At 29.9% G+C, this 288,358-nt stretch overlaps 22 protein-coding genes across 30 annotated transcripts; 10 read left to right on the top strand and 12 right to left on the bottom strand.

Moving 5' to 3' along the window:
• The first annotated feature begins 80,215 nt into the window (after positions 1 to 80,215).
• LOC127266324 (zinc finger CCCH domain-containing protein 20-like) lies at positions 80,216 to 81,883 on the top strand. Its single transcript, XM_051296536.1, has one exon. It carries the CDS (start codon positions 80,318 to 80,320, stop codon positions 81,335 to 81,337), a length of 1,020 nt encoding a protein of 339 aa, XP_051152493.1. The 5' UTR covers positions 80,216 to 80,317; the 3' UTR covers positions 81,338 to 81,883.
• A 13,913-nt stretch (positions 81,884 to 95,796) lies between these two features.
• LOC127266361 (meiotic nuclear division protein 1 homolog) lies at positions 95,797 to 98,899 on the bottom strand. 3 transcript variants are annotated; one of them, XM_051296579.1, is made up of 11 exons: positions 98,784 to 98,899; positions 98,294 to 98,374; positions 97,173 to 97,289; positions 97,015 to 97,053; positions 96,820 to 96,927; positions 96,670 to 96,732; positions 96,534 to 96,585; positions 96,416 to 96,460; positions 96,239 to 96,318; positions 96,032 to 96,149; positions 95,797 to 95,915 (listed from the first exon to the last, which is right to left on the bottom strand). In XM_051296579.1, the coding sequence occupies exons 1-10, from the start codon at positions 98,784 to 98,786 to the stop codon at positions 96,066 to 96,068; spliced, it is 672 nt and encodes a 223-aa protein (XP_051152536.1). In that variant the 5' UTR covers positions 98,787 to 98,899; the 3' UTR covers positions 95,797 to 95,915; positions 96,032 to 96,065. The 3 variants fall into 3 exon arrangements, with proteins under 3 accessions (XP_051152536.1, XP_051152535.1, XP_051152537.1); XM_051296578.1 differs by having other exon boundaries at positions 95,882 to 96,149; XM_051296580.1 differs by having other exon boundaries at positions 95,882 to 96,149; positions 98,708 to 98,797.
• Positions 98,900 to 99,994: 1,095 nt separating this feature from the next.
• LOC127266389 (vacuolar protein sorting-associated protein 32 homolog 2-like) lies at positions 99,995 to 102,696 on the bottom strand. 2 transcript variants are annotated; one of them, XM_051296618.1, is made up of 7 exons: positions 102,460 to 102,696; positions 102,203 to 102,337; positions 101,451 to 101,550; positions 101,010 to 101,095; positions 100,632 to 100,723; positions 100,439 to 100,553; positions 99,995 to 100,343 (listed from the first exon to the last, which is right to left on the bottom strand). In XM_051296618.1, exons 2-7 carry the CDS (start codon positions 102,275 to 102,277, stop codon positions 100,155 to 100,157), a joined length of 657 nt encoding a protein of 218 aa, XP_051152575.1. In that variant the 5' UTR covers positions 102,278 to 102,337; positions 102,460 to 102,696; the 3' UTR covers positions 99,995 to 100,154. The 2 variants fall into 2 exon arrangements, with proteins under 2 accessions (XP_051152575.1, XP_051152576.1); XM_051296619.1 differs by having other exon boundaries at positions 102,514 to 102,696.
• A 3,988-nt stretch (positions 102,697 to 106,684) lies between these two features.
• LOC127266264 (leucine-rich repeat receptor protein kinase MSP1-like) lies at positions 106,685 to 110,467 on the top strand. Its single transcript, XM_051296449.1, has one exon. It carries the CDS (start codon positions 106,685 to 106,687, stop codon positions 110,465 to 110,467), a length of 3,783 nt encoding a protein of 1,260 aa, XP_051152406.1.
• Positions 110,468 to 112,703: 2,236 nt separating this feature from the next.
• On the bottom strand, positions 112,704 to 117,474 carry LOC127266263 (F-box/FBD/LRR-repeat protein At1g13570-like). The gene is made up of 4 exons (XM_051296448.1): positions 116,929 to 117,474; positions 116,681 to 116,842; positions 116,451 to 116,602; positions 112,704 to 112,899 (listed from the first exon to the last, which is right to left on the bottom strand). Exons 1-4 carry the CDS (start codon positions 117,472 to 117,474, stop codon positions 112,704 to 112,706), a joined length of 1,056 nt encoding a protein of 351 aa, XP_051152405.1.
• Positions 117,475 to 128,569: 11,095 nt separating this feature from the next.
• On the top strand, positions 128,570 to 133,067 carry LOC127266278 (leucine-rich repeat receptor protein kinase MSP1-like). Its single transcript, XM_051296468.1, has one exon. The coding sequence runs from the start codon at positions 128,931 to 128,933 to the stop codon at positions 132,690 to 132,692; it is 3,762 nt and encodes a 1,253-aa protein (XP_051152425.1). The 5' UTR covers positions 128,570 to 128,930; the 3' UTR covers positions 132,693 to 133,067.
• A 396-nt stretch (positions 133,068 to 133,463) lies between these two features.
• Positions 133,464 to 134,781, bottom strand: LOC127266282 (40S ribosomal protein S30). Of its 2 annotated transcripts, XM_051296473.1 has the most exons (4): positions 134,690 to 134,781; positions 134,473 to 134,610; positions 133,999 to 134,071; positions 133,464 to 133,766 (listed from the first exon to the last, which is right to left on the bottom strand). In XM_051296473.1, exons 1-3 carry the CDS (start codon positions 134,691 to 134,693, stop codon positions 134,025 to 134,027), a joined length of 189 nt encoding a protein of 62 aa, XP_051152430.1. In that variant the 5' UTR covers positions 134,694 to 134,781; the 3' UTR covers positions 133,464 to 133,766; positions 133,999 to 134,024. The 2 variants fall into 2 exon arrangements, with proteins under 2 accessions (XP_051152430.1, XP_051152429.1); XM_051296472.1 differs by lacking the exon at positions 133,464 to 133,766 and having other exon boundaries at positions 133,809 to 134,071.
• Positions 134,782 to 138,613: 3,832 nt separating this feature from the next.
• Positions 138,614 to 141,533, top strand: LOC127266280 (uncharacterized). The gene is made up of 5 exons (XM_051296470.1): positions 138,614 to 139,471; positions 140,139 to 140,191; positions 140,303 to 140,469; positions 140,553 to 140,704; positions 140,783 to 141,533. The coding sequence occupies exons 1-5, from the start codon at positions 138,673 to 138,675 to the stop codon at positions 141,217 to 141,219; spliced, it is 1,608 nt and encodes a 535-aa protein (XP_051152427.1). The 5' UTR covers positions 138,614 to 138,672; the 3' UTR covers positions 141,220 to 141,533.
• A 5,046-nt stretch (positions 141,534 to 146,579) lies between these two features.
• LOC127266281 (uncharacterized) lies at positions 146,580 to 147,721 on the top strand. Its single transcript, XM_051296471.1, has one exon. The coding sequence runs from the start codon at positions 146,666 to 146,668 to the stop codon at positions 147,635 to 147,637; it is 972 nt and encodes a 323-aa protein (XP_051152428.1). The 5' UTR covers positions 146,580 to 146,665; the 3' UTR covers positions 147,638 to 147,721.
• Positions 147,722 to 153,298: 5,577 nt separating this feature from the next.
• LOC127266262 (protein EFFECTOR OF TRANSCRIPTION 2-like) lies at positions 153,299 to 154,712 on the bottom strand. Its single transcript, XM_051296447.1, has 3 exons — positions 154,515 to 154,712; positions 153,571 to 153,882; positions 153,299 to 153,469 (listed from the first exon to the last, which is right to left on the bottom strand). Exons 1-3 carry the CDS (start codon positions 154,710 to 154,712, stop codon positions 153,299 to 153,301), a joined length of 681 nt encoding a protein of 226 aa, XP_051152404.1.
• A 4,287-nt stretch (positions 154,713 to 158,999) lies between these two features.
• LOC127266279 (inactive protein kinase SELMODRAFT_444075-like) lies at positions 159,000 to 162,281 on the top strand. Of its 2 annotated transcripts, none has more exons than XR_007842121.1 (8): positions 159,000 to 159,431; positions 159,533 to 159,714; positions 159,899 to 160,005; positions 160,091 to 160,983; positions 161,052 to 161,212; positions 161,296 to 161,497; positions 161,611 to 161,760; positions 161,838 to 162,281. XR_007842121.1 is itself a non-coding variant. In XM_051296469.1 (8 exons), the coding sequence occupies exons 1-8, from the start codon at positions 159,281 to 159,283 to the stop codon at positions 161,871 to 161,873; spliced, it is 1,905 nt and encodes a 634-aa protein (XP_051152426.1). In that variant the 5' UTR covers positions 159,001 to 159,280; the 3' UTR covers positions 161,874 to 162,277. The 2 variants fall into 2 exon arrangements, 1 of the variants encoding a protein (XP_051152426.1); XM_051296469.1 differs by having other exon boundaries at positions 159,001 to 159,431; positions 161,296 to 161,520; positions 161,838 to 162,277.
• A 593-nt stretch (positions 162,282 to 162,874) lies between these two features.
• On the top strand, positions 162,875 to 164,163 carry LOC127266217 (transcription factor KUA1-like). The gene is made up of 3 exons (XM_051296376.1): positions 162,875 to 163,392; positions 163,584 to 163,807; positions 163,892 to 164,163. The coding sequence occupies exons 1-3, from the start codon at positions 163,080 to 163,082 to the stop codon at positions 164,072 to 164,074; spliced, it is 720 nt and encodes a 239-aa protein (XP_051152333.1). The 5' UTR covers positions 162,875 to 163,079; the 3' UTR covers positions 164,075 to 164,163.
• Positions 164,164 to 181,961: 17,798 nt separating this feature from the next.
• Positions 181,962 to 182,596, bottom strand: LOC127266388 (PRA1 family protein F3-like). The gene has a single exon (XM_051296617.1). The coding sequence runs from the start codon at positions 182,591 to 182,593 to the stop codon at positions 182,084 to 182,086; it is 510 nt and encodes a 169-aa protein (XP_051152574.1). The 5' UTR covers positions 182,594 to 182,596; the 3' UTR covers positions 181,962 to 182,083.
• Positions 182,597 to 182,603: 7 nt separating this feature from the next.
• On the bottom strand, positions 182,604 to 185,039 carry LOC127266387 (thioredoxin-like 2, chloroplastic). The gene is made up of 4 exons (XM_051296616.1): positions 184,561 to 185,039; positions 183,343 to 183,525; positions 183,085 to 183,249; positions 182,604 to 182,998 (listed from the first exon to the last, which is right to left on the bottom strand). Exons 1-4 carry the CDS (start codon positions 184,777 to 184,779, stop codon positions 182,861 to 182,863), a joined length of 705 nt encoding a protein of 234 aa, XP_051152573.1. The 5' UTR covers positions 184,780 to 185,039; the 3' UTR covers positions 182,604 to 182,860.
• Positions 185,040 to 188,194: 3,155 nt separating this feature from the next.
• LOC127266396 (protein TONNEAU 1a-like) lies at positions 188,195 to 193,165 on the top strand. Its single transcript, XM_051296630.1, has 8 exons — positions 188,195 to 188,572; positions 189,440 to 189,572; positions 190,129 to 190,217; positions 190,331 to 190,453; positions 191,078 to 191,208; positions 191,298 to 191,317; positions 191,409 to 191,565; positions 192,850 to 193,165. The coding sequence occupies exons 1-8, from the start codon at positions 188,486 to 188,488 to the stop codon at positions 192,884 to 192,886; spliced, it is 777 nt and encodes a 258-aa protein (XP_051152587.1). The 5' UTR covers positions 188,195 to 188,485; the 3' UTR covers positions 192,887 to 193,165.
• Positions 193,166 to 195,757: 2,592 nt separating this feature from the next.
• Positions 195,758 to 197,528, bottom strand: LOC127266342 (uncharacterized). The gene has a single exon (XM_051296555.1). It carries the CDS (start codon positions 197,409 to 197,411, stop codon positions 195,933 to 195,935), a length of 1,479 nt encoding a protein of 492 aa, XP_051152512.1. The 5' UTR covers positions 197,412 to 197,528; the 3' UTR covers positions 195,758 to 195,932.
• Positions 197,529 to 206,974: 9,446 nt separating this feature from the next.
• On the bottom strand, positions 206,975 to 208,878 carry LOC127266214 (putative GATA transcription factor 22). The gene is made up of 3 exons (XM_051296372.1): positions 208,530 to 208,878; positions 208,040 to 208,423; positions 206,975 to 207,533 (listed from the first exon to the last, which is right to left on the bottom strand). Exons 1-3 carry the CDS (start codon positions 208,701 to 208,703, stop codon positions 207,183 to 207,185), a joined length of 909 nt encoding a protein of 302 aa, XP_051152329.1. The 5' UTR covers positions 208,704 to 208,878; the 3' UTR covers positions 206,975 to 207,182.
• A 23,155-nt stretch (positions 208,879 to 232,033) lies between these two features.
• Positions 232,034 to 238,665, top strand: LOC127266398 (beta-galactosidase-like). Of its 3 annotated transcripts, none has more exons than XM_051296635.1 (18): positions 232,034 to 232,253; positions 232,365 to 232,460; positions 233,326 to 233,438; positions 233,542 to 233,608; positions 233,693 to 233,785; positions 233,870 to 234,013; positions 234,151 to 234,239; positions 234,310 to 234,415; positions 234,498 to 234,585; positions 234,656 to 234,774; positions 234,858 to 235,022; positions 235,271 to 235,446; positions 235,533 to 235,642; positions 235,745 to 235,854; positions 235,964 to 236,074; positions 236,155 to 236,265; positions 236,910 to 237,115; positions 238,423 to 238,665. In XM_051296635.1, exons 1-18 carry the CDS (start codon positions 232,086 to 232,088, stop codon positions 238,493 to 238,495), a joined length of 2,145 nt encoding a protein of 714 aa, XP_051152592.1. In that variant the 5' UTR covers positions 232,034 to 232,085; the 3' UTR covers positions 238,496 to 238,665. The 3 variants fall into 3 exon arrangements, with proteins under 3 accessions (XP_051152592.1, XP_051152591.1, XP_051152590.1); XM_051296634.1 differs by lacking the exon at positions 238,423 to 238,665 and adding an exon at positions 237,334 to 237,627 and having other exon boundaries at positions 235,745 to 235,794; XM_051296633.1 differs by lacking the exon at positions 238,423 to 238,665 and adding an exon at positions 237,334 to 237,627.
• Positions 238,666 to 247,136: 8,471 nt separating this feature from the next.
• LOC127266332 (probable polyamine oxidase 5) lies at positions 247,137 to 249,038 on the top strand. Its single transcript, XM_051296545.1, has one exon. It carries the CDS (start codon positions 247,285 to 247,287, stop codon positions 248,908 to 248,910), a length of 1,626 nt encoding a protein of 541 aa, XP_051152502.1. The 5' UTR covers positions 247,137 to 247,284; the 3' UTR covers positions 248,911 to 249,038.
• An 8,980-nt stretch (positions 249,039 to 258,018) lies between these two features.
• Positions 258,019 to 259,899, bottom strand: LOC127266260 (uncharacterized). Its single transcript, XM_051296446.1, has one exon. The coding sequence runs from the start codon at positions 259,897 to 259,899 to the stop codon at positions 258,019 to 258,021; it is 1,881 nt and encodes a 626-aa protein (XP_051152403.1).
• A 10,166-nt stretch (positions 259,900 to 270,065) lies between these two features.
• On the bottom strand, positions 270,066 to 274,113 carry LOC127266210 (receptor-like serine/threonine-protein kinase ALE2). Of its 2 annotated transcripts, none has more exons than XM_051296366.1 (9): positions 273,575 to 274,113; positions 272,900 to 272,992; positions 272,694 to 272,786; positions 272,551 to 272,607; positions 272,106 to 272,477; positions 271,741 to 272,019; positions 271,274 to 271,663; positions 270,951 to 271,194; positions 270,066 to 270,837 (listed from the first exon to the last, which is right to left on the bottom strand). In XM_051296366.1, exons 1-9 carry the CDS (start codon positions 273,657 to 273,659, stop codon positions 270,195 to 270,197), a joined length of 2,256 nt encoding a protein of 751 aa, XP_051152323.1. In that variant the 5' UTR covers positions 273,660 to 274,113; the 3' UTR covers positions 270,066 to 270,194. The 2 variants fall into 2 exon arrangements, with proteins under 2 accessions (XP_051152323.1, XP_051152324.1); XM_051296367.1 differs by having other exon boundaries at positions 272,900 to 272,989.
• A 2,933-nt stretch (positions 274,114 to 277,046) lies between these two features.
• LOC127266329 (probable L-gulonolactone oxidase 6) lies at positions 277,047 to 286,720 on the bottom strand. The gene is made up of 5 exons (XM_051296540.1): positions 286,020 to 286,720; positions 278,926 to 279,181; positions 278,728 to 278,829; positions 277,704 to 277,962; positions 277,047 to 277,627 (listed from the first exon to the last, which is right to left on the bottom strand). Exons 1-5 carry the CDS (start codon positions 286,704 to 286,706, stop codon positions 277,180 to 277,182), a joined length of 1,752 nt encoding a protein of 583 aa, XP_051152497.1. The 5' UTR covers positions 286,707 to 286,720; the 3' UTR covers positions 277,047 to 277,179.
• Positions 286,721 to 288,358: the final 1,638 nt, after the last annotated feature.

Below are 288,358 nucleotides of genomic sequence, written 5' to 3'. Positions count from 1 at the left end.
TTTTGGTCCCAATATAATCAAAATTAATCAATTTTGGTCCCAATATAAAAAATTCATCAATTTTGGTCTCAATATAAAAAACTCATCAATTTTGGTCCCAATATAAACAATTTCAATCAATTTTGGTCTCATTATAAACAATTTTTATCAATTTTGGTCCAACTGTTAAAAAACTAACGAGAATTGCTGACGTGGACATGACGGAGGTGAAGTGGCAGTTGACCTGGAAAGTACACGGCCATGTACAAATTATACACGACCATGTTGTTACATAGTCATGTATATTTCAGTGTATAATTATACATGGTCATGTTGTTACACGGCCATGTACAATTATACACGGCCATGTTGTTATAGGGCCATGTATATTTCAGTGTATAATTATACATGGCCATGTTGTTACACGGCCATGTTGTTACATGACCATATATATTTCAGTGTATAATTATACATGACCATGTTGTTACACGGCCATGTATAATTCTACACGGCCGTGTAGCTTTCTGTTTCGGTCTAAAATTTTAATTTTTTTTTATATTTTTAATTTTAATTTTTTTTTGAATTTAGAATAGTTGATATAGTTAAAATGAAAAAAATAATAATAATAATCATAATATAATTAAAATATATCAATTTTAGTTCAAATATAAGTATTTATCGAGTATGTTCTTTTGGAATTTTGTCTAAAATTATACTATTTAGCAAAAATTTCAATACATTAATTGGATGTTTGTAAGAGAAATTTTTTTCTAAATAGTAGAAATTTAGATAAAATCTTCCAAAAGAACATAGTCGATAAATACTTCTATTTGAACTAAAATTGATATATTTTAATTATATTATGATTATTATTATTTTTTTTCAATTTTAACTATATCAACTATTCTAAATTTAAAAAAAAAAAAAATTAAAAATATAACAAAAAATTAAAATTTTAGACCGAAACCGAAAGATACACGGCCGTGTAGAATTATACGTGGCCGTGTAACAACATGGTCATGTATAATTATACATTAAAATATACATAGTCATGTAACAACATGGCCGTGTATAATTGTATATGGCTGTGTAACAACATGACCATGTATAATTATACACTGAAATATATATGGCCCTGTAACAACATGACCGTGTATAATTGTACATGGTCGAGTAACAACATGGCCATGTATAATTATACACTGAAATATACATGGCCATGTAACAACATGGCCGTGTATAATTATACATGGTCGTGTACTTTCCAGGTCAACTGCCACGTCACCTCAGTCATATCCACGTCAGCAATTTCCGTTAGTTTTTTAACGGTGGGACCAAAATTGATAAAAATTGTTTATAATGGGACCAAAGTTGATTGAAATTGTTTTTATTGGGACCAAAATTGATGAGTTTTTTATATTGGGACCAAAATTGATAAATTTTGGTTATATTGGGACCAAATTAATATAACCAAAATTGATGAATTTTTTATATTGGGACCAAAATTGATTAATTTTGATTATATTGTGACCAAAATTGATTTATTGCCTAATATAAATATAGACTAAGTAATTTCTTTGGGCTTTTCAGCCCATTAAAAATTGCCCTTCATTCTTATAACCTATAAACTAAGACCATTAAAGTCATGTCAATACAATCCTTATATTACACATAAAAAAAAAAAAAAAGAGAGAAGAGAAAGGGTGTTAGCATTTGGGGTTTGTTTAGTTTTAATTTGAATTTGAATTTTTTATTTTTATTTTTATTTAAATATCTTTTAATTTGATATTTTGTAAAATAATAATATATATTTTTTATTAAAATATATTAATTTTAACTTGAAATAGAAAACAAACACATTCTTCAAGTTGTCAAATTTGAACAAATTTAAAATTTTAAAATTTTATAAATAGTCGATTTGAACCAAATTGAATTGTCGAAAATAAAAAAGTTCAAAATTTTGAATTATAATACTCCCTCTGTCCCGCTGTAAGGTTGTCATTGGTTTTTTGCTGTTGATCTTTGAATATTAATTATTATACCAAAACATAGTACAAATCGAGAGAAAAAGACAATAATATGTTTATTAATCTTTTATAATACCAATACAATGACATTTATAGAGTAAATTATTCAAATATAAGAATATTTTTAATGTCAAGTATAATGACGAAAAAACAAAATGGCAACTTTGCTCCGGGACGGAGGGAGTATTCAAATTAAGACTGTTAAAATATATTCTCACTGTCTCTAATCAAAGGGGTCTTAGAATTTTGGTAGTAAATTAAGAAATAATAGTATATTATTAGTTAGTGAAAGTGTGTACGAATTTGATATTTTTGTCTTTTGACTATATGTATAAATTAATATATGTAATAGTATATTTGTAATTGAGTAAAGTTAAAAATATTTTGGTATTAGTGTATAATTACTTTTTCTAAAATAAGAAAATGATCATTTTAAATAAAATCAACAAAAATGATAAAAAAAAATAATTTAAATATGAGACGAAGTGAGTAGGACATTTGCATATTCTTATTACAATATCTTGATATATTTCAAGATTTGCATTTGTTTTTTTTGAATTTTTAATAATCAATTCAGAAATTAAAAAAATTTCAATTCAATATAATCTGAATATGAACTAAATTTTAAATTGATTCAATATTTAAAGTGTATTGTCATTGTGGTCAATATATTTTTACATTAATCATTCATGCTTGGCATAGGTGAATTATACCTTAATGTTGAAAATTTATTTTAAATTTTTACTTTCTTCACAAATTACTATATAAAGTAGTGGAGGTTTAATATATAAATTAATTATAGTAATTTATAATATTATTTGATTATTTTTTATATTAATGGTGATGTAAAATTTTAAAATAAAAATAAATATATATAATTAAAAAAATTTACAATGTATGTTTGAATACTTTAAAAATTATATTTTAATAAAATATATACAATATAAATATATTCTTATAGAGAATAAAATTATATATAATACAAATAGATAATTATTTATTTATTTATAATTAATATAAATTAATTTTATAGAATAAATAAAGAATTATAAATATAACTAAAAATATTTATTTATTGAGTAAAAATAGAAATGGAAGAAGTTTGAGTAGTCTATTTGTTAAATATATTTTGAATTAATAAATTTTATTAGATATAGAGATATCTCAAATAAGATGTACAAGTTTTAAATTAAAAAATATATATAATTTATTTTAAGACGAATGAAGTGTTATTGAATTATCTAAATTACCCTTCTCTTTAAAGAGTTAAAAATATTATACAATAACAATATTTTTGTTTAATATATTTTAATTTCATTTAAAATATAAGTTATATATATTTTTTATAATTTTAATCAATAACATAAAATGATAAGAATGTTATAAAATATTTTACTAAAATTTAATTTATAATTTTGAGGATAAAATTAAATATATATATATATGTATATATATTATATCATGACAATAACCAATTAAATTTTAATATTGTTATATACTATTATATTGCTATAATTAGAAACAAAAAACATATAAAATAGAGTATATTACAATAATTTATAATAATATTATTAGGGTATTTTAGGTAAAAAAAAATAATTATATCATATAATTAAACAAAGTAAACATAATATAATTTTATTTAATATTTAATCATGCTAACGCAAAATAAACGTTATATTAATTAGTCCATTGATTATATAATTCATTAAAAAAATGTAGGTAATATAAACTAATCCTTCAAAATAAAGACACTCGTACTATAAATATATTTAATATCCATTAATATATATATATATAGAGCCGTCAAAATGGGTTGAACCTGTTGGGTTGGCACGTCCTGCCTTACTTTTAAGGAGGATTGAGTTGTGATTTTTTAAGCTCGTTAAAATACAGGCCTAAATGGGCCAACCTGCATGGGCCGCAGGTTAAGGTGGGTTAGCCCGCAGTGGGGCGGGTTAACCCGTGATCAAGTAACTATAATAATTAGTATTCACTCGTCTAATTAAATATATTTTTTTATCATTTTTTACTGTTATATTAAAAAATTATAATAAAATTAATCAAATATTAATATAATAATATATTTTAATTTTTTTATAAATTATAAATATACCATTATAAATAAGTTAAAACAAATAAAGTAAAATTTATATTATCATTAGCTTAAATAAATTATCAATATTATCTAAACGTTTTTCTTCTCTAACTATATTATTCATGACATTATTATTTATTTTGATTTTTCATCATTTGTTTTGTTCGTCTTCTATTTTATTATTTTATAATTTTACAAATTCATAAAATTAATTATGATTTATTTTTAAAATGAAATATTTTTTATTATTAATTTTTTTAAATACATCAATTAATAATATTTAGAATTGAGAATTTTTATATTTGTTATTTATTTTAAAATATTTATTATTTAAATTCTATAATAAAACTATTTTTTAGCTATTTTTAAATATTAATTACAAAAATATTTATAATATTAATATTTTTTTAATATTTTTAAAAAATTTGTGGCCTAGCCCGCTTAGCTCGCCACCTATTGGTGGGTTGACCGCAAACAACCCGCTTATTTATAGGTTATGGTAGGTCGTGGGCCAATCCGCCACACCCTTTTTGATAGGTCTATATATATTATATATATATATATATATATCACGTTTTTTTTTTCATGAATTAAAAAGAAAGAGCCATATGTCAGTATTTGTGTGTGCACGTTCAATGCACATAAAGGTAGCAAATCGAATTGGCTGGTCTCTTCTATAGTTGTACTACACAAGCCCAGCCCGGTTTCAAATCAGGCCTAAAAGTATAGGCCCAAGAACGGCCCATTTTAAACCGGGCTTGGCTAGGCTTTCTAAAAACTTATTTTATTTAAATTTTATTTCAAATTTACGTAATTATACTTTCTGTAATTTTCTGTCAAATTAATTATAATAGTTTAAATAAATAAATTATATTTTTTTATCGAAAAATAAAAATTTTTAAAAATATTTTTCTATTAAAAACAAAAATCTAAGGTATTAGAGTTTATTGTATTGAATTTTAATACAGTTTTATTTATTTAAAATATATAATTATGTGTGAATTTCATTATATAGTCAATTATTTGTTAATATATTTAAAAAATTATTTAATTCAAACTATATTTATTTTAATAAATTGGGCTACCAAACATTGGTCCGATCATCACAGGCCCAGGTCCGGCATAGTTCAACACACGTTTTGGACAGTTTAACTTAAAAAATTTTAGTCTATTTTTGTGGATTAAAATACAGTATTTTTCTGTCCAGTTCGGATTGTGCTCATTTTTATCGGTTCTAAATGCACATGCACTTAGATGTGAGATGTATATAGTAACACATTGCAACAACATATTGCATTATATAGTGTCACAATTTAAATATAGAAGTATATATTATTTTTACAAATGAAAATAATAATAAAGGCGTGACATATTGCTCTTATATAATAATTCAATGTAGATATATATACTAGTGTTCGTAAATGCGCTACACTGAGCAGATAATCATATTGGAAAACTTTGTAACGATGTTAAAGTTGATTTTCGGAGATTCTAGTTAGAATCGATTAAAGATGTGTAAATGAGTGTTGTTGATCGGACATTAGTATTTGACAAAGGTCTTGGAATAATTTTTGGAATGAACGGATTGTTTATATTATGTGTTTATGAAGAATTATTGGCAGAAAAGAAAGTTCATTTCTAATAGTTTGTGGTGATTGTATTGATAGCTACATTATTTAAATAGTAAAATTTATTGGAAGTCTATGATTAGAAAATTTAAATAGTTTGAATGAATCAAAGAATCAGTTTATGGAGGACGACTACAAAATATGTGAAGCTGTGAAATTGTTCTAAGGTCAACTGCATTTTATGTTGACCAAATCGAAAAATAATTTTAGGTAGTTTGCAGGCCATTTATGTATATTTTGCAATTAATTGTATTTAAATTTATATAGATTTGACAATCATGTCAGTACAACAGTTTTGCGGGTAAAGAAAAAGAAGTTAATTGATTGGACAGGTATTTTTATAGATTAATAAATTGTGAGTTGTTGTAATATTTACGTGTTTTGTAATTGGTGGGTAAAACATCTGCGTATTGGAAATTTTAGGAATCATAGATGTATTTGTACGGTGCAATGTTATTGGTCAGTGTACATTAGTGTTGGACAAATTTATATTTATGTCTATCTATCAATCCAGGTTTAAATCTACTGTTGTGTAGTACTATCCATCCATTTTTAGAATGGATGGGTTAGACATGAACTAGTGGTCCTAATTGGTCATTTCGTTCAAAGTAAATCCGAGGAGAGCCAGGAATCATGTAGAAATCAGACAATAGAGAACATGAAGAAGAATCCTGTAGAAATTGGCCATGGACAAAAATGAAGCAGTTATATACATCTGTTAACTAAAAATGGAAAAAGTAATATATTGTAATGAAAAATTACTATATTAAGTAAAGCATGTGGAGTATATACATACACCATAGACATTGGCCAACGACGAGTTCTCAATGAAGAGGTATTGGTAATTGTTCAAACTGGATATCGGAGATTAATTTTTGAAACATTGTAGAATCCGCATATTGGATAAAGAGTCAAGAATCCTGTAAAAATCGGACAATAGAGAATATAGGGACGACTCCCGTAAAAGTTGAAGATGTTAGAGAGTTCTTTTCGGAAAGAAGCAAATTCAGTATCATTTATGATTGATGGATTATTGTACTGCAGATTAATTAAATAAAACTTCGAAAGATTTTATTTTTAAAACACCGTTTTAGAAAACATCTTTCCACATATATATATATAATAATTTTTTGTAATTTACTTTATAAATTAAATTTTAAATTATATGAATAGGAATATAATAATATAATATTGGGGTAGAGGAAGAGAGCCTGAAATCGGACCCAAAAATGACTTTGGTAAAAGAGACATGGAATGATGGAATTGATGATTCTAAACTAACTATACGTAAAAATGACAATGTTGGACAATAAATTTGAATAATAGCATGGCCCTTTTGTATGATAGCTTGAGGGTATTAATACTTTTAGTTCAATATTGTTTAAGAGAGTAATGTTTTATGTTGAATTTTTTCGATATGAAGCTAATATTTTGTATATTATTAAGGCCTCTTGAAAATAGTGTTCGTCCTTTGAATATATATAGCCTTGTAAATATTCTCTACTTTAAAATTGTTGTATAGTCTGAGTGATATGCATGCATACAGACTAATCAATAACCAAAATATATTTAGCAAGCAGTAGGCATCAATTAGTAGACATTGACAACATGATTCATTAAACAAGCAGTAGACATCAATACTTAGTACAATTATGCATGTAGACTATTCAGTAACAAAAAACATTGAGCAAGTAGTATGATTCAATTAGTAAACATTAATGAGTCATTGAGCCGCAAAAAGTGAAAATGTATTATAATCAATCTTTGTCCTGACAGTTGTTTTAGTAGCCCGAAAACTGCATACGCCAAAGATATATTGATGTTGGTGGAAATTATTTCTTGCTACTTAGTTTACTCTTTTTTGTGGGTGTTACAGATTGTTTGTCTTTTGATGTGCGGTTGCGGACATGAAGCTATCATCAACCAGTAATGGGGTGAGGTTTTTGCGGATGTTACCTATTATATAAATCAGTAAGATTGTAAATATATATGAATATGAAGAGTAATTAGTTGCATGAGGTAGTTATATAAATTAGTGACATTGTAAGAGGCATTTAAGGTGTAAATATCAAACATATTTATATAAATTAAAATGATTACTTAACTTGTATTTGGGGCACGAAATGTTGAATCTCGTGTTGTTATTTTTTGTAGTGATGAAGTGAGACCTGATAATTTTGGATCGGTGTGGCTTGCTGATTCAGGTGTGTTTGAAGTCAGTTGCTCTTCGGCATAGAAAGGTCAAATAGAGGATCAACACAATCTTAAATTTAGAAGAGACAATATTTTAGATTTTTAGATCAATGACATATTAAAGTGAATTAGCCGAACCTATACTTCCATAGTGTTAATAGTATAGTTATCACTATTGAACCTTGCTGACGTAGGTTTTTTTTTCCCTAATTGTGAATACAAACTTGGTGTTACTGACAATCTTATTGCGACTTTCACACAATGAAGTAAACTCTTGGAAAATATAGGTGTAAATATAAGACTATATTGATAGTAAAACATTTTTTGATATGATATAAAGTGAAAGTTGCATTAGTGTTACAGAGGATAATTTTAAAATGGTATTACGTGGTAATGTTATATAACCTTTTATATTTTTGCTTGAAAAAGTTTGAACTCGCAATCCAAGAGTATTGCTACATTTTCTCATATGCAATACATTTGATGGAACCAATTGGGTCTGCAACTTTCACATTCAACAAGTATCTGAGATGTGAAAACTATTTAGTATTATATGACCTTAGAAGCAAATACTGCAAAAAGCTTTAATCCACCTTGCTTCACATGTTTGAACACTTGAACAGCGAAAGCAATGGAATGTGTGCTTCACATGCGTTTTTGTAAAGGTGTGACATTTGGAACAGACACCATATGAGAAGTTAGCATTTGTTGGTATAAGGATTACAAATGTCTTTTATCCTATTATCAGACAACTGTGTATGCAATTTACAATAGTTAGTAAGAAAATATTTATGTAAGAGTATTTTTGGATGATAAACGGTAGAAAACTTAACTGCCGACTCGCACATTGCTTCCACTGCTGAAAACAAAATTGTTGCTACTGAAACAGATTTGACAGAATGTTCAGAGCTTTTAAGGATACCGGTTCATCAAGATATGTCTTCTCATCTTGTTTCCTAGACAAATTTTGTTTGTATTAATTTAAAAGTGTTTAAACTTTGACTGATAATAGTGTTATCCATTCTGGGTATGGTTGATTGAATAGAAGTTAGCCATTGAGATGGTAGACAATGAAATTCCTGATTTAAAGCTCAACCGAAATTATTGTGGGCAATATGTCAAAGTGTTAATTATTCTAAAACATTCGGTTGAAACCAACAAATTTCCATATATGATAAGGAAATCATTTGTTAATAATAAGGAAGAAGAAGAAGAAATACATATATTTTTTAAGTGCACCTTTTATATTGGTTGGTTTAGATATAAAATAATGTCAAACTAGCTATAAAACCTGAAGTCTTAATGTTAAGTGCACCAATAATTGGTCCTTCTGGAAGTAGAAAGAGGATTTTTTAATCTTCTACTTGTACAAGGTCATTCCAAATGGTAAACTAGGTTAAAAATTTCGTATGGAGAAAAATAATTTATGAGCTTTTACAAAGAAGTAGAGAACTATTAGTAATGTCATTTGATAAAACAATTAAAATTACTTTTCAATAATGATTGTTATTTTTTGTAATTTTTCGGCAACTCTGATCTTAATAGGGCCAACATTGATTACACCGATGGCATATATAAGATATTTGAATATCATCATTTGGACATCGTCATAAGTAAAAAGTAAGTGATAAGCATAAAAAATGAAAGATTGTGATATGTAAGCTGAGCAACACATTTATATTCTAAGGGAAAAATATTAAATGCAATATATGTATGATTGAAGGGAGAAAAATATTTTACCAAAGAAAGATTTAGAGTCCAGAAAAACCTGCAAACTCGATAGCCTGACGAATGATGGTTTTTCGACAAGAATATTTATAGCTTCATCAAGAATTGAATAAATACTTGACTTTTGGTTAAGGATAATTTGTACATTCGGGTTATACCCTGAAAGTTTTGTACTGAATGACTTGGTTGAATCCCCATAGATATTGTACATGTTAAATAAACTTAATCATTCATCCAACTTGAAAATATTGGGCTCAAATGTGCACGTTTGGATCTTTATTCCCTATATTGATTAATAGAATGTGTGAATAAATTTAGGGAATATTTAAAGACCGGAATGCGACCATGCTTATTTTAGAGGATGAATTACAAGATGGTGGTCATGCGTAATAAATACTATAGGAAAATAAACAACGGTAACTAAATAGGTTTGTTTTTTTTTCGATGCCTAGATAGGCTTATACCTGATTTGTTATGAGCTGGACAAATTGTGGGGATACAAAGGAATATGGAACGTTGAAAAACTCAATGGGTGATTGTAAGGAAAATAACAAAACTTGGCATCTATAAATATAAATCTTTTGTAAGTCTTTCATATCCTGCTGAAAACCCGTTCCAGTGAAATCTTGAGTAACATAACTCGAATGGTCGACTCTGGAAAATCCACTGTAAAGTTTGCAATATAAGTCATTTATTCGTTGTTGTCCATCAGATAATGTTGATAGAATAGCAACTTGCTCAAAAAAATAAGTTAATAGTATGTAAGGTGCTACTAAAAATAGATTTTGATCAAGTTTAATAGTGGAGAACTAGAGAGAAAAAAAAATGATTTTTTTTTGCGTGCTTCAATAATATTTATCACTGAGTCCTAAACCCTTTTTTTCGCCAAATTTTCGGCGGATCTGTGTGGGGAGATGCACAGAGACGTGTTTGGGTGATTTAACGTACATGTATGAGTGGAAGTGGATGTTATATTTATTGTATATTGAGATACATTCGTACTGAATAATTTAGTATAGTTGTTAGTATTATATACTTCATCCGTCCTTCTAAGGGTCACATTTATCTTTCGCGTTATTGTACTTAACATTAAAAATATCCTTTTATTTGTATAATTTTTTGTACAAATGTCCTTCTATTAGTATTATAAAACACTAATGAAAGTATTTTTGTAATTTTTTTTTATTTGTACTATGTTTTAATATAATAATTAATATTCAAATATCAACATGCAAAAAAATAAATGAGACCCTTAGAGCCAGACAGAAGTAGTATTTGTAAAACTATGTAAGGAAGCGAAGAGTAATTTGTACATAAGAAATGAATATTTAATTAATATGTGTTTCTGTTATACACTGTTGCAGAATACGTGGGGAATGCTTTCAAACCAAAATGTTTCACTGGTATAAATGCAACAATTGTTTTTGAATCAATTATATTTATTTTACCCTGCTTGCACAAAGATTTGAGGAAATTCCGGTGCATCTAATATTATAACAGAGATGAAACATAAATAGTGCATTTAATATTGTAGATTGCACATAGAAATTGAAATTAGTGTTATGTTCCGACTAATAAGTCTGTTGTGCGCTGTCAGTGTGCTATTCACATAATAATATATAGTTTGTACGACGACGTATGATAAAATAAGTTTTTTCTGCAATAGGTGTTTACTAAAAGCATGTACTTCATGGACTATATATACCAAATGTATTGTTGAGAGAAGCATTTATTGTCAATTAGAACTACAATTTTTAAGATCTTTAGGAGGGATATTAAATGTGAATAAGCATGGAACAAGTAATATGTATTGAATATATAGTAGTACTCAGAGTCATATTAACACATTGTGAACATTACTGGTTGGTTCAGTCAACAAGTTGACACATAACCTTCCTTTCATCAATTTAGATCATTTGCAATTAATTATTTGTTTGTTTATATTTAAAAAATTCTTGTTAATTTTATATTCAAATATTCTATTTTCTAATTTAAATAAAATTTCTTTTACTTATCAAATTAAAGATTTATTTTGCATAGTAAGAATACAACAAATATTAAAAATTCGATTACGAACTCTATTCATCAACTGACATTATAAATAAAAATGATAATTAATAACGATATAATTTTCTATTTCATCAAACTCTTTAACATAGTAATAAAGCCTTTTTATATTCAAATGTGAGCAAACAATTCGGGAACTTAATCAGCAGAAATATTTCTTGTACATCTCTTTCACAAGTTTTTAGCCAAAAAATTACAGAAAGATAACCAAGGAATTTCTAACCAACAAACGTTATACACATAAATTAGTGATGAAAAACTTCTTGTGCTTGAATTCTCATGACCGAAATAGAATTATGTAGTGTAAACCTTTGACCGATTATGTCATTGAAATGTATGTCTGTTGTCTGATTTTAATAAAGCGAGTTTGTTAATATAGTTTCTTTATTATTTGTCCATTCAACAAGTGAATTGGTAGGTTTTATAGGTCGCATTAGCATATGTAATGAAGCAAAATATTTTACATGTGACAAGGCGACGTATAGCTGAACATGCATGAACACAGGGTCACCTATGTATATATCAACATGTTCTAAGCTTTCCCCTTGAGATTTGTTAATCGTCATTGAAAAGAAAAGTTTAACAGGAAATTGTGTTCTTGTAAAATATATATGAAAGATTATTGGTTTTGGGTTGTAATGGTATGGAAGGTACTAAAAAATTTTTTCCTAAACAAGGTCCAGTGAATATTTCAGCTTCTATAAGATTTCTTGTTACTTTCTTGCATATCAATTGTGTACTATTTGATAAAACCATTTGTATAATTAAGGTTTCAAAGCAACATTATTGGTGCACCAACTTTCAGAATCAATGTGTGTGGAGGCATTACATTTGGTGTAGTAATAACTAGATAATCTTCATAATGAGCTTGTTGAGAGAGGTCTTTAGTAATATCATGACCAATGGATTTTATTGGTTGTCCTGTCATTTTGGTAAGAACGTTATTGTTAATTTTGTCTACAATTTGATTTGTAATTGTTAAAATTAATCTAGTAAGAAATAGATGTGTTGAAGGATTGTGTAACATAACATAAGAGTATATTTTTTCAATCAATGTATTTAAATTTGTATCATCTAACTTCAACAATGTGTTTGATGGAAGTTTCACTTTCGCGTTACAGTTTTTAGGGCATGTATTATTTTCAATGGATTCAATATATTTGGAAAATGCAAGATTTTGTTTAGCCCGCATATTGGCTATAAAGTAGGACCTAATTGCTTTTAGGAATAGATATGAAAAAATAACATTGTTTTCAATAAACATATCTTTTGTGCCATTTAGAATTACTAGAGTAATTTGTCTCAAATCACCTCCAAATATGACAATTTTTCCACCAAAGTCTCCAGTGTTGTTTGTTATATATTTTAATGTATTGTCTAAAGCTTTTATTAGTTCTCGATGTGCCATTGAAATTTCATCCCAAATAATTAATGAAGCTTTTCTTGATTGAGTTGCAAGGTTAGATTGTATTGATATATTGCACTTTTTTTTTTGTCAGTGAAGTATTTTTAAGTTAAAGATGAGATGATAAAACTACAATTGCCACTACTTTCATGATGTTTGAGAAAAGCAATTTTAAAAACGCGATATGGGTATAGTAGATATACCTATTGTATCATCAACAATTTTAAGAAATTGAATTATTGGTCTGGGATTCAGGTGTTTTCTAACTTTTTTCAACTAGTAATTTTAAGTGACGGAAATCAAACACCAATAACAAAAAAAAAAAAAAAAAAAAAAATTATATATAAACATGCCAACATTAACCAATGAATAAACCTAGGAAATTTTAAAATCGCTTCAGTATGATTAGTGCACACTTCGAAATCATGTATAACAATCATAAAAAAATAAACAATAACTACCTAAGTAGGAACGCATGGTATTCAATGGTGGCCATGAATGAACTAATGTATCTGTTGAGATATTTTAGATATTCAGTTTTAGATTTAGTATATTTATATCTAGATTTGATCTTATCCATAGATTAGATTATTTAAATTTGAGTCTATCGAGTTTGTTTTGTATTGCCTATATATATAGGCTCCTTATTTTGATGATCAATAATACAATTTCATTATTTTCCCCCAAAATTTCTAACATTGTATCAGAGCCTATTTTTCTCATACTGTAGATATAGCCTACCAACCCGTGTTTCTCCGGATACATTCAACCTGGATTGTACCCACCCGGAGGTTTTGTGATTTCAAGATCATGTCTTTGCAAGTTGTCTTTTTGCAAATCTGTCATGTCTCATCTCCGATCTGTCATCTGTCCGCTGCTTGTCTGTTGCCTGTGTACAATCTGAAATCTTCGCTGCTTGTCTGTTGCCTGCGAGCGATCTGAAACGATCTACCATATGTCTGTTGTCTGTCTGTTGTTGCGTGCAATCTGCCATCTGTTGCTGCGTGCGATCTGCCATATGTCGTTGCATGTCTGTTGCTACGTGCGATCTGCCATCTGTCGTTGCCTGTCTATTGCCTGCGTGCGATCTGCCATCTTTCGTTGCTTATTTGTTACCGAAAATCTGTCTATGATCTGCCATCTGTCCGCTGTTTGTCTATTGTCTGCGTGAGATCTGATCTGATCTGTTCGATGTTTGTGATTTGTCTGTTTTCAGCTCCGGTGGTCATATGATTTTTTACTCCGGTGGAGAGTCATCTCGTTTTCGGCTCCGGTGGATGTCATCTCGTTTTTCGGCTCCGGTGGAGTCATCTCATATTCGGCTCCGGTGGAGCGTCATCTCGTTTTTCGGCTCCGGTGGAGCGTCATCTCGTTTTTCGGCTCCGGTGGAGTCATGTCGTTTTCGGCTCCGGTGGAGTCATGTCGTTTTAGGTTCTGGTGGAATCATCTCATTTTCTGCTCCGGTGGAATCATCTTGTTTTCGGCTCCGGTGGAGTCATGTGATTTTCGGCTCCGGTAGAGTCATATCGTTTTCGGCTTCAGTGGAGTCATGTCGTTTTAGGCTCCAGTGGAGTCATCTTGTTTTTCGGCTCCGGTGGAGTCTCATCTCGTTTTCGGCTCCGGTGGAGTCATCTCGTTTTCGGCTCCTATGGAGTCATCTCATTTTTTGCTCCGGGGTGGAAAGTTATCCCGTTTGCGGTTCCAATGGAAAGTGAACTATTATTTTTATTTGTGTTTTTGTTTTTGCGTTTATGTTCAACTTTCTTATCAAATTCAAGTTAGTTTCTGTTACACCACTTGAGTCTGAGGGGAGATGTTGAGATATTTTAGATATTCAGTTTTAAATTTATCTATATATTTCTTTTTTTGGATTTACTATTGAATTTAGTCTATTGAGATAATTTTTTAACTTTGGTTGTGATTTGATTTATTCTTTTAGTTATAGGGTATTTTTTAGGAGGATCAAACGGTAGACAATTGATTGATGAAAAATTAAAATTAGTTTTCTTTTGTTTTCTTTTTTTCTTTTTTTTTTTTTTTTTTGTCTATCTACAACATTCAATTAAATTAATGTTAGATAGAAAGAATTACCAATCGATTCATACTCTTCTCTGCACAAATGTGTCTCGAAGTTATTCATTCAGATATTCAAGAAGGATACAATCACTACAAAACACACAAAAATTTGGAGGGAAAAAGAAGAAAGAAGACATGAAAGACAGCATGATCACATTATTTTTGTTAGGGAATGGTTACTTTAGTGTGGGACCCACACGAATTTTATAAAAGTAAGAAAAAAAAAAATCCACAAAAATTCATATCGATCCATGCTAAATAATATATATACACACAATATTATATTTTGATTAAGTAAATAGATTCTATTTTTATTTTTATTTTTAGTAAAGAACGTTCATATATCAAAAAAGTACTAAAAGAATCATAATAAATATATTTCAATATTGTACATGCACAAGTGTTTTCATTGTTTAACTTGATTATGAATTATGATATTATTATGTCATTATTATCTTAATAAATCATCTTGCGGCATATATTACAATATTATTATAATAAAGGTTGTGTTTGGTTGGTGATTTATTTGGATTTTAGTTTTTTTTTTTTTTTTTTTTTTTTTTTTGAAAAGTGATTTGAATGCAATGTTTTGATTGAATGAATAAAATACTTTTATAGAAAATATAAGTGTAACAATAATTTTTTTTAAAAAAAAAATGACCAAAAGAACAAACCCTTCGATATATGGTTGGGTGTGTTTGTTTGATGGTTGAGATTGTGTTGAAATTTTGGTTGAATTGGGATGTTGTTTGGTCAATAAGTTATATTTATGTTGAAATTTTTCAAAAATTAAATATTAATAAAATATTTATGTAGACATTATTCAATAGAGAATAAAAGTATATAATATAAATATATAAGAATGATGTATATTTATACATAATAAATGTAAATAAATCACTTCTATAAAAAATTTGGAGAGTTTTAAATATATATATATATGTATGTTTATTTAAAAGATATATAAAAAAATATAAAATTATACGAAATTTTAAAAGATATTTTAGATAAAAATAAATAAATAAATAAATAAAATATAGGGTAAACAAAAGGTTGAGAAGCCAAACAATCACACCGTTAATGTTCAACTCCATCGATATATCATTCTAAAATATTGTAATAATAAACTTAAAATGGTATCATGCATAAAATAAATTTATTGTACTAATCATCATCATGTTGACAAATGTAATTCATTGATTTGAATAGTTGTGTACAAAATTCAGACATACTTGTGATCAAAAAAGCATTATCAACCCTTGTATCTGTCGCAATAATATGTAAATTATATCGATTAGATAATCATACTAAGCAAACAATATATGATAAGTTCGACAAAAAAGACATCGGCAAGGTTCAAAATAGTGATGTCACGTTCACTAGTTACCCTAGCAACGCACACCAACCTTGTCACCTTTCATGAGGCTTAATTTTAATCTTTTGTTTAAATAATTGGTTGAATATAATATTTTAAGAGGGAAAATAATATATTTTTATTAAAAATTTATCAAAATTGAATATTAAGAAAATCTCAATATAAATATAGCCTTAATCTATACATGTAAAATTTATATAGATCATTTCATGCATATATGTGAATACATGTTTTGTACATATGTTTGTGTTTTAAAGAAAAAATAAAATAAAATAAATATACATACATATATATATATATGTGTGAATACATATAACTGTTTATTCCAAAATAAGTTCAAAATCTCTCCTTTATTATTGATCCAAGAAAGATTAAAGATGAAGCAAAGTGGAGTGATGTGCAAAGGTCAATATCACACATACAATTACATCAAATTAAGGGCATCAATAATTCTTATCATAAATTGCATGATACAAATAAAATTATAAATTTCAAACATAAAACTTTTATGTCTTGATTTGGACATTCAACGGTGAAAACCTTTTTTCTTCATTTATAATCAATTGCTTTTGTCACATCCATCATCAATTATTTCATCCCTAATCTACGGAAAAGTTTTAAAATCAAGTAATGGTGGAAAACCCTAAAAAAAATAAAAATCAAGAAACTTTTACTCATCATATATATGAAAAAAAAATATAAGTGTTTTTTTTACTTACATTTTTGTCCGAATGAAGATAATTTAGATCACTATCGGCCAAAATAAATTATTGTGATTATATATATATATATATATATATATATTGGAAGCAATCCATGAAACATATATAAGGAAATGATATTTGAAATAAACTTTGCTATGTGGCACAAATTTGGAATGTGTTTGATTGAGGTTAGGATCAATAATTTTAGTATAGATATTATTTTCAAGTATGGGGTGATGTCTCTATCTTAGTATGTTCATGATTTATGGGTTTGACTTACTACATGAAATAATAATAATAATAATAATAAAGGAATCATTGTAAAATTTTAAGGATACCATTTTATTGTATTTATTTTATTTTATTTTATTAAATATAATTGATTGTATCTAACGGAATATAAAAAGTATATAATTGGATTGAAAAAGGACTTTGGTCATATTTACTATAACTTGGGTTGTGTTCAGGTATTGAAATGTTAGTTCAAGATATATATATATATATATATCATGTCATGTAAGGATTGTTGACTCGGTGTGATACTATGGTTAAATTATGTCCATGTACATACCATTTATAGATTGATAGTTTGAAGTTCATATTTGATGTGTAAATATTTAAAGTATTGACGTTATTAATCAATAATAATTGTTATAAAATTTTATTATTATATATCAAATCAAATATTTATGTGTTACGTAATATATATATATATTAAAAATATGTTTTCTACACAATATCTCATCCAACTGTTATATAATATTAATAATATAATAATGGAAGTGTGTATATATATATATATGAGTGTGTATGGTGTGTGTTTATATATATATATATATATATATTTATTATAATTATATTATAATGTATATAGTATGTAATGAATGTAGAGAGAAAGAGGAGGGGAAAGGATTTTCTTCTGAATTCATTTTCATCACTTTATGGCATATATATATAGACAAATGAGGCAGTAAATCAATGATTGTAAAAGTATTCATATCTCGTCGACGTAGCTGTTGCGTGATTATAACACGTAAAAGTATTCATATCTCGTCGACGTAGCTGTTGCGTGATTATAACACTCCTCCTTGGATGCTTTATACAAAGAATGTGTCTCGTTAAAATCTTACTATGAAAAAATCTTGTGGGAAAAAAATCATAATGAAGGAAAAAGAATACATCATTCTTATATTAATGCGCCCCCTGTTTTGGACTTTATTTGATGTCTTTCATCCGACGCATTCCAAATCCTTGTACCAATTTGTTAAATGTTGCAGTCGGCAGCACCTTCGTAAATAAATCTGCAAAATTTTCAGACGATCGAATTCGATGCACACTAATTCACCATTTTTCTGAAGATCATGAGTGAAGAAAAATTTCGAAGATATGTGTTTTGTCCGATCGCCTTTAATATATCCTCCTTTTAATTGAGATATACAAGCTGCATTATCTTCAAATAATATTGTATGAGGTAATATATCATCGGTAATCAAGCCACAATTTTTCTGAATATGGTGAATCATAGACCTCAATCAAACGCATTCACGAGTGGCTTCGTGAATTGCTAAAACCTCAGCATGGTTTGAAGAAGTAGTTGTTATCGTCTGTTTAGCAGATCTCCAAGAGATTGTGGTTCCACCACAAGTAAATAAATAGTCAGTTTAAGACTTTGTTTTGTGTGGATCAGACATATAACCAACATCAGCATAACCAATTAATTCATTTCGAGATTCACTCGAATAAAATAGACCGAGGTCATGAGTCCCCTGAAGATAACGAAAAATGTTTGATACCATTCCAATGGCGCTTTGTGAGGGATGCGCTAAACCTGGCCAGTAGATTTACTGAAAAAGATATATCTGACCTAGTACAATTTGCAAGGTACATTAATGTGCCAATAGCACTGAGATATGGTACCTCGGGGCCAAGTATTTCTTCATTTTCTTCTCTTGGCCTAAATGGATCTTTATTGGGATCAAGGGATCTGACCACTATTGGTGTACTCAAAGAATGAGATTTATCCATATAAAATTGTTTTAATACCATTTGGGTATATGTGGATTGATGAATAAATATCCCATTATTAACATGATCCACTTGTAATCCCAGACAATATTTATTTTTTCCAAAATCTTTGATCTCAAATTCTTTTTTTAAATATTCAACTGCAATTTGGATCTCTTCAGGAGTTCTAATTAAATTGAGATCATCAACATATATAGAAATAATGACAAAATTTGATTCATTTTTCTTTATAAAGACGCATAGACATATTGGATCATAGTATAACCTTCTTTTATTAAACATTCACTAAGACAGTTATACCACATTCGTCATGATTGTTTAAGTCCATACAATGACTTTTTCAATTTGATGGAATATGATTCCCTTGGGTTAATTTGTATGCTTCAGACATATTGAATCCCTCAAGAACTTTCATATAAATATCAGTATCCAATGAGCCATAAAGATATGCAGTAACTACGTCTAAAAGACGCATATCGAGATTTTCTCGCACTACTCGGCTCACAAGGTATCTAAAAGTTATTCCATCAACAACTGGAGAGTATGTTTCATCAAAATTTATTCCAGGTCTTTGTGAGAATCCCTAAGCCACGAGACGGGCTTTATATCTCACAATTTCATTATGTTCATTTCTTTTTCTGTACAAATACCCATTTGTATCCAACTGGTTTTATACCATTTTCTGTTTGAACGATTGGTCCGAAGACCTCTCTTTTGTTTAATAAGTCAAGCTCTGATTGAATCGCATTTTCCCATTTTGGCCAATCATTTCTTTACCGACATTCATGAACCGATTTTGGCTCTGGATCCTCATTATCCTCTATTATATCAAGTGCTAAAGTGTATGTGAAGGCATTATCAATAACTGCCTCTTTACGGTTCCAACATTTTCTTAAAGTAACATAGTTAATTGAGTTTTCAATAATCTCATCATATTCTTCAAGATCGTGCTCTTCTTGAGCAATTATTTCAGGATTGACTTCCTCATTAGATTGGGGTTTATCAATGTCATTCATGATATTTTCATGATTATCATCATTAATTCCTCTTTTCTTTCGAGAATATTTTTCTTTGGAACCGAGTGGTCTACCACGCTTTGAGCATGTCGCTGATTCATTAGCACTTCTAATTTGTCCATCAGGGACAATAATTTAGCCGGAGCATTAGCAGCTTGGATATATGATCGAGTGACTTTGCTCGAGTCATTGAAAGCATCCGGTAACTGATTTACAATATTTTGCAAATGTATAATGCGTTGAACTTCTAGTTCTACTACTTTGTACGAGGATCACAAAAATTCAATGGGATTTTTCAATTAAGGCAAAATAGCATAAAATCCCCCTGTGGTTTACCGAATCTGCTGAAAACCCTCTGTGGTCCGAAAATTCCATAAAACCTACTTGTGGTTTCTAAAACATTGTACACTCGCCCCTTCTTTCTAAATTGCATTAACGGTGTTAAATTTTTACACAGAGTGACCGTTATACCCCTATCTAAATTCTCTTTCTCTCTCTACTCTATCACTTTTTCTCTCTCATTTCCCTTCCCAGTCTCTTTCAACGCTTCATCTTTTCTTCCCCTCCCAACCCACACCATCCACCATCGTTTTCTTCCTCCACCACCGCCGGTGCTCAACCACCGTCCAACCTCTTCGACTATGCGCCCAAACGCCGCTGACGCAAACTGCCACTGCACCATCATGATTTTAGCCACCACAGCCATCTTTTTCAGCCTTTTCACCATCGATCAACAGCCATCACAGGTTATCACCATTTCAATAGTTTTCTTCCCTTCACTCTCTTCTCCTTGCCCAACTATTTTTCTTTCTCTATTTCCCCTCCTTCGACATCTTCTTCTTTTTCTTTTCTTTTTTTTTTTTTTAAAAAAAATCCTAAATTCCCAAATTAATTTCTCCCTTTTCCAAAAATCCGATCCGTAATCACATTGACCAGCCAGGCTGCCGCACACGACCAGACGCCACACCACAGTAACGCAGCCGTCGACAACCGCTGGCCACCCACGCTTCCAGGCCAACGCCGCCACAGTTCTTTTTTTTTTTGTGTAATTCAACCCTTAATTTTAGTTTCCGCCATTGATGGTGAAGAAAAATCAACCCATTCTTGATTGTTCCCAACACAACAACACGATTGCAAATTCACTTTGATGAGTGTATTGATTTTTTTTAATTTTTTAGTTTGGTATTTTTTGTTTGGGATCTTGTTTAAATTTTTTTTACTTTTACCAAAAGAGAAAGAATTTGTTCCAGTTCGACAGCCACCGCCGACCACCGGTCATCGCCGTCCAGTCGCCGCCGTCTGTATTCGCCCTAGTCTTCCACAGCCTATCGCCTAGGGCATCAATCATCTGTCCTCTGCTGTTTAGGAGAAGAAAAAAGTGAAGGAGATGAATATAGGTGTATTAATATCTAATGGTATTTTTGTAATTTCATACAATAATATATCAATTTTCGTACAAAAAAATGCAATATGAGTGCGTGAGATGCAATCGCGGTTAAATTCTAACGGAGGGGGATTTTTTGCAACATTTTAGAAACCACAAGTAGGTTTTATGGAATTTTCGGACCACAGGGAGTTCTCAGCAAATTTTGTAAACCACAGGGGGATTTTATGCTATTTTGCCTTCAATTAATATCCCTTTTCGGTTCATTTCTGTCTCCCTTAATGTCGAAAAATATGATTCGTCAGAATGACAATCTACAAATCTTGCAGTGAATAAATCACTCGTCATAGGTTCAAGATATTTTATAATTGATGGCGATTCATATCTGACATAAATGTCCAATCTACGTTGATGACCCATTTTTGTACGTTTTGGGGGGTGGAATAGGGACATAAACAGCACACCCAAAAATACGTAGATGAGATATATTTGGTTCATGACCAAATACTAATTACATAGGGGAATAGCTGTGATAACTTTTCGGTCTCATTCTTATGAGTGTTCATGCATGTAAGATTACATGCCCCCAAGCTGAAACGGGCAACATAGACCTCATCAGTAATGGTCTAGAAATCAATTGTAATATTTTAATAAGTGATTCTGCCAGGCCATTTTGTGTATGAACATGAACAACTTGGTGCTCTACATTAATTCCAATCGACATGCAATAATCATCAAATGCATTCGATGTATATTCACCAGCATTATCCAGACGTATAGTCTTAATTGGATTATCGGGGAATTGTGTCCGTAATTTAATGATTTGGGCAAGCAATCTTGCAAATGTCAATTGCAATATCTTAATAAGTGATTCTGCCAGGCCATTTTGTGTATGAACATGAGCAACTTGGTGCTCTACATTAATTCCAATCGACATGCAATAATCATCAAATGCATTCGATGTAAATTCACCAGCATTATCCAGACGTATAGTCTTAATTGGATTATCGGGGAATTGTGCCCGTAATTTAATGATTTGGGCAACCAATCTCGCAAATGTCATATTGCAAATAGATAATAAACAGACATGGGACCATCTCGTAGATGCATCAATAAGCACCATAAAATATTTAAATGGCCCACACGGTGGGTCTATTGGTCCACATATATCCCCGTGTATTTTTTCCAAAAATGTAGGTTATTAAATACCTACTTTAGCTGGCGATGGTCTGGTTATCAATTTTCCCTTAGTGCAGGCAACACAGGTTAACTCATTTGAGTTTAACACTTTTTTATCTTTTAATGAATAGTAATGCAAATTCTCAACTATTCGCCTTATCATTATACTGCCAGGATGCCCAAGGCGATCATGCCATATTTGAAAATCGGTAGTCTTTTGATCTACTGTGAGGTGTGTTTCAACAACACCTAATATGGCATAATGTAAGCCAGTAGAGAATGACGGTAATCTCTCAATGATGCATTTCTTTTTATCAATGATATTGGTGATTAATAAAAATTCACCATCGGTATCACTCATAGTTTCAATGTGATAACCATTTTTCCGAATGTCATGAAAGCTCAGTAAATTTCTTCAAGTTTTAGTGGCCAACAGTGTATACTATATCACAATTTTCGTCCCAAGCGGGGAGAAATATAATAGTTTCTCCAGAGCCTTCAATTAATTTCGCATTGCCACTTATTGTATTGACATTTATTTTTTCTATTTTCAAATGGGAGAAATATTTTTCGTGTTTAAATATAGTGTGTGTCGTTGCACTGTCAATGAAACACATATTTGCATTATTTTGATTGGCATCTATTTAACCAAAAATAAAATAGGTAAGAGTCTTCATGCTGATAATATGTTATATAATAATAATAATAATAATGGTAAGTGTGTATATATGTGTGAGTGTGTACGGGTAGAGAGAGGGGGGAAAGGATTTTCTTTTGAATTCATCTTCATCACTTTATGGCATACATATATATATAGACAAACGAGGAGGTAAATGAATAATTGTAAAAGCATTCACATCTCTTCGACATAGCTGATGCGTGGTTATAACAGAGAATGAAATTGAGTGGGTGTTTGTACAGAGAATGAAATTGCAGAGAGAAATGAGAATAGAAAATAGAATCCGAGAAAAAAATAATTGAGCAGAGAATGATAATTAATTTTCTTGTTTGGTAGTTGAAAAATATATATATATATAATGCAATTATCTGAACGAATCGAATAAGAATAAATGATTAATCGAAAAAAAAATATTTTAACGAATGAGAATTCATGAAAAAAAATATTTTTGATGATTTTTTTAAAAAAATATATATATATATAATACACAATGTTTTTAAGATTATATTTTAGTATAATTTTAAAAAAATTGTAAAAATTAAATACTTGAATTATAAATTAAAATATGATTTTTGTAAAATTGAAATAATACAACTTTTTATAAAATATAAAAATTAAATAATACAAAAAAATTAAAAAAAATTATACTGCATCATTTCTCAAGTTCCATTTCTCTACCCAAACAAACGAAGAGAAATTATCAATTCTCTGCACATCTTAGGAGTGTTTTTTTTTTTTTTTTTTGAAATTTATACTCAATTATATTACTATTTTAATTAACTCTACGTCAGAAATGAAAAAGTATTTTTTTATAAAATATCATATTAAATATTATATAAACAAATAAATAAATAACTCAAACATCCAAACTCAATGTATACTTATAAAAATAAAAATAAAAAAAAAAGAAAAAAAAAGAAAAAAAAAGAAAAATTCTAACCTAGACAAAACTTGTAAAGTGAAGACACGGATGTCCCAAAGCAGCAGGCATAGATATTAATTAGTCAAAACGAAGACAAATGAAAATGTTTTAAGTTAATTAATTTCTTTCACTGTCAGTTGAAAATGTCGTTGAGATTTCCGAATCTCATTTAAAATGACAGCCTCTCTCTCTCTAATATTTACAATTTCATGCTTACGGTAATTTTTGACTTCTAAACACCCTATCATCACGCCCCATTAATTATTTCTTTTTCTTAAATATTTATATATATTATTTCAATTTGATAATAAATATTCCTATTACATTTTTTACTTGGAAGTTCAATAACTATTTTTTTATTTCCTTTTTTAAACACAAATTTTATATTTTTACTCTTCATTCATTTATTATTTTTAATCTCTACCATACCCTTAAGGGCAAATTTGTTCATGCATAACAAAAATACAATCACCTAAAAAACCATGTAAATATACTTTAGAACAATAAAAAATGGACGGATGAAGTACATCATATTAGTTATTAAGAAATATATGAATCTTTTATTAAAATAATTTTATCTTGCTCGTTGTCACTTTATAACACATTTATGATATGATAATGCTAGAGATATTATTAGACTTTTTTTAAAATAAATTTTACTATAGTTGTTGGAGTACAACCTCAAGTCCCACATCGGAAGTTGTGAAAAAAATTGCACACTTTATAAGTCTCAAATGAACTCCACTAGTGAGAGGTCTTTTGGAGGATATCCAAAAACAAATTCGTGTTGGCTCAGCCCAAAGCTGAGAATATTATATGAGTTGACCCAGTCCCAACAATAATAACTAAAAAATCTTTTCTCTTTAAAAAACATATAGCCATTCAAATATATATTCACTTCTCTTTTTGAATTGTCATAAAAATATATATATATATATATATATTTTATATTTATTTATTTATTTCAAACCTAAGTGCAAGTGTAATGAAAAACTTACAGAACTACACTAAAATGGGCATGTCTAAAATTGAAGGTTGTGATCTTCTTAAATTTTTATTTTTACTTAATGATTTCATAATTATTAATAAAATATATTTTTTCTATTCAAATTTATTTTTATTTTTATTTTTTATTATTATTTAAATTTATACTTATTTTTCTTAATAAAAAATACGCTATTACTTTTTATTTTTTTTGTTTTAAAAAAATAAAAATTATTCATTTTATTAAAATTCGTGTCTAATCAAATAAGAGATAATAATATCAAATCTAATTATTATTAATTAAATAATAATAATAATAATCAAATTTTACAAAATACAAGTATCAAATATTTAATTTTTTATTTTTAAAAGAATTTGTAATTACGTATATCAATCTTTATGTTTTTGTGTGTGTTCTTTTTAAATTTGTTCTTTATGATTTAGTTTTGACATGATGTTTTATAAAAGATGATAATATATTTTTATAATAAAAGAAGATTGTTGGATAATTGAAAATATTTTTAGAAAAAACCCTTAATTAGGTTTTATTTATTTACTTGTAATTTAAAATTAATTTGAAATAAGACAGTGGTTTGAATATTTGTTTAAATTTTTTTTATTTTATTATTTAAATAATATTTTGATTTGATTTATTATAAAAAAGAAAAATTATTACTCTCTAACTCCTATTTAAAGTACTTTTTTTTATTATTTAAATGTGTAAGATTGTTTTAATATTTTTGTTTTTAAAAGTAAATATATATATATATAATAAGTTAGTGGTATTTTAGTATTTAGATATTATTAAATTATAATTAAAAATAAATATTTTTAAATTGAACGAACAAAAATAATAACAAAAAAATACATTGAATTAAGACAAATGAAGCATTCCCTAAGTCCCATATAAGAAGCAGATATTTGGTTCCGGCACATTTTTAAATAGGTCGAATAAAGTGAAAATTAGATAATGAGATGAGAAATAAAAGTTATATTTATTTTTTATTTGAATGGTGAATAGAATAAAATATACTTACTCTGTCCCAATATAATAGTCTTGTTTATGTATGTTCCAAAACAATAGTCTTGTTTTCATAAATAATCATATCACCATAAAACTACTCATACTTTTTCATTTTTATTACACAATTGTCACTATTTTTTACACTAATACACTCACAAGGACAATTGTCATTTTTATTATTTTTTATTTATGTCTATCTCAAAATAACGATATATTTTTTTTTTTGTAATTTAGTAAAGTTATTATCTATGTAATATAATACTCCCTCCGTCCCACGTACCGTGTCCGCTACACTGTAGATACGGTATTTTAGGAGGGTGTAATTAGTAAATAAATTAAGAATATATTAGTAAAAATAATTATAAATTAAAATTAAAATAACTAATTAGTTTAATTAAAATTTAAAAAAAAATTAAAAATTTAAAATGAGATTAAAGTGTGTAATTATTTTCCAAAAAATAAAAGTGATATGATATATGGGACGGATAGAAACGGCAACGTGGATATATTATATGGGACGGAGGGAATAAATATTTTAAAAATTTATAATATTATTTATGGCAGATTTTAATAGTCATATTTACTTGAATATTAATTATTATATAAAATATAGTGAAAATTAAAAAAAGAAATTACAGAAATAGTTTCATTGGTATCTTATAATGCCAATAAAAAAATATTTGTATAAAAGAATTTATACAAATATAAAAATATTTTTAATATTAACTACAATGACGTAAAATGTAATTATAATCTTAAAAAATAGACGGAATAAACATATTTTACAAATATTATTATTTTTATATTATATAATAATATTAATAAAATACTTTTATTTTTTTACAAATTAATATAATATTAATATTAAAAAATTTACTTTAAAAAAAAATAATATTCTTCTTTCGATTCGGGTAGCGTAATTTTAATTTTATTAATCTGAAATTGAATACGATAAAAACAAGTCGTTCGTACAAATCTGGAAAATAAAAATGAAAAAAGACAGCGGCCATTGTCCCAAAAAAGCCACGCCACGGCGCAAATCCCGAGGCACAGTACACACGGAATACATCAACCCGGTCCAACATATAGAATGAAATGGCGCGTGGGATGGACGGGCCGGTGGGGCGCGTGGAGATGGTAAAAGGCGCCTGGAGGTGGGAACAAAACGACAGAAACTGAACAAGCTAGGAGTAGGAAGATAGAAAAAGGGAGTGGCTGCAAGTCACGTGGGAGGGAGGGTACGTGGTGGCCTGTCGTACGACGTGGCCCAGATTCAATGCGGTGTCGTTTTGCGTGTGTCCCCCTCCCATCATTAACATTCACATCACGTGACGTCGACTTCCCGCCATTTTTGGACCATCCATTTTTCTCCTGTTTATTTATATATTAATAAATTTATTGGTCATTCCCGGTACGAATGACTATCGCTCCAAACACGTGTACTTACCTCATTTGGATATTTATTTATTGAATTTCTTTATCTCTTTTATTAAGGATTGTTTGTTTTAAAAGTTTTTCAGGGTGTGTTTGTTTGGGGGATTGAAATTTAAATATATTATTTATTTTATTTTTTTCTTAAAAATAAAATTAAATAACTATTTCTTATTTTTTTATTTTATATTAAAATTAATTTTACATTCAAAACATCACATCAATACCTATTTATATCACAGGTAATTATTCAAATTCAAAATTTTTACTATTCAAATCCAAATTCAAAATTCAAACTCCCAAACAAACACACCGTATAGTTAAAATTTTTTTTATGCGAACCACGTAAAATTATAATATAAAAAATAATATTTCCTATTATATATTACTCCCTCCGTCCCGGATACCATGTCCACATTGCCGTTTCTGTCCGTCTCAAATACCATGTCACTTTCCTTTTTTGGAAAATGATTACACACTTTAATCTTATTTTAAATTTTTAAATTTTATTTTTTTAATTTTAATTAAACTAATTAGTTATCTTAATCTTAATTTATAATTATTTATATTATAGGATAATTATTTTCACTAATACATTCTTAATTATCTACTAATTATACCCCTCATAAAATCTCGTATCTACAGTATAGTAAACACGGTATCTGAGACGGAGGGAGTAATTTTTATGAATGAATAAAATATATATATTAAGAATAGTTTTAAAATAATTTCTTGAACAAACAAATTCTATTTACTCTAATATATTTACTTTAATATTCTTTTAATTTATTTGTTATTCATCTTTTTTCTTTACAATTCAAAATGATTTTTTTTTTATAATTTTTGCATATTTCATTCAATCATACTACCTTTGTCCAGCTTTAAGAGTTCGATTTTCTTTTTGCATATTGCTATTTAAATATTAATTATTATATCAAAATATAATACAAATTAATAAAAAAATTCAAAATACTTCTATTAGTATCTTATAATACTAATAAAAAGATATTTGTAAAAAATAAATTATACAAATATTAGGATATTTTTAATATTAAATACAATAATGACGCAAAACGTAAATGTGATCCTTAGAGGCTGACAGAGAGAATATTATTTTTTATTATAATAAAAACAATTATATATTGATACCTAAATATTTTTAATTTTTACATCAATTATAAATAATACCATTACATATGTACATAAAAATATAATAGACAAAAATATCAAAAGCATCTTACACATAATCAATAAAATATTATTTTTAATCTATTATAAAAATTCAAATAGATACTTTCATCCAAAAAGGTAGAAGTATATTAAATATTTAAATTATACTTTTTTTCATTTACTTAGAAATAAATATTTACTTTTTTATACGAAATTTATAAATATTAGATTTTTATGATATTTAATGATAATTTTGATATGTAAAAATATTTTACCCCTATGTTTTGTAAAATTGATGTGGGGTATTAATAAAACTAAATATAAATATAAGGGTTTTGTAATATATAATGAGATCCATACATATTAAAAAAGAAAATAAATATTTCATCCATAGATTAGAAAATAATTATAATTTATTATTTAGCGAAAGTGTGTAAGATAATTTTATTATTTTTATTTTTTGTACTTCCGTTCACCCAATGTTTTTAAATGAAATGATTTTGGTGAGAAAATTATGTTAAATATATAAAATATATTATCTTAGGTTGAATATTTAACTTTTTTTACTTTTGTAATAACTTTTTAACTTCTTATAATATGAATATTTGAAGTTTTTTTAACTTTTGTAGTTAATATTTTGTATTTTTAAAATATATATAATGATATATTTATAATTTATATGAAATTTAAAAAATATTTTAGTATTAGTGTGTGATAACTCTTATTATGATATGAAATATATACCTTTAAATCAAAGATGGACGAAAATGATAAAAATATATCTTAAATTGAGACGGAAGTAGTATTTTGATTTGGTCAACCAAAAACAATAAAATGTATGTTTATCAAATGAATGGATAGAGTATTATTGGTCCCACCATTTTTATCCGACACTATTTTTGATATATAATATATATTTTATTCTCACAAAAAATTAAAATTAAATATAAAATATTATTCATTTTGTGCTACATAATTTGTTTGTATTTTCTATTTTCGTCCGTTCCATATAATTTGCCATGTTTTCTTTTAAAAATATGATTATATACTTTAATCATATTTTAAATTTTATAATTTTTTTAATCTTAATTAAATTATTTAGTTATTTTAATCTTAATCTATAATTATTTTTACTATACAATAATTATTTTTACTAATACATTCTTAATTACTTACTAATTATACTTTACATAAATTATCATATTTACAGTAATAGGCCTAAATTATCTAGAACGGATTAAGTATCTTTTATATTATCGATACAATTTTTAGATGCTCTTGCGTAGCACACAGTTTCCATTTTCTATTCGTGTTCCAATAATTGCTCGTCTTTTTCCTTTGTTGCTTGCTCAGTGTTTGCCACCTCCATCACTTGGTCTTTCGTTGGCGCGAGCTGGCTTTTCTTGATCAATTTTATTAACTCCTTTACTTGCATACTAAGATTTTCAAATCTAGCTTCATTAGCAATTGTTTCCAGTACCTTGTATAATCATTTCTTAGCTGGGCAATTTGCTTCTGGCCAATTACTGCGATTGGCGGACATTTTCTCAATGATTTCTCATGCATCCGCGGCTCATTTGCTCATTAGGGAGTGTCCTGCAACTGAGTCTAGTGCAGTTGTGAGCTAAACATCAACCCCCGAATAAAATGTTTGAATATGGAGATGATCAAGGAGTTCATGTTACGTACAATTGCAAAGCATGGTTTTGAATCACAACTAGGCCTGAGGTGGAGTTTCATCCGGTCGTTGTTTGAATTGAGATATTTTCAGTTGTTGTGCGGTCTTACTCGCAGGATGGAAGCGAGACGAAAATTGTTGAATCTATTCTGCGAAGGTAGTCGCCGTTTGCACTGAGTTTATCCATTTGCGGGCTTCGTTATAGAGTGAGAATGGAAACAAAGTAAGCTTAGCTTCATCATTAGATACTCCACTGAACTTGAAAGTTGAGCAAACTCTGGTGAAAACTTTTCAGTTGATCGTAGGAGCTCTCATTCTTTAACCCACTAAACGATTATTGGCTGACGAGTGAGATTAGTGTTGGTTTGAATTCAAAATTTCCGTGGATCTAAAGCGCGTCATTGAGGACTAGGGTTGCGTCTAGCAACACCTAATAATGTGAATCCATTGGTATGTTATTGCGCGGTGCTTGCGGATTTCAGATTATGGCAAGCGGCGCATTATTATTCCTTATGATATTTACAGGCAGGGATAATCCTTGATGGAATGCCTGATTCTGTAATACTTGTGTCTGCTCTACCCTATGCACGTGTTCCCTTAGTTCGTTAATTCCCTGTTACATAGTTTGTAAAGTCTGAACATGGATGTCATTGATTGCACGTGGTTCAGGCACAATCTCCAGTTGAAGTACATGTAGTATCTTAGGGGGATTTACATTTATTTTCTCTATCATTTTTTGTTTTCTTAAGTTTCCCCTTAAGTTTCTTTGAGTGTGGACACTTATTTTTGAAGCACTTCTTTTCTCGCAGTCCCTACCAAAGTAGACAAAAGACAATTAGAATTTGAAATAGATTGTAGAACAATGATTATCATAAAAGTCTCCATCTCATTCAAATACATCATTGAGATCAAAGCCCCCGCAACGATGCCAAAATTTTATGGTTAAATTTTAGGTTTTGGTTTAAGGTGTAACTTTTGTGTGCGTTGCGTTGTAGTCCAAAGCTTTTCATCAGATAATAGAAATTTTCTCATGATAAGTGGTGAATGCCGGGTCGAACTCAGGACATTGGCGGAAGGGAAAATTTAAATAGAAATAAGTGTGATTATACGAAGCAAATTGAATTGAGTGTGATCTACATTATCGAATTTAATTGCTTGAATTAATGAGTGCGAAGTAATAAATAAAATGACTTGTGCGTTGTACTATTATTATTGTGCGTGGAAAAGGGAAGTATGTCCATGGATAGATGAGGATAGCTATGATATATGTATATACACTTCGTGCGTGAGAGTGAGTACAAGAAATATCTTTTTGCTTATGCACTTCGCGATTTAAAGATTATTTGATCTATAGGTATGCTGGAGAGCTATACGAGTCATGGATTATTGCGTTAATGATCTATTTCTAAATATATATTTTATTGTTTCCGAACCGTTTTCTTTGACACTCGCGACTGATAAATCAATTGACTAGCTTGCCACTTACCTTTTATGATATTTTTTTTAAGACAAATTGCATGCGAGACACTACTTTCGCGAACACCTTGGGTCTACCTAGCAGCGTGATTTCCTTTCGGATTCATCAAACTAGATTCAAGTAAATGACTTATATGCATTTTAAATCTCAATATCTTAAATTTCTTTGTGAGCTGTTATTTCAAGTTCATGTCAACCAGGGGTGAAATTGCGATGAAGAAATTTGATATTTTATTTCTTAAGTATCAATAGAATTCAAACAGTGCGAGTAACGACGAATTAACTTGCGGATTAACTACAAATTGAGTGCATGTTACACTAGAAAGCTTGTAAATTTATCTAAGTGCATAATTTAAATGGGATGGGTGGCGAGTACACGACTCTTATCACGAGTGTTGGCAACCATCCGTGTCTGATATCCAGAGCTCCTTACAGCTTGAGCTCTCTCCCAACATAACGTCTTTTTAAGATTGTCAAATCTTGATAAATGAATTCAGAGTTGGGTCCAATTTATAGGTTCCTGCCCAGCTTCTAGAATGTGATGTATGCCATTGACAGCTGGCCAATTGATTCCCCACTACTCAATCCTGCAAATGCTATATTGTAATCAATGGCCGAGATGGCTTTTGACACGTATTGAGATTAGGATCCTGATCAATTCAGTCTCCTTCTATCATATAGTTGGCCTCATCTTTATCTCTTCATTCATCTCGAAATGTGGCTCTTGATTTAGCACACGACTCTCTATCACGTCACACATAGCTTCTTTAGAATAATGATTTTTGCCTATTTTTCAGCTGAAATACTCTAAAATTATTAAGGCACATCAATTCGCACAAAAAAGACTAAATATATATTTACCCAGGCAAGTTTAGCACAAGTTATAACAATTTCAGTCAAAAATCACTACAAATGTTTATAAAAATTGCTAAGAAAATATGTCTAAAATCAGTGTTATGAGTAATTGTTTTTATTAATATATATTTAATCATTTATTTATAACACCTATCTTAAATTTACGTGTCTACTATAATTGTGACACTACATCTAGGACGTAGTGAGTATCTCGGAAAAATATAAGACAATACATTTGGGATTTAAAAAATATATGACATGTTAAAAATTACTCTCTTCGTCTCGGTACTGTATCTACATTACTATAGATATAAGAATTTATGAGAAATATAATTAGTGTTATAGATATAAAATTAAGAATAAAATTAATAAAAAACAATTAAATAATACAATTGCCTGAGGGCAGGTCTTTTTAAAAAATTGCTATGCTACACGTATGCAACCTTTTACTCAATGTAGTTAAAACACATCAACATACCCGGCCCTAATACACATAAATGAAAATTATATAAGAAGCTTCCCCTATTTCCCCTCCCAAAAAAAATATACACAAAATTTACATTGCACACTAATTCCCTCCATACTGACAAACAAATACATTCAAGAGAGAAATTTTTGTCCATTTCCCTCTCATACAACCATATATATACCTGGGGAAAAAATTACAAATAAAGACTCATAAACTCTACTTTTTCCTCATATGTATTTAAAGCAAACAAATCAAATATTGTACATAATTTAACTCTAAGTTTTTAGTTGTAGACACCATAATAATGTCTTCAATATCCAAAAAACTCCTCACAACTGTAGAATTAAACAAGATGGTGCAACACGTATTTGAAACCTACGGAAAGTAAGGGGAGCTGGCTAGGGAGTTTTAGAGAAACAAAATTTTTATTCAATTGCGTTGTATAGGCAATTCAAAGGTATTGGAAAGTTGCAAGCTAGCAAATAGAAAAGGGTAAGACTATGACCATATCTAGAAAGAAGTGTGTGATCAGAAAAAATAAAAAATCACCGAATATGAATGCAATATAAAGATTATCCTTGAAGCAAAAGTTTCGATCGAAAATCTAGAAAAGGGACTACAATGTTCAAAATCAACTATAAACAGATAGATTAAGGAGCAGCATATTAGACTTCACACAAGTGCAATCAGGCTAGAACTTGCAGATGCTAACAAACTAACAAGGTTATATTTTTCAATACAAGCCCTTAATGCTTATAGGTGTATTGAAAATCTTCATTTCAAAGTATGCATAATACAGTATACATTGATGAGAAATAGTTTTATATAACAAATGCTACACACTAATTTTATTTGACCCCCGCAGAGAAGGATCAACATAGAGCTTGCGAATGTAAAAAAAAAATATCATCACAAAGATTATGTTTAATGTGCGTAGTATCTTGACTTATATGTGATAAGGATGAGACTTTATTGTTTGATGGAAAATATGAATGTTTCCATTTACAGAACAAGTTCTAGCAAGAAGGTCAAGCAAAAATTGAGTGACCGACACCTTAAAAACTAAATCAGTTCATCTGTAAAAAATATATATATATATATATTACTAAAAGTTTTTTGATTAATCAGGTTAGCTCGATTTCCTACTTGAAAGTCATAAAATGTAAGAAAACATAGTGTCAATATCTTTCATTATGTTACTTAGAATAGAAGATGAACTTTTCTCTAATTTGTTTGCATTTCATTCTATGTATGTACCTAAGATTAACTATGCAATGAATTTGTGTTTATCTATATGCAGATTATCTAATCAATACAGAAAAACTGGCCGGCCAATCAAACAAAACATATATTAATACAACAAGACAATGCAAAGCTACATGTAAAAAGGGATGATGTAGACTTTGTTCATGTCGTTACTAGCGACGGTTTTAGCATTGTTCTTATTCAACAACCTCCTAATTCTCCTAACATGAATGTCATGACTTATGATGATTTCGAGCAATTCAGAGCTTAAAAACATAAATATCAGACTATCAATGAACTACTTGATGTTGTCGATGCAAGTTTCAAAGAATTGACACCGCAATGTTGAAATAAGGTACTTTTAAATTTATACACTTGCATGATTGAAGTAATGAAGGCAAAAGAGGATAACTCATACAAGATCTTATATATGAAAAAAGACAAATTGTTGAGATCCGACAATCTCCCAAATCACCTAAATGTTCCAATGAAATTAATGCATGAATGCATTGAATACATAATTGAAAAATGTGAGGTAAAATGGACTTGAAAGGGTTATGAATGATCTAGGATATTAGAGGTAGTAAAACGTGTATGAAAAACTCGTATAAAATATCAGTTGTTTTTGAAAACCTGTGAAAATAGTTTAGCGCAGGTATTGTTACGTAAATGTTTTGAAAACTTTGTTTTGGACAAGATCAATACATACATATGTAGTGAAGTAAGAGTAATCTCTGTAATGAAATGCAATGTTCGAAATGTTTGTTTTCACAATTTTAACGCAATTTCATATTCAAGAAATCGAGTTTACGGGCGAAAATATGATTACTTTGAGTATATTCAATAACATCAGAGGCAAGAAAGTAAACATCAATCCAATTCAGCAATGAAAAATTACTAGAATCGTTCACTAACATTAGCATAGGGCATGCACACACATTATCGGGACATACCACACACATATTGAAGGACATCCAAATGTAACAGAATAAAGATAAAACACAATAACATTCACCATAGTCAAAGTAATGCAAAATCAAGCTATAAAACTTAAACATGGGCATGAATTGCAATATACTCAAAATTAATCCAACAACATTGAGTGATGAGTAAAAGTTGGTTTAGATCTCACGAACATCCTTATAAGTCCGTGTTCGTCGGGACGATCGGAATAGATAAGTGGGTCTCTCCACATCATGCTCAACCTCGCGCTCATTTTCTGAGTCAAGGACGAACCTAAATAGAAACCAAACATCAGTACTTTCGGTAGCAGATCCAACGCCGCCGTCAAGCTCCGCGTCCTTCTCTGGCAAAGCTCAAGGACGACGGGCAGTTGCAGGCACTGGTTCACAAAAATGAGCACCAACGTCGTCATCTAAACCCAAATCGAAGGGCTCCTCCGTGTCCCAAACCCACCCATAGTCTCCTTCGCTCCCTCACGGCTGCTCTCCGGAAATATGAACAGATCGGCATTGCCGAAAGGACGTATGAGAAGCAAGTGCTCAGATTTCACTCGATTTACGGACGACAAAAGAAGAATAGCCACAGTTATGGCAGCAAGGGCTCATGGTCGAGGTAAGGCTTCGAACACATGGAGTTGGAAGGACAGTCGATAGCACTGGACGAAGCGACGGTGACGGCATATTAGGATTCTTGCACATCTAGGAAAAACAATGAAGAGAGAAATAAGTGGTGAAGAGAGAAAGGGCGAAAAGGTAGTACGATGGATGATGTATGATTTTTAATATAATAGAATATATTAAGAATATTTAATTAGGTTTAGATGGGTTAATTTTTGCCAAATAGGAAAAATAAAAATATTTACCAAACGAAAATGAAAAAAAAAAGACACGGTAAATAAGGCGACAAGAGTAACAAAAATGAAAAGGCATATTATTGATTTTGTTATTTTTGTTATATGAAAATAGTTTGCCTATTTTGTATGTGAAATTATACTCCCTCCGTACCACGTAATTTGGTCCAATTTTCTTATTTCGTCCGTCCCATATAACTTGTCTTTTTTATTTTTAGAAATATAATTATTCACTTTAATCGTATTTTAAATTTTAAATTCTATGATTTTCTTAATTTTAATTAAAATATTTACTTATTTTAATCTTAATTTACAATTATTTTTACTAATACACTTTTTTAATTATCTACTAATTATACTTTACCTAAATTCTCGTATCTACAGTAATAGTCCTATATTTTATGGGACGGAGTGAGTAAAATTTATTCACTTTTTATTATTATTATTATTTTTGTGAATTCGTTTTTATCGTAGTTATAAAAAATATAAAAATTAATACTATTTAACATTATATTATTGATTTTTTTGAGTAGATAAGATACATTTTTTCTATCCTAATACGAAAAACTCTTTTTATTATTTTTATATGTTCCGGTCAAAAGTATTTTTTTTTATTTTTTAGTAAAATTAATTATACATTAACATCAAAATATCATTAACTCTTCATGTCTTAATACAAAAAATTATTTTTATTATTTTCGTTGTCCCAATAAAAAGTACTCACTTCCTTCTTTAGCAAAATTAATTATACACTAACACAAAAATACCTTAATTTTTATTTAAATTACAAATATACTATTACACATATAATTATTTTATAAAAAAGTCAAATGACAAAAATGACAAAATCTTTTACACACTCTGGTAATCAATAAAATATTATTATTTCTTAATCTATTATAAAATCTCAAATGGTCAATTTGAAAAGAACGAAGGAAATATTTATATATTGTGTTAATGTTATTTTTTTAATAAAATTTATAAAGCATTGTAATATTCAAAACTATAAAATGAGCATATTTGTATTAAAACCATCAAAACTACATAATATTATAAACAATAAAATAAAGAATAAAATCCTAAGTTTCATTAATATTTAAAATGTTTTTTTTTTTTTGGGATAATAAAATTTTAAATTAATATAATTATTATGTGATATAAAAGTTTGTTGATGTGATATTGTAAATATATAATTTAATTTGAGTATAATAAAATAAATAAAAAAATTAAATATTTAATTTGATATTTTTTTAAAAATATTTTGGAATATTAAAACCTTGTTAAAATCACAAAGAAGTAGATGTGTTTATTTTGTAAAATGATTTGAAAAGATAATTTTTTATGTAAAATATAGTAAAATATGTAGGTAATGTAAATTTAAATAAATATTTGTAATATATTAATTTTTTTGGGAAAAAAACACACTATTATTTTATTATTATTATTATTATTACTTTGCAACTTTTAAGATTATATGTAAGTATATATTACTCTTTCCTATTATTCAAATATTTATTATATTTTTGGGTATTTATTTTAGTGAGTGTATGTTTTGTTTTATAGTAAAAATATACAAAACAAAAAAAAAAAAATTAATATTTTTCACTAAAAAGGATAAATGAAATTTCCTTTTATGGTAGCAACAACAACAAAAGAAATTGTATTTTTAGCGGGTGATATGGAAAGTTCTGTCAAAAAAAATATATTATTTTAATTTAAATATTTATATTTTTTTATTTTTTGTAATAAGAATTAGCATTTTTTTTTCTTTTATTTTTGTACTTTTTGATTTTTTGTAAAAACTATTTATTATGTTTTTTGTTTTTTTGATTTTTATGACAATTTAAAATTAGTGTTGAAAAAACAGAATCATAAAATTAGATTCGAATGACATAGATATTATTAATATTATTTAATGAAATATTATATTATTTATTATTCAAAATTAAAATTAAAATTAAAACATAAGATAATACTTCCTTCGTCTCACATATTTTGTCCGTTTTACTATAAACACGAAAATTTATGAAAGATATAATTAATAAATAAAAATGTATTAGTAAAAATAATTATTGTATAATAAAAATAATTATAAATTAAAATTAAAATAATTGATTAGTATAACTAAAATTAAAAAAATTTATAAATTAAAATTTTTAAAATAAGATTAAAATATATAATTGCTTTTCAAAAATAAAAAGTGACAAAATAAGTAAGATAAATAAAAATAAAAAGATGAACATGAAAAGGGAGACAAACGGAGTAATATTTAACAATCGTACCCATAAAGACAAGCGATATTTTCGGTAATATCGAATCGCCAATCAAGGGTGGTTTGGTCATTTCCGTTCCGGGATATAGATATTGTGGTGTAATAAATTTAATTTATTGCATTAAAATAAGGTGTTCCCAATATTAAAGAAGATGCATGTGAAATAATAATAGAGACGTACTTGTAGTTATTACACGATCCCACCTCACAATCTTTGCAATTACTCATCAAATGTATAAAGATTCTGTAGAGAATATCCATTTGCTTTTTCAGGTAATTTTAAAAATATTAGTATTATATTGGGATATAGTAGGAATAAGATAGAAATAACTAAAATAACGTTGTCAGTACGTGTGATATAAATGTAATGATATTTGTGTAACATATTGGAAGTTGTAAGGGTATTTGTAATGTTAGGTAGATAGTACAGTTGCTAAAAAAAGGAAATAGATATTTTGTTATGAGACAGGCTAAAATAAAAAAATAGATACTTTGTTATGAGTCGGAGGGAGTATTATTTATTAATTTTTTTCTTTAAAAAATATCAAATCAAATATTTATTTGTATTTTTTTTATTATATTAAAAATTAATTTTAAATTTAAAATATCACATCAATACTTATTTATATCACATGATTCAACTAATCTCAATTCAGGATTTTTACCGTTCAAATTTCAATCTCAAAATCCAAACTTTCCCACAAACACACCCTACCAAATTTCGTGCAATTATTATAATCAATTTGGTGTGTTTGTTTGGGGGATTGGATTTTAAATACACTATATCTCATTTTTTCCCCAAAAAAATATTTAATTAAATATTTATTTTTTATATTATACTAAAAATCACTTTTACATTTAAAACATTACATCAATACCTATTTATATCACATCATAGAACTATTCAAATTCAAAATTTTTACTATTCAAATCCTAACTCAAAATCCAAACCCCCAAAACAAACACACCAATGTAATTAAAAAATACTTCATCCGTCACATATCTAAATATTCGTTTGTTTTTTACACGGAATTTTAGAAATATTAATATTATATTGGGATAAAGTAGAAATAAAGGTAAAATAACTAAATTAACCTTATTAGTATTGTATGATATAAAGGTAATGACATTTGTGTAATATATTGTAAATTGGAATGATATTTGTAATATTAGGTAGATAGTACAATTGCTAAAAAAAATGGATACTCTATTATAAAATGGACCAAAATAGAAAAATGAATAGATTGTTGAATGGAGGGTGGAAGAGAGTACGTGCTTCTACTAAACTTTACACTATTTTGAGAAGTCATACATGTTTGCCTATATATGTAATGAAATTAAGATAAAAAAAAAAAAAAAAAAAAAAAAAAAAACAAAAACCAAAAACCAAAAACCACAATAAATTAAATACAAAAATTTAATGATCCAATAAGATATTTTCACTAATTAGTTTGTTCCTTGATAATAATATTGAATATTTTGCGACTATATGTTTTTAAACTTGTTTTTTGGTATGTTTGCTTTTAAGTCGATATTTTTACAAAAATTTATTCAATATACATTCGAATAATAGTAATTGCATATTCTTAAACCATTAAAAAAAATATTTAATGAAAAAATAAAAAAATACTCCCTTCATTCCAAATATTGTGTCTGCTACACTGTAGATACGATATTTTAGGAGGGGTGTAATTAGTAGATAATTAAGAATGTATTAGTTAAAATAATTATCTTATAATATAAATAACTATAAATTAAGATTAAAATAACTAATTAGTTTAATTAAAAGTAAAAAAAAATTAAAAATTTAAAATGAGATGAAAGTGTGTAATCATTTTCCAAAAAATAAAAGTGACATGGTATGTGGGACGGACAGAAACGGCAACGTGAACATAGTATCGACAGAAACGGCAACATGAACATAGTATCTGGGATGAGAGTAATATTTTTTTTTTTTTTCAACTGTTTAGAGTTGAGGACAATCACTTTCATAGGATCATATTAAATTAGATTAAATCAAATAAAAATAAATAGACAATTATATATCTTCGATTACGCAATAAACCATTAGTTAACATTTAAATATGTTGCCAATTATGATATAATATAAATATTAATTAATTAGTTAACATTTATTGCGTCAAATTTTTCATATTTTTAAAATTGTGTCATACTTTATATGATTTTATAAACTATGCTTCTAATTCATTTGGAATCCTCTTAGCCGTCCTTATTTAACGGTGCTTGACCGTCACAAACTCAGACTATGAATAAGTTTTAAAATCTTTATTTCTAAACTCTTAAAATTACAATATACACGTTATTATTGTATTTAACTTCAAAAAACAGTAAATTATTTAGAAATAGTTATTTTTCTCTAGTTACAAGAGTTGTTTTTTTACTGTTCTTTGAAACTAAGTATAAAAAGAATAAATATATTTATAATTTTAGAGGTTTAGAAATAAAAATTATAAAAGTTATTCGCAGTTTGAGCGTGCATAGGTCAAACACTATTAAGTAAAGACGACCGAGAGGATTAGACGCAGATTGAATTTATGAAATTATAAAAGAATTTAACGCAATTTTAGAAGTATGAAAAATTTGGCGCAATTTCAAAAAATCACAAATAAATTTTATGAAATTTAGCCTTTATTTATTTATATATTGTGCTCTTCGTTATTAAAACCTATAAATTTGTCATTTTTATTATCATTTAATGTAGATTGAACAAAGTATTAAAAGGAATATATATATATTTTATATAATTTCTAATCGACACTTTTTATCATTTTAGTTTTTCAAATTGTTGAAATATTTAAGATATTCAGATTTATTAGATTTATATCTAGATTTGTTCTTATTCATAGATTAGATTACTTAGATTTGAGTCTATCGAGTCTATTTTGTATGGCCTATATATAAGCTCCTTATTTTGACGATAATAAGATAATCTCATTATTTTCCTCCAAAATTTCTAACATGGTATCAGAGCATGGTTTTCCAAAACCAAAATCCTAGTCATCGCCGCCGCTGTTCGCCGTCCATCGTCCGCCCTTCTCCGGTCGTCATTTTTTTTTCGGTCGCCGCCTCCTGATTTGTTCCCTACGTCGTTGTGTGGTTGGTTTTGTCATCAGAGTTGATCTCGTTTTGCGACTGCTACCTATTGGATTGTTCGATCTACTTTTTTTATTTGGGCTTTGATTTCGTGATTCACATATTTTTATACGTTTTTTTTGTTATGGAGCATATGGACGTTCATTTACCTATTACTACTATCTTGTCCGGTGATAATTATGATCTTTGGATGCAGTCTATGAAAAGTTTTTTGATTGGTAGGAAGTTATGACGAATTGTCATTGGCGATATCCGACCACCTGTCTCTCCATCTCCTTTTGTGCATGTTGATCCCACCTCTCGGGAGCATGAAGATTATGTTGCCAAATTGGAATATTGGGATAGTAAGAATCATCAGATTCTTACTTGGTTGCGCAATACTTCTGTACCTGCGATTCAGGTACAATTGACTCCTTTTGATACTGGAAAGGAGGCATGGGATTTCCTCGCTGCTCGTTTTCAGACTACAGGTCTTGCTCATTATTATCAACTTTGGACCATGATGAGCTCCGCCCGACAGCAACCTGGTCAGTCTGTTAATGAATTTCTTGCTCAGGTTCAGCCTATTCGTTATCGTCTACGGCAGTCACAAATTAGTTAGAACCATCTTGACCTTATTTAGATCTTGATAGCCCTTCGACCTGAATATGAGGTTGTTCGTGCCTCACTCCTACATCGACATCCATTGCCTACTCTTGATGCTGCCATTCAGAAATATTACTTTTGAGGAGACCCGTCTCCAATTGGCTAAGACACCGAATTCTGATTCTGCTTTAGCTATGTCTCGCCAGTCCTGATCTGCTCGTACTGGATGTCGAGTTTGCAAATCTCCTGATCACACTTAGTCTACCTGTCCGAAGATTGAGTGCCACTCATGTCGTCTGCGTGGCTATATTGCTCCGGTCTGTCCCACAATATCTCAACGTTCAGGTAGTTCTGCTCCTAGACATTCCGGTAGCTTTGCTCCCAAACCTCGGGAGCCTAGTGGGTCTTCTTCGACTGCATTTTCTACGATTACGGCTGCTACTACTGATGAGACTCAGCATGCGCCTTACAATCCTGACGACATAGAAGCCATCATCAAACAGGTTATGCAAACCAATTCTGCTATGTATACCACTCAAGGTATATCTACTTGGTATTTTGATTTTGGTTGTTGTCACTATATGACCTCTAACCCTCGTAACTTGACCTATATGTCCTCTGTCTCCCATTTACCACCTATACATACTGCCAATGGTACTACCATGCATATTACCCACACCAGTCTTGCGTCCTCCCCTTCCCTATATCTTCCTGATACATATTGCATCCCTGATTTAGCCTTAAATCTCATCTCTATTGGTCAATTAGTTGAACAAGGTCTTACCGTTACATTCTCTTCTGGTGGTGTGCAGGTTCAGGATTCTCAGACGGGTCAGCTTCTCGGGACGGGACGCAAAACGGGTCGGTTATTTGAGCTTGAGTCTCTTCATACCTCCTGCACATATCCCCGCTCTGCAGCTCTTACCTCTGATTCCTTTAGTCTTCATTGGCATCTTCGCCTAGGTCATGCGTCTTTCAGTAAGCTCCAGTCACTCCATACTAAACGTCTTTTAGGTCCAGGTCGTTTTGAGTATTTTAAGTGTGTCGATTGTCAACTTGGCAAACAACCTGCTCTTAGTTTTTCAGAAAGTTCATCTATTGCTACTGAAAACCTTTTTCTTTAGTCCATTCTAACATTTGGGGTCCTTCTCCTCCTGTTGCTTCCGTCAGTGGTTTTCAGTATTATGTTATATTTATTGATGATTTTTCACGATTTACTTGGATTTATTTTTTGAAAAATTGTTCTGAATTACTTTTTATATATGCTCAGTTTGCTCAGATGATTCACACTCAATTATCCCATCCTATTAAAGTCTTTCGTACTGATAATGCTTGTGAGTACAATACGTCATCATTTTTGCAGTTTTTATCTAGTCAGGGTACCTTGGTACAGCGTTCCTGTCCTTATACGTCCCAACAGAATGGCGGACAGAACGCAAACATCGTCACATTCTCGATACTGTTCGTGCCCTCCTTCTTTCTGCTAAGTGTCTTGATCGTTTTTGGGGGAAAGCAGCCTTAACTGCTGTTTACAGCATTAATCTGTTACCCTCGTCAGTCCTCCATGATGTCAGTCCCTTCGAGCGTCTATTTGGTCAGTCTCCTGATTATAGTTTATTCAATCCATTTGGTTGTGTGTGTTTTGTCCTCCTCCCTCCCCATGAGCGGACAAAGCTTCAACCTCGAGCTCGTTTATGTTTTTTTTTTGTTATGGCGATGAACACAAGGGTTATAGATGTTAGGATCCTATTTCTAATCGGTTGCGCATATCTCGTCATGTCACCTTTTGGGACCGCACATATTTCTCCACCTTATCCAAGTTTAGCACACCGTTTCACTCATCTTCTCCCTTCTTTTCGTCTTCTCTCTCCGATCTCTTCCCAGACACCTCTTCCTCTTCTTCACCACAGCTCATTGATCAATCTGTCTTGTCACCGTCTCCTGGAGTTAATCCGCCTGCACCTCCTGAGCCGACGCCTCCTGAGCCGACGTCTACTCCTACACCTCTCCCTACTTGTCGTCGCTCCACTCGTGTAAGTAAACCTCTTTCACACCTTAATGATTACCATTGTTACTCTGTCATTTTATCTCAACATGAACCTAGGTCCTTTCGTGAAGCGAATGCCGATCCATTATGGCAGCAAGCTATGACTGAAGAATTGCAGGCTCTGGAAAAGAATCACATTTGGGATTTAGTGGATTTGCCCTCAGGAAAAACCCCTATTGGGTGCAAGTGGATTTTTAAAATTAACACACTCTGTTTGTTCCATTGAGCGCTATAAGGCTCGTCTGGTGGCCAAAGGTTATTCCCAAGAGTATGGAATTGACTATGAGGAGACCTTTGCTCCTGTTGCTCGTCTCACTACTGTTCGATATCTTCTTGCTGTTGCGGTTGTTCGTCAATGGTCCCTTCTTCAGTTATATGTCAAGAATGCATTCCTCCATGGCACACTTTCTGAAGAATTTTATATGACCCCTCCTCCAGGTTTCTTGTCTTCTGGAAAAGTTTGTCGCTTGCGCCGTGCTTTATATGGGTTGACGCAGGCCCCTCGGGCTTGGTATGCCACATTCAGCGCTACACTATTGGAGTTTGGTTTTACCACATGTGCTTACGACTCTAGTTTATTTCTTCGTCGTTCTTCATCAGGATAGTTATACTCTTACTTTATGTTGACGATATGATCATCACGGGAGATTATGCATCTGGTATTTCTGATCTACAAGCATATCTTAGCCAGCAGTTTGAGATGAAGAGCTTGGGTCCCCTTTGTTACTTTTTGGGGCTTGAAGTCTCTGATTCTCCCGATGGTTTCTTTCTGTCCCAGGCTAAGTATGCCTCCGATCTTCTTGCTCGAGCTGGTCTCACAGACTGTCAGGTAGCATCTACACCACTTGCGTACGACGTTCGACTTACTCCTCATGATGGCTCTCTTCTTGATGATCCTACTCTTTATCGTCAAATTGTTGGGAGTTTGATCTATTTGACTGTCACTCGACCAGATATCGCTCATGCAGTCCATATTGTGAGTCAGTTCATGGCAGCTCCGAGGACCTCTCACCACTCTGCCGTCTTACATATTCTTCGTTATGTGAAAGGTACTCTTCTCCATGGCTTACAGTTCTTCTCTAACTCTTCTTTGACTCTCAGCGGTTACTCTGATGCTGATTGGGCTGGTGATCCCACCGATCGACGCTCGACCACTGGTTTCTGCTTCTTCCCGGGTGATTCTCTCATTTCTTGGCGCAGCAAAAAGAAAACTTTAGTTTCTCGCTCAAGTGCCTAGTCAGAGTATCGTGCTCTTGCTGACTCTACTTCAGAACTTTTATGGCTTCGACGGCTACTCACTGACCTTGGTGCCCCTTAGCCATCTTCTACGACTCTTCACTGTGATAGTCAGAGTGCTATGAAGATGGCCCATAATGATACATTCCACGAGCATACCAAGTATATTGAGCTTGACTGTCACTTTATTCGACAACATGTTGTCAATTGAGTAGGTCATCTCATTCCAGTATCTTCTGAAGATCATACAACAGATATTTTTACCAAATCTCTTCTTCCAGGCCGTTTCCGATTACTCTTGGACAAACTCAAGTTGGTCTCTACTGCCCTATCTTGAGTTTGAGAGGGGGATGTTGAGATATTTTAGATATTCAGATTTAGTAGATTTATATCTAGATTTGATCTTATTCATAAATTAGATTACTTATATTTGAGTCTATCGAGTCTATTTTGTATGGCCTATATATAGGTTCCTTATTTTGACGATAATAAGATAATCTCATTATTTTTCCCCAAAATTTCTAACACAAATTACATTTATATAAAAATAATTTTCTATCTATTTTGTAATAACCGAAAAAGTAATTTGTAGTTGAAATATTATTATAAATGTGATATGACATTACTATATAATCGAACTGTATAGCAGTTTTCAGTGCCAAATACTAATTTAATTTTATTATATATATATAGATATATTTGCATATTATTAAAATATTAAATTTATGCCAATATTTGATATTCAAAATTACTCCCTCGGTCCCGTATATATCGTGTTTGCTACACCATATTTTAGGAAGGGTGTAATTAGTAGATAATTAATAATATATTAGTGTAAATAATTATCCTATAATATAAATAATTATAAATTAAGATTAAGATAATTAATTAGTTTAATTAAAATTTTAAAAAAATAAATTAAAAAGTTTAAAATGAGATTAAAATATGTAATCATTTTTAAAAAAATGAAAGTGACATGGAATATGGAACGAACAGAAACGGCAATGTGAAGATGGTATGTGGAATGGGGGAGTAATATATTATCAATCCATGTAGTTCCGGCGGTGCCTTATCAACATAAAGGATAATATTAGGTTGTAGATAACCTTTTCACTGATTGTCAATTATATACAAAATTATTTATCCCTTCAAAAGATTTTTTTTTTTTTTTTTTCAATTATGATGTTATTTTTTATTAAAAATATCTTTTTTTAACTTAAAATATTATTTTTATATTCTCGTTCGTTTCATTCTAAAATATTAATTTTTTTAGTAAAAATAATTATACATTAATATTATAATACTTTAACTTTTATTTGAATTATAAATATACAATTACTTTATACATAAAGTTAAATAATAAAATACTATTTTTTTTGTAAAAAATTTATTCTCAATTTTATTTTTAGATTGTCATATAAATTAATTTTTGTTTTTTTAGTAAAAAATACCATTTTTTCATTTTCTTTTTGCTTTAAAAGAATTTTTTAAAATTTTATCCACTTTTTAAAACTTATGCCCCGTCAAATAAACATAATTTTGCCTGACGTAATAAATATTATTTTTTAATTTACTATGAAATTTCAAAATACCCTTTTAAATGAGACTGAAAGTATGTGATTTGAGTGAATCTAACATTATAACGGTCGCTATTTTTATTGAATCTTACTTTCATAATGTGAAATAAAATAAAATATTAAAAAAATAGTAGATCTACCTATAGTTTATTTGTAAAAATATATTATCTCTATCTCAAAACAATAGTCTCATTTTCATAAATAACCAAATCATTATAAAATTATCTTTACTTTTTCATTATTATTACATAATTGTCACTACTTTTTACACTAATATATTCACAAGGACAAAAAAATTATTTATCCTTACTTTTACCAACTACTCGTATAATATCAATATTTTTTAAATTTCGTGTCCAACATAATAAGACTATACTTTTTGAACGGTGGAAATATCGTAACTTTTTTAAAGGTCACGCCAAAAAAATATATCCAGATTCTTTCTTATAAAAAAAATTATATATATAGATACATATTCCGATACAGTGAAATGTAGGCATGCTATGCCATGCGTGTAGTCCTTAGATTGTGGAAGAAAAGAATCAAAGTAAATAATATATATATATACTTCCTCTATGCGTTAAAAATAATATATATATATTTATTTTATTTAGTAAAAATTAGAATATTTGAGTCCAGTACAAAAATTTAAAAAATATATATATATTATTAAAAAATTATAAAAATAAAAAGAAAATAATTTAGAATATTTTGAAATTTTAGTTAAAGAGTAAAGAAATAAGGAATGAGAATGTAATAAAATTAATAACATTTGTCGTAAATAAGTGTTGAATGAAGAATAATAGTTAAATGTTGATTCGTTGAATTTGCCAAAATTAGTAATAGGATAAAACTTAACGGACATACTAAAAAAAAGATAAAAGTAAATTTGATCCGACGAGGAGTATATAATAGGACAAGATCAGGATAAAATACAATAAGAATTCACGGTTTTTTAACTATTTGAATTTCGCGTTTCCAAAATATTTTTCCACAAAATATCTCATCGAATATTATTTTAAAAAACCACACTTTTTTTCTTTGTTGATATGTGTTTAATTTTAATCAATAATTTTTTTTATATATATTTAAAACATATTTCAAAAATATAAATCAATATAATTAACTTAATAATAACAACAATAATAATAATAATAATTATATATTCTCTTCGTTCCATTTACTTGTGTCTATTTTTTTATTTTATATTTCATTTATTTTCACTTTTGTCTTAAAGACAATTATATATTTTAATTTTATTTTAAATTTTTTAATTTTAATTAGATCAATTAAATATTTTAATTTTATTTTATAATTATTTTTATTATATGATAATTATTTTTATTAATATATTTTTAATTATTTATTAACTATACGCATCTAAATTCTTATGCGGTAAAGTAGACACAATAGTTGGAGGAAGGAGTAATAAATTATGTAATATTCACTTATGGTGTGTTTGTTTGTAGGTTTTAGTTTTTGAGTTTAAATTTTTGAACCGTAAAAGATTAAATTTGAATAGTTGTTTGATTTGAAATAAATAGTGGTTGTGTGATGTTTTGGATGTATAATAAATTTGCAGTATAATATAAAAAAATTAATTATTTGATATGATATTTTTAAAGATAAAAAATAATTTGAATAGTAAAAATTTATAGTAAAACTCGCAAGAGGACACAACCTTAAAAAAAATTTATTTCTATTTTTTAATAAATAAATATTTTTCTTTATATTTAAATTTTCTTTTTGTTTATAAAATTAATTTAGTTTAATCATAAATAAGTTATTTGTAAATTTAGTAGTATTACATAAATAATGATTTAACAGAAGCTAGCCTCCTTGTAAGTGTGTTTGTTTGGGGGTTTGGATTTTAAGTTGAGATTTGAATAATAAAAATTTTGATTTTGAATAGTTGTATGATGTGATATAAATAAGCGTTGATGCGATACTTTGAATGTAAACTTAATTGTTAGTATAAAATAAAAAATAGGTGTTTAATTTGATATGTTTAGAGAAAAAAATTGGATGAATAATGGAAAAAAAATCCAATACTCCAACAAACACGCCCTAAGTATGAAGTATTGTTTCTAGTGTGTTCTTGGTGTTCTCCGACGTCACCATCACTACTTTACTTTTTTCAATTTAAGGTTGCATGTGGTATTTTAAAATTTATTTTTTTAGTTATTATATTTTCTTCGTCTTAGTAACGATGATATTTTTTTTTTTAAAAGAAAAATATGATTTAATGTAAATTAATAAATTATTAATAATAAATTATATATTATTTTATTAATTTTTATATGAATAGTATTGCTCGTATTTCAAATACTTTTAGATTATATCTCAATAAAAATATTATTTTGTAAATAATAAAATTTTATATAATATAAATAAATAAATAATTAATTAATCTAAAAGTAATTTTATAAAAAATTAGAAGTTTCGAAATTTATATATATAAAAATATTTTTTTTATTGAAAAAAATAAAAATAAAGGAATTTTGAGTGAGGCATGTGTAAGAAGTTAAAAAATTATTTAAATTTACTTATATTTAAAATAAAGTATCAATTTAAGTCTTTGTTTAGATAATACTTCCTCTGACCCCAACAAAAGCATTCATTTGGAATTTTTTTCCCAGTGAATTAAGAAATAATATTTCATCTGTCCACTTGTAAAGTTTATAAATATTTTTTTTTGTGTGTTGATTTTTGAATAATAATTATTATATCAAAACGTAATACAAATCAAGAAAAAATGACAAAAATACTTATATTAGTGTCTTATAATACTAATAAAATGAGGTTTATACAAAAATTGTACAAATAGAATGATATTTTTAATGTTAAAGTACTATGACACAAAAGGTAAATATATACTTATTAAGTGGACGGAGAGAATAATATTTTATTATTAATAAAAATACGTAACATGATTTTGTCTTTTGTACTTTATGTATGTGTATAATATTATAGCTGTAGTTTATATAAAAATTATGGATATTTTGATAACAGTGTGTATTACTTTTATTATAAATGAAAATAAAAAATTTTGAATGATATAAATGAAAATATTAAAAATAGTATTTTCAGTTAGAACAGAAAAAATATCTTTATATGATATTTGCGGAAAAAAAATATAATATATTTTTATTAAAATATCTGTAAAATAAATAACGTTGATTTCAATATAAAATTTTTTTTAAAAAAACTCTTTACTTGAATAATAGTTTAAATATAATATATTATAAAAGAATATAATACTAATTTTACTAGATATTACATTATAAAAATTGAATAAAAATTGTAAAGTGAAAATGCAGACTTTGTTCTTTTCATAAAAATTTTCAAACATTTTTTTTAAAACAAAAAAATTAATATATTACATGCATTTATTTATATTATTTACGAAATTTTTAATATTTCATATAAAAAATATTTAAATACAAAACAATCGCACCCACAGTTTTTTAGAGTTTAATTTTTTAAACGGTAGTTTGAATTTAATATTTTATAAGCAAAAAATTTATTGTTTAATTTTTTGAATGGTAGTTTGAATTTAATATTTTATAAGAAAAAAATTTATTTTGTTCTAATTTAAAATTGTTATTTTTTTTTTAGTAAATTAAAAATAAATATTTTATTAATTTGTGAAAGTATCTGAAATAATTTTAATAATTTTATCCTTACAAATTTAGAAAAAATATATTTTTATAAAATATCTTATCAAACTTTATTTAAATACAAAATTTAAACCAAATATTCCAAAAAAATAAAAAAACATAGTGTTGAAAAATTTAATACTATTAATCAATAATTAATTTTTTGACATATCATAAACAATAATATTTTTATTTATAATAAATAAAAAACTTAGAAGGTCTTTTTTTTATTCAAACAGTAGTATGTGATTTAATGCTTTATAAAAGGAATATATATTTTTTTAAGAATGTGGAGCCAAATAGTAGTATATAAAAAAAAAACACTTATTTTTATAATTACTTGCCACTTTTCATTTTTGTTCGTCCCAAAACAAGGTTATTATTTCTTAATTTAGTAATTCTACTACTTGCCTAACATAATAAATATCATTCCAACTTACACTATATTATACAAATGTCATTATTTTTATATTACATAATACTAATAGGAGTATTTTCGTCTTTTTCATTACAACTTATTATAAAACTAATATTAAAAAATCTATGTGCAAAAAGTAAATAGCAACCTTGCACCGGGACAGAGGGAGTATTATTTTTTTCAAAACAACACATTTAATATTTATTCAAGACAATCTGGGTATGATCCAGAATACAATATTCATGATCATCCTGAAAAAATGTCAGCCGTCAGATCAAAATCTTAATCAACGGATGAGATTGCAGTTAGGGGTAGATATGTAATTTGATTTTAATAATTAATAAGTCAATGCTTTGTTTTAGCATAAATTAAAGGAATATAATACAAATAGATGTAGGTCGTATTCATAATTTTAGTCGGTTTACATAAAAAAAAAAAAAAAAGGATAACTACATCTTCTTTCACCGACATACATCCAAAAAAATAAATTGTGAAGAAGTCAGAGCGTAGAACAAGATGAAGCAAAATGATGTGTATTTCGGTCTGTTCCAGTGTGTTGTGTACGAAGATAACGTTTTAGAAAGGATTGATTATACCAATACATCATAACTATATAATATATAAATCATAAATAGAAATAATAAAATAAAATATATCATAACTATACATGCAACATCCCTATATGCAACTTACATCATTTATATCTGATGTATATATCATGTCTACTGAAGTTATATATCATATTTATAAACATAATGGTGAAAAATATATCTAATATAGTCCATCATTTAAATCTGATCAATATATCATAACTATACAATATGTAAATCATAAATATGAACTATAACATGAAATAAAAGTGTGCACAATAAGGTTTAGTATCATCAGTCTATCATGAGTTAAACAACATATGTGTCATGAATATATATCGTATGTGTCCGGAGGCCAACAAAAAGATTTTTAGGAATAACTATGTTGATATTTTTTTCTAAAAGAAACAAATCAAGAATGCACATATACACATGATCACCATAAAAACATTACGCAGTATTTAAAACACAACCACAAAATCTGTCCGCTTAGCCGAAAGAGCTTTTCGTTGTTGAAATATGTTATCTTTCTTGGCACATATGGTAGTTGAATGTGCTTCATTATTTTCATTTTGGATTTAATAGAAGCCTCGGGATCTCGCTTAGTTGAATCCGTCATTGGAAGATTCGTCAAATGTGAAATTCTAAATAGGTGAGGAAATGCGTCTCGTCACCGACTTCCTTCAAGTGCGGATGTGCAGATAGATAAGGAATTGATGGCGGCGGCGATTATTTGACGGTGGCGGGCATGCTTGGAGAGTTCGGCGGTGGCAGCGGGCGTGGCTGAAGAGGTCAGCGGCAGCGGTGGACTATGTTGTTGACAGAGATAGCGCGACAGGAGAGGGGTATCTGCGTGGTGAATTTAGGGCTTTGTAAATAAGATGAGGTGAGAAGGGTTAAATGGTTAATATTTATATATATATTTAATTTTTAATTTATTTAAATAATTGTTATATCATAATCGGCGAGTTGATAGAATGTATCATAATGCATTTACTTGGACATCGTTTAATTAAATTATATAAGAAAAGTATTTCATGAAAAACATCATAATAGTATTATAGAGACATCATTTTGTGATATTGTATACATCTTTATAATTTGAATTTATACGATTTTTTAAAATTAATTATTTGCAAACGTTTTTGTTTTGTTTAAGAAAAACTTAATCCCGAAATTACCGGAGGTAGTTACAATAATTTTTCTAATTGATTTTTTTTAATTATCTTGATTAATTTTTTGAATTACCAAAATACCTCCAATCAAACTCAATCGTTGGATTGTCGGTAAAATTGATCCAACAGATAAAAAAAATTCGGGATACTCCTGAATTTTAATCAACATTAGGAGGATACCAAAATTCTTATTCAAATCACATCATATACTTGCATTTCATTATTTTCTTTTTCAAAACTTGTCAAACTTATCAAAATTCTTATATAAATAGAATGTTGATTTTTATTCACTTTGTCCATCGAATATGTATATATTTACTTTTGACAGTAAATTTAAGAAATATTGTATATAAAAGATACTTAATGACACTTTTGTATAAAAGTCGAAGTTGTCACGAAATTATTTTATTTGGAGCTATCTGAAAACACATACATTATTGACATTCATCAATACATGATGTTTAAATAAATAATACAATATAGGAATTCTTGTTTTGAGAAATTGGAAAATCAAATAAAGATTAATGTTTAGTCTATTTTCAAAAACGAATTATAGTGAGTGAGAAATAAATGAGATAATATGATTATTCATATTATATAATTATGTGCCGAACCAAATTGTGAATTCGGATCGGACGTCAGACTGAGTCGTAAGCTTAGGATCGGATAGAAAAATCCAAAAAAATTCTATCCATTCCAAATAAATAATTCATATTTTAAAATTGATTTTCATATTCAAATTTGAGATAATATCCTATAAGATTTGATTCTTTATATTATATCCAAATAAATATGATATGATTCTAGATATGATGATACACCATATCTAGAGAGAATCATGAACCTAACCCTAAGGCAAATATACATATAAGCTTACATACTCTCATCTTGAGATATTATCTTCTCATCTCTCTACGAACTATCATATTCTCTCTCTGGTCATCAGGTCTCTTGCATGTGGTATTGCTTCGAGATAATATAAGTCGTTTTATTTTTTAGAGTGATAAGAGTACATGGAGCACTACTGGCCGTATTTTGCTCTGCGGGAAGAGGTCTTCCTCGACTCGGCTTCCTTGTTGTTTTCTCATTATTGCCCCATATTTTTCAACAATCGCAAAGCAAAATATACGCGATAATGAACCCTATTTATTTATGGAAAACCTTTTTACCACTAAGACCTCCGAAGCCTTCGCCGCTACCATCTCCAGAGATGTTGCCGCCACCATCACTGGCGCCGCTGCACCACCACCAGCAACGGAAAACGAAAAGGAAAAAAAGAATTTATGTCAAAGTTTGCGCAACCTCGGAAAAATGATAATTCTCGCTTCGTTAACCGTTGGATCAAATTGAATTTTTAGAGAATATTCCCGGGTCATTATTCTTCCAATCCAATGGCGGTATTTCCGATCAGACGTCTGTACCTCCACCAGAAAATTACGAAACTTGGCTGTGTGTTTTTGCTCATTTTCATCAGTATGTCTGGTCTAAAGATTGGATGAGCAACCAAAATTTTCTTTATCTCTTGAAAACAAACATGAACATGAAAGTTATCGTGTCTTGCCTTTTAAGATTGCTTGTATGCTTTCTTAATATTAATTTTTAGCCTTTCGATTATATGTTTCAGTTTCGATTTGATATCATTAATTTGGATTTTTCTATTTTCACTTATTAACTCACATAATTTTGTATTTACGAGATGTTGTTCAAAAAGTCCGATCTTGGAATGGAAATACAACAGTATTGTAAGAGCGTGAGAGGTTAATCGATTGCGAAATTGAAAAAAAAAATTATTGTTCAATTTTAGTAAAACTGGATTTGTGGGTAAAAGACTAAACTATTTCTCTCTTGAATTTCTTGGTATATCTTTCTTGTGAAATTGTTGATAACATACTGAAAATCTGAGTTGATTGACTATATATAATTTCTTGGTAATTAGATAAATTTCTTGGAATTGATAATTTTGATTTCCTTAAATTTTCTTGTTGAATTTCTTGAAAATATTTGATGGTTCCTTGATTGCTTTCTTAATATGTCTTTCTGGTTATTTATTAGCCTTATAAAATTTTGGTTGCTATAGTCAATCGTCAGATGCATAATCATCAATGGAAGTTGAAACGTTGTTGTTGTCGATTTTTGAACCATAGGAAAGATGCACAAGTAGTGGTTCTCTAAGAAGTCGTTATTCTTTGGAGAAGGCGCCATCCTTTTCAGACATGCTAGATGCGATCGACGGAGACAAGGAAAATTTATTTATTTATTTATTTTATTCTGAATGGTCTCTATAATTCCTTGTACTATGTATATTCACATGTAAATAATACCAAAAAAGAAAGAATAAAATTGAAAATGCAGGTATCGAGAGGTATGTCGTATCGATAAACACATCGTACCATATGGTGGATAGATGCTTGGTTGTGGAAAAAGGTACAAGAGTTTCAACTCTTGGTACATGATGTCCAAACGAAGGGAACATTGCTCCCGATGCTTTTAATATGGCAACAGTTATTAAAAAAGTTGCCTCCATAAATGAGAACTTTAATAGCTACCTTAAAACTTAAGCGAAAAGACTATGCTATTTTAGGACTTGGTTGTCAAACTCTACATTGAAGATGACAACCAAAAGGAGAGTTCAAAATCTAAGGTCTTTGACAATAGGCCAACTTAGGAAACTGAGGCAACCTTTTGAAGAAGAGGGGAGCCTTACTAAGGCCGATGAGGGCAAAAAGAAAAAGCCCAACATTGCTAGAACAAAAAATGTGGTTCTCAAATTTATGAATGAAAAAGACTTGATGCTGAAAGACGTGATGAATGTCTTACCGATGAGTTCTGAATTATCTCAAAACATGTGAGGGAAGCCTATTGATGACAAGTAATTCTCATAAAAATAAGAATGCATATTCTTATTTGGTGTAGAAAGGCTTTGAGCCTTCTGCCTAATGTCTTAAGACATGTGAGAAAAGTCATGTTGAAGATAAAGTTATAATTTTTCCAAAAGGTAAGGATGTAATTCTTTACAAGTTGTGAAAATTCTGCAAGCCTTCCAACAAGTGTTTTAGGGCATGTAAGAAGAGTCGTATCGATGGTGAGTTGAATTGTTATTTCCCCTAAAAGGTAAGGATATTGATCATTTCTATTTGTGAAAATGCTATGAGCCCTTTAACAAATACCCCAAAGTGTAGAAGAGGAGGTGGGGCATTTGGCTAAGATATAAGTACCTCTGCCAAAGAAAATCGACATTAATTCAAAGACAATTGATTGTATATTCATATTCTACGCCCTTAACAGTAGCGTGTACCATTTTCTCATTCACAAGTCAGAAGTATGTGACATTAGTGAAAAGATGAGATGGAATCAAGATATGAATTTTTTAAAAATGTATTCCCTTATAAAAATAAAGACAATTTTTCAGAATGTTATTGGAAGAGAACACAAGAGATGACCACTAGATCTAATTTCTCGAAAATATCCAAGAACTTTGGACAAGATTACACCACCTATATATTGGATGATAAGCCAAAGATAATGAAAGAAGCATTGTTGGGGCCATAGCCTGTCGCGCGGTCAATCAAATATTTCAGATATTCCGTGATCACAATTTAATGTAATACAGGGGAAGGGATCGTCTCCACAGGGATTGTGTGATTCACTCTTTCGTGTTCTAATGCAGTAAATAATTGGGGGGAATTTTCTTTTTATTATCTAATTAAGACAAAATAGCAAAGCAATTAAATCAACGGGGAACTAGCTATCAAGGGGATGTCTGGCTCAAGAGATGATGCAGTTATGGCACTTGTGTTTTATCATTAATTCAATAAAGTTAATTCTTATTAAAATATCAATAAATTGGTTATAGTTATCAACAAGCTCTGACAACCAATTTTTTCTTACAGTATAGGTAATTAAGGTACGACCGTTAACTACTCCTAATTAAGCAAATAAACCTAGGTGCGCCCATAAGAAATATTGTCTAATCGCATTCTAATCTAGAAAAACCCAATTCAAAACAATTACTACCTAAGAGGAGCAATTAGATTTAATTGTCTATCCCCCGGGAAGGAACTATTCAACCCGGTTATCACCTATTCAAGTGTGAATACAATTACGGATATCCTACCTGAATCGACTTTAGATTATCAGACTAATTCAAATATCGGTACCAAAATATTCAATCAATCTAACAATCACAAACGTTATTCTCAGAATTAGAAAAATATTGATAATCAAAAGGAACTTTTATAAAAAAAATTAAGAGTCTCCAAAGCAAAAGAACCAAAATATTATCACCCCTCAAACCATAAAAGTATCTACTCCATAGTCAAATAAAAAATAACAAAAAAGAAAGATAAAGTCATAGTGGGAGGGGGAAATCTTCTCTGTCAATTTACTCCTGCGCGATCTATGAGCCTATCAGTCTTCTGCTCTTGTGCATATTACTTCCCACCGTCTTCTCTGCCTCTGAAGCATGTGATCCTCATTTATTATTTAAGTTTTGCCATAATTATTTTGTAGCTGGGCTTTTGGGCCTTTAATTAAATTCCCATGTTAGGAGGGTATAGTTAGTCATGGCCATGACTAACTAGGTAGTGCAAATCTGAATTTTTCTTTACTTTTTCTGCCAATTACGCCAAATTTGATATTTGCCCTCCGTACGCAGCAAATAAACAATACACATATAAATTAAGTAGAATCCAATCAAAATCAATCAAATATCACATATAATATGAATATTTAACGCATGCGATTTCTAACTATCAGGCCAGATGCTAAATTTTGGTAGGAAGTGATAAATGATAAAATTAATTCAATCATACAAAAATGGACTTGGATCTTGACCGATCTCCCAAAGGGTTGCAAGCTCCTAGGATACAAGTGGATCATAAAAAAGAAAATACAATGCTGATGGCTCGGTCGAGAAGTTTAAAGTCCGAGTGGTTGTTAAGGGCTTTAATCAAAAAGAGAAATATCACTTCTTTGGCACATTATCTCGTGTCTAAGATCACCTCAATTAGGGTGCTTCTCGCGATTGTTGTCCTGCACAATTTAGAGATTCATCAGATGGATGTCAAGACAACGTTCTTAAATGGTAGCCTAGAGGAATAAATATATATGAAACAATTCGAAGAACTTTTAGTACCTGGCCAAGAGGGTAAGGTATGCAAATTGATCAATTTCCTATATGGACTTAAGCAAGCTCCGAAGCAATGACACTTGAAATTCGACAATACTATGTTGTCGAATGGATTCAAATGCAATAAGTATGATAAATATGTTTACTACAAATGAGATTTTAACAGCTTTGTGTTGGCTTTCTTCTACGTAGATAATATGATGATAATAGGAAATGATCAAAGACTTATTGTTTGGACGAAACAAATGTTGAAATAAAATTTTGACATGAAAGATCTGGGATTGGCCGATGTGATCTTTAGGATGAAGATAATCAAATGCCCAAAAGGAATTGTTCTCACACAATCTCATTGTGTGTCGAAAATATTGACTAAGTTTGGCGCCAATGATGGGTCAACAGCGAAAACTCCTCTTGATACAAGCATGAAGTTGAGCAAAAATCAAGGTCATTCTATAGCTCAAGAGGAATACCCAAGGGTAATTGAGAGTCTTATATTCATGATGAACTGTATTCGCATTGATCTTGCGTACTTAAGAAGTAAACTAAGTAGATACACTAGCAATCAAGTAAGGATTGTAAGACAACTATTGTAAGGGTTTTGAGGTATCTACAACATACTCAAAACTATGGGCTATGTTATTCGAAATATCCTCCAGTGCTTGAAGGATACTCTTATTCCAATTGGATATCGGATCGAAGTGACTCATTTTTCATAAGTGGATATGTGTTCATAATCGGCGAAGGTGTTGTGTCGTGGAAATCAACTAAGCAGACATGTATAGTCCGATCCTCCATAGAATTTGAGTTTATCGCCTTGGACAAGAAAAAGAAGAAGTAGAATGACTTCGAAAATTATTACGGGAGACTTCATGTTAGAAAAGCTTGTGCACATAGTAACGATACACTGTGACAGCCTTGCGGCTATTAGAATGGCACGTAATGTGATGTACAATGGTAAGTCACAACACATACATTGTTGACACAATACCGTATGAGAATTGATCTCACGAGGGGTAATTTCATTAGACTACGTGAAGTTTAAGGATAACCTAGCGGATCCGCTAGACAGAGGGTTAAATTGAGATTAATTTTTTAAGTTGCTCAGAAGAATGGGTTTGAACCACGCTTGAGAACGACTGTAGTAGACACCCAACTATGATGAGTGAAGATCCACAAACTTGGTTCAATGGGGAAACGAAACTACAGAAGTTCACGCTGCAACACTTGAAGGACATGTCTTCCACCATTCCCCGCAAAAGAAATAAACAAGCAACGAGTGTTGACTTTCCTATCAGTGATGAATGTTAAACGTTAAGGTTTTAATGACTCCCTACGGATCACAGATAGAGTACGGAAGAACACTTTTGGGAGGTCACCTATGCAAGAGCGAAGTAAGAGCCACTTCAATTGAATCACTTGTGAAGACAAATGTATTTTCTATGGCCCGAAATGGAAACAAACGTGAGAACATGCGAGAGGTGATGTGTTTCATTTTTTTATAATGTTGTCTTAGTGTACGCTGTGGCAGAATAGTTCAAGACGAAGTTCTAATGAAATATCTTTTTTTTATTATTATTATATACATATACTAAAATTTAATTTTACATTCAAAATATTACGCCAATACATATCTATATCATATCAAATTACTATTTCAATTCAAAATTTTACTATTTAAATCAAAATCTTCCGAGTAAATACACACCCATAGTTACTACAACTATTTCTCTCTATTTTGTAATATTAGAATTTAGAGTTTTCATCATCACTGACATCTAAACCATATTTAGGTGTTTTTGATATAGCTACCACAACGTGCATATAGATCATATTTCGAATTTGTGATATAGCTATGCACTATCAATATTATTTTGTCTACAACAAATAAATATATGCTATTTTATATATATAATTAAATAAATTGTATTATTTCACAAGTTCGGACAATTAACCCCCTTTAATTTAATTCAGTCCTAGTTGTGCCCTTGATTAAAACCCTATCTTAGCTCTTAATAACGTGTATGTTGTTAGCACAATGTTGGATAATTATAACATCTATTATTTTGTTCTTATATTTTAATTTAGTGTAATAGTATGATGTGAATACATATAAATTTAAAAGTACTTATAACATTTGGTATGGTCAAATTCATATAATATGTATATATATATATATTATGTTTGAATTTATAAAAATAACAAAATATATGAGTGTGTTTGTTTTGTAAAAGATTTTTTTTTATGCGAGGAAAAAAATTTGTGTAGCTAATATAAAAAATAAATAAATAAATAATATGTGTAATGTATTAATTTTTTGAAAAAATGTATGGGAGGAAAAAACAAATAGAACACATGTATTGAAATTAATAAAAAATAACAAAGTATATACTTTGTCCGTCCAATTTAATAGTATATATTTATTTTTGGCGCAAAGTTTAAAAATTAATAATATTAGTTGTAGTAGATAATTAAAAATAGTATAAAAACAATTTTACCTTTATTTTTTTGTTGTAAAAGTAATAATATGATAGTAAAATATGTTTTATAAATAATTACTTTTAATTGGATAACCAAAAATAAAAATATATATTTTATGAATTAAAAAAAATATCAATTTTTTTAATATAAAAAAATATATTTCATGAGTCCACGAAAATACCGATAATTGTTTTTTGTTGAACGGGGGAATAGTATAATATAAACAAATCCTATTAACTTTCATTATATTTTTCTTACCTTACCAACACAATATTCATTATGTTCAAATCACAATTTTCTCTCTCTCTCTCTACATTGGAAAGTAAAGGATGTATTTATTTTATTTTTCATTTTTAGTGAAGTAAGAACATGGGTTTGTTTAGTTGGCAAAGTTTTTTGTTTTTTAATTACTAGTATTTAATTTTTATAATTATATATAAAATTATGTTAGTTTCATTTTTTAAAATATTATATTCAAATAATTATTTAAATTAAAATTAAAAAATCACCCTATACAATCCTTTTAATTTATGATAAAAGTATATTATTATCTTATGCTACAAATATATGTTCAATCACAAACACAATAACTCAAACCTTTTTTGTGCATTTCTTTTTTTATGTATTGGTGCTTTATATTCACATAGTGATTAAATACATTATTTTGTGAAAAAATAAAATAATTGTTACGCACAAAAAATAATAATAATAATAATAATAATAATAATAATAATAATAATAATAATAATAATAATAATAATAATAATAATAAGGTATCCAGAGTCAGTCGGTGGGTTCTCAGTCGGTTGGTTCTCAATCAGATAAGCAAGTCAGATGGTCCGCGGTCGGGCAAGCAGGTCGGATTATCCGCAGTCGGATAAATGGGTCGGTCGATACAAAGGTTGGCTGCTATGGGGGTCGGTCGAAAAAGGAAGTCGGGCGAAGAAAGGTCTGTTGATAGGTCAGACGATTGAAGAGACCAAATAGTGGTCGTTTGATGGGGCGACCAGTGAGTCTTTTGATCTGGCGACCAATTATGTATCTAGATTGGTCGGTTGGTCGGTCGTTGGGTTATGCGGTTGGCGAGGCGGTTAAAGACATGTGTCAATGAAAGAGGCAGTTCTGAGTTCTGTAACTGGTGGGAACGGTTGGTGAAACAGTGCGACGGTTCTGAACGTTTTCTTCAAAGAATATTTAAGGATTTGGATCATCATTTGGCAAGGCATCTTCAATCAACTTCAACAAAGCAAAGTCAGATTTGGGGATCACCACTTTAAATTTCAGTCTTTTATTTTCCAGTTTATTTTCTGTACCATACAGTGTTTAGAGATTCCTAATCTCAGGCACTAATTAATCAAGTTTAAGGATATTTTCTATATCTTTGAATTTTACTTTATTTTTGTTGAAAAATTACATCAACAAATTGGCGACCACAGTGGGAGAAAATTGCTGATCCATATGGCAAATTTTCAATTCCACAGTACAGCCGTTGGCTTTATCACGGCAGAAGAAGCTTCCCAACTACGGGCCGAATTGACAGCAGGTTTTACAGCATGTTTTCGGCAAATGTACGACCAGCAGACAGCAAATCTGCAGGCAATACATGACGCAATGCAAAACTTGATGGAGCAATCAAAATTCATGTTGAATTCGGTTCCTGCACCGCCAGAAATGTCATGCCCCCAAACGGACAACGCCATTCCTGAGCATATACCCAGTCAGACAGACTGGAAACAGGACCAAACAGGAGGACAGGCCCGACCAGGGACGACCGAATGGACGGAGACAGGTCGGCAGGATCACGACGCCTGGACGGACCATGGTCGGGAAGACCACACCGACTGGACGGACCATGGTCGGGAGGACCACACCGAATGGACGGACCGTAGTCGGGACAACCACACCGACTGGATGGACAAAGGTCGGGAGGACCACGCCGACTGGACGAATACAGATCGGGAAGACCACGTCGACTGGACGGACAAAAATCGGGAGGACTACGTAACCTGGACGGATACAGGTCAGGAGGACCCCGCCGAATGGACGGATACAGGTCAGGAGGACCCCACCGAATGGACGGACACGGGTCAGGTCGCCGACCATAACTTTTCAGGCGAGCAAAAGAATGACAGAACAACAGTGGCCGAAAGGAGGAATAAGTCGGACGGGAGTCTGAATACAATGGTAGTGCAAGATCGACCAACGTCCAGGCCAGCACCAGTCCGCGATAAATGGAGGTCGGGTCCAACGTAGCCTCAAAGGATGGAGGTCGGATCTGAGGCTGACGTAGCCTCGGATGCTAACCTACTAACTCCTAAAACATCATAAGAAATGATGCTTAGGAGTCTTGAGGAGGAGGCATGTTGTTACGCACAAAAAATAATAATAATAATAATAATAATAATAATAATAATAATAATAATAAGGTATCCAGAGTCAGTCGGTGGGTTCTCAGTCGGTTGGTTCTCAATCAGATAAGCAAGTCAGATGGTCCGCGGTCGGGCAAGCAGGTCGGATTATCCGCAGTCGGATAAATGGGTCGGTCGATACAAAGGTTGGCTGCTATGGGGGTCGGTCGAAAAAGGAAGTCGGGCGAAGAAAGGTCTGTTGATAGGTCAGACGATTGAAGAGACCAAATAGTGGTCGTTTGATGGGGCGACCAGTGAGTCTTTTGATCTGGCGACCAATTATGTATCTAGATTGGTCGGTTGGTCGGTCGTTGGGTTATGCGGTTGGCGAGGCGGTTAAAGACATGTGTCAATGAAAGAGGCAGTTCTGAGTTCTGTAACTGGTGGGAACGGTTGGTGAAACAGTGCGACGGTTCTGAACGTTTTCTTCAAAGAATATTTAAGGATTTGGATCATCATTTGGCAAGGCATCTTCAATCAACTTCAACAAAGCAAAGTCAGATTTGGGGATCACCACTTTAAATTTCAGTCTTTTATTTTCCAGTTTATTTTCTGTACCATACAGTGTTTAGAGATTCCTAATCTCAGGCACTAATTAATCAAGTTTAAGGATATTTTCTATATCTTTGAATTTTACTTTATTTTTGTTGAAAAATTACATCAACAAATTGGCGACCACAGTGGGAGAAAATTGCTGATCCATATGGCAAATTTTCAATTCCACAGTACAGCCGTTGGCTTTATCACGGCAGAAGAAGCTTCCCAACTACGGGCCGAATTGACAGCAGGTTTTACAGCATGTTTTCGGCAAATGTACGACCAGCAGACAGCAAATCTGCAGGCAATACATGACGCAATGCAAAACTTGATGGAGCAATCAAAATTCATGTTGAATTCGGTTCCTGCACCGCCAGAAATGTCATGCCCCCAAACGGACAACGCCATTCCTGAGCATATACCCAGTCAGACAGACTGGAAACAGGACCAAACAGGAGGACAGGCCCGACCAGGGACGACCGAATGGACGGAGACAGGTCGGCAGGATCACGACGCCTGGACGGACCATGGTCGGGAAGACCACACCGACTGGACGGACCATGGTCGGGAGGACCACACCGAATGGACGGACCGTAGTCGGGACAACCACACCGACTGGATGGACAAAGGTCGGGAGGACCACGCCGACTGGACGAATACAGATCGGGAAGACCACGTCGACTGGACGGACAAAAATCGGGAGGACTACGTAACCTGGACGGATACAGGTCAGGAGGACCCCGCCGAATGGACGGATACAGGTCAGGAGGACCCCACCGAATGGACGGACACGGGTCAGGTCGCCGACCATAACTTTTCAGGCGAGCAAAAGAATGACAGAACAACAGTGGCCGAAAGGAGGAATAAGTCGGACGGGAGTCTGAATACAATGGTAGTGCAAGATCGACCAACGTCCAGGCCAGCACCAGTCCGCGATAAATGGAGGTCGGGTCCAACGTAGCCTCAAAGGATGGAGGTCGGATCTGAGGCTGACGTAGCCTCGGATGCTAACCTACTAACTCCTAAAACATCATAAGAAATGATGCTTAGGAGTCTTGAGGAGGAGGCATGTTGTTACGCACAAAAAATAATAATAATAATAATAATAATAATAATAATAATAATAATAATAATAAGGTATCCAGAGTCAGTCGGTGGGTTCTCAGTCGGTTGGTTCTCAATCAGATAAGCAAGTCAGATGGTCCGCGGTCGGGCAAGCAGGTCGGATTATCCGCAGTCGGATAAATGGGTCGGTCGATACAAAGGTTGGCTGCTATGGGGGTCGGTCGAAAAAGGAAGTCGGGCGAAGAAAGGTCTGTTGATAGGTCAGACGATTGAAGAGACCAAATAGTGGTCGTTTGATGGGGCGACCAGTGAGTCTTTTGATCTGGCGACCAATTATGTATCTAGATTGGTCGGTTGGTCGGTCGTTGGGTTATGCGGTTGGCGAGGCGGTTAAAGACATGTGTCAATGAAAGAGGCAGTTCTGAGTTCTGTAACTGGTGGGAACGGTTGGTGAAACAGTGCGACGGTTCTGAACGTTTTCTTCAAAGAATATTTAAGGATTTGGATCATCATTTGGCAAGGCATCTTCAATCAACTTCAACAAAGCAAAGTCAGATTTGGGGATCACCACTTTAAATTTCAGTCTTTTATTTTCCAGTTTATTTTCTGTACCATACAGTGTTTAGAGATTCCTAATCTCAGGCACTAATTAATCAAGTTTAAGGATATTTTCTATATCTTTGAATTTTACTTTATTTTTGTTGAAAAATTACATCAACAATAATATTCTCTCCGTCCCAGATACCATGTCTATCACACTGTAGACACGGTATTTTAGGAGGGGTGTAATTAGTAGATAATTAAAAATGTATTAGTGAAAATAATTATCCTATAATATAAATAATTATAAATTAAGATTAAGATAACTAATTAGTTTAATTAAAAATTTAAAATGAGATTAAAGTGTGTAATCATTTTCCAAAAAAAAAAAGTGACATGGTACGTGGGACGGACAGGAACGGCAACATGGATATGATATCTGGGACGGAGGGAGTACTGCTTGTATATAGAATTTCAAGAATTATATAATAAATCATTCTTTAAAACTGAATAAAAAATTCCATAGTCTTAATTAATTTCCTTGTTTTAAAATAAGTTTGAATTTGAGGATAGGTATCTATTTTAGGAAGCTTCCAAAACTTACATGATTGAAACCAAAGCACAATTGTATTTGTTCACATTGTGTTTTTCAGATTGTACAATATATACATACATATATTTATATATTTACAAAAAGTAATAACTTTTTTAAAAAATATTATTTTTTATATTATCGATATAATTTTCAATATCTAATACTTTTTTTGTCTGCCTCTAAATATTACATTTATCTTTTGCTTAATTGTATTTAACATTAAAAATATTTTTATATTTGTACAACTTTTTGTATAAATGTCATTCTATTAGTATTATAAGACAATATTCGACTTATTTCTGTCTATTTTCTTGATTTGTGTTGTGTTTTAATATAATAATTAATATTAAAGATCAACACAAAAAAAAAATAAATAAATATGATCCTTATATCCGAACGAAAATAGTATAAAAAAGAAATTCATCTAAAAATACAAAATGGACAACCTTTGTTTACATGTACATTTCTAAAAAAATTTATACTATTCATTAATATAATTTTTGAAAAGTTTATCAAATTAAGCATTTTTTTTATAAAATATTATATTAAATACCTTTTTTTTTAAATGTATATATATTTTTTTTAAATTATTTGAGAAAAACTCTACTCTTATCTAAACATAGCTATAATATTTAATGAAGATCGTCTCAAAAGTTGCATTTAATTTCTTATTTATGATTAATAGGAGAACTGTGAATGTCGATATGAAATTTTAGTACGGAAACAATAATTTATTTCATAAATAATTTTTCTGCGCGGAATTTAGTTTTTGGGTTTGAATTTTTAAATAGTAAAAAATTGAATTTAAATAAATATTTGATGTGATATAAATAAAAATTAATGTAATATTTTGAATATGAAATAAATTTGTAGTATAATATAAAATAAAATAAATAATGATTTGATGTGATATTTTTTAAAAGAAACAAAGAATCTAAATAATAAAAATATGTGGTAAATATTTTATTTTTTTTAAATAAATATATATCTAATAGTATAGTTTTCAAGATAAATTAAAAATATGTATTTCATTAGTCTGGACAAGATATATACTATTCTCTCTTGTCACAAATGAACCTTTTTTTTTTTTTTTTTTTTAATAATAGATGATCATTTTTTATTTTTAATAAATTTATTTATCTTAAAATATTTAACAAATATAAAATAATTTAATTAAATTTGTAATATCTTACATGTAGGGCCACTCAAAACATTTTTATTTGTAAATCTCTCTTCAATAAATAAATAATATCTACATTTTAAAAAAATTCAATTTTTATAAAATTAGTTTTAAGTTAATTATAAATAAGTAAATATATATTTTTATTTATTTGTATTACATAAAATTTTATTATCTGCAAAATAATATTCATATTGTATATATTTTATTGACATATGATCGTAAAAATATTTAAAATATCAACAATACTACTAGTATAAAAAATAATAAAATAATATCATAATTTAGTATTAATAATTTATTAATTTATATTACCTAAAACACCGTGTTGTAGAAGTTAAAAAATAATAGTCTCTCCGTCCACAAACTAATGTCTTATTTTCCTATTTGGGACGTCCAACAACTATTGTCTTATTTCTTTTTTTAAATACAAATTTTATATTTTTACTCTTCATTTATTTATTACTTTTAATATCTATCATACAATTAAGAGCAAATTTGTTAATTCATAACAAAAAATAATCACCTAAAAACCCGTGTAAATACACTTTAGGATAATAGAAATTGGACGGAGAAAATAGTTGATAGTACTTTTTGTGGAAAGATGTTTTGCTCTTTATATTTAATTTGATATAATGATATTAATATATCTTAATACAAATAAATTTGAGAATATTGATAATAAAAATATAATTAAATTTACTAAAAGATATTCTCTCTGTCTTAACTAAAAGTATCATTTTTATTATTTCATTAGTTTCATTTAAAAGTATTTATTTTTTATTTTAGTAAAAATAATTATATACTAATATCAAAATATACTTAACTTTTACTTAAATTACAAATATATCATTACATATACAATTAATTTACTTCTTCCGTCCCATTCTAAAGTATTCATTTCATATTTGAGTAAAAGTAATTTTACATGAAAATCGAAATATCATTAATTTTTACCTAAATTACAAACATACCATTACACATATAATTATTTTATACATAAAGTCAAATAACAAAAATGTTAAAAGCTTTTAATAATTTCATTAACTAATAAAATACTATTATTTTTAATGTACTACTCATTTGGAGTATAAGGGAAGGAATATTACATAAAATCAAATGATAAAAGTATCAAAATTTCTTACATATTTTTATTAATTAATAAAATATTATTATATTTTAATTTACCGTAAAATCTCAAAGGCCTGAAACAGACGAACTAAAAAATATGGTATAATTTATTGTGAAATAGACGTAAATAACAAATATATACGTTTGGATTTTGAGTTGGGATTTGAATAGTAAAATTTTTGAATTTGAATAGTTGTATGATGTGATATAAGTAGGTGTTGATGTGATATTTTGAATGCAAAATTGATTTTTAATATAATATAAAAAATAAAAAATAGGCGTTTGATTTAATATTTTTTTGGGGGAAAAAATTGAATGAATAGTGGATTAAAAATCCAATCCCCCAAACAAACACACCCTAAGTACTCATGTCCCCCGAGAGTTAAATCCTTTTTGTTAAGATCACATAGGTAATGTAAATTCGTAAATTATTGATAATAAATTATGATACTATTTTATTATTTTTTATATAAGTAGTGTCGTTGATATATTAAATATTTTAACATTATATCTCAATAAAGTATATACAATATAAATATCATCTTATAAAGAATAAAATCTTATATAATAGAAATAAATAAAAATATATATTTATTTATTTATCATTACTATAAATTAATTTTATAAAAAAATATAGAGTTTTAAAGGTAAATAAAAATATTTGTTAATTTACTAAAAATAAAAATGAACCACCTCTTATAGAACTTAAAAAAAAAAAAAAAAAAAAAAAAAAAAAAGAAAAGAAAGGTCTCGTAAGAATGGTCTGGTGGTATAGGGGTTGGACTTGTTATGATACCGCACATGGTTCGCCTAGTGTGACTTTCCCATCGAGTATATTTTTTGCTCAAAATATTTTGATAGAATACAATTATATTGAAAGATGTGATGTAGCATATAGATACAAATTATTATTATCATTGAATTTTTTAGAACTTATAATGCACAGATGTACGATGAACCCCCACCCCACCCCACCCCACCCCATCATGCATGTATATATATGTACATTGTATGTATGAAGCATAAAATATATGTGCTCAATTATTGTCCTGTATGACATAAAATAATAATAATAATAATAATAATAATTAAAATATTGAGTAGGGTTACCACTTTGAGGGCATGCAAGTAATATTGAGTACTAAAGTATTATTTAAATAAAAGAATTGGTCAACTTTATTGGACATCAATCTATGACTCACCCCCGCTTCATTTATTAAAGAAACTTTTCTCTATCGTATTTTATTTCCAATTTAAGTTTTTCACATGTACTGCCTCGTCTTCACCAAGAATCCCCTTTTTTTAAATTATTAATAATAATAATAATATATTTTTTTTATTATTTATTTATTATAGTGTGTCATATTATGTGGAATAAGTGAACAATGATGTTAACATTGATTTTGGACTACTTTATTCCATCATTTTTAATTTGATACGATATTTTGTAAAAAAAAATAAATAAATAATACTCCATCCGTCTCAGATATCGTGTCTGCTATACTGTAGACACGGTATTTTAGAAGGGGGTGTAACTAGTAGATAATTAAGAATGTATTAGTGAAAATAATTATTCTATAATATAAATAATTATAAATTAAGATTAAGATAATTAATTTGTTTAATTAAAATTTTTAAAAAAAATTAAAAAATTTAAAATGAGATTAAAGTGTGTAATCATTTTCAAAAAAAGAAAGTGACATGGGATATGGGACGGACAGAAACGGCAATGTGGACATGGTATCTAGGACGGAAGGAGTATTATTTTATTCGTCAAAATTGTGTTTGTAAAATGTGAGTCGAAATTTTTATTGGGAATACTAAAAATTAAACCAATCATAACCTCGATGTGTTTGTTTGTGGAATTTCGGTGAATTATACTATTACTCATCAAATTTTATCCTAAAAATCATAAAATTAAATATTCTTTTATTTTTTATATTATAGTGCCTCCGTTCCAATACAATTGTATTGTTTACTATTTTTGTCCGTCTCAAAACAATAGTGTCGTTTCCATAAATAATCATATCATTATAAAACTACCCTTACTTTTTCATTAATATTACACAATTGCCACTACTCTCTACACTAATACACTCACAAAGGCAAAAAAGTCTTTTACCCGTACTTTTTATCCACTACCAATATAATATCAATATTCCTTAAATCTCGTGTCAAACACAACTCAAACTATAGTTTTGGGACAGAGTGAATATTAAAAATTAATTTTAAAATTAAAATATCATATTAATATCGATTCATATCACATCAAATAATTATTAAAATTTAAAATTTTACTATTAAAATCCAAAACTAAAATCCCAACCTCTTCCAAACACGGGTAAATTTGTTGTTGAACGGCTAGGAGTACTATACTCCATTTGTATTGTTTAATTATCTCAATATTATTTTTCAATTGCGATTCTAAAATACTTTTATAAAAATCAAAAAATAAAAAATAAATAAATAAATAAATAACACCTTCAAATACTTAATTATTACAAAAAAAAATAAAATCAATATAGATAAATTAATTTAACAAGGATATATAAATATACAATGTCTACAAATTTTATGTTTGTTTTCTTTTTTCTTTTTATCTTTTCATATTTTTATTTATAAAAAGTCTTAGGCACACTTTATTTTATACTTGTAAATTTCACATTTATTTACAAAATTTTAATTTTACTACAATAATTACGTCATTTAAATACTCAATGTACGCATTTTTATTATTGTTTCCCCCTAACTCCATTAATTTACCAACTCATTGTATACCTTATTTCACAATCAACTTATTTAGTTTTTTACTAATATACTAGTATTCATTAAAGTATAGGGAAAAAATTATTTTTGGTCTCAATATAACCAAAATTCATCAATTTTGGTTATAATATAAAAATCTTATCAATTTTGGTTCCAATATAACCAAAACTCATCATTTTTGTCTCAATATAATCAAAATTCATTATTTTTTGTCCAAATATATTTTTATTTTTTTTATCAATTTTAATCCCAATATAACTAAAACTCATCATTTTTTGTCTCAATATAATCAAACCTTATCTTTTTTTGTCCCACTGTCAACAAACCAACGAAAAATGCTGACGTGAAAAGAAATCAAACCTTATATTTATATTTGAAGAAATTGCACAATCTTGCAAGTCCACGTTAACATTTTTCGTAGGTTTGTTGACAGCGGGATCAAAAAAGATAAAGTTTGATTATATTATGACAAAAAATGATGAGTTTTGGTTATATTGGGACTAAAATTGATAAAAAATTTATATTGGGACAAAAAATGATGAGTTTTGGTTATATTGAACAAAAAATGATGAGTTTTGGTTATATTGGGATCAAAATTGATAAGATTTTTATATTGAGACCAAAATTGATAAATTTTAATTATATTTGGACCAAAAATGATTTTTTCCTTAAAATATATGTTTAGTTTGTATGAATATATATATGGTTTGTTTGTTTTTTTTTTTTTTTTTTTTTTTTTTTTATTTTAAACACATTTTAACATTGTTCACTTCGTACTGTTTTCAATAATAATAATACTTTCTCCGTCCCAAAAGTATAATATGGGTTTTGTTTGGCACGTAAAAAATATTTTTGCCCTTATGAGTATATTAGTGTAAAAAATAGTGGCAATTGTGTAATAATAATGAAAAAGTAATGGTAGTTTTATAGTGATACGATTATTTATAAAAATGAGACTATTGTTTTAAAACGGACAAAAATGATAAACAAGACTATTATATTGGGACGGAGGGAATATATTCTTTTTCTATAAAATGTTATATTAGAATACTATTTAAATAAAACATCCAATTTTAAATCGAAATCAAGCATGAACGACGAATGCAACTCATCTCTCTCCCTTTTCTCTCTCTATATTGCATGTGCATGTGCATGTGCATGTGCATGGCTGATTTCAAACTTAAATGCCTTGGAATTATGGTAAAAATATTCGAATAAAAAGACACGAACTTGTTGGACTTATGCACACGTCGCACAATATGGAACTTTTATGTGTGTATATATATGTATATATGTAACCATTAAATAAATAAATAAATAAATTGCAATGTTAGTCTGATCAGAAGAATGAATTATTTAATTATATATAGATATATATATATAGTGTGTTAATTTTAGTACACGTTGGTTCCTTACCTTATGGGGCAAGTAACAAACAATAGAGTATATATTAACCCCAAATGGTAAAAACGAATCTCTCTGTCTGTCTGCCTCTCTATTAACTGATAAGAGTCGTTTTGTTTCCTTTTATATCTCATCTTATTACAAAACTGCACTTCTCTCTCTCTTTCTCTAGATCTCTCTCTCTCTCCCTCTAAAAGATAAAGTAACAGTCATTCTACATTTGTCACAACAAAGCCTGCAAAAGATTATTGTCCCCCTCTCCCCCCCCCCCCCCCCCCTCTCTCTCTCTCTCTCTCTCTCTCTCTTTATTTTTTTTATTTTTATTTTAACCTATATATACTTATGTTATAAATCTTGAGTTCCTTTTATATATTTAAAGAAAATGAATACTCTCTTTTTCGTCTCTTATCTACGTATCTGTTTGCTTTTTGCATAGAATTTTAGGAATATTAGTACTTTTTTTACGTCCTATATCTATATATTCATTTGCTTTTTGCACGAAATTTTAGAAATATTAGTATTATATTGGAATAAAGTATAAATAAAAGGTAAAATGACTAAATTAATCCTATTAGTATTGTATGCTATAAAGGTAATGACATTTGTATAATATATTGTAAATTGGAATGGTATTTATAATGTTAGGTAGATAGTACAATTACTAAAAAAGGAAATTGATACTTTGTTATAGGACGGACCAAAATGAAAAAATAGATAGATTCACTACAAAAAAATAATATATTTGTAACGGAATTCCGTCCATAAAGTTCACGTAGTTAACGTAATTCCATTACTAATTCCGTCTCTAATGTCATTAGTAACGGCAAAAGTAGATTTAGAGACAAAAAAGTTTTGTTACAAAAATGATTTTTTTCTTGTAGTGATTGTTAAGGGACAGAGGGAGTATTATATTAGGATGTAGTATAAATAAAGTAAAAATAGACTAAAATAACTTTATTAGTATTGTGTGATATAAATGTAATAGAATTTGTGTAATATATTGTAAGGTGTAAGAGTATTTTTAATGTTTATAGAAAGTACAATTATTATTATAAAAAAAAATGAAATAGATATTTTGTTATGAAATGTACCAAAAATTTTAAAAAAATAGATAGATTGTCAAGAGAAGGATGGAGTATTATTTTATTTTTAAAAAATTATTGAAGGATGGAGAATTACTTTATTTTTAAAAAATTATTGACAAAAAAGAAAAAAACAAATGTATAGCTTTACCTCAGTGATTTTCTTATTTTGACCAAATTTACACTTAAATTATTGACAAAAAAAGGAAAAAAAAATTGTATAATTGTATTTTTTTAATAATATATACTTTATAAATCAAATATTAATTAAATAAATCACTCCTATCGATTATACAATGTGTATATGCGGTGACGAGTTTGAACCCATGACCTCACGGTCACAAGTTCAACCCCTACACCACCGGGCCATCCCTTACGGGACTACTATTAATCATTCTTGATAACAGTTGATGAAGTTACGGGTAAACCTAGCTAGATACCTTGGTTTCATTCATCCAATATTTTTAGATGGATTGATTTATTTTTATTTTTGATGTTTGAAATACAGAATTGTTTCAAAAATATAAAATATATTATTTTAAATTAAATATATATTATTTGATAATTTTTTATTTTTACAAAAGGTATTTTGTATTATTTATTATTATTTTTAGGGAATTGCAATTTAAAATTAGTGTTAACAGAATTATGTCTGAATCCTTTTGTAACGAGGTGTGTTAACAACTTTGACACATTTCGATTAATTTATAGATAATATTGCCCCAAAAATATATTGTAACATGAAAATAAATTTATTCTATCATTAAAATTCATTAAAAAAAACAATTTAATAGTAAAAAATTAAAGAAAAATGCACAGCATATAATTAAATTCCTCACTTGTCCTCCAAGTGCAAAACAAACATAGCTTAATAAATACTCACCCAACTACGTGGAAAGATATAAGTTCACTTAATCACTTTGAAGGTAATAAAAAACATTTTACCATAACTACTCCACTAAATATTATTTTTACCATCAAAATTATTGGAAGAGAAAATTATAAAATATATATATATATATATATTTAAAAATAAAAAAATAAAAAATAAATAAATAAACCTTAAAATTTTGATAATGACTTAAAGTCCTAAATGATGAAACCAAACCAGAAATGCGCGCACGAAAATGATGGGCATTTTTTTTTTTTTGAAAAAAAAATGTTATCATTTTTTAGATAAAATTATTGATTATAATTTTTTATAAGAAAATTAAATTATTAAATAGAAAAAAAATTAACAAAAATACGAAGAACATACCTAATATCACTTGCCTTAAATGTATATAAGCTTACATATCAATTTTATTACTCTCACCGTTCCATATCTATATATCCATTTATTTTTTTCACGGAGTTTTAAAAATATTAATATTATATTGGGATAAAGTAGAAATAAAAGTAAAAAGACTAAATTAACCCTATTAGTATTGTATGATATAAAGGTAATGACATTTGTGTAATATATTGTAAATTGGAAGGGTATTTGTAATGACAGGTAGATGATACAATTACTAAAAAAAAAAATGGATACTTTGTTATGAGACGGACCAAAATGAAAAAATAGATAGATTGTTAAATGAGGGATAGAGTATGATTTTGTTTGTGTGTATGTTTTTACTCAATTTTTTTTTTATTAATTAAAATTTTTTAAAAAAATATCAGGTTAAATATTTATTTTTATTTTTATATTATAATAAAAATTAATATTATATTTAAAAATATCGTATTAATATTTATTTATATCAAATGATATCATTATTTCAATTTTAAAATTCAAACATCACGAACAAAAGAAGCATATCAATCCATCATGCGTATCTATATTTTGAGCTTATTTACATTTTTATAGAACAAACCGTAATAAAGTTAGAATCTTTTTTCACTTTTGTATAATTGAATATACTGTTTAGAGTAAAAATCGTAAAAATACATCTGTTCATCCAATTCATTTTTTAGTGATATAATTTTTCATAAATATTACTAAAAATATTATTATATATTACAAAAATAATAGTATTTTATTGGTTAATAAACTGTGTAAAGAGTTTTTGATATTTTTGTCATTTGACTTTATATACATAATAATTGTATCTGTAATGATATATTTATAATTTAGGTGAATTTTAAAGCTATCTTAGCATTAGTGTATAATTATTTACTAAAATAGAAAATGGATATTTTTGAATGAAATAAACTAAAAAAATACTTTAATTTGAGACTGGATGATTATAAAGTAAAATAATTTAATAAAATTTAATATCAATCAACAGTAACATCTTAGGGTGTGTTTATTTTATATTTTTGAGTGAATTTATTTTTTTATATTAAATATGAGAACTTATGTCGATAATATTATATATTGTGTTAATATATATAATATTTTTTAATAATATTTGAAAAAATATGCTATTAAAAAACAATACTCTTTCGGTCCCATAACTATGTATCAATTTGATTTTTGCACAGGGTTTTAAAAATATTAGTATTATATTGAGATGTAAAAAGAATAAAATAGAAATGACTAAAATAACCTTATTAGCATAGTGTGATATAAAAGTAATGACATCTGTGTAATATATTATAAGTTGTAAGGGTATTTGTTTAGTTAGATAGTACAACTACTAAAAAATAAAATAGATACTTTGTTATAAGACGGGCTAAAATGAAAAAATTGATATTTTGTTATGAGACGGGGTATTATTTAAAATAAAATAATAAAATGAAACTTTAGTTGTATTTCTATTTTTGTAGTTTATCTACAATAATTTATTTTATTTTTTCTTCAAATTCATACATATATATTTATATATATATATATATTTATATGCTCCCTCCATCGTAAATAAATATATATATATATATATATATCAATTTTGATAAGGTATGAATTAAAAAATAATAATAATGAAAATAAATTTTTTTAAGGTAAATTAAAAGTAGAAAAATAAAAATTTTTTACTTAAAAAATAAAATAAGAATAAATTTAAATAACAAGTAAAAAAAATTAGATGAAAAGAATATCAATTATTTTATATAATATCTTCCAAATAAAATACAATCAAACAAAACCAATAAACATACTCTTTATTAAATAAATATAAATTTCATAATATTAATAAAATATTTTTTATAATATTATATTGAAATACTCCATTCATAGCCATCTTTATTTAATGTAGATCCTTATAATATAAAAGTATTTTATCATTTACATACTTATCTATTAATCAAATACAAATTTTATTATTTATTAATCAATACAGATATTGTTTTATTTAATGTAGATCCTTATAATTTTAAAGTATTTTATTTTTTACATACTTATCGATTTATCAAATACAATATTTATTCTTCATTCATCGACACATATGTTGTTAGTACTCCAAATTAATATTTCCTCAGTTCCCAATAAATGATTAATTTAATATTTATAAAAAAATTTAATTAGTTAATAATATTAAATTATGATATTATTTTATTATTATTATTATTTTTTATGTAAATAGTATTACTAGTATTTTTCAAATAAAAATAAATATATATAGTTAAAAAATTTTAAAATATGTCTTTGAATATTTTAAAAATGACTATATCTCATTATAATATATATAAAATATGATTATTATTTTGTAGAGAAATTTATTTTATGTAAATAAGTAAATAATATATATATCTAATATAAAATAATTCTATAAAAAATGGATGTTTTAAATATATATAAAAATACTTATTTATCAAAAATAAATGAATTTTGAGTAAATTCTACATAATATATGATATTATGTATTATGAAGTTAAATAATTTAATTTATATTTGTTAAATATATTTTGAATTAAAAATATAGAAAAATGTCAAATAAATTGAAACAGACTAAAATAAAAATATATATAATTTAATATAGAACAATGGAGTATATTCAATATATATGGTTTCGATATTTCAAATATAAATGGACAATACATAATAAATAGATAAGTAACATATTATTTAGATTAATATAATACAAATACAATATATGAACGGACAATATATGACAATATTTCAATATATATATAGTGTCGATATTTCAAATAAAAATGGACAATACATAATAAATAGATAAATAATATATTATTTATATTAATATAATACAAATATAATATAAATACTTACTCCGTCTCAATTCAAAGTACTCTTTTTCTATTTTTGTCTGGCCAATTTCAAAGTATTTATTTCATATTTTAGAAAAAATAATCATAGACTAATACCAAAATACCTTAACTTTTATTTAAATTACAAACGTACCATTACACGTATAATTACTTTATACAAAAAGTCAAAGAACAAAAATACCAAAATCTCTTACATATTTTCACTAACCAATAAAATATTACTCCCTCTATCCCAGAACTATAGTCTTAATTGAGTTGGGGATAAGATTTAAGGAATATTGATATTACATGGGTAGTTGGTAAAAAATATGGATAAATACTTTTTTGTCCTTGTGAGTGTATTAGTGTAAAAAATAGTGACAATTGTGTAATAAAAATAAAAAAATATGAATAATTTTATGGTGATATGGTTATTTATGGAAATAAGACTATTGTTTTGGAACATACAAAAATAATAAACAAGACTATTGTATGAGACGGAGGAAATATTATTTTTTAATCTACTACAAAACCCGAAGAACCTCTTTCAATCCATCACATGCGTTGGGAATTTTCAACATGCCATTACAATACAAACAAACATCACAAAATCTAACTAATTATGGGCCAAACCTCCTTTGCGATTACTGTAGGTTTGGAAAATGGCGCGGAACTCATTTAATTTTCTTTTGTTCAACAGTTGCCAATATGCTACAGTTTTTTACTTTTTTTATTTAAATTCGAAAAATTCAGGGGTTTTGTGCACGACCGTGCACAGGAACATGTAATTATAATTATTTAATATTTATTTATATTATAATAAATTATATATAATATATGTCATTTTGTAGAGAATAATTTTTTTTATAATACAAATAAATAAAAATTTAAATATATATATATATATTGGGTACATTATAAATTTAAATCAGGTCATACAATATAAATTTTATCAATTAAATTAATACACATTTATATTATTTTATTCATTATCCATTAAATTAATACCATCAAAACTCTCAAAACTCCAACCAAACCCAAACATAAAAGAAACAACAAAATTCAAACCCATCTCAAAATTCAAAATAAAAACCAAATTCAAACCTAAATTCCCCCGAACCCCTCTAAAGAAATAGACCCGTAGTGTCTATATTACTATTACAATAAAATTCAGTATAGTGTTAATAGTATATCGTGTGTAATTTTGTTATCAAACAAGACACGACATTAGTGTAGAAAATACGTAATTTATGTTAGTATAATATAAATACAATATAAAAGAATCAAAACATATGACATATTTTTATAAAATAAATACCTAACATATTTATAGAGTTTAAACATAAATAAATAACACATATTTTTATTGCATGTAGCATATACTACTTGCAGTTTAAATTTATAATAAATCTAATAGTGCTGATTTTTTCTAATTAGCATTCCTTCCGTTCTTTTACGGATTATTCCTTTTTACTTTTTGTCCATTTCACAAAAACGATCACTTTCAATATTTTAGTAATTTTATTTATTTTAAATATATTTAATAAATAAATTAATTTAATTAAATTTATCACTTATTATATGTGAAACTCAATCAAAATTCTTTTATTTATATTTGTCTTCTCAATAAATAAATATTTTTATTTATATTTAAAATTCACTATTTTTTTTATAAAATTGGTTTAAATTAATTATAAATAAATAATTATTTATTTATTTATTTATTTATTGTATACAAAATGATATATGTATTATATATATTTTATTAAAATATAATATTATAAATACTAAAAATATAAATAATACTAATCATATAAAAGTAATAAAATAATATAATAATTTATTATTAATGATTTATTAATTTACTCTGATAGAAATGAATTTAAGCAAAGAAAATACAATAACTAAGCAATCACTATAACATGCAGATAAAAAAAAAAAAAAAAAACACGTAAAAAGTGTAATTAATCAAATTATTTTTTAAAAAACCTTTAAAAATAGAGAGGATCGTCTGTCTCAGACATAATTCTATACAATTGTTTTATACACACAATGTGTATATATATACATAGGTATATGTATAAAATATTATTTTATATATATATAAATACACTATGTATACGAGGATAGAGAGATAGAATTTTTTTTTTGGGACAGGTGATCATGGCCCTTAAAAATGTCATGTCCGGTCACATAATTCCCGGTCCCGTTTCTTCTTCTTCTACATATCTTTTTTTTATTATTGTTCCCCACCGCCTCTCTCCTCCTCGTCGCTTCATCTCATCTCGACACGTGTACACTAACCGTTCTACCTTCACCCACCGGCATGTCACTTTAGACTAACCCTAATGCTACTACTACTATACCATTACCATACATGCATGCTATGCTCCACTTAACCGCGGTTTAACCCCCACCTTAACCATGGTTAAATCCCCACCTCCCCATCAATTTATATACCACTCCAACCCACTCTACATACAAACCCCATTTCCCAAAACGTTACCGACTCATCAATACCAAAAATTTCAAAAAATAAAAAATAAAAAAAAAATTATTAGATACATAGATGATGCTCGGAGAAAGAAGCTTCGCCGGAACCGCAGTGCACGTCCCGCCGTGGTCCGCCGCCGGAGACGATCCCGCCGCCTTCGCGGCCAATGTCGGCGAAGACTACTCGCAGTTTTTCCACGCCGACTCCTTGCAGGCGCTGCAGAGGTACCTGCCGTCCAGCGCCGACGACGACTTTTCGGTACCGGATTCTGATTCCGGCGGCGGCGGTGTGGATGCGCATACATGCGATCATTTCAGGATGTTTGAATTCAAGGTTAGGAAGTGCACGCGCGGCCGGTCCCACGACTGGACGGAGTGCCCGTTCGCGCATCCCGGCGAGAAGGCGCGCCGCCGCGACCCGCGGAAGTTCCACTACTCCGGCGCGGCGTGCCCGGACTTCCGGAAAGGCGCGTGCCGGAAAGGCGACGCGTGCGAGTACGCGCACGGCGTTTTCGAGTGCTGGCTCCACCCGGCGCGTTACCGCACGCAGCCGTGCAAGGACGGCATGGGGTGCAAGCGGCGCGTGTGCTTCTTCGCCCACTCGCCGGACCAGCTGCGCGTGGTGAGCCCCCGCGCCGCCACGGACAACTACGACGCCGCCCGCCTTCTCTTCATCTCGTCGCCGGAGTCGCTCTCCCCGACGGCCGAGTCGCCGCCTATGTCGCCGCTGACCCCCACCGCCGTCAGCGACATGGTGGCGTCGCTCCGGCAGCTCCACCTGAACAAAGTCAAATCCACCATTTCCACCTCCCCCCTCGCCGGCTGTTCTTCCCCCCGGATAAAATTCGCCGCTCCGACCGGATACTTCAGCCTGCCGACGACGCCGACACGCGCCGCCCTGGCGCGTCCCGGAATCGGATGGGAGAGGGATGACGTCGCCGGCGAGGAGGAGGCTGCCATGGAAAGGGTGGAATCCGGTAGGGATCTAAGGGTAAAGATGTTCGAGAAGCTCAGCAAGGAGAATCCACTGGACCGGGTCGACCCGGACCCGAATCCAAACCCGGACGTGGGCTGGGTCTCGGAGCTCCTAAAATAAGCCCTAATTTTCATCAGCTCCGGTGGACCGATTACATTTGGGTAATGTTATCTGAGGGACAAAATGGTCAATTCACGAACACTAATCTGTAATTACTGCAAATTATGTTCATTACTATATATGATTATTACCACAACGGAGTGAATAGATATGTCGATCGCCATGGAGACGGCCCAAAACAAATTTTCCCAGAAGAAGAAGGAAGAGAAGGTACGTTTTCCATTGTACAGTGTAAGAGAATTAACAAGATTTGTGAATTTTCAGATTTTCTGTCTTCTCCAAACCATAAAAAAGAATCAGCACCAGAGACAGACAGACAGACAAAAATGGGGTTTTCCATTCAAGCTTTCACAATCATATATACATATATATTGTTATATAAATCTGTGTGTATGTATATATGAAGATGAAGATTGCAGTTTGATGATGGTGATTATTATTATTATTATTATTATTATTATTATTTTTGCTTGGAGCAGCAGCCGAAGATGATGATGATGTAAATATTTTATTTGATGAGGCAATTAATATTAATTAATTAATTAATTAATGTGATGCTAATTTCTAGTAATTAATTTTTTTTTTTTAATTTTCACTGTTTTTGTTTGTTAATAAAAATGAAAAATAATAATAATAATAAGATAAAGGAGTCATAGGTCATGAGGATAAGATTCGGGTTAGGTTTATTGCCGTAATAAGTATGATTTGCTTCAGACATATCTGGAAAAATATATATATAAAAAAGATATTGTTGATTCTAAATTAATAGACCTACCTGCTTGGTTGATGATTTCTTATTTTTATTTTATTTTATTTTATCTATAGGATTGGGAAGATCTTGGGATAAAAGTAGGATAATTAATTTAATTGTCGGGAAATCGTCAAGTCGTTAGTGGAATCAATGACAGAAGGCAAATGCTCATATTTTTAACAAAAATATTTAGGACATTTCTCTGAACTAATATGTAGTATTTGTTTTTTTTTTTTGTTTAATAAATAATAATCTAATAAATTTTATATTACGGTTTAACATATTTTTATATTATTCAAGAATAAAATATAAATTTATAAAATGTAATTACTATAATTAATAACAATTACGATTGTGCATATCGTCAGATTCATGGTAGTTTCCAGTCCCCGAAAGAAAACATAAATTATTTACGTCACGTAATTTACTGTAAGAAAATTAGTATTCTTCGTCATTTAAATCTATATTTATTTTCTTTTTTGGATTGTTATCGAAAAATATTTTTATTTTTTTAAAGTAAAAAATTATTCTATTTTTGTACTATTTTTTACTATAAAAAGAAAAATTAATAATTTTTACTTATTTTTATTAAAATTTGTGTCTGATCAAATGAGCATATATTTACACGACGGAGGAAGTATCATTTATTATTTGTACTGTAGTATAATTCTCATTTTTTTATTATAAATTAAGATGATTATATTTCAGTATTGTCTGCTGCAATATTTAGTATGCTCATTTATTAAATTACCAAAATATTTAAAATTCATTTATTTTCTTGCCAAACTTATTAAGAGTGTAATGTTGCAACAATGACTCCTAACCTACCCCATATATAAAATTTTAACCCCCAAAAAGTTATTTCATATATACAAATGTACAGTAAACGAGCCGAACTGAGTTGAATTTTGTCACATTTGAGTTTGGTTGGTTAAAAAATCGAGTTTGTTTGTTAAGAGATACAAACTGAAATTTTTATTGAGTTCGACTTGCTTAGAATTTTTTTTTTTGTGTTTGGTTTGGCTCATTAAGATAATTTTTATTTTATTTTATTTATTTTTAAAAGTTTAAAATTAAAAACATAGAATTAAATATTATATTTATAAAGATATATATACATATTAAATATAAAATATTAGGTTTTTTTTAATAAATTTTGTTGAACGTTTGCGAACAAATTCGAACTCGTTTGTTAATATAATGGACCAAAATTTATGTTTGTATTCGGCTCGTTTAACTTGAGGAACAAACACTTAACCAACTTAAACAAGTCAAACCAGGAACAAACACTTAACCAACTCAAACGAGTCAAACCGAGCTATGTTCGCAAAAAATTTGTTTATTTTACAGCTCTAGCAGTGATGCAACCATGTAAATAAACTATCGTTAGAATGTCATTTAGAGCTAATACAACATGCTTATTAGTTGTAATCAACATATAAAATATTAACTCATAATATGAGGTATATATAAATTGTCATTTATATTAACCAAACACAAATATAATCCTCCCTTCGTCCAATGTATTATTTTATTTTTTTTATCCGTTTTAAAATAATGATACTATTTTTTAATTTAGAAATTGTAATATTTACATAATATAATAAATATTTTTACTGGGCATAGGTCAACTACTGAACCGGTTAAATAAGCATAATATTGATTTGACCGGATCAACATATGTTATATCGGTGACTAGCATATACTTATACATAACTCAGTATATTTATAATACAACATATGTTATATTATAACACATCATATGTTGTACTACGTATAAATATATGTTCGTCATCCGACGTACGTTGATCTGATCAAATCAGCACCATGTTGACTAGGTCGGATCAATACATGATCCGCAGTAGTCTTTATATTTTACAATATATTACACAGATGTAATCAAATATATTGCAAAACACTTATATCATCAGGATTACCTATAATGCATAAATTGAGTGAGATTTATAAATTTCCGTAAGTAGAAATTATGGATGATGTGAAGTTTATCTTCAAAATTCTCAATATGCAGAATGTGCTCTCGTTTTAAATCACCAATTTATTTATGAAATACTCTCCAGGGCCCCTAGACACACTGCTATACACCGGAAAGAGCTCAATAGCCACATATTCAAATCAAACGGTGGCCTACACCAGGTAGCCTACACCGGGTTTCCATGCAAGGTTTCCCCGAGTCGCTTCTTCCCAGGTCGCCTCTTCCGAATGCATTGTTTATGCATTGTATGTAAAGTTACAATAGACGGTGGCCTACACCAGGTAGCCTACACTAGGTTTCCCCAGGTCGCTTCTTCTCAGGTCGCATCTCCCGCCCTCGGTGTATAATCCGCGGTCTAACATAGTAAAACCATCTTATTCCACTTCAATGCATGATATGCATGCTTAATGAAAATGCAATGCAACATATTTCACAATATACATATATGATTGAACTCACCGGTTCAAACCACATCAATTTTGGAGCTCACAGACTCCTTCAACATCAAATATAGAGTTCACAGGCTCAACCATATCAGATACAGAGTTCACAGGCTGAAACCAATTTATATACGGAGCTCGTAGACTCAAACCACATAATCACAAAATATTAATCTCATACTACAGTTCTCTGATATTCACATATTATCAATCAAACATAAATAACTCACAGAATAATATATTTATGCATTGTAGTTGCAAATGAATTTTGACTTATTTGAAATTCGCCAAAAATGTCAATAACCCTAACTCTTAAAGCCCTTTTCACGATTTCAATATCGTATCTAACAACAATTAATTACAAATATTACCCAAATTTATTAAATAATTATTTATACTCAAAACTTCCTCTACTTAGTAAAATAACAATAATTCGTGAACACGAAAAAATATATGAACTAGGCTTTTAACGAATTCAAAAAAATTTTTTTTTTCTTTTTCTTCGCGTATCCCTCTGCCTTTCTCCCTCTCTTCTGCAATTGTAATGAAAATGATTTGGTTAAAGTGGGGGTGGGGATTATTACCCCGCCCCACCGCCTTACTTTATTATTATTATTTATTTATTTATTCATTTATTATTTTTATTTTACTTTTTATTTAATTACTATAATTAATTTTCAAGTAATATATATTTAACTTACACCACTAATATTCAAATAATTTATCCATCATATTTGTATTATACTAGAATCTCAAATAAATTATGATAATATTTTCTTATTAATAAACAGGTAAAACATATCCGAAATTATAAACAATTTAACATTCAATAATAAAATAAATAATCTAACATCACCAGTGACATATAAATAATATAAAGTGCACTCAAAGTATGAATTATACTCAACTAATTATAAATTAACACATAAATAATATAAACAGAACATATAATTAAACAATTAATAATCAAATAAACTAATGCAACTCATAAAGTATATTTAAACTACCACAGATTAACATATAAGTAATTTACCAACACCTAAAATATGAAATATATATTAGCCAATGAGCAGTGAGAACCTCGACTATCACACTATATATCACGTAAAAATTACTATTATATCAAAGTTCAAAATCAAACAAACTTAACAAGAGTTGTATATCAATTAAACAAACAATTAAGATCCTAAATTATATGCTAAAGCAAAATGTGATCGCCACGACGCTATAAAGTCGTGGTTATTTTTCAATGTTGGGATGGTGACCGCGGCAATTTGGGATGAGAATTACGACATGGTGATTTTATTTCAAATTGTGAAAATCTTTTTGTTTGACAATGTTGTCTTTATGAAGAAAATACATGTAGTGAAAGTATGAAGATGTAATTATGTATGGCCAAAAGTAGGGCAAAGTTTCAACAATCTTAGCTATATATGTTTAAGTGAATTAATAACATGATTAAGAACATATATAATGATGCCATTTGACTAAAAAGTTTATGAATTTGTCCCATAAAAAAGCTTTCCATAAGAAAAAAAGGAAGATATATATATATATATATATATACATAGGGGTGGGCAAAAAAATCGAACCGAATTGTCGAACCGTTAATCAAACTGAATTTTCGGTTAACCGAGCAAATTCAGTTCGAATACAAATACTGCATATTTGATATTTGCTCGGTTCGGTTCGGTTTCGGTTTTCGATATTTTTTTCGGTTCGGTTAACGGAACTGAATATATTTATATATTTATGTTATTATATTTTAAAATTTATATTAATAATTATATTCGGTTCGGTTTCGGTTCGGATATTTGAAATATTTGCAAATATTTTGATTTAATTAGAATTTTAATTAATTTTTTAATATATATATTTTTATTTCAGTTCAGTTCAAATTATTTGCAAATATATTCGATTAACTGAAATTTTCGATTCGAATACGGTTCGCGATTTCGAATATTTGTTCGATTCAATTCGAATATCAAATACCTGCATATTTTGCAAATATTCTAACCGTGCCCAATCCTATATATATATTCCCAGAAACGTTACATGCATAATAATAATAATAATTTCCTAGTCAATATATCAATCTTGGTAGAATGCTGTTGCAGTAATAATATCTATAGGATTGTTTAGAGATATTATAATTTCCTTGATCTGCTTGTTTTCAAAATTTTAGGGTACTTTTCTTTAAAAAGTATTTTTAAAATAATAAGTTTTGAATGTATTTAGATTGTACTTATGTCTGTATTTTGTATTTTAAAAGGTCTCGTACATTTACAAGTCCACATAGGATGAAATATATTACAACCTTTAAAAGATCTTCAAATTAAAGCTTAAGATTAAAATTAAGGATTAATATTAAAATTAAGAGTTAGAGATTAAATTCAGTCTTGCACAATTAATAATTTCGATCTGTGATCAACTATTTTTTAAAAGTAGTTGAATATATTATTACTCATTCCGTCCCAAGAAAAAAAATTATTTATCATTTTTTATTCCAAAATAATAATCTTATTTTTATAAATACTCATGTCACCGTTACTTTTTCATTATTACTTTCATCCGTCCTACTTAAATTTGTTAGAAAATAAACATCTAATCAAATATGTTAACGGAAACGAAGAGCGAAATTTAATCAAACCTCCAACCATTGCTAAAAATTAAATTTGTTCTTGAGATCTTCTTTTCAAGCAAACGATAGATTGGAACCGTCATAAAAGATGGTGTTGTCAAACTCTGATATCCTTAGGAAGATGTTGTTAAACTTTCACTACAAAAAATAATATATTTGTAACGGAATTTCGTCCCTAAAAGTTCACGTAGCTAACGTAATTCCATTACTAATTCCGTCTCTAATGTCATTGGTAACGGAAAAAGATCCTGGAACCCTAGGATGACGTTGCCAAACCCTGGCTCTCAAATAGTGATTGTGTATTCTAATTTCTGAGAGTAAGTTTAGTAACCCGTATGTGAGAGTATTTATAATGAAAAAAAGAGAAACCATCCATCACGATTTTTCTGCCACTTCTCACGTATATTTTGAATGTGATAGACTTAATGAGAGAAAAGTAGGCCACAATTTAAGGTTGGTTTAATTATATACGATGATAATTAAAAAATAATCAAAATTTAAATATGATTAATTAATTAATTAAACTAACATTCTCCCACTTTGGCCTATTCAAACCATCACAACATAACGAGAAACCTTACATACGAATCATGGTGGTAGGTCTTCTATAAACGAATGTTACATTCCATGTATCACGATATGTTAAGCATCTCAAACTAAATTCACAACTTAATAAATAAATTTTATATTTATTCCGGGTTAAACTTAAGCGAGTTTTCTCAATGATAAACAAATATGTGCACAATAACGCGAGAAAACATCAAACTGAATAAGAGTCTCAAATAACAATGTGCGCAAATAAACTACATTGTAGGATCAAGTTCCATCCTTACTATGTGATCCCTCAAATTCTTTAGCGGCATGCCTTTAGTCAAGGGATCAGCAACCATCAACTCTGTACTAACGTGTTCAATGACTACTTTATTTTCCTTGACACGTTATCTTAAAGTTAAAGATTTGATGTCGATGTGTTTACTTCGACTCCCACTCTTATTGTTTAGCCATAAACACCGCAGCAGAGTTGTCACAGTACAATTTGATCGGTCTAGAAATAGAGTCAACGACTCTAAGCTCGGATATGAAACTCTTTAACCATACACCATGCAAGCTAGTCTCGAAACATGAAACAAACTCAGCCTCTATAGTGGAAGTAGCAGTGATAGACTGTTTTGCACTTCTCCAAAAGATAGCTCCACCAGCCAACATGAACACATAACCCGATGTGGATTTCCGAATGTTAATGCAGCCAGCGTAGTTCGGATCGGAGTAACCAATCACTTCCAAAACATCAGTTTGTCTATACATGAGCATGAAATCATTCGTACCTTGAATGTACCTCATATAACATCCCTTTATCATTAGTTGCAAGCAAAATATCATCCACATACAACACAATGAAGCAAATACGACTCTTACTAACCTTCTGGTATATATAGTGATCTATGATGTTTTCTTTCAAAGCCGAATGGAGAAATAACATCATGAAATTTCAAATACCATTGGCGGGAGGCCTGCTTCAATCCATATATGGATTTATTAAGCTTACAGACTAAATTTTCTCACATTCCTCTATCAGTAGTCTCTCATCCTCTTGAACACAGATGATCATTAATTCATTGATGGACCATTTATCTTTATGTGTATTGTATGATAATGTCCCGCATCCGCATTATGTGCTCGCGCACACCCCTCACACCCGTGAATCTCATGGTGGAGAACTGAATGACTGGCATAATCAATGTCCATCCAGCCTAAATGAAGGAGGATCTTTTCCTTCCAGATTTCGTAATTATCACCAGTCAATTCGGGGACATCACACTTAATGTCAGAGAAATTCATAGGATTAAATGCTCCAAAATTAAATATACATGCTCATCAATAAACGAGACAAGTAAATTACATGTTCTACCAATGTAAACATGTTAAGACATGAATCTAAAGACATAAGACTTGTCTGTGGGCTAAAGTTTTACTCAATTAAATTCAAACAAAAAAAAAAACTTCACAATAAAACTATCAAATTGCGCTCATTTTCTTAATTCTTATGGGTAGATCAAGAAATACAATTCGATATTTTATCCTAATTACTCATATAAATATAACAAGACTCCTATGGATAGATCTCATCACATTGTACATGATAATTACAATTGATGTCTATTAATGTGATTTCAAATAAATCATAACTAAATTTTTAATTAATTGAGAATGCTGTGGCTATTCTCCAATTAAATAAAATTTAAAACAAATCACAAACATCATGAATATATAATATAAAGTACACATGTGTATAAGCTATTGAGTCATTCGTATGTGAATTTATAAAATAAATTAGCAATCTTAATACAAGTTATCGAGCAACATCAGCAATTGTCTTTGGACAAATCACTGACTCGCCAGTGATAAATTTGTTTTGACAATCGAAAGTAGACAATGAAGTAGTATGTCGAACAATACTTCATATTTGGACAAATCTATTGTTCACACAAAAGTAACCAAATTATCATCACCAATCCAATGTCATTAAACATACATGTAACTACTTAATCGCTGACTTGTCTTTGGGTCAATCAGGAGCCTTATAAGTCACACACAACCTTCTAATATATAAATAAACTGATCTTTGGCAACATAATTGTTTCAACCAATTCATAAAATATATCATATTATTTATTACTAATTAAATTCACATTAAAATTAATCATATTGTATGTCCAATACATATTAAAACTATAACAACAACAATTAATTTCTGGACTTATTAAAATAATCAAGTAGTCCAAGAAAGTAGTAAATGCAGCAGAATTACATAGGCAAAAAATATGCCACCCAAAGAGACTATCAATTAATATACCAAATAATTATAGTCGAATTTGCATAAATGCATAATGTCGAAAACACATGCTATATCCCAAATTTAATTGGACTATCAAACAAATAATAATGAATATTCGTATATTCACAAACTCATATATAAAAATACATAATAAATATGGCATGACAAGTTATCAATTAATTGAGTATGACCATTCCATAAATTATTCCAATAAGAATAAATAAATAAATTTGATTGCAAGCATATGCACTGCATGTACATATGTGTATGTCATTCTAATTGAAACAATCAACTTATTTTATAATTAAATAATCAATTGATATGCAAAATTCATGCAAACACCAAATATCAATTAATATTGCATTATATATGCATCATTATCAGCATCGATTGCAAACACTCAACCGATCATGCAAATCCGTTGGATTAATAAATAAATAAATAAACAAACGAATGAACACATCTGCACATATTAAACTTAATTGCAGACCATGCGCATGTGAATTCACACACACATAATTAATATACATAGTACAAATGCATGCAGATTGATACATGCGGAACAATTGTCAATCAAACATGAATAAATAAACCACATGGATGAATTCACATGGTTCCAAATCCAATAAGACACAGTGTTTTCAATCATTTCAATCCTTATTGCATCAAAAGAAATTAATGTGTACTCGATTGCATTAAGTATTAAATAAATTAATAATAGTCTTAATACATAAATATAATTGTGATTCCAAATGCAATGACTTTACTTCTCTTTATGGTAATAACAAGAAAGAATACACAAACATGTACGGATTCATATATATTTCCGATAAAAATATTCATGTGATTGCAGATTGATAATTTCATAAAATCAAATTAAACTTCAATCAAGACTAATTTTATAAGCTATCAATTCACGATACCAAGAATTGGTAGAACATACAAATTAATTGATTGATCCAAAACTAAATAATTATCTATGTCATTCTTGAATCTACTCGATTCTATTTCAATGTAAATTAATCGGACCAATCATCTCAATAATTTAACACAAACTGCTTCCTCAAGGTAACTAATTACGCATACACACTACAAAAAAATATCAATTTTGTAACAAGATTTTTTCGTTATTAAATTCACTTTTTCCGTTACTAATGATATTAGAGACGGAATTAGGGATAAAATTACGTTAGCTTCGTGAACTTTAGAAACTGAATTTTGTTACAAATATACTATTTTTTGTAGTGACAAGTTGACACAGATATGAAATGCACGTAAGACATTATAGAAGAATTTGAACACTCCATCGAAACATAGAAAAAATTCGGAAACTTAATATTTTGCATAAATTAATTTCAAAATAAAATTCAAAATTTTTCTCAAAAAAAAAAGAATGAAAACTTTCTCAAATCGCAAGATTAAGAAAATATCGTCAAAATAAAAAAGCAAAATATTTCCAAATAAGAAATTAAAGCGAATCTTGATCAATAATTTGATGAGAAGAAAATTCAAAGCAAAGCAGAGGCAAAAATCGCTCTGATACCAAATGTTCGAAAATAAACATCTAATCAAATATGTTAGCGGAAGCGAATAGCGAAATTTAATCAAACCTCCGGTCATTGCTAAAAATTAAATTTGTTCTTAAGATCTTCTTTTCAAGCAAACGATAGATTGGAACCGTCAGAAAAGATGGTGTTGGAAAACTCTGATATCCTTAGGAAGATGTTGCCAAACTTTGGAAACCTGAGAATATATTGTCAGATCCTAGAACCCTAGGACGACGTTGCCAAACCCTGGCTCTCAAATAGCGATGTGTATTCTAATTTCTGAGAGTAGGTTTAGTAACCCATATGTGAGAGTATTTATAATGAAAAAAAAGAAACCGTCCATCACGATTTTTCTGCCACTTCTCACGTATATTTTGAATGTGATAGACTTAATGGGAGAAAAGTGGGTCACAATTTAAGGTTAATTTAATTACATAAGATAATTAAAAAAATAATCAAAATTTAAGTATGATTAATTAATTAATTAAACTAACAAAATTGTCCACTTTTAACTTATGTACAGAGTTTTAGGTATTAGATAATTAGTAAATAATTAAAAAAAAATGTATTAATAAAAATAATTATGATTTAATAATTATTATTATAAATTAAGATTAAGGTGATTAAATAGTTTATTTAAAATAAAAAAAATTATAAATTATAAATTGTAAAATATGATTAAAGTGTATAATTATATTTTCAAAATAGGAAGAGACAAATTATACAGGACAGACAAAAATAAAAAAAAGTAGACAAATTAAATAAAATAGAGAGAGTATTATATAAATCCCACTATTTTAATATAATACACTCGTAATGATGATTTTTATATAGAAATAATAATAAATATAGCATAGTATTTTTATTTTTTTTGTCAATATCAAAATAAAATATTTATTCTTTTAATAATTATATTATTTATTTGACAATAAAAATATTCTTATAATTTACCAGATATTTTATAAAGATTATGATTTTTATATTATGCACTATTAATGGAAGTTTTTGTAAATTTTTTTTATTTGTACAACATATAAATATAATACCAATATAAAAAACTACATGTAAATAAATTAATATTTATCTCCGAAATAAATAAAAGTATATATTCTATATTTTATCAAAAATTATATAAATAAATTTAAATTTTGATTTGAATTAGAAAACAAATACTCTCCAATTTGAATGTTACTTTTAACGCATAATTTTAAAAACAATAGTACTCCTCCCGTTCCAAAAAGAAATATTCATTTGCTTTTTGCACGTAATTTTAGAAATATTAGTATTATATTGGGATATAGTAGGAATAAAGTAAAAATGACTAAAATAACATTATTAGTATGTGTGATACAAAAGTAATGACATTTGTGTAATATATTGTAAATTGTAAGGGTATTTGTAATGTTAGGTAGATAGTACAGTTACTAAAAATTGAAATGAATACTTTATTATGGGACGGACTAAAATGGAAAAATGGATACTTTGTTATGGGACGGAAAAAATATCTTAATTGTAATAAGTATTTAAAAATAAGTATAAATATTATTTTGTTCTTATTTTTTAATATAAAAGTAATAATATAATAGTAAAATAAAAAATATTTGTAAAATATAATGAAATTTTTGAAATTTTTTTTTTATAATTGAATAATTCAAAAGAAGTAAATCTCTATACATAGGATTGGAATAGGAATAGTAGGTATAGTGTTAGACGTATAAAGGCAAAGGAGGTATACGTGGATTAGAATGAAGAAGGTAACAGAGAATGAACAAGTGGGGCTAACAAATAACAAAAGATCCAATATATATATAGAGAGAGAGGGAGAGGGGGGGGGGGGGGGGGGGGGGGGGTGTGTGTGGGGTGTATATTAATAGGGACAGATGGATATATATTATAGATTTGACTCAAATAGAAGCAGCAGCATCTTTATCTTATCAGTCACGTGGGGACAGTGCTGCTGCTGCGCCTCAGGGTTCAGGACACGTACCCCTTCCCGCTCTTATTATAATTATTGTTATTTATGCATTTCTGGTAAGCGTCATAGGTTCCACGGCATTCTCTTTCTTAGATTTTTTCTAATACTATTATACTTTCATTCATTTTAATACTATCAAATAAATTATACATAAATTTAAAGAAGAATAAAATAAATTAATATAATTATAATCGAAACAAAAATAAAAAAAAAAAAAAAAAAAAAAAAAACTGCATCTTCTTGTTAATATGAACATGATTATATATATATATAAAAGACAGAAGGTATAGAAATATATACTGATTTACTTATTATTATTGGAGATATTTTAATATTTTAATTATTTAAAAAAATATAATTTGATAAAAAAGAAAAAAAATATTTCCTCCATCTCATGAAATTAGTCTAGTTAATTAGTTTGATTAATGAATGTAATAAAATATTATATTAAATATTTTTTATTGATAAAATGTTAACTTAAAAGTTAAAATATTTTTTATTTTAATTTTTTAATATTGAATTTTTTATTTACTGATATTATTTAAAAATAATAATAACAATTTTATTTATTGTAAATCAATACATGCATTTAGATATAAAAAAAATAATAATTTTAATAACTTAAATTTATACAGTAAAAAATGTAATAAAAAATTATATAAACAATACATAAAATTTTTCAAATTTAGTTGTTAAAAATAATTCGTTATGACACTACTAAATTTAATACCACATCACATACGTATGGTACAAAATTTTTGGTAATACTGAATTACGGAAATAACATGCATACTCGTAAAAAAATAACCGAAAAAATTTAAAATTTCGATACAATATGACTTTTTTGTATGATAACGATATATAATAAGATATTTTCAGTGTATATAGATAATTAAAAAAAAAATTAGTATTTTTGTATATACTGATTACAATATCAATATTTTTTTTAATAAATTAAAAAATTTAGTACGGTATACAATATATTTCGATATTTTCGGTATACTATCTCAAACCATCTCTAACTGAATTATATACACGGTATTAGAATATAATATTTTACGTCAAATACCGAAATTAACAATAATTATAATTTTGCTTTAAAAATAAGTTCTATTTTTTTTTTAACAAAGAAAAAAAAAATCAATATCAAATTTCAGCCATAAAATTTTATTATAAAATTTTCAGCCATAAACTTCAAATTAAACATAAAATTTTATTATATATTACATTAAAAATTAATTTTAAAATTAAATGAATATTTATTTATATAATATTAAATATTTATTATTTTTATTATTCAAAATTTTAGCCCAACTTCTAAATTTACAATTAACAAATAATAAAACTAAAAATATTAGTAAATTAATAAAATATAGTTAAATTTTTTTAATTAGAAATATTAATTATTAAGTGGACTATTTTTTTAATTAAAAATATTAATTATTAATTATTAAGTAGACTAATTTTATGGGACGACTAAAAATAAGTGTACTAATTTAATGGGACGAAGAAAGTAGTTATTAGATGCTCCTTCGGGCGCCCAAACACTTTTTGGACACACTTCTAATATATATTTATTATTTTTATAATAAAAATAAAATAAAAAATAGTATAATTAATTTATTAAAAAATAAACAAAAAAAAAAGCTTTTTTTTTGGAAAGAAATTGAAACTCAATTTAAAATCAATTTATATTAACTTAAATAATCTTTTTTATAAGTGAAAAAGAATTTTATATTTAATTAATTGTATGGAAATGAATTCGTAATCGTAAAATAATAAATTGAAAACAGGAGTTGTCTTCTGAGATTTAATATACTAAAAGAAATTATAATTTTTGAATGTAGAACAATATTCATCCTATAAAAAACCTATTTTGAGAGTATTTGAAAAATACTTCTTCTGTCTCAGATACCGTGTATCTGCTACAGTGTAGATACGGTATTTTAAGAGGGGTGTAATTAGTAGATAATTAAGAATATACCAGTGAAAATAATTATTTTATAATATAAATAATTATAAATTAAGATTAAGATAACTAATTAATTTTATTAAAATTAAAAAATAAAATTTAAAAATTTAAAATAAGATTAAAGTGTTTAATTATTTTTAAAAAAAAAAAGTGACGTGGTATATGAGACGGACATAAAGGCAACGTGAACACGGTATCTAGGACGGAGGGAGCAGTATTTTTCAACACCTATTGAATTGAAAAGGTTTAAAAAGAGGGTTTCGACTCATCTAAACCAATTATAACGAATTCTCAAAAAAAGTGTCAGGACATGCCATATTGTCGGAAGCTCCCATTACAGTTCCTTAACAGTTAAATCAGCAAAAACCCATGATTGAACTAGTTTTAATCATCATGATTTTATTGGAATTAAATCAGCAAAACCTATTATCAACAAATTTGCAAGGCAGCAAGCAAATGTAAGAAATTGTGTGGAGAAGAATTGAAGCCAATCAATGATTTATTTAGGAACATGCATTCATAGATTGAGAAAAACTTACCTATATTGTTGCTCATTGAAGAAACTCGAACGATTCATCCCGATGTATGATCTCGTCCGGCACAACCAAAAGCCAGAGCTATTGCAGGTAAATAATCGATATCATCAGTTATTCCAACCTGTTAATGTCGACAAGACAGAAAGAAAGCTCATGTCATGCTATGATATGATAAAATGTCGATATTTTAGACAATATGCGCGCGCATGCCTCGTTGTAGAGGTGATCGAGTTGCTCCTTCGCCTGAGGGTAGTTGTTTGAGCACCATTGTTGCAATGTGAAAATGTTATCTTTAGAAGCAAGAAACAATAACATTTAAACGACTATCTCATTTAAAAATTTAAACTGATAGAAAAACAGAGAAAAGAGATTGGGATTGAAGGAGACCTGTCCATCTGTTAGCTGCTGCATGAGCTACTTCAATGGCTGTCTCTGAAAACAAATATCGAATTTAAGAATGCTTCGATTTAGATGAATCGCATTATAAATACGTTGAATGCTTAACTCATTGCTTCAAAGGTCGCTGGATCGTTGTCTGCGTACTCTGCAATTTCATCCTGAAAGAAAATAAAGATAGAGAGTTAAGCATCCATGGCCAATATGATCGGAGTTGTTTCATGAGTGTATACGGTGGCTCAAACCTTGAGCTCATTATGTTTTTGTTCAATTGCCTTTAACTTATCAATCGCCTCGGCTCGTTCCTCCTGAAAAATAATAAGAATTTCAGTAGGTAGGTGATGATGGTTTTCACAGAGGATAAATGTAGAAACTTGAAGGTATCATAGGCTTACGGATTCCTCGCGCCCCTTCTTCAAGGCATTGCATTGATCAACAAGTTCTCTATATCGTTTTTTACTAGTTTGGAGGTCAGAGTCGAGCTTTCTGTGTATATTTCTCAGCTGTAGAACACAGACTCATGTATCGGCACGATTAATATCATTAGAGAATCGTTCAATTTTGAGATGTTAAACAAATAATCCAATCACCTGGTTTCCAGCACAGCTAGGCAGGCTCCAAAAGTACACCTACAATGGTTTTTTAAAAAGAACAATTACATTATAGGAGCATGCATCAAGATAAGTAAATGACGAAAACATTTGGTAGAATTCTAATATGCTCGATGACCATTGGCAAGCTTACTCACCGAAGTTCCTATCTTATCTTTGAATACAAGATCGTCGTCCACTAGACTTTGGACAACATCTTTCACTGATTGGGTTATGACACCCTTTTTCGGGCCCAACTTCTCTAGTTCCTTGAGCTAAAGCAAAATTACGAATAAATTACTGGTCTGATTCGAAAAAATGGCAGTAAACAAATACTAGAACCATCTGAATACATGTTCAGCTTGTAATCAAAGGATACTGACTTCGAATGGGAAAAAATTGTAATTGGATCACAGAAAGTCCTTTTGATATCTGTTTATAAATTAGGTGATCATCATCTCAAAAATGAAGCAAGTGAATTGATCACATTTGATCCTTATTCCAGTATAATTTTTAACTTACAATGAATAGGCATAACAACAATGAACAAGAAATACGAGTGTGTGTGTGTGTGCGCAAAGAGATGTTGGAGAGAAATCTCACTGCACTCACCAAAATCACTAAACCCATAATGTGATACAGAACAAACCAAGCCATAAAATGCTAGAGGATAAAAGTGATATTCAAGATAATTAGAGGCAGAAAAATGAGAAAGGAGAAAAGCAATACTAATGCCTTCCATCAATCAACAAAGTTTTGTCCATGAACATTTAGCTGTTTGCACAATGCACTGCCAAAAGCAAGCCACTTTCCAATAACTTATTCGAGTACAATTGCAGGACCTTGGGAATACATCATGTGTGTATGAGATGGATAACACACTAATGGAACACTTAAATGTAATTAAAGCACTTAGTTCACAGACATACTCTGAAATGAATACTGAACGCACTGCATAATTATCATCAGGAGGAAGTCTGATTTAGTCCTTCCATGAAATTTATTACTACTATTAGTCAATGATCAATAAACATTGGAATATACATTTTATAGAATCATCAAATATGAAAAAACAAACACCATCTTATTGCCAAAAGACATTCAAATCTGAATGGTGAGGCTTCAGCAATGACAAAAAAACAAGAAAAAGTAGAAGGTAGGAACAACATCGGAGGAGATATATCAGAGAATTTTATATAGACTAACACCATTGAATTACGACAACAATCACAGGAAGAAGACATTTGAAATTGAATTACAAACAAATCAAGAAACTTACAAGGAAAAAGTCCTGGGATTCATAGAAAATCTGGAGCATCTTCTCGCGCTTTTCATCCAAAGACAGCCCCCTTTTTTTAGACTAATCAGAATCGAAATCGTAGTTAGAACTTTCAAGCTATAATTTATAGCGACACAAAACTAAATGTCAACTATGCTGCAAATCGACATAACCAAAACAGCCAGAATTCGAAAGGTCGAAACGACTTAACAAAGAAATCAGAAATAACAGGTTTACAACTTTTGTCAAGGCTTATAGCACCTTCTACACTAAAAATTAACTTCTCATATTCCAACCTAGTTCATTCCGTTTCCGTAATCGTATTGTGAAAGCCTGGGAAGTTTAATGATAGAGAGCTGTACAGATCTTTATTGTAAAAAGAAAAACAAAAGTGTAAATATGTTAATTTACTACCACGAATATAGAATAACTGCTTTTGGTAGCTAGCTCAAATCCAACACTGACATAATCTGCTTGCAAAAATTCTCACCATGTTGACCAGATCGCCGCCGAAAGTGCCTGAACGCTCGGATAGGTCGGACAGATCAAATCTGCGAACGAAGAAACGAAGCCGGACAGAACGAAGAGGAAAGAACTGGGAGGAAAATTGCAGGGGAAGTCAAGTGAATAGGAAAAGGCGGGAGATATATAATATATATATATATATATATACTTTTAAAAAATTTCATTTGGTGGGTGTTTGAAATATTTTTATTTAATTATTTTTAATTTTTTTTTTCCGAATATTTTGTCCATTTCACTGTATACATAATAATTTAGAAGATATATAATTAATAAATAATTAAAAATATATTAATAAAAATAATTATAGATTAAAATTAAAATAATTTATTCTTATAATTAAAATTAAAAAAGAAATTATAAATTAATTTTTTTAAAATAAGATTAAATTTTATAATTCGTATAATTCTTTTCCAAAAAAAAAAGTAACAAAATAAGTGGGACGGACGAAAATGAAAGAATAGACATAACAAATGAGACGGAGGGAATACTATTTATCTAGGGTTTGTAATTTTTTTTTTTAAATGTATTTTTTATAGGATTATATTATTAATATAAAAAATTATATCTTGTGAATGAATCAAATATATATATTCTGTTAATTGAATATATTATAGTAATTTTTTATAATATCTATAAAATTGGTATAGAAAAGAAAATAATAATAAGTGAACAAACGTTTACTATTAAAAGTAATTATTCTTTCTGTATAGGATACGGTGTTTTTTTACCTTAACACAAGAATTTAATATTGATATAATTAATAAATAATTAAAACTGTTTAGTAAAAATAATTTTTTATAATAAAAATAATCAATAAATTAAAATTAAAAATAGACACGCCAAACGGAATAAATATTTTTATTTTTACCATTTACAAATATTACACTACACTTGTAGCAACTGATTATCCATTTAGGATGTGAGTTTGAATTGTGAGTTGAATTTTGAATATTAAAAATTTTGAATTTGAATAGTTACGTGATCTGACATAAATAAATGTAAAATTAACTTTTTAATATTATATAAAAAATAAAAAATAAGTATTTGATTTGATATTTTTTTTTAGAAAAAAAATAAAATAATTAGTGTATTTAAAATCCAATCCTCCAAACAAACACACCCTTATTAAATTTTGTAATATCGTTCCATGTATTAATTATCTAAAACACACGACCAAGGACCAACAAATACATATATTAAGCCAGATACATATTCATTACATACAAAAATATATACATATACATACTGATACAGCTACCCAGAGTCAGTCAGCGTGTGTTCATCAATAGCTCCGAATGTAATTATAAAAATGCAGCCATAAGGACGTCGATGTCTTCTACAGAGCCATTTCTGCTTGCAAAGCAGCCAGTTCTTCGTCCTCCTCTGTACGTTTCTGTGGCGCCGGCCTCGCCGGAACTCTGCCGGCCGGAACCGGTGCCGTCGCAGGGGCTGTTGTCGCCGGCTGCAGCAGCTCCTCCTCCAATTCGGCGCCTTCCAATTCTTCAAGCTCAGCCTCCAACTCATCCTGCATCGTTGAAAAATCAAAATCGTGCATTTATTTTATAAACGTAATCGAAAAAAATGGATGGATACGAGGTGGATAAAAAAAAAAAAAAAAACCTCGTCGAAGTCAGCAGATGCGCCGATAGGTGTGGCGAGGGCCTCCTGTATTTGCTTCATGTTCTCGGTTTGTTCGTTGATTTCACCCATTGTCTTGTCGACATCGTCGATATTCCTAAATAGAAGATGCCGTTTTCAGATTATTCATTGAGACCAGAAATTAAGAGCCTAATTAAGATAATCGTTTACTTACGTGGCTTTCTGCATTGCTTTCATTGCGGCTGCTCCGTCCCTTAGGGCATCCACAGTTTCAGTTGTAGCTTTTGCACCTTCTAACAGTATCATCTACATTGAAAAGAACGGAAGCAGATAAGGATAGGTAAGGAATTCGTAGTTTTAGAAAAAGTATTCGATTCTACAATGAAAGAAGAAAAGATTGTGTAAGAATTTATCTTTCTCATCCATGGCCCTTTCGTCGCTAAAATTTTGATATATGTATATGAGAAACAAACCAGAAAAGAAAACCTACTCTTCTTCTTAGATATTTTAGGCTTTCATAACCTGGCAGTAGCATACTATGGCAATTTCTTGTTCAAAATACAAAAATTTGCTATAAAAAAAATGCTCGGACCTGGTCGTGGATGCGAAGTTGGAAATTTGCAAGCTGACCCATCTGTTCCTCGTAGAGTTTTTTCCTCTTTAAGCATTGTATAGCAGCTGCATATTTGTAGTTTTGTAGCGCAAATCAGAACCACAACTTCACTCCAAAAGTAATATAATCCTACCGAGCAAATCGAAATATATTGATAGAACAGACTATTACACATAACGGCTAGCTACGGTTAAAAAGCATTGCCTGAAACATTTTGCGAATAAACACACACCACCAGCAAAACCAGAGCTATAAGTAAGAACAAGCAAAAAAATTTTTGCACAATGTGCTTAAAACGATTTATAAAAATTAGGTGATGAATAAACACAAAGTCACAATTACAGAATATTGAAAACAGATCTCTGTAAGTTTTAATCATTGAGTATGAAAAACGTATCGAAGAGTCCTATATAATAATACCTCTCTTGTTCTTTGCTTTTGTATACGTTTTCGCCTTCTCCACCTCTGCTGATGCCTTCTTCTGGAGCACATTTTCCTTCTTTTCGAGCATTTCAAGAGTCTAGAACAGGCGTAAGAATCGAAATCTCAATATAAGCACAAAAAAGCAAGACCATTTGCAATCCGTCGCTCTAAGTGACAACGCTTAATTATGACTTCGAATTTGAAGTACTTAAGTGGATAAAGAAAAATAATGAAGGCTGAATCATACAGCAGTAACATTTTCGGACACAGATCAATTTGGTCCGACTGCTTCCATTTGTTCTATCCATTAAAAACAATAGGGAAGAGGAAAAGGTTTCATAAAGATTATCTATAACATACAAAGAAATTTCAGAACTGATCTGGTTGAATATATTTCATCACAATAGTTTGAACAATATCATCATTCAGGCAAACAATTTCACGAAAGTATGGATAAAGAGAGAAGTTTATCTCCGATTTCTGTAATACAATCCATTTTCATACCTCACTGAAAGGACAAAATCATGACTGTATTGAGCTAAATCCAGAATGAGATAATCAAGTAATAGTTGCAAATTTCTCATACAACATCAAACCTAATCTTACCGGACCTAATCGTCGACAATCGGAAAAACTCAAATTCCTGTCTCCAATTTCCTAATTCCCAATTCAAAATTCGCAATCGCAACATATACAGCTAAAGATGAATAGCCAAAAACACGAAGAACCAAAAAGCACATATAGCATACCTCGTTTAATTTTTCGAGTGTGGCGACAGCACTAGTCTGCTGCTGTTTAGGTTTTCCTAGAAGACGAGAAAACATCTTCGGCTATATCAGATCAACTTTCTAATCGCCAACACAACAACACAATTTGTGGATTTCCTGAATTAAGGAAAAAAAAAAAAAAAAAAATCCTGATTCAGAAACATACATCAATCAGCACCACAGAAAAATCAACATAAATCGATCATCACATACTACGCATCTCCAAAAACCATACTCACCCTCCAATCGAGGAAAGTCTCGCAAATTTTTGATGAATTATCACACCAATATACCTGAGAAATTCAACGTTTACGCATATAGAAACGGCGATTGGAATTAAACAGGCGATCGCTGAAGACAAAGCGGCAGGTTTCTGTAGGTGTAGGGGTCGGGTAAAGCGCGTTGAAGAGTTTGGGAAAGTGGTTGGAAGGGAAAAGTGGAGTCTTGAGATTGCCGCGGACTCCAGACGCCATGTTTGTGCTAATACTCTTCATATTTGATTTTCTTTTTTTTTTTATTATTCTTTTAATTAATTTAACAAAAAACTTTGACAATGTCGAGCAATTTTGAAGATAGAAATAATTCATTCCTTCTAAAATATAGGCGCTGCCCCGCTGCTAAATGAGCAGATTATAGCACGGCAGAATATGACTTAAAAATATATTAGTTAAGTAAAAAATTATTATATTTTTAATTACTTTTTTTTCTTATAAATGAAATAATTAAATTTTTTCCTGTTAACGAATTTATTTTTTTGTTGAAATTAAAAAAATATATTTTTTTTATTAAAAATAATATATATATATGTTTTTCTTTTTGTCATTTTACTCTTTACTTAATGGTAAAAAACATTTTTTTCATCTCATCTTAATTGATAGTATATATATATATTTATATTTATATTTTTTTGTCTTGTTCCACCTTATTTGATATATTCATATTTTTATTAAAGTTATTAATATTAAATATACTTAATAAATACTATTTTCATCTCATATTTATCTATTCATTTTTTTTTAACTGAAATTTATAAATATTAGTATTATATTAGAATGTATTAGAAATAAAGATAAAATAATTAAACTAATTTTATTAGTATTGTATAATATAAATATGATGAAATTTGTGTAATATATTGTAAATTGAAAAGGTATTTGTAATATTATTGTTAACGAATTGAGAGAATATAAAATAACTTAATTACATTTCTAACATTTAGGACCTGCACAAAAACATCTTTATTTTTATGTATCGCCTTAATCAACTTAATTAAATTTATAACTTTTGATATGTATGACACACTCAAAATCTTTAATTTTTTTTCTTTTTAATAAACAAAATTATTAATTATATTTAAAACTTCCTATATATATTTTAAAAAAGAAAACATTTTATTTAATTATAAATAAATAAAAAATATTTTTTTATTCAATTCTATTATATAAAATTTTATTCCAATATAAAATGATGTCTACACTGTATATATTTTATGAGATGGGGAAGGTTACGGTGCTGAATTTTGAAAATCAGCACAATGCTGATTTTTCAAATTCATGTGTTGTTTGTATGTGTTGTATGAGAGTATGTCATGTGCTAAAATCAAGTATTGTAGGTACTGTGTGAAACTATATCGTGTGTTGTTATGTCATGTCTTCTATTTATATTATATTAAAATATACGGTTTGTTGTTTATGGTAACATCGTGTGTTATCCTGTAGCACACAATGTGCTATTCAGTACAGTGCTAAATTTATACTCCCTCCGTCCCGTTGGAAGAGTGGCATTTGCTTTTTACACGTAGATTTTTTAGTATTAGTATTATATTGGATTGTAGTAAAAAAGACAAAAATACCCCTATTAGCATGGTGTAATATAAAAGTAATAGTATTTGTGTAATATATTGTAATTTGAAAAAGTATTTATTATGTTAAGCAGGGAGTACAATTACTAAATTAAGAAATGATAACCTTGTTTTGAGACAGACGAAAATGAAAAATGGTAATTTTTGAATGGGACGGAGGGAGTATTACATTTAGCACAGTAGCCGCCGCCTTACGAGATATAAGGTTTAAAATATCAATATTACTATTCATATAAAAAATAGGGAAAAAATCAATTTTTGTCTCAATATAACCAAAATTTATCAATTTTGGTCATAATATAAAAAATTCAGCAATTTTACTCCCAATATAAACAATTTTATTCAATTTTGGTCCTATTATAAACAATTTCAATCAATTTTGGTCTAACCATTAAAAAATTAACGGAAATTGCTGACGTGGACATGACGGAGGTGACGTGGCAATTGACTTGAAAAGTACACGACCATGTTATTACATGACCATATATATTTCAGTGTATAATTATATATGACTATGTTGTTACACGGCCATGTACAATTATATACAGCCATGTACATTTCTATTTCAGTTTAAAATTTTATTTTTTTGTTATATTTTTTAAAAAAAAAATTATTTTGAATTTAAAATAGTTGATATAGTTAAAATCGACAAAATCAATAGTAATTATAATATAATTAAAATTTATAGTATGATAAAATTGTTTACTATAAGTTGACATAATTTTTTTAGACAGATAGACTATTGTGTTATATTATTATTTGTTTGATATTCTTTTGTATGTCAAAATTTAATTTAAAATAATTATTGAATTTGATATAAATAAAATTAAACCGATATTTTTAAATGAAAAAAATGTAATATATTATATAAAAATAAATATATATTTTGATATTTTTTTAAAAAAAATTCTATAATATTTTAATACTCCTCGTCCCAAATATAATGTCATAGTTACTATTCATATGAAAATTTAGAAGAAGTATAATTAAAAAATAATTAAAGATGTATTAGAAAAAGTAATTATAATATAATGCAAATAATTATATGTTAATATTAAGATAACAAATTAGTTTAATTAAAATTAAAAAATTATAAATTAAAAAATTTAAAATGTGATTAATGTGTATAATAATTTTTAAAACAATAATAATGACATGAGATATGAAAAAGACGTAAATGCAATGTATGACATTACATGTGGGCCGAAGAAAATAGTAATTTTATATACTTTTGTATGTATATATTATTTTGTCACCATAATTTTCAATTTTATTGGAATTGTCATCATATTTTATTTTGATGTATCAATGTAAATAAAAATAAATATTTTGATATGTAATAGAGTTTATATTTAGTAAAGAAACTTAGATATTTTGTAGGGTAAATTATATAATATCAACTCATATTTTTAGTAAAAATGCCACCATGTGTTTTATATTGTGTAAAAATTTTTTATGTTAATGTAAAATTTGTACATAATACTCATTTTTTAAAAATTAATTAATATTTAATTGTAAATATAAATTTTAATTATGCAAATTTTATACAATAAAAGAGGTAAAATATCTTAAATGATTTTTTTAATAAAATAAATAAATAAATAAATAATTGATAAATCTTTCGTTTTTATAATTTTTGTAAAATTTGATTTTGTTCAGACATTTTAAATTTTTTACCAACACAATTTTCAATTAGATTATAATTTAAAAATTGCTTATAAAAATATAAATAGACACTGTTAATATTATATATGAATATCATTTTTGCTATATATATGTTTAATCTATAAAATCTATAAATCTTCAATATTTTGAATATTTATAATTGATCGTGTTAAATGTTTTATTTTATTAAAATAATTATCATATTAAAACATTCTATATTTAATAACAATAATTAATTTTAATAATTTAATAAAATTTATAATTACTCCGTGGATAGCACGGCTATCGTCTAGTATTAGTATATGTAATAGTACAAAATATTTATAAAATGTAAAAAATTAAAATTTTAAATCTGTGCATATATGCACAGGGTCGAGACCAGTATGATTAAATTCAACAATGTCAAATTCAAAATTTCATCATGCTATCAAATCTGAAAATAATAAATAATAATAATAATAATAATAATAATAAAATAAAAGAGAAATAATTCTCAACTATTACCAAATAAAACAATGTCTTTAAATAGAAACAATTAAAAATACTAATTCACTTACTATTTAAATATAATGACGAATAATGTTACTATTTATTATCATCCTTCAAATTTACACCATTTCGAATATTTTTAAATTTTTTTTTAAAAAATATAGTACATATTATACTATCAAAAATCATTTTTTAAAAAAAATAAAAAATTAAAACTAATTAATTATTTATTTATTTTTTATTTTTTTGAAAAAATAAATAATGGTTAAGGTAACTAAATTATTATATCAACTTTTTCCTTAATTAAATTAATACATTTATTAATCCTACTTATCTGTCTCACAGCCAGTCATGCTTTTCACACCATCCTCCATTAAAGTACGGACGACTGTGCTTACTATGCGCGTCTTCTTCGACCGTACACTCCCAAATTCCTTCAGATTTCAAAAATGGCGATTCCATTACTGCTTTCAACTTCGCACCTTCTTCTCCTCGCCGGCGCCACCGTCGCCCTCATTATTCCGGCGGTCGCCGGCGGCGATAACACCAGATTACTCCAAGCTTTCAGAGATTTGTTCCTACCAGGCAAAATTTCTGTATCCTATCGATCTGATTGCCACATTCATCCATGTAATTGGAAAGGAATCAAATGCAACGGCTCCGACGTGACGGAGATAAATTTATCGTGCTCGGAGTCGCGGCGGAGCCTCCCGTTCCCGAAGCTGATCGGAGAATTTAAAAAGCTCAGAATTCTCAATCTCAGCCGCTGCGCCTTCGCCGGAGAGATTGCTCCGGCGGTTTACGAATTGGAGGACTTGGAAGTTATCGACCTGAGCCATAACCTACTGACCGGAAACCTAATTCCGGCGATCGGAAAATTAAGAAATCTCAAACGTCTCATCCTCGACAGCAACAATCTGTCGGGATTTCTGCCGCCAACGATCGGAAATCTGACGGAGATCATAGAGCTTTCGATCTGTTCAAATTCGTTCTACGGAAGTCTGCCGGAGGAGCTCGGAAAGCTGCGGCAAGTTAAGTCTATCGACCTCCATGACAACTTCTTCTCCGGCAGTTTGCCGCCAGCGATCGGAAATCTATCGACTCTTATTTACTTCTCTGCTAGCTACAACATATTCAGCGGCGAGCTCTGTTCCGAAATCGGAGGACTAACTGCCATCAATGTTCTAGATCTTTCTTCGAATTCATTCACCGGCGCCGCACCGTTCAGCATCGGGAGTTTGAGAAATCTCGAGATACTTAATCTTCAAAACTGCCTGTTTACTGGAAAAATCCCCGAAGAGATTGCAATGTTGTCGAACTTGTGGAATTTAAATCTCGCGCGGAACGATTTTTCCGGCGAATTGCCTTCGAGTATCGGAAGAATGTCGAGTTTAGCTTATTTTGTAGCTTCGAGCTCCGGTGTCAATGGAGGAATCCCGCCGGAGCTCGGGAACTGTACAAATCTCCGGATTCTCGACCTTTCTTACAATGCGCTGACAGGTCCGTTGCCGGACAGTCTATCGGGATTACATCTGATTAACGCAGTTATACTGAGCGATAATCATTTGTCGGGGTCGATTCCTGTCTGGATTTCGAAATGGAAGCGAGTTCAAAGCATTGTGTTGTCGAAGAATCGTTTCAACGGAACATTACCGTTGCTCGATCTGCCGGCGTTGTCTGTTTTGGACATCGGCGACAATTGGATTTCCGGGGATCTGTCTCCGAGCATATGCAATGCCGCATCGTTGTCTGTTCTTTTGATGTCGCAAAACAACTTTTCAGGCAGCTTGACCAGCGTGTTCGAGGATTGTCGCAACCTTACGAGTCTGATCTTGTCTGAAAACAACGTGTTCGGTGAGTTACCGAGCTATCTCAGCGATCTTCGTCTCGTGAACTTGGAATTGTCCGGTAATAACCTGTCCGGGCGAGTCCCCGATCGCTTATGGGAATCGAAAACGCTGATGGGGATCTCGTTGAACGGCAATATGTTTGAAGGATTATTGTCCGATGCGATTGGAAATCTTTCGACTCTCACTAGATTGCAAATGGATAACAATATGTTCGAAGGAAGAATCCCCGCGGCCATCGGGAAACTTAAGAATTTAGCAAATTTGTCGCTGCGAGGTAATAAACTTACCGGCGATATCCCTCTCGAGCTCTTCGACTGCACGAGCCTCGTGTCGCTGAACTTGGGCGAGAACAGGTTGACGGGTCGAATTCCGGGATCGATATCCAAGTTGAGTTTGCTCGACAACTTGGTTCTTTCGGACAACCTTATCACCGGACCAATTCCGCCGGAGATATGCTCCGGTTTTCAGAAGGCGCCTTTGCCGGACTCCGAATTTGTGCAACACTACGGCATGCTCGATCTTTCAAACAATGAGTTCGAAGGCTCGATTCCTCGCACAATTGGCTATTGCAAAGTTGTGCAAGAGATCTTGTTGAAGGGGAACAAGCTCGACGGGAATATTCCTGAGGAGATATCTCTACTATCTAATCTAACGCTACTCGACTTGTCGTATAATGCGCTATCGGGCTCCATTGTTCCATCATTATTCTCGATGGCAAATCTTCAAGGCCTCGTACTTGCACACAATCGACTAACGGGCTCGATTCTGGGCAACTTTTCATCAAGTTTAGCGAAGATTGATCTTTCGTTCAATGGATTAACCGGTACGGTGCCACGATCGTTGTTTAGGGTTAAAAGCTTGACATATTTCGACGTGAGCTCGAATGCATTGTCCGGTACTTTTGTCATCGGGTTTAAAAGTAGTTCGCTCTTAGTATTGAATGCGAGCAACAACCGGATCTTCGGCGCGCTAGATGATTTGGTGTCGAATCTTGTATCTATATCCACTTTGGACCTCCACAACAACATTTTCGCCGGGAGTGTACCGGTGTCCTTAGCCAAACTCCCCGCCTTGACGTATCTTGACCTATCTGGAAATGCATTCGGATACATGTTCCCTTGTAACGTTTGCTCGATACCGGGGCTAGTATACTCGAATTTCTCGGGCAACAACTTCTCGGGACAATTAATACAATCTTGTGAGGATGGAAAGCGTCGATGCGAATCGATCGCTACTCGGAGCAACAATCCTTCTCGCTTGATTCTATCTCGTGCTTCGGTATTCGGTTTTGCCATCGGGGGAGGCGTGGTCTTTCTAGCATGCCTCGTCGTGTTTTTGAAATGGATAGTTAAAAATCAGGCTCTGATACCAGTTGACGAGGATAAAAATAACCTTTTCACTCAGACGGATCATTTTCCGAGTGATGGCATTTCGAAGAAGAAAGTAAAAGAGCCCCCGAGCATCAACGTTGCGATGTTTGAGCGCTCGTTGACAAAGATCAATCCAAAAGATATCTTATCCACCACGGAGAATTTCAACCCGAGCTACATTATCGGTGACGGTGGTTTTGGCACCGTATATCGAGCATTCCTCCCCGGCGGAAGGAAACTCGCCGTCAAGAGGCTCGACGGAGGTCATACTCACGGCGAGCGCGAGTTCATCGCGGAACTCGAGACCATCGGAAAAGTAAAGCATAGGAACTTAGTACCGTTGCTCGGGTATTGCGTTCACGGCGACGAGAGGTTCTTGATCTACGAATACATGGAGAACGGTAGCCTCGACTTTTGGCTAAGGAGACGAGATAAAAACGCGTCGACAATGCTCGATTGGCCTACGCGGTTCCAAATTTGCCTAGGCTCGGCCCGGGGGCTCGCGTTCTTGCACTACGGATTCGTCCCCCACATCATCCACCGCGACATAAAGTCGAGCAACATATTGCTAGACAAGAACTTCGAGCCACGGGTATCGGACTTCGGCCTAGCTCGGATCGTAAGCGCGTGCGAGAGCCACGTGTCGACGATGCTCGCCGGAACTTTAGGGTACATACCGCCGGAGTACGGGCAAGCGATGGTGGCGACGGCGAAGGGGGACGTGTATAGCTTCGGGGTCGTGATGATGGAGCTCGTGACGGGACGGGCCGCAACGGGGCAAGCGGATGTGGAGGGCGGGAACCTTGTGGGGTGGGTGAGGTGGATGGCGGCGGCGGGGCGGGAGGCGGAAGTGGTGGAGGCGCCGTGTACGAGTTTTCCGGCGTGGAAGGATCAAATGCTGGCGGTGCTTTCGATAGCGAAGATGTGCACAAACGATGAGGCGTGGAGGAGGCCGACGATGCTCGAGGTTGTTCGGCTGCTAAAGAAGGCCAAAGCTATAGTCACCCTTTAATGAAAGATAGTTAGTTCATTGCGTATATTATTATATATACGTTAAATCATATACTATATATATTATATAGGGTCGAAACACAGAATTTTTTTAGGCTGGTTCTTTTATGATTTCTATTTTATAGATTTTATGCTATTTATTATATATATATATATATATATATTTAATATTTTTTTTATTTGGTCAATTGAAAAAAAATTAAAAAAATAATAAAATCCACGTGTCCTTCATGTGTCGCTGATTTGACGGGACACTTGGCGAACACGTGGCTCACGCGGGCGTCTCCGGCGTCGGAGGACTAAAACAACAAAAAAATTTCAGTTATGAGACTAGTTTGCGACAGACTCCACTTACGGTACTAAAATGATAAGGGGGTCCACTTACGGGACTAAAAAAATAGTTTACCCTATTTCATTTGTTCGGAATTTTTCTTGTTGTTATGTCCGAACTAGAAAATAATAATATTATTTTAATATAAAACGAGATAGATAAATATTAAAATTATTAGGATTTTTGTTTTTGAATAAATAAATTAATAATACATGTTTTTTGTGAGACGGTCATTTTGCGCATTGACAAAAATGAACTGTAATTGGAATTTATTAAAATTTTAATTAAATATTAGGTAAGTATAAAAAATAATGATGAATATGTTATTATTTGTTAAAGTAAGAATAATAAAAGTATCGATAGAAAAATTATTTACTTTAAATAGATTATGCAAAAGTTTACTACATAAATAAAAATATTCGTTCTGTCTCATAAGAAAGTGTTGAATATACAATGTTTGGTTGTGAGTAAGTGAGATAGATTAACCTCCCAACCAAACTTCGATAGATTGTTGTATCTGGCCAGCTTTGTGTTGTCGCAAGCAATTTGCTTTTGCCAATGTTCATTGGAGTTGCAACTGTATTGCATCCCAACATGTTAAATTTCTTCAATGTGTCATCTATATATTTGAGTGATTTCCAATCCCAAAAAGTATTGTAATTCTCCCAAGCCGGTCATGTCGAACATTTTCTTCATTGGTGTTTGAAACTCAGTTATGAGATGTACAGATGAGCTTATGTATATCATATCATCAACATAGAGACTTAGAATGAGTAAATCACCAGTACCTCATCCTTTTACATAAAACATCGGCTCATTAGGACTTTCGTCGAATCCAGTTTTTTGCAGGAAATCATCAATCTTGTTGTACCAAGCACGTGGCGCTTGCTTAAGTCCGTAGAGAGCTTTATGTAGATGTAACACTTTTCCTTCCTTATTTTCGAATCCAGGTGGTTGACTAACATGAACTTCTTCTTGTAAATCTACATTTAGGATGCAAACTTTACATCGAACTGATAAATTTTCCATTGTTGTTATGCTGTAAGTGCCAAGAGAATCCGCACCGTATCGAAATGTGCTACCGGAGAGAATGTTTCCTCATAATCAAGTCCATGTTGTTGTGTGAAGCCTCGAGCTACCAGTCTGGCCTTGTATTTCTGGATACTTCCATCGGGCAAATATTTTGTCTTGAAGATCCATTTTAGGCTAATGATTTTCTTGTATTTTGGGAGATTAACCATTTTTTATGTTTGGTTCCATTTGATAGCTGACAACTCCTCTCGCATCGTACTTCTTTACTATGTCTTATCCATTGTTTATTTTATTGTAACAGGATTTTCTGCAAATAGAACAAGAGATGAGGCATCCTCCCCCTCAATCTCAAAGCGTTGCCTAGGAATTTCTCCACGTGTGTTTTTGCTCAGTCTAGCTGGATCATCAGCCACTCCTTCAGCCCAAAAACGGCCAGGCATTCCCTGAAGTTTCAGCATTGATCGAGTCATTTCCAAATGGTGCGATTTTTCCGTTCGGCCACATCTTTTCAAGAGTGTATGGAGCTGTGAGTTCCCTTCTGATTCAATGTTCCTTGCAGTATACATCAAATTCTGCTGATGTGAATTTTTCACCACGACCTGTGCAAAGTCTTTTCATATACTTTCCATTTTTCACCACGACCTGTGCAAAGTCTTTTCATATACTCATCCATTCATATACTTTGAATGACTCAAAACATTCAAATTTTTTCTTTAAGAAGTATACACAGCTCATCCATCTAGTGATTCAGTTTGCATCGGACCACAAACATCAGCATGGATGAGTTATAAGTCATTTTCGGACCGCTGTGATTTTCCGCTAGGAAAAGGTTGTCTTGTTTGTTTTCCAGCCATGCACGCTTCACATACTTTGCCTAGAGGTCAATGGTAGGAAGAATTCTCATCATGTTCTTATTCCTCAATAGTTGTAGCCGTTTGAATATTGAAGCACCTGTTATCTGTTGAATGAAGAAGAACTCCATGATCACGCTTCCGATGTTCTCTATTTCGATTTTCACCTTCCTTGGATTCCTCATACCCAGTTTCCACAAATTCGTATTCCTATAAATCCTGGGATCGAAACAAGGCCTTCATTTTGATGATCAAAAAATCATAAGACTTACCTTTAAACACAGGTATTTGTGGTTGAGTAGCAGAAGGGAGATTTGGAGCAGCCATTGAGGTAATGAAGACTCAAGGTTGGCTCTAATACTAGTTTTGTTGGAAAATCAGGGAGATAAACAATTAAGAGAAAAATAGAATACTACCAGAATCTATATTATCTATATATTATTAAACCATATAGGCAGAGTGCATAAAAATCTCAAATGGTTGAACAGAATCCAAAAGACTCAACAAACTGAATAACAAACACTGACCAAGTCTATTAGTAGTTCTAGTAAACTATTTATTAGATAACACCTGAGAAATGGCATATAATATTTCAACAGAAGGATAACATTTTTTATTTTTATCCGTTCCAAAATAAGGGTATCATTTCGTAATTTAGTAATTGTACTGTGTATCTAATATAATAAATACCGTTATAACTTACAATATATTACACAAATGTTATCAATTTTATATTAAATCATACTAATAGGGGCATTTTTATTTTTTTATTTTTACTACAAACCAATATAATACTAATATTAAAATTTTTATGTATAAAAGGCAAATAGTACTCTTATTGCGGGATGGAAGTAATAGCATAATTATCTCGGACTACTGATAATTAAGTTTACATTTAAAATATCCAACATCTATTTACAAGATATTAAAGATTTACTTCAATTTAAAATTTTATTTTTCAATAAATTCAAGTGGCTTTTCAAATGATGATTAGGTCGACTTAGAGAGAAAAATATAAATAGTTCCTAAAAGTGGAAATTGTCTGTGTAAATAATTTTTTTTGATGTTTTTATATAAGCTTAAAAATATAAAAGATTGTATTAAATACGATGTTTCATGATATAAAATAAATATTTAAATTGAATTCTTTTTTTGAAAAGATATTATCCAAATGATATTACCAATCATTTGTTTTATGTATCTTCAATATAAGGAATACAGATCTGTCTCGGGCTTTGATATGGTCACAGAGTGTCCACATACATATGTACTCTTTTCGTTCCAAATCAAAGAGGTTTTTGGATTTTTGTAATAGATTAAAAAATAATAGTATTTTATTAGTTAGTGGAAGTATGCAAGGAGTTTTGATATTCTTGCTCTTTGACTTTATGTATAAAATAATTGTATGTGTAATGGTATGTTTATAATTTAAGTAAATGTTATGGGTATTTTGGTATTAGTGTATGATTAATTTTTCTAAAATAAGAAATGAATACTTTAAAGTGGGACAGACAAAAATGATAAAAAAATTACTTTGGATTGAAACGAAGAAAGTATAAAGTTTGTATATGCATATACGTATGGATACTTCGTGACCGGGTTTTGATCCAAGATCGAGGATCCTGTATATTATGAAGGACATTGTGTGTTTGCCTAATTTCTTTACATATATATATATATATATTAATTTTTCACATTATTATAGCTAATATGGATTGAAATTCAATATGAATTGTAGCTCAACTGCTTGAGTTACAAATCCCTTCATCACACGCAAACAATAAATAAATGGATACTCTTGTTTCTTTTGTTTAAACTAAACAAATGAAATTTCATTGAATTAGTCCAAAAATTAAGCCAATCCATGCGCCGCATATAAATACCAATATCACATTTCTAAAGCCATAATTCATGAAATGCCAAATACTTCAAAGATCACCAAGAATTTTATTATCATAAAGAATCACACTATGTGCCAAAAATGCATACAGAAAAACACACACACAAACTGGCAAGAAAAAGACAATGCACATATCCATGTTTTTATTTTTATTTATTTTTCTTAATTCTAGGTTTAGCTTCCACGCAAAAAACACAAGAATCGACAGAAGATAGAAATAATTGGAAAGAAAAGAAATGGGAATGGAAAAGGGGAGGGGGAACTTGCATAAGTATAGCACAGAAAAAAGATGTCAATAATGCAAGGCATCTGTGTATTCTTTCTCGAAAGACAGGCAAACGGGAGTTACCAACAATTGATTTAGAGAGGCAATAATGAGAAACAATGAGGGAGCATAAGCCATTTTGAGAAAGAATGCACATATGCTTTGATTGACCTCTACAAAGAGGATGAGCACCATGCATAAGACATGGAGGTCGCCATGCTTTTGTAAAACATATTGATCAATTGTAACCGAGTATAAAATGTTTCAAGTACATATGATTCTTAATTTCCATAATGGATCATTCTATCGATGAAGGCAAAGAGTAGCAAGCTTATTAAAATCACTGAATGTAGGAAGAAGCTTGATGTCGGTATTTTTAATATACAAGTCTCTAGAATTCAATCTCAGCTCCAACCAACAACCACAAAAGAGTTAAAAAAAAAAGTCTCTAAAATTCGGATCAAGAACATAAAGGCACCAGACTATGGTTGGTGAAAAACATGAGCTAATAAACAAGCGCTCAAACATTGGACATCTTGAAATAACACTTTGCAACTCCTCAAGAATAATTCAAATATTCTCGAGTTCAAGTTATATAAGACTTAAGTGTTTTAGATCAGTAGCATTAATATCAAACTAAAAATTTGTAGTTTCGTAAGCACACTTTATTTGTTAAATGATAGAAAATTCTCAAATGAATTTGTATGAAAATATAGGTTTATAAACTTGAAATCTTGATTGGAATATTTGGGGAAGGATTGCAAGTAAGTTTGTGACTCAAAGTATCAAAAATATTTATGTAGAAAGATTCTGAAACCCTCTTTTTCTTTTTCTTTTTTTCTCCTTAGATTTTTGCAATATTTCTAGTGTCATAGTTTGACAATTTTTATTTTTATTTTTAAAAAAACCCTTCATTTGGTTGTTATTCACAATATATTATTGTTTGTATGCCATAAAGGGGCGAATGCGACATGAATGTATTTATTGTACACCGTAACTATATGGAATGGTATCATAGCAACTAGAACTTGTTTATAACAGCTAAAGTTTTAAATATGTGTAGTAAATGATGTTGTTGGCGCCATTGTAATGTCTTCAATTAATCTCCTTAAATTTGATTTAATTTATAAATATGCATAAGAGCACAAGAGAAGTTCTTGGGTTATACTATATTTGTATACCAAGTATTTTCTTAATATTAATTTCATTTCATTGTTGTTTTGCTTTTAAATGATTCAAGAAGAAAGCACAAGAAACAACCACAGCACACACCTAGTCAATTCATTAAACAATTATGTTTCTTGACATAGAACACCAAACAAGTAAACATATATACGTGGCTGTAAAATTAAAGCTCAAGCATTTAAAGGTGAAATTGTTGCAAATAATCTATAAAATAAGAATATGCATATGATAGAAACACCATACTGCTAACAGTGCGAATTGGAGTGGATAACTACCAATCAATATGTGTTAAATATAATTTCTACTTTAGATGATCCGGCGCGTTTGATATTTTCAAGCTCTCTTATCATTTGGCTAATTTGCATGTCGTCACACACCCAACGAGTATATATTTCCAATTTTTTAAGTGCAGTTGCCCACCGTAAAAGGATTTTCACAAACTCCAACTCCGCTGGAAAACCCATCATACACCGAAGCTTCACATATTCAAGGCGACTGAGACAAACATTAGAGGAGTGTTGCGCCTTCAGATATTCCATGATACTATTATCATCCCTGAATGCACCATCACCCTAAGAAAAAAAAGGATGAAATAAGTGACAATGTAATGAAAAAGAAAATGTAATGAAAGGTAAATATGTATCACTAACATGAAGTTTTAGACTTTGCAAATTGGGGGAGCTTTTGATCAAGCTTAGAAAAACTTCAACATTCCCAAAGTCTACAAAGTTGCAACTGCGAAGCTCTATAAAAGTAAGATGATTGAGCTTGATAAAAAGTTCTTTAATCTCACATCGGCCGCGGATCTTAAACTAAACCACACAAGAGGAAAACAATTAGAAATTTAATTTGAATAAGAAAAAGTAGACACATTGAGAAATCTAAAATTAAACCTTACCTCCAAATCCAAATATTCAATCATTAAACATTTGGAAAGCAACACTTCCAACTCACCAATTTTAATATGGGAGTAGAAAAGTTCCAGCTTAACAAGTTTGTTAAATTCTTTTGACAAATGAGGAATTTTGAATGGACAAGCAAATCCTAGGTACAAATGTTGAAGGTGATCAAAACCCTTCAGAGAAACAGGCACCAGATTTTGAGTTTTGCAGTGAACCGAAAGCTCAAGACTATTAATGCCATGGCCAGACAAGTAAGATAACCAACGACTGACAGAAGAATTGCTTTTAATACAACAACGTTGGAGTGAAAACTTGGTTATGGCCCCATCATGAAGCGAAAAAGTTTGATCGAACATGGCTTCCACCTTTTTCGCATCCCAGGATTCTTCGGGGAAAACAAGGACCGGAATGATTGTCCATTTATATCTCCATCGGGACGATAGTGTGCTCGTCCTCACAGCATCATCCAAAGGCATGCATGAAACAATTTTATTTATGACATCGTCAGGTAGATTGGAAATCCTATCAACAGCACGATCCATAGTTTTGTGCACAAATTATTCAGTTCCAAAAGATAATCCTGCAAACAGTTAAATCTACCAATCAAAACACAAATTAACCTAACTGTACAACCATTTCAGAAATCAAACTTAAAGATCACATCATGAAACGTAAAAAAACATAAAAATCAAATAAACTATTCCTTATCAAATTTCACATCAAAGTTGAGTAGAATAGATACCAAACAATAAATTTCTCACATAACACGAATGGATTAGAGTGAGCTTAAAGTAAAATGTGTAGACACTTCACCAAAAATTGTTTCCTAATAGAACAATCAATATGTTTCCCCCAATTCAAAACCCTATTTTTTGATCGACTGCCTCCATCAAAGCCATCTTTTTCGTTAGTGATTAAAAAAAAAAAAAAAAGAACATATCCACGGGAAAACAAAAAATCAGATGCGTATTTTTTTGTCAATAACAAAAAAGGCAAAAAATATTCAACAAATTCTAAGGAAAAAATCAAAACCCTCAAACCCAAAAATCCGGAGATCTGAAGCCGTTGCTCTTTTCAATTTCTAGGGTTTTATATTATATATATGTGTGTGAATTTATAATAATTATTTAAAGTTTGGAAGAATTAAAAAATATATACATATATTCTAAATCTAAATATAAAGCAAGACGTCCAACATGGGTCAAACTTTTTAAAATCTAATTTGCCAATGGGAAAAGAAAAAAACCCCATTATTATTATTATTATTATTATTATTATTATTATTATTATTATTATTATTATTATTATTCATAAAACCATTTTTCCAGAAACAGCTCAGACAATGGCTCAAACTTTTTCGTGGGGAGTAGACGGCTATAGAGGTCAATCTGTACTTTAATATAATGCATTTGATTGTATATGCTTTGTTGTTTTAGGACTTTGTGGATCTATTTGATATTCGGAAATTTTTGGTTCATCTATCCGATCGAGTTTCGATTGCCGTGGGAATTTGAGATTTTTTTTATTATATTATTATTATTGGATCCTCAAGTTCAAATTGGGGTTTATTAATTTTCATTTTCATGTGAGTTTGTTTAAGGTTCTGGTTTATAAACCCTCTAAATGTCTCACACTAGGTGAACCATGTATGGCAGATGAATCTGGATGACTCGGGAGTTTGAATCTATAGTCACGAGTTCACCCTACATCACCGGACCATCCCTTACGGACGGATTATTTTTCTTGATCCACGTGATTATTTGTATGCCACAAAAAAGAGGCGAAACATATTTATCTATCTCATCTATATGATATCTAAATCAATATTCAAATTATTTTTTTAACACTCGTTGTAATATTATTATCTTCAATTCATTACCTTTACTATTTTATAAAATTCATTATGATTTATTTTTATAAATTTTTATTATCTAATCATATATAAATAATATATTATTATTATTATTAAATTTAAATTTCAAGATATTAATTTGGATGTGTTTCTTATGCAACGATTTGAGGAAATCTAATATTCCTCCACTGCGGGGAGGGAGATGGGTGCGAACTAATTTCTACATAGACAAACTCTGCAGTCTAATTCCTAGTGTCACGGATCGTCTGATTGTTCCAAAGTACCTTCCGTGTGGCCTAGCATATTCAGGACACTTAGAAGTTTCTAATACAGCATTTCCTCGAACTCTTTCAAAAAACTCAAGAACACGATTAAGAACACTTAAGAATCGTAGAGAGAGGAAGTAGTGAGGAAAAAACTTGTTATTGCTCTCAACTTGATGATTTATAAATGAAGTACAAGCACATATTTATACAAGTCCATTGTGAACTGGACGGCCAAGATCGAATCGATCCAACGACTATGATTAGCCACTATCTCCCAACAATCATCTACCATCTACCATCAACCAACAACCAACCCTCAACTACCTCATTAAAAAACAAGTTCTAATTTTATATACAATGTTCCACAAGGTTCCGGATTCTTCTAAGTGTGCCTCTGGGTTTTGGCTTATTCTCGGTCACCGTCGGTCACAGACTCGGTCTGGGACATTCTTTCCCACTTGATGAAAGCATTGTCCTCAATACCTCAAACTCAGGCACTAAGTCCTTGAATTGCCAAAGTTTCTCCGCCAGCTCTCAACTCGTCTCAGCCTCGGGCAATCCCCGCCATCTTACCAAGTATTCCGTCGAAGGTGGACGGTTCTTATGGCGTACTAGTCGATCCGCCAATATCTCATCGGCCAATTTGTCGTATGCCGTCCGCATTCCAGGTGCTTTTTTCGATACATTCCGACCTGGGTCTCGGTCATCCATATAGTAGGGTTTGAGAATGCTAACATGGAATACCGGGTGAAGTTGGGATAAACCCTTGGGTAGCTCCACCTTGTACGCCACATCTCCTATTTTCTTCATGATTGGGAACGGGCCTTCGTAACGCCTCATCAACCCCTTGTGCACGCCTTGCACACGCTCGTGTTGGTAGAGTTTCACCAACACTAAGTCTCCTCCTTGAATTCTCGGAACACTCGCTTCCGGTCTGCCCATTTTTTCATCCGCCTTTGGGACTTCTCCAAATATAGCCGCGCCGCCTCCGCCCGATCTTGCCGACCATTGGCAAAGTAGAATACCGGTGGGCTCGGTCCTTTTTATGTCCCCACCAAGTCCTTCAGAGTCGAAGATTATAAACCAAGTACAATCTCGAACGGGCTCTTCCAGATACTCTTGTTTTCTGCAACTTAAAAAAAAAATTGTGCCATATCGAGTAGTTTAGCCCAATCTAGTTGGTTTACCGTCACGTAATGCCTTAGGTACACCTCCAAGAATTGATTGACTCGCTCCGTTTGGCCATCTGTTTGCGGGTGCATGGTTGTGGACATTTTCAACTCCGACCCCAACAAACGTAACAACTCCATCCAAATCGCTCAGTGAATCTCGAGTCCCGATCACTCACGATACTTGTCGGTAGCCCCCAATACTTAATGACGTGTTCTATGAAGATTTTTGCTGTCACCTCCGCCGCACACTCATTTGGCGCCGGGATGAACTCGACATACTTTGAGAGCCAATCGACCACCACCATAAAGATTATTTTTATTTATAAAAATTTACTATATTACACTTTTACACCTAACACAATTATTACCTATTAAATCAATACACATCAAAATTTCCAAAATCCAAACCAATCATGTTATGACAGAGTCAGTAATTACTATTCGTGTTGTTAAATAATATCCCTAGTTTTATGGGATTCTTTTATGCTTGAATAAGTCTTATCAGTGTTTCCTAATCTTTAGTTTTTTTTTCTATGATGTATGGATATTTTAATAGCCAAGTTCATTCAATTCAATAGGTGAGTTTTTTTTCTAATTTTCTTGTATGTGTTTTATTCTCTTACCCCACATTTGGTATCAGAGCTAGATATTTGAAAAAAAAAATCAGCAGAAAGCTCATTTGTCCAATCATCAATTCCTAAATTTTATGGAAACTATGATCGTTGGGCAATGCTAATGGAAAACTTTCTACATTCAAAAGTGTACTGAGAATTAGTGATGAAAGATATTTTTGTAGCAGTAAAGATAAAGCCTTGGAAGATCAAAAGCTTAATGATTTGAAGGCAAAGAAGTATCTATAGGCTTTAGATTGTTCAATCCTTGAAACGATCTTCAACAAGGACACATCCAAAAGTATTTAGGATTCAATAAAGCAAAAATTCCAAAGTACAACACGAGTTAAATATGTGCAATTTTAGGCTCTTCGAAGGGAATTTGAGCTACTGGAGATGAAAGAAAGTGGATATGTTAATGAGTATTTTAGGCGAACTCTCACCATTTCTAACAATATGAACTCGAATGGTGAGAACAAGAAAAATAAAAAGTATTCTTTAAGATATTGAGAACAACGACTCGTAAGTTTAATTATGTGGTGTGGTCATTTAAAGAGTCTAAACATATGAGGACTTTAACTCTTGATGAACTACAAAGCAATCTACTTGTACATGAGCAACGTATGAATGCTGACGCTTTGGTTAAAGAAGCACAGGCCTTGAAAATATCGTATGGTGATCAATTTTGTGGACGAGGCAGAGACGGGTAGAGCTTTAAAGGACGAGGAATAGGACATGGCAAGCCATCTGTTGACAGATCTACGGTGGAATTTTTCAATTGTCATAAGTTGGGATATTTTCCATGGGAGTGCCCGAGGAAGGAGTCCAATTATGCATAAACCCAAGATGATATGTTACTGATGTTGAATGAGGAATATGATTCATCCATAAAAAAATGACACTTGGTTCCTTGACTCTGGGTGCAACAATCATATATGGAAATATTGAATACTTTATGGATTTTGATGGAGTTTACAAGGATAATGCAAAGCTTGGCAATGGATCTAGTTTGGCTATCACTGGGAAAGGCAATGTAAGACTGCGAGTGCATGACATTATTCATATCATCACAGGGGTGTATTATGTGCCGCACTTAAACATAACAATTTATTAAGTGTTGGGCAACTATAAGAAAAAAGGGTTGTCATTTTATTTCAGTGTGAACAATGCAGAGTATATCATCAAAAGTGGGGCTTGATCATGGAGATAAAAATGTCTTTAAATTGGATGTACACATTTGATGCTACAAGTTGTCCGATTGAGACTGCTTTCTTTAGCACAATTACATAGAACTTGGCACAGTTGTGGCATTGTAGGTATGGGAACTAAGCTTATAGGGTTTACAAACTTTGGAGCAAAAGAAGATGGTGAATGGCTTGCTAAAGATTACTCATCCTTCAAAGCTATGCAAAGACTGTCTCGTCGAAAAGTAGCAGCGGGATCCTTTTCCAAACAAAAGTAGTTGGAGAGCCTTACAAATTCTTCAACTCGTTCACTCTGATATATGCGGGCTGATTTATCCACTCTCTTCTAGCAAAAAATGATATTTGCTCACTATTACTGATGATTACAACAAAAAAACATAGGTCTAATTTTTATTTGAAAAATCCGAAGCCTTTGCTATTTTCAAAAATTTTAAGACCAGTATAGAAAAGAAAACATCTTTGTCTATTAAAGGTTAACGCACAGATCGTGGTAGAGAATTTACATCACAAGAAATCAAAAATTTTTGTAATAAGCAAGGGATACAGAGACAGCTAATGACCTCTTATACTCCACAACATAATGGGGTCGCTGAGCACAAAAATTGAACTATAATGAACCTAGTTCGTAGTATGCTATCAGAAAAAAAAAAAAAAAAAAAATTCCAAAATCTTTTTGACAAGAGGCGGTGAATTGGGCAGTTCATATCTTGAATCGTAGTCCAACTCTGGTGGTGAAGAATATGACACCTGAAGAAGTTTGGAGTGGAGTAAAGCCTCTTGTTGCTCATTTTCAAGTTTTTTGTTGTGTTGCTCAAGTTTATGTGCCTGACAAAACAAGAGTCAAGCTTGATGATAAAAGTATATAATGTGTTGTACTTGGGGTTAGTGAGTAATCAAAATCTTACAAGCTTTATGATCCAATTTCAAAACGGATCATCCTTATAAGAGATTTCATTTTTTACGAGAATGCAAGATGGACATGGGATGCAACATATGAAAAGAATATTGTCTGTGATCTATAATGTGATGCTGATAAAAGGTAGGAATCTCAAAAAATACCAAGAAAATGATACTGAAACATCATCAGCACAGTAACAGATTTTTGGTAGCGAAGCAAGTTCTTACTTAGATGGTGCACGAGATAGAAAACCACTACCTTGGATGAGAGATTGTGAGATTGGCGAACGATTGTAAGATGTTGATGAAATTCAGTTCGCTATGTTTATGTATGAGCCAAAAATTTTGAAGTAAAATGGGTGTACAAAACTAATTTGAAAGAAAATGGTGAAGTAGACAAGTATAAGGCGCGTCTTGTAGTAAAGGGCTATGCGCAACAATATGGCATAGGCTATACTGAAGTATTTGCCCCTTTGGCGCGCATGGAAACAGTTCGATTGGTAATTGCTTTTGCAGCACAAAGGGGATGGATTGTCTATCAACTTGATGTGAAATCTTTGTTTTTACACAGTAAGTTGAATGAAGATGTGTATGTTAAGCAGCCTTATGGTTACATAAAGAAAGGAAAAGAACGAATGGTGTACAAGTTAACAAAAAAATGCGCTTTAAAGGCTTAAACAAGCTCCTCGTGCATGGAACAACTGTATAGAAGCCTATTTCGTAAGACAAGAGTTCGAAAAATATGATTATGAGCATACCCTCTTCATCAAAGAAAACAATGGTGACAGATTATTTATTGTAAGTGTTTATGTTGATGATATTTTATTTACTGGAATTGATGAAATAATGTTCAAAAATATCAAGAAGTCCTTGAAGAAATAGTTCAACATGACTAATCTTGGCAAAATTAGATATTTTCTAGGACTTGAAGTCATACAAAGGCCAGATGGAATTTTTATTTTCCAAAAAAAATATATGTCATGGAAGTTTTAAAGAGATTCAACATAGATCAAAGCAATTAAATTCAAAATCTCATTATCCCTAGTTTCAAGCCAACAAAAGACAAAGAGGAGTTAGAGTCGATAAAAACTTATTTCCAACGAATTGTGGCATGTCTAATGTATATTACATAAACTCGGCCAGATATAGTGTTTGTTTTACGTCTTCTCATCCGGTACGTGGAAAATTCAATAGAATTGCATCTACAATTGGAAAAAAGAGTTTTCAGGTATCTTAAAAGAACTTTTGAGCTCAGTAATTTTTACAAGCATGGAGGAAATAATGAACTTGATGCCTACAAGGATAGTGATTATGTTGTAGATTTGGATGATCAAAGAAGTACGTCAGGATATATATATATTTTTCCCTATGCTCTTGAGTCGTATCTTGGTCATCTAAAAATAGTTTATGGTAATTTTGTCAACTACTGAAACTGAATTCATTGTTGCGACCTTATTCGTATGTCAAGCTATATGGTTGAAGAGAGTCTTGAGGAAGCTGGATGGAAAACATGATGAAACCATTGTCATTTTTTGTGATAGTAGCTCAGCTATCAAATTATCAAAAAATCCAGTAATGCATGATCGTAGCAAGCACATTGATGTGCACTTTCATTTTCTCCTGAGCTCATTCAAACTGGTAGTGAAACTTGCTCATTGCAACATTGTGCAACAACTAACTGAAGTGATGACAGAGCCTCTCAAGGTAGATGACTCTTTGAAATTTCGAGCTTTACTAGGAATGTGTGCAGCAAGCAGCAAAAACTAAAAGCTTTCAGCATTCAGTTTACACGAAGAGATGTTATGACTAAGTTAATAATTAGTAGTTGTATTATTAAATAATATCCCTAGTTTTATGTGATTCTTTTATACTTAATAAATCTTTTTAGTGTTTCTTAATCTTTAGTTATTTGTTCCATGATTTATGACTATTTTAATAGGCAAGTTTGTTTGATTCAATAAGTGAGTTTTCGTTCGGGATTTCTTTCTTTCTTTCTCCTTTTTTTTTTTTTTTTTTTTTTTGCGTTTTACTCTATTACCTCACAAAACATACAAACTTAAATATATATAAAAATTCAAAATCATCTTAAAATTCAAATATAATTCAAACTCAAATTAGTTTTTTCTAAGCTCACAAAAAAAAAAAAACACACCGTGTATAAATTATGATAATGTTATAATTTTTATAATAATTTTAAAATATTAAGATTATACAAATTTGTGGGATTACTAATATTTGAAAAATTGAACATAAAATTATAGAGAAATTTAAATATAGAAATTTAATATAAAAAATTAAAGAAAATTAAATAATTGAAAATTATGTAGATTAATATGATATTTTAAAATAAATTTGAATTGTATTTGTATAGATAAATTATTAATAAATTTCAAATTTTATTATTCCAAAGTACTACCTAATTATTAATTTTTTTTATAATTATTTTATATTAGATGTAATCGCTTAAAGATAATGAATCTTGTTATACTAAACACTGATAAAATAATCATGAATAGAGCCAAAATTTTAAAAACAATCTGATTACGCTTCCGCTAGTATGTTGATTAAGATTAATTAATATGGTGCTGATTAGCCCTAATCCGTTGGATTAATAATTAATTCAAGGGTTGAAATTAATAACAAATGTATGATTGTAAATTTACACTTTTTTTCCCAATTTACAAATCAAGTGTTTGCTATTTAAATATAAGTATGTACTAAAATAAAATTGTGCTATTTTTAAATATAATAATATGTTAATATTACAATGTGCTTTCTGTGTGCTGATATGTGTGCAGTATAATGTAGGCGTTTGCTCTTTAAATATAAGTATATGCTAAAATATAAATATGCAATTTTAAATATAATAATAGGTTAATTTTACAATGTGCTTGCTGTGTGGTAAAATATGCTCATTATAATGTAAATATTTGCTATATAAATATAAATATGTGCTAAATTACAAATGTGCTATCAATATGTTAGTTTTGCAATGTGTTTACCGTGTGGTAAAATATGGTCATTATAATATAAGTGTTGAATCTCTAAATATAAATGTGTTAAACTATAAATATATTTTTTTAAATGTAATAATATACTAATTGTACAATGTGTTTATTGTGTAGTAAAATATGTTCATTATAATATAAATAATATGTAAACAAAGAAAAAAAATATGTTAAATACGTTAACTTCGGCCCAAATGATTATTTTATTTAAATTTCTAAAAAATTAAATTATCAAAATTAAATAAATTATTAAGTAATATCTACTAAATCGATTAGTAAATCCTTATATAAAATACTAAAAAGGTATATTAGCAAAATATTACTAAAAGACTAGCATATATAACTACTAGAATAGGCAAAAACATATTAGTCTATATCAGAATAAATTAAAAAATACAAATTTACTTAATTACTCTTACTAAAAATAGATTCGTTATATATTTATGTTATATATGTATAATTTAGTTGATATGTGTAAATACAAAAAGATGTTGTGGATTTCTTTTGAAAGAGTCCGTTGATATTGAGTTTGAATTTGAATATATATGTTCCTTTAGATTTTGTAAATTTGGTTTAATTTTGAGGATTTTGATATGAATTGATTATATTAGTTTAAAAGTGTAATATATGAATTTTTTTCATAATAATACGAATGGTATTTTAAAAAGTATTTTGAAAAATATATTTTTTGAAAAAAGAAATTAAAAAAAATGGTTTAAAAAGAATTTTATAAAAAATATTCCCTCCATCCCTCTCTAAAAAATACGTTTTGCATCATTGTACTTAACATAAAATTTTTTTTTATATTTGTATAATTTTTTGTAAAAATGTCATTATATTAGTATTACAAGACCCTAATGAAAGTATTTTGGATAAACTGTTTTTTTAGTACCGTAACTGGACCCCCTTATCATTTTAGTCCCGTAAGTGGAGCTGTCGCAAACTAGTCCCATAAGTGAAAAAAATTTCGTTATTTAGTCCTCCGGCGCCGGGGACGCCCGCGTGGCTCGCCGGAGGTGACGTGTCCGCCAGGTATCCCGCCAGTTCAGCGACACCTGGCGGACACGTGGATTTATTATTATTTTTTTTCATTTTTTTAAATATTTTTAAATATTTTTTTTATTGGACCAATAAAAAAAATAAAAAAATACAAATAAAATTACAAATAAATTTGTTGGTGCAAACCCAAATCCCACATCGGAAGTTGCGAAGAAAATTCGACACCTTGTAAGTTCCAAGTGAACTCCACTAGTATGAGTCCTTTTGGAGGATATCCAAAAACAAATCCGTGCAGGCTCAGTCCAAAGCGGACAATATCATACTAGTGTTGAGTTGACCCAGTCCCAACAGTGTATCAGAGCCTGGTTAGATGATGAAGTGGACTGGGTGGCATTGGTATCATACTAGTGTTGAGTTGACCCAGTCCCAACAGTGTATCAGAGCCTGGTTAGATGATGAAGTGGACTGGGTGGCATTGGTTGTAGTGGTGGGCTCGCCCTCGTGACCTGCGGATGAGCGAGTCTTTGATTTGAGTTGACCCAGTCCCAACAAAATTAAAAATAAGTTTTTAAAAAATTAGAAAAATAAAAATAAAAAATAAAAAAATCCACGTGCCCGCCCGGTGTCGTTGACCTGGCGGACACGTCACCTCCGGCGAGCCACGCGGGCGTCTCCGGCGCCGGAGGACTAAAACAGCAAAAATTCTTCACTTATGGGACTAGTTTGCGACATGCTCCACTTATGAGACTAAAATGATAAGGGGGTTTAGTTACGGGACTAAAAAAAACAGTTTATCCAAGTATTTTTGTAATATTTTTTTGTAAATATGTACTACGTTTTGATATAATAATTAATATTCAAAAATCAATACGATAAAAAATAAATAAGACCCTTAGAGCGGGACAAGTAATATATTTTAGAAATAATAAATAACTATAATTAAAAATATATTTTTATAAATAATAAATCGATTCAAAAGAAATTCAAAGCAATTGACAGAGGTTAAAAGGGCAAGGCTATGAGATGACCTACACTCTCTTAGCAGTAGTTGTCCGCGCCTAGCCTTCGATTTCCCGTAGTTTAGTGGTGTTTGAGTTCAAATTATCTTTAATTAATTTTTTTTATATTTTACAATATGAATTTTACGTTTTTTAAAAAATATATATTTTTTTTTATAAAATATTTTATTAAACATTATTATAATACCAAATTTAATAAAAAAACCCACAAAAGTTTTAATACTATTTTTTACTTAAAAATGTTAAAAAATATTTTATTATAAAAAAAAATAGTATTTATATATATTTAGGGACCTTTATATATATATATTTCGTTCTAGCTTTATTCAAAAGTCAAAGCTGACCAGTAAATAATAACTTTACAATCTAATTTGACCGCGATTGAATTAATTTAAATTAGCACCCTACAAAGTAATTGCCATCATCCGAATTAATACAAAATTGTGGAGAATAATTGCAAATTATGTGATGACTGAAAGAAAAATGTATATTTAATTTTTTTATTTGAATGATATAATATAATAAAATATAATTAATTTAAATATTAAGATAGAAAATATTGTATAGTATGTTTGAAGATGATAATACAGCATAATCCATAGCAATAATCATACAATACTTCAATAGATACTAAAAATAATACGAACAAATCCAAGTCTAAGTTCGTTACGGACCAAGGAAAACACAAAAAGTCCAGGACTAGAACTCCAGATCTATAAGAAACCGCCTTCTTCCCCTCCAAGCAAAATACAAACCTTCCATGTCTGCTTCCAGCAGTAAAGCAGAGGAATTCCGGGAAGCATCTCCGCCGTCCATCCTCATCATGGCCTTCAGATTCCGAAACATATCAACCGTCGATCGCAGCTTCTCCCTCCCCCTTCACGCTTTCCACACCACCGCCATTAAAATCAGCAATACTCCGCTTACTGTGTCTTTCCTTTTGCATCTGAAGCTCCTCAGATTTCAAAAATGGCGTTTCCAATATTCAACTGGCCGTACCTTCTTCTCCTCGCCATCGCCGCTGTCTGTTCCGTTCACCCGCCGCTCGCTGCCGACGACGACCGGAGATCAATTGAAGCTCTTAGAGATGTCGTATATCAATTTGATCCACAGGCTGATCCTTGTAATTTGAAAGGAATTAAATGCAACGGCTTCGCCGTGACGGAGATAGTTTTTCCGTGCTCGGATTCGCGGCGGAGCCTCCCGTTCCCGACGGTGATCGGAGAATTTAAATCGCTTAGAGTTCTCAATCTCAGCCGCTGCGCATTCGCCGGAGAAATAATTCCGGCGCTTTGGGAATTGAAGGAGTTGGAAGTTGTCGACCTGAGCTATAACCGCTTATCGGGGAGCCTGAATCCGGCGATCGGAAATCTCCGGCGGCTTAGACAGCTTATCCTCGATCACAACAACCTATCAGGATTCCTGCCGGCGGCGATCGGAAATCTGACGGAGATAAAAGAGCTTTCAATCTGTTCAAATTCGTTCTACGGAAGTCTTCCGGAAGCGATCGGAAAGTTGCAGAAAATCGAATCGCTTGACCTCCACGACAACTTCTTCTCCGGCGGTTTTCCGGCGGCGATCGGAAATCTGTCGAATCTTATGTACATTTCCGCTAGCTACAACAAATTCAGCAGAGGAACTTTCGCCGAAATCGGAAACCTAACTGCTATCAAAATTCTCGATCTCGCTTGGAACCCATTCACCGGCGCCATACCATCAACCATCGGCAATTTGAAGGATCTGGAAATACTCGATCTCCAAAACTGCCGACTCACCGGAAAAATACCAGAAGAGATCACGATGTTGACGAACTTATCGAATTTAAATCTCGCAGAGAACGAATTTTCCGGAGAATTACCTTCAAGCATGGGAAGAATGGTGAATCTAGCTTATTTTGTAGCTTCAAGCTCCGGCATCAATGGAGGAATACCGCCGGAGCTTGGTAACTGCACGAATCTCCGGCTACTCGATTTGTGCTACAATTCGTTAACAGGTCCATTGCCAGACAGCCTCGCAGGATTAAACTCGATCAACACGATTCTCCTAAGCTCGAATCGCTTGTCAGGCTCGATCCCTGCCTGGATTTCGAATTGGAAACGAGTGAAGTCCATCGGCTTTTCGCAAAACCATTTTGCCGGAAAATTGCCGCCGCTTAATCTACCGGCATTGTCCACTTTCGACATTGGCGACAACCAGCTTTCCGGCGATCTGCCTCCCGGTATATGCAACGCCAAGTCCTTATCGACTCTGCTCTTGTCACACAACAACTTTTCGGGAGGATTGCACGGAGTATTCGAGGATTGCCACAACCTTACTAGTTTGGTCTTGTCAGAAAACAATCTCTCCGGCGAGCTGCCGAGCTATCTCAGCGATCTTCGTCTCGTGAATTTGGAGGTGTCGAACAACAAGTTCTCCGGCAGAATTCCTGATCGTCTATGGGAGTCGAAAACTTTAATGGGAATCTCGTTGAACGACAATATGTTCGACGGCCAATTGCCCGATGCGATTGGAAATCTTTCGACGCTCGCTAGATTGCAAATAAATAACAATATGTTCGAAGGAAGAATCCCGGCGACAATCGGGAAACTTCGGAATCTAACGAATCTATCGTTGCGCGGCAACAAGCTTACCAGCTATATCCCTCTCGAGCTCTTCGACTGCACGAGCCTCGTGTCGTTGGACTTGGGCGAGAACCGGTTGACGGGTCGAATTCCGGGATCGATATCGAAGTTGAATTCGCTCGACAATTTGGTTCTTTCGAACAACCTAATTACCGGTCCAATTCCGTCGGAGATTTGCTCTGGTTTTCGGATGGCGCCTTTGCCGGACTCCGAGTTTGTGCAGCATTACGGCATGCTCGATCTCTCATACAACGAGTTGGAAGGCCCAATTCCGGCGACGATTAGCTACTGCAATGTCGTGCAAGAAATATTATTGCAAGGGAACAAGCTCGACGGGACTATTCCTGAGGAGATATCTCTACTTTCTAATCTGACGCTACTCGACTTGTCGTACAATGCGCTATCGGGTTCCATTGTTGCGTCATTATTTTCGATGGCAAATCTTCAAGGCCTCGTTCTCGCACACAATCGACTAATGGGCTCAATTCCGGACAAATTTTCGTCGACTTTGGCAAAGATCGATCTTTCATTCAATGAGTTAATGGGGCCGGTGCCGCGATCGTTGTTTCGCGTCAAGAGTTTGACATACCTGGACGTGAGTTCGAATGCGCTGTCGGGATCTTTCGTTGTCGGGTTCAAAAGTAGCCCTCTTTTAGTGTTGAACGCTAGCAATAACCGGATCTCCGGCGCGCTTGATCGCTCGATCTCCGACCTTGTATCGCTTTCTACTTTGGACCTTCACAATAACAAGTTCTCCGGGAGTTTACCGGTATCGTTGTCTGACCTCCCGGCGCTAACGTATCTTGATCTGTCGGGAAATGACTTCGGAAGTTTGTTTCCATGTTCGATTTGCTTGTTGCAAGGGCTCGTATATTCGAATTTCTCCGGAAACAACTTCTTAGGGCAGTTTCCATCGTCTTGCGACGACGGTAAGCTTTGCAAACACGGTACATCTCTTAGGCCGTGGAATTATCCTGCCGGCACGATTCGAAATCGCGCTTTGATAGTTAGCATTGCTACTGGAGCCAGTATCGTCATCGTAGCGTGTCTTGTCGTGTTTTTGAAACAAAAGATTCAAAAACGTGATATGCTACTGCTCGACGGCGCTAAGGATAAACTTTTTGCATCGCCAGAGTACACTCCGAGTGACGGAGTTTTGAAGAAAGCGAAAGAGCCCCCAAGCATCAACATCGCAACATTCGAGCGCGCGTTGTTGAGAATCAATCCCAACGAAATCTTAACCGCAACCGAGAATTTCAGCCCCGGCTACATAATCGGCGACGGTGGTTTCGGCACCGTGTACCGAGCATTCCTATCGGATCGAAGGACCGTTGCTGTCAAGAGGCTCAATAGAGGCCAATTGCACGGCGAGCGCGAATTCACAGCCGAGATGGAGACGATTGGAAAGGTGAAGCACCGGAACTTAGCGCCGTTGCTCGGATATTGCGTTTATAGAGACGAACGGTTCTTGATCTACGAGTACATGGAGAACGGTAGCCTCGACTTTTGGCTGAGGCACCGGGACGACGTATTGGTGACGCTCGATTGGCCTACGCGGTTCAAAATTTGCTTGGGGTCGGCCCGGGGGCTCGCGTTCTTGCACCACGGGTTCATCCCGCACATCATCCACCGCGACATAAAATCAAGCAACATATTGTTGGATAAAATGTTCGAGCCACGGGTGTCGGACTTCGGGCTCGCGCGGATTATAAGTGCATATGAGAGCCACGTGTCGACGATGTTGGCGGGGACTTTCGGATACATACCGCCGGAGTACGGGCAGGCGATGGTGGCGACTACGAAGGGAGATGTGTATAGCTTTGGGGTGGTGATGTTGGAGCTGGTGACGGGGCGAGCTCCGGTCGGGCAGGCGGATGGGGAAGGCGGGAACCTTGTGGGGTGGGTGAGGTGGATGGCGGCGGGTGGGCGGGAGGAGGAGGTGGTGGAGCCATCGTTTTCGGGGCTGCGGCCGTGGAAGGAGCAGATGGTGGCGGTGCTGGCGGTAGCAAGGCTGTGCACGGCGGACGAGCCGTTGATGAGGCCGACGATGCTGGAGGTTGTTCGTTTGTTGAAGAAGGCCAAAATGGGAGCTGCCATTGATAGCTACTGAATGGTGTCCGAGGTTAGATTAATATTTTAAGACTATCCAAAATGACAACTATGCTGCTTATACATTGAAATTCGTATATTCTTAAAGCCGTTAACGATCCGAGTCGAGTGGAATTTTAATCGTTCGTTAACGTTCGTGAACAAGGCTCGGGCTCGTTCGTTAAGCTTGGCTCGTTCGTTAAGCTTTCGAGTTTGTTCGTAATGTTCGAGCTCGGCTCGTTAAGAATTTTTATTATTTGAGCCCGTGTTCATGTTCGGCTCGATTAAGCTCGTTCGAGAGCTCGTTATCTTATTTTTTTTAATTTATATATAAATTATAAAGAAAATTTAAAATTATTTTATTTATATATTTTAAATTAATAATTTATTTATTTATAAATTATAATTTTATATGTATATATAATAATATATTTAAACGAACGTTAACAAATAAAACTCAAGCTCGTTCGTTAACCAAACGAGTCTATTTATGTTATTCGGCTCAGCTCGTTAACGTTCGCGAACGAGCTTTAATCGAGCCGGTTCACGAACGGCTCAATTCGTTTAACAGCTCTATATATTCCTTCCGATGACCGCCGAATATATACTTAATTTTCTTTTTTATTTGTTTTTCAAAAAATACTTCATCCAAAACTAGGAAATTATGAGGGTATACTTTTTGTTACTGTCTTTTATAATCATAAAAAATAGAAATATATACTATCAATTTATAACCAAAATTCTCTCACATAGTTAACTCGTAGTATAACTTCACAAAACATACCCACATTGCTTCACAAAACATACCCACATTGCTTCACAAAACACAGCTACATTCGTCACAATGAATCAAAATATCAAATTAGTTTCTCCAAACTCATATCCAACTCAAAAAGCATACTTTGCGGACAGAAGGAGTATAATCATTCCACAATACTAAATTTTATAAGTCAACACAAGATCCCGAGAGACAAGATTTCCCGAATGCTAAGACTTCCTGTCTCGAACATTCGCATATCATCGAGCTAGCAAATGGCCCGATCCCAAAAATAGCTAGTACAAGAAATTATCACACCGGCGTAGAATGCAAGACAACCTTTGAAAAAAACATGACGGATAACGTATGATATTCAGAGTCTATTTCGAACAAATGACTTTCTTAACTCATAATAACAAAAGACCAAATCCGTTCAACTTAAGTGGATATATGACGAGGAAAAGTACTCAAATAGTCTAGGGCTTCAAAGAAACAGCATCAATCTCAAATCGATAACCTATGTAGTAGCATAATAAACATAGATAAATTCCGGTCCCAAAAATTAGTTCACCTGTAAGAGCTCTCAATTCCTCAGGTTTACTTCTCAGATGAATTCGGCCCTCTCTTCTTCCCAAAGCCAACAACTGCACACAGAAAAAACCATTACTAACTAGCAATTTGCAGTAATTCAACTACCTCAGCTGAGCAATTTGTAAATCCTACCCTTAACAATCTATAAGCCTCTGATAGTCAAAAATTCATGTATTCATTTTCAAAATAAAAAAACATCTGCAATGATTTAGCCCAACGTGTTCACTTTGTGTTTTTTTTATGGAGCAAAATAATCAACTGAAGGTTCTGAGGCAAAAATGGAAATCCAAATCTGCTTTAACTGCTGTTTTAGGCACAGCTGTGCTTTAATGTAATCGTGAAGTAATTTGTTCAACCGCCATTGAATTGAAGAAAGAAGAAGTTATTGTCATAAATAACGATTTCAATGAAAAATTCATACTCGAAACTAAAAGTAAAAGAAAATCGAGTTTACCAGCTGTGACAAAACGTCGATTGTATTGCATCCGCTTGTGCGCACGGCCACGAGGCTTCTTCTTCTTATCCTGCTTCGCGACCTTCGGCGTCTGACCTCTCACCTTCCCCGCGCGCGCCAATGATCCATGAACCTTACCTGCAACGTTTTTCCAGCAGATTAACAATAAATAGTCAGATTGAACAATCATTTAACAAGAATCGAGATGAAAACTTACCCATGATTGATTAAACTTCTTCGAACCACGATGCAATCGATCGACCACTGGAACGAACGACTTAACGGCGACGGGGAATCCTTAGGGTTGGGATTTTCAGAATATTATATATAGCTTTCCAATGGGCCATTTATTGGGCCATTCACATTACATAATTTTATTGGGTTCATATCATAGGCCCAATACAAAATTTTGGAACAAGCGAGAGGTGTGTTTGTTTGGGGGAATGGATTGAATTTATACTATTCATCCAATTTTTTCTCCCACTAAAACATCAAATCAAACACTTATTTTTTATTTTTTATATTATACTAAAAATCAATTTTACATTCAAAACATCACATCAACACATATTTATATCACATCATACAACTATTCAAATTCAAAATTTTTACTATTCAAATCTCAACTCAAAATACAAACCCCCAAACAAACACACCCGTTTAGTCAAATAAATAAGTAAATAAAATAGGTCATCCTTTATTTAACAAGGTAATAATATCTCTATTATATTTAATATTAAAAAATATCATTATATTTATATTTATATAATATGTTAATCGGATCATAAGATAAGTGAATGCTCTAGAGATCATATTTTATACAAATATTGTTACATTTGCATTATAGAACACTAATAAATATATTTTTATTTTTTATTTTAATTTATACTAAATATATAATATTAATATTTAAAATTCAATATTAAAAAAATAAATTAATACATAGTTATAAATAGAGGGAGTAATAATAATAATAAATAAATAATATTTAAAAATACTAAAAATTAATATTTAATATAATATTTTGTAAAAAATATATATTTAATATAAAATTTTAAAATATAAAATAGTATCAAAATTTTTAAATTGGTTGTGTATAAGGCCATAAACAATAACTCTAAAAAAAAAATTAATGACAAATATAATATTCCGTCCGAATCGTAACATCCTCCTAATGAGTTGGAGTAAACTAGTTACCATAGAACTACTTAGAGTAAGAGCAATGGCTCTTTATATGAAAGAATGACATGTCAAGTTTGATTGCAGAAGATCGACGAATGAGAAATATATGTTATATAATGGCTCTTTTTTTACGCCATTATTTTTCTTAAAAAAATTATATTATTGTACGAATAGAGAAAATTTCTCCGAAAATCCTCTCAAATCTTGTTCTAGTCAGGAATCCATCGTGATGGTTCATTTCCACCGAAGCCACATACGCAAATGAGTCTCTATGCAATATTTTCCCTAAAGGAGAGACTCGATTCGTCAAATGTCCACATTTTTGTTGTTGCAGATGGCGTTCTCAGATTATTGAGGTTTTTGTAGATTAAGGAAAGAAATTTGAATATTTGCGTGAAAGAAGAGAAGGAACAACCTTGTTATGGTGGCAGACAACTTAGGATGGAGATGGCAGGCCACCGGTAGTAGGTCGGCAACGAAGGTGCAAGGTTTGGGGAAGAAGGGAAGAGATAGCCACGTGGAGATAGAAGACGATCCCGATTGCGTCTCACCTGCAGCAGGTCCAACCAATTTTTAATCGAGATTTTACCTTGGAAACTAGGCCATATACACGATTTTTCTTGATGAGGAGATAAAATACCTCAAAACTTAAAAGAGGCTTTCACTCGGGGAAAACAAAACCTAGCACAGAAATGTGCAATTAGAACCATCTCTCTCAACGTGACTGAATCAATTCACCTGCAATACTTTTACCATTCGGCTTCAGGGATAATAGCCGGTGAATGTATATTCCCTCCTCACAATTTCACCAGCACATAACCACACAAAGCTCTCGAGCCCAAATAGAGCAGCAATCCCAGCATCCTCAACCTTCAGCTCTTGTCTGTTTTTCAACAAGTTCTTGACATAATCGAGCTCCTTCCAGAATGATTCAGTACGGCTTGGGATACTGTTCGTGGAAGTAATAATTTGGGCAAAAATAGATGTCGTTTTATATCATTTTATGACAAGACATAAGACCAGAAGCATCGGAAAGGAATAGCTATCTTAAAACAAGTCAGAACTAATCTTATACTCCCCATGTCCCCCTTAAAATTACGTCAATTTTTTTTTTATTATTGTTCGTTAAACTTATACATAGTTTTTTATAACAAAAAATTTATTAATCCACAAATTTATTACCACTATTTAGAAATATAATAAAATTTGTCACTAGAATTAAATCACACATTCACTCTCAATTGAGTCTCTAATTAACTTTTTACCAATCTATTTATTAATGAAATTCTCATTACATCCCATCACTAACACCTTTACCAAAGCGCTTCCAGGACCTTTGTTCAAGGATTTTCGCACCAAGCTCAACATAGCTGCTCTTGGTAAGAGATGAGCGTGTCAAGATATTAAAAGAAATGATGATGGAGAAAGGAAGACATCCATTAAATCTACCAAAGGAACATAGTAAGTTCATATTTGCGATTGGTTTTATATAATTTCTTTTGTACTTTAGTTTAGTCTCTTAAGGCCATTTTCTCTTCTCTACTTTGAGCTTGGTTATGTTAGTTTGTTAGATTGTTTGTTAGGTTGTTAGTAGTGGAAGCAATTGTACAAAGTATCCGTATTTATTTTCTGTGTAATTCATTCATTCAAGGTGAAATACAATACATTGTTTTCTCTCCCAATTATCTCTACACTAGGCTAACATGGATACATCGATCTATAATCTAGATAACTAACATAGTTAGGATTTCCAAAATTTACCTTTGCCTCAACGCCGATGAAGATAGCTCCACCATGCACCGCAGCATGTACGGTAAGCGGTTTTCATTTTCTCTATTTGGAAAAAATACTCTGTAATGTAGAGTTATTAACGAGCCGAGCAGAGTCTAATTTGAGTCTTCGTGTTCGTTCGTTAAGCTTAACGAACAAGGCTCGGGCTTGTTCGTTAAGCTTTCGAGCTCATTTACGGTGTTTGGGCTCAACTCGTTTAAAAATGTTACTGTTTTGAACTCGTATTCATGTTTGGCTTGACAAGGCTCGAACAAGTTCGATTAAGCTCATTTGCTTTATTTTTTTTATTAAAATAAACAAAAATCATCATTTCTAAATAAAAGAAAAATAAAACAAAAATGATTATATACAAATTTAATCCAACATAAACATAAATTTAATCCCACAAACTTAATCCAATATAATCCAATACAAACTTAAAATAAAAATATATTTTTTTCAAGGAGGGCAGGCAGCGCCGGTGATCAAAGAGGGCAGTCGTCGGCACGCGATTGGGGTGAGTGTAGCGTCGTCAGTGATCTCTTTTTTATGTGGGAAAAAGTGAATAAAATAGAGCGTGGAGGACGGCAGCGGCAACCCGTGGTTTGCTTTTATGCTTGATTTGAATTTGATTTTGATTTTTTTGGTCCATCCACAACTGGAGTAGCACTTTGAATTTTAATATCATTATATTCATTCACTATAATATTTTATTTAGGATTATTTAAAATTAAATTAAAATTATTATTAATTTGAAATTTTTTTATTTATATATAAATTAAAATGAAATTTGAAATTATTTTATTTATTTATTTTAAATTGATATTTTATTTATTTATTTATTATCAATTATAATTATATATAATATTTATAATAAATATATTATTTTAACGAATGTTCGCAAACATTCACGAACAATACTCGGATTAGTTTTATTAGTTAAGCGAGTGTGTTTACGCTGTTTGGCTCGATTATTTAAAATTGAGCCAAATCGAGTCGAACTAACCCGAGTTTTCGAACGGCTTGACTCTATTAGTTAAACAGCAGTGACTAGAACAAATACGAAAATTTATTTATGTATTTATTTTTTAAATCTTAAAATCTTACTTTATTTTTTTATTTGTAATAACTGTAATGGGCTTAAGTAGAGGCCCAAATAGCTGAAAATAATCAATTAGGGTTTGGGAGCTTCGCCGGAAAATCACTACCTCTCAATTAGGGTTTAAGGATTTCGCTGCTCCGACAGCAATGGCAATGGCGATTTCTGCCTCCAGATCACGCAATTGTTCCCATTTTATTGGCAGAAGCTACGAAATTGCTCTGAAGAAATCGATTGATGATGTTTTAACGTCTCTTAGGTGTTCTGGTTCCTCCAATTTGGGAGATTTTGGTCCTGAGTTTGGAGAATATGTTCAATCGAAAGCTGATCCTCCTATGGAAAGCATATGGATTTATGCGGCTTTATCGGCTGCTTCCTGCCGTGCTCCTGAAACCAACTCGTTCGGCCGAATTTCAGCCGTTAAGGGCTTGTTCCAACTCATAGTTTCGTGCTCGGCCTCTTGCAATTCGATGAAAAGCATAGCTCTAGCTGCACCTGTAGTGTTCTACTTGCATGGTTTGATGCTTGATTTAAAGGGCTTCGAATTGAGTTCAAAGAGAGAGGAAGCAAGAAGAGAGATAAAAGCTCTCATCGATTCTGCACTTAGCTATGTAAGTATTTGCTGTAATGGATTTGATGGAAATTACGATAATTTAGAGAATTTGCTACTGCCATTGGAAGATTTGGCTAAGTTTTGGGTGTCGGATAATGGAGCCATAACTGTAGAATCAATGAGTGCTTTTTTCCCACTCTTGAGTGAGAACATTGTTGAGAGGAGTGTTGAAGAATGTAACATGATTGACCTTGCCGGTTTTGTGATTGCGGAGGCTTTTTTGTTGAAGTTGTGCTGGAAAATTCAGGAGGAAGGTTTTGGAAAAAGCATTATGACTGAGCTTAGAGATTGGGCAGTTGGTTCCATCACTGGACTTCGAAGCCCCTGTTTTTTTGGTTAGCATTCGTAACTTTCTGGTGCAATATGATTCATGTATGTTTCGTTGTGCTTCAATGATTATCTTCTTGGATGTTTGCTCCATTGGGAATTTGATGTTTATACTGATGAGGTTTTGATAATCAGTAGTTTTTAGTTGGTATATATATTACATTGAGATCCTAATTACATTAATAAAATCCCTAGACCTTCGCAGAACAACGGGTTTCATCAAGTTTTAGATTACTGTGTACTCTTTTTATGTTGAGCAATAATGCTATTATATGGCTGTGCAAGTTTCTACATGCAATTGAAATACTGTAGATATAATGCCACTCATTTTCCGGAGTTTCTGCCAGGTGATTCAGCTCTTTGCTTGAGGTCAAGCTTTTTAAGGGATTTTTATGTTCTTATTGATAGATTGTATATTTTAAGGAAAATTGATGGATTGATTGATCAAAACAAGGCAAATAAGAAAAGTGCAATTACTTCTGCTTTGGTCTTAAAGATGCAAAATAATTTATGGCTTAGGACTCCTTTTTATAGTGAAGATGATCTGATTGCTTAATACAAGTTTGAGATTAGTGTAAATAAACCAAAAATAGGGTAAAATAATTTCATATTCATCTTTTCCCCTCATATTATTTTGGCTGTGATCTTTTCCTTATCTTCTCATCATGTTTGCAGCGGCGCTTGTTAGTTTGCTCTTGGAACCGACTTTGCCTACAACCTCCCTCTTGGTTAGTTTTGTTATCTGCTCTGTACTGTTTACCTTGATTGTGAAGGTTCGTGAGTTTATGTCTTAACTAATGCTCTTTACATTTTTGTACAATTTCTATAATTTTTGTCAGAACCCTGAACGTGAAAGTGGTTTGAGGAAAATTCTTTTTGATGCCGTGATATTGGTGGAATATTCCTTCCTTAGCTCCGAAAGCATGAGTCAACTTCCGAAGAAACTTGCCAAAAAGGTCATATTTACCAAACTAATGGCAACTCATAAAGCTATTGAGTTGTTTAGGTATGCAGTTATAAAAATTATCAGTTGGAACACCAAATATCTGTTTCATGAAAAGAAACGTCATAAAATGTTCTCGTTTGCAGGGAACACGATGACCATGCAAAAGCTGTTTTGTATTCAAATGCCTTTGCAAGTTCTACTCTGCCAAGGTTATTGATCAAATATGTTAAAAGTGAAACTGGGACTGAATTAAGTACCAATGAACCGGCAGGATCATCGCCAAGAGCATTTATAAGTACGTTATTTGTTTAGTCCACCATTAAAACCGGATAGAATATATACTCTTGCTGTAATCTGTGTCGTTGCTGTGCAGGATGGATGCTGAACATAGAAAACAAAGGGATCAGAATATTTGATGATGACATGGCCAGGTTAAAAGCTACCTTTAATTCGATGGAAGAAATAGAACGGATTGTTGGAGGGGAAGCAATGCTCGGACAAGATTCTGAAACCCTTTTCTTCATTGATAACAAAGGTCAAGAAGAATATATAACCGATGATGATGATGATGAAAAGACGAATTCAGGCATGAGTGCAGCATTTATAAGCGCTTCGCGCTCACTGCAGCCATCGGAACAAAAAGGGAAAAAACGAAAGACTAAGGATGGTAAAGAAACCAAGCGGCTAAAATTCATAAAGTACAAAGCTTCCGATCTTTCTTCACTACCAAGAGAAAAATCCATGGAGCCGAGGAGCGAAAACTCAGATAGTGGGAGTGATCTCGAAACTCCATCCTCAGATAAAGTGTAGAGATCGAAGATCATATTCATATCTGCTATGTTGTGGTGATATCGGGTAAATATTTCTTTCGATAAAATCCAAAATCTTGACACATGAAAGCCAATTTCTAGCCAGAATGCCCTTTATGTGTGTAGCTTTGCTGTTATGTCTGATCTTGAGGGCTATATGCATTTATTTGCTGTGATTCTAGTTCTTGGTTTAATTTTTTGATTTTTTGTTGTCATATTTAGGCAGCTTATTGGTGACTGGGGGCATTGATTTATACATTAATTCTAATTTGTATCTTTTTATGGTCTGGTCTATTCGATCCATTTCATTTTTAATTTAAAGGTTGATTTTAGTAAAGGGTACTTTGGGTACTTTAAAAAAATAACTAAATGTCATTTTAATTAAGAAAAATTTTGATTATATTAACTAGTTATGGAATTTGCAAACGAGCCAAACTGAACCGAGCTTGTTCGTTAAGAAATATTAGTTAAAATTTTTATTTGAGTTCGGTTCGTTTAGTAATATTTTTTTGTTTGTGTTCAGTTTATCTAGGCTATTTATTTAAGAGATTTATTATTTTATTTATTTATTTATTTTGTTAAGATTTAAATTCAATTGGTAATAATTTTAATGTTATATTAATAAATGTAAATAAAATAGAATTAAAAATATAATATTTATAAAGATATACCTATATAGTTATTAAGTATAAAAATATTATTTTAATTTTATAATAAATGCTATCAAATATTCGTGAACAAGTTCGAACTTATTTGTAAATATAATGAGCTAAAACTTATAATTTGTGTTTAGTTTGTTTAGTTTAATGAATGGGTTCTTAATGAACTAAAATATGTTATATGTGAAAAGAGTTAAGCTATTTATCATAGAAATAATTTTTAAAAATAAAATAAAATAAATAAATTGATTAATTATTTATATATTTATTTTATTTCAATTTATTTATTTTATTCAAAAAATGATTTAAAATATTTTACTTTTTTTATTTGTATAAAAATTGTAATTTAGGTCTTTATTCAAAACCAAATATTAATTTTAAACGAGTTTCATGCAAACTTTACATTACACAAGATGATTTCACCCGATAAATAAAATATATAGTATTTTATGCATTTGTACTAAAATAAAAACAAGTATTATATAAATTACACAATAAAAAAATTAAAAACAATAAGAAAAACAAAGTAAACACAGGAATCTCTAACCCTTCTTGTCATCATTATCCATTTTTAAAATAGTCAGAATATATATTTTTATTGCATGTCCGATATGATGACCGACAAAAGCAATTTAAGTATATATAGCAGCTGCTGATCCATCCACCACTTTTATTATTAATTGTTTCCTTTTTCTAATAATAATAATTATAATATTAAATATTTTATAAATATACAATACATATCTTATATGATTGATACGCTTTCCAAATTATACTCCCTCCGTCCCAAAAAAAAAATATCTATTTCCTTTTTATACGTAATTTTAGAAATATTAATATTATATTATGATATAATAAGAATAAAGTAAAATGATTCAAATAACTTTGTTAATACGTGTGATACAAAGGTAATGACATTTGTGTAATATATTGTAAGTTGTAAGGGTATTTGTAATGTTAGGTAGATAGTACAGTTACTGAAAAAATAAAATGAATACTTTGTTATGAGACGGACTAAAATAAAAAAATGGATATTTTTTATAGGACGGAGTGAATATATTCTTTATTTTTAAGTTATACAAAGACTCACTCCATCTCAAATAATTTGATCATATTTTTTATTTTTGTCCATTTTACATTTTTTTTTTTTTTTGGAAAAATTGATTATATACTTTAATTATATTTTAAATTTTAAAATTTTTTTAATCTTAATCTTAATGTATAATTATTTATACTAAATAATAGTTATTTTTACTAATATAATTTTTAATTACTTATTAATTATATTTTACTTAAAATTTGATATATACGGTAACATACCTATCTTATGTAGGACGGAAGGAGTATTAAAAATGAAATGAATAAATATATTTATGTCATTCCTAACGGATTATTGATTATATCTTTTAAATTCAACTACTATTGTTTAAGGTCTCAACCAATTTGTCATTTATTTTTTTTTTATATTCTATTTTTAGCAACAACGTAATCACAAAATAATAATAATAATAATAATAATAATAATAATAATAATAATAATTCAAGATGTAACAAATGACATAATAGTAAAATTAATTACATAAGAAATACGAATCTACGATGACCATTGGGTGTATTTGTTTGAGGGATTGAATTTTTTTTTTCACTATTCATCTAATTTTTTTCCTCAAAAACATCAAATCAAACACTTAATTTTTATTTTTTATATTAAACTTAAAATCAATTTTACATTCAAAATATCACATGAACACCTATTTATATCACATCATACAACTATTCAAATTCAAAATTTTTACTATTCAAATCCCAACTCAAAATCCAAACATCCAAACAAACGCACTGTTATACGGAATTCCCAAAATACCCCTAATCAATGCACCATTGGATGGTACACCGCTAAAGAAAGCAGGTATCCACTTTGGGGCCATAAGCCCACTGAGAATGCTTATTTAATTAATTGAGAAAAAATAATAAATAAATAGTAGTTCCACCGTCTCAAAAATATAATCTTAATTAGATTGGACATAAAATTTAAAAAATATTGATATTATATTAGTAGTTAATAAAAATATAAATAAAAATTTTTTTTGTCGTTGTTAGTGTATTATTATAAAAAGTAGTGTCAAAAAATAAAAAAGTATGAATAGTTTTATAGTGATTTGGTTATTTATGAAAAAAAAAACTATTATTTTGGAACAGACAAAAATAGTAAACAAAACTATTGTATTGGATGAGAGAGAGTATGTAAGTATATATTGATCAATTTCTTATTATTTAATTTTTTTTTTAAAAAATTGTTAATTATTTTTAATTATAAAATAATTATTAAAATGTTTTATTTTTTTAAGATATTTTATACAAATTGATATGCTTATATTGAAAATTGTACATATTGCGAGTGATAATAATAGTATTAAACTTTTTTGTACAAAAGAAATCAAATATTTAATTTTTATTAATATAGTACAAATAATTTTTATCCAAATATTATATTACATATTTATTTATGTGTATTTTTTTAATTTTAATTATTTTTAAATAATATACTCAAATTCAAACCTTAAACAAATACTTCCAACTGTAAATTTTATGAAATTAATAATACTAATGGTTTGTTTTTACTATCGAACGCATCCGAACAGATACAATTTTATATTATTATTTCCTTAAATTACAATAACTATGGGAATAAATGTATGTATATATTTTATTACAAAATATTCTGAAGAGGTTTGTCTCTTTTGATTTTTTTTAGACTTTTATTTCATTTTTGATATAAATAATACTGTAATATTATTATACGAAAAAAATAATAATATATTTTTTTTAGAGAACCTAAAATTAAGTAGTAAAAAATTGATAATAAAAAATTTTAACACAAGCGAATCTCTAGGGTTTGTTATTTGTTTTGATTTACATTTTCATTTAAATAATATTTTTAATATAATATTTTACCAAAAAGATATATTTTTATTGAAAATTTAAAAATAAAAAGTATTGTTTTCAAAAATAGTATTCCATCGGTTAAAAGAATTATGTAAGTTTGATTGCATATAAATATTTAAAAATAATGATTTTTAATGTTAAAATTAGATAGGTAAAAATAGAGGTAGAAAAAATAGATACGATATGGCAACCCGGCATGAATCCAACTGAGAATAATTGAGTTTTGATCAAAAATTTTGATTCGATTATAAATACGGATCGATATGAATCTGAGACAATAATAAACATATTGAGTTAGAGTTGAGTTAGAGTTAAAACTTTCAATCCGAACCCAACACGACAATCTATTTATAAAAATATAAATATTAATTAATATATTTATTATATATATAAAATAATTTTGATTTAATATTTTTTTTAAAAATATTAATTTAAATTGAATACATTCTAAAAATATTATTTTTAATACTAGTTTTTACTATTTTTTGTGTATGTATGTACAACTATTTTTTATTGGCTTATTGACTTTTATATTTTATTGGAGATTGATAATTTGATATTTGAAAATTTAATTTTAGAAAAAAAATTTAATGGGTAAATAGGTCGATTTTGTGTTAATCGGGTCGGTGTCAAATTTTGGTCATATAATCTGTTTTAAAATTATTAAACGGATTAACATGTAATTCTTCGAGTTGAGTCGGTCAGCTTCGGATTGGACAGTTTAATCCGTTTAAAATTCAACAAACTCGACGCGATTCATTGTTAGCTCTAGGTAAAAAGTTGGATGAGATATTATAAAAAAAATTATTTAAAAGTTGATAAAAAAAAAATTAAATTAATGAGATAGGTAAAAAAAATACGGCAAATTGAATATTATTTGTCAAAACTATTTCAATTTAAAATTCAAAATTAAAACCTCACAAATAAACATAAATTAATGTTTAAAGGTAAATTAAGAATAAATAAAAAAAAAAAAAAACAAATTAATATGAGTAGACATCATTTTGAAAATTAATTTTTAACGCTCAATAATTTTTTTAAAAAAATTTAATTTATCAAATATTTAAATTAATTATTTAAATGATCAACAGTTAATTGTAAAAGGGAAAGAAAATATAGTTTAATGGCAAAACCCTCGTCCTCTCGACTTTCAATTGAAAAAATGTGCAGAGATTTTTTTACAAAAATAAACAAATCCTTATTGAACTAAAATTTATTTACAAAATTGAATATAAAATAACAAATTTTTACTATTTGGATTATGTGTTTTTTTGAAAAAAAATATATTTTTTTCTCTAATAAAATATCACATAATACATTATTTTAATATCAAATCCAAACCAATTTTTTTTTTTTCAAATTCATACGAAGAAACGTACCTCCGCCTCACATACCATGTCCATGTTGTCGTTTCTGTTCGTCCCATTTACCATGTCACTTTTTTTTTTTTTTAAATGATTACACTTTAATCTTATTTTAAACTTTTTAATTTTATTTTTTTTTAATTTTAATTAAACTAATTAGTTATCTTAATATTAATTTATAATTATTTATATTTATAGAATAATTATTTTCACTAATATATTTTTAATTATCTACTAATTACATACTCCCTAAAGTACTATGTTTACACTGTACCTGACTAGATACGCAGGACGAAAAGAGTAACATTTAACTATTATTAGATGGTCTCCACGTCATCATTTCGGGTTAATTAATAAAGCCCTAAAATTAGAAAGAAAAAAAAAAAGGTTGCACAATGATGACATGCACCAGTCTCCTCTACTCTACTAAACCACCAAATCTTCTTCTACATCTTCCCACGCCATTAACAAATAAACAATGCTCACCTTCCTCTTCCTTCTTTACCACTTTGGATGCTTCGCTTTCTCCTCCGCCCACCGCCGCCGCCGCCTCTTCAAGAAAAAACCTCCGCCGCCGCCGCGAAAATCCTTCTTTTCTTTAATTAAAAACATCTTCTCCTCCGACGCCGCCGACCGAGCCCACATTTCCCAACCAATCCACTCCATCCCCTCGCCGTCGTCCTCCACCAGATCCCTCCGCCTGAACCCTCTCGCCGGAACCGACGACGCCGATCAGGTCGCCATTTTTTCCGGCAACCTCAACCTCCACCCGTGCCCATTCTGCGGCGAGATTTTCCCGACCCCGACCCTCCTCGACCACCACCAGTCGGCCAAGCACGCCGTCGCCGAGCTCGCCGACGGCGAGAACATCGTCCGGATAATTTTCCGGACGGGATGGCCGGAGAAGGCAAAGATTCCGACTATCCACCGGATTCTTAAAGTCCACAACAGCCCCCAAACCGTCGCCCGTTTCGAGGAGTACCGTGAATCCGTCAAGCTCCGGGCGGCGGCGGCGGCCGCGAACCTGAAGATTCTCCGGGACCAGCGCAGCATCGCCGACGGGAACGAATTGCTCCGATTCTGCTGCACCACCGTCGTCTGCAGCCTCGACTCCGGCGTCTGCCGCCACCAGTACTGCAGCGCGTGCGGGATCATCCGCGCCGGATTTTCCGGCAAGATGGACGCCGACGGGATCGCGACGCTGCCGACGAGCTGGACGGCGCATGCCGCCGTGCCGGAGGATCTCGAGGAGGAGTTCAGCTTCATGAAGATAAAACGGGCCCTGCTCGTTTGCCGGGTCATCGCCGGCCGGGTCGGATGCTACCCCGGCGCGGCGGAGTTTGATTCCTTGGAGGGCCGACGCGGCGGCGCCGCCTCCGGCGACGGCGAGCTCTTGGTGTTCAATCCGAGGGCTGTTCTGCCTTGCTTCGTGATCGTGTACACCGTCTGATATATTAATTTATTTAAATAAATATATATATATATATATATATTATGATTATTTATGTTCTCTTTTGGGAAAAATACAACTTCGACCACATCATCCATCATTTTTATATTTTAGATCAGTAGAATTTGGACTAGAGTAATTTTAAATAACTTTTTAATCCATTTATTTCCAAGATATTAAAAAATTTATTCTCAAATCTAAATCTATCAAATCAATTGGGCTTTCTGTATATATATTCACAATTCTAATGATCTGATATTTAAGAATCATTACGGACAATGACATTTGGGATTAGAACCTCTACATATCGACAAACCACATCAATATAACACAATGTTTCTTTTGGGATTTTTTTTTTCTTTAAAAAAAATAGTACATGAATGTGATAGTTTATGATAAGAAACATAATATTTTAATTAGAGAATATAAACATTAAATAGTGAAAAGTCTGAAAAAAAATTAAAAAAAAAAAGATAATAATTAGGTGTGACACATAAGAGTCTTGAGAATATTAAAACGACAAAGAGTGCTTTTCATTGTGAAGTGGGGTGAGAGTGAGTGTCTAAAGTTAGGGATGTAAATAAACTATTTGCCCAAAGCTAATTCCTGCTTTAATTTTGTCCTTAAAAAGTATTATGTATATATATATATATATATATATATTGGACAAATAAGTAAAAATAAATAAATAAAAATTAAAGATAAAATAGAAAAAATCATATCAATGAACTGCTATAACCATCCTGATTCTAATTCAAAGCACCTAAAGGATGGAATCATGGCGTTTCTAACTTTCAAAGGACTAGGTATTTTTATTTATAATAAAATATAAATAATTAAATAAAATATATTTTTTAATATTTTTAGATAAAAAATAGTATAAAAAATATTATTAAATATTTGAGATATATATAATTTGACAGTAAGACCTCAATAATAAAAATTAATTATAAATTATATATATATATATAAATATATGATTGACCTGTGTTTTTGCTGACCAATTCGATTTTTAGAGCAAGCCACGTAGTTGCACCAGTGGCCTACGGAACACTGATGGTGTAAATTGTAACGAGTGTGTCCTTGTTGATATTTGAATATTAATTATTATATTAATATGTATTAAAAATAAAGAGAAAAAGACAAAAATATGTTTATTAGTCTCTTATAGTACAAATGCAATGATATTTGTCGAGTAAATTATTTAAATATAAGAATATTTTTAATGTTAAATAAAATGACCCAAAAAACCAAATGACAATCTTCTTACCGGAGGGAGGAAGTATAATATTTTAAATAAAATATATACTGCAATATGTTCACCTAATCTAAAAAATATTTATTAAAATTACAAAAAAATACAATATATATAATATATACTTTATATATATATATCTATATAAAAAAATCAATAATTCGATTAAAAAAAATGATGTGTTTGATGCAACATATGTAAATGTGAAAAAAGAGATAATGATAATGATGATCGATGGCCACCATTTATCTATAATCATTCCTAACGTGCAATTTTTATTTATTTTCATTTCATTTATTCATACTTAATTAATACCATGCCCTGTCCTACACAACCAACTTCCTCCTTAATTCACAATTTTTCATTTTTTTATTTTTATGTAATAATTATTCATTTTATGTTTTGAATCCATTTATTTATTTAATTAAAAGAGCTCAATAAATATGTTTGTTATATCCATTCATTCACATCAAACTTATATCGAGAAGGCTCGCAGATTCCAGATACAGTGAGTGCTACGTATACAGGGCCGTTCCTGACTTTTGAAGGCTCCGAAACGAAACAAAAATAAGAGGTCCTTAAATATATATATATATATATAATATTTTTTATTTATAATAAAATGTAAATAAAAAAAATTTTAGCATAAATTTAGTTTCAAAATTTAGTATAATTTTTTTATATACTTTAAAAATTGTGTAATGCTCCCTTGTATTTTAACAAATATTATGTGAAACCTCTGTCATGCAAAAAAATATAGATAAAAAGTCATCTTTATGGAACGTTTTTTAAAGTATAAATGGGTTCATACCATTTTTAAAGTATATAGAGTATTTACACTGAATTTCGAAACCATAAGGGAGTTATTGATAATTTTTCCTAATAATAATAATAATTTGGTCTAATATTTATTATCTTTTTAGTGCAAAAAAATAATTAAAACAAAAATAAAAGACCCCTAAATATATATAAATGATCTACTCCCGAATTTTTTTTTACCTATAATAGAATAAAAATTATTAAATAAAACAATTTCTTTTTTAGAACTTTTTAGATAAAACATCAATATAAGTATTACTATTAACAATCTTAAAACAAAAATTAGAGCCCCTAAATATGTATAACTAATATATTTTTTTATCTATAATAAAATATAAATAATTAAAAAAAATAATTTTTCTAATACTTTTATATACAAAATATCAATAATACTATTAATATTAACTTTATCTAATTCCTTTTAATGTATAAAAAAATATTTTTTAAATTTGAAGGTATTTAGGTTTGAACCCAAAATCTCAAAAGGATAAAACTTAACTACCAAGATATACTCTTATATTAATACATTAATGTCAAATAATTTATATATATAAAAAATTTATATATAACATAAATAAATAATGAACCCCAAATTATAGATTAAGAAGAAATATAAATTTTGATCATGACAGCTGATTAGTTTCGACTAATTTACTATTGTCCTGCACTGGTGGGGATCTTTTGACAAGACATCCACTGCCGCGGCGGCTTCCGATTGTTTTGGTTCGAATAATTTTTATAATTGAAGTCTCGGAGATGTAACGTTAGTGCAATATAAGTTGTTCCTAAGGTGCTCGACAAAATGTTCACAAAGAATTTTTCATTTTTGGTTGATCCTAAGCCATCGAGAATTGGTGATATTCTTTCTCATACTCTCCCGATTGCCATTGGCAATCAATCAATCGAGAGGAGTTCGTCGCCTTCTCCTGCCTCCTCGCCTCCGCCGCCACTCCTCCGGCAGCCGCTGCCGAGGCCCCATAACTTTAGATGGGGGCTCCACTCCCACTTGCTTGTGGTGTGGGTAGGGAGTCGATTGTTAAAGGATTCAGTGCTCGTTCGGACGCGAACATAGTTGCATCAGGCCTGCTCCTAAGTCAGATGATTTTTGTTTGACAAAAAAAAAGAGAAGAGTGCGATTTTAAATTAAGGGTAACAAAAATAAATACAATCTAAATTTTAATCACGTACAAGTACAACACAAAAAATTTGTATTTGAACCTCAAAAATAAATTCAAAAATTTTCGAACGGTACTTGACTGATTTATTAAAATTAAAATTAATATTTAGTATTTAATAGTATTTGTGTATATATATATATTAATTAACTAATATAATAGTAGTATAAATTAGGTTATAGTTTGATGGTAAAATTTTTATAGTATGTGTTTTCGGATTCAATTCCTATTTAGACAAATTTTTATTAAATTAATTTAAAATGAAAAAATAATTAAAACAAAATCGAGTCGGCCCAGTTTTAAACCAGGTGCTTGGGCCGAGGAATGCTGGGCCGACCCGAATTACCACCTCTATTTTAAATGCCAAAGGTATTTTATTTTTAAAATGAGAAATCCTGGTCGACCCGAAGTACCACACCTACATTAAATGCCAAATGTATTTTATTTTATTTTTGATTTATCTTAAATTATTATAATCAATATTTATAAATATTTTGTCTTTTGTGAAAATAATTTATGATGCATCTTGACATTGAAGTATGATATTAATCGATAAAATTGCAAAATTTAACTACTTGCAATTTTTTTAATAAATTTAATCATATTACTTAATTTTAAATTTGTTATATATTATATAAATAAATTTTCCTACTTTATAGATTGAACTTTCTTACTCAAAGAGATACATTCTCATTAGTAACAGAAAAATTAAATTTAATGATAAAAATTTTAGGTTACAAAAGTAATATTTTTTATATCATTCAAATTTATTTATTATTATTATTATTTTTTTGTCATCTAAATTTATTTTTATTTTATTTTTTAATAAAAAATGTCATTTTCTTTTTACTTTAAAAAGTAATTTTTTTTTTTATAAATTCGTGTACGATCAAATGAGCACAAAATTGAATAACAAACGGAATATATATATATTTTTTAGTGAGAGGGTATAGAATATAGATAATATCTTAATATAAAAATATTTTATATAATAAATAAAATATCAAAAATATTTTATGTATTTTTAATAAAATACAAAATATATTATACAATTTATCTGATATGTTTATTATTTAAAATTTCCTATATGATGTATTATTGTCAACGGCCCATTTGTCTGGGGTTTTGCTTTGAGTGGTTTTGTGCATTTGTTTGGTGTTAGGCTTTGAGTTTAATTTTGAATATTAGAATTTTTAATATAAATATTTGTTTGATATAATATAAGATAAATATTAATATGATATTTTGAATTTAAAAACTAGTATTTGATTTATATTTCTCAAATCCAATGTGTTTTGTTGATTAATTAAAGAATTAATTTTTTTTATATTTTAAATAACATAATTATTCTCTCACGAATTTTATTTATTGTAATAAATTAAATGTCCACCGGGCTCTGATACCTGAGTTGGGACTGGGCTAACTCAATATGATATTGTCCGCTTTGGGCTGAGCATTTGTTTTTGGATATTCTCCGAAAAAAACACTTAGGTTCTTAACTTTCAATGTGAAACTTGGGTTTGCACCCACAATATATACAAATTTATACAAAATATATTATTATATATAATCTATACACTAAAAAATATAATAATTCAACCTAAAATATTATTTTTTTATGTTGTTGACACTCCTTTCCATAACTAATATAAAAAAATACCTCTAACTAAACATACAAAACTAACATACCAATAAATTAATTTTGAAATTGTTTATTTATTTAAAATATTATTAGTAATATAATTAAAATTAATGGTTATAAATAAATATATGTATTTATAGTAATATTTTTAAATAAACTATTATATTTTTATATAATCAACAAAATATAATCTGAATATAAATATATATAATATTAAAAAAAAAAAAAAAAAGAATTTTTTTGTTGAACAGAAAAATATAAAGGTAAAATTCAAAATGCAGATTTTAAAGTAATAAAGATACTTTATCATTGCGATTTTAAAATTCAAATCACATAAAATTTTACCAAATCCGTGAACCAAAGAGGCCAAAATGTATATTGTGACATGATATTTACTTTGTAAATAAAAATAAAAATGAGATAAATTGATAATTGAATATAGACCACATACTCTATAAATATAAATAAATGTGACAATTTTGACGTCTTTAGGTTTTGTTTGCTACACCACACATAACTTGCCTAGTCGAATCTATTTTATGCAAATTCTCACATTATAAAAATAATAAATATGACAACTTTATATTACACAAAGAGTACTTCGTTGCTCTAATTGTTTTTTTTTTTTTTTTTTTTTTTACAATCTTATATATGCAAAATTTTAGATAATCTACCTACCTATGTGTATAATATGAATGCTTACACACGATAATATAATTTGGATAAAATATAAAGTAAAATTCACATCATAATAATATAATTAAAGATTATTAATCATTCTGTACGACAACATTAGTAAGGGACTCTTTCTTGCATAATAACTCGATCTTTTCGTAGATATCATGAGGCCGACGTCCGCCATTTTTTTTGTCATTCCACGCATAGTCATATGTGTCGAGGAGCTTGTCTTCGACGTTCTTCGCTACTTCCAAGTTGTCCATCTTCGTAAAAAAAAAAATAAATGTCACAAGGTCAAAACAAATGAATTAATGCCATCGTCATCGATCAAAATGAACTATTATGCATTAGTAATTTCATTTACCGGCGCCACGCGAAATGTAATTGCGAACCCTAAGGACAAAACCCTAGAAAAAAGCTTAGGACACGAGCATCCGTTCTCCAAATGCGCGCCATTGCGGCCGTATTGCTGCAACCTAACACAAACATTCTTTGCACGACCAATGTAAGTAGGAAGCAAAGCACTCGAGTCGGGGCCAATTATTTCGCCGTGTTGCGGCAACAACCTTAGCATGCCGAGTTCGTAGAGCCCCGGCCCTCGAGTGCAGCCAGCGAGGCTTTGTTTATTGTACCGCTCCATTTGATCGTCGTACCAATTTGTCGGTTCGATTAGAACCTACAGCCCAAATCATGCACGGATATCCGAATTTGTTCAAATCAAGTACTACAAGCTCTATTTCTTTTGAAAGAAATCCATGGTTTTTTATTACTCGGACTCTGCATTTATCGAAAAAAATACAATTTTTTCTATCATAAAATATCTCATAAAATATTATTTTAATATCAAACTAAAACCAATTTTTTTTTTCCAAACCAATCAAAAGAAACATACCTGTCCACCAAATATATGACTATAATTTTTGTCCACAATTTTTATTTATGTATATATATACTCTCGTAGTACACTAATACAAATACCTTTAAATTTTATTTAAATTACAAAAAAAATTACTTTATATAAAAATATCAAAATCGTCGCAAAGGACCATATATTTCAAAATTATATTTAAAAATTCAATTTTTTAAAGAATTTCTCTCACCTTTTTAACTCATTTATATACTTATGTTCATACTTTATATCAAATCAAAGCTAAATGAGTATATATTTGGAGGATGGACGGAAGAGAATATATTGTTATCGATAATTGCAAATATTATATTGTAAAGAAAATAAAAAAATAAATTCAGAGAGAACTTTAAACATTCAAAGTGATATGAAATTGTCGTGAAGGGATACAAGAAGAAAACCTTCCAATTAGGAGCGAAATCGGAGTCGATTTTTTCGCATGTTAAATCCTCCCTCTTCTGTCGTCTCCCATTGGCGACAACGGTGGCTATCCAACGTCGGCAATGCCGGATCGGCGGCGGCAACGACGACTGTATTTTAAGATTAACGTTGATGAAGGAGGAGAGAGTTGAAGGTCTCAAGAGTTTCAGACAAACCATTTTTGTTGTAGTAATATGAGAAGAATGGAAAATTTTTTGAATTGAGAAACTAATTAATTAATTAATGTTAGGAGAGGTTAAGGTTGATGGTAAGTTAAGAGAAGTAATTAACCGCAAGGTAGGCAACGCTGGAAATGGAGATTGTGGCGGGCGACATCACACTTTTATTTCTTACAAAATTACCCACTGGTAACTAACATAAGAACCTTTATTCATATCGACTTGTTTTGTCTGAACGGTTTCTGATTGACGGTTGAATTTTTATTTTTTTATTTATTGTTTCTTAAATTGAAATGATCCGTTTGTTTTTGTTTTTTTGTTCGAATTGAGACTCTGTGTAATCATATCGAAATCGAATACTCATCTTATAATTTAATTTAATAGTTTGGCGATCGCGATGATACTGATTTGATCAAATAATTTTGACTTTGAAATAACCAGCGAATCATCATAAGACATATAATATATTACCAAATTAGTAGATTAACGTGAAACAATTAGCAAATCATTATAAGAAAAATAACATATCTTACGTTAGAAATATGTGTTGTATGTATTATATTTTGTCAACATATATTGTGCTACATACTATTAATATTTGCTATGTAAGTTATAGTGTTGTGTTATGTAATTTGCTTGTTGCACGTACTATAGTGTTAAAATCAAACATATTATGTCCTGTAAGGTATGATCTGACAGTGTAAGGGTTGGATTTTTGACCTCTCAATATAATAATTTTTAACGTATAATTTTAATTTTTTGTTTGTTTTAATAGTAAGAAAAAAGTGTAATATTTCATCCCACTATTTAAAAATGTTATCAATTTTTCGGATACAAATTTTAATGCGAACGGTAAGTATTGAATTTTGATTGTGATTTTTATAATTAGTAAACAGGTTATTTTGATTGTGGTTTTTACAACTAGTAAGCAGGTAATTTAATTTACTAAGTTCTAAAATTTATAAAGTTTGAAATGTTGAATAATGACATGTATATACAAGTGTATTGTGCAGGATATGTATCACACATATCTAATATCATATAGATATGTTGGAATCACGAGTGTAGATGATCGTATTCCTACATTTCACCTACCTCGTGGTTGACATCGATTTTGCCTTCCGTATATATGTTCTAACTTCAACAAAAAAAGTTAAAAAGATGTAAAATTGGAAGATGTGTGTTCCATTGATCATATAGAATGTAATGAAGCACGAAAGACAATCCAGCTTTTGAAAATTGTAGCTTATGATTGGCTTGTAAAAATTGACACTTGCCTATGATGAAAGGTGGTGATATGATAAATTAACAATCAATTTTTCTGGATGCATCAGTAGAGTATTGAAAAGAGGCTCCGCAATTACCTATCAGTGCATTGATACAATTGACGTACGATCGAATTGTTGTTTTCGTTAAGCATTTCAATATTTTTACTCAGGATCTATATAATAAAATATAATATTAATGCTATATTCATTAGAAAAACACATAAAATTACTTAAAAACCAAAAAAAAATTATAAAATTCATATTAAAATTATCAATATCATCCGATAAAAAAATAAAAAATAATAAAATGGAAAAATAAATATATCACATATATAATATTGATATAAATGTATATAGAAGTTTTCCTGACATTTTATAAAATTAATAAAATATTCTAAATCTATCAAAAAAATTTATTCTAATAATATATAGAATTTACAGGGAATAAAATATCCAACAATATAGAAAAAGAAGAAAAAAGAATTACAATGAGCTGTAAGAACAAAAATAAAAAATACAATTTTTCTTATGAATGAATGGAAAAGAATAGCTTTAATGTGTTACATAAAAAAAAAAAATAATTGAAAACTACAATAAAAAATTCATGGAACTCCTTTAATTTTATCTATTTAAGTAATTTCCATAACTACAAAGAATTTGCCGCAACCAAAGAATCCATCCTTGATTGGATGAGCAAATGAGAGGCAGCCAGGAAAAAATTAGTTACTGAAATTACACTGTCCGAAACCGGAGGAAGGTAAAAGCTTGACGTTAAAATGCAATTGTTTTGGTTGTGCACGTCGACGAATGCTGGCTTTTCGATTGTCTATCATATTTTTTTCTTTGATAATCTTGAACATTCTTTTATTTGTAAACATAATAACATCTTCATAAATATGTGCCGATAGCTCAAATAGCATCGTCGCCTTATAGATGGATTGTATTGTTTTAAAGATGTCAACAATACATGTCTTAACAAATTTTTCCTGACTTATCAGTTAATCAAAGTACAATAGTTTATTAATTTATCAACGGATGATTCATCGAACAAATAATCAACTGCATATATTATACTCAAATCCAACTTTAATTTACACCAAAGTTTAATCCATTTTCAAAAGGTTTGGCTTCAAGTTCAAACACGGATCTATCGATGCCAATAAAGTTGTAGCTATTTTACGTGTTCAAATTGAATTCTATGGAATGCTCTTCAAGGTTGACGCCATTTATTTCTTGTGCCTCCACATTGTAACTCGGCTCCGGCACCTTTCCACTCTCAAGTCCCGAGCCACTCCAGCCATCTCCAGTGATGGTCTGCATAAAACTCACGCCAAGTTGAAGTCCAATAACCGAGCTTTTGTAGACTCGAGGCTTTGAGAGTGGTGCTTGCTGGCTGAAAGGCTGCGCGGAGCATTTTCGAGTATCTTCTAGAGGTATTCTTTTGTGCTTCAATCCTCATTTAAAGCATCTTTTATACCTGGTACGAAAAACCGGATATGCTAAGAAGAATGGCTTCTGAGCCTAGTAGGAAAACAAACAGTTTATTATGTTAGAATTGTCTTGGGTTGATAATTGCAAATTCATCTTTAAATTTAATTTAATTTTTAAAAAATAATACTCTCTATGTTTACCTTTTGTCTCGAATATATATTTTTCAAAAATTTTAAAATTTAAATAACAAAAATTTAAAATAAATAAATCAATCAAATAAACCTCCATCAATTCAATTATAAGCAACCTACTATCCTTAATGTACATAAATTTATTCCGTGCACACTAAGGTAATAGTAACTTTGATTTTTGACATTAATAATGATTATAATAATAATTTATAATTAGGCTATTGTCTAAAAAGTGGCCGAATTGGTTTAGTATGATGATCGGATCGTAACATTATGAGTTAGAACTTTATAGATAGTTTCTCAAAAAGTATCATAGGCTATTATGCTCAATCCCTAAATTTACACTCTTGTAAGAAGAAGAACTCAGCACATTCTTGGACCTAGAGCTGGCAATGGTCGATTCGTGTCGGGTTGAATATTTTAAATGAATTAGATTACTCAACTCTAACCCAATTCGTTTATTATCGTGTCGGGTTCGTGTTGACCCGTTTATTATTGTGTCGGATTTGGGTTGACTCGTGTTAACCCGTATACATAATTGAGTCGAATTTTTTTATTCAAATTAAATAATTTTTTGTTGTATTGTCGTGATATGTTAGTTTTTATTAGTTTGAGCGTAAATTATGTTAGAATTATTTAAAATTGAACTTAATTTAAATTAATTTATTAAAAAAATAATAAATTATGATTATTTTACATATATAATAAATATATTAATCAATATTAATATATTATAATCGGGTTGTCGTGTCGGGTTCGAGTTGAGAGTCTCAACCATAATCCGGCCCGTTTATTATCATGTCAACCCGTATATATAATCGTGTTGAAATCTTTAACCAAAACCTAATTATTTCGTATCGGTTCGTGTCGGGTTAGTTTTTGCTAGCTCTACTTGAAGCCAATCGAACCTATATATACATATGGATATACATATATATATTAAAATATATTTAAAAACTAATATATTATATTTTTTTTAATTATCTTATTTAAGAGAGAGAATTTTTGTGTTATTTACCCTATTTATATATATTATAAATATATAGTTATTCTTATAATCTAAATAAAAAATTTCCTAACCAAAAAAAAAAAAAGAAATTATATATATATATTGCATAATAGTGCAGAGACTGCAAGAGGTCCCCTCCATTTGCATATAAAATAACAGCAGAAAGAGAAAGCCTCGACGCCATTTCAACGCAGTAGGACACTACCTGCCAGAAAGAAACCTCTCAAATTATTTATTTATTACTTATTATAATAGAAACCCGTTTGTTGTCTTGTTTGCTAAACGTCAAACTTATGGGTAGTCAGTAGTCAGTCCACTTTTCTGTCTCCACATCAGTTTCAGCATTTCTTCAAAACGTCGTCGTCTCCATCAGGGTTTAGTTTAATTTAATTAATTTGGCGCAAATTTAGCATCTCTTCAAGGCGTACTATTGTTCTTTCAATCTCACGTTTTCGGTATGAACTGCTGATCCATTGTTATTGACTTTCTTCTTCAATTCCTCCCTGCAAAAGATATATGCCTTTTTTTCTTTTCTTTTTTTTTTTTTTTCTGTTGTATCCCCTTTTGTCCGATTCTTCCCCAAACGATTCCTTCGAAAATTGCGAATGCCCAGGAGGTGTGAAATTGGGCGTTTTCCCCTAATTCGATGCGATTAAGGTCGAATTTGAGATGAATGCGAAGAGGAGAACCGTCGTTGTCGGCGTGAAGCCATGTAAGGATATCCCGAGGTCTGCGTTGACATGGGCTTTAACAAATGTGGTCCGGCCGGGGGATTGCGTGAGGCTTCTTGTGCTCATTCCAAGTCATAATCAAACCTCAGGTAAATTCTCTTCTTCTTCGAGTTTTCATGTAATAATTGATGGAGAGATTGCGGAGTGTTAGTTAACAACGTTGTTCGATGCTAAATTAATGTGTTCGAAGGTACTGCTGCTAAGCTGCTTCTGGGAAGAAGGCTGTGGGGAATTTCGAGCTTCGGCAGCGATTGCACCGCCGGATACTCGAAATTTATGTCGGCGACGACGAAATCCGAACAGAAGGATTTCATTACAGAGATGTGCAATCAGATGCTGTCCAAACTTCAGAACATATACGATCCGAATAAGGTTTCAATTCAATGCTCGCTCGTCTTATGTTCTTCGTGATTCTCTTACTGTATGCTTACATGTCGAAACTTCAGGATACAAACATGTTGTTCACTTGTGAGAAAACTTAAAACAATCGCATATCTATCGTACTTAGTTTTCGTTTTTATTAATAAAATTACATTCGATATTTTTTTGTTCGAAGGTGACGGTGAAGTTGAAAATGATCTACGAATCAAAAGATGGCGGTGGCGGCACCGTCGTAGCTGCCGAAGCTAAGCGAGTTCAGACACAATGGCTGATCATGGAGAAGTATAATCTACATTCTTACATTTAGGAATTGTTTCTGCTTATGCTGTAATAAGATACATTGTGTTCGTAAATCCTGTAATGCCAGGCAGATGAAGAAGGAAGCGCAGTTTTGCGCGGCGCAGCTCGACTGCAGCGTCGTAATTGTTAATAATTCGGATTCCGTGAAGTTTCTCCGATGGAACTTAACAGAGTCGAGGATGATTGAGGCCGATTGCGCCGTTTCTTTGTCGCAAAAACTGGCCAATGATGAGTTTGATTTGATTAAGGTTCCGAATGTGACGCCAACGACTAGCCCGGATAGGAAATCCTCGATTTCGAGCATAGATATGCAGCTGCTCGCCTCGCCTAGGTTCATGTCGGAGATTAATTTGGAGCCAAAAGTTAAGCAGATTTTGGCACTACCATTCGGGGGTAACTACGATTTTCGCGATTCGGACAGCGACTCCGACAGCGATAACCCGAGCACGCTTTCGGCGAGCATTTCCTCCCACTGGATCGACGACAATCTGAGCTCCGCCGACGAATGTTCCAAATTTTTTCGAGAATCGTTGCAGCGATCGGGAAGCAAGAAAAACGTATGCGAGATGATGTCGTTAAACAGAAACGGGCCTCGACGCTCGCCTCCGCTGTGCTCGTATTGTCTGAACAAGACGCCGTCGTTCGGCGAGCCTCCGAGGTTGTTCTCGTACGAGGAGCTCGAGGAAGCCACGAGTGGCTTTTCGGAGGCGAACTTCTTGGCCGAGGGAGGGTACGGTTCGGTACACCGTGGGATCTTAAAAGACGGCGTCGTCGTCGCCGTTAAGCAACATAAATTGGCGAGCGCGCAGGGCGACCGCGAATTTTGCTCGGAAGTGCAGGCGTTGAGCTGCGCGCAGCACCGTAACGTCGTCATGCTGATCGGATATTGCGCGGAGGACAGCCGTCGATTGCTCGTCTACGAATACATCTGCAACGGTTCTTTGGATTCGCATCTATACGGTACTTTTACAACATTTTTTCGAGCAATCAGATCGTCGATTTTATTGTTTCGTTTAAATCGATCGCAGGGCGAAATCGAGCGCCGATGGATTGGGCGGCGCGGCAAAAGGTCGCGATCGGATCTGCTCGAGGGTTACGATATTTGCACGAAGAATGCCGAGTAGGCTGCATTGTCCATCGCGATATGCGCCCGAACAACATTCTCCTCACGCACGATTTTGAGGCTTTGGTACGTACATAAGTTTCATGTCTCGACTCGACTCGACGCATACTTTGCGCAGACAACCTTCTTTCTAACCTTGTCCGAAACAGGTTGGAGACTTCGGTCTTGCAAGATTGCAGCCGGATGGAGAGTCGTCGATGGAGACAAGAGTGATCGGAACATTCGGATATTTAGCGCCGGAGTATGCTCAAAGCGGACAAGTTAGTGAGAAAGCTGACGTGTACTCTTTCGGCGTCGTATTGCTCGAGCTTGTAACTGGTCGAAAAGCTGTCGACATAAACCGTCCTAAGGGTGAGCAGTGCCTGACCGAGTGGGTAAGAATCGAGCAATTCTTGTCAAAAGTTTCAGCGATGCGCTTATTGACATGCCCGTGTTCGTTTTTTCTTTTTCTTGGCTTCCGGAAGGCGCGCTCTCTGATTAAAGACAATGCGGTATCGAAACTGCTCGATCCGTGTCTGAACAGTTGCTGTTGCGAGAAAGAAGTTGACATGATGCTGCATTGCGCTTCTTTGTGCCTACAACGCGACGCTCAGTCGAGGCCGCGAATGTCTCAGGTAAAAAACATGAGCGCAGACCGTGTAATTAGTCGTTGAAACGAGCATTTATGAATCGCGTCGTTTGCCTTCTTTAGGTACTTCGGATGTTGGAAGGCGACATTGCGACGTGAAAATTTTTGCACCCTCGATCGATCGATGTTGCAAAGACAGGATATCGAATGAATATGTTCTTACTCTGTAAGAGGAGAGGCTACTGCGACTCAGCCAGCCTATGGTATCAGCATTTTCTACGTATAGTCGATGAAATTTATCCGGCTTCGATGTACAGATCGTTATATATAGCTGTAGATTGTTTATAACGAAAATCCTTCAAAGGAATTTCAGATTAAGCCCGATTGCATCGATCGATCAATGTTCGATCTCGCAAATTCGAATTCTTTTAAACGAATTAAGTCCAATTGCATCGATCGATTGATGTTCGATCTCAGGAATTCGAGTGCTTTTTAAACAAATTAAGCCCGATTGGTCGATGTTCAATCTCGCAAGTTCGAATGCTTTTTAAACGAATTAAGTACGATTGCATCGATCGATCGATGTTCGATCTCACGAATTCGAGTGCTTTTTTAACGAATTAAGCCCGATTGCATCGATCGATCAATGTTCGTTCTCGCAAGTTCGAATGCTTTTTAAACGAATTAAGCCCGATCGATCGATGTTCAGTCTTTCAAATTCGACTGCTTTTCAAACTTAGATTTCGATCTTCTTATCGGTCATTCTTTTCTTTTTTTGGCTTTTTTTTTTTTGAAATATTAAACGATACTTCGATAACAAATTTTTCAAACAATTGAGGGTAAAAAAGGCACTAATTTATTAGATAAACATGCGGGAAAATTCATTAAGCCATCCTTAAACAATCCGACAGGATAATGTGATTAAATCCAATGAAAAGATATATGTTACAGATAGGATTTCAAATTACTAAAAGTATAGATGCATATACATATATGTGGAGCTGACCAACTGTTGTTGTAAGAATTAAAATAATTGGAGACGGAAAACTGAAAGTGACATTATTGCTATCTTCAGCAAAGATCCAACTTAGGGAAAAAATAAAATAATATATATATATATATACACACATATATCTATATCTATATATATATAGAAAAGATTATCAATCATAAAATTGAAGAAGCAATCTTGATCCAATCATCTACACTTGGTCTGCAGCCATTTTCCTATACCCCTTTTGCCCCTCTTATCACTTTGTGTATTTCTTCATTTCATTACCAAACAAACTTCCACCCCCACCCCCCCCTCTCTATTACAAATATATGTCTTAAGGTATTAGTGAAAATTGAGAAGTGAAATCTAAGATGGTAAGGAAATGTTCACATTGTGGGAACATAGGCCACAACTCAAGAACTTGCACAAAACCAGGAAATGCAGCAAGTAGCTGTCGAGGAATTCGACTTTTCGGCTTCCAGCTCGATGTCGTCTCGTCCTCCTCGATTCCCATCAAGAAAAGCTTTAGCCTCGACTGCCTCTCCGCCGCCACGTCAACGCCGTGTTCTTCTTCCTCGTCATCCTCGATGACGGGGCTGTCCCGAATTCAAATAATCCCGAACAAGCCCTCCAACGGCTACTTATCGGACGGCCCCTTCGGCCGGGCTCCGGACAAGAGGAAAGGTATTTTGAACCAAGAATAGAAGTGGCTTTCCTAATTGTAGTAACTTTCTAATTTAGAAAGTATGGGATGAGTATGAATAGTGCATTATGCTTATCTTGTATATTTGAGTTTGAGTTTTTTATTTAATCATTTTTTTAATCTACGGCGATTTTGATGATTTTTTTAATTGGAAATATTGTTTTGATAATAGGAGTTCCATGGTCGGCCGAGGAGCACAGCGCGTTCCTTTTGGGGCTAGAAAAGCTCGGAAAAGGGGATTGGCGAGGAATCTCTAGAAAGTACGTGAAAACCCGAACTCCTACGCAAGTTGCTAGCCACGCTCAAAAGTATTTCCTCCGACAAAACTACAACAGTAACAACAACAACAACAATGACGACAAGAATAAAAAGCGGCGTTCTAGCCTATTCGACATGGTAATCGACCGATGTTGTAACTACTTCCTTGTCGAATTCGTACTCGGGACTTATGTAAGAATATATGTTGTGCGTATTCGACAGGAGTTTGGTGGCTGCAAGAATGGTGGTTCGTCGTCGCGACGGCGACTAATCGAAATCAACTTGAATGGTGTGGAAGAAGAAGAGTTGGAGCTGAGGCTTTCGTCCTCTTCATCAACATCAACTCCCAAAGTAATGTTGATTGCCCCAAAGAGTCCTTCAAGACCTCTTATTAGCGTTACTTAATTAAAATTTAAATAATATATATATATATATATATAGACATATGTGTAATTAAGGTTATTGCAATGCAATATTTATTTATTTGTTTGTTATTTTGATGTTAGCACTTCTAATATACGTAATGAGTTAGTTAATATTATGGTCCTCATATAGTGAACTTTTTATTGGATAAATTTTAATATACATGAAAAGGCATAAAGATTTAGGTAGGATTGCATTATTATATTACACAATAAATTGATTTTTGTTCAATTTTTTATTGCATACTCGGTCCGTGTTAGACCCGTATAATTTTTGAATAGTAAATTAAAAAATAATAATATTTTATTAATAAGTGTAAATATGAAATAATTTTAATATTTTCGTCGTATGTACTGATATGTTTTTAATCTATATAATAAGTATTTTAGTATTAGTTGAGTGAATAGATGAAAAAGATAAAAATAGTACTTTCGCTTGTGTCAGAATAAATAATTTTTACAAATTTTTATAAAAATATATATATGTATTATTTTCATTCATATTTGTTGTCACATATTTTTCCGCGCATAGTATAAAGAATATTGATAGTGTAATGATAGTAAGTGTAATATAATGGTAATTTGTCCACTTTGCCCATATTAAACTCGTATATGTATATATTAATTCAGGTGTAAGCGAAGTAATATTTGTATGATAATATTAAAAAAAGGTAAAACGATAATTTATAGTAATGTAATGACCATATTTATTTTATTATAATAGAATAGTTGATTTAGAATGGACAAAAATAGTAAAATGAGATACTTCATTCGTCGTTCAAATCTATTCTCACTTTCCTTATTTAGTTGTCATCCAAATTTATTTTCATTTCCTTTTTTAAGTAAAACAATACCACTTTTCTTTGCCAAAAAAAAAAAAAAAGTAAAAACTTCTATTTTTACATATTTTTCTTAAAACTTGTATCCGGTCAAATGAGCACATAATTGAATGATGGAGAGAGTAATATATATATATACACGTTCATTTGAACAAACACGATTATAAGAAAGATATGTAAAATTAAAAAAACTTGTTTATTAAATATTAAAAAAAAAAAGTAAAAATAGTAGTATCTTTTTACATAAAAAAATAAAATGAGAATAAATTTAGACGAAAAAAATAAAAATCGAAAGACAAACATAGTATAAAATGTACATAATAGTATATATGTATGTATATTAGTTACAGTCACGGATTCAATCCTTACACAATTAGGGCAACTTGTGTAATGATTCCATTCATTCCCTCTTTGATAAAATTAAGGATAATTGTTAGAAGATTGTGGAGTTGGATTGGTCTGTGTTTGTAATTTTGTTAAATAAATGAATAAAATAAAATAAAATAAAATAAAATAGTGGATACATTCATTGCATATTGCATATTTATAGCGAAAGAAAGGTACTGAAATTCTAAAAATAGAGAAAGTGACCTGAAATTTTCAATAGCCACAAAGAATCCAAGTGTAATAAATAAAAGACAAGATAGCTTGGTACAAATTTGTCGGACACAGGAATCTTGTACGAATCAATCCACGTGTTCACTAGACTTACATGTATATACTCTCTCTCTGTCCGAAACTAAGTATTCATTTGCTTTTTGCACGTAACTTTAAAAATATTAGTATTATATTGGAATATAGTATGAATAAAGTAGAAATGACTAAAATAACCTTATTAGTATGTGTAATATAAAGGTAATAACATTTGTGTAATATATTGTAAGTTGTAAGGGTATTTGTAATGTTAGATAGAAAGTGCAGTTACTAAAAAAGGAAATGAATACTTTGTTATGAGACGGACTAAAATGGAAAAATTGATATTTTGTTATGGGACGGATTAAATGGAAAAATGGATACTTTGTTATGGGACGGAGGGAGTATAATTAAAATAAAATGACACTCCATCGCCCCATAAATATAGTCTTAATTGGGTTAGACACGACATTTAAGAAATACTGATATTATATTAATAGTTGGTAAAAAGTATGGATAAAATATTTTTTTGCCCTTGTGAGTGTACTAATGTAAAAAGTAACGACAATTGTTTAATAAAAATGAAAAAGTATGGGTAGTTTTATGTTTATATAGTTATTTATGGAAATAAGACTATTGTTTTGGGACCGACAAAAATGGTAAACAAGACTATTGTATTGGGACGGAGGGAGTATTAGGGTGTTGATTGGTCAAATTAATATAGGCATAATAATTTGAATAATTAGTATTCTTTCAGTCCCACTTTTTATATCCATATTTCTATTTTCGTCTTATCTCATTTATTTTGTCATTTATCTCTTTTGAAAAAGAATTATATACTTTAATTTTATTTTAAAAATTTTAACTTATAATTTTTTTTTAATTATACTAATATGTTATCTTAATGTTAATCTATAATTATTTTTATTATACGATAATTATTTTTACTAATATATTTTTAATTATTTACTAATTATATTCTTTCTAAATTCCCATATCTATAGTAAAACGGAGAAAATATCCGAGACGAAGGGAGTACTTTAATAGCGTTTAAACTCATGCATAGCACGGATTGAATATAATTATTAATTCTTATATTATTTTTATTTAATTTAATAAATATTTAAAATAAATAAAAAAATATTTATATATAAATATCTTTAATTAAAAATATATAAAAACAAATTATTCCTTAATTATAAGTTTAATGTTAATAATCTACCTACAAAAATTCACAAAAAAAAAAAAAGAATGGATCATATTAACTATAAAAATATATACTTAAAATTATCTATACACATTAGACACCAAAAATAAAAGCTATAAGATTAAAATAAAATTTTATTATATTTTATAAAACTTATTGTAAACAATTATAATATTTTACCTAAAAGGGAAAAAATGTATAAAAAAAATGTGAAATGTTAATCTCAATTTTTGTAAAAATTTTAAATTATTATTTCATTGACATGATCTATATAACCTATCCAATGTTATTTCTAATAAGTAAATAACATTTGCATAAAGTCACCTAAATATAATGCTCCCTCCATCCTAACTAATTTTTCCCATTTAACTTAGGCACGAAGTTTTAAATATTGTGTAATCAGTGAATAATTAAAAAATGTATTAATGAAAATAATTATAATTTAATAAAAATAATTTTAGATTAAGATGACTAAATAGTTTAATTAAAATAAAAAAATATAAATTATAAAGTTTAAAATGTGATTAAAGTGTATAATTTTATTTCCAAAAAATGAAAGAACAAATTATGTGGAACGAACAGAAATAGAAATAGTGGACAAATTAAGGAGAATGGAGAGAATAATATGTTAGTAAAATAATACAATATATTATAATAATTAATAAAAAATATATATATCATTGGTTGAATCTTTATGATTAATTATACAATTTACTCATTGTGACTAAATCTTAGTTTTCAATTATTATTGAATTGGTTGACACTACTGTTACATAATTGGTTGCTCTAAGAGCGAATAAGTATTTGATAACTGATTTTTAGTGAATATATGTGATTGGCTTAATGTGGTAATTGAGTCATTTGTGTGACATGTATGATATTTGTATATTGCATATTTTGATAAAAAAAAAAATTAATTAATTTTTCAATTTGGGAATAAGAGATGAAAGAAATTTTAGTAGGTCAAAAAATTTTCAAAAACTATTGATGGTACTTACAATTCTTTCAATAACTAATGAAAGAAAAATTAAAATACATGAGTGTGTTTATTTATTTATTTATTTATTTTTTATTTTTTATTTTTTTTGATTATTTTGAACTTATCTAACTCTATAAATAAAAAAAGTAGGAAAAATATGATCTGCAAAAGAACTTTGGAAAATATTAAAAGAAATTTACATTGAAAAGTCTTTGTCAAATATGCTATTAAAGTCGTGTTTGGCAATTAGTTGATAGTTGTTAGCTGATTCAAGTAGCTGGCTTGACTTGCTGATTCGATTAGCTGTTTGTATTAAAATGTTTGGCAAAATAACTGTTTGATATTAGATATTTATACAATCGATGACATTTTTATTTTATTTTTTTCTAATATATTCAATTGTGTTCTTTTGAGTTTAGAATGTTTTGAATTTTTTTTATTAGTTACTGAAAATTGTAAAAGTGTTATAAAATAATATTTATTTTTATTATAATTAGATTTAAAAAATAATATATTTTTATTGAAAAATATAAATAGTTTTTTTTATTGAAAATTATGTAAAATATAAAATAATAAATTTTTCGTGTATATATTTATTATGTTGATTATCGATTAGTTCATTATATTTATAATTTTCAATAAATTTAATTTATTTTTAATATAAAATTTATATAATGTAATTTTAATATAAAAATTAATTATTTATATTTATATTTTCTATTTTATATTGATATTAATAAATTTATATATTTTACAATTAAAATAATATACATATATCTATAAATGAATTATTTTAAATTTATAAAAGTAAAACTATAATATAATAAAATATTTTAATATAATTAATAAATAATTAAAATATATTTATTTGTATAAAACGTATAATAAATTTTTAAGGGCATATAAGGAATAAAAAAATATAAATTGAAAGAGCTATTTCAAAACATTGAGTAAGTTAGCTTTTCATAAATTAGCTTTTTGGTCCAAAAAGCTATTCCAAAAAAAGCTAATTTATCAAACACCTAAATTAGTTGTTTGACTGGTGAACCAGCTAAAAGCTATTCAATAAACTAAAAACTCTTAAAAAAAGTTATTTGTCAAACACCCTCTAAGTATGATAGATATAGTATAACTTCTTAAACAATTATAATAAATTAAATAGTAAGGAATTATATTTGCAGATTAATATAAAAAGATAAACAAGTACACGGTAAAATCTTGTTAGTTAGGGACATAATACAAACCTGATAATTTATAGAAATCAAAAGAATATTGGGCAAATGAAAAAGTAAATCTAAGTCTAAGATTAAGAATAAGAACTGCTACCGTTCTGGAGATCCAAAGTATTAATTTTCACGTTATAAGAAAAATTTTAAAAAATCAACAATGTGACCAAGCAAATGCGTCTATAGAGAATGAGGTTATGGTGATGTGTTTATGGTGACATGTAATATTGCTACTATTGATCCTATATGTGCAGATGAGTGACTACTTGATATTATCTTTGATAAATTTGTTTTTGAATTATAACTCTGTGTCGCATGCTATTGTTGGTATTGATGGTGTTAGTCTAACGCGTAGTTTATTGGTTATGTGTTAACTTTGAAAAAATAGATATGTTAATTTACAACATATATATATATGTATACTTTATGTTTATATATGATTAATTGCAATAAATATATGTCAAATTTTTTGTATAAAGGCGATGATGATATGGTAACATGTTATCTAATCTTGTTTATGCCTCTGATTCAAAGTAACCATGATGGTCAACCGAAAACAAGAGGAAGATTGTTAGTATATTTCTAGTTCAATCCAATCCAAAATCTAATCTTATCTTAATCTGACCTGACCTGATCCAAAACTTTATGGTTAAACCAAACGATTCCAAACATACTCTAAAATTGCTTTGAAATTATCCTAGGATCCATTGTATTTTGTGAGGAATTATAGTTTAAAATTGCTTTGAAATAATATATTTATTAAAAAGTCTATTTATATAGTAATATTTTTAAAAAAAAAAATAATGTATACTTCGTGAGAACTATGCGAAATTAATAATATTAATTTCAGCCAAATATACTCTAAAATTCTTCTAAAATAGATCTATATATATGTATATATTTTTTTGGTAGTGTACACCCTACAATAAAATTTACTTATGCATTATAAATACAATTTATTTATTTATTTTTTGGTAGTGTCATCCTACAATAAAACTTATATATGCATTATAGATACTACAATTTACTCAAATTCAAAATGACAGAGAATATGTATAAAATGAAGAATAATACTCCCTTCTCCTGGAACATATTTTTTCCTATTTTGTATGTCTCCGACAATATTTTCAAAATATAAAATATTTAATTATATTTAATCTTTATTTTACATTTTATTTTATCATATCATTTAAATAAAAAAATAAAATATATTCAGTTCTCACTTTCGATAGTGACTTTAAATTCTAATATTATAAAAAAATAAAATAAAATAAAATAAAATACACACTTAAATTATTAATATCTAACTTATTTTATATAATTCTATCTACCTAAACTAGAATATTGTATCTTGTTTTGACAGAGTGAGTATTTATTAATAATTGAATATTACAGTGAATATATATATATATATATATTTCACATATGGACAACAACATTCGGTCACTGTCCAAAGAAGTGTCCCGAAATGACAATTATTATTATTATTATTATTTTATTATTATGGATGGATTAAAAAATATTAAATAATGTCCATTCATATTGTTATATATTGGAGGATAATATTCTTATTTTGCACCTCCCTCGTTGGGCTTTCCACACACCACTTGTTTATCTTATTTTCTATTTCATTTTTTTAACTAATTAAATCTTACGATTCATATATATATATATATATATATTTAGTACTCCCTCCGTGCCAGAATTATAGTTTGGATTGAATTTGACACGAGATTTAAGGGATATTGATATTATATTGGTAGTGGGTAAAAAATATGAGTAAAAAACTTTTTTACCCTTATGAGTGTTTTAGTATAAAAAGTAGTTGCAATTGTATAATAATAATGAAAAAGTAAGAGTAATTTTACAGTAATATGGTTATGTATAAAAATGAGACTATTGTTTGAGACGGACAAAAATAGTAAACATGACTATTGTATTGGAACGGATGGAGTATAAGATAATGTTATACAATTTTTATTATGTACATTAATAGTATATTGAGGTGAATGCTAGGTGTTATATAATAATTATGCAATTGTTATTTACAAGAGAAATCAAGATCAAAATTATAAATAATTGATATTTATAAACAAATTATAATTCAATTAAGATGATAACTTCAGCTCTATTTACTCGTAAGATTTTACTCTGATTTTATTATTCTAATTTTTTTTTTCTCTCCGAATATATCAAATTAAACACTCAACTTTTATTTATTTTATTACACTACAATTCTAATTTTACATTCAAAATATTACATATTCAAAATCAAAACTCAACAAAAAACTAACAAATAAACCAAAATTTTAGTGTTTTGTTTTTGTATTTAAATAATGATTTAATATAGTATTTTATAAACCATTATATTTTTATAAAAATTGCATTGGTATAAAATAAAAAAATCGATAACAAAACCCCAATTGTCTATTATATAGCATATACTCTATCCGTCCCACATTGGATGTTTGGGTCACTGTAGATACGGAAATTTAAGATAAATATAATTAGTAGATAATTAAAAATGTATTAGTGAAAATAATTATCCTGTAATATAAATAATTATAAATTAAGATAATTAAGGTTAATATAACTAATTACTTTGATTAAAAAATTTAAAAAAAATAAATTTAAAAATTTAAAATCAGATTAAAGTGTTTAATCAGACGGACAAAAACGACAATGTAGACATGATATCTGGGACGGAGTGAATATATTTTTTCATTTCAATAAATTAAATATTTAATCCAAATCACAATATGTATATATCCATGATGCCTTATCCTCACAAACAAGTATTTATAATATGTAAGACTTCTATTAGGACAAGTCTTGTCTATCCTACTCGTCAATTCCAAGATAATGATATTGAAAAAGAAAAAGAAAAAGAAAAATATAATAATCAGGGTGCAATGGATATCATTTTTTTTTATTAAAAATAAAAAAATAAGTATTACAATTTTTTTATATATAAAAAAAGTATATTTTAAATGAAAAATAGGGTAAATTGTTTTTTTAGTCCCATAATTGGACTCCGTTATTATTTTAGTCTCGTAAGTGGAGCATGTCGCAAACTAGTCCCATAAGTGGAGCCTGTCGCAAAATAGGGACTAGTTTGCGACAGGCTCCACTTACGGGACTAAAATGATAACGGGGTCAAGTTACGGGACTAAAAAAACAGTTTACCCGAAAAAAATATTATCATACACAAATAAATACTACTACATTTTAAGATTTTATTTTTATTTGTATTTTAATTTTATTTATGTATTATATATATTTTTAAATTATCACATTCAATACTTTTTAGTTTAAATTTATATTATTATTATTATTAAAATACTTCCGATAATGTATTTATTATTACCCTAAATATCTCATTGATAGATTAAAAGTCGTCATCATCATTATCACGATAACAAAATATTTAATATTTAATAAATGTTCAATTGACACTACTTAACTGATCTGATAAATGATTTATTATCTAATGAATTAAATAATTTTTTTTAGATCATGTTTGTTTGATTTTTTTTTTTTTTAAAAAAATTCTAATGATATTAAAATATAAAATACAATGCAAAATACAAATCAAGAATATTCATATAGTTACTAGGCTTCATTTAAGATGCTTTTGGAATTATTTTTTTTTATAATAAAAAATGGAATATTTGACATAATATTATGTAGGATAAAATGAATATTTTGATATAATTTTTTTTTTTTGAAAAAATTTATAATTTCATAAACAATATCAAAAACTTTAAAAATATTTATGTAAACAAACTATTAGTTAGAATAAAATTATTTATATTATGTGTTACTTTACAAATATTTGTCATGTGCATTAAATCAGACATCCTCCATTTAATTCCATTGTGTCAATGCGATTTAGGAGAAGGACTATTCATATATTAAATAATAATAATAATAATAATAATAATAATAATAATAATAGATAGAGGACCACAGAGGATGCTAGAAAAAAGAACATGTGGGCACTCCAAGAAAATGACATAAATCTACAATTCTGTTTTTATCTACCTATTATTATTATTATTATTATTAGGGTATAAACTGTTTTTTTCTAGTCCCGTAACTGGACTCCTTTATCATTTTAGTTCTGTAAGTGGAGCCTGTCGCAAATTAGTCCCATAAGTGAATATTTTTTGTTGTTTTAGTCCTCCGGCTCCGGAAACACCTGCGTGGCTCGCCGGAGGTGACGTGTCTGTCATATCAGCGACACCTGGCGGACACGTGGATTTTTTTATTTATTTTTTAAAACTTATTTTTAATTTTATTTGCATTTTTTAAATTTTTTTATTTGGTCTAATTAAAAAAAATAAAAAAATGACAAAAATAAAAAAATAAATCCACGTGTCCGCTAGGTGTCGCTGACCTGGCGGGACACATGGCGGATACGTCACCTCCGGCGAGCCACGCGGGCGTCTCCGGCGCCGGAGGACTAAAACAACGAAAAATTTTCACTTATGGGACTAGTTTGCGACATGCTCCACTTACTAGACTAAAATGATAAGGGGTCCAGTTACGGAACTAAAAAAATAGTTTACCCTTATTATTATTATTATTATTATTATTATTATTATTTCAATTTATGTTTTTAAATGATTTTTAAAGTTTTGAGATGATTTAAGATGTTTGATATGATAATAAATACTGAATAAAATCTTTTGAAAGTATTTAGAATTTTGGGTTTGTACATTTTCTGTTGTTTTGAGGTGATATGAAAAAATAAAATAAATACACATTAATATTAAGACACTATATATATAATAAATAAATAATATTTATTCATAAAAAATTAACAATATAGTGCAAAATATTATTTTTATATTATTAACACATTTTCTTAGATATATATATATATATATGATATAAAAACATATTCATCCACAAACAAATATAAAGTCCACATTTGGATTGGTCTGAAAATAATAGAAGGTTGGATAGAAAATAGATTTAGATAATTTAAAAATATGTGGATGTAACATTTTAAATAAATAATTCTTTTAAATGTAATATTTAAATAATTAAAAAGAGGCATTATATAGTATTTTTTTATATATATAAAAGGAAATCACTGATAATAGTGTGGAAATAAATTTGAAACATAAGTAAACATAATGCTATAATTTCGATAAATTTATATTTCAAATTTATGACTTTATAATCACGAATTCACTAAATATCATTACTTAGATTAAATTTTAATCATTCCAAGAGTTGTTGACATTCAAAATATTTCCGCAATGCTCTATTTATTGTTAGGCCCATTGAATAAAACTATTGAAATACATTTCGAAATTAATTCTTTCACAATGTATAGTGTTTTTTTATTTATTTATTTATTTATTTATAATTTTAATATATGCTTAAGAATAATAAAAATTGGAACTTTCTTTAGCAAATTATTCTAAAGAACGGCTTTTTGTGAAATCTAAAGCCCATTACACTTTTTATTATTAGTGGGCTTGATCAAGCCCAACCTACACTAAAATAAAATAAATAAATATATGTAAAGGCACCTCCAACCCCAGCGCCAGCTTTGGGTTGGATGATTTGGAGTCGGTTGGAGACAATCGACACCAAATCCAGCAACGCAAAAAAATGAGTGTTGCTTCTTTATTTTTTTTAATTTCTTTTTAATTTTTAAAATTTTAAATTTTAAATTTTAAATTTATTTTTTTATTTTTCTAAAATTTAAAAAAAAATTATTTTAAATTATAAAAATAAAAATTAGTTTAAAATAATAGGAACAATTGAATATTTGAAGAATAATAGTGAAAAATAGAGTTATGGTTGGAGTAAAATTATTGTAGCAACTGCATATTTAGGCCATCTCCAACCCATCATCTCCATTTATCCAGTTTTAACTCCAAATATGCAGTTGCTACAGTAATTTTACTCCAACCATAACTCCATTTTTTACTTTTATTCTTCAAATATTCAATTTTTTCTATTATTTTAAACAACTTTTTATTTTTATAATTTAAAATAAAATTAAAAAAAATTAAAAAATAAAAATTAAATTTATAATTTTAAAAAATTAAAAAATTAAAAAAAAATAGTGTTTGCTACCGTGCAAAACAAACTCTAAATTTGGTGCTGAGAATGGCGCTGGATTGAAGCAGCTCGGCGGCAAAAATGGTACTAAAACACCAGATATGGAGCATAATTGGAGATGCCCTTAGAGTTTTATGCAGGTGATGAGTTCGATATGGCCTAAAGGATATATGAGGTTAATACTTGGAGGATTTGAAAGGTTATTCAATTATCACGGTGCTAGTTAATTATTATCTATCAAATTAAAAGTTAATTTAACGGTTACAATCATAGTATGGGGGTAAATTTGTAATCTTATATTAATATATTCTATAATTCTAATTTACATTTGGCAATATTTTTTTCTGACTTTTTGTTTTTTTCAAAATATTAATACACTAAGGGTGTGTTTGTATTTGTTTGGAGGTTTGGATTTTGAGTTGAGATTTGAATAGTAAAAATTTTGAATTTGAATAGTTGTATGATGTGATATAAATAGGTATTGACGTGATGTTTTTAATATAAAATTGATTTTAATATAATATAAAAAATAAAAAAAAGTGTTTAATTTAATATTTTTTTGGAGAAAAAATTGAATGAATAGTGAATTTTGGATAAATCCCCCAAACAAACATAGCTGTTACATATATTTATTATTATTTTTTTCACTCTAAACATGAATAATAAAATTCTAAGATATTTTTATGGTTTTTTGTATCACTTTTTCTTTTTTTCTTTTTTTTTTTTTTCCTAAGGGGATTTAATTCAAATATTTTATTCAATATTTTTTGTAATAGAAGAGAAAATGTATGAGAAAAAGAACTAGTTGTGAAATTGACTTGAACTCCAAAATATAAACAAATACAAATATACATAAAGTGGAGTGAACTATGTCTACATATAAAAAAAACAAGCCTTAAATTTTATTTCAATAACAATTTTAGTGAAATAGAAAAAGCAACTATTCTAATATCACGAAAAAAAATAATTATTGTGAGAAAATAATTAATATAAAATTTATTCATCACAAAATTGCTAGAATAATTACTACAGATTACCCCCTCACAAAATTGCTAGAATATTTACTAAAGAATTCATCCAATTACAAAATTATTAGACTAATTATTCGATTTTTTTTTTTTATTGTCACAAAACTAACATCTTATCTAAATAATAATTCAAATTATTATAAATATTATCGGTTTAATTGGAAAAGTTTTGTTATTTTTTTAAATATTATTTTTTTTAAAAAAAAATTAACATCTTACCCAAATAATAACACTAAATATTTTCCCGAACATAACGATTTTACTCATCTTCTCAAAATATAGTGGTGCGGCAGAGGTCAGCGCCGGCGACGGTGTGACGATTTTGATCGGTAAATTAAGAATATTGGTGTTGGTATTTTTTCCAATTTGCTTGTTAGGTAGGTTTCGTAAATATTTTCTCCACTTGATATTTGAATTTTTTATGTTGTTGTAAGTACAGAACTGGTTGGACTTATCGATTCATCGTTTAGGTTAAAAATTAGGCAATAGTTCGATCTTTTGATCCGCCGCGTGGTAACGGAAAACAACATAATTCAGTTTTATTATTTAATAACATAATTCACATTTGATATGTAATTAGGTTCAACATAAGCAATATACAAATTGTTTTCTCTAACAACCTTAAACGCAATACATGATTCATTTAAAACTTTCATAACATAATTTCTCTATTTTTTGATTAATCCACTTGCATATAGTGCAGCTCAAGAAATCAAGTTACTGTACAAATATCAGGAACATGCTTTACATTTCCTAAGGTTAACACATAACAAAAATAAAACTTTAGACATACATCACCTATACCAATTTTACACAATTTTTCATTTGTCATTTAAACACTAACATGCGATAGAGACCTATAGTATGAAAAACGAATTTCTCAGATAAGATATGAAAAGTACATACATAATTAAGAAGTCATTCATTTGCATGTACAACATTAACAACAACATGATTTCTTTTTATTATGAAAACATTTCCTACAGTCATATTTGCATGTTTGTTATGGTGGTTTCTAAAGTTAACGAACATTGCTTAGCATAATTATTTAGATCTCCAATTATAACATTTTTTATTCTTATGAATAGGCTTAGATCTAGGGGTGTATTCATTTTAGATTTTATTAAATTTTAAAAAATTTATAAATTTATATGAATTAAAAAAATTCACAAAATCTATGTAGAGTTTGATGGATTTATATATTGATTTAAATGAAAATCTCTAGATTTGATTGAATTGTTTATAAATTTATATAGATTTTATAGGATTGTAAAATATTTTTTTATTGAATCATGTAATTTGTATAAATTTATATGAAACACATTTGTAAATAAAAAAAAATCAAATAATTAAATAAAAAATGTAATATAGTTAAAAAAATACATTAAATTATTCATTATTGTTATTTTCATTCTCGTCATCTTCATTTCAATCACCGTATATAATTAATAATGTATAATAATTATAGCATAATACTATTTTTATATATTAATATTTTTTATTTTATAATTTTTATTATATTATTATTCAATATATTAATCTGCTTAGTTAGAATTTTAGCATAATTTTATTATGTATATATGTATTATTAATTTAACAAATTAAAGGGTGTGGTCTTTTATGAGATTTCCCAAAATTCTACTATTCATCAAGTTCTCCCCTCTCAAAAAAAAAATATATATATATATATCAAATCAAACATCTATTTCAATTTTTTATACTCCCTCAATCCCACTTAATTTGTCCAATATTTCTATTTCTTTACTTTTTTTAAATTATAATTATACACTTTAATCACATTTTAAAATTCATAATATATAAAAAAAAAATTTAATTTTAAGTCATCTTAATCTTAATCTATAATTATTTTTATTAAATTATAATTATTTTTACTAATACAATTCTTAGTTATTTACTAAGTTCACAATACCTAAAACTCTGTACTTAAACTAAAGGGGACATTTTAGCCGGGACAGAGGGAGTATTATACTAAAAATTAATTTTATACTCAATACTTCACATCAACACTTATTTATATCACATCATACAAGTATTTCAATTCAAAATTTTAATATTCAAATTTCGGCTCAAAATCCAAACCTCAAAATAAACACACCAATGTGAAATGACAATTGCATAAAATGAATATGGAGATAAATAATATCACATTGCCTCTCTATATTCTTTTTAATTAAATTTATTTGGATATTATTTTATGGGAGAAAAAATAAGAATTAATTTAAAATATATATATTTTCAAAAAAAATTGGTAATAATTTTCTATTATATTTTAATTTTTAAAATTAATAATCTCTATGTCCCACTTAATTTGTTTATTATTTTTATTTTTGTTTATTCACATAATTTTTTTTTTTTGAATTATACATTTTAATCACATTTAAAATTTATAATTTATAATTTATATTTTTTTTATTTTAATTAAACTATTTAGTCATCTTAATCTAAAATTATTTTTGTTAAATCATAATTATTTTTACTAATATATTTTTTAATTACTCACTAATTACACAATACCTAAAACTTCGTGCCTAATATAAATTAGTCAAATTAGCCGGGGACGGAGGAAATATTATTTTATCAAGACATTATGATAATATTAATAATTATTATCATAATAGTTATCATTTATAATAATAATAATAATAATAATAATAATAATATATTTTAATAATTCATCAAAATCTCCGTTTATCATGAGATATTTTATATTGTACAATTATACACAATTGTTTCATTAAAATTCAATAAAACTCACACTTTTAAAGTTTATGATTGTTGAATACAACCAAAATTTAAAAAACTTTGAATACCTTCATATTTTAAAGACTTTTAAAAAGTTTAAATTGAATACACCCAAATTTTAAATATCAAATATAATATTACAAAATCTTAATTTAATAGACCCCATCTGGACTTCACTTTGTCCTTGCTCTTAGGACTCTTTTGATTTTTAATGCCTTGTCTTGATATGTGATCAACCCCTAGCAAATATAAATTCATCATTAGTATATTTATTGTTTTTATTTTCTTGTAAATCAATTTTTTTTTTACTCTTTAATCCATTTATTGTTGTTTCAAGAGTTACATTGTCTCTATTCTACTTAATAACAGATTTAACATAAAAAAATATTCATGAATTGCATTTAATAGCACAATATCAATATTCGTATCTCATATATATGTTTTATATCTTGAATTAATTTTGTGAAAACATTCAAATTTTCATCAATGTTTCGATTCAAATCAAGTTTAAGTCGAAAATATTTTTCACATATAAATAGTTTGTTTGGTAAATATTTGTCCATATACACCACTTCTGATCTTTCTCACAACTCTCTTGTCATAGAATCAGATAATTAGAGAATAAACACATTCATCTATTTCAATCTTTCTTCTATAAGTTATTAATGGGTTTATAAATACTATCAATTCTTTGGAAATCTTTTGAGTTACTAAAAGTTCTTTCATTTTTTGTTGCCAAATTGAAATTTACTTTTTCTATCGAATGATCAAATATTAAAAAAAGAAAAATATAACATATTGACAAATATTTTACACAGTCACACAAAATGACTATCAGTGGGTAACTACTTACTTATTTTGGGAGATGTTTTTTTTTGCTCTTAGAACAACTAGTTACGTGATACTAGTGTCACATAGTTCAAATAGAATAATGAAAAAAAAAAAAAAAAGTTAATATTAAGATTTAACCACCAAATTTTAAATAAAAAATTATTACACATTTAAATCACAAAAAAATCACAAAGAGTTAGGGATAGTATTCTGCTACCAAATCTATGGCAAATATCCCAAATTTTGATTCTAGCATGTCAAACCCACATCCGATTCCAACCTAACTCTGATACCATTATCAAGTTTTTGGATCGTTCGAATTATCGGGTCTGCAAACACAAAAAGCTTGATATGTGTTATATATAATAATATTTTGTTATATTTTGGGCAGCTTTTTAATGCGGAATTTTGTATATATACTCCTTATGGTATGTTTTTCATTGTGTAATAGGTTTTATGGAGTTGGCAAGTTTTGAGGCGTATTTGAAAAAAAGTAAGCAGAACGCATAAAGGCTTTAAACATAATCATGCAAGTACACAATGTGGAAAATATGAGAATTTAAAAAAAAAAAACTTTATGGGGTAAATTGACAATATAAAAATTATGTGACGATTTATGTGACGATTTAATTGCAAAGAGAATCTAATTAAAAAGAGATCATGAGATGGAGAAATAAGAGACACGATTTTGAAATTGAAGAGAGGAAGAGAAAGAGACTCACGTTCTTCACCACGACATCAACCCTTTGAGGGAGAAGAGACGCAAGAAAGAACGCAGTACAGAGAATTCCCGGGAGCAGGGTAGACAAACTTTGAGGGGATTCTTTTTCATTCTTAGAATTGGTTTGTTGTCGATTTCAAAGATTGAAAGCATTATTAAATTTTTGTTATATTTGCGTTTTTTGATTTCTATGAATTGTGAATAATTTATTTTGTAACTTAGGTATGATTTGATGTTTGGGATATGAATTTATCAGACTTAGTTTTGATTTTAATTTGATGTTTATTGGTATTGAGTATTTTTAATTTATCTACTTGGTGAGATTAGAGATCTTAAATTGATATTTGTGGTCAGGTATTAGTTTAAAATTTCATAGTTATATTGGGGATTACCACCCGTGTGTAATATTTCAATTGAAATAACAACCTATAAGAAGAATACTCTATAGAGGAATTAAAATCAATTTCGAACAAATTCTCGTAGGAATTTGGTTAAATTGAATCGGGTCTTACTAGTTCTCAATGTTGTTGAGTTAGCAATGCTACGGTCGTACCTAAGATTCTCACTCGATTAGGGAAATAGAATATCAACTATCACCAATTTATCCAATAAATCAATAAACTTGATTATGGTCAATGAACAATCCCAAACGGAAATTTGTGCCTAGGCTAGAGTTTAGTTAATTTTGATATTTGGCTATATTTTAGCTTTTAGTTTATTTTCTTTCTAAATTGAATTATTGTCCTCCTTTATCTAGTGTAGTAAATCAAATTTCAAAGCCCCCTTATATATATATATATATATATTTAATTTTAAATTACTAAGTTGTCAAATCTTTATTGCTTCCCTTGCGGAGACGATCTTACTCACCATAGCTATATTGAATTTTGTATTTTCTGTGGTCTAAGAATTAATATTTTATTTTGTAGCCAAAGCTCTTGTCAGCGGACAACAATTTAAGAAAATAAAGTAGAATCATAACGTAAAGAATTCAAATAATAAAAAAATAATAAAACAATCATGTAGACTCGTATCACAGCCACCCCCTTCACCAAACTCTAAATCGTCCATTGATAATCAACACCCCAAGGTTGATCATGGTACAACATAACCGAACAGGAACGATGGGACAAAACCAAGAGAAGGGACAAGATAGATCGGAGGAGCAAAAAACTTAATCATGAAGATCGAAGAGCAAGCAACAGAATAGGATTCTGCTCACACACATTATCACAAAATATCATAGAGATTCATCATTCTTTTTTCCTCTCTAGAAGAACACAGAGAAACGCCTCTATATATATATATATGCAAATGTTTTATAATTAGGATATTGAATATAATATTTTACTATAAAAGAAATATATTTTTACGTATTATCGCGATATAAAAAACTGAAACATACATCGAAAGAACAAATCATTGGGTTTTAAAGATCAAAAATTGAGATGAAAATGAATGTTTTAAAATAATTTTTGATATAATCTGTGACGTGTTTCCAAAAGACAACAGAAACAATTCATGGCATGCAAGATTCAATGGCACGATAAAACGAAGAACAAATCATTAAAATTAATCTTCCCATCAAATCTTCTTAATCAATTAAATCCAATCACAAGAATCATGATATTGAAAAAAAAAAAAAAAAACCAACGAATCTGATGTATCTCCAGATCCGTTTCTACACAAACGGCGCCATGTCCTGAAGATCCGAATCGCCGGTGTTCCTAACGACGGCGTGCGCCGCCACCAGAAGGAGGCCGACGGCCGCGCCGACGAGAAACACAGCCGCATGTGTCATGAGCAACAAGCAGACGGTGAAGATCGACAGCACGACGAGGACGACGCGCTCCTCGACGGCATAGCCACAGAGCACGATCTGATCGTCGCGGAGGAAGTAGAGGAAGAGCCAGGCGGCCATGGTGGCGAGGAACACGACGAGCGAGACCGGGTGCCACAGAAGGCTCACGAAGAGCGCGAAGAGGACGATGATCGAGTAATTCACGTGGAAATAGGCGGCATTGGCGCGGCTGCGCTCCGCCGCCGCGCCGACGCTCCGCGGCAGCGACAGAGATGTCACCATCTCCCGCCATGGCCGCCGCGCTAGCATCACCGATCGCGACGACGGCAGATCGGACGGCGGCGGCGCCCCCGATCTGCCGGTGGGGATCGTGCCGTACGTCGTGCTCATTGGTTGAAAGTTTCTATCTTTTGGTTAATTTTTTTTTTTCACTCTTTTTAACCCTTCGTTTCTAACTTTTACCCTACAATCAAGGATTTACCGTTTTTCTTTTTTAATTTAATCGATATTTTTACCAAATAAGCTCTGTACCCTACCCGACTCAGTCGATACAGTTTTATTCATATAGATACAAATAACGAACTCTGTTACCCATTCCGGTGACCGGATAAACAGCCGGAGGGTCGACCAAGAAGGCAGCATGGCGATCGACGGCGGCTATGTTCCGGATGATTCCGGAAGTTTCTCCTTTGGAGGGGAGGGGCTTTCGAGGTTAAGTTCGCCAACGCCGGCCGGAGGGCCGATGCTGCAGCGAGCAGTGTTGTGTAGCTCGATGGCGTCTTTAATTTTCTGGAACTGCCGAGGGATCGACAGAAGTAAGTCAACATTTTAAAACCAAAATATATATGTGGATGCAGAGGCGATCGAGCAAGTTAGCTTACCTTGGCGAGGGAGCAAGAAAAGGCCTCGAGCCGGCCATCCGCACCGCGGTAAAAATGGAAATACGGAAGAACCTTGACGTTCAAATTCTTGCACATGGGCTTGTTTTCGTCGAAATTGACTTTCAAGAACAGGATGTCGGGATGTTCGACAGCCGTCCTGCAAAGCTGATAGCAAAAAAAATAGACGAATGAATTGTAGAGCAAATTTATTCAAGAATCGGTAATATAGCGTTATGTTGTTGTAGATAATCATGTTACCTTGGGAAAGAGTGCTCGGCAAGATGCGCACCACGTTCCATAGAACTCGACGATGACTAGACGATCCCCGGCTTCGCTCAAGGCATTTAAAAACTCCTGCGTCGAGTGAATATCAATCATGTTTGGGCCGGCATTTTTCTCCCACCACTTCGGCTGCTCGGTTTCAGTAACAGTTGCTTGTATCTGGTAAATGTACCATATCAAGAGTAAACATCAAATACTTACATATTCGAAAGCAAAATACTACATTTCCCGGATTAAGAACTTAATCGATAGAACATCTCAATGTCGCGCCACTAGAACATATGACCGCAAACACAATTTGCATGTAAACAACAGAAAAGAGCGATACCTCACCTAGCTGCACTCTGATTACCAATACTTCATCATTACATTCCCATACTAACGCGATTATACGAACACTGCGGCGAAACATAACAGTCCCAATACATGCTCTACCAAGAACGTAATCTAGATAGCAAATTAATCCCATGCTTTTTCATACCTGTACATTATCATTTGATCTAGCCATCCATCTTGCGATAGTTGGAATCTAACGAAATTGAGGAAATCAAGATAAAACGCACACACGAAAGAGTCTAATTTGGTAACAGTTTGGCGAACCTTCATTTAGAGCGATCAAATCAGATATTTTCATTAGCATTTTCAGTCTTAATCCGAGAGAGAATACAACAAGTATTTACAGGCTCTAAAAAGGCAAAAACCCAGCAATCTCCAGCCCAAAAGACTGTACGGACAAGACCAAAATTTTTCTCACACTCCTTAATCTCCCCGGTGACTTCGATCGGCAACAGAAAGGCTTTGATGAACAGTATTCGCACAGGTTTCAACTTAGGGGTTCACAACATAACACAGAATCGATCGAGGTCTAACTCTTACTCCGTGTGATTATCGAGCTAAATGGTTAATGGCGTGCTTTCAATACCACAGTCTAAAATATCACACTCCCTAGTTACCATATAATCGAGCAATTTACAACAGATACATCAATAAACTCTATGTAAATGAGACAACATGGATCGAGAACTAAGACAAAGATCTCAATTGCTTAAGAAATCAATTACTGTCAAGGCCAGCAGCAGTGGAATCCCTAATTCCGAGCAAACCCTAAAATTTCCACCCCGACACAAATGGAACATTTAGCACGAAATTAAATTAATTAGGTCACCGAATTTCAGGAATTTCCAGCATAATTACCTTTGATGGCCCCAATTGCTTGCGACACCGCGACGGAATCGGAGAAACAATACCGCCGGCGGCAGAAGAAAGGCTCGAAACAGAAAGCACTTTTCCACGAAGTCCGGTTCGATTGGGGGAACGAGCGCTGCGGCAAGAGCTCAAAGACGAAGAGACAAAACTGGAAATTGAATAGGGAGATCTCTGAGAACTGTTGGATAATTTAATCGCATCAGCCATTTCAGAGGAGGGAAAAGAATTCCGGCCAACCACTTGCAGTGGTTGTGAGCGCTGGGCAATCGGAATTACTCAAAACGTGGGGAAATGGAAACATCAACTGCAACTGAGGTGAAGAGGGAATCGATTATTATCGGGGATTTAGCAGAGCAGAGATGGTGAGTGAGTGTGGGGATGAAGATATTATTGTGTGATGGAGAGTGCGACTTGAGAAGCTTTTGAGCACAATTTATTACAGGGATGAATTATTGATAGATTGATTTTGATTCCTGCTGCAAATGGAATTGGTTGACAACTTTATAATGCTTTTACTTCAAATTTAAAATAAAATACTTCTTTTATTTCACATAAATTATTCATACTTTCCATCGTCTTATATATATTTTTTTTAAAAAAATATAATTATATATTTTAATCAAATTTTAAATTTTATAATTTATACTCCCTTCGGCTCAGAATTATAGTCTCGGTTGGGTTTGATACATATTATATAAATAATGGGTAAAAAGTACGAGTAAAAAAATAGTCGTAATTGTGTAATAATAATGAAAAAGTAAGGATAGTTTTAGTTTTATAGTCATATGATTATTTATAAAAACGAAACTATTGTTTTGAGACAGATAAAAATAGTAAACAAGACTATTGTATTGAAACGGAGAAAGTATTATTTTAATTTTGATTAAATTAATTAGTTATCTAAATTTTAATTTATATTTATTTTTAATATTCCCTCTGTTTCATATAATTTATTTACTTTTTCTATTTCGATCAGTCCATCCTACAAAAATTTGGCATTTTTTATTTTAAAAATATAATTATACACATTAATAGTAACAGTAATCTCTAAACAATTTTTACAGACAAATTTGAGTAAATAAATAGTACTTCATCTGCAATTATACTCTTTTTTTTTTTTTCACCCCATAGTATATATAGTTATTTTATTTTATTAATTTTAAATATATTTAAAAAATATAAATTAATTTAATTAAATATTTAAATTTTTTATCCATATTATCCACTGAAAATTTCTTATAAAATGATTAGGCAGGAAAAAAATCAAACCTCATAGAAAGGGTTGAAGGCTTTCGTCCACTAAACTACACCTTTATTCCTATTATATACTAAAAATATTTAAATATATATTCTAATTTTTTTTAATCATATATATTAATTTATATTTTTAAATATTCACTTATAAAAAATAATAAATAATATCATAATTTATTATAAATAATTTATTAATATACACTATCTAAATAAATGTATTCTAAACAAAAGGAAGTTATTTTTATTAGAGTATTGGAAACATTGCAAAAAAATATACCACACGTATATCTTATTATTACTTTTGTCATGTATTTATTTCTCTGGCAAAATATATCACACATGTTTTCAAAAGTCGTTATTTCTATCGTTTGATCGCGCGTGATTGCGCATAAGGGCGCGTGGTGTGAATTTCACGCGCGAGAAAATGACATAAATAACGACTTTTGTAAACATGTGAGATATACTTTGCCAGATAAATACATGACAAAAGTGATAATAGGGTATAAGTATCGGATATTTTTTGCAATTTACTCGATAGAGTATTAGTAATATTTTGTAATTATTTTTAATTTAAAATGTGTAAAAAATGTTATTATTATTATTTCATTTACTCATAAAAAGAATTAAACAAATTAATACTTCATTAGTTTTGGATAAATTGTCCACCTTAGTGTAAATACAAAAATTTAGATAAAATATAATTAGTAAATACTTTTAAAATGTATTGATAAAAATAATTAAAATTAAAATAACTAAATAGTTAAATTAAATAATTTTTTTTTTAAATTATGAATTTTAAAATACTATAAAAATGTATAATTATAATTTTTTTTTTTAAAAAAAAATACTGTGAAATGGATAAAAAAAAATGAAGTAAATATAATAACTGTAACATATGTTCTAATAAGATGATTGTATATATACATGTAAAAAATAAATATACTCTCTCCGTTTGCATATAATGTCATATTTTTATATATATATACAAAAATTACTTTTTTTGAAAAACTATTACACTTTAATTATATTTAAAAATTTATAATTTTTAAACATTTAATTATACTAATGATTTATTTTAACAATAATTTATAATTATTTTTATTAATTATAATTATTTATTGATCACACTTCTTCTAAATCCCCGGTCTACCATAACTGTGACACTATATCCGGGACGGATGAAGTAGTATATTTTAATTTGTGATGTTATTGATAATTGTATTTAAATTTGATATATGAAAATAAAATTACTTAAAGTTTAAAGTGAACGATAGAATATCGCATTATATTTTTCATTCGTCCCGTAAGTATGTGTTCATTTATTTTTTGTATGGGTTTTAGAAATATTAGTATTATATTGGGATGTAACATGAATAAAGTAGAAATGATTAAAATAATCTTATTAGTATTGTGTGATATAAAAGTAATGATATTTGTGTAATATATTGTAAGTTATAAGGGTATTTGTAATGTTACGTAGATAGTAAAATTACTAAAAATAAAAATGAATACTTTACCGTGAGACAGACTAAAATAAAAAATTAGATAGTTTATTATGGGACGGAGAGTATATTGTTTTATAAAATATTATATTAAATACTTAATTTTTTAATTTATAATTTTCTTCAAAACTTCAAAATCTATATCTAAATGGAACATTAAAAAAAATATATAGTACAAATAGAAAGAACATGAGAGGTAGACTTTCTTTTGATGATTTTGGGAAAAAAAATTGGTTTGAATTTGATATAAAAATAATGTTTGATGGAATATTATATAAAATAAAAAAATATATTTTTTTTAAAAAATGTAGAGTCCAAACATAAAATTTGGAAAAGTGGCTTAAAGAAACATACCCTAAATATTTGTAATTAAAATTTGATGATTTTAAGCCGATTACTATTTGTATCGGGGATTTATGTATATTAAATTTGTAGTAATATTTTATTTTATTTTATTTTTTAAATTAAATTTTATTAAAAACAATTAATTTTAATTTTATTTAATATATATATTTATTTATTACTCCATCCTTTCCACATAATTGTTCATATTTTCTATTTTAGTCCGTTCTACGTAATTTGTCCTTTCTATTTTTTGAAAATATAATTATGCATTCTAATCGCATTTTAAATTTTAAATTTTATAATTTTCTTAATTTTAATTAAATTATTTACTTATTTTAATTTTAATTTATAATTATTTTTACTAATAAATTTCTTAATTATTTATTAATTATACTTTATCTAAGTTTTTTAGTTTTTACAGTAATACACCATATTATATGGATGGAAGGGAGTATGTAATTAATATATTTAATTATAAATATATTATTATTATAAAATACTATGGCTAAATACGCCCACTCAGCCACAGCCGCGAACCATTCTTCCCCATCTTTTTTCTTCTCCAATTTTTTCATTTTCTTCCTTCTTCTTTCCTCCCCCTTCTTCGTCACAGTGGCCGCCCGCCCACAGTCGCCGCCGCCGCAGCCATATCACGTTCTTCTTCTTCTTCTTCTCCCATTTTTTTTTCTTTCTTTCCTTCTCCTTTCCTCCTTCCTGATTGAAACTCGAATATTTAACCTGAAGGAAATTTACGTTCTGGTTTAACGAGGGCCCTTGAATTGCGTTAGGAAGGGCTGTAATTGCAGGCGAAGATGGACGATTACACGAGAGAAATGATGGATTTGAAAACCCTTGTCACTCGCACTCTCGAAAAGAAAGGCGTGCTTGCCAAGATTCGTGTTAGTTACATCTAATCTCGGCTTCCTTTTTTAATTTTCCATGATTTCTGTTTGTATAATAAACTTACTGATATGGTTCGTGAGCTTTCATCACTGTTTATGGAATTTGGGGATTTTGAATTGTAGCTGATAAAACCCTAGGAGATTGGGTAGCTTCGAGTGAATGATTTGATGAATTGGCAGAATTAATTGGGAATTTGACAGAGAATTGTTTCACCTATGATCTTAATGTTGTAAATCTGGTTTACATGATTTGTTTCTCAGGCATTTTCTGTAGGATTGCTCCGATTGGAAAACCGAATGAATGAATTCACACTCAAATTCTCCGTTCCTTATTATTCATTTGTTTTTTTCTGCCTATAGATGTTGCAGAAAATATGCCAATTGGTGCCAAAAACTGCTTGAAGGATTAAAACAACTTGAATGTCAAAAAACTATGCGTATTCTAATTTTGCAGAAGTTAATGTGGAAAAAGTGCATCATTGAAGATTGTGGTTGTTTCAATTTTCATGGTTAATATACTGAACTGAGGGCTAGTGTGTTCGAACACTTGTGCATATTCTAATTTTTGCAAAAGTTAATATGAAAAAAATGCTTCATTGGAGATTATGGATGTTCTAATTTTCATGGTTAATATGCTGAACAGAGGGCTAGTGTGTTTGAAAAATTATGCAAATTCTAGTTTTGCAAGAGTTAATGCGAGAAAATGCTTAATTGGAGATTATGAATGTTCTAATTTTCATGGTTAATAGGTTGAATGAGGGCTAGAGTGTTTGAAAATTTATGCGTATTCTAATTTTTGCTAAAGTTAATGTGAAAAAATGCATCATTGAAGATTATAAATGTTCTGATTTTCGTGGTGAATAGGCTGAACTGAGGGCTAGTGTGTTCGAAGCAATAGAAGAGGAGGATAGAGCGATTGAGAAAGATGAAGGACTGCCTCCTGCGCTTTTGGGTTGCTGCAATGATCGTGCGAAGCAGCTTCACAACTCTTCTTCAGGTAATTTTCATTTTGGCTTTGTTGTTTGCTTTGTTAATATGCAAATCCTAGTGCATATTGTTGATTTGATTCTTGCTTACCTTGTTATGTTTCTTCCATTCCTTTTCGTTGGCTTTTTTACGACATTTCAGATAATTAACAAATAATAATGAAATATGTCTTCTTGCTTCGAAATCTGGAAGAAAATTCCTCAATTGCTGATGATAGAATACAATGCAGGCCAAATAAGAATAGAGTTTATATGTCCATCGTCTGTGTGTATATTTTGTTTTTTAAACTGCATATTTGTTTGGTTGTGGTTTGAAGTTGATTTGAATTGGGGTGTTGATTTGAGTTTTTGCTTAAATAGTATTTTTGATATGATATTTTGAAAGAAAATAGAGTATTTTTATTGGGAACCGTACGGGGTGAATAATGGTGATTTGGTATTGAAAGTACAACAAAAAAACCCCTTAGATGTTGCTACTTAATTGAGTGCATTCGGGAGCTTCGAAGAATTTTAAACTTGGTGAATTTTATCAAGTTAATTTATTTTGCTCGAATTTTGTGCTTGAAGGAAGACTTCTGACTGCATTGGTGTGCGAATATCTGGATTGGGCTCAGCTGAATCACACGTTGAAAGTTTACTTACCAGAGTGTAATTTGGTATTTCCTAGCATTTCTTATTCTCTCTCTTTAATCATGGTTTTGTTTTTGTAATATACATTTTCAGTCTATGTTTTTTTTTTTTATGGTTTTAATTGTTCTTTCAAATTTAGCATAAGGATTCCTGGAAATCTGAGTTGAAAGAATTTAGCAGCAAGAATGGGTATGATCTTAATCAGAATGGAGACAGTGGTCCTTTGCTCCTGGATGTTCTTGAGGGGTTCTTGAAATATGAGGTGAGATGATTTTATTTGAATGTTAGATTTTTTTAGTTTGTACCGTTGCGTGTGTGAAAGTAAACTTGAAAATATGAACAAAATGAAGCTTTTTAAAACTGTTTTGGGTGTGTTTGTTTGGGGGATTGGATTGGATTTACACTATTCATCTCATTTTTTTCCCCAAAAACATCAAATCAAACACCTAATTTTCATTTTTTATATTATACTAAAAATCAATTTTATATTCAAACATCACATCAACACCTATTTATATCACATCATACAACTATTCAAATTCAAAATTTTTACTATTTAAATCCCAACTCAAAATCCAAGCCTCCAAACAAACACACCCTTTAAGAATTTTCGGCATTAAAAATATACTCTGGTGTTTATAAATAAACTATTATGTTTTTAGTTCTAGTCATTCCCCTAAGTGTGTATCTTCTGTAACCCGGAAAACATGCTTAATTTATAAATGAGATATCAATATTATCCGTGAAATTATTTTATGACGGGATGTGTCTCCACCAGATGCTCAATTATTTGATGTTATCTTATCCGTCTTCTATTTTAGTTTTCAGTTCTATTATTTGCAAAATAATTAGTTATGTTGAAATATTCAATATCATGTTCTTGCAGAATCTTTCTCAAGGAAGGGGCAGTAATAGGCGATATACTACTGCCGATGCTGAATCTTTGTCTAACTTGGATGCTCGAAACGCCAGGAGGGCACCGCCATCTGTTGCTGGAGGCTTGCCTCCATTAGGAAGGTACATTTCTTTAGTTGTGTTCCATTATTATTTCTTTGAACTTTCGAATTTCAGTTTTGAACTTGTAGTTCATGTTATGCTTATTGCAGGCCTATTCCAATCTTATCTGGTAAGTGGTGAAATAACTCTCAAGATGTTTACGAAAAAAATATAGTTTAAAAAAAAGGCTTTTTGTACTTCTTTTATTGTTGAATCTTCAGATCGTCGAGTTGGGTCCTCGGCCTCTGGCTATAGGAGAGAGGAATACAATTGGAGATACGATAATGATGAGCTTCCAGAAGATGTGCTCCGTGCTACAACTGCATTGGAAAATTTGCAGTTGGATAGGAAAGCTCGTAACCTAACCACTTCCTGGAGGTTTGTTTATGAGTCTTGATATTACTTTCTTTCTCTCTCTATATATACGTACATATATATATAATCTTTTTAAATATCTGGCTACTTTGACAAAGGGGAGCAACTTTTTCAATTTTGCTATATTCTTCACAAGTCCTTAAATTCTGCATATCAACCAATACATAGTATGGGACCTATACTTGACATCATCCTTGATGCAAAAATTTTGAGCTATATGTATCTGCGCTGTAATGAAAACTTGCACTTTCAGGATGTTAACAAGACTGCCTGGTCTTCCACATGTAGTTAGTATATAATCTGGAAAGGAGATAAATATTGCGCTTATAATGAATTTCACTTAATTTTCCGTAACAAAAAATCACATCTATTTCTTAATATGCATAATTTGTTATCAAGAAAGTGCCTTATTACTTACTAGTTATTATGCAAGATTATTTGCATTAGCCGGATTTGTGGGAGAAGTAGCGGTCGAATTTCAATCTATAGAGCTAGGTTTTTCTGAGTATTGTTTGTTCTTTTTTCTGTGTACAGATCTATGATTTTATCTACTACATATGCTATAGCATTTTAATTTATTGAATAATGTGATTGTTATGTATATATTTGAATATTTGTGTGTATATAAAGTAACATATTTAATATTAATAGAAGAATGATAGTTGAATTTGGAATATACATATATGTATAACTAGCTACACGGAACGGGATTTTCTTTTCGAAGAATGAAAAAAAATCATATATTTTGTGTAGAATGTATTTGTGCTCGGGAGGATACGAGAAAATACTCCCAGGATTGAAAAAAATAATTACAAGAGGAGAATTTTCATATCTTCCCATTACATCATTATATATATATATATGTGTGTGTTCTTCCTTTGAAACAATTGGGATTTTTTTAGTTGTGGTTTGAAATGGATTTGAAATGAAGTGTTGATTTGAAATTTTGTTTAAAATAGTATTTTGATATAATATTTTGTAAGATGAAATAGTATATTTTTATTGAGAACTGTGCGGGTTAAATAGTACTCTAGCGTTTTTCATTTGAAATAAAAACAAACACACCCTTGGATGTTGAAAAATTATGAATAGTCGGAGCCCCATTCAAGAAAGAAGCTGAGGATTTGTCTTTTCGGACTCCCCTCCCATTCCGATTGTAGCTTTTCTTTCTGTTACTTCGAAAGGAGCGCCTAAGTGCTTTAGATCTATGTCTGATGTATTAATTTCCGTACCTATCCTAGATTAACTGCAATGATTTTGACCATTGGCTTGTCGATTTTATTTTAGGCATGGCGGGGATGGACTGCCGGAAGATTCCAGCTAAGTAGACGGTGAGAGAACATGTAAATGTAATACATTCTTACCGGCCTCTTTAATTTTTACTGATCCAACAATGTCGATAGGATTATATCATTATGTGAGATTGACTATGCTGTTGCTTGTTTATTTGCCATTTAGTAGTTATAATTCCTTAAGTAAGCTAGCTAGCTTTCTTTTTGCTTGATTTATTCTTCGACTTCATTCTCGGTCGTTGGAAAATGTTGCAGAACTGGTTTTTGTGTAGGGTTTTGAAAGTGTATTTACACAGCTGGCCATTGTTTCAGCCGAGCATGCAAGGTTTTTTTTTTTTTTTTGATGTTTATTTTAGACAAGAGTAGATTCTGCCTATGATGTTTGTATTTTAGTATAAATGCATGAAATAATTGACTGATATTTATGACCTTACTCATTTTTGACACCCCTAAAATAGTGGTAGAAATGGACTTTTGTGTGTATTTTCTTTACTAACACATAATAATAAATTATGCAATCAAATTTCATAAAGGGTCTTTTTCCTTTTAAGTGTGATGTGACTATTTGTACTAATCTTTGGGAAAGGATAGAATGTCTGTCTATTTCTACTGGTGTGATTATGTCTTTTTTGATACAATAACATGAAAAAGAAAAGAAAAATGATAATAAATTTTAAAATTAGAAAGATAAATTAGCATAATCATATAAAAATTCAATTTTTAACATTGAAAATAAAAAATAAAAAGTACAGGTTGGATGTAGGAATGTCAAATTGGGCTGGTTAATCCCGGATCCGTGGACCGGTCTTAATGGAGCGGGTTACGGGTTTTATTAAAAACTTGACCGGACTCGGATCCGAATTCGGATATTTTAATAATTATTATAATTTATTTATATTTTTATACAATATAAAATATATTATTTATTTATTTACAAAATTTCAAACATAAAATAAAATTTTAATTTTAAATCAAATTTGTCTTCGCATTTGTTTTTTCTACAATTCTTTTTATAATCGAGATCACTGCGAAATATTGTCAATATTTGATTGTTTTTATTTTTAAAACTCTAATTTTTTGATACTGTGACGCATATTTTTTTTACTATTAAATTATTTTAAAAAATTATATTTTAATTTTTTCTTTAAAAAAAAAAGAAGAAGGTTTGTCAGGGTTGACTCCGAACCCGAAGGATTTGGGGCTGGACGGGTCCTAGGGCCATGTTAAAGTTGAGTGGGACGAGCCTTGGGTCTTAATATTTTCTAGCATGATAGATTTTAGGGCTTGCAAAACTCGCCCGTTGACATCCCTAGTTGGAGGCTACTTCCCCTGAGGCCCCGTCTAAATCCACCGTTGTACACAACAAGCAATAACCTCCCCTGAGGCCCCTGTCTAAATCCACCGTTGTACATAACAAGCAATATTCCATCACCTAGTGGTAAATGAATCGAATTAAATCAAATCAAATATTGCACTATTTGATTCGATTCGAAAAAAGATATTCGACTATTTGATTCGTTTCGAATGTTAAAATGATACTCTATTCGATTCGAAATAGTTTTCACATTATTCGATTCGATTTCAATATTATATAAATATTTGATTCAAAATGTGATTCCCATTTTTTGTTTATCCGATTCAAAGCTATTCAATTCCAATTTCTTCTAATTGAAAATTTTAGTTATAATATTAAAAAAACTTTGATAAAATATATACATATTTATTATTTTCCAACATGGACAAAAATAAACTTTTTTCTTTAACATAAATTAAATAAAAATGTCAGTTTTAATTATATTATATTTATTTATGTAAAATTTAAAAGTATTATTTGTTTTAATAAATTTGTATTATATATATGTATATTATACTTTATACTATCTATATATTTTATTATAGAATATTTAAGAATAATGAATCGAATATTAAAATTTCATATTTGTATTTGAATCATATTTCAATCGAATATTTTTATTCTAATTTGAATCATAAAATTTCGAATACGAATATCAAAATTTCAAATCAAATGTCGAATTGAACAAAATTATTTGATTCATTTACCCACCTATCTACTATCACCCATTTATTTTATTTTAGCACTGTAAATTAAAGTGATAAAATTATATTTTTTCTGTTTCAAATTAAAAATATTCCTTTACTATTTTTGTCTATTCTACTTAAAAATATTCAATTTTCTATTTTAGTAAATATAATTACACGCTAATATAATTACACGCTAATAGCAATATATTCTAACTTTTACTTAAATTATAAATATACTATACAATTACTTTAATTGCAAAAATATTAAAACTTCTTACATCTATACTATTTTTTAATATAGTATAAATTCCCAAATGATATTCATCCGGGAATGGAGGAAAAATACATATTTTTAAATAAGATAAAAAAAAATGTAAAAAAAAAATATCTGATTTATTTGCCCACAATTTTTTTTAAAACAATTTTAAAGTTTCAAATATATATATTTTTTTATCAATTCACAAAAGTCAACATTAAAATATTAAATTTTTTATATTATCGAAATAATTCTCCATATTTCATATTCCAAAAAGTTCAATAAAAATACTAAACAAACACTCGTCATGAAGTGTCTTCTTATATCAAACTTCACAAAATCTCTACTATTAATCATATTTTTATTCTAAAAATATAAAATCAAATATTTATTTTTTATTTTTTTTTATAATATATTAAAAATCAAATTTACATTTAAAATATGACATGAAATTTATAGTACATCGTACAACTATTCAAATTTAAATTTTTTTAGTATCAAGTATCAAACCAGAATCCAAAACCATCAAACAAACGCACCATAGTTGTCAAATAAAATAAATGGGTAAATAAAATAAATTATAGAAAATTCAAAAAATGTAACAATATATACATATATTTTACATGCATCGACTTAACAAATTCATCTTCTAAAAAGTACATATCATTTCACATTCGGCGATCCCAAACAATTTATCATCTTCTAACTCCTCACCTACAAAACTTTATAATAAGCGTTCTGATTTTCGGTATACCGTATATCACGAGCAACACGTCTCGTCAATGCTCCGGCAAAAGAACACTATCGGGAAATGTCGACGTCCCGTTATTCGGAGCTCCGGTTATGTTCAAGATAGCCGTGACCAAATTGTATATCTCGACATTTTCAAAAGAAGGAACTTTCAAACCCCGGCCAAACCGAGGTCCATGAGCAACAAAAATCGACCTCATCGAGAAAAACGAGTTGTCGTATCCATGCGCTCCTCCGCACTCTTGCCTATTCGATCTCGTTTGCTCGACTTTAAACCCTTCGTCGAGTAACCCAATGATCGGTGCGATTCGATCACTATGGACATAATGTAGCCGCGGCGGCAAATCCTCTTTTAAATAAATTTTTAAATATTGCCCGTTGGTCACTGACTTTAACCCTTTGTTCATTTTGACCACGATGTCCTTTGCAAGGATATCGGGCGGGGGACGAATTGCAAGCAGAGGACTATACGATTGCACCCAATCCTTCGGGATATCGATCCAATCGGATAAATCGCTCAAAAAAATCAATTTACGATCGCAAGTCGAAACCATTCCGTGATCGCCGAGCAAAACGATGCTCACGTCCTCGAACACGCCGCGGTCTTCCAAACCTCGGATCAACCTCCCGATCATTGCGTCGACTCGGGAAATAGCCGCCGTGATCCGCGGATCGTCTGGGCCGACCTTGTGGCCGGGTGTGTCGGGATCGTCGAAATACAATGTGATGAATGAAGGGACCTTGTTTGGAGGCAAATCGAAATAGTTTAAAACTTTGTCGACTCTTTCTTCGTAAGGCATCGAAGCGTTGTAGATCAAACAGTAGTCTTTAGGACAATTCCACACCCCCTTTTTAACCTCGGAGCCCGGCCAGAAATTGACGGCGGCTTTCAGGCCGCCGCGCGCCGCCGTCTCCCACAGCGGCTCGCCTAGCCACCACTCCGGCTCGTGGCTCGCCATGTGGAAGAAGCCGCCTGCGCCGGCGGTGGGATCGGTGAAATAGTTGTTGACGATGCCGTGGTAGGCTGGGTAGAGTCCGGTGACGATCGAGTAGTGATTTGGGAAAGTGAGTGTCGGAAAAACGGGAATTAGACCTAATTCGGCTTCGATTCCGTTTCGGATTAATCGGTGGATGTTGGGCGTGTCGGTTTTGAATTGATAGCCGAATCGGAATCCGTCGGTGGAGATCAGAAGGACGACGGGGGATCGGAGCTTCGCGAGTGGTCGGGACACGTGTCCGCCGCTGGAATCGCCATTGTTGTGGAAGAACAAGACGGCGAAGGTAACGGCGGCGGCGGCGAGGCAGGTGGAAATGATAAGAGAGAGGATGAGAGTGGAGGCCGGCGCCGGTTTTGGCGGCGGCGGGGAAGAAGAATCTGTGCTGAAGGAGAGAAGTGCTGTGGTGGGTTCGGCGGGGAGATCGTCGTCTTCTTTGGATTGGATCGGCGTCGGCGGCGGCGGCGGCGGCGGCGATTCTGATTTGGAAGTTGGCGGGAAATGGGAGGCCATGTCGGAACCCGAAGGAGAATCTTGATTGAGATCGGAAGGAATGGTAAAAAAGAAACGGCGGAGAATTGGTTGGAAGGCGGCTGTCGGAGAAGGTGAAGGTGGGCGGTGAGTGGAGTGAGGGCTAAGGGAGGTTGGTGGCTTTTTCCAGACTTAACGGTTTTCGTTTGTTTTTTAAATTTCATTTTTTTTTAAATTAAATAAATATAATTATATATTTTAATTACGTTTTAAAATTTATAATTTTTATTTTTTTTAATTTTAATTAAATTATTTAATTATTTTAATTTGAATTTATAATAATTATTATTAAATTATAATTTTTTTCACTATTACACTTATTAATTACACAATATTTAAAACTTCGATATTAGCTGGGAGACAAAATAGTTGGGAAGGGAGGGAGTAATTATTAATTCTATTTAATTACTTTATTTATGTCTCTTAGCCACGTTATAAATACTTCAATATTTAAATTATTTGTGATCCTTATGTGATTTTAGACTCTCCTGAAATATTCGTAGCCGTTGAATAATTAGAAAGAGGAACAGATAAAATTGTGTATATGCGTAAATTTATTATTTGCTTTACATAATTTAGAATTTACATCTTCTTATTTTTATTAAATCATTTTACTCCAAAAGAAAGAAGAAGGGTGTGTTTGTTTTGTGAGATAATTTGAATGAATAATTTTTTATTATATAAGATGTGAGAAATTGTATACAAAATATAAAAATAATAAATGTCTGTAATATATTAATACTTTTAGAAAAAATATGTGAAAGAAAAAAATTGAAAAAACACACCCAAAAATTTTACATTATCCACCGATTAAAGATATATATATATATATAAATATATATATATACACTAGTAAAAGGAAAGTTATGGAACGGAATGAGGAACATTCCGGTGATGAAGATAACATTCATGAAAATTCAAAACTCGGTAAATTTTTTTTTTTTTTTTTTATATTGCAAAAGTAATTTTAAGATGAATTTATATTGCATCATATCTCAAACTCTTCCGACATCATTTTCCATAGAAACATATAACATTTTTATATCAGTGAGTCATCTTATCAAAATCGTATATTAAAATATTTTCAAAATTATTCTAGTTAGTATAGTAAAGAACTGCACAAATATTCAAAAGAAAAAAAAAATTGACATTATTTTCTTGTGATGGTTTTTATAGTTTTTTATTTTTGAAAAAATTGCATAAATATTCCTAAAAAATGAAATTCTTATGAAACTTTAATGGGTAGTTTTAGAAATTACGATCTAAACTAATAATTTTTTATACAAGGTAGCAAGCATCAAATTATATCATATTTTAAGAAATATTGACTTAGCTATTTATAATTCAATTTAATTTGCCATTGATTTGCGAAGAATTTACAAAAATTATGGAATATTAATTCGGGCTTCAAATCAAATCAAATCAATTTATTTTATTAGGATTTTAACTCCAATAATGGAAATAAATAATTATTGCAACTTATTGGAAAAAAAAAAGTTTAACTATACAACGTTCACAATCAAACGACAATATTATGGTATCTTCCGAAAAGTATATGACTTTTGTAAAAATATCATATTTTATAAAAATGTTTACCATTTGCTTCCGTATGTGCTCGTAATTTGACAAATGCATCATTTTCAAACCGCAACAAACGTACAAATTATATTACAAGTATGTATAGAGTTGAAGGTTTGTAGTTCAAAAACAGATGCAAAAAAAGGTAAAAAAAATTCCCAACATATGCAATACATTCATCATTACTGCAATAAAGGGCGACACAAAAAAAGTAGCATAATAATAAAAGATACTAATCAAAATATGTTGTCATTCCATCCTATACAACTATATAGAGAAAAAAAAAAAATAAAAATACAAGACAAGTACATGCTGTGCAAGAAGATTGAAGTTGTAATTCAACCAAAAATCTAAAAAAAAAAAATACACCGTTACTGAATATGTTGACGATCGTAACTATGAACTGCATCCTTCTAGCCACCCTCACACATGCTCAGTTCAAATAGGTCCGTCAACGAAGTCCAAATGATGGTAACTACAATTAATAACAAATCAAAATTTTTGTTGAGATCATCCTATGATGTGTACTAAGAGTAGCGGTTGGCAACAAAGAAACACTAAGTTTAAAAGATAATTTAAGCAATCACATTTAAAAGAGAGAGAGAGACAAAGAGAGAAAAATGCAAATCTAAAGTGTGATTCATATAACTTATAAACAAATATGATACAAAAAACAAATATAATGAAGAGAAAAAATCACATCTAATATAATTGATCATTTAGCTCATATTCATATATCATATCTATATGATATATACATTCTATATAGAAAGCATAGAAACTAAAATACTCATAATAACGGCAAGTTTCATAATTTTAGCCTAAGTCAATTAGAATATCTATCTAAAGTACGGATCATATATTGTTATAAACAAACATTCTACAAAATATAAAACATAATGAAAACTCACACAACTGCATGTAACATATTTCATTATTTACACACGATTCATACGATGTATCTATATATGAAGTACATCATTTACTAAAAAACGACAATAGAAATTGAATATAATGATAACATGAAAATAAACGACGACATTCATAATGGTATGCTCCATCATTTTAGTCTAAGGGTGTGTTTGTTTGGGGGTTTGGATTTTGAGTTGAGATTTGAATAGTAAAAATTTTAAATTTGAATAGTTGTATGATGTGATATAAATAGGTGTTGATGTGATGTTTTGAATGTAAAATTGATTTTTAGTATAATATAAAAAAATGAAAAATAGGTGTTTGATTTGATAATTTTTGGGGAAAAAAAATTGGATGAATAGTGTAAATCCAATTCAAGCACACATCATACGTTCTTGAGTACCAAAACAACAAATGCATCGTATTTTTCAAAAACTTGTTTGAAACTTTTTCTTTTTCCCAAAAATTTAAACAAGAACGAAAATTTATAGGTGAAGACTATCCACGAAATACATTGTTTTTCTTGTTGCACGCTCCTTTTTTGGCATAGGTTATTCCCTATCCTTTTTGATCTTGGCCATCGTAGGCTTTTTCAATCCATATGCTCTGCCTTTCTTCCAAACATATTTGATATGTACATTTTCTAATTGTAATAATAGTAGATTAGCACAAATAGAAAGGAAACATGATGCACTTCTAGGTTTACTAGCGATGGCATAGTAGGATGAAGTGTCCAGAGTCGGCCCTAGACTCAGGCGAAAGAGGCGTCCGCCCAGGACTCAATATAAATGAGGGACCCGTCAAATATTTATGTTATATATGTATAGTTATTATATATAGAACTTATTTATTTACTTAAAACTAAAAGGAATATAATTTGGTGGTGTGAAGTTATTTTGTAATGGCGAGGTTATAGTATCTAATTCATAGGGTTACAAAATTTTGAATTTTTTTAATACTATTTTTGCATTTAGTAATATTAGAAAAATATTTTATTTAATTATTTAAAATTTTATTATAAATAAAAAATATTATTTATGCATATTTAGAAGCCTCTGTTTTTGTTTTGCTCCGGGCCCTTCAAAAGTCAGGACCGGTCTTGGAAGTGTCGGGCAATTCGGATCCAGTTTGAATCGAGGGAAGTCTAGTCGAAATGAGGAGGGGACATGGTGACACTGCTCGATTTACCGGTGATAGCGGGGTGGAATGAAACATCAGATAATTCGGGGAGAGGGAGGTCGAGTCAAAATAAGGAGAGAACACGGCAACGTTGCTCGAAGCATTGGGGGGGGGGAGGGGGGGGGGGGGGTCTGGCCTAGTTACTTGTAAGTAGATGAGTCTTCCGATAAGATGAAGATATTGATTTGCGTCAATGTACCGATTTTCATCACCTTTGTCTAGCTTCAAATTTTGCTCCTTGGGGATGGAACTTGGTCGGCAATCATATAATCCATTATCTTTCAAGATATCTAAGCTATACTCCGTTACATTAAGTTTATACCGTGGTGTGTGCAAGCAACTTCAATGCCCAAGATGTATTTTAATGATCCTAAGTCTCTGATGCTGAACTTCTCATCAAGATGGATCTTTGTTCCTTGTATTATTATGCATCATTTTCAACTATTATCACATTATCAACATAGATAAGGGTCGACAGATTGACGGCATTTTCTTTGTAAACAAAGAGAGAATGATATGCCTTTGATTTTCTGAAGCCAAGATCCAATAATGCCATTGTGAGTTTTCGGTACCAATTGCATGAAGCTTGTCGTAGCTCATAGAGAAATTTTCGTAGTCTACACACCCTCGTGTCACCTTACTTCAAAAAAACTTAAGTAATCTTCCTGTACACCTCCTCGTCCACCTCAATGTAAGATGGCATTATTTATGTCCAGTTGATGTACTATCAATTGTTTTTTAGTTTCCATGGCTAACAAGCTTCATACGTAACAAGTTTTGCCACCGGTGTAAATGTGTCGTGAAAATCAACGTCTTTCAATTGATTAAAGCCTCCCGTGATGAGCCAAACCTTATATCGTTCAATTTCTCAATTGGGTTAATATTATATTTTATAAACCCAATTCGAACCTAAGACATGTTTCCCATTTGGCAACTCTATAAGTGTCCAGATACCATTTTCTTCAAGAGTTTGGATTTCCCTTTGCATGGCTTCTCTGAATTTGAGATCCTGCATGCATAGCTTTATAGAAATTTGTTAGCTCATCATTTGAACTTAGGGCTGCTGAATCTGAAAATTTTTCATATGAAATGAGCTAGAGGATATACCGTCGAGAACCTTTGATAGGACGTAAGTGATGCCTGGTCTACAATGGAGGCAATTATACTAAAAAAATCATTAAAGTGTTTTGTTTAAGGATTATTTCTTTTTTCTCTAATAACTCCTATTTTTTGTGAGTCATTCATGATAGTATCTTCCGCGATGGTTGATATATCGGTGAACGTCTGCTGGATTGGATTTTGAGTACTTCGATGAAGCATGACTTTCACATTACAAAAAAATAATATATTTGTAACGGAATTCCGTCCCTAAAGTTCACGTAGCTAACGTAATTCCGTTCCTAATTCCGTCTCTAATGTCATTAGTAACGAAAAAAATAGATTTAGAGACAAAAAAAATTTTGTTACAAGAATGATTTTTTCTTGTAGTGATGGTGCTCCGCACCTGCTTGTTCTGGAATGTAGGTGGATTCATTATCCACAATGACATTTAGCTCATTATCATTTTTTTCTATTTTCTTCCTTGAACAGTCATATCAACCTCTTGATACGGTTTGCCAAGGAACTTGAAATAATTCATTTGACAGCTACTCTCAAGTTTGTTTGCCACTGTCAATGGATATATGTGCACTGTGAATCTAATATCCTTTGAAATAATAAATTTCTTGCCTTTCAAATCATCTATCCGATTTCATTTTTTGCCATGTGGGTAGCCTAGGAATATTCCCGATCTTCCCCTTACTTCGAGCTTGTCTCTTTTTGTCCATGTGTTCCTCATATAGACCAAACAATAAAAAGCCATCATGTGATCATACTCAGGCTCTGGTTAAATATTATCTCGTATGACATCTTGTGCTTGATTTTTTTGGAAGAAAGTCTCTTGATAATGTATGTTGCAGCTAAGATGCACTCTCCTCAATATTTAGTAGGTATACCTGCTTTGAAGATCAATGCCCACACCATCTCAAGCAAGTGTCAGTGTTTTTGTTCGACCATTCCATTTTGTTGTGGAGTGGAGGGCAAATTGTTTTCAATACGAGTCCTTCGTTTGCATAAAAGTTCATCATCCTTGATGATGTGAATTCACCACTGTTATCATTTTTTATTCCTTTGACATTTTTGTCAAATTGAGTTCTCACCATTTTGCAAAAATTGATCAAGCTAAGATCAGAAAAGATGCTCACACAGCCTTACTTCGTCAGCAGTAGTTATGAAATAATTAGCCCTGGAAATAGAAAAAAGTTTGGTATTTGGCCCAAATGTCAATGTAATAACTCAAAGCAATCTATTTGCTAGAATGCAGAACAATTTATTGATTTTATTTGTATAAAATATTTTAGAACAATGAAATTATTCTATTTGTTGTGTTTAATATTTTGAAAACATAAAAACTATTTGACTAAATTAGATTGTCCAATTAATACTCAAAATTTATGGGAATAAATTGAGTAGATTATCATTGCCTAAACTATGAATCAAAATTATGATATTATGATTATGTTGGGATTTTTGGCCAGCTAATCCAATGAGTCCTTCGATAGATAATAAGTTGGTCAGAATCCATTACTCCTTCAATCCTAAGCCCAATGAGTCCTTCGATAGATAATAAGTTTGTCAGAATCCATTAGTTGGTTATTAGTTTTGGGGTAGTTTAGTTAGATGATAAAGATGGGTTTTGGTGTGCATCGGTGGTGAGAGAAGAGGGGGAGGTTTCTTGGGCAACCTCCGGCTTGTGATTCCGGTAAAAATAATCAGTTTTCGCCGATTCCAGTGGGTGTCGAGGCTTGGTGTAAAGATGCAGACTTCCACCTTGAGACGTAGTTACTATAGCCGAAATCCAACCTTCCCTCTCGCCGGTGAAATCAATAAAGATCGGAGAAGATGACTGCCGGAGTTCACCGCCGCTGTCCCGCTGTTCGTCGGTGTGAATCTGAAGGAGTCGCTGGTCGGAGCTGATGCCGATCGTCGCCTTCTCTGTCTGTTCGTCGGAGGAATCGGAGGAGAACCGCCGCCCAGTCATTGTTCGTCGTCGTCGGTCGATTTTGTAGTGGATAAAGTTTGGATTGTTGCTGGAATTTGGAGACGAACAGGGAAGAGTCCTATTTTGATTCTAAATTCACTAAAGGCGCTGTTTGTTTGTTTTCTATTTTGATTTCCAGTTTATGCCTTTGAGTAATATTTGTGTTATTTTAATTCATTTCGATTTAGTTTAATTTGATTTTATTCGAATTTTACTTCAGCTATTAATTGATTGTATATTTTGTATAAGAAATTTATTCGATAAATCCAAAAAATTCGAAAATAAATTCACAACAATTAATTAAATTATCATTTCCTAAAATATGAATATAAATCAATTTATATTAATTCATATAATTAAAGTTGACTAAATTATATATTAAACTATCAAAGTAATTTTTTATATGACTTTTGTAACTTTAATTTACTAGGCAAATTTTGTGAAAATAAATATATACGTAGTTTTAAAAAATATTGCGGATCTTTTTGTCTGAATCCGATAATTGAGAGATTTTTAAGGATGAGAAACAAAAATATATATAAATATCATAATATATTATGAATTTTGAAAATAGTAATATCTAAAAATCATTCTTAATAAAATGAAAAATTAACAATATGTTGAATGTCTGATATAAAACTGCTATTTTATGCTTCATAATATGCTGTTCATATAATCGATATATGATGTGGTACAAAAATATTTAAAAAATTTTCTTTCGAATTTTTTTTTACTGGAGTTCGAAGTTCTCTTATTATAATATTTCTTGTCAATATTTTGAAATGTGTTATATTCTTCTTCAATTCGATCAAGGTTGCATAATTGTATTACTTTTTCTTCGATTTTTTGATTTTGAGGTAATAATTGTTTTATTTATGTGTGGGTAAAATGATTCCCACAGTAAATGGAAATAATTTATATAATCATATATTTTTTTTTTTATTTGTAATAATTAAATTAAATTCATAAGTGAAATCAATGATATAATTAATATTAATGACAAAATAAAATGTTTACCCATAAAATTCATCGACATATCAAATAAAAATAATCAATATATATTACATACTATCATAACATATTTATAATATAATATATACTGTGTTATAATTCAACGTATGATATCTTATAACACAGTAAATGTTGTATTAAAAAAAAAGTATATACAATATGTTTTTATGTGATATGCTGACCAAACAAACTCTATAATTGTATTCATAATTATATTATAAAATACACACTCCAATATATGAAAGACTTCGATAACTCGAAAAGTCGATTCAAATTCGCGTTAACTAGAACTCATATACTCCCAAAAATAAGAAATTAAAATTGTTTGCAATGCATAAAAAAAAGTTTAAATCCTTACAATTTAAAGGTATTTTATTTTATTTTTTTCATTTTTATGTAATCATATTTTATAATATCATTAATTTTCGTTTTAATTAATATGTAAATTAAACTAGTTATCATCATTACATGTACTTAAATGTGGGCCTTAAAATATGTTGTCGATTACCTGTTGCCTGTTGGACTTGTGACAACGCTTCTAACACCAAATTTAAACACATAATTTGACTATAGATATTTTTATGAAATGTAAAAATTTTATATAGAAAATATATTCAATTATGATTCTTATATTGGAAGTTTTCATAATTGTATTTTGGTTTTTATAAAGGATTGTGTTGTAGTATTGCATATTTTATTTATTTTCATAATTGTTAAATTGAAGTGAAAGTAAATGCAAATGAAACAAGGGAAAAAACAAAACATATTATCCAAGTCTGTAACCTTTTCCATACATAAACAAAAAAATTTAGAAAAAATTAAAAGAAGATAGTAGAAACTCTCTACAGAATAAAGTAAAAAAAATACAGTGATTTATTTGTGTGTTCGCAATCATTCTTAACCACATTCACTAGGGACCGCTGGCCCCATAATCTCTCTCTCTCTCTCTCTCTCTCTCTCTCTCTCTCTCTCTCTCTCTCTATATATATATATATATATATATATATACCATACTATGAAAAATATGAAAAAATTGGTAACAGTAAATTTGCTCAATATATATTTTTTTTAATGAAATGATTTAGCAAAGTTTCATAACTTAAATTAATTTTCATCTATATTGTTAATTATAAAAAATTAACAATCAATACTAAAATTTAGCAAATTAATCATGAACTTGATTTCAATAACTTGAAATTAAAATTAAACTCTCTAAGCTATTATGTTGCAAAAAATGATGATACTAAAATGATTCCTTAAAGAATTGTATGCGATTGAAAATGTCTTTTTTCTCCGCTAGAATTGGATACTTAGCGTGAGCGATCAGTTCGATTTTAGACTACACCTGTTCATCCAAGCTAGCTATTGTGGTTTGCAATCCGTTTTAAATACATATTGAATGTAACGTTTTGTAAATAGATCCGACTTGTTGATATTTTACAATTATTTTTTGCAGAAGTATTTATATTTAGTAAAGTCGACGCCATTTTTTCTTTATATATATATATATTATATAAGAACTATCTTGGATATTAAATAGTTTCAATTGTTCATAAAAATCTAGCTTCTATATAAAAATTGTAACCAAATATTCAAACAAGATATTCATCAACACACTTAAAAATATCAACGGGCCGTGACAAATATAGAGGTGCATGTACACATGAATATTTTTCTAAACTTAATTCAATTATTGTGGTCATTTGTAGAAGTTTTAAAGGATGTAAGATATAAATTGATTTCAAATATTAAATAAATGAGCTTCAAATTAATCAAGTTCATCAAATCCATCAAAAACTATCCTTTCATATCCTTAATTATTACCAAACAACAATAGTCACTCACTTGATCGCTCACATACATGGCGATGCAATAAAAAAGATTGGAGAAAAAAATAAATAAAGCAAAGAAGCTTGTCACACAAAAACCTGCAATTAATTAACTATCCCATAAACAAAATGAGATTAAACCAAAGCTAAAATGATAAGAACTGATCAGCCATGAACCAGGCCAGAAGATATAGCCATGAGTAGGATTGCTGCATCCTTCTCGTCTTCCGGAAACTTCCGGTGGAACGACAGTTTCTTGCTCAGATTTATCAAGAAATCCTCGAACCGGAGCTTCTTTTGCACGCTGTTCGCCGCTGATCGCTCTTGATGATTACCGGTGGTAGCCGATGATGAATTCTTTCGACGCTTCTTCACTTGCCCTTTAATTTTCCCTATGTTTTCCTTGTGCTGCACTTTGATCTTCATTGCTGGTGGTTGATCGGCGGCGGCTGCAGCTGCTGCCGCCAATGCTCGCCGGGCCTTCCTTTGCCTAATCCCACAGGCATTGCACAGAGACTGTAGATGAAGAAAGATTGTTAATATTTTTTGAAATCGATCTTAATGTGTTCTTTTTTGTCTTAGATGTTTTGGTTTCTATAGTTTTTGTTTTTAGGTGAAATAGTTGTCGGATATAATATTTTATATAAAAAAATATTTTAAGTATAGTTAAAAAGAGCTAGAAAAATTTTAAAAATGATAAATATAGAGCCACTAATATTTTACATTAAGTTAGCTAATTAAAGATTTGTGTGATCTAGCCAAGGTTTTTGAAATTAGGACAAGTTACATATTCAATTTGTATTTTAATTTAAATGTATTAAATATCCTTTTCCATTTAAATTATGTAGTTCAAAATTTTGTATATTTGTGCATAAAATCCAAATAGCATAGGGGCACGGAGTTCAAGTTGAATTATACAATAAAATTTACAGATAGTATTTTATATATTTATGATAAATAAGTTTTCGAAAAGGCTCAAATGTAAATAGTAAAAGAAGATAAAAGTATGGAGAAAGACAAACCTTAGGGCCATTAGGACCACTTCTCCAGAGAGGGGTCTTGGTTGTGTTGCAGTCTGAACAAACCCTAATTGGGCTGTGGTTGTAAGAAGATGAATTGTTGCTGCTCGAATGATCCGTCGACGACTGAAATTTGTGATCCTCGATGCTTTCTCCGGTGGTAATAATCTTCGAAGGGCTGTGGTTCTGAGTGTTCTTCATCTTCTGCATCACTCTCATCTTCGAAGACATCCACTTGGGGTTTTCTTCTGTTCTTCGGTCCGGGATGCCTTGATCATTGTCTACGCAATCCTCGCTTTTCCAAAGAGTTAGTTTGAGGCCACTCTCGGCGTCACTCTTGATTTCGCGGGCACTTGATCCGCTTTGATTGTAGCCATGGTGTTCATCCTAGGATAATTAAGAAAGAAAGAAATGATCGATGAATCTTTGTCTAGGTTAAGTACTAATTTATAGAAAATAAAATAATTAAGAAACACTAAACTCATATATATACCGATATGTAGTTGGGATGGAGGAGGGACTCGCGATGTTCGTAGCTTCCCAAGTGATCGTGAGCTGAATTGAAGAACATACGAAATTGGACACAAGATTGCGAAGGATCGCAAAGATGTTGATGATGACCTTGATCATTGCCAAGAAAATCGTGTGGCAAAGAGTTTAGATTCATTGGAGAAGAATTCGAGGAGCCCGATGTGGAGATATCTTCAATTTGCTCGATCAAGATACATAAGAAAAAAAGAAAAGAAAACTTGGTCGATTAAGGCGATCGAAGAGAGAGATGGATGAAAAATGGATGTGTGTCGAAAAGGGGTTAATCAAGAATGGATTTGTGAAGTGGTGCAGCAGGAAGTTGGTTATAAAGGGGTGAAGGGGAATGGGATACAGGATCGAAGGAGGTCAGGCATTCACGTGACTTGATGACAACCAGACAAGCATGTCCAAACAAGACAAACCAAAAGGGAAGGATGAGCTGAATGCTACCACACGACCATTTCACACAACCCTATCTCTAACTCTAAACAAACTTTCATTTCATTTCATCCCTCTTTCTTTCTAGTACAATCTCTTGCTTGCTTGCTAGCTTAGCCGCATTGTCATTTCCATTGGCAATCATATTTCAAGCAACTTGGATCGATCCGACAATATTCTATATGCATGTTGGATTCCTATATATGAAAAATTAACTAGGCAAGAAATAAGTTGTTACTGCCAAGATCTTGTAGGTCTAGTGGTTGGCATCCCAAACATGGGTGTAAGGTCTCGGTTTCGAAATAATATATAAAAAATAAGTTGTTATTGAGTAGTGTTAGCATACACTTAAGCGATTGAATTATTGTTTGTAGGCCATTTATTAGCTGTTGATCCGATCAAATCAACACTATATTAACTTGGCCGGATGGATCCGCAATCTTGTTTGCATGAATGCTATTTTTGGCTATTGAATATATTGTCTTTGTGGATATATGATAAGTGTACATTTTAATACTATTAATAATAACTTACTTGATATTCAAATTATCGATTTATTCATGTACTTTTATTATAGATACACATTACACTCAATACATACATACGTACATACATACATATATTTATATGAGATGTTGATTTAAAACATGTATTTGCTCCGATCGACTAGGATGAGTAATGAACCTCAAGTTTTAATTTCACTAATACAGCTCACAAAACCCTAACCCTAATCCCTTTTCTAAAATTGTGTTTAGTTATTGGTTGGATTGTGATTTCCACTCCAACTTATAATAATTTATTTCTATTTTTCTTAAATAAACAAATCATTTATATACATTTTGAAGCTTTCTATATATATCTATATATATATTTTTTAAAATTATAAAATTAATTTATGCTAATGATTATATATGTATATATATATATACTCTTTCCGTTTACTAAAAGATATATATTTTGCCATTTTCGCCATTTAAATACAAATCATACATTTCATTTTTATTGAATGTAATTTTACTACATATTATATTATAGTTTAAAATTTACATTTGTTAAATCAATACAATTACCTCAAATTAAAATATAAATGAATGAAATCTTTATACATAAAAATAACCGCAAACTAATGTTTTAATACGGTATATATTTTGTAAACTCATAGTAAAAGATAAATGTAAATATTTCATCATTTACAAAACGCGATTCATATTGAATTATATAAGATAATATATAAATTTTAAAGTCCTTCACTATATATTTTCAATTTATTTTGAATGAAATACATAGTATACCCAAACTCAACAATTAACCAAGCATTCACTAACAAAATTCGAACTTCCAACCACAACCACAACCACAACCACAACCACAATCTCAACCGATAACCAAACAAAATCTTGATTTGCTCCATCCACAAATCGATCGACATAAAATTTTCTCATAATCAATAAATCAATCATCTAATTCCACAACTAACTAAGCACATTATTAAACACATTAACAAAAAAAGATGCTTAGTATATGTGTGCAAACATACAATAAGATCAATGAATTATGTTATGAAGATTGAGCAAATATATATATGGGATGGGTTGATGAACATTTTGTGATGATTACCTTAGTATTGCCAAAAGGGCATTTATTGCCTCTGGTGAGGCAAAGACAGTGACTCCTCTCCCCACACCCATCCTGTCATTCCTTTACCAGTTCATCACCCTCCAATTTTCTTAATTAATTCACTCTGTCTTCATCGTATTTGTTTCGTCGAATAATGGTCCTAAAATGCACACACCATTACATCCCTTCACCTGTAGTATGCACATTATACTATAATGGACCCCCTCGACTAAGAGGGGGATCGATCGAGCTCTCACCGAATAGTATGTATTACTAGTTTGGTATTGATCAGATGGTTCAAATCGTCGATTTTGTAAAAAAAAATAAATGAAATGTACTCTTTGTCTGTGTTTTTTCGTTTTGTCCAAACCATAATCTGAATCCAGTCTGGGGTTTTGCCTCATTGTAATAATAATCTAATCAATTTTGTTAGTACAATTGTGCTGTTCTAAAAGGGTTTTTTTTTTTTTTTTTTTTTTTTTTTTTTTTTTTACATGACAACAGTGAGAATCCAAATTAAATTTTATCGATGGTTTAATTTATTTATCTAACTGTTAAAAAGAAAATCTTGAGATGGCAATTTGATGGTGAAAGTAGTCCCCACTGCTGAACTGCAAACTGGGACAGCCTTTTAAACTTGTGTTTATGTGATTTGGTGGGAAAATTTCCTCTCTCTCTCTACATATACACTGTATATATAAATTATTACCTTTGTCGTATAATTTACACGATTGTATTTTTTGTCCTATAACTTGTGTTTTTTCAATTATTTTAGGGTTTCAATTTGAATTTCACATGGCCGTAGGTACTGTACTGATCCGACCAAATAAGCATCGTATTGATTTGATAGGGTCAATATATGTTACATGGATGACCAATATATATTTATATATATTTTAGCTTATACTGTGTTATAAAATAATATGTTGAGTTATAATATAATATATGATGTATTATAAATATGCTGAAATATGTATGAATATCCTGATCGCCCTTGTAACAAGTGCTAATTCATGCCTAATTCAAATATTATATGGTAGTTTACGTAATCAAAGTGCCTAAATATAAATAAAAAGTAATAATTTAATATAGGAAAAAAATCAATTTTGGTCTCAATATAACCAAATTTTATCAATTTTGGTACCAACATAAAAAAAACTCATCAATTTTAGTCTTATTATAAATAATTTCAATCAATTTTGGTCCAATTGTTAAAATCTAACAGAAATGGCTGACGTGGATGTAACAGAGTTGACGTGGCAGCTGACCTGAAAAGTACACGACCATGTAAAATTATACACGATCATATTGTTATACGGTCATGTATATTTCAGTGTACAATTATATATTACACGACCATGTATAATCACGGCTATGTACCTTTCTGATTTGGTCTAAAATTTTATTTTATTATGGTTATATTTAAAAAAAAATGAATTTAGAATAATTAGTATAATTAAAATGAAAAAAATCAATAATAATTCTAACATTATTAAAATATATCAATTTTAGTTCAAATATAAAACCGAATATGTTCTTTTGGAATATTTTGTTTGAAAATCTACTCCCTCCGTCTCAACTTAAAGTATCATTTTAACAATTTTTGTCCGTCCTACTCCAAAATATCTATTTCTTATTTTAGTAAAAGTAATCATATTTCAATACCAAAACACCCTTAACTTTTATTTAAATTACAAATATACCATAACACATACAATTACTTTTTATATAAAGTCAAAGGGCAAAACTGTTAAAACCTCATACACACTTCCACTTATTAATAAAATACTATTATTCCTTAATATATTACAAAACCCCAAAGAGCTCATTTGGACAGGGACGGAGGGAGTACTATTTATCAAAAAAATTTCTTAAAAAAAATCAATTACACTGTTATTTTTTTATTTTTGATATTATAGTATTAAAAGTTAATTTTATATTTCGATACAATTATATATGTCTACGTTGAAATTGTTTGAAATTATATTGAAATATAAAATAAAATTTAATATAATATAAAAAAATAGAAAGTAGTTGTGTAATTTGATGTTTATAAGAGAATTTTTTATGAACAATAGAATTTTAAACAAAATATTTCAAAAGAACATATTTTTGTAAATTTTTATATTTGAATTAAAATTGATACATTTTAATTATATTATGATTACTATTAATTTTTTCCATTTTAACTATATCAACTGTTTTAAATTTAAAATATTTTTTAAAAGAAAATATAAAAAATAAAATAAAATTTTAGACTAAAACCGAAAAGTACACGGCCGTATAGAATTAAACATGACCGTGTATAATTGTACACCGAGATATACATGGCAGCGTGACAATATGGTCGTGTATAATTGTACATGGCCGTGTACTTTACAGGTCAGCTGTCATTCGTTACATTCACGTCAGCAATTTCCGTTGGTTTAGTTTTTTACTGGTGGGACCAAAATTAATTGAAATTGTTTATAATGAGATTAAAATTAATGAGTTTGTCTTTTATATATATATATATTGGAACCAAAATTAATAAATTTTGATTATATCGAGACCAAAATTGATTTTTTTTCTTATATATATATATATATATATAGCCAATATTTGGTTGAACAAATCATTTTGATGAGGTGCATTGTACATATAAATTCTCTTCACAATTGGTGTCCATCGTGAACAAAATTTAATGGGAGGTGAGCATAAAAAATTGCTTGTTTGTATGTTTCTTCGGGGTTTGGATTTTGCGTTGGGATTTGAATAGTAAAAATTTTGAATTTGAATAGTTGTATGATGTGATATAAATAGGTGTTGATATAATGTTTTAAATATAAAATTAATTTTTAGTATAATATAAAAAAAATAGGTATTTGATTTAATTTTTTTTAGGTAAAAAATGGGATGAATAGCGGGTTTAAAATCCAATTCCCCAATCAAACACACCAATTGTAATTAGATGATTATTATTATTATTTTATATTTTTTTTTGTGATATTATCTTATAACGGGAGGATAGTGTAATTGATGTATTATATTATAAGATATACAATAAAATCAATTGAAAATACATACAACATATATATACATAAAATCCCCGACGCCTCAGGTCATGTGCCACACATGGTTCGCCTAGTATAACTTTTCCATCGGATCTGATATGCAGGGTATTAGGTTCGACCGGAGGTTTATCCAGTGTATACTTTCGGGTAGCGGCTGCGGATTCCTACGTTATAAAAAAAAAAAAAAAAACATATATATACGACGTATTTTAAACACCATAACAATGGCTATTTACAATTGTATTTGTAATAAATCAAACAAAAGACTACGTAAAATTATAAATAATCAATTACAATTCGAAGATGCTGTTAGATCAAATCTACGACTTCATATATTCATCAACTAATGTTGAATAGTATTTTGAACGATTTTCTAAATCTGAAGAAAATGTCATTATAATTAGGTTTGTATTATTTGAGAAGTTTTAATGTGTTCTTTTTTTGAAAAAATAATCAATATATTTTTTGCAAAAAATAATAATAATAATAATATATTATATATATTTATTATTTTTATATTACCTACAAAATTTGTTATATTTCACATAAAAAAAAAAAGAAAAAAAACAAAACCAAAATCTCTTGCTGTTGTTGTTTTTATCTTCTTTTTCATTCCCTTTAATAATAAAAAGACCATTAATTAAGGTTAATAAATTCATATTATATAATTCTCTATTGACACCGTACAACCATACACATATATTCCTATACTACCCTTTCATATTTCTAACGATTCTTTTTATTTTCGTCCGCCTCATATAATTTGTCATTTATTTTTTTTAAAAAAAATTATAATTATAAATTTTAATCACATATTAACTTTAATAATTTATAATTTTCTTAATCTTAATTAAATTACTTAATTATTTTAATTTTAATTTCTAATTATTTTTTTATATAATAATTATTTTTAATAATACACTTTTTAGTTACTTATTAATTATATTTTAATTAAATTCTCGTATGTAACGCATCCAAATCATCTAAGACAAAGGTAGTATCATATACTCCCTCCGTCCCGTATATTTTGGGTGTGTTATTATAAATACGAGAATTTAGGTAAAATATAATTAGTAGGTAATTAATAAGTGTATTAGTAGAAATAATTGTTATTTAGTAAAAATAATTATGGATTAAGATTAAGATTAAGATAAGTAAATAGTTTAATTAAGATTTAAAAATTATAAAATTTAAAACTTAAAATGCGATTAAAGTGGATAATCATATTTCCAAAAAAAGAAAGGACAAGTTATGTGGGTCAGACGAAAATAAAAAATAGGGACAAATTATCACTACAAAAAAATAATATATTTGTAACGGAATTTCGTCCCTAAAGTTCACGTAGCTAACGTAATTCCATTACTAATTCCGTTTCTAATGTCATTAGTAACAGAAAAAAGTAGATTTAGAGACAAAAAGTTTTGTTAGAAAAATAATTTTTTCTTGTAGTGTATGTGGGACAGAGAGAATACTAATTTGATTTATGAGAGCTAAAAAATTGCTTTTAAAATACAAATATTAAGCTATATATATTATCGGAGATAAATATATATTTTGTTGTTCAAACAATTTTTTTTTTTTTTCAATAAGTATAAAGCAGCACACTTTCGGGTAGCAGCCATGTGTTCCCACGTTATAAAAAAAATTAAAAGAATATTATATTATCAGAGTCTGGTAGGTCTCGAGTTCGAATCTCACCGTCACCATTTGCAGCATATGCATATGCATATGCAAGTTTCGCATACTCCCCTTGCACCTGAGGTGGCATGTTTGGACTCCCGTTTGCGAATAAATAATTAATGGATGTTGTCTCCCTAATGGTTCGAGCTTTTAGGTGAAACGGTCATTCTGCATCCTACATATATTTACTTTCAGGTTTTGTCTGTCACACATGATTTGCCTAGTGTGATATGTCTTATTGGACCTAGTTTGGAGACTATTAGTTCAGCCCAGAGTTTACACAAAATATACTTAAAGAGTAACGGCGGTTCACATGCCACAAAAAAAAAAATGGTTCGAGCTTTTAGGTGAAACAGTCATTCTGCATCCTACATATATTTACTTTCAGATTTTGTCTGTCATACATGATTTGTCTAGTGTGATATGTCTTATTGGGCGTAGTTTGGAGACTATTAGTTCAGCCCAGAATTTACACAAAATATACTTAAAGAGTAACGGCGGTTCACATGCCATAAAAAAAAATTATATTTAAATGATAGGTTGGTGATAGTTTGTAAAAATTAAAAAAAAATATATATTTTAATGATAAGTTAGTGATAGTTTGTATATAGAGAGTATTTTACTCATGTAATGTGTAGATTATTACAAGGGTATTTATGTAAATAAATATACTCACCATATATAAAATTATCATTAAAATATAATATTTATGTAAATATAATATACACTCAACAAATAAAACTATCATTAATTATCATTAAAATATAATATTTATTAAATTTTATATAAAAACTAAATGTATATTTATAAATTGGACGGAAGAAGTATTAAATACTCCATTCGTTTCATATTTATATATTCATTTGCTTTTTGTACGAAGTTTTAGAAATATTAATATTATATTGGGATAAAGTAGAAATAAAGATAAAAAGACTAAATTAATCCTATTAGTATTGTATGATATAAAGGTAATGACATTTGTGTAATATATTATAAATTAGAAGAGTATTTGTAATGTTAGGTAGATAGTACAATTACTAAAAAAAAGAAATAGATACTTTGTTATAGGACGGACCAAAATAAAAAAATGAATATATTGTTAAGGGACGGCCGGAATACGACACTACATTATTTCAATAAATTCAATCTAAGATTTCTATGTATCAAAGGCATTATCTCAAATGACTTTGTGATTGTTAAATGATTTGTTGGATTTAATGAGATTTGAAGTATTGTATTGTATTGATGATAACTATTTGTGTTTGTTTGGAGATTTGGATTTTCAGTTGAGATTTAAATAGTAACAATTTTGAATTTAAATAGTTGTATGATGTGATATAAATAAGTGTTGATGTGATATTTTGAATATAAAATTAATTTTTAATATAATATAAAAAATAAAAAATAGATGTTTGATTTGATATTTTTTAGAAAAAAAATTGGATGAATAGTGTATTTAAAATCCAATTCCCCAAACAAACACACCCGAATATATCGTTTGAAACCATTTTCAATAAAGCATACAAGGATTTTTGGAAGTTCTGCAATTTTAAAAATTTAGAAATATTAAAAGCTTGTGTTATACGAGAGTTTTTTTGTTTTGTAAGAAAATAAATATATATATTTTTCAAAAATTAATATATTACATATATTTATTATTTTTATATTATTTATGTAATTCATATACTTTATATCAAAAATATTTCTTCAAATCAAAATACAAAACAACTAAATCTTAATATTTTATAAAATAAAAATATACTCTTTCCGTCTCAATACAATTTTGTTTACCATTTTTATCTATTCTAAAACAATAGTCTTATTTTCATAAATAATTATATTACTATAAAATTATCCTTACTTTTTCATTATTATTACACAATTGTCACTACTTTTTACATTAATACACTCACAAGGACAAAAAAATCTTTTACTCGTACTTTTTAACCTTTTGAACACAACCCAAATTATAATTTTGAGAGGGGGAAGTAGTTGATGAGATATTTTTAAAAAAATAAATAATACCAAAATTTTAAACTTGCTGTATAAATATAGCCCTATAAATCTGGAAAAAAATCAATTAATTAAGGTTAGTAAATTTCTATATTACCCCTCCTTATTAACTATTTTACTATCTATTATCAAAACTTATGTGTATTTGACCGTACAAAGATTTTATGAAAATCAGGTAAAAATAGAAGTCTTTTTATTTTATAGTAAAACATAGGTAGAAAAACGATGTTATTTTTTACTAAAAAAATAAATTGAAATAGTTTTTTATTACAATAAAAAAAAATTAGCATAAATATAAATGATAGAGGAAGTACAAAATAATTTTCAGTTTGAGTTTTGGTGTTTTAGAGTTGTAAAATATCAGGTGATCCGAATCTGAAACGAAAAAAATCATGTCAGAGCAGGTCATGTTTTGGGTTGATATGAAATTATATTTATTATTTATTTTAATTTATAATGTTTACATTATATTTAAAATAAAATAATATAAAAAATTTAAATTATATTTCATTTGTCCGCTTTGAAAGTATATATTTACATTTGACGTAGAACTTAAAAAATAATAGTATTTTAAAATTGTAGTAAATAGTTAAAAGTTGTGTCAAAATAAGTTTGCCCTTATTTTTTGGTATAAAAGTAACGATATGATGATTAAATATAAGTATTTGTAGAAAAAATAAGATATTTTTGACATGGTTATTTTGTAATTATTATTTCTAAAAATCAAAACTTTAAATAAATAATACATATTTTATTGGAGTTCTTTAGATAAATTTAAAAAATTTCAGATTTTCGAGTCTATTTTGTGTCAGGTTCGTTCGGATTATCAAGTGACTTGAAACTAAATAAGGTTAACTTGAACTGGACTCGAAAAAAGTTGTGTCATGTTTGGATCTGAGTTTCGGGTCAAAGTTTGGATTTGTGTCGGATTTGGGTTGATAAAATTATTTGTTACACCCATAGCTCAACCCGAGACAAACACGACTAAAAAAATACGAGTTGAAATCCCTACCATCAACCTAAAAACAATATTTGCCAACTTAATCCAAAATTATGATTCATTAACTAAAGTTTATTTTGGATCCTAAAAAAGAAGTTAATAAGAGCTACGTTCTTTTGTCGTTTTTGGTTAAATTTCATAATATTCTATTGTGTCTTAGTATAAATTTACAAAATATTTTGTATTTTATTTATTATGTGAAATTTTATTGTATTAAATTAATATGTACACAAAATATTATGTCCGTCCAAAGCTGATGTTCGAATGTAAATACACACTTAATTATACAAAATTCATACAAATAGGACAAATATTTTAAATAGCCCTAGCTATTTGAATAGAAAACAATAATAAATGATTGACAATCCTTTATTATTATATATATATATATATATATATTGTAAAATTTGAGTAACAGAATGTCTATAAAAAATAATTAAATAGATGGTTCTTAAATTATTTATTTATTTATTTTATTTAAATATTGTTATTGAGATATTTTTTATCTTTTATTTATATAAACCTTGTATGATTAGGTATTTAATTATAACCAAATATCATATTTGTACGAATATGATTTGGTGTGCGTACTTAAATTTACCACAAGGAAATTTCAACGTGATAATTAAAATATGAGATATATGTGCAATTTTACAAAAATATAGAGGATATTATATAATTTACTCATATTTTTTTGTTGCTATACAATCACCATGCTCTAAAAAATACTCACTTCATCCATTTTAAAAGTATATATTTAGTTTTAGTCTGATATTTTAAAAATAATAGTATTTTCATTGTACTATATAATTAAAAAAATAGTGTAATTTTGTCATTACCACCAAAAAGTAATATGATAGTAAGTAGGAAAATTTATATATACATATAAAAAGTGAGGTCTATAATTAAGATAAAAAAATGATTACTTTTTAATTGGACATTAAGATAAAAATACGTATACTTTTTTAATAGATAAAGAGAACAATTTTTTTTTTTTACAAAATATTATATTTTCTCCGTCCTTTTTGAAATGAGCCCTTTGGAATTTTGTAGTAAATTAATAAATAATAGTATTTTATTAGTTAGTGGAAGTGTGTAAGAAAATTTAAAATGTTTACCCTTTGACTTTACGTAAAAAGTGAGTGTATATGTAATGATATATTTATAATTTAAAAAAAAAATTAAAGGTTTTTTTGGTATTAATGTATGACTATTTTTTCTTAAAAAAGGAAAGAGATATTTTCAAATGAGACGGCCGAAAATGATGAAAATGATACTTTGAAATGAGACGAATAAAGTATTAAATTATTATATAAATGCAATATCATTATTTTGTTTCCAACTACAATCGCTTTAATCATTTGAATTCTTATTTTAAGAGTACAAACAACGGCTACTTATATAACAAATAATAAAATAATATTATAACTGTACTACTTTACTACTAGGCATTAATTAAACACGTCAGTTATTATGGGACAAAAAGAAATACTCTTCTGTCCCAATATAATAGTCTTTTTTATCATTTTTGTCCATTTTAAAACAATAGTCTTATTTTCATAAATAATCATATCACCATAAAACTACCTCTATTTTTTCATTTTTATTACACAATTATCACTACTTTTTACACTAATACACTAACAAGCGCAAAAAAGTTTTTTATTCATACATTTTACTCACAACCAATATAATATCAATATTTCTTAAATCTCGTGCTCATCCCAATTCATGTGTTAATGATGCAAATAATTCTAACTTGAAAAGAATTAAGTATAATTGCTATATCCCATAGACATTAATTATTCAAACATTACAAACATACCTTCTTTTTTTTTTTTTTTTGTCGTTTTTTGTGTTTATACTCAAAATTGTATTCAAATGGACGTTTTTTCCACATTTTGGATATATATTTTTATTGTTGCAATTATTTTAATTTGGGTTTATTTATTTTGGAGTTTAGGGTATCTAACTCTATAAATACCTATTTACTTTATCTACATAATACGGTGTCCATATTGTTGTTTCTGTACATTTCACATTTTTATGTTACTTTTTTTAGGAAAATAATTATATACTTTTAATGAAATTTTAAATTTTTTAATAATATAATTTTTTAAATCTGGATTAAATTAATTAATTATTCTAATATTAATTTATAATTATATGTATAACACTATAATTACTTTTATTAATATATTTTTAATTATTTATTAATCATATTCCTCGTAAATTTATATATCTAGAGTAACCAAGAGACTATATCCGGGATAGAGGAAATATTATTTTGTTTTGCTGTTTTTCTTTTTAAAAAATAAAAAGTAGATGGATTTTTTATTGACAAATACTCCATCTGTCCAGATAACCCATTTTCCTTTTTTGTCTATTTAAATTTATTCATCTTAAACATATTTAACAACTATAAATCAATTTAATTAAATTTCTAACCTTTGACACATAGTACCACTCAGAACTCCTTTATTTCTATATCTCTCTTCAATAAATAAATATTTTTATCTATATTTAAAACTTCTTATTTTTAATAAAATTAGTTTTAAGTTAATTATAAATATAATTATAAGTTAATAAAATATATTTAATTATAAGTTAATTATTGTATATATTTTATTGATATATAATGCTAAAAATATTTAAAATGCCAACAACACTACTGATATAAAAATAATAAAATAATATCATAACTTATTATTAATAATTTATTAATCTACACTAGCTAAAATACCGTGTCCTTAAGCACATGGGTCATCTTGACCGGAGGGAGTACTATCTTGTTTATCTATCCCTACTCATTTCAGCAGTATCATTTGGTATTAGAGGAACCATTGTTCAACAAAATCATGGTCGTTGATCACTACAAAAAAATATCTAATTAGCTATAATATATTTAACTACGGAATATTTTTGTAGTTAAAATGTAATATTTAACAAAAAAATTTAATTTCATCGCAAAAATAAATTATGTACTACAACATTAATTTCGTCGCTAAAATATTTTTACCAGAAAATTCTATCTTTATAGTAAAAACGTTATAGCTACATAATTATTTTTCATAGCTAAAATCATTTTGCTAAATAAATCATAGATATTTTGTTGCTAAAACTCTTTTGTTATGAATTTTAATTTTATAGCGGAAGAGCTTTAACTACGAAATTATATTTTCGTAGCTATATCTTTTTTCTTAACTTCTACTGCAAAAAACTAATTTTTGTTACGAAAGTAATACAAAATAAGTTTCATCCGCAAAAATATTTTTGCTATGAATTATTTATTACTTTTTGTTAGGAAACTTTTTTGTCGCTAAATTTTAACTTTTTTTTTAATTTTTTTTATTTTTCCGTAGTGATAGTCATTCTTCAATTATGAGAGAATTATGTAAGTAGTTTTAAATTAAAAATAATCACGATAAGATTATTAATTCTAATATCGTAAAAGTATTAACTTTTGCCAAATTTTGATCATCTTTTTTTTTTTTTTTCCCACTTTTGAATTTATGTTCGAAATTGAATTTGCAAACGATCCAACAAGTCAAAATCTTAGCTTTGCTATATGGTACAATAGTTTTTGGTCATCCGAAATTGTTTAAAGTTTCAATATGATATTTTTTTCTTTGATTCTATAAATACCTATTTTTATTTTTATTTTTAATTTTCTGTTATGTGATTAACAAATACTTTCTTAATTAGTTAAATTTTATTTTTGCACCGGTATCAATTAATTTTAAGTATGATTTGATATTTTAGGCAATATGATCTAAATGATTTTTTTATTTTCATTATCATCATATATTTTTTTAGAATTGTTTAGTAAGTTCATTAAAAAACTATAAGAATCAATAAATATTTAAAATAATTGTCAAATTTGATAAAAGGTTTTATTATATTTTAATTTTGTGATCATGTGGAATCAATAGGTGTGTTAATTAGTGTTTTCGGGTCGCGTTCGTGTCGGATTACGTTGAGCCATGGGATAATATAAAACTGTTAACCCAAACCCAGAAATTGGACCCAAAATAACCCGAGTACCACAAATTCTTTCAGTTTGGGTTTAGGTTGACCTGATTTAGTTTCAGGTCACCCGAAATCCGAACAAACCCGATACATATTTGATATGAAACAGACCCGAAAACTTAAAAAAAAATTAAATTAACCTAAAAAATCATTTTTATTTTAGTTTTTATATTATTTTATATTTAGAACAATATAATATTATAAATTAAAATAATAATAATAAGTATTTCGAGTTATTAGGTCAACCCGAAACTTGACCCGAACACGACACAATTTTTTTTTCGTTTTGGGTTAAGGTCGACCTGATTTTTTGCAAACCCGAAATAATCAAACCTGAACCTGAATACTTATTGTGTAGTGCTGATTTTTTTCAAATTAGCACATACTCCCTCCGTCCACGGATAAAATATACATTTATTTTTGGTACGATGTTTAAGAAATAATAGTATTTTAATTATAGTGGGTAGTTAAAAGTAGTGTAATGACATTTTTACCCTTGCTTTTTGGTATAAAAGTAATGATGTGATGTAAAGTAAGGGTATTTGTGGAAAAAAGTGAAGTATTTAATGAAATGTTTACTTTGGAATTGGACGTTCCAAAATAGAAATGTGTATACTTTCTAGCTGGACGGAGGGAGTAGAAAATATACAAACATACGTATTTATTACACACAACGTATCTTGTCTGTAATAATGATATGTAATGTATGTTTATAATTGCAATGTGTTGTCTATTAATATACTATGTATTATCAGTATGGTGCTTAATTTCAACAGTGTAACTGCCGCCTAGCTGGTTTATGTATATTTTATTTAGAAACCATATTTATTTTTGTAAATTTTTTAGTCTAATGTGATAAAATGTAAATTATATTGGCGGACAAAATGTATTAGACAAACTTTGTTTGAAGCCTAGACCAAAAATACATCAATAAGTTGTGACTAAAGCTGTTAAACGAATCGAGTCGTTCGTAAACTTGGTTCGATTCGGCTCGATTAAAGCTCGTTCGCGAACATTAACGAGCCGAGTTGAACAACATAAACAAGCTCGTTTGGTTAACGAACGAACTCGAACTTTGCTCGCAAACGTTTGTTTAAATAATATATTTATTATGAATATTATATATACATATAAAATTATAATTTATAAATAAATAAAATATTAATTTAAAATATATAAATAAAATAATTTTAAATTTTCTTTATAATTTATATATAAATTTTAAAAAATAAGACAAACGAGTTCGAACGAGCTTAAACGAGTCGAATACGAACACGAGTTCAAACAACAAAATTTTTTAACGAGCCGAGTTCGAAAGCTTAACAAACGAACACGAGTTTTATTCGCGAACGTTAACGAACACTTAAAATTATGTTCAATTTGACTCGACTCGAATCGTTAACGGCTTAGCTCTGGCTTAGCTCTGGCTGTGACTATATAATCTCACCATCACAAGTTGGCTATACGTCTGAGGCCAAATTTTCTACTTTTTTATGATGAGGCTGCATCATTCAATTTTATATATTTATTTAGTTTTTTTAATATTACCTTCTTAGGAGTACAAAATATGTATATATATAAATATATATATTTTAGTAATTTTAGGCCCACGTAGCAAAGTTGGACACATGGGATGTGATGCAGCGACCAGAACCATCTAATCATTTGTCATCTTTAATTATATCCTTAATTCCTTTTTGGCTTTTCGAACCACTCGTAATTCATCAAATAATTAAGCCCTTTTAAAAATAAATAAATAAATAATAATAATAATAATAATAATAATAATAATAATAATAAAAAAGCTCTTTTTACTTAGGCTTTATTTAATGGCCTATATATTTTCGAAGTAGATGTATTACTTCTTCCGGCGTTCAGCTGTGTGTTATTTGATCAGATAAGAAAAATAGGTAAAAATAAAGATATTTTTATTTTTTTAGATAAAAAATAGAAAAAAGTAATATTTTTTTAATACAAAAAATAAAAATAAATTTGAATTACAACCAAAAAAGAAAAATAAATATAGATTTGAATGATATATAAAGTATTTTTTTTATCTAAATATATGAAACTTTATATCCAATTTTAATCCTTCACTATTGAGTTTAGGTATACTTCAAAAGTATTTTTGACATATATATTTACTTAGTGAATTTTTTTTTCAATTTTCGACTTTTATGTTTGTGTCAAGAAGAATATTTAATTATCATTTTATTGTGCAATTGTATTTTAGAATTTTAAGTTGCAATTTGTACTTCATCAGCAAAATTTTACTTTTACTTTCAACCTTTTATATTAATATATATATATATATATTTTTAATATCCGTACACCTTCAAATAAACACATTATTGCCGGGTGGAGGGGGTAATTTTTACTTCATTCGTCAAACCTATTATGTCCACATTGTCGTTTCTGTCCGTCCTACATTTCATGTTACTTTTCTTTTTTGAAAAATAATTATACACTTTAATCTCATTTTAAATTTTCTAATTTATTTTTTTTTAAGTTTTAATTAAACTAATTAGTTATTTTAACCTTAATCTATAATTATTTATATTATAAGATAATTATTTTCACTAATACATTTTTAATTATCTGCTAATTATACTTATCCTAAATTATCGTGTCTACAATGACTCAGACATCCAACGTGGGACGGAGGGAGTATTATAGAAGCTTGAATTACATTTGAATAATTCGTCCAATTTAGATAGAAATTTTGGAATTTTGTAAAATTGTGAGAATAGTAAAATAGTAATTATTTTTGACGTGATATTTTGAGTGTGGATAAAATGATTTGTTAATATATGATATACATATCTAAAAATATAATAATGATAATTTCGAAACTTTTGAAAAAGATATGGAAATAAAGCCGTAATTATTGTAATTTACATGGACAAAATACAAATACAATCATACAAAATAAGAGAACAAAATCAATAAATGAAACATGTAAAACGGACAAATGTTTACCTGTAAGATTTTAATTGTTTGGTTTTAAATAGTAAAATTTTGAATTGAAATAATTGTTTGATGTGATATAAATATGTATTTTTGTGATATTTTGAATGTAAAAAATTAATTTTAATGTAATATAATAAATAAAAAATAGGTAATTGATTTGATATTTTTAAGGAAAAAAAAATTTAAAATAGTAAAATCGAAAACCAAATGTGACTATTCTATAGATTAGTCAAAAGTATACAACTTAAGATAAATAAATAAATAAATCAAACATGTTATAAAAATTGATTAACTTCCAAAATAACTTTCTAGATGATCAAATTCTTGTACACAATAAAATAAATTTAGATAACTAATTATTTATCTATTATGGTGTCCCACGTCCACTTTGATCACCTCTTCTTGTCTCATGATACGTGACACATATATATATAATTTATATTAATTAATTCCTCATAATCACGAATAATATTATAAATATTTAATATTTTAATTTTGTGTATACTATGATTTTGAGTGATCATTGCACGCCAACTGATAAATATCCTCAAAAATAATCCATAAATATATTAATTAAAAAAAAAAAAAAACTCGTGGCCACTGTGTTGAAAACATAAATAAATAAATAAATAAATATATATGATAAAGCACAGAAAAATCATGAAAAGAGAGTCGTTGTCTGCGTATATACGCAGATAATAATACTACAGTGTAAGAATGGAATAAAATTAATTTATAAAAAATCAGACACAGATCTTATAGTTCCTCTGTCTTTTAATAATATATTTATTTTTTTATTTTGGCATGTCACATAATAATATATTCATTTTTTTTACTAATCGTACTATATACTTAATATTACAAATACCCTTCAAATTTACCATATATTACATAAATTTCATTATATTAATTTATACTCCCTCCGTCTATTTATAATTGTCCTAAAGCATATTTGCACGGTTTTTTAGGTAATTGTGTTTTTGGTATGAATGGACAAATTTATCCTTTATGATAAGGTAGAGATTAAAAATGATAAATAAATGAAGGGTAAAAAAATAAAATTTGTGTTTAAAAAATGAAATAGGACAATAGTTATTAGACGTCTCAAATAAAAAAATAAGACATTAGTTTGTGGACGGAGGGAGTATCATACAATACTAATAAAATTAGTTTAATTTTTTTACATTTATTTCTATTACATCCCAATATAATACTAATATTTCTAAAACTTCGTGCAAAAAACAAATAAATATATAGATATGAGACGGAAGGAGTATATAAATTTCTCTCTCTCACTCTATAGATGTATATATATGTGTGTATATGTATATATGGAAAATGAACGATGCAGAAATGGGCTACGTATGGTGGTTAAGGATCACAGCTCCTGTAGATGTGTATGGGAGTGAGAATGAGAGCAGTGTTGGATGTGTCTGAAATATAAATGTAATAATTCCAAAGGAAGGCTTCTTTTCACATTCCGAGGGGCCATTCATATTTTGCTACATGACGCTAATTGCTTTGTCACAAGCTCTTCCCATACATATCCATATATATTGTTGGTCGACTCCCGTAAATAAATAAATTACGTGTCTTTTAACAAATTTAAATTTTTAAGTGAAACAGTCGTAAATATCATGTAGCATATATATATATATATATATAGCTAGGCTCGGTGTTAGACATAGTTTAAAAAGAAATTTTATATTTAAAATTTTGTAACGATTTGTTTATATTATATCAAACAATTATTTTAATTTAAATTTTTACTATTCTTGATCACTCTCTCAAGCCTAAGTCCAAATGCATCTTTGGGTTTTGAAAGTTTTGTAATATTAGTAAAATACAATATTTAATATGATATTTTGAAATAAAAAATAGGTAGTGAAGAGTGTTTTCTATTTAAAAAAATATTACTTTATATAACTAGTGGCATAAATATTTTTTTGGTGCATGTAAACAAAGTGCATTTATATATATATATATATATATTATCTATGTATGTTTTATTGCTGAAAATATATTCCCTATAGCCTGTCAGATCTCGGACGATAAAAATTTGTTGTAATTATATATTGGGACTCCCGTTTGTAAATATATGATTAATGACATCGTCTTCTTAACAGTTCAAACTTCTAGGTGAGATGGTCATTAAGCATCCGACATGATATCAGAGCTTTATGCATGTGCAAGTTTCGCATACTTCCATCTTCCTAACAGTTCTCACATTTTAGGTGAGACGGAGGTAAAAATAATAAAAGACTAGAGCCTAAAATAAATATTGAAAATTAAAACATAAATTTAATCCTATTTAAAATATTAAAATTTTAATTAAATGAAAGATATGGAATTCAAATGCAATAAATTCAAGGAAAATAAATTTAAATGATAAAAGGCAAGAAGTTAGAAAAAGGAAAATATAAATAGATGAAATTTGAGAGAAATATATGTGTATATATTATTGGGATTGTGTCAACTCAATACTATATAATATTGTCTTCTTCCAAAAATGCCTCGCCCCAACATATATGGGGTTCTCAACAATAGTAGATCTTGAATGATCTGTTTAATATTCTCATTATTGTTGCTATCGATTGCTTTATTGAGTAGGAATCAAGTCCTCGTTGCGGCGGTAGTGGCAGTCACCGTTGCCACCGGCGTCCTCGTCATTTCCTCTTAAACCTATAATTGAATGAGTGTTCTATGTACTTTATGCTTTTGTCCTCGTCATTTCTTCTTAAACCTATAATTGAATGAGTGTTCTATGTACTTTATGCTTTTTAACATAGTTATAGAAAGAATATTGGAATTGGATAATCAAAGTATGAAATATATATTCAGAAAATATCATTTTATTATTTGCATAGATTCTTTTTGTGTTCTAACTAATTTGAGTTTGTTCTCTTATTAAAAGAGAATTAATTATGTTAAATTTTTTTTTTTATATAAAAACACAGTATGAAATATATACTTTAAAATTACTATCTTATTATTTGCATACGCTTTGCTGGTGTTTTAACAAATATTTTCGTCAAAAGATAATTAATTATATCATTTTTTTTTATAAAATGCACTGTAATTGCATAAGTTGCGTTAAATATATATTTAGAATAAGAAATATATCCCAAAAAGCACAATAATATTGTGTGCATAGGATCTTAGGGAGTTTGTCCTCGTCACTAAAGAATTAATTATATTCTTTTTATAAAAACACTGTATTTAAATAATTAGAGGTTGAAATATATATTGAGAAAAAACACAATATTATTATTCCATAGTCTCTTTTTGTCTTTTCTGTATCATTGTTTTTAGTGTTGTCTTATTAAATTTTTTTTCTAGACACTGTTAATTATCTTTCAAAAGTATATAGCAAAATGACGAAATTAGGTTTATTAATTATTGACTATATATATAATAATGATAAAATCGAACAGTTAATATTCAATCAAGACTTTGTATATATATTGGTATTTTGTCATTTCAATTGACTTTCTATTTACAAATTACATCAACTTCTCTTTAAATTTATAGTCAACTGTTGTACTCGTAGATTGGTAGGAGTGTATTCAATTTAAAACTTAAAATTTAATATTCAATTCAAAAGTTTAAAAGTCTATATATATAAAAAATTAATACTATTCAATCAAAAAATTTGAAAAAAAAATAAAATATATAAGTATTCAATAATTTATAGACTTTGAAATTTTATAAATTTTATTAGATTTTCACTCAAAATTATGAAGATATTATAATATAGGAAATCTTACATAATGATTAGAGATTTCAAGGAATTTTCTCGTAATTTTGAAAAAAATTCTTGAAACTCTTACGTGGTTTCCATAATTGTTTGAAAATCTCATCTACTTTTAAAATTACTTCTAAAATCCCATATAATCTACTCATGATTCTCAAGATATTGCAGAAAAATTTTCATCATTATATTTAACCGTGGTTGTAAGTCACGCGCCCAAACTTCAATTTTTAGTACTAAATTTGATATAATACTATATGAACTTACAAAAATACCCTCATTAGTTTTATTAAATATAGTCTCTTCCCTTTATTAACCTGGTTTATGGAGCTTTGTTGTTCCTCAATCTATTTGTTGGGACTGGGTCAACTAACATTCGTACGATATTGTCCGCTTTAGAATGAGTCTGCACGAATTTGTTTTCGGACTTTCTTTAAAAATACTCATACTAGTGAAGTTTATTTCGAACTTATAAGTTGTTAGATTTTCTTCGCATCTTCTAATGTGAAAGTTTGTTTGCACTTTAACAATCATCCCTCAAACCAAGAACCAACATATGGGTCTTTTCTATCCACCTTGCACCGTCTATCACAAAGGGACTCGCTACCTGACCAACCACAACTGTTGGGACCGACCGTTCAATCGACCAATGCCAGGAGACTTTCGATGCAAAGCACCTTCGCAAGTCACGAGGGCTTCCCACAACCACAACTAATGTATGATGCCACAGAGTCCACTTCACCCTCTGATACCACTGTTCTTTTTCTTCTTTTCATCGAATATATGTATATACACACATATATATATTTTCATTTTTGAGTAGTCGGTTCATATGTAATTTGATTTGCTTTCTTTTATTTCTAGGGTAAAACCAACACTATTCGCATCGTCGATTCTTCTCAACCCACAACACTATCAGCTTCAACGAATGTCGAGCTCCGTTGTTCCTCTTCTCACCTTCGATCTAAAACTTTTATTTTTGTGGTGGTGAAGTTGTTTGGGTAATAGATGTCGAAAATTTATTTTTGCAAGGTGAAATGAATTTGGGTAACTAGATGTCGAAAACTTAATTTTTTTTTTGCTTTGTTGAGATATTTTAGTTATTTAGTTTTAAATTTATTAGATTTATATTTATATTTGATTTTATCCTTAAATTAGATTATTTGAATTTGAGTCTACGGAGTTTGTATATTATGTTTATTTATAAGCCTCTATTTTGGTTATGAATACAATGCAATTTTTGAGTCTTTATAATTTATTTCTCACATGGTATCAGAGCCTATTTTTCTCTTACCGTAGATATAGTCTACCAATCTGCGTTTCTCCGAGTACATTCAACCTGGAATGTACCCAAAGGTCTTCTAATTTTGAGATTTTAACCATGTGTTTCTCGAGAGTGTTGTTGTTTCCGACTCCATCGAGAGTGCCGCTGTTTCTGACTCCATTGAGAGTGTCGTTGTTTCTGACTCCATCGAGAGTGCTGTTGTTTTCGACTCTATCGAGAGTGTCGTTGTTTCCGACTTTATCAAAAGTATCATTGTTTCTGACTTCATCGAAAGTGCCGTTGTTTCCAACTTCCATTTTGAATTTAATAAACGTCATCTAACCCACCACATATTCCGTTTCCATTACCATATTATCCGTCTTTCCACTTCGAATCCCTATTCCCAAATTTGAATACAAGTGGTGTAATAGCCTAGGCATGTAAAGTGACAAAAAAATGAGTTTGTCCGTTGGAAAAACAAAGGTCAGCTACGAAACATTTAGGAGATTTTGTTAAAGAGAGCATTTTGGCTTCTAAGCAATGTCTTTACTCTCTTGTACGCATTCAAACAACAATATTTTCGCACTTTCAATCATTTTATTATTATTATTATTATTATTATTATTATTATTACTACTACTTTCGTCCGGCTCTAAATGTTTTATTTATTTTTTGTGTGTTGATATTTAAATATTAATTATTATATCAAAATATTGTACAAATAAATAAAAAAATTGTAAAAATAATTCCATTCGTGTCTTATAATACTAGTAGAAAGACATTTGTACAAAAAATTATACAAATATAAAGATATTTTTAATGTTAAGTAAATGTGATCCTTAAAACGAATGGAGATAATAATAATAATAATAATAATAATAATAATAATAATAATAATAATTATTATTATTATTATTATTATTATTATTATTATGTCATTTTTTATCATATATATATATATATGTACTATTAAAAAGTTTAAAAGATATATATTTATTGGGAGGGTGTGAAGCTTTCATACTCTACTAAACTATTAAACTATAACATAAAATTAAAAAATAATAGACCAACGGATGTACAATATTAATTTCAGTTTTATTCTTAGCATGTGTAAATAGTTTTTTTTAATTTTTTTTTTTAATTTTCATATTTTAATTTAATGTAATAATATTCATGTAAATAAATATAAATTTAAATGTACTTATAATGTTTAATGTAGTCAAATTTACTAATATAAAATAAATTGTATATTATGTATTTAGATGAATAAATATGACAATATATATATATATATATATATATATACAAGTGGACGAATAGAGTATAATTTACCTTCGCAATAATAAACTTTGGTCGTGTACATAAATTTCTATACATACAATCACTAACTTCATTTAGAAAGTAAAAATGGATTCCTTAAGACAGCAAACATCGATCACTTACATTATTCTCTCACTAGTCTTAAACATGAAATGTCCAAACAAACAAAATGCCTTTCTTTCCAAGTAGAGTAATTTCAGTTTCAAGTCTCCCAACTTTTCTACTTTTTACCTAATAATTTAGAGTTACACAAAAGCTTTGAACACACACACACACACATATATATATATATATGTATGCCTATATCTTCTTCTCACTTTCTGAAGTAGGAACAAAGCAAAGGAAAAAAAAAATGAAAAAAACTTGAAATAGTTCCCTTTGCAATGGGGAGGATGTTGCGAACCGATGTTTTTGCGATGATCGTGGTGTTGTCGATGGTTTTATCTTCGGCTCGCGCGAAAGTTTCATATGATGATAAAGCCTTCATAATCAATGGGAAGAGAAGGATCCTAATTTCGGGCTCCATTCACTATCCAAGAAGCACTCCTGAGGTGCTGTGTTAAATTCAACACAGCCGTGTGTTTTGATCTTAATATCATCTTACATGCATATATGTATGTATATATTTATATTTCACTTAGGACATTGTTTGTTGGATATAGATGTGGCCTTATCTTATACAAAAGGCTAAAGAAGGAGGATTGGATGTTGTCGAGACATACGTGTTTTGGAATGGCCACGAGCCGTCTCCCGGGAAGGTAATTAACCCGACCACTAGTATTCTAGCGAGCATCGTGCACTTGTCTTATACACCTTTTGATCTTTTAAGAAATCATTCGACTCGGTTTAATTGTGTTTTTAATTATAACTTTGTACTATTAAAAAAAATTCTAAAGGACATAAAAATAAACGCGTAGTTTTCATTTAAAATATTGTATAAAAACATCGATTATTTATTAAAAATATTACATTATACTTCTCCTATTTTACATAAATTGTCCTCATTTTTCATTTCAAGTCCTTATAATTTGTTCTTTTTTTCTTTTTTAGAAAATAATTATACATTTTAATAGCATTTTAAACTTTATACTTTATAATTCTTTCTAATCTTAATTAAAATAATTAGTTCTTAATCTATAATTATTTTTACAAATATACTTCTTACTTATTACTAATTATAATCTTCCAACCGGATAAGTAAGGTGGGATGAACGAAATATTTATTTTCATTCAAAAATTTACTATTCCTTCCGTCCGCCATATTTAGCCCATTTGGGCTTGGCATGGGAACTAAAAAAGAAAAGAAAATTTTATTGAAAAAATTAAAAAAAAGTAAAAAAATAATTCGGGATATTTTTGAAATTTTAATTAGTAATTAAAAAAAGTAAAAGAATATAATAAAGTTAGTGACATTGGTTATAAATAAGTATTAAACGAATGATAATAATTAAATATTGCTTTTTTTGTTTTTTCAAATATAATAATTAGGTAAATTTAACGGAATGACAGAAAAAGAAAAATGAAAATAAATTTAACAGGCGGAAGAAGTATTTTTAAAATAATTCAAAATATTAAAGTACTTCCAAAATACTACTGAGCAAACTCGTTATATTTTTTATGTAGTATAACTTCCAAGGGCGATTCGATCTTGTCAAGTTCATCAAACTAGCACATCAAGCTGGCCTTTACGTCCTCCTACGCATCGGGCCTTATGTTTGCGCCGAATGGAATTTTGGGTAATACACGACTTAAGAGTTATTTTTTCTTTGCCATCCTTCATGATCATACAATTCACGAGTTCTCTTGACGATTTATTTTTGTGCGCTACGCCGTATGCAGGGGATTCCCGGTGTGGCTAAAATATGAACCCGGAATCGAATTTAGAACAAACAATGAACCATTCAAGGTTTTGGACTCTTACCAAATTAATTAGTTAACTCTGCATTTATGTCCTTAAAAATGAATTGATCATAAGGGACTGTGTTTTAAGGTTGCAATGGAAGGCTTTGTCAAGAAAATCGTCGAAATGATGAAATCGGAACGATTGTTTCAGCCTCAAGGAGGGCCAATAATTATGTCACAGGTTCAGCCTAAGCTTCTCTTCTTTTTCATCGATAAATTTCCTCTTCTGTAAATTTTATTACCATTATGCAACGAGACATTACAGATCGAGAACGAATATGGCCCCGTGGAGTGGGAAATCGGCGCCCCTGGTAAAGCTTACACGGCGTGGGCAGCAAAAATGGCCGTGAGACTCAACACCGGCGTTCCATGGATCATGTGCAAACATGAGACCGCGCCCGATCCCATTGTATCAAAATCTTTCACTTTTCTTACATTGTCTTTATCATTGAGATAATTTAGTCGAATCAAAATGTCCTTTTATTACATGTATGTATATATATGTGTGTGTGTGTTGCGTGCTAAAATTCCGGTTAATTCTTACAGATAGATACTTGTAACGGCTACTACTGCGAAGGCTTTCGCCCTAATAAGCCGTATAAACCGAAAATGTGGACTGAAGTATGGACAGGATGGTAAAAACCTTGATCGTAAAAAAAATGAACTAAATTACTACAATTACATTGTTCATACAATTTTTCACAGGTTCACACAATTTGGAGGGCCTCTTCCAAATCGCCCGGTCGAAGACTTGGCTTTTGCAGTCGCGAGATTTGTTCAAAACAACGGCTCCTTCTTCAATTATTACATGGTTTGTCCGAGTCTGCAATCTTCTCTTAGGCTGCATATTTGTAAATTCAATCTGAGTTTTTTTTTCTTGTTTCTTTTTGCAGTACCATGGAGGAACTAACTTTGGTCGAACAGCTGCTGGTCGTTTCATTGCCACGAGCTACGATTACGATGCTCCATTAGATGAATATGGTAAGTAATGTAAAAATTTGATCATCGAATGTATATTGCTCAAATTGCTTCAAGAAATTATACAACATAGGACTTCTGAACGAGCCAAAATGGGGGCACTTGAAAAATTTGCACAAAGCTATCAAGCAATGCGAGCCGGCTTTAGTTTCGTCGTATCCCACAGTCACTTGGCCTGGAAGAAATCAAGAGGTAGATTTGATCGAACCATACAATGTCTCATCAATTCGCCTTCGAAACTCTGCATCTAAGACATATTTCTTCCTCTGTTTAAGGTTCATGTCTTTAAATCAAAATCGGGTTCTTGTGCCGCGTTCCTTTCCAACTTTGATTCAACGTATTCGACCAAGCTCTCCTTCGCCAACAAGCAATACGACTTGCCTCCATGGTCGATCAGCATTCTCCCCGATTGCGAAACCGAAGTCTACAATACTGCTAAAGTAAGTGTTGAGATATTTTAGATATTCAGTTTTAAATTTAGTATAATTTATATTTAGATTCCGTTCTATAGATTAGTTTACTTAGATTTGAGTCTATTTTGTATTGTCTACCCATAGGCCCTTTATTTTGATAATTAATAAGACAATTTCATTATTTTCCCCCAAAATTTCTAACAGTAAGAAAAAGACAAAATTTTAATCGAATGTTTTTTATTTTTCTCGACCGTTTCTAATTCTTTACTTTGCAGATTACGGCTAACTCATCCACGGCGAGGATGAATCTCGTCAACAACAAATTTTTGTGGCAGTCATTTAATGAAGAGACACCATTTATAAACGACGGCGACACGCTTGCAATGCAAGCTCTATGGGAGCAAGTGAATGTTACGCGAGATTCTACCGATTACTTGTGGTACTTGACTCAGTAAGTTAATCCGTAATCACTCTTGCGACGCAATCTAAACTTTTTTTCTTATATATACGACTAAGTTTGCGGCGCAATGGTTGTAGAGTTGATATAGCCTCGAGCGAGGGATTTTTAAAGACAGGCGAATGGCCGGAGCTCGTAGTTATGTCCGCAGGCCATGCCCTACATGTTTTCATCAACGGAAAGTTATTCGGTACGGTACTCAAGTCGGCACATTTTTATTTTTTTTCTAACCGCGGTATATATGTCGCTTCGCTAAAGTATTGATGCGATTAATATTTTTATATTTGGTCAGGTACTGTATACGGGGGATTGGAAAATCCAAAGTTGACATATACGGGCAAGGTGAACTTGACGGTCGGCGTTAATCAAATTTCTTTGCTTAGTGTCGCCGTGGGACTACCGGTTTGCTCGTTCGATTGCTCAAAATATTCGATTCTCCATATAATTGGCTTTTTATATGATTTAAATACGCGATGCTGCGCAATTTTGTTGTTGTATGGATCGATGTTAGAATGGTGGTTTGCACTTCGAGACGTGGAATGCTGGAGTGCTCGGTCCTGTCATGTTACGAGGTTTGAACGAGGGGACGAGAGATTTGTCGAAGGGGAGATGGTCATACAAGGTTTGTTTTGTAAGAATATTGTCCGAAAATTCGATCCAAACCCATCCTAAGATTGAAAATGTTTTGCATCTTGTCGATAGGTTGGCTTGAAAGGCGAAACGCTTGGCCTTAACACAATCACGGGAAGCTCTTCGGTCGAATGGACACAAGGATCGTTCTTGTCTCAAAATCGGCCTCTAACATGGTACAAGGTAAGCTCGATTACATCAAAGATTACTTTTTATACTATTCTATCAACAATAGAATAAAAAAATTAATAATAATAAAATCACATTAACTATTTATATATATCATCTAAAATTATATATATCAAATACTCATCTTTTCACTATTTCTTAATATTTCAAAATTTAAAAATCTCTCGTAACCATGGCTTTATTTATATATAGTTTTAGAAGTTCTATTACTATTTATTAATATTATTTTTTAAAAAATAGTAATAAAACACAAAAAATATATGTATTTACAAAATATTATACTACTTCGTCCGATTCTAAGAGTCTCATTTAGTTTTTACGTGTTGATCTTTGAATATTAATTATTATATCAAATCGTAGTATGAATTAAGAAAAAAATGTAAAACTACTTCCATTAGTGTCTTATAATACTAATAGAAGGACATCTGTACAAAACAATCGTACAAATATAAGGATATTTTTAATATTAAATATAATGACGCAAAATGTAAATGTGACCACCCTTAGAGGCGTACGGAGGGAATATAAAATATCATTTTTTGTTGTTATTTTCAATTTATTTATTTATTTATTTTAATTTCAAAAACTTTTATAATTAGTTTTACATTACCATCAATTTTCACTTGTGAACCTTTTAGACAACATTCGATGCCCCAAAAGGCGATGATCCGGTGGCACTCGACATGTCGAGCATGGGAAAAGGCGAAGTATGGGTGAACGGACAAAGTATTGGCCGGCAATGGTCCGGATACATAGCGAAAGGCAATTGTGGTGAATGCAACTACGCCGGCATATTCACCGATACAAAATGCCAAAAGGGTTGCGATCAACCATCTCAAAAATGGTAAGACACAAAATCAAAAAATAAAAATAAAAATCGATCATTTCGAAAAAAAAAAAAAAAATCATCAATATGTATTATTCATAAAAATTAAAGAGTTTCTTCGAAAATGTTAAGCTACCCTTTAGCGAGAAATATATATATATATATAAGATAATTTTTTAAAAAAAAAAATTAAACAAATAAAATAATTTTTTCATTAATCAAATTGTTTTATTTAGGTACCATATTCCAAGATCTTGGTTAAATCCCAAGGGAAACTTGTTGGTGGTGTTTGAGGAGTGGGGAGGCAATCCAAATAAAATTTCCTTAGTTAAACGAACAGTAGTGTATTCGAGCACACACAATGCATCATTATCGAATTTATTTATGCCAAAAATGAGTATCAAATAATTAAGGCCATAGCTAATAAAGTTCATCTTCCAATAATATTTTGGATGAAATCATTTTTGCATTTTGTTGATGAATTTACACTGGATTGTAAGCCCATTAATTAGGCTATGCCATGGGCCCTTGAGAATATTTATTTACATTTTATTTTACTCTTACCTACTTATTCATCACAATCAAACAAACTTTTTTTTTCAAAATATTTTATCCTAAACTATTCCTTACACTAAAAAAAAAAAAAAAAAAAAAAAAAAAAAAACTAAACTAAACTTCCAAACAAAAAAAAAAAAACATGCTAAATTCAATTCCTCGTGTTTTCATTTAATTTAGGTATTTACTAAAAAAATTTCACTTAAACTATACTATTAAAAACTAAACAAACACATCTATATATATTGAAAAACTAAACATTTATCAAAATCCTAAGTATTTAAAAAAAAAAAAAAAACAAATAACAATAATGATTTGGAATTGAATTTGAGAATTCAAAACTAATGCTAATATAAATTTGATTTCTTGAAATTGTTAACTTTGAATCATCCAAATCTAAATATTTTTTCTTCTTTTTATTTTTTTAAGTTTTATCTTTTATTTATTTATGTTTTTATAAAACACATTCAATGGTAGATCCAAATTCCAATTAGTCGTATAAGTATTATTAACGACTGTTGATCTATTTATCCTATACTCTCCTAGTTTTAAATATTTTGTTAGTGTTTTTAATTTGAGATATTCCGAAATCTTAACAATTTGTTAATTCATACTTAATTTTTTTTATTTTACAATTTTAAAAAATCATTCTTAATAATGGATTGAATAGATTATTCATGTCAATATTGCACATTCATTTTCGAAAGTCCTACTGAAAGAATTCTAGAGTAGCATGTTTGCTCTAGAGTAATCCCTGGGAAGTCTCTCAGGGTACGCGTGAGTGACGACAAAGCGCGCACGAAAGGACTCATGTTGACCTGTGGGATCAGTCTGCAATCCTGACCATCTCGCCTTTGTGTGGCTTGCGGGTCGGGGTATCACACCCTGCTTAATTGTTAATTTGTGCCATTGCCTTTTGGGAATCATCCAGGCGCCTAGATGCTAGCATATGTTTGTGCTTGGGAGGATGTAGTTCATAGTGTGCTTGTAATCAAAGTGAGTGGCCTTGTATGTGCGGGGCTCCAAAGTATATTGCAACTTTATCTTCGACATACAACTGGTTGTTGTTTCATCTATTGTCCTTAATTTTGCAACTTTATGGGATTTTCTAATATTCTATGAATTATTTTTTGTGTTTTCTGAATAAAGTACATTCCAAGTTCTGTATTTTTCCTTGTTGCAACAATATTCAATGTACTTATGCATTGTGGATCATTTTTCATTTTTGCTTTGCATCTTAATTCTGACGCCGAATCCATTTTATGTGTGTATCCACAATAGAACTCGTACGCCTCATTGGGTGTACTAAATTCAAAATGTCTCCAATTAAATAAATTTACGAAAATGTAAATATTATTTAATTAATTATGTGTTATAGAACAACATATATTCCAAAAGTATATATGGCAATACCACAACACAAATATATATATATATATATAGGGATGAAAAACAAACATCAAATAGGCTTGATATAGTGCCATTAAAAATGAGACAACCAGGACGAGTACGAGGAAAAAGACAATGGGACAACGACAATGAGGACATGAGGACAAGCAGGCCCGTAGGGCATTTGAATTAGGTTTTTAAATCTTGTTACGTAAATGATAACTGAATTGGTGTGGTAGGTGAACTTATTGTGACTGTGAATTTACAATTCAAAATCTCTCGACGCTCTCTTGATATTATTTTTTACATAGGACATGTTTAGTGTAACTTATATTACGTAATTTTCAGGATTTGACCCAATCTATGAGCCCGCAACTCTAATTCATTGCCCAATCCAAAACTCCAAATACCAGTTTTAGAAAAAATTTCATTAAACCAATATATTTCTCACACACTAGAGTTATATTTGAAAAAGATAATTATTTATCTATTCAACCCATAAATTTATTCTCCACTATTAAATTTTTAAAAGTTAAATGTTTTATTCAAATTGAGTTTTAAAATTTCCTCAAACCAAGAATTAATTCCAACTCATTATGTGACACACGTAGACTCCCAAAAAAAAAATGTGCATATTTTTAACCTAAATGATTTATTCAATTCATTTAATCTTTTATCAACTCCGAGATATCACGTATTATTACTAAGTTGACACTTTCATTAATCAAAATATCAAAGTTGATAATAATAATAATAATAAGTGTTTGTTTGGGGTCTTTTATTTTAAATTTTAATTTAAATAGTAAAATTTTAAATTTGAATAATTGTTTGGCGTGATACAATCAAATAAAAATTAATGTAATGATTTGATTGTAAAAATAAGTGTAATATAAAAAATAAAAAATAAATATTTAATTTGATAATTTTGAAAAAAAAAATGGTAAATAGTGGGAAGCAAATCAAATAACTGAAGCAATTTATCTAGTGTAGAATATTTCTTACATTTATAATTCATATACTTATGTTATGCAATATATAAGTTTTGTTTACTTATGTTTAAGCATGTTTAGCACTATTTTATATATACATATATATATATTAATTAGAGAACTCGCAACTATTATTATTTGAGTCTGTTCCGATAAACTTCCAATCGAATCAAACAACTTACAAGTTAGGCCTCACAAAGGACTGAAGGCGTCGAAAGTTTCATAATTACGAGTTCATCTCACACTACTTGATCATTCTTTAAGGAAACATGGAAACATGATTCACACTTGATTATACTAAATTTTGGCTAAACAATATGCAAAACATTTGTGGAAGTGGATCCCACAAGTTGTTAATGTAATAGTACAATATATAAATAGTTATATATTAATTATATCCTAATTAATAATGTATAAACACTTCTTTTTTTTTTTTTTACTATATAAAATTTTATTATTTTATAGAATAGCATGCATATTAACTCTATTTTAGTTTTCATCTAAGATATTACATCAAAAATTTATTTTTACACCATCAATGAATACCATAATTATTACAATCTAAAAAAAAAATAGTATATTTGTAACGGAATTCCGTCGCTAAAGATCACGTAGCTAATGTAATTTCATCTTTAATTCCGTCTCTAATATCATTAGTAACGAAAAAAACGAATTTAATGACGAAAAAATCTTGTTACAAAAATGATATTTTCTTTGTAGTATATGAAACATCTCCAAGAACACATCCTAAATCTAAAGTAATTTAAAATAACTATTTCCCAAACATTTACAAAATACCAAAAATCGTATATATATATATATATATCATATAAAATTCACAAGTCGATGAATCAATTTTTATTTGATTGTGCCATTGAACAGATGAAATGGATCAACAGCACTAATGACCAAATATTTCTTTAATTGTGTTTAATATATTTTTATAATATTCATCAAACCCTTACAAAGTTATTTTTTCAATATTATTTTTTTTGAAAATAGCTCTTAATTATTCAAAATATTGCATAAAAAAAATGCTAATATTACATCAAAAAATTTATTCCATTCAAAATTATACTCCCTCCGTCCCACATACAGTGTATGCTACACTGTAGACACGGTATTTTAGGAGGAGTGTAATTAGTAGATAATTAAGAATGTATTAGTGAAAATAATTATCCTTATAATATAAATAATTATAAATTAAGATTAAGATAACTAATTAGTTTAATTAAAATTAAAAAAAAATTAAAAATTTTAAAATGAGATTAAAGTGTGTAATCATTTTCCAAAAAAAAAAAAGTGACATGGAATGTGGGACGGACAGAAACGGCAACATAGATATGGTATGTGGGACGGAGGGAGTAATATTCATCAAACACTTAAGAATATGTTACGTTCACTTAGGCTATGTTCTTTTGTAGATTTTTACACAGATTTTTACTATTCACGTCCTTTTTTTCTCCAAAAATATCAAATCAAATAATTATTTTTCTTTTTTTATATTAAATTACAAATTTATTTTACATTCAAAACATCACATCAATATCAATTTATATTGTATCAAACAACTATTCAAATTCAACTTTTTACTGTTTGTAAATCCAAATTCAAAACTCCAAACCCACGAACAATCACACCCTTAGTGTTTATTTTTAAACGATTTTCTAAAAGTATTATCTAAAAATTATACTTCATGTATCATCCAAATATGTGTTCAAATATTTGAATACGAGTTTTAATAATTAAAAAATATATATAATAATTGTTATTTTTTGTCTTTTATAGTAAAAAAAAATAATATATTTTTTACTAAAAAATAAACGAATGTACTTTTTGACAATGCAAAAAATAAAATAAATATAAATTTGAATGATTGATGGAATAATATCTACACAAATGTCAACAAAAAAATACAAAATATTTTTCCCTATAATACTTTTACAATCTATCATACATCATAAAACAAAAATATTTAAAAGTATAAACACTATAAAAACACACTTTAATTGTTTATATTTTAAAAAATAGTGGTTGAATGTGTGTTGTTTAATAGAAACTAAAAATGTGATCCCTTCGTACCAACTTAATGTAATTTTTTTTTTTTTATCATTTTTGTTGTCTTACTAAAAAGATATTTATTTTTTTATTTTTATAAAAAAATCATTCATTTTACATTGTAGGGACTAAAATATCAAAATTATCTACTATTGAAACATCATTACTTTTAATTCACTAAAAAAAATAAAATGGTACATTCGATAAGAACGGGAAGACTATATTTTAATAAAATTTTGTGTAAATAAGCAAATTAGATAATGAAAATTTTGAAATAAAATATATATATATATATATATTCATGGGGAAGGTTCGACATCATATTAATTAGTAAGTCGATAAGCATTGGTTCCAAGAAAATTGTGGTTGTGATTAACAATATTTTAGTTTGATCGTGACAACCAAAATAATTGAATTAAACGTAGTTGTAACTACTGTTCCTAAGTTAATAAAATTAATCGTATTTTAAAACATAAATCTAAGATCAATTCGTACACGTATCACTAACATTAAATATGTCTACTCTCGCTTGTCATCTTTGAATATCAATTTTTGGCACCAAATAAGTAGGGTGGGCACGGTTCGGATATTTGCAAATATGCAGGTATTTGATATCCGAATCGAATCGAACATAACAAATATCTGAAATCGTGAATCGTATTCGAACCGAATTTTCGGTTAATCGAAAATATTTGCAATATTTGCAAATAATTCGAACCGAATTGAAATTTAAAAATAATTAAAATTCTAATTAAATCAAAATATTTGCAAATATTTTAAATATCTGAACCGTAACCGAATCGAATATAATTATTAATATAAAATTTAAAATATAATAACATAAATATATAAATATATTCGGTTCGGTTAACCGAACCGACAAAAATATAAAAAACCGAAATTGAACCGAACCGAACAAATATCAAATATGCAGTATTTGTATTCGAACCGAATTTGCTCGGTTAACCGAAAATTCGGTTCGATTCAGTTCGGTTCAGCTGTTCGTTTCGATTTTTTTGTCCACCCCTACCAATAAATTTGAGTATATATACTTAGTGAATTTTTTAAATAAAAGATTGAAGGTGATCTTTTGTTAAAAACAAAAAAAAAAAAGAAAAAATAAATAAATAAATAAATAATATAAATATAGTTTTATAGAAAATTGAATGATTATGTAGTAAAATTAAAATTAAGAACACATTTATATTATCCCATTTTTTAAGTGTAAATCAATGCATGAAAATTAAACTATATCATTCTATAAATACTAATATGTTTGTTTACATTTTTTTTATTTAGTTTTTGAACTATATATTATCATATATATTCTTCTTTAAAAATTAAATACAACACTTATATTCATTCAAATTTATAATATTTTCACAATAATCATCCAAAAGTATATTTAATACAATGAACATAAAGTAAAATAAATCGAGTTGTTGCAACAAACGCCAACGGTGATTAAGATGTTTATAAAGTATACGAAGGATAAGTGTTAGTCCGAAACAATTAAGGTAATGAATTAGGTGCCGACGTAAAAGACTTGCAAGTATATATCGAATTATCGTGATCCATGCTTATATTTTAATCGTAATTTTTAAATATATATAAGTTTATTTGAGTCAAAAAATCATATATATATATATATTTTTTTTTCGCCAATGAATTTATTAATCTTTTATTCTATTGAATAAGATCTTTATTGACATAATCGTATAAGTTTATATTAAATTTTGTATTAATATGTATTTTTATGTTTGTTACACATAATATTTAAGTTCCATTTATTAATTAACTTATGGATAATAAATAATCATGTGTAGTAAATATATAATACACCATTGATAAATTAAAACAATAGATGCAATTGCCTTACAGATTCAAGAGTTGACCCTTGTCGTCTGGTAAGAAATGGTTGAGTTCCTGTGACATCAAAAATATTCCCTCCGTCCCAGATACCATGTCCACGTTGCCGTTTCTGTCCGTCTCACATACCATGTCACTTTTTTTTTTTGGAAAATGATTACACACTTTAATCTCATTTTAAATTTTTTAATTTTATTTTTTTTAATTTTAATTAAACTAATTAGTTATCTTAATCTTAGTTTATATTATAGAATAATTATTTTCACTAATACATTCTTAATTATCTACTAATTACACCCCTCCTAAAATACAGTGTCTACAGTGTAGCAGACACGGTATCTGGGACGGAGAGAGTAATAATTTAAATTGTACTAATTTTTTTTTTCGTTTTTTTTTTTTTTTTTTTTTGAGAAATTACTTATTACCTACTTATAGTTTGAAAATTCTGAATAATTATCTCTTATAATTTAAAAATTATATGATTTTGTTTTTGTACTTTTCAAATATTAAACAAAATCTTTTTTTAAGGGATTCTAAGTATGTAATTTCTATTACTCCCTCCGTCCCATAAACATGTATCTATTTATTTTTTTTTTAGTAACTGTACTCTCTACCAACATTACAAATACCCCTACAACTTACAATATATTACACAAATGTCATTACCTACATACTAATAAGGTTATTTTAGTCATTTCTACTTTATTCCTACTATATCCAAATATAATACTAATATTTCTAAAATTACTTGCAAAAAGCAAATGGATATTTAGTTATGGGACGAAAGGAATATATTACAATAAAATCATATTAATATTAAAATACTCTTAATTTTTATATAAATTATAAATATACAATTAATTTACACTAATGAAGTACTCCTTTGGTATTACGAAGATGCAACATTTTGATTCGGAGATATGAATTTAGCTGGATATAATAAAGTGAGAATTATGTGATGTGATGTGACGTGACGAGAGAGAAAAATGTATATGTTTTTTTGTTTTTTAATGAATGGGAACTCACAGCCGCTACACGAAAGTGCGTACTATGTAAACATCCGGCCGAACCTAATACCCTGCAAACTAAGTCCGACAGGCAAATCACACTAGGCGAACCACGTGTGGCAAGTGACCTGAACAAAAATGTATATGTATTTTCTATTTGAACGATGTGATGAGAAAGAAAAATGTATATGTACCCTAATCCTAAAGAACTTTAGTTTTCCAATAAATATGTAATCCAAGTTTATTTATTTTCATTATACCAAAACTCAATTAATTAGCTATGTTAAAGTATGTTTTTATTATTATTATTATTATTATATATATATATGTGTGTTAGAATTCTTTCTAAAAAGAATATATCCTATTAAGATTTTTTCCATTTAAAATATTCTTTCAAAAACATATGTTAGAATTCTTTCTAAAAAGAATATATCCTATTAAGACTTTTTCCATTTAAAATATTCTTTCAAAAACCAATTCTCTAATTTTCTTTTTGACGACATGAAAATCAAGCTTTAAATAAACTTTCGATCGAATTTAATAATCTGCAAATTACGCCTAATGAGGTAAGTCAAACTAAACGAACAATGTGGGACAAATATTTTTAATATATTGTTTGTAACTATGTGTAAGATTGTATATACTGTATTTTCTAAGTTATTTTATTAGATAATGTTGAATTTACACTATTTGTATTTATATGTATTCTTGACTATATATTAATAGTTGTTGATATCTACATGTAATCAATTAACATTGTCAATAAAAAATATATATACTATTTTTTTATAAAATATTAAATCCAAATATTATTTAAGCAAAATTTTGATTCTAAAATCTCATTTTAAATTAATTTTAAACTATAACCAAATAACATTTTAATCCAAGAATGTTCCTTAGACTAAAATTGGATTCAATCAACTATGGTTTAAAAGAAATTGAAACCCTAAATCTTCAATCGACCCGTAAAAACAAGCAATCGAAATTCCCGATACATAAAACAATTGTTAAAGTTCACATCCCATCAAATTCACTTTAAAACCCTTGTTTGTTTCTTTATCCAATTTTTCCTAAATTTTACTATTTTAACTCTGTATTTTTTTTTAAAAAAAATACATTTTTCTCTCTTACAAAATATCCCATCAAACATTACTTTAATACCAAACTCAAAATCAATTTTTTCCAAACCCAACAAAAAAAAAAAAAAAAAAAAAAACACACCCTAGGATAACTTTTTAATTAATCCAAAAATTATAAACTAATCAAATTTTAATATATATATATATACTCCTCCGTCCCGTTGGAATATGGCGTTTCCTTTTTGCACGTAGATTTGTAAATATTAGTATTATATTGGATTGTAGTAAAAATAAAAAATAAAAAAAAAATCTTAGTAATATAAAAGTAATGACATTTGTATAACACATTGTAAATTGAAATGAGACGAGAGGGATTATATTAGGTAAGTATCGTAGGAGTTGATAATATACCAACAAAAGTAAATGCTTGTCGTCTTCGATTACTGCACATCAAATAAAATAAAATAAAATAAAGCAGAGATATTCAATTAATAAGTGCCATAAAATAATAATAATAATAATAAACATAGAGAACAAAGATCCCTTGCAGGTGCAGGTAAACATTATCAAATCACATCTACATATTTATTCCTTAGGTCCCATAATTTTCGTTATATTTCTTTTTTGTACAGTCTTTTAAACAGTAGACTTAAGTTTTAATTATTAAAATTTTTTACTCCTTCAGACTAGAGTGTGCTTAAAATTTTTAAGCATAATTTTTTTTAAAAAAAAAAATAATATTCGAATATTATTTTTATTTTATATAGGGTAAAATTGGAACTTTAATTTGATTAGTTTATAATATTTGGATTAAAATAGGTGGGTGTAAAAACCTACATGGAATCTACACTTTCTCAATATTATAAATAAATATATACTTTTATGGATAGGGAAGTATTTTTATCTTTTTTGTACTTATACAATAAATAATTTAATAAATTATATCTGAAATGATAAAAGTGAAAAAAATGTTTAGGAAAAAAGAAATTATCGAAGTTTTGGAATATTTCAAATTAAAAATAATAGCAAAAATTTTATAACGACCCTTATATATACACATCCTGCTGTAACTCGTCCTCGCCTATCCAGACAACCTCTACACACAATTTTTTCTAAGTTGTTCGATTCTCTCCTCTTCCTTTACTTTTTCCAAATATATATATATATATATATATATACACATTAAATAAATAAATAAAATACCAATCTGCAATAGCAAACCTCAGCACAAAAAAAAAAAAATGGTGACCAAAAGGCCCAAAATTGTGATCATCGGCGCCGGAATGGCTGGCCTCACCGCCGCCACCAAGCTCTACTCAGCTTCCCACCTGTCGGAGCTTCCCTTCGACCTCTCCGTCGTCGACGGCGCCGCCAGAATCGGCGGCCGGATCAGCTCATCGGAGTTCTACGGCGACCGGATTGAACAGGGCGCCACGTGGATCCACGGAATCCACGGCAGCCCCGTCTACAAAATCGCCGGCGACACCAATTCTCTCAACTCCGATCAGCCGTGGGAATGCATGGACGGAATTCCGCCCCGCCCCGTCACCGCCGCCGAAGGCGGCCACCGCCTGAATCCGCTGCTCGTCGATCCGATCTCCCGATTTTTCAAAACCCTAATGGACTTTGCTCAGGGGAAAAAATTTTCCGGCGGCCCGGATCCCGACGTCGAGGCCGCCCGTCGGGCGGCCTCTGATAATCCCCTGAGCCTCGGCACATTTCTGCGCCGAGGGCTCGAGGATTATCGGATTGGCCGGAATAATATTACGAGAGTTGGGTGTTGGGCCGAGAAATCCTTACAAGAAGGAATCTTTGCGATGCTCGAGAGCACGCAAAGAACATTCACTTCCGCGCCCGATTTAGAAAATCTTGATTATTTTGCGGAAAAAGAGTACGTAATGTTTCCTGGCGAAGAAATTACTATTGCCCGGGGCTACTCGGCCGTGATCGAAGCCTTAGCCTCGACTCTACCGGCCGGGACAATCCAATTAGGCCTGCGAGTCAAAAAAATCGAGTGGCGTCGGATAAATGACCTTATTGGAGCCGAAGAATTTTTTGGGTTGAGGCCCGTTAAGCTACATTTTGAAGACGGGTCGATTATGAAGGCCGATCATGTGATCGTGACGGTATCTCTTGGGGTTTTGAAACACGGCATCCGCGACGATGTTAGTCTTTTTGACCCGCCGCTACCCGAGCGAAAAACTCAAGCAATTTCGCGGCTCGGGTACGGCGTCGTCGACAAGGTGTTCCTCCGGATTCGGGATAAAAATTTCCCCTTTTTACAAATGGTATTTCATCCATCGAATTCTCGATATAGAGATCCCAAAATTCCTCAATGGATACGAAGGACATCGTTTGTATCCCCGATTTATAGGAATTCGAGAACCCTAGTTTCCTGGTTCACCGGAAAAGAAGCATTGGAGGTCGAATCCCTGCCGGAAAATGACATCATCGCCGGATTCACTGCGACGGTGTCGAACCTCCTCCCCCAATCGAGCACCTGCAGGTGCAGTAATGGCGGCGACGGCGGAGGTCAGGATCAATTCAATTTCGAAATTGATAGGGTTTTGAGGACACAATGGGGAACGAATCCTCTCTTCCTAGGATCTTACAGCTACATCGCCGTCGGATCGACGACGCAGGACATGGACACTTTGGCCGAGCCATTGCCATCGCCGGCCGGCGGAATCAGTGATTCCGACGAGACGCCGGCGCCGGCGCCGGCTCCATGGAAGCTGCAAATCCTCTTTGCAGGAGAAGCTACACACAGCAAGCATTATTCGACAACTCATGGAGCTTATTTCAGTGGCCTCAGAGAAGCCAACAGACTCCTCCAACACTACCATTACGACATTATTGGCCCATGATTATTTAATTTTTTTTTTCTTTTTTTTATCTGTTAGATCTTTTAGTCAGTCAGGTCATTTCATATATATATATAATACATATTTGGTATGGCTTTCTTCTTCAATTTTTTGTTTTGATTCCTTTTGTTTTTGTTGTTGTTGTCCTTGCGATGTTGATGAAATTCAATTAATTAAAGGAAATTAATTAGTTGTTTAATTAATTAATTAATTAAAATTAGGTTTTTATTATTATTATTTCATCCGTCTGATAACAAATATTCATTTTTTCATTTTAGTCCATCTCATAACATAATAACAAAGTACTCATTTTTTTTTTTTTAAGTAAGTGTACTGTCTACCTAACATTACAAATACCCTTACAATTTATTTATAATATATTTTTAAAACTATGTGTGAAAAACAAATAGATATTTACTTATGGGACGGATGGAGTATTATTATTATTTTTTTTTAATGAGCGTATTGGGCATAGATATTATTGTTGGAGAAGACAAAGGCAAAATGGTTGGATCTTATTTAGAATCGAAAAGCACTGTCAGAGAAGAAGACAGGATCCGCAAAACTCGGCTGCCATTTTTCGTCTTCATTCTTCAAATAATAATCAAGGATAAAATATTTTCGATTTTTATTTAAATTTTTTATTATAAAATTATTACTGTAATTTTTTATAAAAATATGCAATTTTTATTACACAATCTTATATTTAAATAAAATATAAGAAATCAAATCAAATAAAACTCCAAAAAGAACATTATCAATCTTAAACCCTTCTGTTTATGTGATTAATTTTTTACTTTTTTTTTTTTTTATAATATTCTCTCCGTCTATATTTACTTTTTTTTTAATTATAATGAATAATTAAAAGTAATATAATGATATTTTTATTTTTATTTTTTTGTGTAAAAATTATGATATATTTACTTTAAATATATTATTTTAATAAAATATTTACTTTATAATTGGACGTCACAAATTAAAAATATATATACTTTCTACCTGGACGGAGAGAGTATAATTTTTAATAAAAATATTATCAAATATATTATTTAAATTAAAATCAAATAAACAAGCTCCAAAAATATGAATTTTAATTTATCTTACAACTATACTCTTTTTTTTTTTTTTTTTTTTAAATATAGAATCCAAAAAATTTAAAATACTCCTACATATTGAATAAATTTAAAAATCAAGTACAATAGTCTACAAATTTACGACAACTCGAAAAGTCACCCTACACAATAAGACAAACTATGTATGATTAGGAACACAGAAAGATTTAAAGGTGAATTTTATTTTACTATTTTTTTTATAACATAAAATTCCAACATAACTATTTTTGAAGTGTACATTTATTTATATAGTGATGAGTTTATAATATGTAATTTAGACACAAACTTAAATAGGCATAGCAAATATGTGTGAATGTATATATATATATATATATAATTAGTGTTGAATTTTATTTATAGGCTAAATTGCATAAAATCTACATGTGATTTCACGAAACTGCGTCAAATCTTCGTACTTTTAAAATTGCGTCAAACTTTCTCGTGGTTTCATAAACTCTGCATCTAACCTCGATAGTCCTTATTTAACGATATTTAACCTAAATGCGCCCAAATTGCAAATAAATTTTAGAATCTCAATTTCTAAATCTCTAAAGTTACAAATATATTTATTTTTCTTATATTTAGCCTAAAAAAAATAGTAAAAATAAACTTTTAAAACCTGTGAAAAAATAGTCTCAAAAAATAGTAAAAATAAACTTTTAAAACCCGTGAAAAATAACTATTTTTGAGTATATTAACTATTTTTTTTAGGCTAAATATAAGAAAAAATGAATATATTTGTAATTTTAGGGGTTTAGAAATTGAGATTATAAAATTTATTCGCAGTTTGAGCGCATTTAGGGCAAATACCGTTAAATAAGGACCGTCGAGGGGGTTAGACGCGCGCAGAGTTTATGAAATTACGATGGAATTTGACGCAGTTTTAAAAGTATAGAAGATTTAGCACAATTTTATAAAACCACAGGTAGATTCAGTGCAAGTTAGCCTTATTTATAAATCCAATTGGAACCCTTAAAAAATCGAAACGTGTCTCCCAAAATAAATGCATGGGTCCAAAAGCAATTAATTTATTTTATTCCACCATAAATTAATTTATAATATCATAATAAATATAAACCCTTTTATGACATATCTTTAGGCGACCAACGAGCTCAAACAAATGCTCAATCGGCCCCTCTTATGATATGCAAATCTCAATAACAATTTAATTTAATTTAGTTATCTCTAAAAAGAATTTTTTTTAATTTTCTTTATAGATTAATTACTACCAAAAATGCCGACGACATTAGCATTCTAATTATCCGAATACTTCGAAGGCTAAACTAATTCGTTCGACATGCTTATTGGCAATTGTTATAAATGATAACAACTAGAGTTGATAATAAAAGTCGAATAAGTTCAATATTGAATTTGATCCTGTTGAGATATTTTAGATATTCAATTTTAGATTTAGTAGATTTATATCTATATTTGATCTTATTCATAGATTAGATTACTTAGATTTGAGTCTATCGAGTCTGTTTTGTATTGTCTATATATAGGCTCTTTATTTTGATAATCAACAAGACAATTTTATTATTTTTCCCCAAAATTTCTAACAGATCCTAACTCATTTAGCTGGGATAGATTGAATTACTCGATTAAGACACCATTGCGCTTGTTTTGTATGAAAAAGTCTTTTTATTTTTTATTTTATTTTTTCAAAGTTTGTTGCGAATATTGATGTTGTCAATTTTTTTCAGATTCACCTCAAACGGTAATCTTTAAAAATATTGTCCCGACAAATAATTATTTTGTAACTAACAATGTTTAAATTAATATTGGAGGAACTTTTAAGAAAGATTCGATCGATATTTGTAAGATTATAATCAATTGACTAAATTATTAATATTCTCTTATGCTTTTGGTAAAAATACAAAAACTATTTGTGTTTATTTGTACGGCTTTTAATCTTTATTTTTACTATTTCAATTTTTCTTTTAAATATCAAATCAAATACTCATTTTTTATTTATTATATTACAGTAAAATTTAATTTTATATTCAAAATATCGCATCAACATATATTTATATTGTTTCAAACAACTATTTAATTTAAAATTTTACTATTCAAAACCAAAATCTTACAAGTAAACACAACCGAATCGTATTTTATTTATTGAATAGAACCCCTTTGTATTAAATTAATAAAATTGTACACAAAATACTTTCTTCGTCCAAAGCTAATGTTTACTTTCTTCGTCCAAAGCTAATGTTTGGTTGTATGTATGGACTTAATTATACTCCCTCCGTCCAACTAGAAAGTATACATATTTTTATTTTGGGACGTCCAATTACAAAGTAAACATTTTATTAAATACCTTACTTTTTTCCACAAATACCTTTACTTTATATCACATCATTACTTTTACATCAAAAGACAAGGGCAAAAATGTCATTACACTATTTTTTAACTACTCACTGTAATTAAAATACTATTCTTTCTTAAATACCGCGCCAAAAGTAATTGTATACTTTATTAGTGGACGGAGGGAGTACAAAGTTTATACAAATAAAAGAGATAAATATATTAAATAGTTTTTTTAATAAAATAAATAAATAAATAATTGATTAATCTTTTATTTTATAATTTTTTTAATATTTAGATAACAATTTGTCTCTAAAAATTAAAAAAATGAAGGATTAATATTTATTTATTTATTTATTTATTTTATTAAAAAAATATTTAATATATTTATTTTTTTATTTGTATAAAAATCCATATTGAAAATCAAATATCAGTTTTGGACAAAATATTTTGAGCAAATTTTAATTAAATACAAGAAGCTTGACATAATAAATAAAATATAAAATATTTTGTGTATTTTACAAAATACAACGAATATTATATAATTTAACCTAATAAATTACTTAAAATTATGTTTAGTATAAGTATGGAATATAACTTTTGTTTGCCCTTTATTTCAAATAATGAAATATTTGTTTTGCGTAGCTATCTGTGTGTGTTTGGGGATTACTAGTAAATTATTATTATTTAATTATTATTTTTTTAAAAAAAATATATCAATCAAATATATATATTATATTTAAAATTAATTTTATATTTAGAAAGTTACATCAGTATTAAGATAATACACCAGCTTTCATATTATTTTGAAGTATGAATAATTTCAGCAATATGAATTGAATATTATTATTTCCCCAAATACATCTTAAAATTTCTGGGTAAATGTTTCAATATTTATTTGAAATATATATATATATATGTATGCATTCTATTTATAATAAATCACTTAGGTCACCTATAATTTTATTAATTATATTTTAACAAATATTGTAGAAATTAGTAAATCAAGAAAAACAACAAAAACAGAAAAATTTATTAATTTAATTCCATCAGAATGATATACATCTAACAGTAATCAAGTCAAATATTTCTAATAGTATTTTCAGATGTAAATTATAAAAAGAATACATCAAATATATATTATAACATATAAATGGAAGTTTTGTACCTTCGCCACTTGAATTGACAATGTTACCCTTCAACCTATAAAAAAATAACATATAAATGGAAGTTTTGACGTGATCGCCCCGTCGTCGTTCATCCATCCTTTAACTTTTCACCTTATATAAAATTTTTTATTTTATAATTTAATTACGTTATAAAATTTAAAAATATTATAACTAATTATTAATTATAAAATACGTCCCACCATAATTGACACTATTTTTATTTTTGTCTGTCCCGTAATAATTGACACATTTCTATTTTTGGTAAAAATTATTAAATAAAAAACATATTTAACAAATATAAATCAACTTAATTAACTACATAACATATAACATCATAAATGACGTATGACTCACTCAAAACCCCTTTATTTCTATTTTTCTTTAAAAAATTAATATTTTTATCTATATTTCATTTTTGTCTGTCCCGTAATAATTGACACATTTCTATTTTTGGTAAAAATTATTAAATAAAAAACATATTTAACAAATATAAATCAACTTAATTAATTACATAATCTATAATATCATAAATGACGTATGACCCACTCAAAACCCCTTTATTTATATTTTTCTTTAAAAAATAAATATTTTTATCTATATTTAAAACTACACATCTTTTATAAAATTGATTTATGTTAATTATAAATAGAAAAATATTTTTGTATTTACTTATATTATAGAAAATTTTATTCTCTACAAAATGATATTTATATTACATATATTTTTTAATTGCTATATAATTTTTAAATATTTAAGCATATATTTTGATTTTTTTAATCATATATATTAAATTTACTTTAAAACTATAAATATTATTAATTATATAAAAAATAATATCATAACTAATTATTATTAACTAATTAAACATCCTTATCTTAAATAACATGTCTATAATCAAAGGATTCAATTTCGGTGGGACGGACGGAGTATAATTTTTGTATAATTAAATATAGATAAAGTAATATTCTCGCTGTCCAGCTAAAAAATATACATATTTCTATTTTTGGACGTCCAATTACAAAATAAACATTTTATTAAATACTTCACTTTTTTTCACAAATATCCTTACTTTACATCACATCATTACTTTTACACCAAAAAATAAGGGCAAAAATGTCATTTTACTACTTTTAACTATCCACTATAATTAAAATACTACTATTATTTCTTAAACACAGCGCCAAAAGTAAATGTTTACTTTGCGTGTGGACGGAGGAAGTATATAATATTAGAAATATAATAGTAATTTTATAAATTAAAAACATAAACATATTTCCTTTAATTCAAAATTCCTCCAATTTTGACAGAAACAAGATAAAGTTCATTTTAATGAGCTTTGGTTGCGGATATGGATTCGTCGGCATCCACTTTACTCGAACCTTTGTCGAAGTTCTGGCTTTTGGTTCACGCTCACAATCTGTTCGACAAAATGACTCTTCATCTAAGTTTTTCCTTTCAACCCCATTTTTCACCCCACTGTCCACTTGTAACGGGTGGGATGGTTCCTCCTCGATCACCTTCCCGTCGGTCTAGCAATTCTTAGACTCCCTCGAGAACTCGCTAGTGCAGCCTCGTACACATCTCTAATGTACACTAAAGTAAGAACACTATAAATGCACCCGGCAAAATAGAATGTTTTATTAACTCTCAAAACTGAAATGAAGTACTATTTCTTATTTATAGCCTGGCGTAGCCTTCACAATATATAAGACAGTAGTCGCCAAGAATCAGCTATTGCTTTTAGATCATTGGCGAAATTTCTCACCTTCAAAATTGGCCCACCATCGCCTTCTCCCCAAAGGAAACTTCAAGCCTTTATGCAGATTTCCGTTTCAATATTTTTTGTAGAAGTTACTTACGGTTATTGCTTTTGGGAATGAACGATCGATCAGGCAGATGTGAGGAATAAGATAATCTAGAAGTGCAACGGATTGGCGATAGCTCAAATTTGGAATAATGGTTTTACTTTATTCTCAAATTTGATTACGCTAGCACTGGAGTGTGCTGTTGCTATTTTATTTTTAAATTCGATTACATTCAGGCCGGAGTTCAGAGGGTATGCTTATGATTTTAAAACATTTTTCAGATTTTGAAGCATTTCGTTTTGCATTTTCATTGAACGTGTAATTTTGCACTTCATAACCTCACTAAAAGTACTTACATTAAGAGCACACCATGTAATACTTACAATATATATATATTCCTATGCAGATTTTCTTCAGAATTATGTTTACATGTTAGTCAAAATTTATTTTTAAAGTATATTTTTATAAATAGTAATTTGCTCTATGAAGGTGAACTATAGAAGGATGCAAGAAGATGAAGCGGGAGTATTTTTAGCAGCTTATTAATGCTGTTTCTATTGCCATAACAGTCAACATGGGAGTCTTCTATAGATATATAAAGATAGTTCATGCGGCTGTTAACTTATTTCAGGTAATACTTAAATTCATATGCTGAATCTTTCTAACGATCACCTTTGACGGTGCAGCCAGAAAACTTTTCTTTTGGATGCTGTTGGAAACTTCAAAGTTTCCGATTTCTGATTAAGCGCTTTGTCCAAACAAGTCAGGTTATATATATTTATATATCCAAATTTAAAAATTAGTTGAGTTTTGTTTCTCACATATATTATGTCCAAAAAGTTTCTTGGGTTGAATTTTATATTTTTGCCTAAGCAAACACACATATTTGTTATCGAACATTTACAATTTGTTTTATTTTTTCCTATGTATACACACATTTATGGGAAATGACTTTTTTACCCTCAATACAATATCACACATCATAATGCAATAATATGCGGAGTAATGGTGATTTTTCATCCATTGCATATATTGGTTATATTGCTTAATATTGAGAACAATACTAATTGCTAACATTGTTCTAAAGTTAAGTTTTTCAATATTTGAATTCACTTCCTAATGTTTCTCATATTGGTTACACCTCTTAAAATCTCAAGTTAAGGTTCTAGCTTTTCAAGTTCCAATCAAAGCATATAGATCCCTATAGGAACAAGGCTATCTACCGCTTTTAACCTCGAAAGGGACACTAATCATTTACGAGTGAGGATGACACCAACATAAAAAGGCGATTCAAGAAAGAATTGATACATTGACTTTATGAATAATACTTCTTTTAAGGTTGTATGTGTTTGTTAGTAATTTAGATTTACTATGGTATTTTAACTGAGAAATTGTTTAAGTGGTTAGGTAAAATTGGTCTTATGCATTTTTGTCTTTTTTTACTTACATGGTCAGTAACTAATTAATTTTAACCATAATATTTTTTTATTACATGTAGTTGGTTTACATGGAATATATTATGATTTTACTGATGCTTGTAGATGTTTCATTACTTACATTTGTGTTTATTTGGGGGTTTGAATTTCGAGTTGGAATTTAAATAGTAAAAATTTTGAATTTTGTTGGGATGGAATAAGTGCTACTCGATAAATTCTTGTACACTTTTCCAAATGGGCCAACTCCCGAAGCGTGGTAAAATCACAGTTGTAACATTATCTTGTCAACGAAATAAGGGCAAAATTCAAAGCAATAAAAGACAAGATATTTGGTAACCCGGTTCGGTTATAACCAACCTACATCCGGGGGATTCCAATCCAGGAGAAGTTCACTAATCAAGGTTGATTATGAACCAAACAGCCCAAAACTCCTTTATCCCATACTATGACGCAAACCACCTAGGAAAATCCCTCCACAGGTATAAGTTGTCACGAACTCGTACTGACAACTAGCAGATAGCAGGGTTGCTCAGACTTTGGACGAATCTCCTGATCGGATTTCCAATCTCTTCTTCCTCCGACGATGTCTCCGGCAAGTAAATGTGTCTAGCACTCTTTCAATGCATGGAGAAGGGAAGGGTTGGGGTTGAGAGGATTTAACTTACTTTCTCTCACAACAGTTCACTCTCTCTAACCTATGCAACAACCACAATACTTCCCACAAAACAAAACAAGAAGCAGCCAAACAAAGCATACAGGACAAACTCAATTAAAACCCTTTGCACGAAAGTGGAATGATGTAATCCTGCATGAACTCTGTCAAAGGTTGACCACCCAAAAATTCATTCTTTTTGTCTCTTCTAAGGTTCCCAAATCGAGAAGAGTAGACCAGCAGAGTTGCAGGCAGTCTGTTGAAATGACCTGAATGGAAACAGAAAAAGGCAGCAGGGGAAAAGCAAGAAGAACCATATGCCAAAAATAAGTTGGAGAAAAATATTGTTCCAACATTCTCCCCCTTTTTGGCATATGGGACTTCGCCCAATGTGCAGGAGAATCACTCCCACACCAAGCCAAACAATCCAAACAATCAACAGTAAGTTATCAATTTGTTACAGGCCAGCAGAAAACAAACACAGGCTACAGGCAGCCTGGCAAACAAAATGAAATGAAATAGACAGTAGCAGGAAACAGTAGCAAAGCAGCACACATACAAACACCATGCACATCTCATGCACATCTCTCCCCCTCGAGAGCAGATGCCAAAAAGGGATGGACGAGCAGATCAGAGAAGCGAAGGGTCCTCCCCTTCATCAGCAAGTACAGAACCAATCTTCGGCATAAGGTTGATCGCACGAATGATTTTCTGACGATGTTCACCCAGAGTGATGCGGATGGCCGCTTGTTCTTGCACCACTTCTTGAAGAATTCGTCGGGCTTCAAGAAGCTGTTCGGTCGCATTTCGGGGGATGTCGTCAGTAATGTCGTTGTGCAGACTGAGAATATTCGGTTTGGGTTGAAACACTTCCAGGTTGATGACGTCTTCGGCAGAATCCGGAACAATGCCGTTCTTTTTCAACAACAGTGTGATCAAGGCAGGATACGGTAGGTTCGTACCTTCCGTTTTTTGACCGCGAGAGAACTTGACCATTTTTGACATCACAATAAAACCAAAGTTAATGTTAGGACAAAAGCGATCAATGGAATACATTAGTTTACCCATTTCAGAACCAATAGTGGTTCCATTGCTGGTTGGAAGAATGTTCTTGGCGCAGAGACGGAAAAGACATTGAAATCTCAGTGAAAGCTCAGAGGCACTGAGTCCTTTTCTACCAAAGTCCACAGACTTGCGTGAGGACAGGAACAGGGCAACATCTTTCGTGGAGTCTTTCAGAAGATCAGAGGGAAGCTCTTCAGGATTGTCAAGAGGGAGCTTTAACAGCTTGTTGATGACCCGCGGGCTTAGCTCAAAAACCTTGCCACGCACATAAGCTTTATGAAACCAGGGAGAGTCTTGATCTAAGACATGAGCAGAAAGGTTAGCGTAAAACTCCTTGACCAATTTTGGACAGTACTTCCGCAGTTTGACAGCCCAGTGAAACAGTCCTTTCCGGCGCAGGTAATCGGAAAAACCAACCTCCACATGCTCATTGCTCGTGAATTTCTTTTCAATCACAAATTTTCGGTCGGCGAGAATGTCGTACTCAAACACTTCAGCAAGATCATCAAAGTGTATAGTATCCATAGCTTGTTGTGCAGTAATGGAATGAGATCCGAGAGCCTTTTGACGAGTTTTGGACTTGTTCCCTTTTATGACTTTCTTTGAAAAAGATCGTTTGAGCCTTTTTCGAAAAGACCCGGGAACACCAGCAGACGACTTCCTCTTTCTGGAGGGTTGTCTCTTTGACGAGGATGGAGTAAACTCAGCCTCCATTGCCTGTTCTGCAGAAGGTTGTTGTTCTGATGTCGCAACAACCTCTTCACTACCTTCTACCATTTTTCCAAATAACGGAGAATCAGGGACTGTGTCTGGTCCAGGCGTTTCGGAAGGTGACTCCTTATCTTGAGAAGGGAGCTGACTCACGACCTTGTCAATGAGAGCATCAAGATCTTCAGAGGAAGAACGAGGCTCAAGATTTGTACCTTCTGTGTCAACTCCATGAACAACTTGTTCCGTAGGAACTTCTTCTTCAGCAACCACTTCATCTATCTGTGTGTTAGGGACCTCATGTTCAGCAACGTGTTGTGGAACAACTTCCTCAGCATCACCAGCATTTTGAACTTCTTCAGTAACCAGGGGCTCCTCAGCAACCTTTTCGAGTTCTTCAATGGGGGCTTCGCCAGCGATAGTTGGAGGCTCTTCTTCAACAGAAACTTCATTTCCAGTGATGATACCTTCATTTGGACAGACATTTTCCTCTAGAACCTTCGATTGTTCGTTCAAGGACTGTAGGGTTTGAATAACAGTGTCGTCCTCTGCTTCCTTCAGATTTCCTTCGGCCAGTGGCGGAGGATTATTAATCGATTCAGAAACCTCCATGGGATCGGGAGAGGGACTAACTGTTTCACCTCGTCGACCACGACCTCTGCCTCGAGTGCCAGCACGCCCACGTCTACCACCTTCGGCTCCGGCGCGACGAACATTCCCAAAACGTGTTCGAGCCATGATTTTTTCGCAAGAGAGAAAAGAATGAGGGAAAACCTTGTGACTGGAGGAGGTTATCTCCACAAACGACAACTGCCAAAGGAAATAGCCAGGGTAGAGAGACGATCAGAACACGCCTTTGAATATTCAATTACAAATTCTCCCCCTTAGTCAATCAATTCCCCAAAAAGCTGTCTTGACACAGTAGCTGCAGCGTTGCAGACAACTTTAGGTCACTTCATCTTCTGCAATTTAAATCCCTCTCTCTGGAATGATCCTTATCACCACGATTCCCAAAGTCCTATTTCCAGAGTATTTGATTTCTCCCCTTACATATATAAATAAAAATATACATATATATATATATATCTCCAATAATCATCGATGAAATCATAATAGATTGGAGATAAATAATTTTTTACTTATGCAGTGAAATTCAGAGAGGGCATGAACACATACCCAAGTTCCTCCTTAACTTCTCGAATCGGTCTCCATCCAGAGGCTTTGTGAGAATATCTGCTTTCTGTTCAATTGTTCCAATGTGTTGCAGATCACACACCCCATTTTCTACCAAGTCTCGAATGAAATGATATCGAATGTCGATATGCTTTGTCCTCCCATGCTGAACTGGATTCTTGGAAATATTAATAGCACTTGTGTTATCACAGAATAGAGTGAATGAATCCTGAATAATTCCATAATCATGAAGCATCTGTCGAATCCACAACAATTGAGCACAACAGCTTCCTGCAGCAATGTACTCAGCCTCAGCAGTGGATAGAGCAATTGAATTCTGTTTCTTCGAACTCCAACTCACAATATTGTCCCCGATATAGAAACATCCACCAGTTGTGCTTTTCCTATCATCACAACATCCAGCCCAATCTGAGTCCGTGAATCCAATAAGATCAAGACTAGATCTGTTCGAATACCACAGTCCAAGTTCAGTCGTCCCTTTGACATATCTGAGAATCCTCTTTGCAGCCTTCAAATGAGATTCCTTAGGAGCTGATTGGAACCTTGCACATACGCCAACACTGAAAGAAATATCTGGGCGACTAGCAGTCAGATACAGCAAACTCCCGATTATACTTCTGTACAATTTCTGATCAACGATCTTCCCATCATCATCCTTGGATAGCTTATCCTGTTGTCCTAAAGGGGTCCGGACAACCTTTGAATCACGAAGGCCAAATTTCTCAATCATATTCTGAGCATACTTTGATTGACTCAAGAAAATTCCATCTGCTAGCTGCTTAACTTGTAATCCCAGAAAGAAATTGAGCTGACCAATCATACTCATCTCAAATTCAGCTTCCATGAATCTCACAAATTCGTTCTTCAACGATTCAGCAGTTGATCCAAACACGATATCATCTACATATACTTGTGCAATCATAAGATCTTTTCCTTGCAACTTGATAAACAGGGTCTTGTCTGTTGATCCTCGAACATACTTCTTTTCCAGCAGGAAATTGGACAGCCTCTCATACCAGGCTCTTGGTGCTTGCTTAAGACCATAAAGCGCTTTCCTCAGTCTGTACACATGATCTGGATGAAAAGGATCCTCGAATCCCTTTGGTTGTTCAACATAAATTTCTTCTTTAATCCATCCATTCAAAAATGCTGTTTTGACGTCCATCTGGTAGAGAGTAAATCCCAAGGAACATGCAACAGATACCAGTAATCTCACTGCTTCAATACGTGCAACAGGAGCAAATGTTTCATCGTAGTCAATGCCTTCGATCTGTGTGTACCCCTGTGCAACTAACCTCGCCTTATTTCTGGTAACATTCCCTTTTTCATCAGATTTGTTCTTGAAGATCCACTTAGTTCCGATGACATTCACATCAGTTGGTCTTTCAACCAGATACCATACTCGATTCCTTGTGAACTGATTCAGCTCATCTTGCATTGCATTAATCCAATATTCATCCTTGAGGGCATCGTCTACTGTCTTTGGCTCAACTGTGGAAATAAAACAATTCATCCCAGACAAATTCTTAAAATCAATTTGTTTACCTCGAGTTAATCTTCCTCCTTTTGGATCACCAATGACTGCATCAATTGGATGGTTTTGTGGAACTCTGGAACCATATCTTCTTGTTTCAGTATCAGATTCACTCTCTGCAGGTTGTAAGTTGGTTGTGGTAATATCGGTTGAACACTCTGGTTCTGACCAGTCAAATCTGACTGAGCTCTCTGCAGCATTGTCACCAGTCTGAGGCACATCATTCTGAATCTGAGGAACATTCTGAACATCTGGATGACTCTGAATTACTTTGGTGGGAGTGAATTCATCATCATCATCACTCGGATGTATGGATTTCTTTTCCGAGAGGGCATCATCAAATATCACATTCACAGATTCCATCACCTTTTTTGTTCGATTGTTAAAGACTCTGTAGGCTCTGGAATTCAGAGAGTATCCCAAGAATATACCTTCATCTGATCTAGCATCAAATTTATGTAGTTGATCTCTGTCCTTCATAATGTAGCACTTACACCCAAATGTATGAAAGTATGAGACATTTGGTTTCTTTCCAGTCCAGATTTCATACGCTGTCTTTTCTGTGTGGGGTCTGAGATACACACGATTAATCACATAGCAAGCTGTGTTAATAGCTTCAGCCCACAAATATTTGGCAACTCCCTTGGCATGCATAATCGACCTTGCCATTTCTTGTAGGGTTCGATTCTTTCTTTCCACCACTCCGTTTTGTTGTGGAGTCTTTGGGGCAGAAAATTCATGCTTAATTCCCAATCCATTGCAGAATTCAGCAAACCTGCGATTCTCAAACTCCTTTCCATGATCAGTTCTCAACCTGTCAATCTTTGATTTCTTCTCATTCATAAGCCTTGTACTCAATTTTTCAAAGGCATTAAAGGCATCACTTTTCTCACGTAGAAAATCTACCCATGTATATCTTGAAAAGTCATCAACACAAACCAGGATATACTTCTTACCTCCAAGACTGCAGACATCGACTGGACCCATGAGATCCATATGCAACAGCTCCAGACAGTTGCTACTGAAACGTTGTTCCAGTGAGGAATGTACAACTCTCTTCTGTTTTCCTCTCGCACAGTCACCACACGTAGTAATCGGGATCTTTGAAAATTTGGGTAATCCTCTGATAGCTCCAATTTTGCTAATCCTCAATAGATTCTGTGGATTGACATGACCCAATCTGGTGTGCCACAGCATAGATTCATCATCTTTCAATATCAATGCTTCCATTTGAGGATATTCCAGCAGGTAACAATTGTTCTTTGATCGAACTCCAGTCATCACGCATTTTTGTTCAGTATCATATACTTCACATGAATTTTTCGTGAACTTCACATGTAAGTCATCATCACAAAGTTGACTGATGCTGATCAAGTTTGTACTCAGTCCTTCAACATAGTAGACTTTCGACAACTTTGGAATCCCTACTTTTTCAAGAGCGCCATATCCACTGATTTTTCCTTTTGCACCATCACCAAAGATAACATCTCCACTTCGGTCTTCAACATAATTTTTCAGAAGTTCTTTTTGATTAGTCATATGTCGCGAGCAACCACTATCAAAATACCATCGATCTGCCCTGGTAGACTCTTGACTTGACAAAATCACATTACATTCCACCTGATTCAGACTTTCCTTAGGCATCCACACCAATTTGACTTTGACGTTATGTTTCAGACCTTCTGTAGGCCATCGAATGTGTTTCCCATTGATAACATCCTTTGCCAGTTTGAAACACTTCTCAGCTGAATGACCAGGATACAAGCAGTACTTGCAGTCAGTAGGTTGTAATAACGACGATCTGTCATTCTGAGTTCTTCTGCGATATCTGTTCCAATTTCTGTTTTTGCTCTTCTTTGGATTCTGTTTCCTTACAGATACTGAATTCTTCTCTGGAAGTTTGACATCAGTTAACAAACCACCACGCACAAATGTAGTTGGTTTACTTTGAGAAGATCCACAGAATCCCAATCCTTTGTGATCACCAAATGGTTTACCAATCGAAAGGACTTCATCTAATTTTTCTTTTCCTTTCCGAAGTCTATCATTTTCATCCTTCAACTTCAAATTCTCTGACTTCAACTTCTGTGATTCAGCAGATTTATCATCAGCAATCTTCCTCAGTTTTTCAAGTTCATCCTCAAGTTTTTCTTTTTGATCTTCCAGACGATAGATTGTTTCCAGCATCTCCTTGTTCTTCACTACAGCTTTCTTCTGTTCGATTACCATTTCCTCATAGGCTTCGATCAACTCTTCAGCATCAAGTTCCCTTGACTCATCAGCAGCTTTCGGGTTGGATTCCTCATTTCTTTTACTGGTTTCACCAGCATTTGCCATAAATGCCACCACTTCATCACTTTCTGTCTGTTCCTCACCTCCAGCAGAGTCACCATCTTCATTGTCACTCCATGTGGCTTGATAAACTCTCTTTTCCCTCTTCTTTACTGTTGGACACTCTGATTTAATGTGTCCGACTCCACCACATCCATAACAGGTAGGTTCTTGAACCGTCTCTGGTTTTGCAGACACCACAAACTTCTTCTTAAATTCACCATCGAATCTTTCTTTTGGCTTGTTGTATGTAATTGGTTTCTGCTCAGGGTATTTTCGTTGAGAACTGGATGTTCCTCCTCCCTGATAGCTATTTCTGTTCTGAAACTTCCCAAACTTCAGCTTGGCAGCTCGTTTCTCACTAATCATTCGTGAAAGTTTACGGCTCAGCAGTGCCATTTCTTCATCAGACTCTATCATCTTCAAGTCTTCAGCATTTAGAGCCATGCTTTTGGGTGCTTCATCTTCGATATAGTTCATTTCATAGCTCACCAACGTACCATACAGTTCATCCAATGTCATATTTCTCAGCTTTGGTGGTTCATCGAGCATAATCACTTTCGGTCTGAAATTTTTTGTGAGACTTTTAAGCATTTTCCTCACCAGTCTCTTTTCTTCGAAGTGCATTCCAAGAGCTTCAGCTTGATTCACAACATCCATGAATCTGTTATGATAATCAGCAATCGTTTCATCTTCATTCATCTTCAGTCCTTCAAACAAGGTTTCAACATGATCCAGCTTTGATTCTCGAACTTGTACAGACCCTTCGAATGCATTTTCCAGGATGTCCCATGCTTCTTTAGCAACTTTGCAGTTGGATATCAGCTTTGCTTGAGTTTCATCTACAGCATTAAAAATCGAGAAAAGGGCTTTCGAGTTGGCGATTGCAGCCGACTTTTCATTGAGAGTCCATTCTCTTTTCGGTTTCTTCACAAGAGAGATGTTGTTATCTTCATCTTGGATGGTCTTCATGGGATGAGACCATGCAGACTCAACAGCTTCAGAAACATCTTCACCTTGTTGCATCAGAAAAGCTTCCATCTTGTTTTTCCAACTTCGATAACTTGTTCCATCAAACAATGGAGGTCTCGATGTAGATCGACCTTCCTTACTCATCTTTTCAACTGTGAAAGAATCTACTCAGCAACTTAGAGAACACCGCTCTGATACCAAATGTTGGGATGGAATAAGTGCTACTCGATAAATTCTTGTACACTTTTCCAAATGGGCCAACTCCCGAAGCGTGGTAAAATCACAGTTGTAACATTATCTTGTCAACGAAATAAGGGCAAAATTCAAAGCAATAAAAGACAAGATATTTGGTAACCCGGTTCGGTTATAACCAACCTACATCCGGGGGATTCCAATCCAGGAGAAGTTCACTAATCAAGGTTGATTATGAACCAAACAGCCCAAAACTCCTTTATCCCATACTATGACGCAAACCACCTAGGAAAATCCCTCCACAGGTATAAGTTGTCACGAACTCGTACTGACAACTAGCAGATAGCAGGGTTGCTCAGACTTTGGACGAATCTCCTGATCGGATTTCCAATCTCTTCTTCCTCCGACGATGTCTCCGGCAAGTAAATGTGTCTAGCACTCTTTCAATGCATGGAGAAGGGAAGGGTTGGGGTTGAGAGGATTTAACTTACTTTCTCTCACAACAGTTCACTCTCTCTAACCTATGCAACAACCACAATACTTCCCACAAAACAAAACAAGAAGCAGCCAAACAAAGCATACAGGACAAACTCAATTAAAACCCTTTGCACGAAAGTGGAATGATGTAATCCTGCATGAACTCTGTCAAAGGTTGACCACCCAAAAATTCATTCTTTTTGTCTCTTCTAAGGTTCCCAAATCGAGAAGAGTAGACCAGCAGAGTTGCAGGCAGTCTGTTGAAATGACCTGAATGGAAACAGAAAAAGGCAGCAGGGGAAAAGCAAGAAGAACCATATGCCAAAAATAAGTTGGAGAAAAATATTGTTCCAACAAATTTTAATAGTTGTATGACGTGATATAAATAGGTGTTAATTTGATGTTTTAAATGTAAAATTGATTTTTAGTATACTATAAAAAATAAAAAATAGGTGTTTAATTTGATATTTTTTTTTTGGAAATAGGATGAACAGTGGATTTAAAATCCAATCCCCCAAACAAACGCACCAGATTGGTAATAATCATATAACATATCTTCTTTTTGTGGAATTTACTAAAAGATCATTTCGTTGTCATCCGCATGTTTTAAATTTTTTGGAATAGAAGATGTCTGTCTTCCTATTTTACTTAGGGTGCGTTTGGCAATTAACAAATAGTTTTTAGCTGCTTATTCAATTAGCTGTTAGCAGTTAGTTGATTCAATTAGCTGGTTTGACTAGCTGATTCAATTAGCGGTTTGTATTAAAGTGTTTGATAAAATAATTGTTTGACATTAGCTGTTTATATATAAAATGACTATTAAGGACATTGATATGTTATTTTTTAAAATATTTAAGTTTGTTCATTTTGGTTTGAAATTTATGAGAATTTTTGTTATTAATTATTGAAAATTATAAAAATATATAAAATATTTATTTTTATTTTTATTATTTAGATTTGAGAAAATTATTTTTCTAAAAAATAATAATTTTTTATTGAAATTATGTAAAATATAAAATAATAAATATTTCATATATATATTTTTATTATATTAAATTATTGTTTTAATATATATAAATAAATTAATAACCTTTATTTTTTTAATTTAATTTAGTTTTAAAAATTTATATATTTGACAAATAAAATAATTTTTGTGTAATAATTAATAATAGTAATTATTTTAAATTTAAAAATATAAAAATATAATTTAATATTAAATATATTAAAAATAATTAATAAATACAGCTATAAAAATATATTTATATGTATAAAAAAATAATTAAGTTTTAAAGGTAAATAAGGAATAACCAAAATTAAAATGAAAAATTCTTTCAAAAAGCTGAGTGAATGAGTTTTTAAGAAATGAGCTTTTTGGATCCAAAATGCTCTTTCAAAAAGCTAAATTACCAAACACCTAAATTAGCTTTTTAACTGATCAAACAGCTAAAAGCTATTAATAAGCTAAAAGCTCTATTTCTCATACACCCTCTTAAGCTGAAATCATTTTATGGAAATGGGCGTCTATGGTTTAGGCTTAACTTTCTTTACTTTCAATCTCACTTCCAGCCACTAACATTCCTGATCTCTCCAAGTACAGTAAGTGACCTAAAATTTGCATCACGTTTTAAGTTAAATGTGTTGAGGTTGTTTTACTTTGATTTTGTTGCAATCATATCGAACTTGTTTACTTGTTTTACATATGTATGTATATATTTTATACGAAATTATTTTTATTGTACATACCGGCGCGGCATCGCGCACGCCGGGTTCTAGTATATATATATACATATATTTTTGTGTTAGGTCATACTCTAAGGGTGTGTTTATTTGGGGGATTGGATTTTAATCCTACTATTCATCTCATTTTTTTCCCTAAAAAACATAAAATCAAACACATATTTTTCATTTTTTATATTATACTAAAAATCAATTTTACATTCAAAACATCACATCAACACCTATTTATATCACATCATACAACTATTCAAATTCAAAATTTTTATTATTCAAATTCCACCTTAGGCTACAAAATGACCAGGTGTATAGTACATTCATCTCGGACTTCACAATATATCAACAAATAATAATATTTCATCTGTCTCATAACAAAATATTCATTTTTCTATTTTAGTATGTCCCATAACAAAGTATTCAATTTTTTTTTAGTAACTATCCTATCTACCTAACATTACAAATACCCTTGCAACTTACAATATATTACACAAATGTCATTACCTTTATATCACACGTACTAATAAGATTATTTTAGTTATTTCTATTTTATTCTTAATATTTTTAAATATAATATTAATATTTTTAAAATTACGTGCAAATAATAAATTGATATTTAGTTATAAGACATGGGAGCAATAAATTCGGTGCTACTTTTTTCTCTCTATTCTACTTTTTTTTTTCTTTTTTCATCAACTCGTTAATACATATTTTATAATACAACCACTTTACATTTTATCCACCACACTTTAATATATTACAAAATAGACCAATAAAATAACTCACAATAGTTATCCTATTGGCAGGGAATTCATGCATTGCTTTTAAAAGGTTAGCATGATTAATTAAAAAAAAAAAAAAAAAAAGACTAAACAAGTCTAATCATACATGCGTGTTAAGGTTTCAAATAACAAGATATTTATTTATTTTTTGCGTGTAAAATTTTTAATTTTAATTATTATATTAATATATAGAAATATTTAAGAGAAAAGTATAAAACATTTTTATTAGTATTATTTATACAAATATAATGTCGTTGGTACGTTATATTATACAAATATAAAAATATTTTTAAGATTAAGTATAATAAATATAAAAAACAAGTAAATATATTATAAAACGGAGGCAACACATTTTTATTTTAAAATTATTTATTATTTTTGTTCGTTTCAAAACAACCGTCTTATTTCCATAAATAATCATATCGCTATAAAATTATTCTTACTTATTCATTATTATTACACAATTGTCACTATTTTTTACACTAATATACTTATAAGGGAAAAAAAGTCTTTTACATGTACTTTTTACTTATTACTAATATAATATCAATATCCATTGAATCTCGTATCAAACACAACTCAGACTATAGTTTTGAAACCAAAAGAATATATGAATTGTGAGGCGGAGATATGAGTTTGAAACTCAAACCAGACAAAAAGTATGTTTGTTTTGCATTTCAAATTCAAGATTACATTATTCAACTTACATGATTCAAAATAAAAATATTTTATTATTTAAAAAAAAAAAATCATATCAAAAATACTATTTAATAATAAATCCAAAAGTAACAAACCCTTTGGTATCTTTATTTATTTATTTTTAGTGGGCATTCACTTTAGATACTTTGCTTCTTTTAATTAGGATAGGAGGTGTTTTTTCTTTTTTCTTTTTTTTTTAAAATGTGTAATTATTATTTTTAGTTAAAATAATTAATTAATATAATATTTTATATAAATAAATATTAAATCTAATATTTTATTTCGTCTCAATATAAAAAGGTGATTTGTAATTTTATAGTAAATTAAAAAATAATAATATTTTATTAATCAGTGAAAATATTAAAATAATTTTAATATTTTTATTATTTGTATACTTCGTATAATAATTGTGTAATGACATATTTTTAATTTACGGTAAAAATTAAAAAATAGTATTTTGGTATTATTATGTAATTATATTTATTATAATACGAAACAAACATTTTTGAGTAAAATTAACAAAAATGATACTTTCAGTAATAATATAAAGAATATCCGAGATTGAGTGAGTAAGGTAACGAATGGTGTATTTTTTTCCTAAATGTTACATTTAATTTACTATTTGAAAAAAATAATAATAAAATATAAAATAAACAGAGGTACTTTATAAAAATCAAAATTTACAACTTAACATATTTAAAATAATTCAAACTTCAGTTTGGAATATCTTCATCCTGATCAAATTATATTGCTTGTAAAATGGCATATGGATTTAATTTCGTTTACACAATATTTTTTAAATTTCAAAATTATTTAATTTTTTTTTAAAAAAAAAAACATCACATTTATATTTTTTCACATCACATCATATACTCATTTTTTTTTATTATTCTCAATATTTTCAAAACTATCATCTTTACTCTAAAATTTTGTCACACACCAAAACAATAAATATATAACAAATAATTATTATTTTTATATTATCTACACAATTTTTTACACATCTCATAAATAAAAATAAAAAATAAAATACCTTCAAAATATTTCACAAAATAAATAAATATTTTATTAACTAATCATATACATTCTATTTACAGCATAATTTCCCTACATGAACAACGTTAATGAGACCCAGGCCAAAATTTGAACAGCCTATGATCACTTACACTTCCCTTGGACATTCTCTTCCAAAACCTGGTTCCCTTGCCCGTCCTCAAAGGCCCGGAGCTGCTAGAATGCCTCCGGCCCGATTCCCGGTCCCGGAAGAGCTCCGACGACATCGAAAAATCGACCCGGGAATCATAATCCGTCGCCGAGGATGGAGTCGCAAAGTTACGTTGCGAGCTCGTACTTTCCCTATCATCATCGACAAGAATCGACGTATCCTCCGGGCTACGCCTTCCGGAAGAAGAATCGGTCGTCTCGTCGCGCTCGTCGCACACGAGTTTTAAGGCCTGGACCACCTCGCCCATGAAGGGCCGGTTCGATACTTCGGGCTGAACGCACATCGACGCGATAGCGGCGACTTTCGCGACGCTGTCGAACGGGACATCGGGCCCTAACGACGGGTCGATAATCAGCTCTAAATCGTCTTGATTTGTCAGAAGCGGACGCGCCCAAGAGACTAGATTTTCTCGACCCGGTGGCTGAGACATGTCGACGGGCTTCCTTCCGGTGAGTAATTCGAGTAGAACGACGCCGTAGCTGTAAACGTCGCTCTTGACGAGAAGATGCCCCGTCATCGCGTACTCGGGCGCTACGTACCTTGAAAAACGACGATCGGAAACTCAAAATTATCGAAATTGTAACTAATTTTTAAATTTAATCGAGCAAGAAATTTCGTTTCTTAGCTAAAAATGGCGAAGAAATCGCAATACCCGAAGGTTCCCATGACGCGGGTCGATATGTGCTTGTTCACCTCGTCGAACGCTGCTCGAGCCAAACCGAAATCGGACACTTTTGGCGTAAAATCATCTTCAAGTAAAACATTGCTCGATTTGAAGTCCCGGTGGATAACGCGGGGGCTCGAGTCTTCGTGTAGATAACTAAGAGCTCGAGCGGCGCCTAACGCAATCTTCAGCCGAGCCCACCAATCCAGCGGAGATCTTTCCTTATCAACGCCTGACAATAATCGTTGCAATAGAGATTATTACATCGCGAAAAATGTCAGAAACTTAACGAAGCCTTCGAATGTTTGTACCGTGTAAATGAGATTCGACGCTACCATTCGATACCAACTCGTATACCAAGCAACGAGCGCGCTCCTCGACACAAATTCCGATCAGTTTTACCAAATTTCTGTGATGAAGTCGGCTAAGCATCTCGACTTCGGCCAAGAATTCCCGGGAGCCCTGCTGGTCGTACCGTTTGAGAATCTTGATCGCAACTTCAGCCCCGTCGTCAAGCACGCCTCTGTAAACGCATCCGAATCCGCCTTCGCCGAGAATTCTCGATTCGTTTAAGAACTCGGTTGCTCGCTCGATCTCGCTTGAGCTGAATTTCTTCGCAGAAATCGTACACGCTGCAACGGCTGAACCTAACGAGAACGAAGGAGAACTGCTCCCACTTCGGACCACAGATGTAGACAAGGCTGCGTCGAAAGATCGATATTTATGTCTCTTCTAACAAAAACATTCGAAACATAAAAAAAGATTAAATGATTCATACCTGAAGACTTTGCGAGGGAACGAAGAACAGCAGGCGGATTAAGGTTTGTTCGATAAATGTAGCCGCCAAAAACACCACACATCAAGACTAGAACTACAAGAATTGATAGAATTATCATCCATAGTACGCTTTCGCTAGGCCAATGATGTCGATGTCCGTTTTTTCTTACATCGACTCCGAGTGGTTTCACAGTTCTCCCGTCGTTGTGATGACTAAGGTACGGCTTACTCGGTATAATGCCATTACACGATGACGGCGACGGTGGAGATGGAGGGAGACCTATCAATCCGCAACACATTAAACACAAATTCGAATTAAACAAGAAAACAAAATGTCGATCGAAGAATTAATGCCAGATTCATTACCTGGATATCGCACATACAGGACGTTAATCTCACCAAAAAACAAAGGCCGTATAATGACTTGTTTGCTCCAGAATCTTTTATACGTAGAATATGTCGTGGCATCGTCGAATCTTCCTTCAAGGGGTAGTAAATAGATAAGGACGACGGTCTCCTGTGGATCATCCCCGGCCGCGTTTGCGCCAATTATGCGAACTTGGCTTTGTTTCATGAACACTCCAGAAGCAATCTCGGAAGCTAGTGTCGAAACTAAAGGAAAAAAGGTATAAAGTGATATGGTAAGACGGATCCCTACTTGTATCGGCAACACACAGAGACACGGCGATTCCACAGGACCGTATGTTAAGGGTTCGACGCACGCCAAGGGAGAACATTCTGTCGAACAAAGGAAAAAAATGCACGTTAGTAGCGATATTTTTATACAAAGAAAACAAATGAGCCTATCGACCTTCTTGAGGAGGCGGCGGAGGTAAAGATTGCAACGGCATTTTTGGATATAACGGCGCTGAATGAGATAGAGTGTTGGTTAGATGAAATTCGGAATCCGAAAGTAAAAGTACTTGCGGAGAAAGACTTAACAGAGGTTCTTACTTCTTGCTTGCCGCGATGGAGCTGCTCGAGCAGCGTGAAGAGGATAATAACGATTGTTTGATAAAGGAATCGGGGATGCAGCCAAGGGGACTCCTGTAAGATCGAAAATTGAATCGAGATTATCACAATTATCGTATGTAACCAAGACTAAGGCAGAACAGGGCATTATTATTCGCTGCGGCTAAAAGATGTAAATAAACTCGAACCATTAAAATTGGCCTGCGACTGAGGCCCCGGAGAATTGCCATTTGAGTGATGCGCCGGAGTAGGCGCTGGAGCGAAAAATACAGGAGGAACTGCTGGAATGAAACAATGGAGGATGAGTTTACGCCTTGTCCTTATAATCGAAAAATCGTTTCAAAGATCTTGTGAAGAAACAAAACAATGATATGATCATTGTGGCAACAAACATTATAAGCCATTTTCTGTCTTGTGGAGATCTTAAATCCTATTTTACTAGAGTTCGACGCCGCCAATCTTGCTACTTAAAAAAGGAAACACAACATCAAACCTTCTTCGATTGATGAACAATCTGATACCATTTTCTGCACTGAGTTATTCGACAAAAAAATGCAGATTTTTAATAAGCAAACGAACAATGCCGAGCATGGTTTCAATTGCTAACAGAGCTTAAGAGTAAGACAACTTAAATCAAATACATTAGCCTAACATTCCATCAAGAACATGTTAAGAAAACACAATTTTGGATTATCTTAAGCTCCAATTCTGTGAACCATGTGAACCTTTTCCAAAACTGATATGTATGAACAATGTAAGAAGCTAAACATTCCCAAACTTAAATTTAGCACTCACAAACAAACAAGAAAGTGATTAAATCACATCCACAAACAAGTAATGACTAAGTAAAATAAGAAATTTACCAATTCCAGATCCCTGAATCAGCAACAAACAAGAAAAGTTGCATAATCCTAGCATCAATCCAAATCCCCTAAGCATATCGAGCATTTTACCCAACAATCAATCACTTAAAATCAAGAGCAATTTCGAGATCAATCTCTGCAATCAAACTGATTACACTAAGGCAACAAATTCCACTTTCAAAATAAACTAAACACTTAAAAACCCTCGTCCTCGATGAACAGATCACTCAAACAAACAACATTAAAAAAATGTGTGACTTGAAGCGGCAACAAAGGGAAGGCAGTTTCGAAGATGGAGACCCACTGTCAGAAAGAGTGAGGGGAAAGCAAGAGAAAACAAATCGAGGCATCGATTAATGAGAAAATGGAATGAAAAGAAAAGCCCAAAATTGGGGAAATTTGGTTCCATGAAAGGAGGGATCGAGCATGTGCAGAGCTAGAGAAATCAACCCATTTTGTTTGTGATCAGAAATAAGAGAAGAATGGGAGCAGAGTGGAGATGGATTGAATGCTAGAAAAAGCACTACATAGATATCCGCCATTTGATAAATTTTAAGCACTGGTTTTTATGTGCATTGAAAGGCAAGTAAAGAAACCTATCCATGTTTGTTTTTTATTTTTAAATTATTTTTTTAGATATTGAAATGGAGAGAATAGTAGAAATAATGGAGTATAAAAATATATATTTTTATATCAAATATTATTCCCTCCGTTTCAATATAATAGTTTTATTTATCATTTTTGTCCGTTCCAAAATAATAGTCTCATTTCCATAAATAACCATTTCACGGTAAAACTATCCTTATGTTTTCATTATTATTACACAATTACCACTACTTTTTACACTAATACACTCACAATGGCACAAAAGCTTTTTATCCGTACTTTTTACCCACTAAATCTCATACCAAACCTAACCCAGACCACAGTTCTCTTTTTGTCATATTTTGTTTTTTTAAAAAAAAACACTTAGTATTAAATTATTTTAATGTTAAAATTGACTGAAAGTAAAATGAGTGTTACTTAATAAAAATATGGACAATAAATTTATGAAGTAATAAAGTATTTTATTATAAATAAAATATACTATAAAATTGATATAATTTTGGCCTATTAAATTTGATGATACTCAATATTTTTAGAATCCTTTCAATTTGGATTAAATTTGAATATAATAAAAATCTTGAATTAAAGCAATGTTAAATGTAGTATAAACTTGTTTTGATTTGGTTTCTTCAATGAAAATTTAATTTATTTTTTTTAATTTCATCTTAGTTCCAATTAAATATATATATATATATATACATATATTTGTTTTTACAAATAATCAAATGATAAGATTCTCTTCGGCTTACTTTAAAGGTCGATTAGAGTTTTTTTAAATAGATTAAAAAATAATATTATATTTGTCTCAGCTAATTTATTTTATTTAGTTTAGACACATAGTTTAGATATTATATAATTAGTAAATAATTAAAAAATATAGTAAAAATAATTATAATTTAATAAAAATAATTATAAATTAAAATTAATATGACTAAATAATTTAATTAAAAATAGAGAAATTATAAATTATGAATTTTAATAAAATTAATCCAAACGAGCTCCAATATTATTAATCCTACTTAATAAAATATCTATATTATCCTTCTCATAGATATTTAAAAATATTTTGGATAAGTATACTAATAATCTTTTTTGTTTAATAGATTTTATTTAATAATGTAATATTTTTTAATTTTTAATCAATAAAATCTAAATTGATAAGAATAATATCAAAATAAACTTATTATTGAAAAATAAAACAAAAATAAAACAAAAATAAACTGTATAATTTTTTAATGTTATAATTATTTTTACTATTATATTTTTTTTAGTTACTTATTAATTATATTTATCTAAATTCTCGTACTTACATTAATAGAAACATATTTTTCGGGACGGAGAGAGTAGTAAATATATATATATATATAAAGTATCTTATACAATTCTTTTTTATATAGATATAAAATTTTGAAGATTCATTTCTTACAAAAAAAAAAATTCATTAATCATGGTTAAATTTTTTTAATTAACTATATTGGTGTATTAGAAAATAAAAATTTGAAATTCATTCAATAAATAATGTATGTTGTATAAACTCCGGACAAATTAATTTATACTATATAAATTCCGAAGACTTATTTTTATATTAAATAATTTCGTTAATTATAAATAAAATTGTTTAATTAACAATATCAATATATTTGGAATTAAAAATCATAATTTCATTTCATAAATAATTTACATTATATGTCAAAAATAAGATATTATATTGCTATACTATAGACAATATTTTTATAGAATCACCTAGTTATGTATATAAATTCTAGACATAAATTAATTAAATTTTTATATTTTAGATAGTTTGTTTAATTTCTAAACTACTCCCATTATCATCAACAATTAAATTAAATGCCTAACAATAAAAATAATTAAAATAGGCCCAAATTAAAGTGACCCTTTGGATCAATTCATAAATGGGCCCAACATTCCTAACATTTTATTACTTAACATATTTATAAACTTCGAAAAGGTAAAGGTTTGGTTTTTTTTTTTTTTTTTGAATTTGAGTTTTTTTTAAAAAATAAAATAAAATAAAATAGATAAATTAATTTTTAGTTTAATATTATTTTGATATGATATTTACGAAATAAAATAATATAATCTCTCCTTAAAAAAAAAAGTGAGTTTAAAATATTTGTAAATGGAGGTTAATAAATTTTAAGGATAAAACTACAATCTATATAGAATTAATAATACTCATTCCGTCCCAATACAATAGTCTTATTTACCATTTTTGTCCGTCCCAAAACAATAGTCTTATTTCCATAAATAACAATATCACATAAAAACTATCTATACTTTTTTATTACTATTACACAATTGTCACTACTTTTTTACACTAATATACTCACAATGGCAAAAAAATCATTTATCGTTACTTTTTACCAGCTACCAATATAATATCAATATTCCTTAAATCTCGTATCCAACACAATAAGACTATACTTTTGGGACGGAGGGAGTATAATTTTGCAAGTTATTAAGTTTGACCGAAAATTTATCCAAAGCATTACGGATTCCCACATTATCAATATATATATATATATATATATATATTGGATTAGAATAGGTTGAGTGTAATAAATATGCATGGTCCAAAAAAACCACCGGTATAGATGAAAAATAGTAGTTAGAAAATTAAAGAATCATTGAAGTTTTTTATTTAAAATAGTAAAACAAACATATTTTTTTGGATGTTGAGGATATTTTTTTTTATTTCAAATTATATAGACAATTGAATATTAGTGATTTTAATTTGAAACTAAACCAAACAAATCGAAAATAGTAAGTTGACGAATAAAATTTAAAATTGATCAAATGTCAAGCTTTAATTATAAATATATATCATAGTTTTTTTTCATAGAAATTGGTTCATATTGTCAATTAAATTTTCTAATGTGTGTTTGTCTATACTATCTACTAATATTCTTTGAGCTATTACGATATCAATGTACATGACCAAGTAAGGTTCTTACAAATAAAGCATACATTCTAGACACTTAAACTTTGGTACAAACTCTTGCTTCTTTGTAAATTTTACCCGGTCGACACAAGTAACCCTTCCGAGGCGCGCAATGCGCATCTTCCTTACAAATACATAGCCCTTCGAGGGCGCATCCATCCTTCTCAATGATCAAGCCATCTTTTAGTCCAAGAATTTGATCGGTCCAATCACTCGAAAACAAACCTTGTGGATCATACATTGTCTTAATCTTCAAAAATTTATTCGCATTTTTGTACTTGTCGATTGCCCCAATAAATGCCACATTCCGATTCTTCCCCCAATGTGGCAATGCCCGGTACTTGAATATTGCCATCTGCTCAATTTCCTCCAAGATGTCCTCAAAAAGCCTCGGCGTTTGAGGGTCCTTGCTTCTATAGTACGTGATGTCAAAGTCGAGCGCCTCTTCTTGCTTTCCAAAGTAGGCCGTGGAGGCGGTCACATACCTATCAAGGGATATAAAATATGATGAAAATGACTTATGCTACTCGAGGCGAATAAATTATGAAAATTCAAAAATACCTCATGAGAATCCCATTGTACAAGTCGAGACCACACAAAGACTTTGGGTATAGAGCGACGAGCTTCTGCACATCGGTGATGAAATTTTTAACAACAGACAAGGCGATGCTAAATGTGGTTTGGTGATAGTAGAGACCCTTGACACGGTAGTCCCATGGGCACACCGTTGCCCTTCCATCGTTGGGGCTGTCAAGGCACGATCCCGATGCTTGCATCCGATTTTGGTAGCCGATCACCGGATAGCCCGTGAATATAGCTCCTACAATCGATCAAGGTAAAATAATTTTTCAATATTGTTTTGAAGAAAAATTTTAAAATTAAATAGTAAAATTCAATAGAATTTTTTTAAAATTCTAAGTGAAATACTAATGAAAATATTTGCCCTTTTTTAGCATTATATTTTTTATATATATATTTCATTAGTATAATCCTCACACTTCAAAAATTTATATATACTTATTTTGAAAATACAATATCAAATCAAACAAATACTTCCTCCGTCCGGCTCTAAGGGTCTCATTTATCTTTTACGTCATTGTAGTTAACATTGAAAATATCCTTATATTTGTATAATTTTTTGCAAAAATATTACTCCATCCGTCGCGAAACTAAGTATCCATTTGCTTTTTGCACGTAGTTTTAGGAATATTAGTATTATATTGGGATATAGTAGAAAGAAAGTATAAATGACTAAAATAACCTTATTAGTATGTGTGATATAAAGGTAATGACATTTGTGTAATATATTGTAAGTTGTAAGGGTATTTGTAATGTTAGGTAGAAAGTACAGTTACTAAAAAAGGAAATGAATACTTTGTTATGGGACGGACTAAAATGAAAAAATGGATACTTTGTTATGGGACGGAGGGAGTATTATAATAGTATTATAAGTCACTAATATAACTATTTTTGTCATTTCCCCTTAATTTGTATTATTTCATATAATAATTAATATTCAAATATTAATACGTAAAAAGTAAATAAAACTCTTAGAGCCGGACGGAGATAGTATAAATTAGCCTACCATTGTTGGTGAGTCCATAAGCCAAAGTCGTTAAAGCAAAAGAAGTAAGCCTCCCGTTTATGCATTTTCCATCAGCGTCGCCGAGGGATTCTTGTGTCTCCTCTGTAAAATTGAGAGTCCATTGAAATATTTTGTTGATAAAAAATAATATTTTTAATTTTTCGGTATTATATGTAAATTTTATAATAATTAAAATACCTTGAGTTCTTAATGCGGACACAACAAGTTGGGTTGTGGAACGAAAGCCATAAAAATCATAGAGTCCATTGCCGGCCGTGTTGAGGGAGACACGGTCATCATTGCGACACACAACGCGCCTCTCACTCGGATGCCAAATCAAGTCTGCAAATTCATGTAATCTCCCGAAGCTTCCGGCCAAGTCGCCTAAATCGGAATCATTTCTCGTAACGTACCTCAAAGAACGTTTGAACATTGGTTGCAATTTTAACGTGACCTTCACCACAAATTGAATACATAGATATGAATCAAAATATTTTCAAAAAAATTAAAGGTTTTTTATACATCAATACTTTTATAATTTTTGGAATTATTGTAACAGTAATAATTTTTTTTTCTTTTTAAAAATATTAAATCAAGTATATTTTTTTTCTCCCACAAAACATCAGATTAAATATCTAATTTCTTATTATTCCCATTTTTATTTTCTAAATTACAAAAGTCCTATCTAAAAATGAAGAATGAGCTTAAAAATTAATAAATAAAAAATATTTGTGTTAAATTATTTGATGTTAATTAGATCAAAAAATATATATATATTGTAATTTCAAATCTAAGGCTATCGGCAATGGGTATCTCAATGTTTTTGTTCTGTGAAATGTATGGAATGAATTTTTTTTTTTTTTTATGTGAGTTATAGAAAATTATATAGATATAATAAAAATAATAAATACGTATAATATATTAATTTTTTTAAAAAAATATGTTAGTTATATTTGGCAAATAGAACACAACATAGCTCTCTCTTCCAAATACGTGCTAGCTAGGTAAGTAAAAATATATAGATTTTGTTTTAAAAATCATCTTGGGTACATAAAGATGCCTAAGAGATCGATGCTCATTTTTCTTATTTATATATTTATTAATATTATATTTTTGTGTTATGTAACATTGTATTTTTTACATAATAATATAAAGGCAAGATTGTTCATAACTCTCTTGTAGTTTCGAAACACAGCGTAAATTCTCCCTCTACTTTAAAAATTGCATGACGTCCCCTTATACTTTAAAAAATGTTGCATGAAACCACTTTATAGTTTCGAAACTCAGCATAAATCCTCATTTTACTTTAAAATATTGCATAAAACCCCCTGCTATGCAAAACATATAGATATGAAATTATCTTCTTATCACACGAGTAAAGTTTCACGATTGTGGGATTTCATGCAACGTTTTTTAAAGTATAAGGAGGTACCATGCAATTTTTAAAGTATAAGGAGATTTTACGCTGAATTTTAAAACCACATGAGAGTTATAAGCAATTTTACCTAATATAAATATTGATATATTTTTATTTGTATTTAGTTTTGTAATTTTGATAAAAATATAAATATTTGTATTAAAGTGGAAGAAAAAGAAGTATAAAAAAGAGGTGGTGAGATACTTTTGAAAGCATTTCTGTTGCAGCTGCTCTAATTAAGTTCTTTTAAATTATAATAATTTTGTTGAATTAATACAAAATTAGATAGAACCTAATTTTCCCTTTTAGCATTAAATCTCATTATGAACATATATAATATAAATAATACACCTAAATACAATTTAATCTTAGTACATGTTTTATTAAAAAATTTAAGTACTATTTTCATTATTTAACTAAGTGTTCATTTTTTTATTTTCTTTTTGTATGAAACTTTCAATATCAATATTATATTTTACGTAAAAATTAAGAGAAATAATAAAAATGCATCTATTAGTTTTGTATAATACAAACGCAATGATATTTGTATATAATATTATTTAACCGTAAGGATATATTTAATATTAAGTACAAATATAAATAAATATTTTGTCAATGGACTGATAGAGTATTATTTAATTTTGCATAGTTGTATTATCATAGGGTTTGTTTCTAGTTTTTGTTTCAAATAATGTTTTATTTGAGAATTAATTAAATATGTTTTGATACAATATTTTATAAAAATATATATATTTTTGGGTAAACTGATTTTCTAGTCCATAATTTGGCTCATTTATCATTTTAGTTTCGTAACTAGAATCTATCGCAAACTATTCTTATAAGTAGAAAAAAAATTTCAATTCTAGTTCCCCAGCGCCAGAGATGCATACGTGGCATCCACGAGGCTCTCCGGAGGACACGTGGATTTTTATTTTATTTTAATTTTCAAATTTGTTTTTGGAAAAATTTTAATTTTTACAAAATAGGTAAAATAAATAAATTAAATTTTTTAAAAAATAGAAAAAAAAAATTCACGTGTCGCTAACTTGGCGGACATGTGTCCTCCGGCAAGCCACGCGGATGCCACGTAGGCATCTCCGGCGCCGGAAAACTAAAAGTGCCAAATTTTTTTACTTACAAGACTAATTTGCGACATACTCTAATTACGAGACTAAAATGATAAAGATGTCCAGCTAAAAAAACTAAAAAATTAATTTATCCTATATTTTATCAAAAAAAATTATATGGATTAAATATTGTTGATTTGTGTTTAAAAGACAAACCAAACACACTCCATGAGTTATTGTTTGATCTAGTCATCCTATCTAATAAAAATAACAAGCACATGCTATATAATATATATTGTCTATTTTTATTATATATAATGATTAGATCAAATTTACCCGAGCGAACATCAACCTCATGAGTATATTTTAGAACAAAAATATGAAATGTAATAATTTATAAAATTAAAGTATAGATATAGAATTGTGGGTATAGTTTTATCTATATATTTTTACATTAAAATCATCATTAAAATATCTTATATAAAAAAAAAAATAAATTGATCTTTTAGTCATGTAGCTGGACCTTTTATCATTTTAATCATGTAACTTAAAGTTGTCTTAAAATAGTTTTTTAGATGAAATTTTTTCGCAATTTAGTCTTCAATATCTATGTATGTGACACCTACGTGGCATGCTAATGGACACTTGTCAGTCAGGTCAAGGCCAGGTGGATGACGCGTGTCCGCCACGTTAATTTTTTTATTTTATCAAATATAAAAAATTACAAATAAAAAATAAAAATAAAAATAAAATATAAAAATTAAAAGTAAAATTAAAAGTAAAATTAAAATTATAAATAAATAAATAAATAAATAAAAATTATCTATATGTTCATCAAGTCAGCGTCACGTGACCTTTAATAATTTATACTCGCTCCGTCTCAAAATAATAGAGACATTTGGGACTGGCTGGGGGATTAAAAAATAATAGTATGATATTGATAGTGGGTGTAAAAGTGTTTCTAAAAGATTAAAATATTTTTACTTTATGTAATTATTGTGAAAAAATGAGAATAATTTTTATAAAAATGTGATAATTAGTTACTAAAAATGAAAATGAGACTATTGTTTTGATATAGAAGGAGTATATTAGTATATTTTTAATTCTATTTTTTATTTTTAACATAAAAAATATAAATTATCCACGTAGCGGCCACGTGACGCTGACCTGATGCACATGTGGATAATTTTTATTTTTTAATTTTTATTTCAATTTTTATAGTTTATTTTTTAATATTTTTGTTAATTTTAATTTTATTTATTTTATATATTTATTTTTATTATTTTATTATTTTTTATTAAAAAAGTAAAAAAAAAATTGTCCACTTGTCGAACACGTGGCGCTAATATTTGATCGACACGTGTCGGTCTACCACGCAGATATCATATAGACATTAAGGACTAAATTGAAAAAAAATTTCACTTATGTGACTATTTTAAATCGGCCTTCAATTACAATACTAAAATAATAAAGAGAAATACACTAAAAAAAAAAAACAGTTTATTCAAAAAAAAAAACAAAATGGAAGATGATATTTTTATTGCAATAAATACATAACGCGTTAATAAATTGGGTGACAGCCTGCCTACTTGGCTTCTTCACACTTTGCTCTCTTCAATCATAATAAATATAGGTGGCTCGGCTTACAAACAGGGTGGACACGGTTCGGATATTTGTAAATATATAGGTATTTGATATTCGAATCAAATCGAACAATTACCCAAAATCGCGAATCGTATTCTAACTGAAAATTTCGGTTAATCGAATTTTCGGTTAACCGAAAATATTTGCAAATAATTCGAATCAAACCGAAATTAAAAAATAATATATTAAAAAATAATTTAAATTCTAATTAAATCAAAATATTTACAAATATTTCAAATATTCGAACCGAAACCGAACTGAATATAATTTTTAATATAAATTTTAAAAATAATAACATAAATAAATAAATAAATATATTCGGTTCGGTTAATCGAACCGAAAAAGTAAAAAAAACCGAAACCGAACCGAATCGAGCAAATATCAAATATGCAGTATTTGTATTCGAACTGAATTTGCTCGATTAACCAAAAATTCAGTTCGATTCAAAGATTCGGTTCGATTTTTTTGTCCACCCCTGTTTAATAAGTATTTTTGATTCTTACCTAAATTTAGAACAATGAGAAACTTGTCAATTTAGTCCTAAAAATTTGTACTATGAACTTTTATTACGATTTATTTTTTCTACTTTATTTTAATCTTTAATAAAAAAAATTACAATAATAATAATTATTATTATTACAGATATGCTGCCATTTATTATAATTTGGGGTACTATAATAAAGAGGATTTTTATCTTAAAAAATGTTTGTTTGTTTTGTCAAAAAGACAAAAACAATATACACATGTCCTCCACAAATTAATACGTTAGATATATTTATTAATTTTATATTACTTACATGTTTTTTTTATGCCACATAAAAAATATTCTTTCAAAATATTTCGTAAAACAAATATTTAAATTATGGATTATTTTGGAACTGTTCTTATTTGAGAATGTGCAATAAAATAAGTGAGTAAACTATGAAACTCAGGAAATTTACTTTGAAAAAGTATATATATATATATATATAAATTAACTAATACTCCCTCCGTCCCACGTACCGTTTCCACATTGCTATTTCTGTCCGTTCCACATTCCATGGAATTTTCCTTTTTTTGAAGATAATTATGCACTTTAATCTCATTTTAAAATTTTAATTAAACTAATTAGTTATCTTAATCTTAATTTATAATTATTTATATTATAGGATAATTATATTTACTAATATATTTTTAATTATCTACTAATTATACCCCTCTTAAAATACTGTGTCTGCAGTGTAGCAGACACTGTACATGGGACGGAGAGAGTAAAACACTAAACCAATGGTATCCATTAAAGAAATATTCATACATACTAAAAGTAGGTTATAATTGTTATATAATCCTCGGTTGATTTGAAAGTAAAATTAAATTATACACTTTCTGTCACAGCTAATTTGTCCACATTAGTTGGAGTATAGAGTTTTAAATATTATGAAATTAGTAAGTAATTAACAAGTGTATTAATAAAAAATAACTATGATATAATAAAAATAATTATAGATTAAGATAAATTTACTAATTTTAAAATATGATTAAAGTGTATAATTATATTTCTAAAAAATAAAATAGACAATTTATGTGGGAATGATATATATAAAGAAAATGGACAATTTAAGTGAGACGCAGAGAATAGTATAATATAATAAATTAAAATAATTAAAATAGTAAAATCTAACTAAAATAGTACTCCCTCCGTCCCACATACCGTGTCTGCTACACTGTAGACACGGTATTTTAGGAGGGATGTAATTAGTAGATAATTAGAATATATTAGTGAAAATAATTATCCGATAATATAAATAATTATAAATTAAGATTAAGATTATTAATTAGTTTAATTAAAATTTTATAAAAAAATAAAATTAAAAAGTTTAAAATGAGATTAAATTGTGTAATTATTTTTTAAAAAAGAAAAGTGACATGGTATGTGGGACGGACAGAAACGGCAACGTGGACATGGTATGTAGGACGGAGGGAGTATAATTTATTTTTTCACATTTTTTTTCTAAATTGCCATTATCTCATGATGAAAAAAAAAATCCAAAAAATAGTACTCTTAGTAATTAAAAGAATTACCATTCACCTTGTGTTTTTATGGATGTATGTATTTTATATATTAGTTAATAAAAATTATATTGATAATACAAAAATAATATATTACTATCAAGTTTTTTAAATAGTTAAAATATATATTGTATTTATTATATATTTTTTTATAATATTAAGCATGAATCATGTAACGAAAACGGTTGGGTGAAGAAACCTAACATTAATAATCAGACATACAAGCGGATGCATTTATTTGTATTTTTATTTGATTTTTCTTAATAAAACATATACTTATATTAATATATATATATATATATATATACTTCTTCCGTTTCAATTAAATATGTTACTTTGTTTCCACAAATAATATTTTAATGTTAAAATAGAGTAGAGAAGCCGATAAAGTAAAGTGGTGTCGTTATAAAAATTGTTAAAAGTTTTTTTAAAAAAATAATGTAATAACTAAAAAATAACGATAAATTGAATCTTATTTATTAAAATATGAAGGCTAAGTTGTATAAAATTCACTCGTTCTTTCACAAAATTGTGCAAAATCTTCTATATTTTAAAAATTTCGTCAAATTTTCTCGTAGTTTCATAAATTCTGCGTCTAACTCTCTCAGTCGTCCTTATTTAACGGTGTCTGACCTACACGCGCTCAAACTGCAAATGAATTTCAAAATTTTCATTTGTAAACCCTTAAAATTACAAAAATAGTCGTTCTTATTATTAAAATATATTAAAAAATAGTTATTTTTCTCTACTTTTAAAAGTTTTTTTTTTAATATTTTTTAGGTTAAATCTAAGAAAAATAAATATATATATAATTTTAGGAGTTTGGAAATTAATATTCTGAAAGTCATTCGTTGTTTGAGCGTGGGTAAGTCAAACACCGTTAAATGAGGACGGCCGAGAGAGTTAGATGCAAAGTTTATGGAACCACGAGAGAGTATCGCGCAATTTTTAAAATATGTAGGATTTCGTGCAATTTTGTAAAATTACCGGTGAATTTTGTACAATTTAATCAAATATTAGGAATAAAATTGTGTATGTAAATAAATTTGTATACAATAGAAAAATTTAGACGACAACAATAAACGAGTATAAGCTATAATTAGGGTAATACGTACCTGTGAAATAACACCCAAAACTCCCAAAGAAACCTTAGCTGCATCGAGCTCGGGATTCCCATTTTCCAAAACCCTAATTTTTGCATAACCGTCGCCGGCGCCGGCCGCCGTCACGATCCTCAGTCCGGCGACGTAATCGTGCACCTGACTCCCGGCCCCCCACAGGGAGCTGCCGTGGGCGCCGGTGCCGAGCAGGCCCCCCACCGTCAGGCCCCACCAGTACGGCGCGTACGGCACCGCCATGCCGGCGTCCGCCGCCGCGCCGATCAGCTGCTTCAGAGTAACCCCACTCTCCACCGTCATCGTCATCGCCGCCGCGTCGACGCCGACGACGGCGTTAAGGTTCTTGGTGCTGATCAGCACTCCGTCGTCGCCGTCGGGACAGACCAGTTTTGGGATGCTGTGGGAGTACCGTGTCGCCACTTTCATTTTCCGGCCGGCGGCGACGGCCGTCGCCACCGCCGCTACAAGCTCCGCCTCCGACGAAGGGTACACGGCGCTGGCGGCGCGGCAGATGCTCCGATCGGGGAATACGCCGATCGAATTCGTGATGGTGCAATTTGCGCCGCCGCCGCCGCACCGGATGGGTTCCTCCGGCGGAGTGGCGGCTACCGGCGCCGCCCACCATACGAACACCAAGAAAATCGAAATTTTGAGGCTTTGTATTGAAAGTTTTTTGGTCATCATATTGATCCAATTTTTGTAAAATTAAGGTTTTGGTCCAATTTTTTTGGTTGTATTTAAAAGTTTTGGGGTGCCTTTAAATCTTACTAGATTTATTCTTGCAAGGGAGTCAACGACTTATGTAAAATTTACTTTATTACAAACTTCTACCTTTTTTTTTTAGTTGGGTTTTATTTTATTTTTGTTTATATGTACATATATTTTAGAGCTAAAATTAATTAGTTAATTTTTTATAGTTACGGTTATATATTTGAAATCATTTTTTTGCATTGTTCACTAACCGTACTTATTAGGAAGCATCACATTGTTCACGTTCGGACCAATTCATCAATATCATAGGCTGATCCGGCCAAATTATCATAGTGTTGATATCACCAAATCAACATATGTTATAAGAGCGATCAATATATATTTATATATATCTCAGTATATATTATATTATAAAATAATATATATTATATTATAAATATGCTCGGATCCGGTTAAATCAACATCATACTGACTTGACCTGATTAACCGTTGATCCATGTACGAGTATTTCTTTTATTTGTTAAATTAATTCAATATTAAAAATTAATACATTTTCTTTTCTAAACTAAAATCAATATTATTTACTTTTTATTATTTTCAATAAAAAAAAAATATATATACTACTCCCTCCATCCCTTTAATAATCTATTCATTTTTTTTTTATTTTGGTCAGTCTTATAACAAAATATCTATTTTATTTTTTTAATAATTGTACTATCTACTTAACATTAGAAATCCCCTCCTAATTTACAATATATTATACAAATATCATTACATTTATATCATACAATACTAATAAAGTTAGTTTAGTCTTTTTACTTTTATTTCTATTCCATTTCAATATAATATTAATATTTTTAAAACTCAGTGCAAACAATAAATGGATAGATAGATATGAGACGGAATGAGTATTGTTTTTTCATAAATATTACATAAAAACACTAAACACTACCGGACAATTGAGCTAAAATTGCGGTAAAAAAAAAAAAAAAATTATAATTTTAATACAAATTGGTGGTTTCTTACTCAAAAGTCACAGAAAAATATATATAATCATTTTCGTGGGATTTCGATGTAATTTTTTCTAAATTGATAACATTTTTGTGACAATAAATTATAGAACAATATTATAACATTTTTGTAACTTTATATCAACAAACTTTGCAACAACTATATGACTTTATATTTTTTAAAAAAATAATTATTATATTATAATTATTGTTCAATACAATCATACACCATTATATTTTGAATTACTCTGCAAGTTGAATTTTATAGTTATTAAAAACATTTAATGTCAACTTAACTATCTATTTTAAAATATTTTTATATTTTTATTTTTATATTTTAAATATTATTGATTATAAATTTATTTATTAACATTGTATACATATTTATTTAATATCTCATCACAAATCTTTAATAAAAATTTTATATAGTCTATTTCATATAAAATATTTTTTTTATATTTTTAACATTATATTTTTTTAATATTGCACATGACTTCTTGAATTCCGTCAATTGTCCATTAAATATTTTAATTTTATTTTTTAAACTCAATCATTTTATTTAAAAACTCACATAAAATTTCAAAGTTAACAATACATTTATTATTATTGATATGG

The sequence above is a fragment of the Andrographis paniculata genome, unplaced genomic scaffold (assembly GCF_009805555.1).
Source record: "Andrographis paniculata isolate CXL003 unplaced genomic scaffold, ASM980555v1 Contig75END, whole genome shotgun sequence".
Classification (NCBI taxonomy): Eukaryota; Viridiplantae; Streptophyta; class Magnoliopsida; order Lamiales; family Acanthaceae; genus Andrographis; species Andrographis paniculata.
This window is presented reverse-complemented; position numbering and strand designations above follow the sequence as displayed.

Coding starts and splice junctions, on each gene's coding strand:
- LOC127266324 (XM_051296536.1), top strand. CDS start 80,318: ATGATGCTCGGAGAAAGAAGCTTCGCCGGAACCGCAGTGCACGTCCCG.
- LOC127266361 (XM_051296579.1), bottom strand. Junction 97,054..97,172: donor AAGATAAGATAGGAACTTCG/GTGAGTAAGCTT, acceptor AAACCATTGTAG/GTGTACTTTTGGAGCCTGCC. Junction 96,319..96,415: donor AGCAGCTAACAGATGGACAG/GTCTCCTTCAAT, acceptor TTGCTTCTAAAG/ATAACATTTTCACATTGCAA.
- LOC127266389 (XM_051296618.1), bottom strand. CDS start 102,277: ATGTTTTCTCGTCTTCTAGGAAAACCTAAACAGCAGCAGACTAGTGCT. Junction 101,551..102,202: donor CACTCGAAAAATTAAACGAG/GTATGCTATATG, acceptor CGCCTGTTCTAG/ACTCTTGAAATGCTCGAAAA. Junction 100,344..100,438: donor CATCTGCTGACTTCGACGAG/GTTTTTTTTTTT, acceptor TCAACGATGCAG/GATGAGTTGGAGGCTGAGCT.
- LOC127266264 (XM_051296449.1), top strand. CDS start 106,685: ATGGCGATTCCATTACTGCTTTCAACTTCGCACCTTCTTCTCCTCGCC.
- LOC127266263 (XM_051296448.1), bottom strand. CDS start 117,474: ATGGATCGTGCTGTTGATAGGATTTCCAATCTACCTGACGATGTCATA. Junction 116,843..116,928: donor TTGAATATTTGGATTTGGAG/GTAAGGTTTAAT, acceptor TGTGTGGTTTAG/TTTAAGATCCGCGGCCGATG. Junction 112,900..116,450: donor TTTGTGAAAATCCTTTTACG/GTGGGCAACTGC, acceptor TTTCGATCCCAG/GATTTATAGGAATACGAATT.
- LOC127266278 (XM_051296468.1), top strand. CDS start 128,931: ATGGCGTTTCCAATATTCAACTGGCCGTACCTTCTTCTCCTCGCCATC.
- LOC127266282 (XM_051296473.1), bottom strand. Junction 134,072..134,472: donor TCGACGTTTTGTCACAGCTG/GTAAACTCGATT, acceptor TTCTGTGTGCAG/TTGTTGGCTTTGGGAAGAAG.
- LOC127266280 (XM_051296470.1), top strand. CDS start 138,673: ATGGCAATGGCGATTTCTGCCTCCAGATCACGCAATTGTTCCCATTTT. Junction 139,472..140,138: donor TCGAAGCCCCTGTTTTTTTG/GTTAGCATTCGT, acceptor TCATGTTTGCAG/CGGCGCTTGTTAGTTTGCTC. Junction 140,192..140,302: donor TGCCTACAACCTCCCTCTTG/GTTAGTTTTGTT, acceptor AATTTTTGTCAG/AACCCTGAACGTGAAAGTGG.
- LOC127266281 (XM_051296471.1), top strand. CDS start 146,666: ATGCTCACCTTCCTCTTCCTTCTTTACCACTTTGGATGCTTCGCTTTC.
- LOC127266262 (XM_051296447.1), bottom strand. CDS start 154,712: ATGGTTTGTCTGAAACTCTTGAGACCTTCAACTCTCTCCTCCTTCATC. Junction 153,883..154,514: donor ATTTCGCTCCTAATTGGAAG/GTTTTCTTCTTG, acceptor TTTGGGCTGTAG/GTTCTAATCGAACCGACAAA. Junction 153,470..153,570: donor TTACATTTCGCGTGGCGCCG/GTAAATGAAATT, acceptor TTTTTTACGAAG/ATGGACAACTTGGAAGTAGC.
- LOC127266279 (XM_051296469.1), top strand. CDS start 159,281: ATGAATGCGAAGAGGAGAACCGTCGTTGTCGGCGTGAAGCCATGTAAG. Junction 161,213..161,295: donor CGCACGATTTTGAGGCTTTG/GTACGTACATAA, acceptor TGTCCGAAACAG/GTTGGAGACTTCGGTCTTGC. Junction 161,521..161,610: donor AGCAGTGCCTGACCGAGTGG/GTAAGAATCGAG, acceptor GGCTTCCGGAAG/GCGCGCTCTCTGATTAAAGA.
- LOC127266217 (XM_051296376.1), top strand. CDS start 163,080: ATGGTAAGGAAATGTTCACATTGTGGGAACATAGGCCACAACTCAAGA. Junction 163,393..163,583: donor GGCTCCGGACAAGAGGAAAG/GTATTTTGAACC, acceptor TTTTGATAATAG/GAGTTCCATGGTCGGCCGAG. Junction 163,808..163,891: donor GTTCTAGCCTATTCGACATG/GTAATCGACCGA, acceptor CGTATTCGACAG/GAGTTTGGTGGCTGCAAGAA.
- LOC127266388 (XM_051296617.1), bottom strand. CDS start 182,593: ATGAGCACGACGTACGGCACGATCCCCACCGGCAGATCGGGGGCGCCG.
- LOC127266387 (XM_051296616.1), bottom strand. CDS start 184,779: ATGGCTGATGCGATTAAATTATCCAACAGTTCTCAGAGATCTCCCTAT. Junction 183,526..184,560: donor AGCAATTGGGGCCATCAAAG/GTAATTATGCTG, acceptor TACATTTACCAG/ATACAAGCAACTGTTACTGA. Junction 182,999..183,084: donor TTTCTTGCTCCCTCGCCAAG/GTAAGCTAACTT, acceptor ATCCCTCGGCAG/TTCCAGAAAATTAAAGACGC.
- LOC127266396 (XM_051296630.1), top strand. CDS start 188,486: ATGGACGATTACACGAGAGAAATGATGGATTTGAAAACCCTTGTCACT. Junction 189,573..190,128: donor GCTTCACAACTCTTCTTCAG/GTAATTTTCATT, acceptor TTGTGCTTGAAG/GAAGACTTCTGACTGCATTG. Junction 190,454..191,077: donor AGGGGTTCTTGAAATATGAG/GTGAGATGATTT, acceptor ATGTTCTTGCAG/AATCTTTCTCAAGGAAGGGG.
- LOC127266342 (XM_051296555.1), bottom strand. CDS start 197,411: ATGGCCTCCCATTTCCCGCCAACTTCCAAATCAGAATCGCCGCCGCCG.
- LOC127266214 (XM_051296372.1), bottom strand. CDS start 208,703: ATGAATCTAAACTCTTTGCCACACGATTTTCTTGGCAATGATCAAGGT. Junction 208,424..208,529: donor TCCATCCCAACTACATATCG/GTATATATATGA, acceptor TAATTATCCTAG/GATGAACACCATGGCTACAA. Junction 207,534..208,039: donor GTGGTCCTAATGGCCCTAAG/GTTTGTCTTTCT, acceptor CTTCATCTACAG/TCTCTGTGCAATGCCTGTGG.
- LOC127266398 (XM_051296633.1), top strand. CDS start 232,086: ATGGGGAGGATGTTGCGAACCGATGTTTTTGCGATGATCGTGGTGTTG. Junction 234,240..234,309: donor ACTGAAGTATGGACAGGATG/GTAAAAACCTTG, acceptor AATTTTTCACAG/GTTCACACAATTTGGAGGGC. Junction 237,116..237,333: donor GATCAACCATCTCAAAAATG/GTAAGACACAAA, acceptor TGTTTTATTTAG/GTACCATATTCCAAGATCTT.
- LOC127266332 (XM_051296545.1), top strand. CDS start 247,285: ATGGTGACCAAAAGGCCCAAAATTGTGATCATCGGCGCCGGAATGGCT.
- LOC127266260 (XM_051296446.1), bottom strand. CDS start 259,899: ATGGCTCGAACACGTTTTGGGAATGTTCGTCGCGCCGGAGCCGAAGGT.
- LOC127266210 (XM_051296366.1), bottom strand. CDS start 273,659: ATGCTCGATATGCTTAGGGGATTTGGATTGATGCTAGGATTATGCAAC. Junction 271,195..271,273: donor CGTCGAATCTCATTTACACG/GTACAAACATTC, acceptor GATTATTGTCAG/GCGTTGATAAGGAAAGATCT. Junction 270,838..270,950: donor CGCGTCATGGGAACCTTCGG/GTATTGCGATTT, acceptor TCGTTTTTCAAG/GTACGTAGCGCCCGAGTACG.
- LOC127266329 (XM_051296540.1), bottom strand. CDS start 286,706: ATGATGACCAAAAAACTTTCAATACAAAGCCTCAAAATTTCGATTTTC. Junction 278,830..278,925: donor GTCCGCATTAAGAACTCAAG/GTATTTTAATTA, acceptor TCAATTTTACAG/AGGAGACACAAGAATCCCTC. Junction 277,963..278,727: donor TTATGGACTCACCAACAATG/GTAGGCTAATTT, acceptor GATCGATTGTAG/GAGCTATATTCACGGGCTAT.